Source organism: Lepus europaeus, chromosome 21 (assembly GCF_033115175.1).
Source record: "Lepus europaeus isolate LE1 chromosome 21, mLepTim1.pri, whole genome shotgun sequence".
NCBI classification, from domain to species: Eukaryota; Metazoa; Chordata; class Mammalia; order Lagomorpha; family Leporidae; genus Lepus; species Lepus europaeus.
Window position 1 is genome coordinate 15,382,273 of NC_084847.1, and position 206,731 is coordinate 15,589,003.

At 51.1% G+C, this 206,731-nt stretch overlaps 3 protein-coding genes and 1 pseudogene across 11 annotated transcripts; 3 read left to right on the top strand and 1 right to left on the bottom strand.

Moving 5' to 3' along the window:
• The first annotated feature begins 814 nt into the window (after window positions 1-814).
• Window positions 815-107,268, top strand: MYH11 (myosin heavy chain 11). 2 transcript variants are annotated; one of them, XM_062180505.1, is made up of 42 exons: window positions 815-883; window positions 18,221-18,582; window positions 28,130-28,286; window positions 43,020-43,047; window positions 50,715-50,817; window positions 54,622-54,714; window positions 55,735-55,798; window positions 58,688-58,786; window positions 61,528-61,671; window positions 65,803-65,898; window positions 68,526-68,644; window positions 69,975-70,127; window positions 71,080-71,253; window positions 71,778-71,951; window positions 73,947-74,061; window positions 75,473-75,666; window positions 76,719-76,840; window positions 76,943-77,012; window positions 77,168-77,328; window positions 78,338-78,446; window positions 80,359-80,490; window positions 80,586-80,792; window positions 81,902-82,039; window positions 82,986-83,109; window positions 83,427-83,598; window positions 85,173-85,385; window positions 87,267-87,411; window positions 91,645-91,851; window positions 93,219-93,323; window positions 93,415-93,567; window positions 93,754-94,002; window positions 95,862-96,074; window positions 96,392-96,604; window positions 96,753-96,914; window positions 97,342-97,470; window positions 97,719-97,807; window positions 98,130-98,253; window positions 99,086-99,294; window positions 100,415-100,523; window positions 100,604-100,776; window positions 103,822-103,860; window positions 106,536-106,617. In XM_062180505.1, the coding sequence occupies exons 2-41, from the start codon at window positions 18,238-18,240 to the stop codon at window positions 103,850-103,852; spliced, it is 5,817 nt and encodes a 1,938-aa protein (XP_062036489.1). In that variant the 5' UTR covers window positions 815-883; window positions 18,221-18,237; the 3' UTR covers window positions 103,853-103,860; window positions 106,536-106,617. The 2 variants fall into 2 exon arrangements, with proteins under 2 accessions (XP_062036489.1, XP_062036488.1); XM_062180504.1 differs by lacking the exon at window positions 103,822-103,860 and having other exon boundaries at window positions 106,536-107,268.
• On the bottom strand, window positions 93,851-147,218 carry NDE1 (nudE neurodevelopment protein 1). 5 transcript variants are annotated; one of them, XM_062180508.1, is made up of 10 exons: window positions 147,148-147,218; window positions 137,638-137,759; window positions 134,137-134,290; window positions 128,952-129,100; window positions 119,278-119,414; window positions 117,627-117,806; window positions 115,915-116,006; window positions 114,238-114,389; window positions 108,475-108,596; window positions 93,851-93,972 (listed from the first exon to the last, which is right to left on the bottom strand). In XM_062180508.1, the coding sequence occupies exons 2-9, from the start codon at window positions 137,718-137,720 to the stop codon at window positions 108,506-108,508; spliced, it is 1,038 nt and encodes a 345-aa protein (XP_062036492.1). In that variant the 5' UTR covers window positions 137,721-137,759; window positions 147,148-147,218; the 3' UTR covers window positions 93,851-93,972; window positions 108,475-108,505. The 5 variants fall into 5 exon arrangements, with proteins under 5 accessions (XP_062036492.1, XP_062036490.1, XP_062036491.1 ...); XM_062180506.1 differs by lacking the exons at window positions 93,851-93,972; window positions 108,475-108,596 and adding an exon at window positions 110,803-112,000 and having other exon boundaries at window positions 114,213-114,389; XM_062180507.1 differs by lacking the exons at window positions 93,851-93,972; window positions 108,475-108,596 and adding an exon at window positions 111,822-112,000.
• On the top strand, window positions 120,664-120,783 carry LOC133751146 (small nucleolar RNA SNORA51; annotated as a pseudogene).
• A 4,395-nt stretch (window positions 147,219-151,613) lies between the features above and the next one.
• MARF1 (meiosis regulator and mRNA stability factor 1) lies at window positions 151,614-197,609 on the top strand. Of its 4 annotated transcripts, none has more exons than XM_062180768.1 (27): window positions 151,614-151,676; window positions 156,228-156,429; window positions 159,681-160,367; window positions 161,079-161,253; window positions 162,144-162,370; window positions 164,463-164,580; window positions 165,140-165,312; window positions 170,325-170,753; window positions 170,943-171,100; window positions 171,198-171,356; window positions 172,375-172,537; window positions 173,193-173,371; window positions 175,043-175,123; window positions 177,281-177,517; window positions 177,623-177,742; window positions 179,446-179,621; window positions 180,746-180,966; window positions 181,747-181,889; window positions 182,063-182,196; window positions 183,602-183,804; window positions 184,481-184,708; window positions 189,165-189,395; window positions 191,598-191,810; window positions 192,916-192,976; window positions 193,064-193,180; window positions 194,744-194,914; window positions 195,069-197,609. In XM_062180768.1, the coding sequence occupies exons 2-27, from the start codon at window positions 156,286-156,288 to the stop codon at window positions 195,308-195,310; spliced, it is 5,190 nt and encodes a 1,729-aa protein (XP_062036752.1). In that variant the 5' UTR covers window positions 151,614-151,676; window positions 156,228-156,285; the 3' UTR covers window positions 195,311-197,609. The 4 variants fall into 4 exon arrangements, with proteins under 4 accessions (XP_062036752.1, XP_062036753.1, XP_062036754.1 ...); XM_062180769.1 differs by having other exon boundaries at window positions 170,328-170,753; XM_062180770.1 differs by lacking the exon at window positions 170,325-170,753.
• The last annotated feature ends 9,122 nt before the right edge of the window (window positions 197,610-206,731 follow it).

The window sequence follows — 206,731 nt, forward strand, 5'->3', positions numbered from 1 at the left end:
CGTGAACTTTCTGAACGACCCTGGGACGCAGAGACCGAGGCACGAGAGAGAGAGAGAGAGAGAGAGAGAGAGAGAGCGAGCGAGAGAGAGCGCGAGGGGCCGCGATGGTGACCGAGGCAGTGAGAACCCCCCGGGGGCGCCCACGGGGCCCAGGGAGCCGCGCGGGGTCGAGGCCCCGTCCCCCAGGCCCGCAGCGCCCCCTCGGGCAGCGGGACCCGCCCGCGCTGTCCCGGGGTCCGGACGACCCGCCCGGCACGCGACCGCGTTATCCCCGCCCCCTCCTCTGTTTAGCCGTGCGGACCCCGCGGCTCGGGAAGGAGAGTGACTCGGCCAAGGTCTCGCGTGGGGCCGAGGGCGCGGCGGCCGGACCGCAAGGCGGGAAGGGCAGGTGCTGCCCCGGTGCGCACCCTGCCCGGCCTCGCACTTGGCCAAGTTCAGAAAATCCCCTTTCCCGACTCTTCCCTGCAGGCCCGGGGAGGGAGGTCCGCCAGCGTCCCCCCCCCCCCCCCCCAAGCGCGGGGAGCCGGAGGTTGCAGCCTGGGGGGCGACTCTGGGGCGAACTTCTCCAGCACCCCGTTCTCTAGGGACTCGGGGCCCCAGGGACCGCCGCTGTCCCGGGGTCCGGGAGCGCCCCCGGGGAAAGCGCCCTGGGCCGGGGCCAAAGCCGCACGCCTCGGGCCCTGCAGGGGGCGCTGCGGAGGGAGCGGCGCGAGACCCTCCCCCACCGCACCCCGTGGGCCGCCTCCCCCGTCCCACCCGCGGGCAGCTCCGGGTGTATAAAGAGCGGCGTCCGAGGCGCGCAGGGAGCCTTGGACGCCCTGGCCTGGGAGGTGTGCCAGACCCGCGCTCTCCGTCCAGTGTTCCGCGCGCCCCCCACTTGGAGGTCTGTGAGTTGTGCAGCTCCTGCTGGGGCGGGTGGGCTGGTGGGGCTGAGGGTCCGCCAGGGCGTTCTGCAGGGGCTGGGGAGCTCTGAGGGTCTGTGCTTGGGACGTCGGTCTCAAGGATGGGGTGAGATGGGTGGGGCTCCACATTCTCCCCTCTCTTCTCTCTCTCTCTCCCCCACTAACCCAGCATTTCCTGTGCTTCTCACTGGGAAATACCACTTTGGGGATGCTTGAAAGATCCTAACCGTGGGCCCAACTCCAGTTCCACTAGAATCTGCAGAAAAACCGCACTTAAAAAAAAAAAATCAGCGCTCCCAGATGATTCTTGTTAGCGGTTGAATCCAGCAGATTCGCTGCCTTCCGAATTGCAGCCGGTCTGGCCTTGATGCTGGTATTCTAGGAACACACACACACACACACACGGGAAAGAGGGCCACTGAACTTCAGGATCACACAGGCAGGCAGGGCGGGCTCCACGTGGATCTGGAAGCACCACTTAGTTATGCTGATAATGTGTTAAACCAGTTAAAAGCTGAGGGGCGCCTGTCGTGCGGAGAGGCGTGTGTTTCATCAGTCTGGGGGTTGTGCGTGTTGATAGCCCAGGGAGATAAGGTGCCTTATGCCACCGCCTGTTGATGACAGCCCACTTTTCTTCCTGACCCTTACAAATTAAACAGAAATGAAAAAAACCTCAAGCAGGCTGAGAGCCCTGCTAGTCGGGAGGATGCCAGCGTCTCTTTGCGTTCATGAGCTGCAGGTGCACCGGCTAAGACAGTGTGGGGATTCCCTGCAGAGCCCGGCCTCGCCTGCTGGAAGCTTTCTCCTCGTCCAGGGAGCTGCTGGGGATCCTGCCGCTCGAGGAAAAGCTTGGCTTGCAGAGAAATACTGAGAACCCCAAGGCAGGAAGTGGTTCCTTCTAGCGTGAAGAAGCATGGTTTAGATTGGCGGCAAACTGGCCGGGATTCGGCACAGGGAAGGGAAGCTGTTAGTAAACTCTTTGGCACCTGTTATTTTTCCATTGGTTTGCTTTGCTTAAAGATACTGTTTCCGAATTGTTTCAGGGCTGGGCTTTGCTGAAAGCCGGTTCGGTGGCAGGGTGTGAAAGAAGTTGTGAGTTCTTGCAAGGAAGCGCAGTGTTTGGTTGATGCCTTCCCATGGAGATAGCTACTGCTGATGGATGCTTGTGTGCCAGGCGCCGTAGCAGCACTGATCTCATGGAATCGTAATTGCTCATGAGAGAGGTAATTGTGGTGCCTGCTTGCTTGGTCTAGAAGGCAGCTGAGGTTCAGAGAAGTTAAGCGACTTGCCCAGGGTCACACAGCTAGCGAGTGGTGAAATGCACTCCCTCATCTGCCTGATGCCAAGCACCCTGACCCATCCTGTTTTTTTCTTTCCCATGGACAAAAGCTCTTTGCTGGAGTCAGATTTCTGGTGGGACCCAAGGCTCTCAGAGAAGTAAATATTTATCGTTGTCTTTTTGAAGAAAACATAAACTGACCTTTTGCAAAAGTAAAATAACGTGTGCTGCTTGTCCCTTGGGGGGGACGATGATCTGGTTGGGGGCTGGCGACCTTAGGTGGGCTGTCGTCCAGAGAGTCCCCAAGGTGCGCCAGCTGGCCTGGTAAACACCGTGTTTTTTTTATTGTCACATCTGAAAGAGGCATGCTATTCCGTACAAGGTATTTGTCAGGGATTTATCGTGACTCTGCTGGTGGGAGGGCGGAGATGGAGCAAACATGCCCATGTATGGTAGTGTTTTCCATGAGGCCACCCTGGCCGCCCTCACCATTGCCCAGCCTTGCACGGCAGCCCCGTGGGCCCTGCCCCTGCTGGAACCACTGGAGGAGACTGCAGGAGAGGACATTCGGGAAGAAACAGGAATTGCATTTTCCTACCCTTCTCTTCTTTTGAAAAAAAAAAAATTATTTTTTGGTGTTCATGGAGGAGGTGGGGGTAGAGTTATCTTTCCACAGTGCACTGGATCCCAAACAGGTGGATTTTACGCTGTTGGCACCATTGCGGCTCATTCTGAGACTGGATGTGCTTCCGACTTTTCTGGAAAACCAAGAGCAATGTTAAACCCATTAGAGTCATGGAAGGGCACAAGCAAATTTCAGGATGAGCTACTCTGCCTTCCCTTAACCTCAGTTTGCCCCTCTGTGGAATGGGGTTAATGAGAAGAGCCGGTGGTGGTTGAGCATGTTGGCCAGCAACATGTTAAACCCTTCATGGGCATTATCTCGTTCAGTCTTCAAGACAACCCCGTGGAGCGATGACCTTGTTGCTGGACCTCATCTACCGTTGTGGAGTCTGAATGACTGGCGTAAGGGAGCACCCAGCAGCTGGGAAGGAAGACGGGAATCTGCAAACCACGTTCTGTTACCTCCTGAGCCTGAAGGGTTGCCCTTGGGAGAGAGTTAGAGGAGATCAATTGTATGAAGGGTTCAGCTCAGCGCCTGGTCACTGGCGACCTTCCAACATGACCAGAGCTTGCTCGGGGCAGCGCAGCGAGTACTCGGCAGAAGCAGACAGGCTCTTGGGTGACCTCTGCACAAAGGAGAGACTCGTTCCTAATCTGACTTTAGAGTCCTCTATTTTCCTAGCCCAATCCCTACCTGTAATACCAGAGTGTGGGGTGCCATTTATTTATTTATTTATTTATTTATTTTGGACAGGCAGAGTTAGACAGTGAGAGACAGAGAGAAAGGTCTGCCTTCCACATTGGTTCACTCTCCAAATGGCCACCATGGCCGGCGTGCTGCGCCGATCCCAAGCCAGGAGCCAGGTGCTTCCTCCTGGTCTCCCACGCCAGTACAGGGCCCAAGCACTTGGGCCATCCTCCACTGCACTCCCGAGCCACAGCAGAGAGCTGGACTGGAAGAGGAGCAACCAGGACTAGAATCTGGCGCCCCAACCGGGATTAGAACCCAGGGTGCCGGCGCCGCAGGCGGAGGATTAGCCTAGTGAGCCGCGGTGTCCGCCATGCCATTTATGTTAATAAATTCGCAATATTAATAAGCTGTGGGTTCTTGCCTAATATTCGGAGAAGAATTCTGGGTACTGGCACAAATAAATGAGGCAGCATGACAAATTTAAGCTTTTTATTTAGTGAGAGAAATGCCTCTTAGAGTGAGGGCCCTGTCTAAGAAGAATCTGGATTTATAGCGAGCACCAGGAGCCAGCCATGTGGAGGAGCACGCAGGCTGGAAGCATGGGGCGGGTGTCCCAAAGGCTGTACGCCCCAGAGGTGCAAGGCATCAAAAAGCCACAAGGCTGGGCCCACTGCGTCCCAGGCCTTTAATCCACTTCCAAAGGGGAGTGGCTAATTAGTCTGATTGGCAGGTGGGCACGCAGGTGTGGCCAGGTAGGGGCATGAGGGCGTGGTCTTCCAGCTCACAGACCTGATTATCCTGTATGTTTGCCTGTAACACCTGGGCTCCAAGCAGGGCTGAGAAACTTGAGCTCTGTTGCATCCAGGCATCTTTCCCTGTGGTTTCGATCACATCTGGGATCTATGTGGGTCCCCCTGGTACCTGGAGGGGCACGTCTGCCCAGGAGCCGCTTGTCTGGCTGGCCTTAGTGGGCCTTTCCACCTCCAGAGGCTCCACCCTCTGCCCTTGACCTTTAAGTGACCATGGCCACATGAAGGAGGAAGGAGAGGGCAGGCCGGGTGGGCATTACAAGGTGCTCCGGTGTGTGTGTTGGGGAGGGGGGAGCAAGAAGGCACGGAGGTGTCTCTGACCTGCCTCTCTGAGAGGCAGCCCTCGTCAAGGTCACCGGGAAAGGGACTTGGGACCTACGGCTCCCTCATGCACGCTTGGCCTGGCCCTGTTCAGGGCACAGTTGGCCCTGTACCCTGTGAGTTGCACGTCTGTGATTCAAACAGCTGTGGCTCTCTGCACATCCTGCCCCTTTTCCTGTAAGGGACGTGAACACCCGCAGGGTTTGGTATCCCCTGTGGATCCTGCAACCAACCGCACTCGGATACCAAGGGCCAGCGCTGCCCAGGCCTCCCTCCCCTGGGGAAGCAGTAGATAATGCAGAATGTCCATAGGGCCCAGGGTCTCGGGCCACTGGGGGCCGCCGGAGACATTGCCCACTGCGGATGGAGACTCACTCCCCACCTCGCTCCCCTCCTCCACATCGCCTCTCATGATTGCCATTAGTCTGAGGGTTTCAAGATGTTCATGGGAAATGGAATGAAAAGATTGTCTACAAATTTTTTTTCTTTGAGAAACAGAGAGAGAGAGGGAGGCTTCCCATCCACTGGTTCACTCCCTAAAATGTCTCAAGTCCTGGCTGGGCTGAGACCAAAACTGAGAGCTGGCAACTCAATCCGGGTCTCCCACGTGGGTGGCAGAACCCAACGCCCCAAGCCATCACCACTGCCTCCCAGGCTCTGCTTAGCAGGCAGCTGGAGTCAGGGGCAGGAGCTGGGTATTGAACCCTGGTCCTGCAGGTGCTGTGACCACTAAGCCAGACGCCTGCCCCACTAGGTTGATTTCAGTGCTAACTGAGATCCATGCGTGTCGAGGAGGCTTCAGAAGTTCATGGCAATGCATTGTATGAGCATATCCAGGGGCTTTAACATTTTTTTGGAGCAGCAGAAGGTCAGTTTTCACTTCTGTTTTCCATGAATGTGTGCAGGCCCCTCATGCTCTTACAGTCTTGGCGATTTTTTTCTAAATGAAATCTTCCTGTTTAGCCCAAATGTTGCCATCCTGGGTTCTTCCACTCCATTACATGCCCTCCCTCCGCTCCCTTCTGTGTCAACATATGTTAGCCTTTTTTTTTTTTTTTTTGGACAGGCAGAGTTAGGGAGAGAGAGAGAGACAGAGAGAAAGGTCTTCCTTCCATTGGTTCGCCCTCCAAATGGCCGCTACGGCCAGCGCTGCACCAATCAGGTGCTTCTCCTGGTCTCCCATGGGGTGCAGGGCCCAAGCACTTGGGCCATCCTCCACTGCACTCCCTGGCCATAGCAGAGAGCTGGCCTGGAAGAGGGGCAGCTGGGACAGAACCGGCGCCCCGACCGGGACTAGAACCCAGTGTGCTTGTGCCGCAGGCGGAGGATTAGCCAAGTGAGCTGCGGCGCCGGCCACCTTTTTTCTTGTCTGCTTCCCAGCCCTCTGTCACATGGACATACAACACGGTGCTTAACCCATTTCTGAAACAAAGCAGTGCATGCCATCATTTCTCACAAGTATTTTTTTTTTTAAAGATTTATTTATTTATTTGAAAGACAGTTACAGAGAGGCAGAGAGAGAGAGAGGTCTTGCATCTGCTGGTTCACTCCCCAAATGGCCACAATGGCTGGAGCTCTGCCAGTCTGAAGCCAGGAGCCAGGAGCTTCTTCCAGATCTCACATGTCCGTGCAGGGGCCCAAGCACTGAGGCCATCTTCCACTGCTTTCCCAGGCCATAGCAGAGAGCTGGATCGGAAGTGGAGCAGCTGGGACTCGAACTGGTGCTCATATGGGATGCCAGCACCGCAGGCAGCAGCTTTACCCGCTACGCCTCACCTATGGCCCCTCTCACAAGTCTTGCTTCAGAATATGTCCTTGCACAAATCAAATATCCCTTACTTGAAAATCTTGGGATGAGAGTGTTTCATGTTTCAGATTTGGAGGAGGGGAGTTCTGGAATATGTGCACAAAAGAGTAGTTGAAAAAAATTTCATGGAAAAGGGAATTACAAAATAATACAGGTTTTCCATAAACTTTCTGACTCTCCTTGTAATGAGACATCTTTGAGAAGGGACCCGAATTAAAACAAGGAATCCATCTGTGTTTCATCCCTGCTTTTCCACACTCCTGAAGGCCACTTTGTACCATGCCTTCGGTGTGCGTGCATTTAAGTGCAGTGGGTCATGGGAGGTCAGGGGTGGAAGTTTCCACTCCTGGTGTCCTGTTGGCTCTCAGAAAGTTTTGGGTTTCAGATTTTCACATGAGGGATGCTCACCCTGAATATGGATTTTTGTCCCATACTGTGAAATCGCCGATGGCGGTTGCTAAGGTGAAGTCTTGCGCATCAAAAATTGACAGCTGTCGCTGTGCAGTCCTCGGAGGAGGTGGCCGAGTCCAGCCTCCGACGGTCCCGGCCATGGTGTGAGCTGCACTTAGCTTACGCTGTGCCGTGTGGAAGGTGCGAGACTCCAAACACAACGGGGCTCTTAAGGCCGCAAAGAGCAGTCCTCCGTCTTCTAGAAGCTTCCGCCACTGGGGCGACTTTAACCCTTGCTGTCCAAGGCCTCTTGGTTAGGAGGAAAGGGTGATTGAGGTGACTGAGTGAACGAATCTGCTTCTGGAGTTACCTTGGAAATGAGCCGTCTTCCAAGGAGGCAGGCAGGTGCGTTCTTGATGTCCGGCTTCCTGGGGACCGCGCCCTTGGGATGTGGCGAGAAAGGTGTGGATGTCAGGGGCAGGTGCAGTGGGGACAGGGCCCCAGAGCAAGAAACCACTTTCTGTGAAGAATAAACTGGGTGTGGGACAGATCCGGGTTCAAATCTTGACTCCAGTTTTTACAAGCAAGGGCCTGTGGTTTACCTTTCAGGACCTTGGTAGTTAGAGCAAGAAAATGGGAATGACAGTGCCACCTCCTGGAACCCTGATGGGACACCGTGAGTTGGTGTAAGTGGCAAACTGTCCGATAAATACAGCGACTGTTACTGACAGCAGATTCAGAGTCCAGATGGCCTCCGGGGTGGGCTGGGGGCTGGAGAACCAATGCGCTTAGTGTGTCTGGCCCCTCTCCCTCCTGCACAGTTTGGTGTCTCCCCCACCTGGAGGAGGCCTTGGGCTTGGATCCCCCCAGCAGCGGACCTGCCTGCTGGTTTGCGGGTGCCCCCAGGAGCTCGCTCGCCGACGGCTCAGTGGCCTTGGGGTTTGTCTGTCCGTGCCAGCGTCTCAATCAGGGGCTCTGGCAGGGCAGCTGCAGACTGGGCCAGAGGGTGTGCAAATCCTGTGGGTGCTGAGGAGCTTAGTCCATTTGTCCTCTGTGCTGAGGTGGAGAGAGCATGAGCTCTGTGGTCCCCGAGTTCCTCTGGGGTCAATAAAACTGGTGATAAAAGGATTGAAGGCATCTGGGCTGTCTCCCTCGGCCCAGGGTCAAACATTTGGTCTTTTTTTTTTTTTTTTTTTTTTTTAAGATTTATTAATTTATTTGAAAGGTGGAGTAAGAGAGAGAGAGAGAGAGGAGGAGAGACGGAGATCTTTCATCAGCTGGTTCACTCCCCAAATGGCCACACTGGCCAGGGCTGTGCCAGGCTGAAGCCAGGAGCTTCTTCTGGGTCACCCATGTGGGTGCAGGGACCCAGGGGCTTGGGCCATGTTCGGCTGCTTTCCCAGGCACAGTAGTAGGGAGCTGGATTGAAAGTGGCACAGCCAGGACTTGAATTGGAGTCCATGTGGAATGCTGGTCCTGCAAGCTGTGGCTTAACCACTGTGCCACAGTGCCAGCCCCGAGCCTTTGGTCTTGGATCACAGGTGTCTTTAGGCGACAGAGCTAGGCCGGCCCACCATGGCTTTTTCCCAAGGGAAAATGCAAGGCCCAGAGATGGAGAGAGCGACCTTCCCGGAGTCGGCCTGCAAGTTCCAGGGCCCTGTGGTCTTCCAGAGCTAATATGTGGCGTGTGTGTGCACAAGGAGGGGAGCAGTGAGCTCCTGGTGAGGAAGCCGGGACGGGTCGGGCACCGTGGCTGTGGCACACAGAGGCGTCAGATGTTGCTAATGCTGGTGGTGACAGACGCCTCGGCTTTGATCAAAGCACTCCAGGACCGGCCTGGACGGTGACCCACGCTGGTGTCCGGCAGTGCGGGTGATAATCCTGAGATGTCCTCTCGGCCCTCGGCGCTGCTGCCGAGCCCCGGCCGCGGGAGGAGGAGGAGGAGGACCGGGGTAGCGAGGGAGCGAGCTGGACCCCTCTGGGACGATGGTCTCTGCTCTGCCGCGCTCCCAGGCCACCTGTCTGCCCGTGCGCCTTCATGTGACACTCTGGTGACCACAGCCCTCAGCTTCCATCACCTTGTCCCAGACGGCCCTTGTTTGTGCGCCAAAGCTGGGATTCTCAACCGGGGACGTTCGGCCAACCTCTTGCCCCCACCAGGGGACATCTGGCAAAGTCGGGAGTCATCCTCACAAGGAGAAGGCAGGGACCACAGCAGGGCTGGCCCTGGGGCTGGGCTCCGTGGGCACGGGTGCCACCTCATGGGCTGCTTCTGTCCGTGCTGTGCCTCTCCGGAGGCCTGACCTGACGCCGTTTGCCTTTCTGTCCCCCCCTCCCCCCCCATCGTTCAGAAAACTCCAGCCTCCCGGTGCGTGCTAAGCCCGGGTCCTCACAGCGGCAGGAAGCAGTGGGCAGGCACCATCCAGGCTGCTGGAACTGAACTGGGAGGAGGCTTCTCCTAGGGCCTTTGAGGGGGATTGAACGATACAAAGAAAGACTTGGTGACTGTCATTCCCGGGGCCAGTCCAGTTGTCTCCGGTACCTGTGAGATGGTTCCAGGACCCCTCTGCACACGCCAGTCCCTTTTGTAAATGGTGTAGCATTTCCGTGTAACTTTACATCATGTCCTGATTGCTTAGCAGGCCCAATACCATGGGATGCTGTCTCAGTAGTTGTTGGAGTAAATTATTGAGGGAGTGGTGGCAGGGGGGAAAAGTCTACGTGGTCAGCACACAGGCCATCTTTTAAAAAATATTTCCCATCTGCATTGGTTGGATCCACGGATGCAGAACCTGTGGCTCCCCAGGGAAGCCTGGGTTGTTAGTGTGCTGGCCTCACTGAGCTTTCTCAAGCGTGGGTCTGTGGCCACGTGGCGTTTGGGGGCCTCAGATTCACTTGGATGTCCTCATGGCATGGAGGGTGGGCACTGTGCCGTCCCTTCCAAATGGGTGTGACCGCAGAGCTGTGTGTGAGGAACTTCTCCACCTCCCTGCTCCCCCCCACCACCAAATGTTTGAGGGGCTCAGGAGCCCACTCTGGGAAACGATGCTCTAGCATGAACCCCAGCTTCTCAAGCCTTTGACCAAAGCAGACTTCACACGTCGTAACTGTCAGAGGCTTCCAAGCCGTGGGGAGCGAGCCAGCGAGCCTCTCTCCTTTTTTGGACAGAGACCGAATCTTTGCACTTGAATTTGTTTATTTGCGCGTCTTAGACAGGGGCCTGGCAGTGGGGATCCATGTGGCCCCTTATTTTTTGGTTGTGTTTTGTGCTGCTTTTTCCTGACATTTAAGGCAACTCCTGAGCATGGCGTGAGAAAGGCTAAACTATACTTGCCACTCCTGCACTGTGCAAAGAGTGAAAGGGGTAAATTCTATGTGAGGTGGATTTTAAGCACATTTCCAGATAAACAAGGAAAGAAAAATGAAGTGACTGTATATCCAGCAAAGGACAGAGGACTTCACAAACCTCATGGGAAAACAGAATTAAAAGATAAGTTTGGGGATGGACGTTAGGCGTAGTAGATAAGATGCCCGAGTTCCCCCTAAGATGCATCCCATCCCCAGCTCCACCTTCTGACCCTGCTCCCTACAAAGGCCCAGCCTGGGCAGCCGCAGGGGACAGCCCAGCTAACGGGGTCCCTGTCGCCCTCCTGGGAAACCCGTTTTGAGTTCCTGGCTCCAGCCCTGGGCCTTGAAAGTATGTAGGGGGTTAACCCATGGATGGAAGCTCTGTCTTTCTCGTCGCCTCTCTGCCCCTCAAATAAATTTAATTTCGAAAAACTTAATGATAAGTTTATTTTGGTAGGAAAAATTTTTGAAATCCATGCATAGTTCTTGCATAGCACATATTTTTCATGAACTTCTTGAAGATTCCTCTTTGGCATGGTTTTCCAGAACGGACCCAAACCTTTCATTTGACAGTATCTTGCTCACAGGCAGTGGGTGTGCAGCTTGGTGAGTGTACCCAGTGGGCACACAAGGGCCAGGAAACTGAATGCCACCCCACGAGTCACTGTGTCCCTAAGGGTCGTTCCTCCTCTGGTCTCTGTCCCCGTAGAATGGTCTTGCTGGTTTTGGACCTCATCTGAGCGGGCTCCGAGGGCACATGTTGGTCGTGTCCTGCCCCTGTGTCAGGAGTGTGTCTGAGACGTTGGCCCGGAGCCATAGCTGATGTAATCTGATTCGGGGCCATGCTGACTTCTAATATGCACCCCGACACTCAAGGGAGTGCTCAATTATTGACTGATCGATTTTTTTTTTTTTATTTATTTGAAAGAAAGGCAAGGGGAGAGAGGAAGAAAGGAGGGAGAGAGAGGCCGACCGACTGAACTATGGGAGTGGGGAGAGTGTGACACTGAGACCCTGTGGGAGATGACACAGTGTCTGCATGAACGCCAAGTAGAGGAGGAATGGAGACGGAGAGAACAGCCACCCCTGGGTCACTTTCCAAATGCCCAAGACAGCCAAGACTAGGCCACGTTGAAACCAGAAGCCAGGAGCTCAAAGCAGGTCTCCATGTCACGGCCAGGAGCCGACTGCCTGAGCTCTGAACAGCGATTAGCAGGGTCTGCATCAGCAGGAAGCAGGAGTCAGGAGCTGGAGGCCGGCTTCAAACCCAGGCACGCGCTGATGGACGGGGTGGTGCCCACCTGGCGTCTTCCCTGTCGTTCATGGCAAATACCCAGCTGATCTATCCATCTTGGGTGAGAGGCTCCAGAATCAGACTCAAGTTTAAAGAGGATTTTAAAAATATTTATTTCTTTGAAGGCAGAGTTAGAAATAGGGGTACAGAGAAAGAGATCTCCCATCTGCTGTTCACCCCCCAAATGGCTGCAACAGCCGTAGCTGGGCCAGGCTGAAGCCAGGAGCCAGAAGCTTTACCCGGGTCTCCCACATGGGTGCAGGGGCCCAAGCACTCAGGCCATCTTCCATGGCTTTCCCAAGCGCGTTAGCAGGGAGCTGGATCAGAAGTGGAGCAGCCGGGACTCAAACCAGCGCCCGTCTGGGATGCTGGGATCATAGGTAGTGGCTTAACTTGTTATGCCACAGACTCGAGTTTAGATGGCAGCTCTGCCGCCTCTTAGCTGTGTGACCTTGGAGGGAATTGCTTCACCTGTCTGCTCCTCAGTGTCTGTATCTGCAGGTGCAGCTGGCTCTGAGCTCCCAGCACTGCTGCGGGCAGAAAGCTGGATCCCGGATGTGACAGAGGCCCGGTGGGAGGTGACGCCGCACCTGCGTGCGTTCCTAGTAGAAGGAGGGCTCACGGGTCAACATTGTAATCCAGGCAGTCTTCAGAATAGGATGTGTGCAGGATGAAAAAGCTAGGCATGGACTTCAGAAATTTTCGCAGCAGAGTAAAGTTAGGATTTCGTGCTGTGTCTCCACAAGCTTTTGGAAGTACCTTTAGGTTATTGTTGCGGAGGGCACTGTCGGGCACCTGCAGAAGTACAGAGTGGGGCATCGCATGGGGAGCCCTCGCCCAGTGACCGCTCAGTCCAGGGCCAGGCTGGCTTCAGTTTCACCCCGTTCGCTTCCTCCCCGCCCTGATGGTGGGCAGTGAGTCCCGGCTGTCTGGTTTCCCTTGTAAATACTCCCCAGGACCTCAGAAAGGCCGGGACTCTGTAAGTATGCAAAAGCCGCCGTAGCATCCTCAGGCCGAAGAGTGTAGCGATGTTCCTGCTCGTCTCGTAATTCTGTTTTTGGGAGAGGGGTGAGTTCAGATAAAACTGTCTTCTAACTCCACTTACGTTATTGACATTTTAAATTTAATTTTATAAAATATTTATTTTATTGATTTGAAAGAGTTAGAGACAGAGAGAAATCTTGCACCCTATGATTCAAATGGTTGCAATGGCTGGGTCTGGGCTAGGCCGGAGCCAGGAGCTTCATCTGGGCCTCCCATGTGGGTGGCATGGGAATGCTTGGGCCATCTTTCACTGCCTTTTCCAGGCCACTGGCAGGGAGCTGCATTGGAAGTGGAGCAGCTGAGACTTGAACCGATGCCCACAGGGGATGCCGGCATCACAGGCAGAGGTTTAACCTGCTACGCCACAGCGCTGGCCCCTCCTTAGAGTTCTTTGTTTGGCTTTTTGAATGGCGTGATGACTCAGATTTAGGGAATGCTTCACTTATGTTTCCATCTTTGTTTATTTGAAAGGAAGAAAGGCATCGAGAAGGAGAGACAGAGGTCTTCCATTCGCTGGTTCACTCCCCCAAATACCTGCAACAGCCAGGGCTAAGGCCAGGCTACACCTGAGAATCAGGAAATAGATCCAAGCCTCCCACATCGGTGGTAGGGATCCCAGTACCTGAGCCACTGCCCGCTGCCTCCTAGGGCGGGCATTAGCAGGAACTGGAAGCGGAAGCGGAGCCGGAGAGCAAACCCAGGCATTCTGATCTGGGATGCAGGCATCCCCAGTGGCGTCTCGGTCCCCGTGCCGAACACCTGCCTGTCCATCTTCCTAGCAAATCGGCGCCTAGGCCAGGTCTCCTGGGAGAAATAGCCATCTCTTCGGAGCAGAGAGCTTCTGGTTTTTGTTGTTGTTGTTCTCACCCTTGAGAGAGAGAGAGAGATAGGCACTGGAGTATCTGCCCCCTTCCCCCAGCCCCTTCCTTTCAAACCCTGTGTCACGCACCAGGTCCCTGTCTCCGGGGCTGGCTGTTTTTGGCTGTGGGGGCCCAGGCAAGGGCTGTAAGGTTTAGCCCTTTCCTGTGGGGGATCATCTTGGTGAATTCAAAGGAGCTGGGAATTGTGTGCTGACGTAGGGATATCAGCAGCATAGCAGGTCCTGGTTAGCCGCGCGTCCTAACTCGGCAGGTGCCTTCATTCTCGGGAGCACAGCAGCAGCCGGTTGGGGAGAGATGGCGCAGGTTGGAGGAGCCGGGTGAGAGTCTCAGCGGGACAGCGTCTGCAGGCAGTGTTGAGGTCTAGAACAGGAGACTGGACAGGCCCAGGGCTCACTGCCCCGACCCTGTCCTCGTGGGCACACCTGGATGACACAGTGGAGAATCGGTCCCCCAAGGGGCCCCCAGCTGAGAGACCAGTTAGGGACCTGAGCTCCTACACAAAGACAGACTTCTTCTTTGCAATTATTGAGTGGCCCTCAGTAATAATTTCTATAGAAACAACAGAATATTTTCTCTATCAGTTTTCAAACTGTTGTGTTGGTTCCCTAGCCTCGTGCAAGGATTACTTAGTTTTTTTAACCATTATAAGCACATGAATTTAAATATATTTATATTTTTTAACTCCTGATGTTATTGTTCTTATTGGTTATCAAATTATCCCATATTGGACCAGATAAAACCGTAGTTAAATATTTGATGCAGGTTTTCTAGACTTTGAAAAAATGGACACATTTAAATATGTAAATATAAAATTATATGAAAGATTTTTTTCGTGAGAGTTTTAATCAGCACTGGAAACGGGCACTCTGATATGGGGGCAGGTGTCCCGGGCAGCACTTAACTGCCATGCCAGTACCTGCCCCAAAGCTGGGCCTGTTAAGGTTTCCTTATCGATGGAACCATACTGCACCTGGTCTTTGGGCTTGGCTTCCTGCACTTAGCATAGCATTTTTCACACTTGCCTCTTTTCCTGTATTGCTTTTTCCTTTTTATTGCTGAGTAACAGTCTACTTAGGCATGTTGTTTTTCATTTAAAAATATAAACATCTTTCCATGGCCAAAGGTCCCTATTGTAGGATTCTAATCCTATGAAATCTGAAACAGGTGAGCCTTTGGAGACAGGAGATGAGTGGTCACCGGGGCTGGGAGCTGGGCAGGGACTAAGATGGCCACAAAGAAACACTTTCTCGGGTGATGGAAATGGGCCAGAATTGATCACAGGGCTAGATATACAATTCCATAAATTTGCTAACAGTCATTCATTTAGAGTAGGGGAATTTCACTGCGTCTGTCATACTAGAATATGTGTGTTCACGTGGAGAGCTCTTTGTGAGGTAGAAGTCCTGTGCAGTTACAGCGTCCTGGTGAGTGAATGTTCTCTGATTGACAAGGCACTCCCTGGAGGGCACCCAGCTGTGTGCGGGTGCTGCTCCCACAGCTCTGCAGGGCACACCTGTGCCTCTGTTGGGCTAAATGCCAAGAAATCAAACTGCAGGACAAGGGGTGGGCATAGGTTGTGTTTTTGTTTTATTTTTCCATTTTCATTTATTTGAAAGGCAGAGAGAGAGAGATCTGTGTGCTGGTTCACTCCCCCAAAATACCCACAAGAGACAGGGCTGGGCCAGGCTGAAGCCTGGAGCCTGGAACTCAGTCTCTTACGTGGGTGACAGGGACCCAATTACTTGCACCCTCACCTGCTGCCCCCCAGAAGCTGGGACTGGGAGTGGAGCTGGGACTCGGACACAAGACTGATGTGGGATGTAGGCATCCCAACCAGCATCTTTACCACCGGGGCGAGCACCCACCCCTTCAATTTTTATTTATTTGAGAAGCAGAAGCAGGGAGGTTCACACCCCCTCCCAGCGGCTCCCAATGGACTGGGTTGGACTAAAGCCAGGAGCAGGAACTCCATCCAGGTCTCCCGTGAGGGTATCAGGAACCTCATTTCTTGAGCCATCATCACTCTGCCCATCTCTTTCCCCACCCCCACCCCCACCCTCCGGAGTCCACATTAGCAAGAAGCTGCAGTCAAGAGACTGAGATGGGTTTCAAAGCCAGGTGTTCCAGTATGGGATGCTGGCACCTTAACCAGCGTCTTAACTCCTGGGACAATGCCCACCACGTGATGCTAAATCATTGTGAATGAAAGTGAGCTATTTCATCAAGCTTTCACAGTTCTCCCTTCTGTTTTTTTTTTTTTTTTTTTTTTTTGACAGGCAGAGTGGACAGTGAGAGAGAGACAGAGAGAAAGCTCTTCCGTTTACCATTGGTTCACCCTCCAATGGCCGCCGCGGTAGGCGCGCTGCGGCCAGCGCACCGCGCCAATCCGATGGCAGGAGCCAGGTGCTTCTCCTGGTCTCCTGTGGGGTGCAGGGCCCAAGCACCTGGGCCATCCTCCACTGCACTCCCTGGCCACAGCAGAGAGCTGGCCTGGAAGAGGGGCAACCGGGACAGAATCCGGCGCCCCGACCGGGACTAGAACCCGGTGTGCCGGCGCCGCAAGGTGGAGGATTAGCCTAGTGAGCCGCGGCGCCGGCTTTTTTTTTTTTAAATGTATAATTGAGATAGAATTTATGTACCATACAGTTTACCTATTTAAATTATACAATTGAATGGCTTTTAGTATATTCAGAGATTGGTATATCCATTACTGTAATAAATTCTAGAGCACCTTTATCACCCCTCAAATGACCAGACACCCTTTAACTGTCACCCGTTTTATAAAAAGGTTTATTCATTTGAAAGGCAAAGTAACAGAAGGGGAGACACACACACACACACACAGAGATCTCCCATCCTGTGGTTCACTCCTCAAATGCTCACAACTGCTGGGACTGGGCCAGGCTGAAGCCGAGAGCTGGAACTCCATTTGGTTCTCCCACATGAGTGCAGGAACACAAGCACTTGAGCCACCATCTGCTGCTTTCCCAGGCACATTAACAGGAAGCTGGATCAGAAGTAGAGTAGCCAGGACATGAACCAGGCACTCTGATGTGGGATGGGGGCATCCAAGCAGCAGCTTAACGTCCTACGCCACAGCACCTGCCCTAACTGTTCCCCTTTAACTCCCCTCCGGCATCTGGAAGTCTGTAATCCACTTTCTTGCTTTTGTTTTTGTTTCTGTTTTTGTTTTTTGACAGGCAGAGTGGATAGTGAGAGAGAGAGAGAGAGAGAAAGGTCTTCCTTTTTGCCGTTGCTTCACCCTCCAATGGCCGCTGTGGCTGGCACATCGTGTTGATCCGAAGCCAGGAGCCAAGCGCTTCTCCCGGTCTCCCATGCGGGTGCAGGGCCCAAGCACTTGGGCCATCCTCCACTGCCTTCCCAGGCCACAGCAGAGAGCTGGCCTGGAAGAGGGGCAACCGGGATGGAATCCGGCGCCCCAACCGGGACTAGAACCTGGTGTGCTGGCGCCGCAGGTGGAGGATTAGCCTGTTAAGCCATGGCTCTGGCCCACTTTTTTTTTTTTTTTTTTCTGACAAGCAGAGTGGACAGTGAGAGAGACGGAGAGAAAGGTCTTCCTTTTTGCCGTTGGTTCACCCTCCAATGGCCAGCGTGCTGCAGCCGGCGCACCACACTGATCCGATGGCAGGAGCCAGGTGCTTCTCCTGGTCTCCCATGGAGTGCAGGGCCCAAGCACTTGGGCCATCCTCCACTGCACTCCCAGGCCATAGCAGAGAGCTGGCCTGAAAGAGGGGCAACCGGGACAGAATCCGGCGCCCCGACTGGGACTAGAACCCGGTGTGCCGGCGCCACAAGGCGGAGGATTAGCCTATTGAGCCACAGTGCCGGCAATGTAATCCACTTTCTATCTCTGGATTTGCTGGGTATTTCATAGAAATGGAATTGTACACTATGGTCCTTTGTGTGTGGCTGCTTTTACTTAGCATAATTAGGTTTCTTTTTTATTTTTATTATTTTTTAAACATTATTTTACTTAAGAGGCAGAGTTATAGGCAGAGAGAGGTCTTCCATCTACTGGTTCATTCCCCAAATGGTCGGAGCTGGGCTGATCTGAAGCCAGGAGTTGGGAGCTTCTTCCAGCTCCCATGTGAGTGCAGGGGCCCAAGCAGCAGGAGTGGATTGGAAGTGGAGCAGCTGGGATCTGAACCGGTGCGCATATGGGATGTTGGCACTGCAGACAGATGCTTAACCTACTATGCCATAGCACTAGCCCCAGCATAATTATATTTCTAAGGTTCAGCCATATTATAGCAGGCATCAGTACTTCATTCCTTTTTATGACTGAATAATATTCCACCCCGCGGATATACCACATTTTATATATCCTTTTATCCATTCATGAAAATGTTGGCTGTTTCCACTTTTGGGGCTATTCTAAATCATGCTGCTGTGAACTTCTATGTGCAAGTTTTGTTTCTGTTGAGTTTATCACTAGGACTGGAACTGCTGGATCGGATGGTAGTTCTGTGCTTGACCATTGGAGGCCTTCCCTTTGATTCTTGCAGTAACAGTAAGGCATGGGTGTCTTCCCGTGTCTACACTTCTTGCTTCTTAGCCACTGTGAGAATCGCAATTGCACATCCACTCCTGTGTCGATGGATATTGGTTATTTCTTGGTTTTTGCTATGATGGGCACCAATGCAAGTCCTTTTCTCAAGGGCTTTTGCATAGTTTCTGTTCTCTGACAACATAAATGACACAGCAGGCCATTTCTGTGGATTGTAGCCCTCCAACGTGGCCAGGGGAAAGCCTTTTCTGTCTTTAAGGCCTGTTTCCACCCGATTCTGACCCTGTCACCATATTCTGCAGGGGACCAACCAGGCACCATGGCGCAGAAGGGCCAACTCAGCGACGATGAGAAGTTCCTCTTTGTGGACAAGAACTTCATCAACAGCCCCGTGGCCCAGGCCGACTGGGTGGCCAAGAGGCTGGTGTGGGTCCCTTCGGAGAAGCAGGGCTTCGAGGCGGCCAGCATCAAGGAGGAGAAGGGGGATGAGGTGGTCGTGGAGCTGGTGGAGAATGGGAAGAAGGTCACGGTGGGCAAGGATGACATCCAGAAGATGAACCCGCCCAAGTTCTCCAAGGTGGAGGACATGGCAGAGCTGACGTGTCTCAACGAGGCTTCCGTGCTGCACAACCTGAGGGAGAGGTACTTCTCCGGGCTCATCTACGTGAGTATCTGCGGCAGCTGGCTCCCTTTTCCGGGCTGCCTGCTCCTGTGTGGAAGGGAGGGGCTCAGAAATCTGTTTGGAGTTCGGGGTTAGGGACTGAAGATGCTGTCACGTGAGATGGCGTGCTGGGGATGGGTTCTCATCTCCACAGAACAAGCCATGTTGCCCCGTGAAGCCTCAGTCTTCCTGTCTTTGCAATGGGAGCAATCACTGTCACCGGTACAGGGGATGTGTAGAGTCTTTGAACAAATATAGCAGGTCTGCAACAAATTCATGGAAAACGCAGCCAATTTCAGAAATGCTCTTGGCACCCAAACAAGCTTATCTTTTTGTTTTGTTTTCCATGAACTTTTTTTATTTTTTAATTTTTTGACAGGCAGAGTGGACAGTGAGAGAGAGAGACAGAGAGAAAGGTCTTCCTTTGCCATTGGTTCACCTTCCAATGGCCGCCGCGGCCGGCGCACCACGCTGATCTGAAGGCAGGAGCCAGGTGCTTCTCCTGGTCTCCCATGCGGGTGCAGGGCCCAAGGACTTGGGCCATCCTCCACTGCCTTCCCGGGCCATAGCAGAGAGCTGGCCTGGAAGAGGGGCAACCGGGACAGAATCCGGCGCCCCGACTGGGACTAGAACCCGGTGTGCCAGCGCCACAAGGTGGAGGATTAGCCTAGTGAGCCGCGGCACTGGCCTTCCATGAACTTTTGACAGTAACCTCATGGGCAGAGTGCCGCGGAGTGAGACACACACTCAACAAGTCTTGATGATGTCATTCCTCGCATGGCCTCCTGGGAAAAGGGCTGGTGCATCCTGGCAGCCTGAGGATCTGCTCAGATTTCTCAGAGGCCTTTTCTGTCCCCAGTGGGAGCACCCGGATGGCATCCTGGGTACCTCGGGGTTGACAGTGTTGGTTGGAGAGAACTAAAACTGTACCATCCAATGTGGTAGCCGCTGGCCACTTGGGGCCAACTACATTGGGATTTTAATAAATTGTTGTGCATTTAAAAATGCATTGTTTTCAGTTGTGCTGGCCATACGTGCCCAACAGCCACCTGTGGATAGCAGGTGTATTGGATAGCATAGGTCTAGAACATTCCATCATCAAAGTTCTGTTGGATGGCCTGGCCCGAAAGATGGGAAGAGCAGCTCTCAGTGACTTGGGTTCTCAAGGGCTTGAACCAGCTCCCCATACCATAGCCCCTAGAAGGGCATAAATGTCCCCCTGATGTCAGACAGAGGGTGGAGGTCCCACAGCCCAGCCTTTGTCTGCCTTTCATTTCTGAAAGGACCTCCTAACCCGTCGGATAAGTTAACCTCCTGTCCCTGAACTGCACTTCTGTTCCCGACAGTCGGATGTGCTGGGTTCCTTCGCAAAATCAGGGCAGCTGTTGCCCCCATCACCGTGTCCTTTGGCGCTTGCCTTCCTCTCACAAGAGAAGGAGCCCTTTCCTTCTCCGATCACCTGCTACCAATTTTTTTCCTAATCCGGAGAATGAGGCACATCCCATATGGGAGACCTGGCAAACTCAGGGAAGCATAGCACACTCTGAAGTCAGTCCTCACCCAGAGAACTTGCTGAGAACGGAGTGTGTTGGCCGATCGAGAGGCTGCCGTGCCTGGCCCTAGCGACTTTGTCTCGTTCCCAAGTCCGTGTCGGTGCTGGGCATTTCTCCATCTCAGCCCCCAGCATGCCCTTGCAGGGCTGTGCGGCCTGTCACAGGACTGTGCCATTGTCCACTCTCCTTAAGGATATTTTGGAAGAGGTTGTAGTGGCTTTTTATGGGTAAAGCCTCTGCCTGCAGTGCTGGCAAGCCATAGGGGTGCTGGTTCGAGACCCAGCTGCTCCACTTCCGATCCAGCTTTTCTGTGGCCTGGGGAAACAGTGGAAGATGGCCCCGGTCCTTGGGCCCCTGCACTCATGTGGGAGACCTGGAATAAGATTCTGGCTCCCAGCTTTGGATTGGTCCAGCTCTGGCTGTTGTGGTCATCTGGGGAGTGAACCAGCAGGTAGAAGACCTTTCTCTTTCTCTCTCTCCTTCTGCCTCTCTGTAACTCTGACTTTCAAATAAATCTTAAATTTATTTTTTAAAAGATTTAAAAAAAATATTTGAAAGGCAGAGTGATGAGGAGACAGATCTTCCACCTGCTGATTTAATCTCTAAATGGCCCTAACAGCCAGGGCTGGGCCAGGCTGAAGCCAGGAGCCAGAAACTCCATCCGAGTCTCCAACGTGGGTAGTAGGGATTAAGCACTTGGTCCATCTCCTGCTGCCTTGCTAGGCACTCCAGCAGCAAGCTGGGTTGGAAGCAAAGTAGCTAGGACTAGAACTGACACTCCAGTAGGAGAAGTTGGTGTCGCAAAGGGCAGCTTACCTTCTGGGCCACAGCACCAACCCCTGTGTGGCTTTTTAAGAGCCAAGTAGGTCGGTGAGTGACTCAGACCTATGAAATATCTCCTCCGAGCCTGGTACTCTGCCCTGATTACCACACCATTAACTCATTTAGTCAACACCATGTTAAATAAGATTGTCCCATTTTACAGGTCAGCAAGCCGAGACCCAGAGGGGTCAACTCCTTCTTTATTTCCCTGACTGAGCCAGGGGAATCCCTTTTGTCCGTGGCCTTCCTTGTTGGGGAGTATTATGGACCCCGGGGGGATGGTGATACTTGGGACATTTCTGAGGACCCCGGTTTGAGCTCCTTGGGGCTGAGGTCTCCCATCGAGACGGGAAGCTGGGGCCAGGCTCATGTATCCGGTTCACCTGTTGCCCTCCAACACAGGGTTGGAGCTCAAAATAGAAATTAGGAAAAAAAAAAATGAGGGGCTTAGGTAGGTCCCGAGATGCAAAATATCTTCTGACAGGGAATTAAATCCTGAATCAAAGCTTTAAATTCCTGCTTACACTTCTCTGCACAGATCAGATTAAACCCCAGGCAGCCTTGTGACCACGTGCCTGCTCCTGTCATGTTCCTTTCTGGTCAATTTCATTGCTTCATGCCCGCCATTGGGCTTGGTGGAGAAGATGGAGAACAGAAGGGGACAGGAAGTTACTCTGCAAGCCCCTCATGATAGAATGACGGGCTCCCTTTAGCAGGTCGGTGGCCGGTGATGCCAAGTCCCCAGCAAAGGCAACCGGCCACACCTGGCTTTGACCTTGGAGAGTGGGAGGGAATTTTCCTCTGTGTTCCGCAGGCCCCCTGCATGGCTGGGGCCTTGAGAAAGCCCTGGCCGACCGCTTGTCCTCTTGGATCTGGAAGCGCCCACAGAAGCCAGAGGGCCTGTCTGCTTGTCTTAGTTTGGCACACTTGGCGCATCCATGACTTGCCTGGGTGCCGCAGGTCCTTGGGTTTGCACGCGGGCTGGGGGTGTAGCTCTCAGGCCAGGCTGGAGGCTCCCCGCCCCTGCGGATGCTGTTATTGACTGCGCTTTTTCTGCCTAGAATTTTTTCAGGGACCGCCTCTGACCCTGGCATTTTGCTGGGGAAGGTGGACAAATGTGTGGGCCTCTTTCTGGGTGCTGTCCCGAGCCCTGCCCAGCCCACTTGCTCCTTGGTGACACCAGTAATAGGGAAGCTGGTATCCCGCGCTGCAGACCGGGGTGACCAAGGCAGAGAGGGCACACACATGGGGAGGGGGCTAGCTTCAGACTCTGGTCTCTCTGCCTGTGAAAGCGTGTGTTCCCTCCCCTGCTGTGGGCTGCCCCGAGCCTGCTGGATGAGCAAGCCTAGGAGGTCAAGCCACAGCTGACCTGATGCCAGTCTGTCAATCCAGCACACGTGGGTGGGTGCCAGGGAGCCTGACCGCCTCGGGAGGATTTCGGGGCAGTGGGAGCCCATGCAGTCTGGCTGGGTGGACACGGGACTGCTTTCTGTTGGACCCTCAAAAGCACGTGCTGCCCTCCTCCACCAGGTCAGAGCCCACGACTGGTCCAGAATTTACTCTAAGAGTTTAGGCTGACATTTTATCATGGCTGAGGGCCGGGCAGCTGGGGACAGTCTGGGCACGCTGTTGGCTTTGAGTTGGACCAGCTTTCAGCTCACAGCAGGAAGGACTCTAAGCTTTTAGGAAGGTTTCTTGAGCACCTACTAGGTGCTAGGCTGGAGACTGTGAGCTGCTGGCTCAGACAGAGTGATTTTTTTTTTTTAAATTGAGTTAATTTTCTATATATATATATATATATATATTTTTTTTTTTTTTTAAGAAGGGAGGGTGTGTAGTGGCAAGAGAGAAACAGAAAAAAGAAAATCTTAGTTTCTGGCATTGTTTGAAACAGCAGAGGACCTGCCGCTCCAGGAGCCAGAGTGTGAGTGACAGTCCCTGTCAGGGGGCTGTGTGGTCTTTGGCCACAAGCCCCCTCCATCCCTGTTGTCTCCCGGGACCTGGGAGTGTGTGCTGGACGTCACCGACTCCTGCACCTGTTCTCACCCACACCTGGCCTGCCTCGCTCACGTCTTATCTGGTTTCCCATACGCTGGGCCCTTCCACCTCTGTGCCCAGCCTCAGGGGCTGCAAACAGCATGGTCCTGAGCAGGATGGACTTGGCCTCTTCTAGGTACAGGGCCCCACCCCCCATGGAGCCTAAGGACCATTTTTTTTTTTTTTTTCCGGTGCCCATTCCAGTTCTCACAAGAACAGGGGTCAGGAGCACTCTTCCTGCCACACTTCTACAAGTGATGGCTTTTTTCCTTCTTAGTGACCTGGCCCAGCCCTCTTCTCTGTCCCTGCAAGGGGCCAGAGGTGCCGGTCACTGCACAGGGCCCTGCAGAGTGGAAAGAAAACAGGGCTACAGGCTGCTCCTTGCTGAGCTCCAAATTAGCCCCGGGGTCGTTCAAGTTGTCAGGCTTCAAGGAGTGCCAGCAAGTTCCTGGAAAATAGAATTCAAGGCTAAGGTCTTGTTGGGTTTGTTTGTTTACTTATTTATTTTTTGGGTGCAAAAAGTTTATGAAAAACACATCTTGTGAAAAAACCATGAGTGGAATTCAAATTTGTTTGCACCCAAATACATTTCTCTTTTCATTCCATTTTCCCACAAACGTTTTGAAGTGCCCTTGTTCAAGCATCTCCACCCGAAGACCCTATGAGGACATCTAAAAATAAGTCAGCACAGCACAAATCGGAGTTCCTCCCTCCGCCTTTGGGCCCTAGCCCCTCCCTGGAGGCGAACATGATTTACAGGGTCACGGGTGCAAATGCCCACATGGACGTTTGCATGACATTTGCAATGACAAGAAGGAAAAATCGCTCCTGTGGCTTTCCTCCCTGAGCTTTTCTGTTACACTTTATTTTTTAAAAGATTTATTTGAATGGCAGAGTTAGAGAGGCAGACAGATCTTCCATCTGCTGGTTCACTCCCCAAATGATCGTGATGGCTGGAGTTGGGCCGATCTAAAGCCAGGAGCCAGGAGCTTCTTCCAGGTCTCCCACATGGGTGTAAGGGGCCCAAGGACTTGGGCCATCTTCTACTGCTTTCCCAGGCATAGCCGAGAGCTGGATCAGAAGTGGAGCGGCTGAGATTCGAATCGGTGCCCTTATGGGGTGCCGGCACTGCAGGCAGCCGCTACACCTTATTTTTGACTGTTTCTGTGTCAGTTTGTAACAATGTAGCTGTCTTTTCAAGAGGCAGTATGTACAAATGCCGAGTTAAATAGTAAGCGTATGTAGGACTTTCCCTTCTCGTCCCAGCCCCTGCCAATCCTTCCCCCTCCTTAGAGAAGTTCTGGCCCTGGTGTCTTACGTGGCCCTCCAGTGAGGCCTCATACACAGGCAGGCAGTACAGAGCCCTTCCTGGGCCCAGGTGACAGTATCGGCCACACACTGGTGTGCATCTTGCTCTTTGCATCTGTATATTCGACCCACGGTTGGGGGTAGAGGTGGGCCGCTGTGCCCACCAGGCAGTGCCATCTCATGTAATGCGAGTGAACCATACTTAGTGAGCCCGTGCCCTGCTCGTGGATATTTAGGTTGTTTGTGGTCTCTTTGCCAGTCAAATCAAGGCTGTGACGACAGCGCATTCCTTGTGGGTCGTGGCTGTCTCCGGGCTGGCTGTTCGGAAAGCTCCGGCCCCATCATCTAACCTGGGCACAAAGGTGTGGTTAGCCAGCCTTTGTGGAGGAGGCTCAGGATCGGGTGCTGATGAGAGACAGAGCCGGGATTCCTCCCAGGCCCGCGGGTCTGAAAGCTCACTTTTCCTCCACCTTCCCTGCCTGTTGCCTGTGTCTTGCCCCGGCTCGAGGCCCTGCAGCTGGCCATATAAAGCATCAGAGAACAGCCCGAGTTGTTTCCTAATACGGGCCTGCTGGTGGCACCAGGCCCATAAGATGCCGGCTGGGACAGGAGGTGGGGACGTCAAAACCTCTGAACGTAACCAGCTGGAGAGGCACAGAAACACGGCTAGCTGGGGCTGGGCCGGGCTGGGGTCAGAGGGAACCAAGGTGGAGTGCCGGAGATGGAACAGGCAGACGCTGGAGCCCTGGAGCCTTGGCTTTGCAGAGAGAGGCTGCTGCCACCTGAGGCCTTCCCCTTGGTCTGGAAGCAGCAGAGATTCAGGTCTGCCTAGAAGCATGGATTAAGTGTTTGCTGTGTGCGAGGCAGCCAGAGAGGTGTTGCAGGCAACCAGGAGGACAGCTGGAGCTGGGAGGGGCAGGTGTGCCTTCCTGCTTTCTTGTGTTTGATTTAGCAAATATTTGCTGCATGCCTGCCCTGTGCCCAGCACGGTGCTGGGTGCTGAGGGATGTGGCAGCCTGCACCTCGTGGCCCGGAAGGTGGTGTTGAGACCGAGCACTGAATGAGGAGACAGGAGTGGCTCTGGGCACATCGGGGAAAAGTGTTCCAGGTGCAGGGAATAGCAGATGTGAAGGCTCCCGGGAATGAAGCTTTTGGTTGTGGTGAAACGAAGACTCTGATGTTGGCTGAGTGCCGACGGCATACCAGGCACCGTGCCGAGGGCTTTGAGTGTGGCCTCACGGCAGATCTGTGCAGGTGCAGGGGCTTTAGTCTGCCCCCTCCCCCCGCCCCCGTTCTGCACTTAAGGATAATTGAGGCTCAGAGAGGTGAACAGACTGGCCCAGGGCCACGCAGCTCTGCAGCCACCGAGCGAGGGCTCATTCCAGGCCCCCAGTGTCCCGCTCTGTTCCCTCAAGCACTCCCCTCCCAAGGGACTGGCTGCGGTGTCCTTGGGCAAAAGCAGTACCCACAGTCTAACAGGGCTGAGGCAGTGGGCATGGTCCCGCAGGAGCCGCAGGTGGAGTGGAGACCTGAAGAGGCAGGGCTTGCCATGACTCCTGATGGGGCACTCACTCTGAGAGGCCTCTGCTGGGGGTGGGACACAGATGAACAGGACCTGGTCTTGCTCTGGTTCATCAAGAATGGGCTGAGCACCTGCTGTGTGCAGAGCAAGACCTCCAGCCAAGAGATTAAGATAGGCTGCCTGCTCCCCACCAGTTCTGGGGAAGCCTTGTCCTTGGTTTGCCTCTCAGGCATTTAGCAAGCAATTGGGCATCGCCTACTGTATGCTGCTGGCGTGTGCTGCACTGAAGAGGAAGAAGGGGGGGCTCCCGGTTCCCAGGGCACTAATCAGGGCAGGTGTTGGCAGGATGTGGGGGAGGGGTAGCACCACGGAGGCCCAGCCCCTTCAGCTGGACCCTGCCTGCCTGTGCAAGCTTCCTGCCTGTTGCCACTGCTTCTGTCCTCCTCAAAGCCCCGGTGACGCCAGGCTGCTGGCAATTCACCCCCGCAGGCCCTCTCGGCGTCCTCCCCTGCCCCGGCCTCCAGTGCCTGCCCTACCTCCAGAGCTGCTACACAGCTTCCCGCCTGTAACACTCCGCGTGGGGCACAGCTTCCCTGCCCACCCCCAGCATGGGTCAGGGCCTTCTCCTCCATGCTCTCCTGGCCCTGTTTCTATCAAGTTCCCAGATGCACCTGTGACCCTTTGTGACTGACAAGTACTGTGAGGGCCAGAGCAATCGCTCACTGACTTATATCCAGCCGCTAACAGAGACTGGGTATGCAGTAGGTGCCCAATAAATGGCTGTGTGTTGACTGAAGTCATACCTTTTTTAGGGGAATAGTGCAAAGCTGGAAAGTTTACTCGATTCTTCTTTCCAGCAACGCTGTACCATGCAGAGTGCTGTCCAGGCTCCTGCCGTGACCGTTGTCACACATCATTGTCCCTCAATAAGCTGAACCCTGGAAGTCCTGCCCTCTCTCTAATCAGCTCCAGCTCTTCACTAAAAGCCATCTGAGAGCAGGCACCTGGCACAGTGTCCAGGACAGACGGACGGAGGGAGTGACCCCCAGGCACCGGCTGGATGTCTTCATAGGCAGCGCTCACACCTGACGTGGGCTGAGCCGCGCTCGGTGCTCTCAGGCTCTGGCTTGGTGACTTGGCTTCACCCTGCTGCTTGGTTTGCCCTGAGCGTAACTCAGCGATGGGGTCTTGGCTCCTCCTCCCTCGGTTGCGTCTCTGTGGGGTGGGAGGGAAGAGAGCCTGGCAGTACTGATCTTTACCTTTTGGGAAAGCGGTTCCAGCGGGACAGGTCGGAGCCTGCACCCCGAGCAGTGAGCTCAGCCGCAGGGAAAATGAGCCGTACAGAAGGGGCAGGAGCAAGGGTGATGGCGCCACATGGCGCGCAGTGCCCGGCGTGGCGGCCTGGCCCCTGTTCCCGCCACTGTCAGCTGCACCTGCTCCGATGCTAGGGCAGAGCCTCCAGGCTTTAAAAGATTCGGGGGACATACGTGTTACATACAGCTGACTGCCATGAGCATTTTAAAGGCCATGATGCCACCTCTCCACTGCCCAGCTTCAGGACATTTATAACCCAACAGGGAAACCCCTCGTCCATGAGGAGTCGCTGCCCATCCCCGCTCTCCGGCCCCTGGAAGCCATGGGTCTGTTTTTTCCGTCTCCATGGTTTGTCCTGCTCTGGAGGTGGACTACAGGGGCCATGGCCTCGGTGCCTGCATCTGTGGCTCCACTGCGTGTCTTCAAGGCTCAGCCTTGGTGTGGCAGGTGTCTGAGCTTGGTTTCCCTTTAAGTACAGCTGCATAGATACCCATTTTACAGATGAGGATGGGCTTAGAGGGGGAGCTCTGGGGTGGGCAGTTGGGAGAGTTGTCCGCTCTCACGATGCCTCTGGCCGCGTGGACAGGCGGCACCCTCGCCAGGCCTCGGTCTCCTGCCCAATGCCATGGGTAGTTGTGAGGAAGCAGTGAGGAGAGGCCTTCCAGGTGCTCGGGTCAGGTGCCGGGTACACAGTCGGTGCTTAATGGATGGTAGCTGTCATTTAAGGCGTGAAGCTCAGCTGTAGGTCTGGTGCTGATTTGAACCCAGAGCTATTTCAAACTGCATAGCTGGGAGCTATGAGGTTGGCCTAGAAATCCGGGTCTTGCCACTCATTCCTCCTTCCCTCTACCTGGAGCCCTAGGGAGGCCAAGGGCTTCCCGGTGTGATGCTGTGCCTCGGTTTCCCCATCTCTCAGAGGAGCAGATGGAGCCCGTGGCTCGCGCCGCGGTGGGTGTTACCGGGGCCTGGAAGTAAGCACGGCTCTCATTTGCAGACGTACTCCGGCCTCTTCTGCGTGGTGGTCAACCCCTACAAGCAGCTGCCCATCTACTCGGAGAAGATCGTGGACATGTACAAGGGCAAGAAGAGGCACGAGATGCCGCCGCACATCTACGCCATCGCCGACACGGCCTACAGGAGCATGCTGCAGGGTGAGTGGGCCTGGGGGCGACAGGGAGCCCGCGGGGAGCTGCGAGGGTCCTCCTCCCACACCCAGCCACCTCCGAGGAGCTGCCTGCTGTGCCCCGGCCCCTCCTGTCCGCCCGCCCGCCTGTGCCTCTTGCCAGGAATGCGGAGTTTGGCAGGCGCTGCTGGGGGACACAAGGCCTGTGACTGAAAAAGGGAAAAAGCAACGGAGCAGCTGAGCTGGCCTGGGAGAGGGAGGAGGGCAGACGGCTTGGGCAAATACGGGCATGGGCCCGCTCCGGCTCTGGGGCTCTCGGCTCTCCGGCCGGGCCCCCGTTGGGAAAGGAAGGGATGGGCTTGGATCACAGCCCAGCGGGATCTGAGTTTGTACCCATCTGTGCCTGACTCCTGTGGGACTGTGGACAGATGTCTTGTCTTCTCCAGCCTCAGTTTGCTCATCTCTAAGAGGGGGTGACAGTGTCATCTCACAGCTTGTTGTCAAGGTCGCCAATGCCTGTTCCCCAATTTAAGACCCTTGATTGTCACCCTCACAGATGTTGCATTACAGGCAGAGTATCCTTAGCCGAAATGCTTGGGACCAGAAGTGTTCGAGATTTGGGATTTGGGAATATTTGCATTTGTGTAGTGAGATACCTGGGAGGTGAGACCGAGGTCTAAATACAAAATTCATTCATGTTTCCCATATGCCTTATACCAGCAGGGGATTTTCTTCGATAATCTTAGTAATTTTGTGTACAAAACAAGGTTTCGTCATGTGGGAATTCCACTTATATCATGACCATCCTTAAATGGTTTCAGATTTCAGTTTTCAGATTAGAGATGCCCAACCTGTATCATCACTACTGTTAATAAACATTTTTTAAAAAATTTATTTATTGAAAGTCCATTAGAGAGACAGATCATCCATCTGCTGTTTCACTCCCCAGATGGCTGCTACGGCCAGGGTCGAGCCAGACTGAAGCCAGGAGCTCCATCCAGGCCTCCCACATGAGTGCAGGGGCCCAAGGACGCAGACTGTCCTCTGCTGTTTTCCCAGGCACATTAGCAGGGAGCTGGATCACAAGTGGAGCAGCCGAGGACTGGAACTGGCGCCCGTATGGGATGTCAGCGTTGCAGGCAGTGACTTTACTTGCTACACCACAACGTTGGCCCTGTTAGTAAACATTTTGATTGAGGTCCAGCAAGAGATACAAGGAGTAGAGTATAAAAAGTGTGCTCATAATTTATAAAGTGTACAGCTTGAAATTAAGTTTAAAACCATTTTAAATGTACTGTTTTATCTATCTGAGAGGCAGAGAGACAGAGACCCTCCATCTGCTGGTTCACTCCCAAAAAGCATGCAACAGCTTGGGGCTGGCCCAGCTCACTTTCTGGCTAGGAACCAGGAACTCCATCCAGTTCTCCCACACGGGAGGCAGCCCTTGAGCCATTGCCTGCTGTCTCCTGGGGTTCACACTAGCAGGAGTTAGAATTCAGGGTGCAGCTGGGACTCAAACCCATGCACCCTGTTAGAGGACATGGGCCTCCTGAGTGGCATATTAACTGCTAGGCTAGATGCCTGCCCCTTGTACGGCTCACTTTTTGTATGTCTACAGAGGTTCAATCCCAGCCCAGACCAGGATGTGAAATGTTTTCAGAAATGTCTCCCTCATGTCTTTTCCCAGTTGGTGCCTCTTTCTATACTCGCTCCAAAGTAACTGTGTTCTGACTCGTGTCACCATCGGTTTGTCTGCCTGTTCCTGAACGGCATGGCGATGACATCTTTGACATCCTTGTATTTTCTGCTTAATATTTTTTCCCAAACTGCTTCAGACAAAGCAAAGCCCAGCAGTATCCTGCTAAGGGCATGGATTCCAGAGCAGGGCTGCTCTGTCGCTCACAAGCTGTGTGACCTTGGGCAAGCAATCTGGGCTCTCTGTGCATCTGTGTCCTCCTGTGTAAGATTGTATACCCCTGACCTGCCTACCCTGACATGGCACTTACTGAGTTACCATGTCTAAAGTGTTTGGAACAGTGCCTAGCACTCAGTAAATACTAAGTATAAATTGTGACAGGTGGAGTGTCTCATATCCAAAGAATCTGAAATGCTACAAAATCTAAAACATTTTAAACACTGAGATGATGTCACAAGTGGAAAACTCCACACCCTGAAACTTTGTCTCATAATTATTTATGTTTTAAAAAAGTGTTTGAGAGGCCTGAACTGTGCTGTAGTAGGTTAAGCCTCTGCCTGTGACGCCAGAATCCCACATGGGTGCCAACTGCTGTGAGTCCCGGCTGCTCCACTTCCAATCCAGCTCTCTGCTGTGGCCTGGGAAAGCAGTGGAAGATGCCCAAGTGCTTGGGCCCCTGCACCTGTTGGGAGACCTGGAAGGGTCTCCTGGCTCCCACTTTTGGATAGCCCTGACTCCTGCCGTTTCGGTCATCAGAGGTGTGAATGAGCAGATGGAAGACTCTCTCTCTCTCTTTCTCTGTTGCTCCCTCTCTCTGTAACTGTGCCTCTCAAATAAATATTTGAGAACCTATATAGATAGATAGATAGATAGATAGATAGATAGATAGATTAGATAGAGACAAATTATTTTTTAAAGATTTATTTATTTTTATTTGAAGGTCAGAGTTACAACAGAGAGGAGATGCAAAAATAGAGGGGGGCAATCTTCTATCTGCTGGTTCACTCCCCAACTGGCCGCAACAGCTAGAGCTGAGCTAATCTGAAGCCAGGAACCAGGTGCTTCTTCCAGATCTCCCATGTGGGTGCAAGGGCCAATTGTAAGTAGAGCAGCCAGGACACAAACCTGCACCCATATGGGATGCCGGCATTACAGGCGGTGGCTTTACCCACTACGTCACAGTGCTACGGCCCCAGGTAGATAGATTAAATATAGATATAGATAGACAAAGAGATAGACAGACTCCACCTGCTGTTTTGCTCCCCAGATGCCTTCAATGGCCAGGGCTGGGCTAGAGCTTAAGCCAGGATTAGGAATTCAACTTGGGTCTCCCATGTGAGTGGCAGGAATCCAGCTACTTGAAACGTCACTGCTGCCTCCTGGGGTGTGCATTAGCAGGAAGCTGGAGTTGGAAGCAGAGTTGGGAACTGTACCCAAGCACTCTGGTACAGGACGTGGGTATCTTAACCATTAGGCTAAACACCTGTTGTATTTCATTATTATTTAAAACCCTGTATACAGTTACTCACAAACTATATGCATAAGGTATACATGAAACATAAATGAATTTCATGTTTAGTCTTGGGTCCCAGTCTCAAGATATCTCATTATGCAGACTCAAATATTCCAAATCTGAAACACCTCTGGTCCCGAGCCTTTCAGATCGGGGACATTCAACCCATGTTATCATCGTGCGTGAAACCAGTTACGCATTTTTCTTGTGTTTGCTGAGAAGAATACTTAACTGTTAAAATAAGAACTATTAATCTAGACACTCCTAAAATGACCTCGTCACACTTCCAGGGTGTGTGGGATGTGGGGTACTTACTGTGCCTTGAGCAAGGCCTGGCGTGATAAGAGCTCGAGAGTGAGACGTTGGTTAGCGTGGGGCTGCTTCTGGCTTCTATCAGGGTAGCGTTTCAGATCCCCCAGAACAGCCACCCCCGAGCCCGACACAGGACCAGGAAGTCAGAACAAGTCCACCGGGCCAGGTGGGGACGGCAGGGAACAAGGAAACACAGCCTCCTATACAGGGGTGGCTGAGCCCTGGAGTAGGGTAGGAATTGGGAGTCGCCAGGTTCTAGAAGGTTCCAAGGGTATCCAGGTGTGCCCAGGAGTAGTACTCCAACCAGGGTAGAGGGGCTCAAGTGGACGTGCCCCAGAGGCAGTCAGACTCCACGGAGAGGCTCAGCCATGGACCAGCCCAAGTGTGGGGCTACCACAACCTGCACAGAGCAGCAGATGGAGACTTGTGAGGACGGCCGCGGGGTGAGGTCTTGGCTGTACAGCGATGGTCTTCATGTGGGCACTTGACAGGGCGCTTCAGGTGCCCCTTGGGACACCTGCATCCCGTAGCAGAGTCCTGGGTTCCTGTTCCAGCCCTGCTCCGAGTCCAGATCCCTGCTCAAGTGCACCTGGGAGGCTCGAGCAGTTTGATCTACTCCCACGTAGGAGACCAGATGGATTTCCAGGCTCCTGACTTTGGCCTGGCCTGGCCCTGGCTGTTGTAGGCGCTTGGGAAGTGAACCAGCAGATGGGAGATCTCTTTTTGTGTCTTTCTCTCTGCCTTTCAAATAAAATGAAAATCTTAAAATTTTCAGACACACACACACACACACTCACGAGTTCATAGAAAAAATTAAACTAGAAATATGGGTTTATTTTGGTGTAAAACTTTTTTTTTTTTTTTGACAGGCAGAGTGGATAGTGAGAGAGAGAGACAGAGAGAAAGGTCTTCCTCTTTGCCGTTGGTTCACCCTCCAATGGCCGCTGCGGCCGGCGCATCTCGCTGATCCGAAGCCAGGAGTCAGGTGCTTCTCCTGGTCTCCCATGGGGTGCAGGGCCCAAGCACTTGGGCCATCCTCCACTGCCTTCCCAGGCCATAGCAGAGAGCTGGCCTGGAAGAGGGGCAACCGGGATAGAATCCAGCACCCCAACCAGGACTAGAACCCGGTGTGCCAGCGCCACAAGGCGGAGGATTAGCCTGTTAAGCCACGGCGCCAGCCTATAAACATTTTTTAATTATGTATTTTTTCAGAAAACACATTTTCCATATATTATGAAAAGATTACACCAAAAAATTTTTAAAGATTTATCTTTATTTATTTGAAAGAATTAGAGAGGGGGTAGAGATACAGAAAAAGAGAGAGGTCTTCCATCGCTGGTTCACTCTCCAAATGGGCTCAACATCCAGGACTGGGCCAGGCCGAAGCCAGGAGCTTCATTCAGGTCTCTCATGTGGGTACAGGGGCCCAAGCACTTGGGCCATCTTCTACTGCTTTCCCAGATCCAATAGCAAGGTCCTGGATCGGAAGTAGAACAGCCGAGACTCAAACTGGCACCCATATGGGGAGCTTGCTTTGCAGGCGGTGGCTTAACTGGTTACTGCCACTACATGGGACCCCAAAAACTTTTTTTGCATCAAAAATAAACTGAAAGTTTTAACACCATTTTCCTCACAAGCATATGTCTGTTTCTAACTATTTGTATCTCCCCTGTGTGATCTCCCACCATGGCCAAGTATTTAGAAAGGGGTTCGTTCACCTCTCTGGGAAGCTGCAAATCACAAAGTGATGGTGTTCATATCATTTGAGCCCCCATTGTCTGAGCATTCATGAGCACTCTCTGATACTCGGTTCCGAATCCCTCGAACTCTGGTGTTTCCAGCGTCACTGGCTTTGGGAAGCGCTGCCTGCCTTGTTTCTCAAAGCTACCACTGCATTCTGAGTTCATATCCCGATGGTGGATGTGGACACCCCATGACCGGCAAGGGGAAGCCACTGAGTGGGAGGGTGACCGCAGGGCAGACCACAGAAGGGTGTTTCAGGGGCTTCTGGCTCCTGCTGTGGCTGGTTCATTGAAGGGCTAGTGTGGAGGGGAGAGCAGGTGTCAGAGTATGGGAGGAGCCAGTCCAGAGAGACCAACAGAAGACTGTGATGGGGAGCTTGGAGCTCAACCCACTGTTATTTGGGCCTACGAAAGGGACTTTCTGAGATGTCATTCAAGCCAAGCCCCTTGGGGGAGGGGTCAAGAGAAATAGGAATTTAAAAACCACACCTTATAGGGCCGGCGCCATGGCTCACTTGGTTAATCCTCTGCCTGCGGCACTGGCATCCCATATGGGCACTGGGTTCTAGTCCCGGTTGCTCCTCTTCCAGTCCAGCTCTCTGCTGTGGCCTGGGAGGGCAGTGGAGGATGGCCCAAGTGCTTGGGCCCTGCACCTGCATGGGAGACCAGGAGGAAGTACCTGGCTCCTGGCTTTGGATCGGCACAGCGCCGGCCATAGAGGCCATTGGGGAGTGAACCAACAGAAGGAAGACCTTTCTCTCTGTCTCTCTCTTTCATTGTCTGTAACTCTACCTGTCAAATAAAAAACACACACACACACACACACACCTTACACACATGTAAGTATAAATTATGTCACATTACTCTGAAGATTTTCCCCTACTTCTGTGTTTTTGTTGTTGTTGTTGTTGTTTTTGGGGGAAGATGATATATTCTGAATTAAAAGATAACGTTCTTTCAGCCCTGGATGTCAGTCCCCTAGTTCGCCTCTCCAAAGACAATCACGGTTTCTGGTTTATTACGTGTGTGGGGGATGGTGTGGGGGGGTTGCCTGTGTTAGCAGATACTCCCTGCAAATGGTAACATCCCATATGTACTGCACTGTACTTTGCTCGAGTGTTACATGTCAGTGTATATAGGAAGTCCTGCCCCCTTCCCTGTTTTTAAAGTTTTAATTATCATTAAAATTGTACATGCAAATAAGTCAAAATCAAATCATTATTCCTTGTTGTAAAATAGCTCTCTGCTTCTTCACCAGGAGAAATCATTATCTACCACTTGAACTGAATTTTTTATAATATTTACATCTATTTCTAAAAAACTTGATTATATTGCAGATACTTTGATTTGATTTTTTTTCTTCAGTTTTAGACCTTGCCTATTGACTTCTCACCATGAAAGCTAAAGGTTTAGTTTACTCCCTTGAATTGCTGGTATTGCATTATCCCAATGTATAAGTCTATTCATAGACTTTGAATACAGCTTTTACATTAATTTTGATAAGATCACATTCAAAGTTTATATTATTTTGACTATGTAAATACTATTTAGAGTTTTCATTACTAAGACTATATGGGTGTTATTCGAAGCTGAGTTCTACACTGTCTTTTGATTTCTTTTCCTGTATGACTTGTTCTTTTTCCTGGAGTTAGTAATTGCCTTTGTTTTTCCAACCTGGTTCTCCATGTACTTCATCAGTACCCTTTCTCCTTCTAACTTTGTTGATCTCCTCTTAATATGTCCAGACATGTACTAGGGATCATATTGCTATTCTTTCCTTGAGGGTGATTTCTACTAGAACCTTCTAACGTGCCTTGGCCCAATCTATGACTGGTAGATCTGGAATCTTTCTCCTCATCCTTGAAAGTCCTCACAGTGCTCTCATGGTAGAGTCCTTGTTTACCATTTTCCACGTCTTCTGCTTCCTTTATGTTCCTGTTTAAATGGAGCACCTTCTCTAGCAGGCTCTAAAGAAAGGATGTATTTTGATGTGTTAAGATGCATATATGAGGGGCCAGTGCTGTGGCACAGCAGGTTAAAGCCCTGGCCTGAAGTGCCAACATCCCATATGGGCACTGGTTCTAGTCCCGGCTACTCTTCTGATCCAGCTCTCTACTGTGGCCTGGGAAAGCAGTAGAAGATGTCCCAAGTCCTTGGGCCCCTGCACCCATGTGGGAGACCCAGATAAAGCTCCTGGCTCGTGGCTTCGGATCAGCGCAGCTCTGGCTGTTGTGGCCATCTGGGGAGTGAACCAGTGGGTGGAAGACCTCTTTCTCTGTCTCTACCTCCCTCTATAACTCTTTCTTTCAAATAAGTAAAGTAAATCTTAAAGATGCATATATGAAAGACTTGATGCTTTGCTGACACTTAAAGAATAGTTTAGCTGAATTTAAAATTTTAGGCCCAAAGTAGTTTTATTTCAATATTTTTAAGGTATTACTTTATTACTTTCTAGCTTTGGTTTGATTTTTGAAAAGATAAAACCCAACCTGATTTTTTTTAAGATTTATTTATTTATTTTGATGGAGTTACAAAGAGAGAGGGAGAGAGAGAGAATCTTCCATCTGCTGGTTCACTTCCCAGAAGGCTGCAGTGGCCAGCGCTGGGCCAGGCTGAAGCCAGGAGCCTGGGACTCCATTCAGTTATTCCATGTGAGTGACAGGAGCCCAAGTACTTTAGCATCATCTTCTGCCTCCCAGTTGCATTAGCAGGAAGCTGGATTGGAAGCTGAGCAGCCAGAACTCAGAGCAGCACTCTGGTATGGGATGCCGGCATCCCAAGCCATGGCTTAACCCGCTGTTCCATAATACCCACCCTTTTTTATATTTTTCATTCTGTATCTTCAGTTTTATTTTCTAACATTTCCATTGAGTCTTTAATTACTGACATCTTTTTTTAATTGATAAGAAATACACTTTTGTTTCTTTTGTATAGAAGAATCATTCTTCCGTGGATGAGAGCACTCATTTCTGGCGGACACTTCTTCACTGATAGTCTGTCTTCATGATGCGCATTTCCTGTGTGTCTGGTTTGACTTCTGCCATCACACTGGTGGCTGTCCATCGATGCCTGGCAATTCCTACCTGTCCATCCATCCGGGGACCGCTTCAGTGCACGGGGCAGCAAAGGCTTGATGGGCGCTCAGGGCTGGGAGGCGGGGCTTGTGCCAAGGATGAGCTGGCTAGGCAGGAAGGAGCTGTGCTGTTGGGTTGGGGGCACTGCTGATGGTTCGTCTGTTTTTTCAGGCTGATCTGATTCTTCAGTAAGGCTTGGCTGAGCTTCCGCCTGGGAGTTAACCATCTCTCATCATTTTGAGCCCCTGTTGAAAAGAGACTGAGGGTTTCGGAGGTCAGGATGGGATTCGCGAATTCTCCTTACAGACCTCCCTGGACATTAAGTTGGGAACCCTACGGGGGAGTGGTCAGGGCAGTCACGGACCCCAGAGAGTATTGGAGATTCCCAGCAGGCAGATGGTCGCCACATCCTTACGTTCCTACCTCCCCTCGTGCAGGCCCTGCCGGGTTCTGGGGTCTGGGGGAAGAACAGGAGATTCTGGGGGGAGGCTAGGCTGCTTCCCGGCTCCCTCCACTGCCTCTTTCGCTTTCTTCTTCCTCGGGGCTGGGGCTGCCTCTCCCGCCTTCTGCCTCCCAAGGTCATGTTGCTATTCTGTCCTCTCCAGCTGTTTTGAGACTGGGCATGGGATTTTGCAAACCCTTCAAGGTCATTCCAGTGGGATGTGGGAAGGGAGGAGAACCAAGTCTGTGGGTTCACACCACCACTCTCTGGGGGAAGTTCCTCCCCTCCTCTGCCCTCTTTCCCAAAGAAGCGATAATGGTGGTAATGGACTTTGGTGTTTGTTTGGTGATGGACTTTTATTATGTGTGTCCTATATGTTCAGGGCTTTCTGAGAATATTGATGAATCCTGATCACATACCTACGAGGTAGGCAGGATCATACGAGAGCTTTTCACCTGAAACAGCGATGGTGCCCACATCTGAGGGGTCTTCAACAAGTTCATGGAAAACATGCATTGTGAAAAACTATATACGAGTTTCTATTTTTTTAACACAGAAATAAACTTAACTTTTCATTTTCCATGAAGTTTTTGGAAGACTCTCATATGTGACCTAAAATAAAAATGATACTAATGATACTAAATGATAAAGTATGGCAGGCTGGTGTTTTTCCCATGACCTTGACCTGGATCATGAACATCAAGTTCTTCCTTCATGTGTGTCCTGAGCACATGCTTACATGGCTTTCTGGGTGATCCAACACGAAGGGGAAACTGAGGCACAGAAACCTGAGGAATTGGTGAAGGTCCAGCAAGTGTCAGACTGGATTTGAACTTGGGTCCCTCACTCTAGAGCCTTAGCCTTGGTGCTGAGCTGCTCTGGGGACCCCTCTCTCCCATGAGGGGGGGGGCACCTGCTCCGGCAATCTGCAGTGAGTTAGTTAACAAGATGGACGTGAGGACAGGTCCACTGAAGCTGGCTAGATAAGAACCACTCTGGACCCCAGCCCTCCCCGCAGGGTCCCTAGGGTGAGAAGAGGTGTGATAGGCTGTCACTGTAGCCTGCTGGGAGGAGCCGCAGGTGGTGCCTGCACTTGGCCCTGCCTCCAGAAGTGTTCGTGAGTACCAAGTGACCCCTAGGATTGAAAGGGAGACCACAGCCAGCTCTGACCAGCGCTGGCTCCAGGCTGAGGGCGACTTTGACCAGAGGCTTTGACCAGAGACTCCACGTTGCGTCCTGGAATTGGCAAAGGCGCCACTTAGCTGGGCCCCTCTGTCTGTGGCTGGGAGGCCCTAGGGCACTGAATCCTGCTCTCCTGATCCAGCAGAGGCCACCCTGGGAGCCAGCCATGCAGGAAGGGCACCAGCAGGTCCACACTCGCTGCTCCATGAACCACTCCACATGCAGCCCTCACCTGTGCTCTGCAGGGTGGTGGCACCTCCCCATCTGATGGTGTGGGGAAACCGAGGCTCAGCGCACCAAGTGACAAGGCCCCACGACCGAGAATCCAATCTGGAGAGCCACCTTCTGTGGCCCTTGGAGCAATTTTCTCTTTCCTGGAGGCAGTGTGGCAGCTGGGGTTCACTGTTGTCCCATTGCACAGAAGAGAGAACTGAGGCTGCCTTAGGCCTTAGGTGTCAGTCTGTTCAGGCTACTATAACAGAGTCCTGTAATCCAGGGGCTGGGAAGTGCAAGGTCAGAGTGAGTGCCTGGTTAGGGCCCAGGTCCTGGTTTACAGATCGGCGCCTAACTGCGTTCTCCTGGGGTGGGAGGGGTGAGCAAGCTCCCTGGGAGCTCTCCTTGCACAAGCACCAGTGCAGGACACACCCCAAGTCAAATCACCTCCCAGTAGCATCGCCCTGGGGTTGAGGACGTCAAACTTCTGTGTTTGCCAGAGGCACGAAGCACCTGACCATTAGGGAGGGTTGGACTTGGCCTGACACGGGTGCTCCCCTTCTGGAGTGACTGCCGTCCATCACCACTGCCCTGGACCTGTGTTAGGTTTGGTGCTGACAAAAAGATGTTAATAGCAGGTACTGAGCACTCAGATGGGTTGAGTAATTTTAAAAAGTTGTTTACCTATTTGAAATGCAGAATGAGAGAGAGAGAGGGAGAGAGCGATCTGCTGGTTCATTCTCCAAATGACAACAGCCAGGGCTGGACAGGCCAAAGCCAGGAGCCTAGAACTCCATCAGGATCGCTTATGTGGGTGGCAGGGACCCAAGTACTGGAGCCATCGCCTGCTGCCTCCCTGGGTGTACGTTAGCAGGAAGCTGGCATGGAGGTGGAGTTGGGACTTGAACTCGGGAGTTTTGTGGGTGACCCCCAGGACCCCAAACAGTGGCTTAACAACCTGTGCACAAACACCACCCTTCAGCAGCCTCTTTGGTAAGAGTGCTGACTCCGTTCGTGGAGGTGGGGCCTCTGTGCCCAGCGACTCCCCTAAGCCCGCCCCCTCTCTGATCGCTGGTGAATTTGGAGGCATGTGGGACGTGGACGGACATTCTGACCACTGCTGCACTGACTTCTCTCCCAAACCTGTCTTTGGTGCCCATGATTCCTTGCAGGAATGGGAGAGAGCACAGGAAAACTCTTAAAAAATAATGAGGGAGGGGCCAGTGCTGTGGCTTGGTGGGCTAAGCCTCCACCTGCAGGGCTGGCATCCCATAGGACCACCAGTTCAAGTCCCAGCTGCTCCTCTTCCGCTAATATGCCTGGGAAAGCAGTGGAAGATGGCCCGAGTGTGTGGGCCCCTGTACCTACATGGGAGACTAGAAGAGACTCCTGGTCCAGCTCCAGCCATTGTGGCCATCTGGGGAGTGAATCAGGAGATGGAAGATCTCTCTCTCTCTCTCTCTTTCTCTTTCTCTCTTTCTCTCTCTCCCCCTCCCTCCCTTTCAAATAAATACATTTTTATAAAAATCCTGAAAAACATCAGGGAGCATTGAGCTAAAGACAGACACGCGCAGGAGAGTGGACGGGGACAGTGCTGCCTGTCCTTGGCGTGGGTTCCTGACGCCAGTTCCCTAGTTCAGTCCACAACACCTACTGAGGCCCTGCTGTGTGCCCGGCGCTGCCCTGGGCACTGTGTGTTCACGGAGGTACAAGTGATTAATCAAATCATTCCGGGAACAAAAATGCAATGGAGGCAGAATCCGGGGAGCTGCCAGGTGCAGCCGCAGGGACCTAGCCCAGGCTGGGAGGGCCGGGGCAGCCCCCTTGGGAGGTGACTCGTGAACTTGACCTGGATCTTTGAGGCTGGCGGGTTGGAGCAGAGCGTGTGGGAGGTGGGAGTTGAGGTGCCAGAGGGAGAAGCCTGGTTTTCCTGCACTACAGGCCCATCTGCTCGCGGGTTCCACTTTTAATTGCCAGGGTTTTTCGGGGTGGGGGAGAGGGCTGGAACATGACCCCTGGGGCCCAGCACAAGCCCCAGAGTAGCACTCCTTCCTCGGCTCTGCTGGGGAAGAATGGTGCAGAGAGGAGGTCTCTGGCCGGTAGAGAGAGTGATGGTTTAGCGTGTGGGTGCTGGACCTGGATTCAAAACCCGCTTCTGCCAGTGCCATTTCCCCAGGCCTCAGTTTCCTCGTTTGTCCCGTGCCGACTGCACCTGTAGTGAGGCTTGATCTGGACAGTGCATGGGAGCACCGTGCCTGGAGGGGACAGGTTCAGCCACTGTCAAGGACTACGAATCGGTCACGCTCCCATTTGGAACCTTCTGGCCACCTCCATGTGGGGTGTTAGGTTGAGAGCCACATTCTGTGTGCGTTGGAGGCTGTGTCCTCCCTCTTCTTTGGTCCTGAGGGTGTTGGTGGCCCTGCAGGGATGTGGCCACTTCCCTGTCCCCGGTCCCACCGCAGCCTGGCACCGGGAGGAGGAGGAGGAGCAGCGAGCCTGCCGGGTTCTCAGCCTAGCTCTGTTTTCTCCTTTTATGGTCAGCCTGCAGGCCTTCGGCTCCCCAGCCAGGAACCAGGAGCTTGTGTTTGGAATCAGGGCCGAAATAGCTGGTCTACAGGGAGCCAGGCACCTCCTGAGAGCCTCAGCCGGCTGCTCTGCTGGGGAGGCACCGCAGAAGCCCTTTGTGTTCTCAAAAGCGAACCCCAGAGACCCAACTCCCTTGTGCAAGGCAGGACCCTGAGCCCCTAACGTGAGCCTCAGGGCAGCTCGGCCAGGGGGCGCCCTGCTGGTCTTTAAGCTTCCTGCTGGGGCTGCTCTGCCTCGATTTCCCCTGGGGACCCCTATACGTCCTTCCCAAGGCAGCTCAGGTGCCCCCTCTGTGAGGATGGTGTCCTGGTCTCTCGGGGGAGGGGGTTGTCCATTGCACCCCCAGCCACGGGTCCTCTCCTGGCCTGTCTGACTGCCATCCTGGGCCAAGGCTTGGTGGATCTGATCGACTTGAGTGTTTGCAGTACTTGGCACAGAGCAGGGGCCCAGGACTCGGGTGCTGAATGAATCTGTGAGTGTATGAACCTGTACTTACCATGGCTTCTGCCTTACTGCCTCTCAGACAGACAGACAGACAAGGAGGGGGCGAATGGAGAGGAAGGGAGCAACAAGGGTTTGCTCAGCACCTGCTCTGCACCCAAGTTCATTGTGGCGCCAAGTCAGGCACTACAGGCCTTGACCTTCAGGGGTTCACAGGCAGGTGGGAGCAGCGTTAGAAAGGGGTTCCTAACCGTTGGGACCTTGCAGGCTTGTCTGAAGTGTAAGAAGTCAGGTTGTATAAAATTCACTACATTTTTAAATTTTTTTACAAAAAAGCTATGGTGTGCTGTAATTTGGTGTCGTGAGTTAACCTGTTTCTAAGTATGTCGTGTACCCTGTGCTGTTTGCAGTCACTGCGCGGTCCCAGTCCCAGCCCCCTCTTACTATCTGGTCTGCCCGTGCTGGACATGTCCTGGGGTGGAATCAGCCGTGTGGCCTTGGGCACATGGTGCCTTCAAGGTCCCATCCATGTTGGAGCGGTGCTACTTTACCCCTCTTTGTGACTCAGTGGTACCCTGTGGATTCGTCTGTCCATTCTTCAGTTGATGGACATTTTGGCTGTTTGTGTTTTGGGGCTATTGTTGACAATAGGAGGTTGCATAGTTTATACCAATCTGGAAGAGAATCATGAACTCCACCTGCTGTATCACTGCCCCTGTATCCACCTATCTACTTAACTGTCCACCCATACACCCACCCACCCATCCATCCATCTACCCACCCACCCACCCATCCATCCTCCCAACCATCCAACTATCCATCCATCTTTACATCTGCCTGGGTATCCATCCATCCATCCATCCATCCATCCACCCATCCAAGCAGAAATGCTGCTCAGGCTCTGGGGGCAGGAAGTGAAGCCCCTCAGAACTCTATGCACCTGCTGTGCTCCCCGTCCTTGATTGAGCTCTGAGTTGGAAGCCAGAGAATCTGATGGATGTAGCCCAGGGTACATTCTTACTTCCCCACTGGGGACCGGGAGAGCTTGGAGGGCAGTCCTGCCATGTACACAATGGCAGGGGTGCCACCGTGGGGAGGTCTCCTAAAAACTCAGCCGCAGAGGGAATGGACCCTGGATTTCCAGAACCCGAAAGTGTCCCCACACCATGTTACAGGAGAGGGAACTGAGGCATGGAGAAGCCTAAGAACATTGTCCAAGGCCACAGAGCTGGGAAGTAGCCAACCCCAGTGTGTCTGGATCCAAGCCCGTGCTCTGTCCATCACCCACTCTGGGCAGGGCGGGTCTCCTGGGAGCCCCCAGTGCTGGTGTGGCTGCTGCTGACAGCCTCCAGGGTGAGGCAGGCTCCAGCATCTACCTGGGCTGTCTGAGACGTGCGGGCTGCCCTCTCGTCTTTTGTCTTGGCCCCCTGCCCCCTGGGCAGTGAGCCCAGCCCACCCGCAGCAGAGCCTCACAGGGGAGGGTCTGGGAAGAGCCGAGTGCACACTCTCAGTTTTCTAAGCGAATTCTGACTCCGGCTTCTGCTTTGTTTCTGTCTACAGATCGGGAGGACCAGTCCATTCTGTGCACGTAAGTGGAGCTGCGTTTTATCTGTATCTGAGGTCTCACCAATGAAAGGAAACAGCCCCTTTTTTTTTTTCATGTGTTCACCATTCCAAGTGTCCAAATGCCCCTGAGAGCCCAGAAGGGGCCAAAGCCTGGAGCTGGGAACTCAGTGCTGGACTCCCACGTGGGTGGCAGGGACCCAACTACCTGCTGCCACCCAGTGTGCATTAGCAGGAAGCTGGAGTTGGGAGGGAGCTGCACCTCAAACCCAGGTGCTCTGATATGGGATATGGGCCGTCCCAAGTAGCATCTTAGCTGCTGCACCAAGGGCTTACCCTGGTGCATGGCATTTTCATCTATCCCATGACGCAAACCCGGAGGCACAGTAATCACCCTAGACCTCTGTATCCACTGGGGCCGTAGCCAATCACACTTTGGAAATACCTGGGGAAGAATTGTCTATATAGAACATGTACAGTCTTCTTTTAATCACCATTCTTTAAACCATATGAGATAATAATTACATAACATTTGCATTGATATTATACATAATCTAGAGAAGATTATATCTGGGAAGATGTGGGTAGTTTCTATGCAAATACTATGCCATTTTATATAAGGGACTTTTTTTAATTTAAGAGATTTATTTTGTCTATTGGGTTTTTTTTAAGATTTATTTTATTTGAAAGGCAGAGTTACAGAGAGAAATATTCCATTTGTTGATTCACTCAACCAAATGGCCACAACAGCTGGCTGGGCCAGGCCAAAACCAGGAACCAGGAGCCTCTTCCAGGTCTCCCACGTGGGTACAGAGGCCCAAGCACTCATGTGGCCATCTTCCACTGCTTTCCCAGGCGCATTCACAGGGAGCTGGATCAGAAGTAGAGCAGCCGGGAGTTGAACTGGTGCCCACATGGGATGCCGACGCTGCAGGCGGAGGCCTTTCTACGCCACAATGTTGGCCCCTAATTTGTATATTTGAAAGAGTGGTAGAGATCTTCCACCAACAGGTTCACTCCCCAAATGACCTCAATGGCTAGAACTGAACCAGGCTTAAGTCAGGAGCCAGGAACTCCATCCGGGTCTCCCACATAGGTGGCAGGGGCCCAGGCACTTGGGCCATCCTCTGCTGCCTTCCCAGGCCCATTAGCAGGGAGCTGGATTGGAAGCAGAGCAGCCAGGACTGGAACTGACTCTCCAGGGAGAGATGCTGATGTTGCAGGTGGCGGCTTAGCCTGCTGTGCCACAATGCTGGCTCCTATGTAATGTATTGAGCACCCACAGATTCTGGTATCCAGGGTGACCTGGGAACCAATCCCTGGTGGATACCAAGGGACAACTGCACCAGCAATTTGCTCTGTGGGGAAAGGGGGGTGGACTGAATGGGAGTAGAACCTCCACCTTCAGTGGCGGAAGATGAACATAGGTGCTATTTAACAGTGAACAGTCAAGAGCTGGTGGCCTAATGCTACCTGCTGTGCAGGTGTGAAAGGTGAAGCCACCTGCCGAGGTGACCCTGAGCCCTGCCACCTGCCACCTGCCAGAGCCGCCTACATTCCTTGGCTCGTGGTCCATCCTCCATTTTCAAAGCCTGGAGTACAGCATCTTCAAACCTCTGTCTTTCTCCGGCCCTTCTGCCTCCCCTTGGTAAAGACCCTTGTGATTTTATTGGGTCCTTCGGGACGGTCCCAGAAGTCCCCCATCTCAAGACCCTCTGCTTCATCACACCTGCAAGCCCCGCTCTGGCCCTGGACAAGAATCTATTCACAGGAGCTGGGCGTCTTTGCAGGGTGCACTTGTCAGCCAACCCCAGGATGCTTTGGAGGCCATGTGTGAGCCACGTGTCACCTGCACAGAGCCAAACTATTGTTCAGTGAGCATGCATGGGGTGAGTGAATTCCACATGGAACAGAGGGGAACAGGCAAGAGGTGCCTTGGAGCTGGCTCCACGCTCTGTGACCCTGCACCATGTACTTGACCTCTCTGACCTGAGACAGCAAGGCTGTGAGGACGATGCTGCTCCTGCCTCCGCCTTCGTCCCCACCACCCACCCCAGGAGCAGGTTCTGCTCCCTCTTGTACAGGACTTCCTGTGACCATGGCTGTTGAGTACTTGACACGTGGCTGGTGCAACCAAGAGGGGACCTGTTACTGTTGTTTTTGTCTGTCTGTCCACTGCTCAGTCCACTCACTCAGGGTCCTGTCGCCGCTTCTCTGGGTGCTGTAGCAGCCCCAGGGAGGCTCCCTGCCTCCTGCGCCTGTGACTGCTTATTTCTTGTGTATTCACTCTGAGAAGTGGCGTGGCGTGGTGAGCGTGGCCTCCTGGCCTCGATTCGCTTTGATCTCGGACGAGCTGTCTGCTCTGCACTCGTCACTCAGCCTCTCTGAATCTCAGCTTTCCCATCTGTCAGATGGGCACAGTCAGCACCCCACAGTCAGGTAGTTGACGGGACGAAGCAAGTTATTACACTGAAAGGACTCAGGACAACACCATTGTCTCAAAGTTAAGCACGTTGCTATAGCAACCACTGCTATTTTTTTAAAGTTCCTCCTGTGTTCAGGTGTCTTGAAAATTCTCTCCTCCGATGCTGAACTCCCAACCCCTACCGAAGCCGTGTCCTGTGGCCATTGCAGTAAAACCTGAAGACCTTACTGTGACGGTCATTGACACAGCTGTCCGCCGTCTGACCCAGCCTCGCTCCCTGCTGTCCCCTCCCCGCCGGCTCCCTCTACCACACTGCGCTGCATTCCGCTCCACAGGTGCAGTGCTGGCATCCCATAGGGGCGCATCCCAGCTGCTCCATTTCCAATCCAGCTCCCTGCTAATGCACCTGGGAAAGCAGGGGAAGATGGCCCACATGCTTGGGCCCCTGCACTCACGTGGGAGACCCAGATGGAGTTCTTGACTTCAGCCTGTATCAGACCTGGTCGTTGTGGCCATTTAGGGAGTGAATGAGTGGGTAGAAGATTGCTCGCTCGCTCTCTCAAATAAATCTTTAGAAAAATAAAATCAGGTGGTAACACACAAAGAACTGAAGCCAGGAATTGGCAAACTATGGCTAGTGGGCCGTGCCCAATCCCTGTCTGCTTTTTTTTTTTTTTTTTTTGACAGGCAGAGTGGACAGAGAGAGAGAGAGAAAGGTCTTCCTTTTTGCCATTGGTTCACCCTCCAATGGCCACCGCGGCCAGTGCACTGCAGCCGGCACACCGCGCCAATCCGATGGCAGGAGCCAGGTGCTTCTCCTGGTCTCCCATGGGGTGCAGGGCCCAAGCACTTGGGCCATCCTCCACTGCACTCCCTGGCCACAGCAGAGAGCTGGCCTGGAAGAGGGGCAACCGGGACAGAATCCGGTGCCCTGACCGGGACTAGAACCAGGTGTGCCGGCGCCGCAAGGCAGAGGATTAGCCTATTGAGCCACAGCGCCGGCCCCCCTGTCTGCTTTTTATAAATAAAGTTTTATTGGTGCACAGCCATTTGCTTTATTGCTATAACAGCAGAGCCGAGTGTTTGTGACAGAAAGTGCATCACCCACAAAGCCAACAATATTTACTGTCTGGCTCTTTCCAGAATTGGTTTGCTGACTCCTAGCTTACAAATTGGAAACATCTCAGGGCCGGCGCCGTGGCTCACTTGGTTAATCCTCTGCCTGTGGTGCTGGCATCCCATATGGGTGCTGGGTTCTAGTCCTGGCTGCTCCTCTTCCAGTCCAGCTCTCTGCTGTGGCCCGGGAAGGCAGTGGAGGATGGCCCAAGTGTTGGGCCCCTGCACCTGGCTCCTGGCTTCAGATCGGCGTAGCTCTGGCTGTAGTGGCCATTTGGAGAGTGAACCAATGGAAGGAAGACCTTTCTCTCTGTCTCTCTCACTGTCTAACTCTGCCTGTCAAATAATAAAAAAAATTGGAAACATCTGATATGATTATATTTTCATGATATGGTGAATGTTGACGATCATGATACAAAAAATATATAATCACTGGGGAAGTAGAGCCATAGAAATCATAATTGCTGGTATTTTAGTGTCCCTGATGTTGTTCCAAGTGTTTTTAATATAGTCACTTACTCATGACAGTGATACAAGGTAAGGTCTTTATTATGCCCATTTTATAGATCAGAAAACTGAAGCCCAGGTGGTTAAATGACTTGCCTAAGGACACTTAGGTCACTGGCAGAGCAGGGATTTGACTCAGTGTAGCCCAGGAGCCCCTGTGCTATTCTGCCTACTGATGCTGTAGGGGAGGGAGACTCTGCTTCTGCCTGGGGAACCAGAAGCAATCTTCAGAATAAAGGCAGTGCCTGATTGGGCTTTGTGGGATGTGTAGGAGTTGGCCAGCACAGAGGCCAGCGGGCTTTGCTGGCTGTAGGCCTGGGAGCCAAGTGAGGGCTGGGACGGGAGAGCTCTGAGGTTCAGTTTGGCTTTCCTGCCAAGGGGAGACTGAGGGCTGTGATGGACTTGAAGACGTGCTCAGTCCTGGGAGGCAGGACCAGCTGCATGGAGCATGCGATTATGCAAATGAAGGTACCCCTTGTTCTGGACCCGCTAAGAATCTCAACACAGCAGCATCAGAGCCTGAGCCCGAGCCTGGGGCCTCCTTCTGGGTGGTCCCTGTAAGTCTGTGCAGGTTGCACGCCCAGGGACTAAGCCACCACTGGTGGTCCCATCCAGCCACTGGGATGATTCCAAAGCCAGGAGGCCCTCGCTGCTCATGTCCAGGTCAGCCTCCAGGAAGTGGGAGCTGGGCGCCCATTTCCCTAAGAGCCAGGATGGGGGGCTGGGGCGCTCGGGCCGGGAAGGCACCCCCGAGTTGGCACATCTGGAAGGCAGAGCTACAAATGTGCTGATACAGCCGGGGGCACATCCGTCCCAGACGCCCACGGGCCCGGAGCTCGGGCTGTTTTCCTTGGCGGGACTCCTGGGACTGCTTATTTTTATCAACAAAACTTGGAAACCGTTCTGAGCAGTCCGAGGAGGCGAGGAGCGGGTTCCCAACGTCTGTGTCCCTTCCTCTCCCTGGCAAGGCTGAGCAGGGCCATGGAGGGGGGACGGGCAGGAGGCAGGGAGGCCAGGGTGGAAAACTGGGGAAGGGAGGGGGCGGCACTGCCGCTGTCGCCGGCCTGTCGTGTGTTCTGCGGGTACTGGTCTTGCTGTCCTGACTCCTCTCTGGGGTCCCTCTAGGCTCAGGACCACCCACGCCGATGGGTTCCCACGCTCAGAGTTTGCTCTCGTTTTCCTCTACGTGGGCTCAGCACCTGATGGAGGTGATTCATACTAAGGTGTAAATGACTGTTTTCAAGGAGCCCTGCTAAGACAAATGAAGAATCCTAGAACACGGAGAACTCTGAGGGACTGGGGCTGGGATGTCTCTCTGTCTTCCCTCTTTCTCACCAAATGATAGTGCGGAAGGCAGCACATAGGCCCTGCTGTTCAGCGGCTCTGAATTCGAATCCCGCTCCTCCTCGTTTCCCACCTGTGCGACAGCAGGGGCCGTGGTGACCTGGAGTGATTTACTGCCATCGCTCTGCGCCTCTGTTTCCCCGGGCGGGTGACAGGGACAGTTCCCTGAGAAGATGGATGTGCGCAGTGCCTGGCACAGAGCAGGCCTGTTCCCCTTCCCCGTCTCTTCCTGTCGCCCCAGAGAGTGAGTTCCCAGGGAGCTGGGCTCGCTTCCAGGAGCGACTCGGTCAAACGGGGAGGAAGGCGTTCCCAGCGTGGTGGAAGCAGAGGTCTGACGTTGGCTTCTGGCTGTGCCCCGGCTGTGCTGTGTGAGCTGGGGCACGTGGCTGACCCTCTCTGGGCTGGATTTCCTCTTCAGGAGAGGAGAAAGGGGGCGGTACATGTAGAACAATCCCCAAGGGGCCTTTACCCCTCCCCAAAGGACAAGTCTCCTCTTCAAAATGAAGCCCCCCTTTGTGGGGGAGGGCCTTGGGTTTGGCTCCCATTTTGCAGAGCTGCCTCTGTGGCTGGCTGAAATCACGTGGCAAAGGAAGTGTGAGACGCTTCCTGCGCACGGCCATCTGCCCCGGGGACTCACGGCTTGGGTTCCAGAAATCCAGGGCACGTGTCTCTTCCTTTCTCCCCACAGCCCACCTCCTTTTTTTTTTTTTTAAGCTATGAGCAAAGTTATTCGTGGGCCCTGGGCAGGGGACATTAATTGCTGCATTTCCTAATTAGGAAGAAGAGCGGAGCCTGTGCTAGCGAGGGAACCTTGACCGATCTCAGGCTGGGAGACTTCTTGTCCAGGCTGGAGAAAAGGCTCCTAGACTTTTTTTTTTTTTTTTTTTTGGACAGGCAGTGTTAGACTGTGAGAGAGAGAGAGAGAGACAGAGAAAGGTCTTCCTTCCATTGGTTCACCCCCTAAATGGCCGCTACGGCAAGCGTGCTGCACTGATCCGGCGTGCTGTGCTGATCCGAAGCCAGGAGCCAGGTGCTTCCTCCTGGTCTCCCATGTGGTGCAGGGCCCAAGCACTTGGGCCATCCTCCACTGCCTTCCTGGGCCACAGCAGAGAGCTGGCCTGGAAGAGGAGCAACTGGGACAGAATCTGGTGCCCCGACCGGGACTAGAACCCTGTGTGCTGGTGCCACAGGTGGAGGATTAGCCTAGTGAGCTGTGGTGCCAGCCAGCTCCTAGAATTTCAAACCTGAAGGGAGCTCTGAGAGGGAGAGTCCTGTGAAGGCAGGAGCAGCTGCAGCCTAGAGGAGGCATCGTGGAGAGAAGAGGGAGATGGGGCAGGCTGGCTTCTTGCCCTCCCCTGGGAGCCAGAGGCAGTGTCCGGGAGTCTTGGGGGGAATGGTCTGGGTCCCACCCGGTGATGGTGACATCTGAGGGTGCCGAGAGGCAGCTGGGCCAGAAACCGCCTCTCTAGGAGGCCTCTTTCATTTTTTTTTAAGATTTATTTATTTATTTGTAAATTAGAGTTACACACAGAGAGAAGGAAAGGCAGAGAGAGATCTTCCATCCGCTGGTTCACTCCCTAGATGGCCGCAATGGCTGGAGCTGCACTGATTCAAAGCCAGGAGCCAGGAGCTTCTTCTGGGTCTCCCACGCGGGTGTAGGGGCCCAAGGACTTGGGCCATCTTCCACTGCTTTCCCAAGCCACAGCAGGGAGCTGGATCGGAAGTAGAGCAGCCAGGACTCGAATCGGCATCTATATGGGATGCCGGCACTTCAGGGGACGGCTTTACCTGCTATAGCACCGTGCAGCCCCCTAGGAGGACTCTTGACAAGCAATGCTCTGTGGGTAGAAACCTATCAGCCATTTACACCTTAGCAGGAATGACTCTAACCAGGGTTCTCCTTTGGGTCTTGCCTAAGAGCATTCGCTAGGTACCAGATCCTCAGGGGGCCCCTTCCAGGGGGAACGAGCGAACTTCCAAAGCTTTTGCTGGTGGCCTTGGTCCTCCGAGAGCTGCTTAGACCCTTCTCTGGAGGCTGCCTCTTGCCTGTCTTTCCGCTTCTAACAGTGCTGCAGATGTCCTAAATGTAAGCAGATCCAGACAGCACTGTGCGTGGACCCTCCCGGGGAGAACTCGGGTCCTCTCACTCACTCTTTTCATCCGAATCCTTGCCATTGGCTCGGCGGCCACACCTGAGGCCCCGCTCAGCTCCCCCTTGCAGCCACGTGACCGTGGGCAAGCCTCAGTTTCCCCACCCAAGCCACGGAGCCCCGTGAACGCTGTTCCCCCGTGTTTTCCAGAGGCGAGTCTGGAGCAGGGAAGACGGAGAACACCAAGAAAGTTATCCAGTACCTGGCCGTGGTGGCCTCCTCGCACAAGGGCAAGAAGGACACGAGCATCACGGTGAGTGACGGGTGGGACGTGGGAGCCCCGTCGGGAACACGTGGGCCCCGGCATCTTGTGCGCCTCCCAGGGGCGCCAGGCAGGGACCTGTTGGGGTCTATCCCCAGGGGTCTGTGTCACGGAGCAGCCGCCGGTTCGGATGAGCCCGTTCCACATCTCGGGCTGTTCCGTGCTTTGTGGCGAGTTTCACCCTGTCCCTAGCTCCTGTCCACTAGAGGCTGATGGCAAACTCTGCTCCCTGGTTGTGACAACCCCCATTGTCCCCAGACGTTGTCGGGTGTCCCTGGGATGGGGCATGGTTGCCCCCGCATTGAGAGTGGGCTTGAGTCACCCTTGCCTCCATGTGTCCCAACCCTTGGGGGCCGTGGAGTTGGCTCAGCCTGTGGCCTCTTGTCCCATGCCTGCCATCCAGCACCTAGTGGCCAAGCACCTACTATGTGCCGAGCACCTACTATGTGCCGAGCACCACTGGAACAACGCTCCAGTAAAGAGTCCAAGAGATGCTTCTAGACAAGCAGAAAAGAGAGAGCGCCGTCACATCATCCCACACATGAGGAAATGTCGGCACGGCGTGATGAAGGGCGATATTCTAGAATCTTCCCTTGCTGGGTCTGTCCTCTTCTCTGGCTCTGCTGTAGCCCTGCCTCATCTGTCCCAGGGGAGGGACAAGCAGTGGGGCAACCGGTGTTGCTGGCGCCACTGCCTTGAAGGGTTGGGGCAGGTAGGAACCAGGAGCTCTGGTGATGACAGCTGTCACTGGACCCTGTCATTCCACCTCTGGCTTCAGGGCCTCGGGGGCACCTGGTGCGTCACCAAGGCCCTCTTGCCCATGGGGCGCTCGGAGACCCAGGGTGGGCGCCCATCGTAGCTGCAAGGAACTTTCCTTCCTCAAACCCCAGGCCCAGCATTTCCTTGGTTTCTTTTTTTCTAGGGGGTGGAGGGGAGGCGGCGGTTGTTTCTAATATGTATTTGTTTGAAAGGCAGAGTCACATAGAGGGAGAGAGAGAGAGAAGTCTTCCATCCGCTGGTTCACTCCCCAAATGGCCTCAACAGCCAGGGTTTGGCCACGCTGAAGCCAGGAGCCTGGAACCCCATCCAGGTCTCCCACATGGATGCAGGGGCCCAGGGACTTGGGCTGTTCCCCACTGATTCCCCAGGCGCGTTAGCAGGGAGCTGGTTCAGAAGTGGAGCAGCTGGGATTCGAACTGGCATTCATCTGGGATGCCAGTGTCCCAGGCAGCAGCTTATCCCACGGCCCCGAGCCCAGCCTTTCCGAAGAGACCTGGGCAACTGGCTTCTAGCCAGCCACGCGGCCCCAAAGTCTGTGGGGCTTCTCCACGCCCTCTCTGTCCCACGGAGGAGCCACCTGACCCACGGCGACGCATCGCCATCAAGGGCCGCTGCGTAGCCAAGCGCAGACCCGGGCTCGGTGTGCTCCGTGGCCCCAGTGGTGACAAACACCCTTCGCCATGCCTGAGTCTCCAAAAACGAGAAAAGGGAAAGAACTGAGCCCAGGGAAAGGAAAGCAAATGAAGGAAACGGAGCTGCTGCCCTGGTGACCTCGGGGCGTCCAGGCTGTTTGGGGGTGGGGGGTGACGTCATTTGTTCTCCTGCCTCTGGCGCACGTGTGACAGCAATGACACTGACGTTTGTTTCGTACTGTATCATTCAACCACAGCAAGGTCCATCTCTTGCCTACGTGAGTAACTGAGAGTGTTTTCCTGGTGTGTGCGGGCGGCACGGAGTGTCATTAGATCTGCATGTCCCTGTTGCACCCGCCCGTTCCCCTAGCTCGTGGTTGAACGGGGTAGACCCCCACCCCGAGGGCCACGAGCCGAAACCAATGATTGCACTGAGATCCCATGGTGTTTGATTCCAGGGCAGGGTGTGGGGGTGCACCTGCCACTGACTGGCCGGGCTCCCGTGAGAACCCCCAGGGTTCTGCCCCCTTGCCCGGAAGGGGTTCGTGCAGCTCTGGATGAACCCCCGCACCTTGCCCTCCGACACATGTCCCCCAGCGGCGCCCCTGACCACAGCGACCTGGAGACACCCGTCCTGTCTGGTTGAGCGTGTTAGGAGCTTGCCGGCTTGATGGCCAGTCAGTCAAGGGCACAGCGTGGCATGCCTCCCTGCCCCCATGCACCTGTGTGTCCTTGTGCATGCGTGTGCCGTGTGTGTCTGTCTTCTGCATGCCGGTGGCTTGGCCCAAGGCTCTAGAGTCTTGGGGTTCGTGGTGCACTAGCTTTGGTGGCACGGTAAGGCCCCAGCTATGCGACACACGACCTGGTCCTGCTCGGACCTCTGCATACAGAAAGCCCTCTCTAACACAGAGCTTGGGGGGCAGGCAGGAGGGGATGGGCAGGGCTAGTGTATGGGTCCCAGCCTGGTAAAGACCCCGGGTCTTCCACAGAAGAGTCCCACTCAGTCCGTCTTCCTTAGGTTCAGGGCAGCAGCGTTGTGGGTCAGAAGGAGAGTCTGGATTCCTACTTGGGATCTATTCCTGTGTGACCTTGGCTAAGTCGCTTAGCCTGCCTGGGCCACAGGCACCCACAAAGTGAGGGGTTTGGACCAGGTCCTCATGGTTAAAGCTCTCCCGAGAGGACCTGTAGACTCCATCTGCTGGAATCCCCAGGCCAGGAAAAGAGCCTTTTGGGGGAGACGTGAGGACCCCAAGGTGTGCTGAAAGCTTCATTCGCCCTCCCCGTGGCCAGGGAAATCCATGGCTCTTGCTGTACATTTCCACGAGTTCCAGCCGTGGCTGGCACTTGAGCTCCGTCTTGGCCTTGGCTTTGGCTTCATCTTGCTCTGGGAGCCGTGGAGGAGGAGGAGAGTGTTATAAAACCAGGAAGGAATCGTGGCCTCCTGCCTTCCCTCTGGGGGCAGCTGCGCCCACTGCCCACCTGGGGTCCAGGGTGAGAAGGAGCGAGCTGGGCGCACCCCCACCCCTGTCTTCCCTCCTAGACGCTTCGCCCACCCCGCCCCGCCGCCTGGAAACACGGAAAAGCACAGGCAGGCAGAAGGGAGAAGGAGGAGCTTCCCGGGGGCCGGCTTGGGGCCAGGCTGCAGCTGCCGTGCCCAGGGCTGAGCTCGGCGCGGCTCATGGCTTTCCCGGCATGCCTTACCTGTTGGGCCTTCCCTGCCACCCTTAATCACGTGACCGCCCTCGTGCGCAGGAGCCCCTGCAGACGGGGCTGGCGGGCTGTGTGCAGCCTCAGCTGCCTTTAACCTGATGAATGGAGCTCAGGCAACCGCTTTGAAGCTTTGTTCTGCAGTGGGGTGGGCGGAGAATTCCGGGTGGATTTTGTGTCTCCCTTACTTGTCTTCCATAGGAGACTTCAGAAAACCATGGAAAAGTGATGACTTAAAAATTGTGCAATCAGGAGAAGCGTTGTGATGATTCTGCTGCAAGTGAGCTGCTTGTTAGACAAGAGCTATAGCAGGACCCCCAAGGACAGCAGGGCGGGTTGTGCACTGTGCAACTCCTTGGGGCTGCATTTGCTGTGTGGTGAAGGACGACCTTGGAGAGGCGCAGTGTGGCGGCTCTGAGTGGCAGTGACGTTACATAGATGAGCAGGCCTTGCTTTTTGAAGAAGGAGTCTTCCCAGGAGACAGACAGCTAAACTGTGCGAAAGCTTGGCCACTTTCTTTTCTAAGTCCCCAGTCAGTCTGGAAGTTGCCGTCAGTCTAAGGAGAGGGTTGGAGGCAGGAGAGAACGCCCGGATTAAGGGCACAATCTCGTAACCACACCATCCAGGGCAGAACCCGGGTTGCTTTCTCCAATAACAAGATGTGGATGGGTTTTAGGGGGAGCTGGAGAAGCAGCTTCTACAAGCAAACCCAATCCTGGAGGCCTTTGGCAACGCCAAGACGGTCAAGAATGACAACTCCTCGCGATTCGTAAGTAGCAAAGCCACGGCAGGTTCTGGTGCAGTCAAGGGCCTCCTGGTGTCTCCCCCCACCCCCAGGCCACCCAGACATGCAAGGGAGCCAAGGTGTGCACCCCATCTTCAGCGCTGGAGGCCGAGGGTCTTCACACTGCCCTGGGAACCCCAGTGAAGTTAGGTCACAGATGGTGTCGCCTCCTGCACGTACCGGGTTATTGCAAATCAGCCTAATGCCCTCGTTAGAACAGGAAGGAGAAAGAAAATAATTCGGGCTATAAATGCGCTTTTCAGTGCCTCGGAGCTCAGGTGAGAAGACACGACAGCAGAGTCGGTCGCTTAGGTCTGTGCCCAGAATTCTGCGACCGTCACAGATACAAGAGGCTGGGAACTGGGGGCCCGGTGTCACTGGGAGGCTGGCTGCCAGCTTAGGGGCCAACTCAGTGAAGCTCAGAGTTGTGACGGGGGGGGGGGGGGTGACATTCTTTTTTCTTTTTTAAAAAAGATTTATTTATTTTAAAGAGTGACAGATCTATCCGCTGGCTTACCCCCCAACAATGGCCAGGTCTACACTAGGCCAAAGACAGAAGTCAGGAGCCAGGAATTCCATCTGGGTTGTCCACACGGGTGCCAGGAGCCCAAGGACTCCCAGGTGCTTTAGCAGAGAGCAGGGTCAGAAGCGAAGCAGCCAGGGGCAGGGAGCGACCCCCCCAGCCTTCTAGTTATAGCTCTACCTCTTAGGAGCCATGGATCCCTGGGAAGGTCTCTCTCAGACTCAGTATGCCCACCTTGAAAATGGGCATGGCCACATGGGACACAGAGCTGTTGCAAGACCCAAATGGAGTTGCCCCCCCAAAGTGCTTTACAAGTGCTCATGTTGCACCAAGGCCTGGGGGCATCCGAGACGAGCAGTCTGGGTTTCCTCCGTCAAGCTGGCCTGCGAGAACCTTGCTCCCCTTGGCCAGCATGCCCTGGGGTGTGGGGCCGGGGGCTGGGACGGGGTGGCACACCGCAACCTCTGTTTTCCCGTTGCCAGGGCAAGTTCATCCGCATCAACTTCGATGTCACCGGTTACATCGTGGGCGCCAACATTGAGACCTGTATCCTTTGCCTGGGCCACTTGGGCCAACCCCCTGCACCCCCTGCCAAGGCCCTTGGGTTCCTTCCGCGCAAACTGTCCTTTTGCTGACTGACCCTCTCCAGCAGGCCTTGTGGGGTCCCCGGCCAGCACCCCCCAACTGTCCGTGTTTGATTCTGGATTGACTCTCCCCAGCTGAGTGACCATGTGCCAGTGACTCAGCCTCTCCGTTTCATCAGTGAAATGGGCATAACAATACCTCATTAGATGTTGTGAGAATAAATTGAATTAATTCACATAAAGCTCTTAGTGCCACACCAGGGACAGAGCAAGGACTGGATGAGCATTGGCTGTGATAGGATCTTTGTGAGCACATTATTTTTTTTTTAAAAGAAAAGTAAATATTTTTATTTGAAAGTCAAAGTTAGGAGCCAGCGCTGTGGCATAACAGGTTAAGCTGCCACCTGCAATCTGGCATCCCATATGGGTGAATCCCAGCTGCTCCACTTCTGATCCAGCTCCCTGCTAATGCACCTGGGAAAGCAGCAGAAGATGGCTCAAGTCCCTGGGCCCCTACACCCCCATGTAGGAGACTCGGATGAACCTCCTGGCTCCTGGCTTCAACCTGACCCAGCCCTGGCCATTGTGGCCATTTGAGGAGTGAACCAGTGGATGAAAGATCTCTCTCTCTCTCTCTCTCCCCTTCTCCTTCTATAACTCTAACTTTTTTTTAAATGAGAAAGACAAAATTAGAGAGAGATACGTCTTCCATCTGCTGGTTCACTCCCCAAATGACCACAATGGACAGGCTTGGACCAGACCAAAGCCAGGAGCTTCATCTGGGTCTCCCACATGGGTGCAGGGGCCCAAGGACTTGGGCCATCTTCCACTGCTTTCCCAGGCCTTAGCAGAGAGCTGGATCGGAAGTGGAGCAGCCGGGACTTGAACCGGTGCCCATATGGGATGCGGGCACTGCAGGAGGCGGCTTTCCCTGCTGTGCCACAGCACCGGCCCCATCACTCCATTCTTATGGAGCTGCTGTCCAAGGCCAAATGGCGAGTCTGTGAGCAGCTGCACTTTGTAGCTGGGAAGTCGGCGGAAGTAGCACTCTCCCAGAGCAGCCCCAGGGAACTGGCAGAGCCCTCTTCTCAGACTCGGATGGCCAAGTGGGGCTCAAGGGCTGCCCCAGACACCCTGAGGGTGCTGCCAGGCGCTTTAGAAAGTTCATGGAAAGTGGAATTAAAGGCGATGGTTACTTTGGTGCTAAAATTTTTTGAAAACCTTCTTTCTCTCACAATACACATTTTTTAATGAACATTTTAAAGATCCCTTGTAGACGTAGATTTCAAAACTCTTTGGCACCAAAATGCACTTCCCTCTTAGCTCCGTTTCTGCTCCCTTTGGGAGGCACCCTTGTTTGCAATCCAAGCACGGTGCTGTCTCCAAAATCTGGAAAATTCTGGAACAACTCTGGCCCAAGGCTTGGGAGAGAGACTTGGAGAAGTCTTGCTGCTCTTTAGTAACCACTAGCACTTGATGAGGCATCTGTAGGGGGCGCCCTGTGCGCCCCTGGCACACAGGATCTCAGCTAATTCAGGCCCGGGCTCTGGGAGGTGCGGCTGGCTGCTCTTCAGTGGCTCCAGCTGCGTCCCGAGCCCCGCCGGAGCTGCTGCAGAGCCAGGGTTGGGGGCTGCACGGTGAGTAGGTAAAAGCTGACTTGAGACGTAGAGGCTTAGCTTGCTCAGCACGGGCAGGCTCCTGATGCCCCGCGAGGCCAGGTACCCTGTGCCGGCTGAGACCCCCATCCTGGGGCTGCCGAGCCAGCCCACCCAACCTGCCTTCCTGTCTCAGAGCTGGGCTGGCTCCAGGCCTCCTTTCCTGTGCAGACAGCACACCCTAGGCAAGGCGCCGAGCCTCAGGCCGTCACTGCATGTTCCCCCGTGTGTCTTCCCAGGTCTCGCCAGGCTCCTAAGAAAAGCCATTCTCTGGCCCCATCCCAGACCTGCGGGGTCCTGTACTAGGGGGCAGAGCTGCAGCAAGCTCTCTCCAGAGAGGCCCCGTGGGAACCCCTGAGAACCGGGGTCTGATGGCTGCGGATGGCCCAAGCTCTTAGCTGGTTTGGGGCTCAGAGAGGACAAAGTCAGCCGGTCCAACAAGGCACAGGCAGGGCTGCCTGCCATCCTGCCACATCCTGCCTGGGGCAGGGGAGAAGCACCTGCTGCAGCCGCCCAGGCTCCTGCCCTTGCCCAGGCTCTTGCCCTTGCCCGTGCTGTGGCACTCTGCTGTTTATTTCCTGGGTTGTGTGTAGGGTCTCCCTCCCCTCAGTCCCCTGGACCCCCTTCTGGAATGGGGGCTACTTCTTGGCTATGTGATCCAAGCCTCCGTTTCCCTATCTTGGACACACACACACTGTTGGCACTGGCTCCCGGCTGGTCTGTGAGAAAGTGCGTACCAGGCACTCAGCCTCAGGATGAACAAGTCAGAGCAGGCGACAGCTCGTTTTCAGGAACAGGATCTGGCGATGACACTGGGGGCATAGCAATGGCCGTGACCCCACTACCACCCTTCCTCCCACAGTGCCCTGTAGTCCTGTCTGCGCTTTTCCTCTTGGCTCTGTTCACCTCCCTTCCTTCTATGACTGGGGTCTGCCAGCAACACCCAGTGGTCCCACCTGTCCCCAGGGGTGATGACCAAAGTCTGAGGTCCCTGGTCCTTGGGACAGACTTGGGCCATGAGGCTGGGTGAAGCTCTGCAGCTCTCCAGAACTCTCCAAGGAGTCTCTCCCAGGCCCTGGAGGTTCCTCCACCAGCAGCTGGTTTGACAGGCATTGGGGCTGGGGACAGAGGGGACGTTGGATTTTGTGAGCAGACGCCTGGAGCAACCCCAAAGTCCTTAACTCCTCCCAAACCAGATCTGCTGGAAAAGTCACGAGCCATCCGCCAAGCCCGAGAGGAGAGGACCTTCCATATCTTTTACTACCTGATTGCTGGGGCCAAGGAGAAGATGAGAAGTAAGTGACCGGTGAGGTTGGCTGCCTGGGGTCCAGTGTTCGCACTTGAGAGTGATGGGTGACTGGAGCAGAGACTGGGAGATGTCTTGGGGCGGCACATGTACAAGTTCTCATCTTCAGTGAGTGAGTGTGGCTTTGGTTCCGTCATCTCATTTGTTGCGTGCCCACCGTGTTACCTTGTGCACATCAGCTCCAAGGAGACATTAGGTCACTCGTGAGTCATGTCCAGGTAGATGGTAGATCCTTGCCTTCGGTATCAGTGTATCAAACTTGCATGTGTATAAGATGCATTCTGGGATTTGGAGAGGCAATTGGGCTAAGCACTTCTCATTGCACTTTCTTTTTTTAAAAAAATATTTTATTTATTTGAAAGGCAGAGTTACAGAGAGGGACAGAGATCTTCCATCTACTGGTTTACTCCCCAGATGGCCACATGGCTGGGGCTGGGCCAGGCTGAAGCCAGGAACCTGGAACTCTACCCAGGTCTCCCACGTGGGTGGCAAGGACACAAGCCCTGGGAGGACCATCTTCTGCTGCCTCCCCAGGCACATTAGCAGGGAGCTGGATCAGAAGCAGATCCGCAGCTGGGACTTGAACCAGGCATTCTGATATGGGATGCTGGTGTCCCAAGTGACAGCTTAAGCCCCTGCACCACCATGCCAGCTCCTCATTGCACAGGTGCTGAAAGTGACTCTGGTGGCCTTTGTAGGACGCTTTGTGAGGCTGACAAGAGGCCAGAGAGTGAATCCTTTAGACTTGTGGCCCACCTGTTCTGTGTGGCAAACACTCAACTCTGCCGCTGTGTTAGCCCACTGCGCTGCCACCGTGTCCCCAGAAAACCGTGTTTACACAAACGGGCAGCAGCTGGAGTTCTCTGAGCGCTCCTGTAGGGAAGACATTTTTTCATGTGGATCCAGTATTCTGTGGAGTAGACTCAGTAGTGAGTAACAGGTTCTCCACGCAATCATCTACTGAGTCTTCATAAAAAATACAAATCTCATAAATGAAAGAAGGGACATATCAGGGAATACAGGTGCCTGGTAGAGTTTGCACTCTAATCCCAATGCAGACTGGATGCACTGTTGTGTGATTCTTCATTTGTTTGGGTTACTATGATGGCTGTGATGGGGTGTATTGCAGGACTCTGCCACTAGGGGGCACTGTTCGCTATTTAAATCTCCATGGTGCTTGGACTGTAGATGCCCAGTGGATGTTGCACCCATAAATAGGGTACCCTTGGCAGTTAGAGGGTGGGGCGCTCTGCCGTGTAGCAGCCCAGGACAAAATGTTGACATCCCTCGTCCCTATGTTCTCCCACGGTCAGCCGCTTGGTGGTCTGGCCATGGGTTCTGGTTTTGTGTTGTGTTTCTGGCCCTCCAGAAACTAAAATAAAATTCCTTGGGATCATTTATATTCTTGATGATAGAGCTGATACGAAGTCAGGCTCTTGCAGAAAATCAGACGTCTGTCCATTTATCCTACCCTGGTGAGGCCTTGGCAAAGACCTCCCTCCTTGTGACTTTCATCTGGCATTTCACTTAATTCCAAAGCTCGAGTTAAATGGTGTCTTGAGGCGATTTCACCTCGAGTTTGTCAAGTAGCTTCCAAGGGATTTGACCCATGAAAGAACTTTGTTTCTAAAGAAAAGTATCACCCTGAAGTCTTTCCAAAAAGCTAATCAGCTCCAGCCCAATTAGAGGTTGGTTTGGAAGCGCACACTTGATACATTGGAGGGTGGTTTAAAAGCAAAGAGAGCAAGACAAAGAAAAGAAATTACAAATTGAAGGGTGGAAAAAGACTGAATAATAGCAAGAGAAATATAATGACAGAATATGGTTTTCAGAAACCAATCTTTAATAGATGCAGCAATATGAACAAGCAGGTGACAAATATTTTTGCTCAAAGGCCAGATAATAAGCATTTTAGACTTTGAGGCCCATATAGTGTCTGTGGCAGTGACTCAGCTCTGCCATTCTAGCAACATAGAAAACAGAAAAGGAACTCGGGGCAGCTGTTTCAATAAAACTTTATTTACAGAGACAACCAGAGGGCCAGATTCACCAACCCCTGATATAAGTCCTATCTATTGATTAACTAGCAGTAATTGAAGGAAAGGGAAAGTGGTGTGAGAGAGCTAAGTTTTCTTCTACTATATCAGGAAGTCTATAGCTACTACCTAAACTTGACATTCAGAAATAGCTTACATATTTATCATTACATTGTAATGTTATAATATATATTTATATTAGTGTATATGCCGTTGTGTATGTAGAGATACTGGTAACTACTAGAAGAATTAGCTAAAAGCAATAGAGTTACAGAGTTAATGTAGGAGTTGGAGAAGGCATATGACAGGCAATATTTTCATTATACACCTTATGGTAGTGATTGATATTTAAAATTCATATGCATGGATAAGATGGGCCAAGCAGGTAAATGAAGAATGAGCTACCTCTTCAGGCAGCTTTGTGGCTGAGGGCAGGCCGCACTTGGGCACTTGGGATAAAGACGCCCTGTCTTCCCGGTAGGTGGCAATCCCGAGTGAGGAGTTGTGCCTTAGCAAGCAGAGTCTATGCTGTATCTCGGTGGCTGGGCACTCTGGAGCAGTGCACAGCCTGCGCCACTGTCTATGGCCAGTGGTAGCTGTTGAGGCCATTTACATGAGGACGCAGGAGAAGGTTTTAAACTGTCCGTTCTGATGGCCCAGTCTTGAGCACCAGCCCCTCTTCGTCTCCTTCCAGATGACTTGCTCTTGGAGGGCTTCAACAACTACACGTTCCTCTCCAATGGCTTTGTGCCCATCCCGGCCGCCCAGGATGACGAGATGTTCCAGGAAACGGTGGAGGCCATGTCCATCATGGGCTTCAGCGAAGAGGAGCAGCTGTGTGAGTTTTCGTACCTTGAGCATCGGGGCTGGGCTCGTGGTCCTGGTACCCCTGGGGCTCAGTGGGGTGCCTTCTCTGTCAGGCTGCGTTTCGGAACTCTCCACCTCCTAGAAAAGGAAGGACGGTGGATTTTGCTGCAGATGGTGTATTGGTTTAGTAGGTATGGAAGATAGGGCTGTATCAGGGCCAACTGGCCCAGGTTGGCCTAAACCAAAAGGACAGTGATCGACTCCCAAATGTTGAAAAGTCCAAGGATTCTAGAGTCAGGTACAGTGGGATCTAGGATCTCCCCGGCTCTGGCTGGCCGGCTGAGGTTGATGTGTGAACCCCTTGACCTTGATAGCCTAACTCTGGACGGGTGAGGTTGTGGTCTCCAAAAACAGATTCTGGGAGCTTGAGGCAGAGGGGCCACCCTCATCAGGACCACGTGGGCGGGAGTCGGGGAAGGAGCGGTAGAGACGAAGAGCTACTGGGGCTCCTCCTGGAAGGGCAGCCCTGGCGATGGACCAGCCAATGGCCAAGACACCTGTGGTCCTGGGCCACACAGAGGACAGCTCGGAAGGATGCTCTGCTCTCGGTGCTGGGCTTCCGGAAACACTTTCTGTCCTGGGTTGGACGTGCCCCAAGTTCCAGGTTAATATCTTTTGGGAACACGAAGGCCATACTGTGGAAAATTTCCCCTGGGGCCCACGCCCACACCCTGGTGGAACGGGAGAATAGCACTCGGGTCGCCAACTGGCGGTACACAGTGAGCAGCGACTCCTCTACAGAGACTGTGGAGTCCAGGAAAGTTTGTGCAGGTGGGAGGACAGGCCAGTGGGTCTGTGGGTTTTGGCAAAGGGTCCCACCTCAGGGCCCCTGCCTGAGTAACCTGGGCTCTCCAAGACCGATTCACTGTAGTTTGGACATAGGTCAGTTTTGCTTCTAATCTTGCTTTTAAAAAAAAGGACAAATAATGATTAAGTGGTTGCTGTGTGCCAGGCACTTGATAAATTATTTTCCCTTCAAATATACCAAGATGTTCAGGGTAGTTTTATTTTGAATATTTAAAAATTGCAACAGACTAAAATTTGATTGATAGAGGATTAATTATCGTCCTTGTTGGGGGAAAAAAACAAATAAGCTGTTGAAATTGTGTTTTAGGAAAATACTGACGTGGAAATTCTTAGAGTATATGTCAAGTGAAGACATCGGCAACAAAGCAAAATAAGTGCTTTAGATGCTTTATTTAACATCACAGCCACCGTATGTGTTAGCTGTCGCTATCCCCAGCTTGCAGACGGGGAAACGGGTGCAGAAAAGTGAGGACTTGACCCCAGGATACACAGCAAGGATGGGACTCACTCTCAAGTCCCAGAGATCTCCCAAGCCCCGCTATTGCCAGGGTGGGGGGGATTTTTTGCCTTTAAAATTCTTTAAAAATCTGTGTAAAGGCCCAGACTGAAACTAAGGCAAGAAAGAGCCAAGACTGAGGCCTCATGTCGCTGGGCAGTAGACGATGCCAAATCCCGCCTGTTGCTGTGGATTCGTTCTGAGAGGAGGAGCGTGGAGGCATGAGGCATGGAGTCACCACACAGATCCAGGGAGTTGGGTAAAAGCAGGCCAGAGGCGAGCAGCCTGCAGACTCGTTTATTTCAGTTGGTATAGCAGCTTATATAGGGAGGCAGCCAATCCAGTCAAGGGGCGGTCTATGCCCTAACCAATCATAGACTGTTGCCAGGCAGTATCTGTTGCCAGGTAGGTTTCAAAGCCACCCTGTGTAACTGATGCTTGCTTGCCAGCGGCCATCTTGGCATGGCCTTCTCATCCACCATACCCGCCCTTGAACCATTGTTCCCCTCTCTGCTCTCCTTCAGTTCTTCTGATGACTACAAAAACAGAAAGTGGCAGTTTGGTACTTAGTAGGTCTTCAGCTCCTCTCTGGTCCTTGCAAATCCCCATTTTAACTGCAGAGGGCAGGCCCAAGCATCTAACTAGAATTTAATAATACTTGTTTCCTTGTATTTATTTTTGTAGTTATCACCAATTTATGGCCAGTGTAGCTGATTTTTCACTTAAGATAAATTTTCCCATAAAATCAATTGGAGGCAAGAGAAGGAAGTGAATTTAAAGAAAAAGCAAGGTAAATAATTGAGCAGACGGTCCACAGAGCAAGCGTTAAGATGCTGGTGTGAAAATGGTCAGTGGGCACAGGACTCAGACATGGACCAGTGTGTGCACCCTGGCTATGAGTCCAGAGCTAACTCCCAAACCTTCTGCCAAGGGGCCGGAGGAAAAGGAGTCAGACCCCAAGCTGGGCTTCATGAGACTTCGGATGGCCAGGGTGGACAACCCCACTACATTGAGTTCCGCTTGCTTGGAGGAACTGCAGATCAACCAAGTCCAAGAGAGAAACAGCCAGAAAGGGCCTCAGAGATGGTCAGTCCAGCTTCCTGCATCTCCTGGAACTCATCTAGGAAACAGGACTCACCCTGGGTTGCACAGAGAGACTTGGGGCCATCTTCTACTGCTATCCCAGGCCACAGCAAAGAGCTGGATTGGAAGTGGAGCAGCCAGGTCTCGAACCGGCACCCCTATGGGATGTCGGCAATGCAGGCAGCAGCTTTACCCGCTATGCCACAGCACTGGCCCCATGGTGACTTCTGAGAAGCCAAACTCTCAGAAACTTGTGTCTGAGTGAAACTGAGTCAAGCCTTTGTGTTAATCAGTCATCCATGTATCCACCCATCCACCTCTACCCATCATCCTCCATCCATCATTACCCATCCATCCATCCTGCATCCATCATTATCCATCCCATCCATCTCCACTCATGCATCCTCCATCCATCCTCCACCCATCCATCCATCCATCATTATCCATCTCTACCCATCCCTATACATATACATACATACATACATACATTTGTTCATCCACCACCCATTTATCCATCTACCCTCCATCTTCCACCCATTCATTCTCCATCCATCACTGTCCATTCTTACCTGTCCATCCATCCAACCCTATCCATCCCTATACACATACATACATTTATCCATCTATCCACCCATTTATCCATCCATCCTCCAGCCACCTGTTCTCCATTCATCCATCTACCTACCCTACTCCATCCATCCACCCTCCATCTACCCATCATCTGTCTGTGCTTCTCTCCATCTCCACTGTTTCTAGACCAGGCTTTGGGGACTCAAGGATAAGTTGGGCAGTCCCGCACCCTCCTTTCAGACCCAGAAGCTATGTTAGCAATAATGCGGGCTGAGTATGGAGTCAGGAGGGTTCCAGGTTGTCTGGGAACACACACTGTTTTAATTTGGAGACTCCTGGACAGCAAGGAGAAAATACGTCTACCTTCTTTCTCCTAACCTGAGCATCTTGTACACCCAACCTGCAGCAGAATATATTGAACAGCATAAGGTTTTTTAAATTTTTTATTGACATTATTTACATTTAGAAAATTGTATCGGTCATAAGGGTTCAGTGTGATGAGTTTTTATAAACTGAACACACCTATGTGAGTAGTACCTGTTGTAAGGAACACCAATCAGCACCCCCAGACACATTCTGTATGCCTTCCCATAGATTCCCTAGGACAACATTATCCTGGCCTCTAGACACATGGGTTAGTTTCTCCTGGTCTTGAACTTTCTAAAATGGACTTACCCCTTATGTTCTCATTTACATCTGGCATCTTCTGTTCATCCATGTCTTTGAGATCCATCAGTTTCGGAGTTTGTGGATGAGATTAGACATTCCCACTGCTCTGTAGCAGAGATGACTAACATTTCCTGGAAGGGTCAGATAGTAAGTATTTTAGCCTCCAAGGGCCACATGATCTCTGTTGAAACCGTTCAACTCCTCTATTGTGGCATGCTGATATCCAGAGACTGTATGTAAATGAATGGATGTGGCTGTGTTCCAATAAAACTTTATTTGTAACAGCAGTCAGTGGCCAGATGTGGTCCATGGGCTGTAATTCTGCAGTCTTCAGCAGAGAGTTAGAGGGTGGGGCTCCCTCCTGCATTCAGGAGCCCAGAGCTGAGCCTTCCCAGAGGAGACACATAGGGTGGCTGTGGGTCCCCGAGCACCTGGGTGTCGACATCTGTCTGATCCACACTTCTCTGTTCACTGCAGCTGTGTTGAAGGTGGTGTCTTCAGTCCTGCAGCTTGGAAACATCGTCTTCAAGAAGGAGAGAAACACAGACCAGGCGTCCATGCCGGACAACACGGGTACCTGCCCCTTCCCCAGTGACTGGCAGTTTGGTGGTGGTGGGGGTCATGGTCAGGCAGGAAGCCCCCTTGTCTGTGGCTTTGCTCTCCATGGATCCAGTTACTGCAGTCACCCACAGCCCCAAATCACAACAGGTTCTCAAAATAAGGTGTTTGAGAGAGGGAGTGTAACTTTATTGCAGGTACATTTATTATTGCTTTCTTCTTGGTTACTGTTGACCTCTCACTGGGCCCAACTTACCTTACCATAGGCGTGGATGTGTTGGAAAAGACGTGGTACATAGAGCACTTGGTGCTTCCTGCTGGGGGTCTTGGGATGCATGGATAAGTGGGGGTGATCGCACTTCTGGAATTTAACAACAGCTCGTTATTATCCTGGCTGTCCTCTTTTTTTTTTTTCTTTCTTTCTTTTTTTTTTTAAGCTTCACGGCTGAAGACCCTAAGGAGGAAAGCTCTCAAATCAGAGTATTTGTGGGTGGCGGGTGGGGATAGATCTCATAGTTTTAGATCAGAAAGAGCCGTGGGGTCCTCTCTTCTAAAACCCTCTGCTTACCTGTTTTGTTAAGTAGGTATTTCTTGAGCACCTGCTATGTGCGAGGCACTGAGACGCCACAGAAAACAAGACAGGAGTAGCCCTTCCTATGACACGGACGGTCTTGCTTGGGAGACAGAGCCCAAGTTTCACTGCCAAGTGTCAGATAAAAGACAACTAAATGTGAATTTCAGATAAACAGTGAACACTTTCATGATAAGTAAGCTTGATAGAATATTTGAACATAACTGTACTAAGAAGTGTCCTTGTAGATCTGATATTCAGGTAAACTGGATAGTCTGGGTTTTTCCCCTTCAATTAGACAATCCTACCCCTAGAGAAGCAGTATTTTGTTTGTTTTAAAGTATTTATTTTTATTTATTTGAAAGGCAGAGAGATGAAAAAAGAGGCTTAATCTGCTGGTTCACCCCTCAAAAGCCTTCAACAGCCAAGGCTGTGCCAGGCTGAACCCAGGGACCCTGCACTCTGAATTCAGGTCTCCCACGTGGGTGGCAGGAACCCAAATTCTAGAGCCTCCTGGAGTGCACTTGAGCAGGGAGCTGGAATCGGAAGTGAAGCTGGGACTCGATCCAGCCACTCTGAGAAGGGATGTCCAAGCAGCATTGTGGTTGTTGGGCCCATCACCCACCTCAGGATTTGATTCTCAAGGGGGTAACCCGGCTGCCACCATGCCTGCTTGCTGTGCCTGCCCTGAGAGCACAACTTTGCTCTCCAGTTTGCCAGCTCTGGTCCACCTGCTCCTGAGCAGTCCCACCCCAGGCTGGGCACTTCAGTGTCTAAGCGACGGGGAGATGGTCTGAGAACTGGGTTGTTAGTTGATTTCAGCATCATGTGAATATCGCAGAGTGTGGCCTTGTAGAAGCTAAGACTGCTCTGATACTGAGCTGCTTTCCCAGCTCCCTGGAACCCGCCCCCGCAGGACACCACACACGGAATCCTCACTCCCAGCAGCAACCACCAGGGAAAGAAAACACAAAGCTTCCTTACAAAGAGTTGAAAGAATCCAAAAATCATTGCACCTATCCTGCATCTTGCACATGCAAACCACTGGGTGGCACCAGTCTGCCTGTTAAGGAAACAGCTAATGATAGATTTAAAACTATATAAAGAGTTAAATGCAAAAATACACACGATGATAGAACAACCCACAGCGTTCCTATCTGGAATTGATGTCTGTGGATATATTGTATTTCTTTGTCTCGAAGAGGAAGTAAAGCAGTAGAGAGTCCTTCATTCTCCCAGCTGACTCCCGTGTACCTCCCCTGCCAGTCAACTTCTATGTGATCACACGCGTGTCCCAACAACATACTCTGGGGGTGTGGCTTTGTGCGTGCATGTGTCATTATATAAATCACATCACACTCTAGGCATCACTGTGCACCTGGGTTTTTTTCCATCCAGTACTCGCCATTGTCTAGACCATTTCTCGGCCGTAGCCCTCTAGTGTGACAGCCAAGGGTGTCTCCAGATGAGGCCAAGTATCCCTGGCTGGGAACCGCTGGTCTAGAGAGAGAGAGAGAACTTCATGGAATGATATCTCATCTTATGAAAATGCCACAGTGTGTTTGCTCCCATACGAGTGGACGTTTAGGCTGTTTCCAACATTTTGCTACGGCAGACCGTGCTGCGACACGTGTCCTGGAATGGGGGAGCAAATATGTACTGTATTTACTGTTTACTGCATGTCAGGCTTTTGTCTTTTACCTCACTTAATCTTGTTGGTAACCCAACAAGGTACCTGAGGGCTGATCCTTTTGAAAGCCACAGAAAGGAAAAAGGCTGTGTGGTTACATAGTTTGTGCAAAGTCATATGACTTAGAAGTGGAAGAGAGGCAAGGACCTGAGCCCAGCACTACCTGACCCTGAGCCCCCCATCACTGCCTCTGAGTAAAACGCTAGGGGTGAGGTCACCAGTGGCGGCCCTTGTTAGGGTTCATGCGTGCTGTGGTCATGACCATCAGCCTGCCTTTCCCCCCGAGAAGCCTGTGTGCACACAGACCGCGTTCCTGGGGAACGCACCTCCCCTCCCCAGCCTCCTCTCTTGTGATGCACTCAAGATGCCTCTTTTCTCCAGCTGCTCAGAAAGTTTGCCACCTCGTGGGAATTAACGTGACAGACTTCACCAGATCCATCCTGACCCCGCGTATCAAGGTTGGACGGGATGTAGTACAGAAAGCTCAGACAAAAGAACAGGTAATTGTGTTCTTGCTATTTATTCCTGAAGAATCTTCCATATGTTACTTACTCACCTAACCAGCCATCCATACACTTACTTACCTAACCTATCAACCATCTATTCACCCACACACTCATCCATCCACCCAACCAGCTGTCCATTCATCTACTTACCTATCCATCCGTCTACCCACACATTCATCTATCCATCCCCCAACCGTCTATCCATCTATCTATCCATCCACCTGTCTACCCACACACTCATATGTCCATCCCCCAACCGTCTATCCATCTATCTATCCATCCACCTGTCTACCCACACACTCATATGTCCATCCCCCAACCGTCTATCCATCTATCTATCCATCCACCTGTCTACCCACACACTCATATGTCCATCCCCCAACCGTCTATCCATCTATCTATCCATCCACCTGTCTACCCACACACTCATATGTCCATCCCCCAACCGTCTATCCATCTATCTATCCATCCACCTGTCTACCCACACACTCATATGTCCATCCCCCAACCGTCTATCCATCTATCTATCCATCCACCTGTCTACCCACACACTCATATGTCCATCCCCCAACCGTCTATCCATCTATCTATCCATCCACCTGTCTACCCACACACTCATATGTCCATCCCCCAACCGTCTATCCATCTATCTATCCATCCACCTGTCTACCCACACACTCATATGTCCATCCCCCAACCGTCTATCCATCTATCTATCCATCCACCTTTCTACCCACCCAACCATCTATTCACCCACACTCACTTGTCCAGCCAACTGTCTAGTGACCCACTCATCCGTCCATCCATCATCCACCTCCCCACTCACCCACCCACTCGATCTATCCATCTGCCCACCCACCTGCCTATCCATCTCTTTATCCCTTCTCCATCCAGTGCTGTGTTAGGTTCTGAAGACACAACGCCTAAACAGGAGCAGCAACTTCTCGTCCCTGTGACCTTATCTTGATCCCTGAGTTGCAGGTTCAGGGGTTGATCTGAGAGACTCATCTGTGGAAATGATGGTCTCCTTTCCTAGAGGCACAGCTGAATGTGTCGAAATGAGCTCAGGAGTGGAACGGGAAGTCTTTAATTATCCACGCAGTCACTCCTTAGGTCTGACCTCTCTAGCTCTGACTACACGTTCCTGTTGGTTGTAGAGGTGGTGAATTTCCTCTCTCTCTCTCTCTCTCTCTCTCTCTCTCTCTCTCTCTCTCTTTGTTTATTGTTTAAAGACTGATGATAGGTGATGGAGGTGGGGGCGCAAAAATATGGGGCAGAATCAGTGCTTCGGGAATAACCGTGATCCCCGTGCTCCGCCCCGCAGGCCGACTTCGCTGTCGAGGCTTTGGCCAAGGCCACGTACGAGCGCCTTTTCCGCTGGATCCTCAGCCGTGTGAACAAAGCCCTGGACAAGACCCACCGGCAGGGGGCTTCCTTCCTGGGGATCCTGGACATCGCTGGATTTGAGATCTTTGAGGTGCGGGCTGCTGGGACCGTGCAGCTGTGCGCTTACTTCTCTGCAGTGAGGCTTCCCCTCATCACTGTTGTGGGGAAGGCGTGTGGATGGCCACTGCAGGGTGGGAATTTGCCTGGGTAAAGTTACGTCCTTTAGTGAATGAAAGACAGTAAATCCATCGGGGAACCTTCAGTTTGTGAAACTGAGGCCGGAGATACATCTGCATCCAATAGGTAGGACCTGATCCCCTGCCAACTCTCTTTCCACCTTCCTATGTGTCGGCTCTGTTCTCAAATGAGGCTCTCCCTCCTGGGGGCAAAGTGGCTGCCAGAGCTCTCAGAAACATTGGCAGAAAAGAGCATAGCTCTTTCTAATAATCCTAACCAAAATCTTGGCACTGAGTCTCCCTGGCTCCTACTCGCCTGAGTTGGGCCACGTGGTCCCTTTCAGCCAAGAAGTGTGTTTGGGATCTGCCAGCACTGCAGATACTATAAACATGGATCCTGGCTCCCATCCCCCAGCGCTGGAGGAAAGGTCTTAGAGGAGGGGTAGGTCTTGAGATTGGCAGATGTTCCAAAAGATGTCTGCTGCAGTATTACTGCTGCTCTCACCCTCAGTCTCCGTATCTGTTATTGGGCCTGGGAACGTGCCCTCTAAGGTTGTGCACAGATGACTGTGTAGATGCAAGAAGCAAGCAACTTTCTAACAGGATGTGTGCAGGCACGTGACATGGGAATGTGTCGCCCTCACCAGCCCTAGTGAACTCTAGACAGCGTTTGCTGGGGTCTAAACCGTGGTTGGTTGTCAAGGTGGCAGAACAGGTTCTTGCAGATAGGATGTCCAGGCCATGGGACCCACAGAGCCCGAGGGAGGCACCTTCTTCCCAAGCTCTGTGGGTGGAGCTCCCCCAGGGCTCCCAGTCCTGGGACTTCCTCCGAAGGTGCTCAGTGCGTGCCCCGTGTTGTGTGCTCAGGTGAACTCCTTCGAGCAGCTGTGCATCAACTACACCAACGAGAAGCTGCAGCAGCTCTTCAACCACACCATGTTCATCCTGGAGCAGGAGGAGTACCAGCGCGAGGGCATCGAGTGGAACTTCATCGACTTCGGGCTCGACCTGCAGCCCTGCATCGAGCTCATTGAGCGGCCGGTGAGGGCCTGCCCTGCGTAAGGGGCACACCGAGCACCTGCGCCTGTGCAGGGCCTGCCTGCGCTGCTGCGTGGGTCCCGCCCTCTCTCCATGTGCACGCTTCCCCATCAAGCGGCTGCCTCCCACCTGGGACACCTGGATTGAGTTCCCAGTTCCTGGGCTTCAGCCTGGCCCATCCCTGGGAATTGTGGGCACCTGGAGAAGGAACCAGTGGTTGGGATCATTCTTTCTCTGCCTTTCAAGTAAATTAATTTAAAAATTTTTATAAATAACCAAAGGATTCTCTGGCAAGAATGGGAAAATCTGTGAGCTGTTGTGTGTATGTCGCTGACCAGGGAGCAGCAACACACATGTGTCGTGTTGTTGGGACCTACTTTGCATGTGGGTAATTTGAGGATAGACTGGGCAGGGGGCTTGGGAGTTCAAGTTCAGCTTTATGTAGGTGGTTACAGTAGCGGGGTGTGGGGCTGAAGCCTGAGTACACTCCTGCCTCCCTGTGACTCTGCCCCGATTGTCTTCCACAGAACAACCCTCCAGGTGTGCTGGCCCTGCTGGATGAGGAGTGCTGGTTCCCCAAAGCCACAGATAAGTCTTTTGTGGAGAAGCTGTGCTCAGAGCAGGGCAACCACCCCAAGTTCCAGAAGCCGAAGCAGCTCAAGGACAAAACGGAGTTCTCCATCATCCATTACGCTGGGAAGGTACCAGCCACAGTCCCAGTGCCCTCTGCCCCCGGGGGACCTGGATGCTCAGAGCAGGAGCTGTTTGGGTGTGGCCAAACCCTTGGACTGGCTGGGCGACAGAGTACCTGGTACATCAAATCCCAACCACGTCCTGGGAATGACTCATCACAGCTCTGTAGGGATGAGCCTCATCTTTGTGATGCTTTCCAGCCCTGGTACCCAGGCTCTTCTTTCTTACACAGACTCCAAACCCTTCCTGCTGCAAGGTCAACCCAGCAGGAAAGAAAAACTGGGGTGGGGTGGCCAATAAACCCACTCTTGGGTTCAACAAAAGTCTTTCTTATCATGGCCTTGGGTTCGCCAGTCCCAGACTGCTCCAGTTGAAATCTACACCAGTTGTCATCTTTATCATTGTCCCCATCACCATGTCTTGCTGTGCTGTGCAGAACCCTCCCCTGTCTCCCAGGCGTCCTAGGTGACACAGAAAAGACATAGCTCAGACTGCCTTGCAGAACTAGAGTGTTCTGCCAACTCCCCTGTCTCGTCATTTCATCTGGGAACAGGGAATGCCCTACACTAGGGGTTGGCAAACCACAGCCGAGGGCCAAATCTGGCCCACAGCTTTTTTTTTTTTTTGTAAATAAAGCTTTATTGGAACACAGTCTTACCCATTTGTCTACCCATTGCCTGTGGCCGCTTTTGCATTACAGTGGCAGAAGTGAATGCCATGATAGAGGCTCCTGCACAGCTCGCCAAGCCGGAATTGTTACCTGGGCCCTTCACCCAAAACGTTTCCCAGCTTCTACCCTGTACTCAAGGGAGTATATGTTCCTTTAACCATGCAGGGGTAGCACTTTTATTTTCCCCACTTTATTTGTGTGTTCTTGTTTACAGTCCCCTCTCAGATCAGGCCTAGACATGATTAAAACTCACATCCCATAGTAAGCCACCAGAGCCTAACTATTGGTTCTTTTCACTTTACACTCACAATAATGATAAAATTAAGGCTTTGGGTGTGGTCAACATTCCGGTCAGCTGGATTTAAGAACCTTTACATGTCATTTTCTGTGCATTCGCATATCAAGATCTCCAAGTTATAAAAAGTATGCTCATCAGTGAGTAGGAACCTACTCTTAAGTTAGACTGGGACCGTCGTCAAGCCTTTTCTGTATGTGGGAAGAATTTTAAATTTTGTAAAAAGTTTTATGTACTTGTGGGATAGAGTGCTCCCTTCCTCTGGTCCACTCCCCAAATGCCACAGAGACCAGGCTGAATCTGGGAGCCAAGGACGCAATTCAGGTCTCCCTGGTGGATGGCAGGGAAGCCTATTAGTTAAGCCTCACTTGTTCTTCTTTTAAAGATTTACTTATTTATTTGAAAGTCAGAGTTATACAGAGAGAGAAGGAAAGGTAGAGAGAGAGAGAGAGAGAGGTCTTCCATCCTCTGGTTCACTCCCCAATTGGCCGCAATGGCTGGAGCTTCACCAATCCAAAGCCAAGAGCTTCTTCCTGGTCTCCCATGCAGGTGCAGGGGCCCAAGGACTTGAGCCATCCTCTACTGCTTTCCCAGGCCATAACAAAGAGCTGGATTAGAAGAGGAGTAGTCAGCACTAGAACTGGCACCCATACGGGATGCTGGCACTGCGAGCTGGGGCTTTAACCTGCTGTGCCACCCAAGTGCACACTAGCAGAAAGCTGGAGTCAGGAGCCAGAGCTGGACGTCAAACTCAGGCACTCCAAAGTGGGCCTTAACCACTCGGCCAAGTGCCTGCCCAGAGGGGAGATTTCTAGACGTGAGGGGAGGGTGTTTGCTACCATCAAGTCCCTTCCTTGGCCCCTGTTCTAAGACTGCCCTGCTGGCTTTTCCTTGGCAGCTGTGGGTTCCCATTACAGCAGCCACCAATGTCACTTCCTCTCTTGATGTCAGACCTGGGAGGGGAGTGGGCAAGCTTGGCCCTGGCTTTGGTTTCTAACTGAAGGGAGGGAGACTGACCAGTGGGCTCGATCTCGGCAGGTGGACTACAATGCGAGTGCCTGGCTGACCAAGAACATGGACCCCCTGAATGACAATGTGACCTCCCTCCTCAACGCCTCCTCGGACAAGTTCGTGGCCGACCTATGGAAGGATGGTGAGGCCCTCCCTGCCCTGGAGCTGCTCTGAGCTGGAGGACTGAACACCCAAGTCTGCCACCTCTTCCAGCTGCCCGTGACTGCACACCTGCCCCTGGCGGGGAAGCCCTGGGGGTGGCGGTGGTGGTGGGTTGTGTGTCTGGCCCAACACCCTGACATTCTAGGTGGGTAGGCCTGGGAGAGCCTGAGAAGCTGCATTTCCAACAAGCTCCCAGGGGCTGCTGGGCCGCTGGGCCTGGGGCCTTGCTTGGTTCCTTTGCAAGCCAGTGCATAGGTGATACATGTGACAGGCTGGTGACCTGTGTGGGCTCTGCTGCTTCCGTTCCTGCCTCTTGGCACAGAGTCTCCTTTGTTTTGAGCATGGTGCAGAGTGCTCCAGGGAGAGGCCAGGGTTTACTGAGTGCCTGGGTCTACTTCACCCCCAGGACTCGTGAGGAGTCTACAGGGCTTGTGGGAGAGATAGGCAAGCCAAGAGATGATAACATGGGACCTGAGAAAGTCCAAGGGCGGACATGGTGCAGCCCGAGGCCAGGAGGGTGGGCATAGGTACATGGTGCACCTGCTGGGCTGGTGAGATCTGCCGCTCTGTCCTGAAAGAAAAAAGTCTTAATAATAATGATGACGAACATACCACCACCACTGCCGCCTACTCTGCCCAGCATGTTCTAACGTCTGGGCTCCTCCCTTGGAGGGTTTGTTTCTTTCTGGTCCCTGCTCATCAGGCCCCTGCCCCCACTTTATCCTAGAGTGCAACCCTTCCCCCTCTTAACTCCGCTTTGCTTCTCTGAGCACACCTCCTCTCCTGGAATATTCTATACTGATGCGATCGCGGCCGTCTCCTTCCATCCGACACAAGGCTCAGTGCACTCATGGCCTGACCCCAAACATAGTAGGTTTTCATGAGTATTTGTTGGTGGAGGAAGCATTGAGGGCTGGTGGGGGAGGTAAGCACGAAGCCTCGCTTACTATTGCTGTCCTAGGAGGTAGATGCTCTGGTGGGGGAGGTAAGCATGAGGCCTCGCTCACTATTGCTGTCCTAGGACGTAGATGCTCTGGTTGCACCCATTCTGGAGAAAGAGAAACTGAGGCACACTATGGCACCAGGCTGACTCCTCAGTGAGATAGCAGCAAGAGCAGGTCTGATTCCCAGGGCACTGTGGCGGCAGCAGAAGGAATTGGTTCATTGTCACCCAGGCATTGTCTGGAGTCCCCAGATAGATGGGACGTGGAGGCCCACGTGCTTACCCACTGCTGTGGGCAAAGGCGGTGCCCATCAGAGGAACCTGAGGCTGCCAGAGACCCCTCACAAAAGCCCGTCCTCACCCACAACCCTCGGCATGGGGGCCCCTGGCCTGTCGTGGGGCCAGTGGGTGGGCCGGAGCCTGACACCACCGTGGATGTGCCCTGCAGTGGACCGCATCGTGGGGCTGGACCAGATGGCCAAGATGACAGAGAGCTCGCTGCCCAGCGCCTCCAAGACCAAGAAGGGCATGTTCCGCACGGTGGGGCAGCTGTACAAGGAGCAGCTGGGGAAGCTGATGACCACGCTGCGCAACACCACGCCCAACTTCGTGCGCTGCATCATCCCCAACCACGAGAAGCGGGTGAGGCTGGGCGGGAAGCAACCCCGCGGGCTCCGTCAGCCACGGACCCGCACCCGTTCCATTCCCCATCTCCGGAGGCCAAGAAAGCAAGGGAGGGAGGGAGAATGTCCTTAGGCTTGCCCGACACTGAGCAGTGGACGGGGCACGGAGCCACTGTGCCTGCACGATGCCTCTGAACATGTACCACACTCCCGTCCGTGCCCAGTGCTCGGGATGTAGCGCTGAATACAGCGCGGCTCTTGTCTGTAGTCTCTCGTGCCCTAGTGCAGGCGTTCTCAGCTGGGGACACCGGGCTGGGTCTTAGTTGTCACAGCTGAGAGTGGGGTGTGCTGTTGGCGTCTGTTAGGGGGAGACCAGGGCTGCTGGTCCAGCCTAGGGTGTCAGTGGGAGCTGACGTTGTAGCGCTGATGTGGGCGATCCAATGAGAGGATGTGGTTGGTAGCAGAACACCAAACTTCTTCAAGACCATGAACTTGAACGAATAGGCATCCACTGGTGGGTGGGGGTGGGGTGGGAAGGACCTCCTAGGCAGAGGGCCCAGGCTGGGCCAAAGTGTAGAGGTGAGGAACATTCTGGGCATGCACACAGTAGGCTGTTTCCTATTGCTGGCATGTGATGGTGTGGGGCAGGGGTTGGGGAAGGGTGAGGCTGCGTGTGAGGCGTGGAATCAGATCCAGTGTGTTGGCCGGAGCTTGGCCCTCTCTACGAGGTCACTGTGGGTATTTAAGGGGTAGCTTGTGATCAGATGGACACTTCCGGTGAAATGAGGGGGTGGAGGAGAGACAGGGTTGGAGGCTAATGAGCAGGTGGAAGGTTGGTACGGCTGTGCATCCAGGAGGTGGTGGCGAGTGGATGGTGGAGACGAACTGGGAGGTAGGGGCCGTGCCAGGCGAGGTCATGGGACACACAGGACCTGAGCTAGGGGCTGAAAGGTCAGAGAGAGTGCACCGTGTTGCACCTGGCCGCTTGGCTGGGCCCTCCCCTGTGCCTCTGTGAGCACTCCCTGGCCCAGGTCCCACCCCAGCAGTCCCCGCCCTCTTCCTCCCCTGCAGTCCGGCAAGCTGGACGCGTTCCTGGTGCTGGAGCAGCTGCGGTGCAACGGGGTGCTGGAAGGCATCCGAATCTGCCGCCAGGGCTTCCCCAACAGGATCGTCTTCCAGGAGTTCCGCCAACGGTGAGCCCGCCGGGGCTGGCGCCAGTGGGGCAGGGGTGGGGGAGCGAGGCTGGGTTGCAGACAAAAGATGGGGACGTGAGTTGACTTGTGCCCTGTTTCAAGCTACGAGATCCTGGCAGCCAACGCCATTCCCAAGGGCTTCATGGACGGGAAGCAGGCCTGCATTCTCATGGTGAGCCCAGCCCCCCGACCCTCGCCGCCCATCCCCACGTGGCCTTGCAGCCTCGGGTCACGCTGCAATTGCTGCCCCGGCTTGTGCCTTTCTTTAAACACACTTCCCCACCTGCCTGAAACCAGGAGCTCTTGTCCTCCTGTCTCCTCCTGCAGATCAAAGCCCTGGAACTGGACCCCAACTTGTACAGGATCGGGCAGAGCAAAATCTTCTTCCGCACGGGCGTGCTGGCCCACCTAGAGGAGGAGCGGGACTTGAAGATCACCGACGTCATCATGGCCTTCCAGGCCATGTGTCGTGGCTACCTCGCCCGCAAGTAAGCACGGTGTCCCGCCCGTGGCACAGACCAGGAACACACACGGCCAGGGGGCCTTCTGGTCCCACACTTGGATGCCTTGGTTCTGAGACAGCAGCTGTTCTAAGAGGCACCACTGGGTGAATGACAGGTTTTTCTTTAAGGGGAAGAAATGCTGGCACCTGAAATCTTAGCACCCGTGTGAGCGCAGGGAGGGAGCATGTTAAAGCCATTACCCGCTGCGGGTGTAGACCCGGCTTCTCTTCCTGGCTGCCCTACTTACCTGCTGATGAGTCTTGGGCAAGTTACTCTGCCCCTCTGAGCCTCCGAGTTCTCCCCTGGAAAACGAGCGCGATCATTTCTTCCTCGTGGAGTTCTTATGGTTGATGTAGACCACAGGGTGGTCTGCCGAGCAGTGTCTGAGTCACGGCCAAGTGCAAGGTTAAGGCTGGATCCAGAGCTCTTGTTGCAGCAACACACCTCATCTGCCAGGTCTCCTCCATCCATTCTTAGTCACCATCGCCTGTTTCCAAAATAATACTTTTATTTTTAAAAAAAGATTTATTTATTATTTGAAAGGCAGAATTAGAGGGAGAGACAGAGAGAGCTCTTCCATCTGCTGGGTCACTTCCTAAATGGCTGCAACAGCCAGATCTGGGCCAGGCTGAAGCCAGGAAGGAGCCAGGAACTCCTGGGTCTCCCACATGGGTGCAGGGGCCCAAGGACTTGGGCCATCTTCCGCTGCTTTCCCAGGCGCATTAACAGGGAGCTGGATTGGAAGCGGAGCAGCCAGAACGCAAGTTGGTGCTCCTATGGAATGTCGATGTCCCGAGGAGCAGCTTAACCCCCTGTGACAGCACCGACCCTCACCCACCTTGTTTCCCACGAGCTTTTCAACATACCTTGTGCCGACGCTCAGAGTTTCAGGCAGAACCTGGGCCAGAGATGAGGGCTCAGGGTGTGGGGACCGCTGGGATGGGAGCATCTGGGGCTGGTCCTGCCTGCTCACAGCCCCACTCCTTCTCCCCAGGGCCTTTGCCAAGAGGCAGCAGCAGCTGACCGCCATGAAGGTGATCCAGAGGAACTGCGCCGCCTACCTGAAGCTGCGGAACTGGCAGTGGTGGCGCCTCTTCACCAAGGTGAGCGCCGGCCCTGCCCCGCTCTGCCCTCGCCCCTGCAGGTGTGGAGCTGGAGGCCCCTGGAACCGAGGGCCCATGCTACAGCATTGCCCACGTGGGCCTCCGGCCTGAGAAGCCCCCTCCTTCTTTGGCACTTGGGCCGTAGCTGTTGCCCCTGGCAACTGCTGACATGTTCTCCATTCCTACAATGTTGTCATCCCACGGAGGCCGAGGGTACGGAGCCTGCAGTACCTCTTTGGGACTGGCTGATCTCATTGTCGGGAGAGACCTCCCGATCACGGCACACATCAGCGCCGGTTCTTTTTTCTGGCTGGTAGAGGAAAGCCACTGGTTCCTGCAGTGTCGCTGTTTGCACAAAGACCTGGGTTGCTGCCGTCGACTGGGCTTCCTCTTAGTGCCCTTGAACTTGGGTCAGTTGGCACCCAACAGCATTTGCTGCGTGTCTACTGCCTGCCAGTGGACACAGCCGTCAGGGCCCATGTCCTCACTAATACAAGCGTTCTTGTCCAGTAGGGCAGCAGACAAGAAACACAGGGTCAGGGCGGGGCATGTCCAGCCCACGGGCCTTATAAGGCTTGGGAAGTCATGTGGCCTGGCCATGCCAAGGCAATTGCAGGTGGGATTCAGTGCATCTATGACAGGCGAACTTTAAGTTCATAGATATGCACCTAGCCCTGGGAAGGAACACAGGTTCCCGCCCCCTGGTGGCAAACCGCGGTACTTCACACGTATGCATGGCAGGTGCTCCTGTTCCCAGGAAGGGGCTTGGGAAGAAGGAGCGAGGGAGTCAGCCAGTGAAAGAATCATGGGGAGGTGGTTTTTGGAAATGTCTGTCCCCATGTACCCAAATTCTAAAAAGCTACCCTAAGGAGGCTGAGGAGACCACGTTCAATAAAGGAAAATCAGGAATTAAGGGCGGCCCTTGTGGCCTCACTTACAGTAGCAAAATCTCAACATCCAGCCCTCGCAGGCAGATACTTCCAAGAGTGGGTTTGTCCATCCGTGAAATATTTTTGTTAATGATTAAAGACCATGGCCATCTAAAAATACGCTTGCAAAAATGATGTGACGACATGGGACAAGAAATATCTTGTCGTTTTAAAGTGGAAAAGCAGTGTATGCATGCAGGCAGTGTGATCGCGGGTGTATATTTAGGACAAAAGATGGGAAAGAAAGGGAAACCACGCTAGAGATGATTTCAGTAGGGAGGGATTTGCTTTCCTGTTCTTAGCAGGCAACATCAGGACAGCGGGAGCTGTCCCCCGGGATGGTTCTGAAGTGGTGATGGTGCTGGGACGAGTGTCTTTCTCCTTTGCTTTGCACCTGTTTGTTGTCCTTGAGTTTCTCCAACTTGCCATTATTAATATTTAGAGCTGGTTAATTCTGCACTAGGGACTGGGGGGCTCATCCCATGCATTCCAGAATGATGAGCACCATCCCTGGCCTGCACCTGCTGGTGGCACCCCTCACCCTAGCTGTGACAACCAACAGTGTCTCTGGATGTCGCCCCGTGTCCCCCGGGGTGGAGTTCAAGGGTGAAAATCACCCTGGCTTAGAGCCGCCGAACTAATCTGGGACAAGAACGTCTCTTCTTTGCCACAAAAGCAAATGGTGGTGGGTGGGGATTTGGCCCAGTGGCTAAGACTCTGATTGGGAGACCTGCGTCTCACACCTGGGTTCGATACCCGACACCACTCCCAATTCCAGCTTCCTGCTGATGTGGACCCTGGGAGGCAACAGGTGGTGGCTCAAGTAGTTGAGTTCTTGCCACCCATCTGGGAGACCTGCATTGAGCTCCCAGCTCCTGGCCTGGACCTGGTGGGCAAATTGGGAGTGAGCCAGCAGATGGAAGCTCTCTTCCCTTGTGTCTCAAATGAAATAAGCGGCTGACGGGCTAACTGTGTGTACACAGGTGAAGCCGCTGCTGCAGGTGACACGGCAGGAGGAGGAGATGCAGGCCAAGGAGGATGAGCTACAGAAGATCAAGGAGCGGCAGCAGAAGGCGGAGAGCGAACTCCAGGAGCTGCAGCAGAAGCACACACAGGTGCGGGCTGGGGACGGTGCCCTCGGGGGCAGGGTGCCCCTGGCAGCCAGGGCCCCCTGGGTGGCTCACTGGCCCGCTCCCCATGCTGCACACAGCTGTCCGAGGAGAAGAACCTGCTGCAGGAGCAGCTGCAGGCGGAGACGGAGCTGTACGCGGAGGCCGAGGAGATGCGCGTCCGGCTGGCGGCCAAGAAGCAGGAGCTGGAGGAAATCCTGCATGAGATGGAGGCCCGCCTGGAGGAGGAGGAAGACCGGGGCCAGCAGCTGCAGGCCGAAAGGAAGAAGATGGCCCAGCAGATGCTGGTAAGAGGCCGCCGTGGAGGGTAGCAGGTCACTGAGCCTCACTGCCCGCCTGTGAGGTGCATCCGATGGTGCACATCCCGGCTGCACAGGTGAAGAGTGGAGGTTTGGAGGGGCGTGGCCTTCTGCTCCAGGCCACAGAGTGAGAGCTGGGGTTTGCACATGGGTGTCCTGGGGAGCCTGCTCTGTGCTCTGCCCCGGCTTCCGTGTGCTGACACCTTTCCTGTGTGCAGGGTGATTGTGTCAGCTAACCGTGGCTGCGTAACAAGATGTCCCAGGCTCAGCAGCGTGTGACAGTAAACACCTGTCTCACATGGTTGGGATTTTCAGAGTGGCTTTGCCGGGCTCCAGCTCAGGGATCCCGTGAGGTTGAAGTCAAATGGCGGTTGGGGCTGCATCCGGGGGTGTGGCCTGGGCTGCAGCCCACTTCCTGTGGAGGCCTCAGTTCCACTCCAGGGGCTGCTTGAGTGTCCTCACCACAGCATGGTGGCTGTTGCCAAGAAGGATGATCCCAGAGAGAAAGAGAGAGAGAGAGAGTAGGAGAATGAGATCTTCCACCCACTGGGTCACTCCCCAGATGGCAACAATGGCCAGGGCTGGGCCAAACTGAAGCTGGGAGCCAGGAGCTTCCTCCAGGTCTCCCACTCAGATGCAGGGGCCCAGGGACTTAGGCCATCCTTCCATCACTTTCCCCAGGCCGTTGGCAGGGAGCTGGTTTGGAAGTGGAACAGCCAGGACATGGACTAGTGCCCGGATGGGATGCACAGTGCCGGTGCCTGGGGTGCCCTCCGTAGCCTGGCCCCTGAGCTCACACAGCCACACTTCTCCCGATCCCACTGATGAGAAGGGAGATCACAAAGCTCAGCCAGCGCTCCAGGGCAGGGAATCGGCCTCTGCCTTGTAACACGAAGCATCTCAAAGGCATTTGAAAGCCACCAGGGTGCCTGCTGTCCCCATTTTGCAGATGAGGGTATTGAGGCTCCCCAAGCCTTTGATTTCCTCCTCCTCCGGGAAGGAGGCTGCAGCGCGCAGGGCACCGGCAGGCTCAGCCCGTGTAGCCGTAAGTCCCTGAGGTCCGTGACTCTGGTTCTCCCCCCACCCCACCCACCAAGGACCTGGAGGAGCAGCTGGAGGAGGAGGAAGCTGCCAGGCAGAAACTACAGCTTGAAAAGGTCACGGCCGAGGCCAAGATCAAGAAGCTGGAGGACGACATCCTGGTCATGGACGATCAGAACAACAAGCTGTCGAAAGTGAGTGTGGGCTCGGGCCTGGGCATCAGAGTCCACGGGCTGGCGGGGGCCCAGGGTTTCCAGAGGCTTCTAGAGCCACAAGCTGGACATGCTGGGCAGCCTAGCTAGTGGTCGCTAGCCAGCCCCACTGAGCCTGGGCTCCTTGTAGTTCTTGGAGCTAAATGTCGCCAGGTCCCATGCTGGCTGCAAGGCGTGCGCAGTGGGAAAGACCCTGCCCCCTTGTGGGGCTTATTCTCTCGTGTGTCAGCCAATGGCCACCGTGATCAAGGCTCCAAGAGTGAAGCATGAAGGCAGGAAGGCAGGGTGTTCAGGGCAGGCTTCCTAGAGGAGGCAACATTTGAGCCTGAAGAGTGGGGTGCATTTAGAAACAGGGAAGCAGGAGAGCACCCCAGCTGGTTGGCCCACTGTGCAAAGGCCCTGAGGCAGGGAAGGGTTTCCCCTTAAGCGTGAAGAGTGAGGGACAGACTGAGGTGAGATGGGGCCAATGTTGGAAATCTTTTTAAGATGTATTTATTTTTATTTATTTGAAAGGCAAAGTGTCAGAAAAAGGAGACAGAGATAAAGAGATCTCCCATTGGCTGGATCATTCCCCAAATGGCTGCACCAACCGCGGCTGGGCCAGGCTGAAACCAGAATCTTCCTCTGGGTCTCCCACATGGGGGTGCAGGGGCTCAAACACCTGGGCCATCTTCCGCTGCTCTCCCAGGCTCATGAGCTGGGAGCTGGATGGGAAGCGAGCCACTCCCATACGGGGTGCTGGCAGTGCGGGCAGCGGCTTAACTGGCTGTGCCACAGCGCCACCTCCTGGACGTGGTCAGGAAGCCGCCCTCTGCCAGTTAGGACTGTAGGTTGTATTTGGTCATCACACACAGCCACTAAAAGTGAAGATGCCAATTCCTGGGGGAGGAAAAAAGCTCACCGTGCATCTTTCTCTTTGCCCAAAAAGGAGCGGAAACTCCTGGAAGAGAGGATTAGTGACTTAACAACAAATCTTGCCGAGGAGGAAGAGAAAGCCAAGAACCTGACCAAGCTGAAGAACAAGCATGAATCCATGATCTCAGAACTGGAAGGTAAGGCGGCCACAGCAGGGGCTTCCGGCGGGTGCTTGGAAAGCCGGGAACTGCAGACGGGAGATGTGAGGATAGCGGGTTTTTCTGAGAGGGGCAGCTCTGTCCCTGCACCCCACGTCACCCTCAGTCAGTCAACAAACACATCAGGAGTAAACGGAGATTTTCATCAGGACTGACTTTCCTGCTGCAAGATCAGGACCCAGGCTGTGGTTCCTGGTGCATGGGTGTGCGTGTCTGTGTCTGTGTGAGCATGAGTTTCCACCCTGTAAAACGCCCAAGCACAGGGCTCACTTCCGGCGTCTTCCTGCCTCATGCAGTGCGGCTGAAGAAGGAGGAGAAGAGCCGGCAGGAGCTGGAGAAGCTGAAGCGGAAGATGGACGGCGAGGCCAGTGACCTCCACGAGCAGATCGCCGACCTCCAGGCGCAGATCGCAGAGCTCAAGATGCAGCTGGCCAAGAAGGAAGAGGAGCTGCAGGCGGCCCTGGCCAGGTAGCAGGACCAGAGCGGGCTCTGGCGTGCAGGTTCCTGTGGGCCCCTGCCCGTCTGCAGTGGCTGCCTTGGCCCAGGCGGCCCCAGGCCCTTGGCATAGACTGTTTCCCAGGCTGGGCCTCCTGCAGGCCTCCACGATCCTGCCCACACCCCTGCAGCCTCACCTTTGGCATGTTAGCTTCCTCTTCCTGCAGTCTCCCCTCTATGCTGCTGCCACCTCTCTGGTGCCCGGGTTTTTATCACCCATGTTCCCATGCTGAACTTCCGGTTGCCCCCTGAGCCCACTTCCGTTGGCTTCTCAGATGTCACACATCCAAGGCTGGGACACCCTTCCTCCCCCAGGGCCCCTCTCTCGGAGTTCCCTCCTTTCATAAACGTCAGTCTCCTGCCTGGCTTTGTGCGCCTCCTGCAGCACATGGCAGCCCTGATCCTGGCCCTACCCCATCCCTGGTTTTCCCACTTCCTGGCTCTGGGCTGGCTTCACACTGGAGGCCTCGCTCTGGGGACCCTTGGTGGCTGAGCTGCCCACTCTGCCGGGCTCTTCTCGGGCATCCTCTTCCCCGATACCTGGCCAGGTACACGCTGTTCCCTGCCCGGCACCGTGGAGGACTGAGTCTCCCGGAGGGGAAGGAGCAGGTGCCCGTCCCACTGCTCGTGAGAGCTGCAGCCTCCTGGCCAGTCCCCCAGCCCAGCTCTTATGGCTTCAACTGAGGGCTGCAGGGTGTTGTTGGGGGAATCCATGGATCTGCTCCAGAGACGTCGCTGGCTTATGGAGCAAAGCTGAGTCCCTTGGCCTGACCTCAGAGCCCACTTGCTCTCCACAATCTCGCCCTCACTCGCCCGTTTCACTTCTCTCTTGTCGGTGCCCGTACAAAAGAGCCGATAAGTCAGAGCCCTTCCGTTCCCCCGTATGCTGTTCCTTGCTGTCCCAGACATCAGTGCTGGCAGGGAGCTCTCCTTCCATGAAGTCCATACAGAGCTCCGCCCCCAGAATGGTGCTTGTCACATCTCTTTGATCCGTGATCATTGCCTCCGCTGGCCGGTCGGGGGGAGGGGGTCCCCTAGCAGGGCCTGGCTAAATGCACTGCACCCATCAGGCTTTGCATCACTGCTTGAGTGGAGAGACAGGGGCTGGGTCAGGCTGAAGCCCGGAGCCTGGAACTCTACCTGGGTCTTCCACATGGGTGGCAGGGGTTCGTACACTCAGGCCATCCTCCACTGCCTTCCCAGGTGCATTAGCAGAGCGCTGGATCGGAAGTAGAGCAGCTTGGGTCTCTAGCTGGTACTCACATGGGACTCCAGCATCATGGACGGGGTTAACCCAGTGCACAGCAATGCTGGACCCAGCGCTTTGCATTCTTGCACACACACGCACGCACGCTTACACGTGACCTTGGCCTTCACATCCTATGTAAGTGCCAAGCTGTGCAGCCCAGTGAGGAGCAGCGCCCCAGGTCTTGGGGTGTGGGTGGGATGTGTCTCGATCCCCACGGCACACCAGTGCCTGGGTCCAGAAAGCGGAGAGCCAGGTGCCCTGGGCCCTCATGTCTGGTGGCGCTGCCTGTCCCCGGCAGGCTGGAGGATGAAACGTCTCAGAAGAACAATGCCCTGAAGAAGATCCGGGAGCTGGAGGGGCACATCTCCGACCTCCAGGAGGACCTGGACTCGGAGAGGGCCGCCAGGAACAAGGCCGAGAAGCAGAAGCGAGACCTGGGGGAGGAGCTGGAGGCGCTGAAGACGGAGCTGGAGGACACGCTGGACACCACGGCCACCCAGCAGGAGCTCCGGTGAGTGCCCCCGCCGTGCTGCTGGGAGGGGCCGCCCCAGGGGGCGGAGCCAGGCTGACCGGCAGTCCTGGGATCGCTCAGGGTTACCTTCCTGGTCACTCTGCCATGGCTGATAGCATACAGTCACCCCTCTGCATCCGAGAGTGCTTGGTACCAGGTCGCCCCGGCCCCGTGCACACCACGATCCCCGGATGCCCAGGTAACCCACCCAGGCCCTCCCAATCCTTTAAGTGATCCTAGATGACCTGCAGTAGCGAACACAGCATAAATGCCGTGTGGCTGGTCAGTATCCTCTTGGTACGGCTGGGCAACTTTAATTATGCCCAGGGCCACCTGGATAGTCACAACATCTTTCCCAGGCCATGTAAAATCATCTGCTTCAAGATCAGCCTGTTGGATTCCGAGTCCCACCTGTGGTTGCCTTGGCAGGGCCAGACCAAGTGATTCTTTAGGGCCTCGTTTGGCCCACGGGCCGGATGTGCCCCCACGCGATTTAGGGGCTAAGGACGAGGGAAGAAGTCCGTACGTGTGCGGTGTAGACCCAGTGTTTTGTGGGAATAGCTTTGATCCTCAGCAGATTGAATCTGTGGATGTGGAGCCCTTACACTAGGGGGCTGATGGTGCTTGGCATCGTTTTGTGTCACGACAGCAGTAAGACCCAGAGACCTTTGAGAACTATGGACATAGACCCTGAAAAAAAATGACCCTTAGTCCTGACCACAGTAAACATTTGTGAGTACGTCCTCCCTGGCTGCTGTGTGCACAAGGGCCTTCAAAAAGCTCACGGAACGTGCAGATGTGAAAATGCTGTTTGGATTTCTAAGGGTTTCTGCATCACCGTAAGCTTCTCTTTTAATTCTATTTCCGTTTACTTTCTGATGTGCCCTTGTGTGTGTAAGTAAATCCCCAAGCTTCAGTTTCCAAGTGCGTGTTTATAAGTTTTGTGTTAAATTTTTAAGATCATATGGATTGGATTGGTCTTCAGAGTAAGGTTCCCTGCAAGTGAACAGACGCAGTGAATGACGTATGGATCATAAGTACCGACTCCAGTGAAACTGGGTCATTTGTACATTCAACGAACATTCAGCTTTCGAAAATTATTTCTTTGAAATAAAGGGAGAGAGAGAGAGAGAGAGAGCGAGCGAGCTTCCATCCGCTGGTTCACTCCCCAAATGCCTGCAGTCTCCAGGACTGGGCTGAAACCAGGAGCTAGGAACGCCATCCAGGTCTCCCCCTGCTGCCTCCCAGGGTCTGCATTAGCAGGAATCAAATGCAGAGCTGGGAATCAAACCCAGGCACTCTCTGGGATGTGGCGTCCTCACCAGCATCTTAGCCACCAGGCCGAATGCCCACACGCTGTTGTTTGAGCGGGTCTCGTGTCAGGAGCTGTGTTGACACTGTATACCCAGAGGCTCATTCCCCAGGCTTTGGGTCTGTGCTACCTCACTGACACATACCCAGAGGCCAGTGGGGCATTCTCTTGTCCCACCTGGCCAGGTAAGCCCAGTGCATGGGTTAAAAGCGTGGGCTTGATGACAGACTGTGTGGGCTCAGGTTCTGGCTCCATCACACAGTGGTTGTGACACCATGGGTTAGCGGCTTGCCATCTCAGCCTGAGTTTGCGCATATGTAAAATGTAAATAATACCATATCCACCTCTTAAAAGGGATGCTGTTTGGATTGTGGGGGCAGGGGCAGTGTGTGACTTAGCACGGGGTCTGGCATATAGTAAGTGCTCAACAAATCTGAGCCAGTGTTAATATTTGCAGCTGGGAAAATGCCAGGACCAGAGAGGGTCGGTGAATCACCCAAGATCACACAGCGAGGATGAGGTGTGAACCTCTGTCTGCAACTGGCCATCCACTGTGTCCCTCCCCCCAGGGCCAAGCGGGAGCAGGAGGTGACGGTGCTGAAGAAGGCCCTGGACGAGGAGACCCGGTCCCACGAGGCCCAGGTCCAGGAGATGAGGCAGAAACACACACAGGCTGTGGAGGAGCTCACGGAGCAGCTGGAGCAGTTCAAGAGGGTACGCGGCTGCTTTCTTGTGATAACACAGAGGTGAACCCTGTATCGGCAGCTTCACGTAACGATGGGTTAAGCATCCCTCATCCGGGAGACTGAAATCACAATGCACCAAGTCAAAAATGCTGAGGGTGCAGTGTGATGCCGTGAGTGGAAAATCCCCCGTCAGATGTCACGTGGCAATCAAAACGCAGGTGTGCTGAAAACACGGGGCGCACTTCCCTTCAAGCTCTGCGGGTAAGGTGTACGTGAAACGGGAGTGAATTTGGGTATCTCATTGTGCGGATGCAAGTATACCCAAATCCAGAATAACCTGAACTCTAACTCACTTCTGACTTCAAGCATTTCAGATACTCAGCCCATCCATGGCAGGGTCTGTGTGAAGACAAAATGAGGCTTTTTAAAACATTTTTCATTTCAGCCGGCGCCGCGGCTCACTAGGCTAATCCTCCGCATTGAGGCACTGGCACACCAGGTTCTAGTCCCGGTCAGGGCACCGATCCTGTCCCGGTTGCCCCTCTTCCAGGCCAGCTCTCTGCTGTGGCCAGGGAGTGCAGTGGAGGATGGCCCAAGTGCTTGGGCCCTGCACCCCAGGGGAGACCAGGAGAAGCACCTGGCTCCTGCCTTCGGATCAGCGCAGTGCACCGGCCGCAGCGGCCATTGGAGGGTGAACCAACAACAAAGGAAGACCTTTCTCTCTGTCTCTCTCTCTCACTGTCCACTCTGCCTGTCAAAAAAAAAAATTTTTTTTTTCATTTCATTTATTTGAGAGGTGGAGATCAAAGAGAGAGAGAGCTCTTGCATCCTCTGATTCACTCCCAAAACCTGCAACAGTTGGGGTGGGGCTAGGCTGAAGCCAGGGGCCAAGAACTCTATTCAGGCCTGCCTGTGCGGGTGGTAGGGACCCAAGTCCTTGAGCCCTCACCTGCTGCCTCCTGGGGTGCGCATTAGCAGCTAGCTGGAATTGGAGTGGGGCTGGTCCTCAAACCCAGGCACCCTGATATGGAATGCAGGCATCCCAAATGTTATCTTTTTTTTTTTAAGATTTTTTTAAAAATTTTATTTGATAGGTAGAGTTATACACAGAGAGAAGGAGAGACAAAGAAAGGTCTTCCACTTGGTCTCTCTCCAAATGATCACAACGGCCAGAGCTGTGCCAATCCAAAGCCAGGAGCCTGGAGCTTCTTCTGGGTCTCCCACATGGGTGCAGGGGCCCAAGCACCTGGGCCATCTTCCACTGCCTTCCCAGGCCATAAGCAGAGAGCTGGATCAGAAGAGGAGCAGCTAGGACTTGAACTGGTGCCCATATGGGATGCCAGCACCACAGAGACTTAGCCTACTACACCACAGTGCCAGCCCCCAAGGGGCATCTTAACCATGACAACAAATGCCTACCCCATAGGGGTTCTTCAGAATGTCTGTGGAAAGTGGAACACAAAAAGATGCTTATTTGGGTGCACCACTGAAATTCCTACATAGTTTCCTCAGACTGCACATTTTCCATGAATCTTGGAAGCCCTCCGTGACAAGTCACACAATATGCTGACGACAGCCACAGCAGCTTACGCTCACTGTTTGCTGTGTGTTATGTCAGGTCCTCAGTACCGCCCTCCGACAGGCTCAACGGAACCCCTTTTACACACGAAAACACGTTGTCTTCAAACGTGACCATCTCTTGTGTCACGTTTAGTGCGCGTCAGACACATTTCACCCGTGGCCCTTGTAAAGATGCAAAGTCCTGGGGCCGGTGCTGTGGCACAGTGGGTAAAGCCGCCACCTGCAGTGCCGGCATCCCATATGGGCGCTGGTTTGAGTCCCGGCTGCTCCACTTCCGATCCAGCTCTCTGCCAATGCACATGGCCCCCAAGTCCTTGGACCCTGGACCTGTGTGGGAGACCCAGGAGTAGCTCCTGGCTTCGTATCGGCCCAGCTCCAGCCGTTGCGTCCATCTGGGTGATGAACCAGCGGATGGAAGACCTCTCTCTCTCTCTGCCTCTACCTCTCTGTTACTCTGCCTTTCAAATAAAAATAAATAAATCTTAAAAAAAAAAAAAAAGGCTGCAAAGTCCCAGGCCCACTCCGATCCTGGTCACGGTGGGCCTGGGAGCACACATGGCAAACTGCTTGCTCTCCACACCAACAAGCTGGCACTGGTCACGTGCCCTGATTACTGGTCAAGTGGGATTTAAAGACTCACCTGAAACACTGTCAGTTCTTCACCTTATTCAGGACAACTGCTAGTTATGACTGTAGCATATACCTTTCCCCCCATACATGGTCTTTATGTTCCAAAGTTATTTTTTTAGCTTTTTTAAGACTTTATTTTATTATTTATTTATTTATTCAAAAGTCAGAGTTACACAAAGAGAGGAGAGGAAGAGAGAGAGAGAGAGGTCTTCCATCCAATGGTTCACTCCCCAGTTGGCCACAACAGCCAGAGCTGAGCCAATCTGAAGCCAGGAGCCAGGTGCTTCTTCCTGGTCTCCCATGCGGGTGCAGGGACCCAAGGATTTGGGCCATCTTCTACTGCTTTCCCAGGCCATAGCAGAGAGCTGGATTGGAAGTGGAGCAGCTGGGTCTTGAACTGGCTCCCATAGGGGATGCCGGTGCTTCAGGCCAGGGTGTTAACCCCATACACCACAGCACTGGCCCCTTTTTAGCTTTTTTTTTTTTTTGATTGGACCCAACTGGGCTGCCCCTGCCATCTGAAATAACTGTCCCTTGAGGCAATAATGAAGTGTCCACATTTCGTTTATCTGGATTGTGGAAAAGCAGGGTCCTAGATAGGATGTGGGCAGTCCTCAAGCTGGATGGTCATCAGGGGAGAGAAGGTTCTGGAAGCCACGCCCTACACTCACATCAGGCCTCTTTGGGAAGACTCTGCTGTTGATGGCTCCAGCAGACGGTGTCCACTGGTGGCCTGCAGGGAGCAGGTGGAGGCCGGGAACCTCTGCCCGGCTCGGGAGCAGAGGAAAAGTTGACGACTCTACCTGACCTTTCACAGCTCGGAGCCCAGTTCCATCAGCTCCCTGGGGGACCTGTTCCATGTGGGTGCCCTTATACCTGTGCAGCTTTGCTGCAGCTCTGAGGTCCCCTGGGGTCCTTGCTTACCCTGTCCTCCCTGGGGTGCAGCAGCTGTCAGTCAGGCCTGGGCACAGGGCTGCCTCTGAGGCTGTCTGGGTGTCACACTGCTCCCCCCTGTCCCCATTCTTGGGCCCCACATGTCTCTCCCTGTGCCCCTTCCCCTGGCAGAAGTCCCCTCTGCATCCCTGCTTTTGCCCAAAACACTTTTTTTTTTCTTTAGAGCAACTCACAGGTCTGTAGGAGCTGGTTAGGGTACAGTTGATGATAAAAGTGAAGTACAATAGGGAGTGGTGGGGACTGGGGCCCAGCTGGGTACAACTGCCCCATCTCCAGGGCCACAGCCTACTCTGATCCAACTGATTACTGCCTTAAAGGAGGGCAAGACCCTGGTTTCCAGCTCTTCAGTTTGTTTTCTGAAAGTCAGAATGACTGAGATATGCCCAGTGAAATTCACCATTAAGTGTATGGCTTTGTGAATTTTAACAAACGCCCACCTTGGTGTAACTACCACTGGTCATGATCAAGAATGCTTGACTTTTAAAAAAGATTGATTTATTTTAAAAGTCACAGTTAGAGAGAGGTCTTCCATCCACTGGTTCACTCCCCAGATGGCTGCAATGGCCAGCACTGGGCTAAGCCGGGGCCGGGAGCTTCATCTGTCTCCTACATGGGTACAGGGGCCCAAACAGTCGTGCCATCCTCTCAGGCACATTAGCAGGGAGCGGGATCGGGGGAGGAGCGGCCAGGACTCAAACCGTGCCCATTTGGGATGCTGGTGTCGCAGGTGGTGGTTTTACCTGCTATACCACAACGCCAGCCCCAACATTTGATTTGTTTAAAAGAAAAGCTGAGACTACAGATTTTTATGTAAAATTTATTAAAATGTTGGCAACTTATTTTTTAAGAAGTATTAAAAGGGTCAGCTGGGACCTGCCAGCAGGGTGGGCGCAGCCTGTGGGTGCCACTTTCCCCAGAGTCCTCGTGGTGAGCCTGTGTCCCCCACCCTGTGTGTCCCGCCCCTGAGGTGATGGGCACAGGTCCCTGGCCCTGCCTGGGGGAGGGGGAGGGAGAGAGGCAGCTGTGGTCCCGCCTGCAGATGCCTTGGCAGCCACGGGGCTCACGCCTCCCCTCCCCGCTCTGCTTGCTTGCCCAGGCCAAGGCGAACCTCGACAAGACCAAGCAGACGCTGGAGAAGGAGAACGCGGACCTGGCCGGGGAGCTGCGGGTCCTGGGCCAGGCCAAGCAGGAGGTGGAGCACAAGAAGAAGAAGCTGGAGGTGCAGCTGCAGGAGCTGCAGTCCAAGTGCAGCGATGGGGAGCGGGCCCGGGCGGAGCTCAACGACAAGGTCCACAAGCTGCAGGTGAGCCAGCGCTCCCTGACCTGCAGTCTCCCTGTCCAGTTCAGTCCTTCAGAGGAAACTCTCATCCGCTCACCCGGCAAGCACTTACTGAGCCCCTGCTGTATGCAGGTGCAGTGCTTAGTCCCAAGATGCGACAGCAAGGAAGAGGCCAGATGCTGTGCTTGGCCCGGCAGAACTCCTCCCTAGTGGATCCCACACATGGAGGTTATGCAGGACAGGGGAGGCCCCGATGCCCTGTCAATCACAACGGGCCCGCCAGGGGGAGGAGTCAGGGAAGGCTGCCCTCGGGAGGACCTACAGTCTACCAGGCAGAGGGGACGGCATGTGCAGAGGCCCAAGGGGCAAGCAGGAAAAACTGGAAGCGATGGATTAGGCCAGCAGAGCAGGAGTGCTGAGCTGGGAGGAGCAGCACGGTACAGGGTGGGACTGCAGAGGCAGGCGATGGCCCGGGGGACCCCAGGGCCTCTGAGACGCCGCTGCGTGTGTGTTGGTCTTTGCTCGGGGTGATGGGAAGCCCTGGGAGGGTTTTAGGCTGAGGAACACCATGGGCTGCTTCTCTTTGGTCTTATTTCACTTTGCAGAGACGTGTGGTCTGACCTTCCACTCCAAGGACATGGCCAGACTTTTGATAAATACTTAGTGTGCTTACAGCCTGGGACCACAGGGAAGCACTGAGTGTGACATTCTTTTCCACAGGTGCCTGAGAGCAGTTTTGCAGCCCTAGTAACGGCGAGGTCCTGGAAGGGTGGAGTCAGGGTCACTGGCATCCTCACTGTTCATGGGGAGAGACAGGGGCAGGCTCAGGTCTCCCTCTCCTAAGGACCCTGCTGCTCAGTCCCCAGGGGCTGTGGGGAAAGGCAAATATTGCCGGAAAGGGCTTTTACAATTAGGGCCTGTGTCCCTAGGTTTAGCCATGGGGGTCAGTGAAAGGGCAAAGGGTGGAGGTGGGGACAAGACCCCTCGGAAGTTCAAGTGTCTTCCTCCATGCTCCTCTCCAACTCCAGGAAGTGGATCAGCCTAGGCCATCCCCCGGCACCTGGACTGCTAGACCTGCTGCTTCTCATTGCCAATCTCGGTGGGGAGCCAGGGTCCACCTGTTGGGATCAGGGCCCAGTCCATACAGTTGGGGCCCTAACAGACTCTGAGAGCCACAGAGTCTTGGGCCAGGGATCCCAACTTGTAGGTGACAGCTTTGCCCTTGGAGCCACAGTTACTCTCATCGGGTCCATTCCTCGTGGGGACTTTCTCCGTCCCTGGACACCCCCGTGTCGGACCCCAGGAGGGTGTATGAAGTGTGCTGAGTAAAACGGGCAGCTCCTCCTTATGGTTCCAGAGGTTTCCGCTAACCAGGCTCTGGCCTCCCTCAGAATGAAGTGGAGAGCGTCACGGGCATGCTCAGTGAGGCCGAGGGGAAGGCCATCAAGCTGGCCAAGGAGGTGGCGTCCCTCGGGTCCCAGCTCCAGGATACCCAGGTGAGGATCCTGCCTGCCACGGTGTTCGGGGGGGCATGGGTGTGGCCTTCCTGGGGGTGGGTCCCTGGACCTCCACCTGTCCTCCGTGCAGGAGCTGCTCCAAGAAGAAACCCGGCAGAAGCTCAACGTGTCCACCAAGCTGCGGCAGCTGGAGGACGAGAGGAACAGCCTGCAGGAGCAGCTGGATGAGGAGATGGAGGCCAAGCAGAACCTGGAGCGCCACATCTCCACCCTGAACATTCAGGTGCCGCCTCGCGCCCTCGCTTCTGGGGCTTTGTGAACGGTTGAGCACCAGGGCCATTTTGCTTTGCTCACTGCCTCCCCCTGCTGTTTGGATTTCTTCAATGAGCTCAAGGTGGTCCTTGCTTCTCAGGGTCTGGGGGGATGTAGACAGGGGGTCGCTCAAGGCCCTTGTCTGGTTCCATTGCAGCTCTCCGACTCAAAGAAGAAGCTGCAGGACTTTGCCAGCACCGTGGAGTCCTTGGAGGAAGGCAAGAAGAGGTTCCAGAAGGAAATCGAGAGCCTCACCCAGCAGTACGAAGAGAAAGCAGCTGCTTACGATAAACTGGAAAAGACCAAGAACAGGCTTCAGCAGGAGCTGGATGACCTGGTCGTAGACTTGGATAACCAGCGGCAACTGGTGTCCAACCTGGAAAAGAAGCAGAAGAAGTTCGATCAGGTAGGCGCTGCGGTGGTCTGTACTCAATACTGGGGCACTGGTGTGGGAGCCAGGGCTGCGTGGCACTGGGTGTGGCTGCGTCCCATCCCTGCTTCGTGGGAAGCTTGGGGAAGCTAGCCAGCTCTTTTAAAAGGCAGAGAGAAGCAGTCAGGAGCCAGGAACTCTATCTGGGTCTCCCACATGGGTGGTAGGGACCCAACTACTTAAGCCATCACTGCTGCCTCCTAAGGTGCCCATTAGTAGGAAGCTGGGACTCAAACCCTGGCACGCTGATGTGGGATGTGGGTGTCGCAAGCAACATCCTCACTGTTGCACCAAATGCCAACCTCTGGAAAGCCGTCTTCCCTGGCTTTGGGAGACCACAAACAGGAGAGCTGCTAGGTCAGAGGGAGGACACCAGCAGGTACCAGTGCTGCAAGGGCCATGAGCAAACACAGCTACGCTTGTGATTCCAGCCCTGCTAAGAGGCCAGGCTTATCTGTTTTATTCACTCACCATTTACTCCGTGCCTATGAGTTTTCCAAGTAATTCAGAGTTGCTACCTTTAAATACCACGGCTCCTTGCCGCTTGATTATGTAAAACTCCAAGCACACAGCAAAGTGGAAAGCATTCCGGACCTACAGATGGATTCCCTTTTGTCACACACGTATTTATAAGGGTGAATCATATCTATTAGTCATAGCTTGTCTTTCACATGCATTTCAGAGCAAGGTCTGGGCATCCATTCACTTCACCTGCGACACTCCAGCCTTGCATAGTAACTCGAGTTCATTCATAGACAATTTTGTTGCTTTTGAGATAAGATTTGTGCATTTCATCATATATCACTTTAAGCATAGACTCGCTGAGTTCTGCTAAGTGTGTGCACTTATATGACTGAAATTCCTAAATACAGGTTGAACACCCCTTTTCTGAAATGGTTGGGAGCAGAAGCATTTTGGTTTTCCCGGTTTTTGTTTTGTTTTTAACCCATGCATACACTTTACCAGCTGAGCATCTCTCATCTGAAATCTGCAATGTTCCAAAGCCTGAAACTTCTTGAACCTCACACTGGTCCTCAAGAACATCTGCATTTCAGATGAGGCATGTTCAGCTTGTACCAACTTTGAATGTGTCACCTGTATTTAATAAAGATGGTTCCGTTCCCATGCTATTCTGAAAGTCACTTGGGGAACTCTACCGTGGGATCATGTGCCACAGATGGAGGGGTGCCCCAGTTGGCCCCCAAGTCATATCTTGCTTTTTCCCTTACCCATCAGCCTTCCCTTCTCTGTGCTGTCAATGTCGTCATTGCTCCCTCACCTGTCCCGGGTCTGAGGTTGCTGTCATTATTTTCTTATCAAACTCTGTGTGAGTTTTTTGTGTTGACTGTGCTGTGGTCCCTGTTTCACTCTGGCTGGAGTTCTGGTCTTTGGAGGTGACAATGTATGAAGCGCTGAAGCTCAGATTCATGCCAGTATGGAATGTTCTTGGTTCTCTGAGCAAAGGGCTAAGCATGTACACAGGTCCATCTGCACTTAACATTTTCCTACTAAGGCTCCTAGGGCCCTTTTGTGAGATAAGTATATGTGGCAGAGAAACAACCAGAGAGTAATTGGCTCCTGGCAGGATGAATGTCACTGTGACCTCGGTAGCGGTTATGTTCTAGCCAACACGGGCAGCCTTAAGCGTTTCAAAGCCCAAGGATCCAGCTGACTTCGGGTTACATGTGAGACTGATCTACAAGCCGAAGCAAGAGCGTGATCTGCTCCCTTGTAGACTCCTAAATGACTTGGCTGCCGCTAGACAGACATGGAAGGCTGTCAGATCTCTGCCCCATCCTGGCAGCTCAGTGCGCCTGTCTTCTGTTGTGTTCTAGTTGTTAGCCGAGGAAAAGAACATCTCTTCCAAGTATGCGGATGAAAGGGACCGAGCCGAGGCTGAAGCCAGGGAAAAGGAAACCAAGGCCTTGTCCCTGGCTCGGGCCCTCGAGGAGGCCTTGGAGGCCAAAGAGGAACTCGAGAGAACCAACAAAATGCTCAAGGCTGAGATGGAAGACCTTGTCAGCTCCAAGGACGATGTGGGCAAGAACGTGAGTGGCCGGTGACCGTCCCTGCCCATCCACAATCCCCCTCCCCCCCGGCGCTCTCTAGGGTTTATCAGCCTGTGGGGGCGGGGCGGGCTCTGGGCCTCTCTTGTCTCGGGTGGTCATCAGGAATGGAGGGCGGGCCCTCGGGCTGGTATGGGCAGGTGGGGTCTGCGCTCTCAGGGGCTGCCCCTGTTCTTGCTCCTGCTCCTTGAGGGGGGCTGGAGCCGGCTCTGCAGCCTAACGCGCTGCCTCCCCGGGTGGGTTTCTGGGTCATCTTCATGGAGTGCAATCTCAGGTCAGCGGTGCCGCTCTGCCTCCAGGTCCATGAGCTGGAGAAGTCCAAGCGGGCCCTGGAGACACAGATGGAGGAGATGAAGACCCAGCTGGAGGAGCTGGAGGACGAACTGCAGGCCACCGAGGACGCCAAGCTGCGGCTGGAGGTCAACATGCAGGCCCTCAAAGTCCAGTTTGAGCGGGATCTCCAGGCCCGGGATGAGCAGAACGAGGAGAAGAGGCGGCAGCTGCAGAGGCAGGTGCGTCCCCTAGGGGAAGGCAGGAGGGCGGAGCTCTGGGGAGAAGGCCGCCCCGCAGGTGGCTGCACCAGGGCGGGATGGCCTGCTGTGCCGGGGAGCCTGGGAGGGGAGGCAGCCGGGCAGCATGCTGTCTCTGCTTCTCGCTCAGCTGCACGAGTACGAGACAGAACTGGAAGACGAGCGCAAGCAGCGGGCCCTGGCGGCGGCAGCCAAGAAGAAGCTGGAGGGGGACCTGAAAGACCTGGAGCTTCAGGCCGACTCCGCCATCAAAGGGCGGGAGGAAGCCATCAAGCAGCTTCGAAAGCTGCAGGTGGGTGACGCCTCGAGTTCGGGGCGCAGGTGGAGGGAGAGGGCAGCTGCCACCTCCCTGCCCCAGTCCTCTGCCTCGGAGGTTGGCAGCAGAGGCTGCCGGAAGCAGGCCCACCTGTGCCGTCGGCGCCAGTTCAGCCGAGTTTTCCATTTAGTCTCCGGTGGCTGCTTTCCCTGCTCTGCGTGGAGGGAGCAGTCATCAGGAACTCGGCCCCTCCCCTCAGACCACATCAGGGTCTCGGTGGTTTAGGTCTGCTGAGCCCAGCCAGCACTGGGGGGAGGGAGGGTCCCCAAACAGCCACACGTCCACCTGGGGCCCAGGACAGAGCCCATGTGGTTAAGCGGGGCTGGCAGGCAGAGCTGAGCTGGGTGGCGGAACCTGGGTGATTAAGGGCTTCTTAGCTTGCTCTCCCTGTCACTTCACGCAGGCTCAGATGAAGGACTTCCAGAGAGAACTGGAAGATGCCCGTGCCTCCAGAGACGAGATCTTTGCCACAGCCAAGGAGAACGAGAAGAAAGCCAAGAGTCTGGAGGCAGACCTCATGCAGCTACAAGAGGTGAAGCCTTCTTTTGGCCACGAGAGCCTTGGTAGCAGCCCTGGGTCCCCACAACTTCTGTCCCTTGTTCCACAGCCCAGATTCATTTAAACATGGGAAGACAGGAGCTCTTACATATGTGTGTGTCCCCCAAGCTCAGAGGAGTGGTGTTCATGTGCAAGCGTCACCCTAGACGCCGCAGGGGCCTGGAGCAGGGTGGGCTCTGGGCTGGGACTCGGGGCAGACAGCAGCTCCCCTCCCGCCTCCAGGATCTGGCCGCGGCAGAGAGGGCTCGCAAACAGGCAGACCTGGAGAAGGAGGAGCTGGCCGAGGAGCTGGCCAGCAGCTTGTCCGGAAGGTACGGAGCTGCCTAAGGGGAGGCCATGGGCGCATGGCCTGGGCCTGTGAGGGGGCCAGATCCATGGGCGAGAGGTTTTACCCTTGGGCTTTCAGGACCTTATTTGGGTGCATGGAGAGTTGCATTCATCCTGAGGGAGTAGTGAGGCGTGGATAAGGGGTTGCTGGGAAGGGTCAGGGAGGAGAGCTGGTCCCTACCCCATCCCGGCTGTGCTGACACAGGCCCAGGGTCTGGGTCCTCTAACTCTCCCCGAGCCTCAGTTACACAATGAGGGGATCCGGGGAAGGGTGGAGGCCCCCCAACACGGGTGCGTCGCCCTTAGGAACGCACTGCAGGATGAGAAGCGCCGCCTGGAGGCCCGGATCGCACAGCTGGAGGAGGAGCTGGAGGAGGAACAGGGCAACATGGAGGCAATGAGTGACCGTGTCCGCAAGGCCACGCAGCAGGTGGGTGCCGCGCCCAGCCCCGGCTCTGTCCCCGGCCAGGCAAGCCAGTGGCGGAAGGCTCCAGGAAGCAGGCCTATTTGGGCCCTCGGGTGCTTCCCACCCCCACTGAGCCATCCGTGGCTGTCCTCTGCCCTGGGCAGGGCTCTGTTGTCAGACATTGGGCCACTGCCCACTGACCACTCAGCACAAGACGGCCATAGCAGGCAGGGCGAGGCCACTGGTGTCAGAGTGTCACGGTGCTCTGCATGTCTCTTGTAAATAGTTCTGAGGTCCGGCACTGGTTCCGTGACAAGCATCACAGGCCTGCTGTGTGCACGCCCTGAGTGGCAAGGGAGGACACTGGAAGACCTGGGTGTAGGGACTTTGGTCTCCTCTTCTGCTGGGTGTCACCAGGCTGGGACCTGCCTGCTGCCTTTGGAACATGGAGAGCCACGCTGCGGGGTGTGTTGTGGCCAGTGCGTGTGTGGCTCCCTCCACTGGGTGGCGCATCCTGAGCAGTGTTACAGAGTGAAAATGCATCTACTTTCTGATGGGCACTGGGGCCCAGGATGTGACCCAAAGCCCCTCACAGTCTGCGTGGAAAACAGACATGGGACTGCGCCCCAGTATACGGATAGCAGCCGAGGACAGGCCCTCACTTGGCTTGGGGTGCTTCTGGGAAGGATGGCTCAGGAGCTGAGTCTTGGGCTGATCTGGAGTTGACTAGATGGGTGCCTGGGCCCCAGGGCCTCGTGCAGAAGTCGATCATGGCTAGAGACAGCAAGGTTTGTGTCTCGGGCACCACCCTGGCTTCCTTGCCTTCTACCCCATGACCTGTCACCCTCCCCCCCAGGCCGAGCAGCTCAGCAACGAGCTGGCCACAGAGCGCAGCACAGCCCAGAAGAATGAGAGCGCACGGCAGCAGCTCGAGCGGCAGAACAAGGAGCTCAAGAGCAAGCTGCAGGAGATGGAGGGGGCAGTCAAGTCCAAGTTCAAGTCCACTATCGCGGCGCTGGAGGCCAAGATTGCACAGCTGGAGGAGCAGGTTGAGCAGGAGGCCAGGTATGGGGGACCTGGAGTTCCAACCCCAGCTTGCTTGCAGGTGACTGGAGGAGCATGGGAAGGGAGTTGGGGAGCATCTGAGCATCCGCTCTGACACTGAAGAGCTTGCTCGGTGGTGCCCACACTGCAGGGGTTGTGGGAAATGAGTGAAAATGGCCAAAAGCTGTGTCTGTGCCTGGCCCATAACAGGTACTTGAAATGTTAGCTGCTCTTGGTGTTGTGATGGCCCCAAGGACGCTGGGCAGCATTCCCAGGACCACAGGGGCCTCCTAACCTCTGCCTGCAGGGACGTTCTGCTACCAGATAGACAAGAAGTTCCATCCCCCTGCTATTCAGCACCCATGTGTGGAAAGACCTTTCCTATAAAGTAGGGGTCCAGGTCAGAGCTGTGGCACAAGGGGATAAGCCCCTGCCTACAATGCCAGCATCCCACATGAATGGCAGTTCTAGTCCCCGCTGTTCGACCTCCGATCCAGCTCCCTGCTACTGTGCCTGGGAAGGCAGCAGGTGATGGCCCATGTGCCTGGGCCCCTGCATCCATGTGGGAGACCTGGATGGAGAATCAGTCTGCTGGCTTCGGCCTGGATAGACCAGGCCATTGCAGCCATCTGGGGAGAGAACCAGCAGAAGGAAGATGTCTCTGTAACTCTGCCTTTCAAATATATAAATAAATATTTAAAAAGATAAGTTAGGGGTCCGCTGAGGCATCAGGTACCTTAGATTCTTCCTGAGTAGCAGCTCAACTGATAATTCACACACCCTGCAGTTCACCCCTCAAAAGCGGCCACTTCAGTGGCTTTCACATGTGAAATGGTCACCAGCGTCCAGCTGAGAACATTCAGAAACCCAGCACTTGAACCATCAACTGCTCCCGACGGCCCACCCTGGCCCTGCCCTCACTTACATAAGCACAAATCGATTTGCTGTTTCTCCAGAATAGCCTGTCTGGACACAGGAATGTGTCCGGCTTTGACTTAGTGCTGCTGTCAAGGTTCCCCCTCTCCCACCTGACCCTTCTTTGCCGACTGGGGGCTTCGGGGGTGGGATGCATGTCCAGCTGACACACTGCCAGGGCAGCCAGCTGTGTCTGAACCCACCTCCGGCTTCCCTCCCTGCACAGAGAGAAGCAGGCAGCCGCCAAGGCACTGAAGCAGAGGGACAAGAAGCTGAAGGAGATGTTGCTGCAGGTGGAAGACGAGCGCAAGATGGCCGAGCAGTACAAGGAGCAGGTAGCCCCAGCCCCTGGCCTGCCCCAGGACCCCAGCTCCCGGGCCCCGCACCCCCACACCCACCGCCCTCTCCTTGACAGGCAGAGAAAGGAAACGCCAAGGTCAAGCAGCTCAAGAGGCAGCTGGAGGAGGCCGAGGAGGAGTCGCAGCGCATCAACGCCAACCGCAGGAAGCTGCAGCGGGAGCTGGACGAGGCCACGGAGAGCAATGAGGCCATGGGCCGCGAGGTGAACGCACTCAAGAGCAAGCTCAGGTGAGAGCCCGCGCCGGGCCAGGTGGCCGCCTGTGACTGCTCCCTGCTCCAGGGTGTGCGGTAAGCACTAGGGTGGCCCTGCAGGGCGGCTGGCCGGGATGTGTCCTGTTTCTCTAACAACTGCTTCCCGGCCCACCGCCCTGAGGAGGAGAGCGAGCGATGTCCCCCCTCCCTCTGTTGCATCGCTGACAACTGCAGAGGCCCCCTCTCCCCTTATTTTCCTTCCCAAACCTCCTCTGTCCCTTCGTGCCCTGCTCTGGGTTTCTCAGCCTCAGTGCCGCTGACACTGTGGGCTCGCTGTCTGTGTGGCCGTCTTTCCTCTTCTCCCCTCCCACCAGGGGGCCTGAAGTAGGGGGGGAAGCGACTCCCTTCCACTGCCTGGAGGTTTGAGTTGTCCCCACACCACGCCTTGTTCTTTTCTGTGGTTTTCACATCCAGGCTCTTGCAGAACCTCTGAGCCTCCACAACCCTCCGGCCGGGCATTCTGCCTTTACCTCTGTCTCCCCAGTGTCTCGCTCTGTGACTGACCCAGCTTCAGGTCCTCCCCTGGCCCCGGGTCTGCCTCTTGCGTGGCTGCACTCATGCAGTTAAAGCACAGCCCAAACGTGCCACCGTCAGTGACGGCTCCACGTCACTCAGAAGCTAGACAGCCCGCACCCAGGCCTCCCTGCCCACTCTGAGCGCTAGGTCTGCAGCCCCGCAAGCCTCCATCAGGCCCCTCCCTCGTCCACGCCCCACTTCCTGTTTACCTGAAAGGCGCTGTCAAGGCGTGGGGACACGCTGCTCCCACCCCACTGCCCATCTCCCTCCACCTGTACCCATTTTTTCTCCCGTCCCGGCCCCGGCCAATGCCTCCACCACACCCACCCTCCTCTGGCTCAAGCCCATCCTCCCAAAATCCTCAGCGTCCTTTGCACAATGTCTTTTGTGTCTCTCTCCCCGTGCTCCATGAGCTTTCTTCCCTGGGCTTCCCGGGCCTTGCCCTCATCTGCATGTCCTCCCATCACCACCTCTGCTGGTTCCCCAGCCCATCAGCGTCCTCTTTTCATCTCCCTCTCACTCCCTGGGGGATCTCAACCAGTCTTGGGCCTTTAAAATCCCTCTCTGCCCAACCACTCCCTGGCTTGTACCTGTGGCCCAGACTTCTGGAATTCCACATCTGCTTGACCATCCTGCTCAGACATGGGCAGGTGGCTCACATCTCACGTGCCCCACCCTGAGCCCCGATCAAACCCCTTCACCCCCAAACCTCTCTTACACTCCTCCCCCAGCTCAGCCCCTGGAAGGACGGAGTTGCCATCGACTCAGACCACAAACCTTGTGGTCATTCTTTCTTTTTGCTCCCTTACACTCCACATCTCAGCTGTTAGAAAACCTGGTCACCTTTACCTTAAGAATATTTGCCACCCTCGTCCAAGCCACCCACGCTCCTCCTCAAGACAGCTTTCTTGGCTTCCTGCTTCTAGGATGGGCCCCCTGCTAGCCAGTGCTCAACACGGCAACCAGAGGGAACCTGTTGTTCCTCTTGCCCAGAAGCTGGGATGGCTTCTGCCTTTATCACGGTTGGTGCGGCCAGGCCCTATACGACTGCCGTCTGCTGCCCCCTAACTTGCCCTTTGACCTCGTCACACACTGGGCCTTTGCACCCGCTGCTCCCTCTGCCAGGAAGGCTTCCCCCCAAGCTCTGCAGAGCGGTGCCTACACTCCTTTCCTTCAGACCTTACTCCAAAGTCACCCTCTGTGAAACCTCCAACCCCACCCCTTTACTTCCTTTCACCGACACGTTGCCTGGTACGTACTTCACTTACTCATCTCAGAAATGTATCTCCTCCTGCGAGTCCCACGTCTGTTTACTCATCCCCAGTGTCTGGGCCAGTGCTGGGCTCGTGGAAACTCTGCAACATTGAGTCCTAGGGGGCATCTCTCCACCCTCGGTCATTCTCACGCCACCCCTGTCGTCTGCACCAGCCTCTTAGCTCATGGGGTCTTGTCTTTGAAATTAATTTTAATCACACCTGTATTTATTTGCAAATAAAACTTATTACAACCCCTGAACCTCTAAACCAGATCACCTGCATTAACAGTTCAGAATGAAATTCAGTACGGAGCGTTGGGTTCTGGTCACTGTGATCACAAACTGGTGCCGACGGCAGGAGGGCTACTTCTTAGTTAAAAAGGGAAGAAGTGACAGCAGACACGAGCACCACACAGACCCTCCAACAAGAGTTGCTGAGGGCACGCCTTCCTGACTGTGCAGTTCAGTTAGCAGCGTGCCCAGCAGCTGTGTCCATCACTGGTGTCTCCAATCCAGTCTCTGGGAGCCACTGTATGCACCAAGCCCAAAGCCCTCTGAGAAGGGGGAAGATGGCGGCTGGTTCAGGGTACCCAGGCTTGGAGGAGACCCAGATCCCTGCAAGGTAAGGGACCTGTGGGTCCCCACTTGGTGGAATGGAAACCAAACCTACCCAACCAGTCCTGAGGTTGAGAGGTCACTAGAGACCCCCAAATGTGACTGGACAGCATGCCCCAGCTGTGAGGCTGGGCGGAGGGCTGGAGTCACAGCTACTGCAGCTCTCTACCCCTTTCTGCCTCTGCTCCCTTTTCTCAGGCCCAGCAATTCCTTTATCCCATGCTGGGCATGCCCCGGGGGTGCTGCCCCAGGCACCTGGCCCTCTCTAGGCAGCACAGGCTGGTACCAGCCTTGGTGTGTGCACGTGCAGGCAGGTCCCTGCCTGGGGCCTCTCTGCTTCTGTCCCAGCACTGACCTTGTAGACGCGGCTTACTCCAAAGCCTGTACCTTCCAGAACAGGTGTGCGATGCTGGGATTTGTAAAAAATCCTTCAAAGGAGGACAGAAGTTTTTCTCTGCCATTTACTAACCTGCTGGTCCTTGAGGGTGTCAGCTTTTGAGAGCCCTCGGCAGGGTTGACTGAAAAGTGCCTTTAACGACTTAACTGAAGCAATTATTGCCTTTAAATGATTAAAAAGGTACTTGGACCGGGCTCCTTCCCGCTTAACCACCGGGGCCTCTCTCTCTCTGTTTCAGAGGGCCCCCCCCACAGGAAACTTCGCAGTGACTCACCAGGTATCATGCCTCCGGCTTCGCCACTCCTGTGTGTCACGCTCGGTCCCCGTTTCTGTTCTGCCCAGCGCCCTCCACCCCCCACGCCCCCCGCAAATTCCCGTGAGATTCCTATGAAATCGGAAGGCTTGGATGTCTTAGTTCTAAACGCTCTTCTATGAAAGACCAGGACTACCTCAAGTAGACCCCAGCTCCTGACCCGGTTCCCTTCCCTCCTTCTGGCGGTGCTATGGGAGATGCCACGCGTGCACCTGCCACGCAGCCTCATCACCGCGTTTTTGATGACAGCTGAGAGGCTGTTAGGGGCTTAGAGTTCTCTTACCTGTGTGCTGAGGGCCACTCTGCACTGTGAGGAGGTGCGGCAGGCAGGACTGCCCTCCCCTCTGCGTGACCACCACCATCCCACAGGCTGGTTCACTCCTTGAGAGTGCACTTGGCTACCATCTAGCTGGTCTGGGTCACAAATCGTAAATAACCAAGCACAGGTTCACGGTGGCCGCAGCGCAGCCACTCGTCTTCGCACGACGGAGCTTCCACAGACTTAGCTGCGAAGGGCGTGTGCTGTCACCGCCACGTCTTACCCATGCCAGGGCTGCACGTGGCTTGAGCACGGTCTGGCTGCTAACTGCGTTTTTGGTGCATGGGGGTGGAAAGTGGCCACTGCAGAGCCACGCGTGGTCCTGCCAGGGGCCTTTTCCGGAGGCCTCAAGGGCACGTGCGTGTTCAAGGACCGGGGAGTGGACAGCCAAGACTTGAGGAAATACACAGGGCCCTTCCCAAGAGAGCGAAGAGGCCTCCTGGGACCTCAGCAACCTTTCCGCACGAGGGGGCTGACCGTTCTCTCTAGCCCCCGCTAAGAGGCCAGACAAGCCCTGGCTCGAGTCTGCCTGCTCTTTTGGCGAACCTCAGCTTTGCTGTCGCTACCCCAATACCTAAAGCTGGGGAGGTTTCGGCAGGGGCTTTCGTGGGGGAGCAGGGGAGCAAGCAGGACGCCTGCAGCCGTCTCCCTGCTGATCTCTAGAAGCTGCTCCCCTGGGCAACTGCACAGCAGCAGGGGCTTCCGCCCGCGCGCGGACTCCTGCTCTGCCCACAGTGGCTTGGATTAGTCCTTGGAGCTCCTGAGAAGAATCCAAATTCTCCAGGGTCAGATTCTTTAAGATCTTTAGCAAGGTTCCTTTTCTTCCTGTACAGATATGGTTGGTATCAACCTCTGTCTAGGTCAGGATTTTGAAACCAGTTCCTTCAAGAACGGTGCCTGGGTCGGAACAGACTGTCTGGCAGAGTTCTTACAAATGGCCCGGGGCGCGATCTACTTACAGGAGCACGTTTATCTCCCGGGAGGCAAGGAGAGTGTCTGGAGCCTCCAGGTGGAGCTTAGAGGCCACCCCTTGGCCCCAGGTCATCCTGTTCCACGGAAGGCTGGACAGGGACCCATGGCGACAGCCACAGTGGCTGCGGATACTTTGGGGCCTCCTCTGTGACCCTGGTACCTGGACAACTCAGCGATACGAGGGAGAAGACAGCGCGGGGAGGCCTCTTCTACACAGAGAGGGATGAAGAGTCAGTTCTAAGGGAGTGGAAGCTGGCCTGGGAGGCGTTGGTGACTCCGAGTACTCCTGATCACTGCTCGCTGGGAAGTCCCATCCTCTGAGCCTCAAAAGGCTCAGGTTGGATTTTCCTTCCCAGCGATCCTGAACCTCTGGGCCTCAATGCTGCCTCCCGTCTCACCTGAGTTGTTCCTTTTGATTAAAGACCGGGAAACTGGGGCAGGCTCGCACTCATGGATTCATCCAGTCTCTGTAGGGTGAGCCGGCCGATTTTGCTACCAAAAGTCTGCGAATTCTTCTCAGGTGTCCCCTGAAGACCTGTGTTCTGACTCAGGTCTTCCAGGGCCAACCTGATGATTTGTCACAGTACAGAGAAGCGCTTCCTCCAGACACTGGAGGCCAACTGCAGGTGGCTCCTTGTCCCTCTGCCCTTCCTGTGCCATCAGGGCCACCCCAGTGATAACCGGGAAGAGTACACGGCAGCACCAGAGAAGTGAGGGGCCAAAATCCACCTTGGATCAACACTCGTTATTGACTTTCCTCACAAACAAGCCTTGTACATTTATTTCATGCCACACACGGGGATCAAAAAACATGTATGGGGGCAGGGAGGGGGAAGACCCGGCCCAGGAAGTCCCATACCAGCAGAGGGTGCTGTCTCACCCTTTTACCAGGGAGCCCAGTTTCTGTGTCAAAGCTGTCCTGGGCATCCATTTTCACCTCCTTCCCACTGGAAACCCTAAACCCCTCCCCTTTTTTCCTTCTGGACGGGGAGGTGAGAACGTTTGGAGGACACACTATGTTCTCTCTCCTTCCTGCCCCACTGGAGTCTTTCTCCTAAACCAAAGACTGCAACAGACCCCGTGGGTCATCCAAGGACCAAGCTAGGCTTTTTTTCAAAGCAATCCTGTTCCGAAAAATCCCTGCTCTGCCCCCATTGCAGCTGAGATGTAACCAACCAGACCCAACCCTAAGACCGCCAGGATTTGTGGATGCCAGCCCATGTCTGCGTCTCATTTGTGCCTAGGGTGTCCATGTTGTCTGCCCCCACTGCCCCAATACAGAGCCATTGCAACTCCACAGATTTTTTTTTTACTAAAGAAACACGTGCTTTCTTATTAAACCCCACAGGCGAGGAAACGAGACCTCGTTCGTTCCTACCAGAAGGTCTGGAGGGCGTAGAGTTATTGAAAACGCAGATGGCTCTGAGGAGGAAGTGGACGCTCGTGACGCAGACTTCAACGGAACCAAATCCAGTGAATGAACGACTTCCTCGAATTTTGCACCACAGCAGAAGATCCCACCAAAGAACAGATCAACCAAACCCAGCCCAGCAAACCCTACGTAGCATCATCCAACCCTGTCTTCAAATGTCAAATGTCACGGACAACCCCATGAACATAAAAACCACTGCCCTGAGTCAGGGTACAAAATTCTAAGTTTTTATGATGTGGCAGAGGAAAAAGCCCAACAGGAACAAAAACACCCTCCTGCTCTACCGCTCAGGCAGAGATGTTAAGTTTTTTGGGAAGATACAGCCACAGTAACTGGTCACTGGTAACTTCGTTTACATGACACGGGGTGAAGTTCACCACGGTGGGTGCCGCTGCCCCACTCCCACTCCATTCCCTAACCTGTGTGCCCTTCCGAGTCCCTGAGTAAGGCCCTGGTTTGAGAATCCCTTCTCCCTCTCCTGGCTACCACACCTCAGACATGCACAGTTCACCCCGCCCAAGTGCCTTCTGTAGTCACAAGAAGTAAAAAAGGAGACACTGTTCCATGGATGAGAACAGGGACGGTCCACTGTCTTATGTGCACCCAATTGTACTTCCGGACACCTTCACTAATAAAAGGTCATACGTCACTAGAACGTGCTCACCTCTTCTCTTGTCTTCCACAGAGCAGAGGGAAGCAGGGAGAGCTGGGTTCTAGTTTAATCCTCACAGCAGCCAGGGCTATCACCTTCTACATGGGGACACGGAGGACTGGGGGCGTGAGATCAGTCACCTACGATTTCACAGCTGGCAAAGGAGGAGCAGAGATAAAGAGTGAGGCCGTCTGAGGGGGCTTCTGCGTGCAGGACGTGGGCAGCTCAGGGACTGGGGAGTAAGATCTGTGGCTGACACAGCACTGTTCCCCTGCCCTAAAACATGACCAGGGAAATATTTGCTTTATCCATGAAAACCAAAGTGTATACAATACAAGAGGGCTTCAAAACATTCATGGGATATGTATATTAAAAAGCTCTGGATTTCATTTTCTGTGCCAAAATTCCATGTCCCCATATTTTGAAGTACCCTTAGAGAATGTGTAATCCCTAATACAAAAATCTTAAATCCAAAATTTCAAAGCTTTTTGAGTATAGACATGACATGATGCTACATGTCATGTGAGAGGTTGCACATACATGTGCACTGAGAATACCATATGAAGTTACCATTAGGGGGTGGGTTTTGTGGCACAGTGGGTTAGGCTGCTGCTTGAGACACCCACACCCACATCAGAGTGCCCGGTTCAAGTCCCAGCTGCTCTGCTTCCAATCCAGCTTCTTGCCAATGCACCATGGAAACAGATGATGGCTAGTAGTTGGACCTATACCATTCATGTAGGAGACCTGCATGGAGTTCCAGGCTCCTGGCTTTGGCCTAGCCCAGACATAGCTGTTGCAGGCATTTTGGAAGTAAATTAGGAGACAGAAGCGCTCTGTGTCACATTGCCTTTCAAGTAAATAAATAAATAAACAATTACTTTCAGGGAGTGGGCTTTGGCACAGCAGTTAAGATGCCACTTGGGAAGCCCGCATCCTATGTCAGAGTGCCTTGTTTAAGTCTGGGCTCATCTGCTTCAGACCCAGCTACCTGCTAATGCACACCCTGGGAGACAGCAGGTGATGACTCAAGGACTTGGGTCCCTGACACCTACATGGACAATCTGGATTGTGGTTCCAGCTCCTGGCTTTGGTCTGGCCCAGCCCCAGCTATTGCTGACACTTGGGGAATAAACCAGCAAACAGAAGATCTTTTTCTCTGCCTTTAAAATAAAATGAAAATAAATAAAACTTTAAAATTACCTTCACGGGGTCAGCATTGTGGCACAGCAGGTTAAGCCACCACCTGTGACACTGCCATCCCATATGGGCGCTGGTTCAAGTCCCGGTTGCTCCACTTCCAACCAAGCTCCCTGTTAATGCACCTGAGAAAGCAGCAGAAGATGGTCCAAGCAGTTGGCCCCTGCCACCCACATGGGAGACCTGGAAGAAGCTTCTGGCTTTGGCCTGGCCCAGCCCTAGCCATTGTGGCCACCTGGAGCATGAATGAGCAAACAGCAGATCTGCAGATCTAACTCTGCCGTTCAAATAAAAATAAGTAAAAAAAAAAAAAAAAAAAAAAAAAGTCTGAAAAGCCTGGTCCCAAGCATTTTGCCTAAAGCATTACTTATTTAACCTGTAAAATGCAAAAAAATACAAGACTGCCATGATTTTTTTAAGTTAAATCCCAAATCTATATCCAGCAGGGGTCTACAAACTCTATAAAAGCCAGATGGTGGCCGGCGCCACGGCTCAATAGGCTAATCCTCTGCCTGCGGCGCTGGCACACCGGGTTCTAGTCCCGGTTGCTCCTCTTCCAGTCCAACTCTCTGCTGTGGCCCGGGAAGGCAGTGGAGGATGGCCCAAGTGCTTGGGTCCTGCACCCACATGGGAGACCAGGAGGACGCACCTGGCTCCTAGCTTTGGATCGGCATGGTGCGCCGGCCGCAGCGGCCATTGGGGGGTGAACCAATGGAAAAAAGGAAGACCTTTCTCTCTCTCTCTCACTGTCCTGTCAAAAAAAAAAAAAAGCCAGATGGTAAACATTTTAGCCTTTGAAGGATACATGTGTCACGTTCTCACCTTGATTTCTTTATTTTTATTTTTTGAAATCCTTGAATATATAAAAAACCCCGTAGAGTATGGGGCTATACAGGCTGTGGGCCCATTCCCTCCTCAGTGTGGAATGTCCAGACACATATGCCGGGCAAAGCTTCTACTCAAAACAATGTGTTCTAGAGAGCAACTCTGTAGGATAAAAGTTTTGAGAGGAAATACAGAAATGGAGAGGACTCAACTGAGGAGTGGGCATTTTGTCTGGTGGTTAAGACATCTGCATCCCACAGTGGAGTGGCTCTAGCTCCTGACTCCAGCTCCCCGCCAATGCAGACCTGGGAGGCCTGGATTGAGCTACCAGCTCCTTGCTGTAGTCCTGACCCAGTCCTGTTGTTGTAAGCATACGCGGAATGTCTGAGCCGAGCTCTCTCTGCCTCTCAAATAAATAAAAATCAGAGAACAAAACAGATAACGTACTAACATGCTAATATATGCCGGATGATGGCAAAGTGTCCCAAATACAATACAGGTCCCTGCTGGTGCTCCTGGGAGAGCAGCAGATGATGGCCCAAGTGCTTGGACCTCTGCTATCCATGCAGCAGACCCGAATGGAGTTCCAGGTTCCAGGGTCCTGGCTTCAGCTTAGCTCACCCCTGGCTGCTGTGGACATTTGGGGAGTGAACCAGTGGATATAAGATCTCTCTCTTTATGTCTCCCTCTCTCTGTCATTCTGGCTTTCAAATAAATAAATATATTTTTTAAAGATTTGAACAAGAAATTGTTTTGCGGTTGTTACTTTTTAAAAATGATTTATTATGTTTTTGAAAGTCAGAGTTAACAGAGAAAGAGAAGGAGAGGCAGAGGCAGAGGCAGAGGCAGGGAGGGGGAGGGAGGGAGGAAGAGAAAGATCTTCCATCTGCTGGTTTACTTCCCAAATGGCTGCAACAGCCAGAGCTGGGCCAGGCCAAAGCCAGGAGCTTCATCTGGGTTTCCCACATGCAGGGGCTGAAGCCCATGTGCAGGGGCTGAAGGACTTGGGCCATCCTTCACTGCTTTCCCAGATGCATTATCAGGGAGCTGGATCGGAAGTGGAGCAGCCGGAGCTCAAACCGGTGCCCATGTGTGATGCCAGCACTGCAGGCAGCAACTTCACCTGCTACACCTCTGAAAATAAAATTCTTTAAAAAAATAAAAGCTGGGGGCCAGCACTGTGGTGTAGAAGGTTAAGCCTCTGCATGCAGTGCCAGTATCCAATATGGGTGCCAGTTTGAATCTCGGCTGCTCCACTTCCAATCCAGCTCCCTGCTAATGTGCCGGGTAAGCAGTGGAGGATGGTCCAAATACTTGGAACCCTGCACCAACATGGGAGACCTGGAAGAAACTCCTGGCTCCTGGCTTCAGCCTGGCCCAATCTTGGTTATTGTGGTCATATGGTGAGTAAACCAACAGATGAAAGATCTCTCTCTCCTTCTATTTCTAATAAGCTAATTAATTAAATAAAAAATTTCCACCACCAAACAAGCAAATCCAGAAGTCCAAACAACAAAGCCATATCCACCACACCACAGACCAGTTGATCGTGACTTCCTTTGGATTTTATTGTTCTTTTAGAAAAATAAAAGTACATCTTTTACCGATACAGGTTAGGATGTCTCAGGTTAAAATCCCTAGTACTGCGGCTTAATTCTCTGCTGAATTTCAGTAGCACTTGAAAAGTTCTATTTTCAACTTAAGGACATTTTTGCAGTTCTCATAGAAAATAACTGAGTAACAAAACGAAGGCTGTTAAGTTGCATGCACGCTCCTGAAATTAGTGTGTCTTCCGACCTGTGCGGGGAAGTGAGAGACAGCAGCTCACAGCAAGCGCTGGAATTCCTGCAACGTCTGTCGTTTGCCAAGGAAGCGCCTGCCACAATCCCAGGTTTCAGTGGGATCTGGGGCCTCCGGGCACCTCATGACAGCTCTGAAGGAAGGAAGTCCTGTTCCTAGAGGCTGCATTTCCAAGGCCTCCCAGGGCCCAGACACAGAAGCCATCCCCATGCCAGCGTGGCGGACTCAGGATTTACCTGAAAATTTCTGAAACTCACTTGAAAACCTCAGGAAAGGCACATGGACACGTCCCAGAGGCACAAGACCACGGTTTCAACCATGGCACGTGCCTCTTCCGTTCTCTGCTCCTGAACAGGACTGAGTGCGTGTCGAGCACCGGGACAACTGGCTCTGGACGCAGACACCAGGTGAGCGTGGGCTGTGGGGGGCAGCCCCCGAGATGGGCTACGATCCCTGCTGGAAGGAGACTCGGACGTTAACCGTTACCTCTGAAGACTGACCGGGACTCGGGTGAGCGGGGAACGAGGGGCTAGCCTTGTCAACCACGCTCACAGCCCTCCCCATCTCTTCACGACACACACTCTGCCACAGACGCTGGGACCACGGTGACTTTTCAAGGGACAAACGCCGGGGGCCACGACGACGGCCTCAGTCGCGGGCTCGGGCCACAAAGCACAAAAGCGAGTGACGGTGACCGCTGGCTCTCATTTCTCCAACTAACTTAAGGAAACCAAACACCTACTGCAACGAGGGGGAGAAAGGCAGCGACACTGCACACACACCAGGGCTCCAGAAGCTTCCGTGGCTTTCCTAAAGCAACATCTTGACTACACCCTGGGCTGACGGCAGCGGTGGTGAGGAAATATGCGAAGGCGGCTTCCCAAATTCCAGGCGTTTTCCCAACCTTCAGACAGAGCAAACCAAGTTAAGCTGACGGCACAGCCGTGACCCACTGGCTAGCACGGGGCCCACAGAGTTCTAGAGTATCAATAGTCGGGAGCAGGGCCTCAGGGTCTCAGTTTTCTCTCCTGTGAAATGAAGAAAAGGACACTGGCTATCTGGCTCTCGGACCCCCTGGGTCGCACAAAAAGCGCAGTCTCAGGAAGCCCGCTAAAAGCACCCACTTCTTACTTGTCACTTAGAAATATTAAAAACTGGGGCTGGAGCTATGGAGCAAGCCAAGCCACTGCCTGCAACACTGGAAGCCCATATGAGCACCGGTTTGAGACGTGGCTGCTCCACTTTTGATCCAGCTCCCTGCTAGTGCACCTGGGAAAGCAGTGGAAGATGGCCCAAGTGCTTGGGGCCCTGCTACACATGTGGGAAACTGGAATGGAGTTCCTGGTTCCTGGCTTTGGCCTGGCCCAGTCCTGGTTGTTGCAGCCATTTGGAGAATGTACCAGTGGATGGAAGTTATCTCTTTTTCTCTCTCTCTCTCCCCCTCTGTCATTCTTTCAAATAAATAAATCTCTAAAAACCATTAAAAATTTTAAAATAATAATATAAAAATCTATATCTATATCTATACCTAAAGGTCCAGAAGTTAACTGCATGACATGGAAACTAACTTAATTTCCTGTATGTCTGCCACAGACCCATCAGTCCCAGGTGGCTTAGGAGCCACAGAGAGGGTGGCAGGTCTTAGAGAACCTCTGAATCTGAAAGCTGCCTGGTTTTAAGTAAGACAAGAAATGGGTCGGTGCCACGGGTTACTAGGCTAATCCTCCGTCTGCGGCGCCAGCACCCCGGGTTCTAGTCCTGGTTGGGGTGCGGGATTCTGACCCGGTTGCTCCTCTTCCACTCCAGCTCTCTGCTGTGGCCCAGGAGTGCAGTGGAGGATGGCCCAGCTCCTTGGGCCCTGCACCGGCATGGGAGACCAGGAGGAAGCACCTGGCTCCTGGCTTCGGATCCGCGCAGCGCGCCGGCTTTAGCAGCTATTTGGGGGTGGGGTGGGGGTGTGTGAACCAACGAAAAAGGAAGACCTTTCTGTCTCTAACTCTGCCTGTCAAAAAAAAAAAAAAAAGACAAGAAATGAACCTGTTAGAGACCATGGCTTTTTTTTTTTTTTTTTTTTTTTGACAGGCAGAGTGGACAGTGAGAGAGACAGAGAGAAAGGTCTTCCTTTTTGCCGTTGGTTCACCCTCCAATGGCCGCTGTGGCTGGTGCACCGCGCTGATCCGAAGCCAGGAGCCAGGTGCCCCTCCTGGTCTCCCACGCGGGTGCAGGACCCAAGCACTTGGGCCATCCTCCACTGCACTCCCGGGCCACAGAAGAGAGCTGGACTGAAAGAGGAGCAACCGGGACATAATCCGGCTCCCCAACCGGGACTGGAACCCAGGGTGCCGGCGCTTCAGGCAGAGGATTAGCCTATTGAGCAGCGGCACTGGCCCATGGCTGTGTTTTCTAATTGGGAGATGGGTTTCAGGAATCTAGTCTGGCTAGAACTCAATGTCAGTTTCCTGAAAGGGTCTACAGATTTACCATGAAAAAAAAAAAAAAAAAAAAAGGAGGGGTTGGGGGCATTATGACACACTGACACACTGGGTTAGGCTGCTCAGGACGCTCGCATCCCCTGTCAGATGCCTGAGCTCAAACTCCACCTCCCTCTGGTACTGATCCAGCTCCCTGCTAATGTGACTGCAAGGCAGCAGTGATGGCGCAGGTGCTTGGGCCCTGCCACCCACGTAGGAGATCTGGGTGGAGTCCCAGGCTCCTGGCTTCAGCCTGGCTCAGCCCTAGCCGTTGCAATTACTTGGGAAGTTAAGCAGTGAATACAGATCTCTTTCTCTTTCTGCTGCTCTGCCTTTCAAATAAATACAAATGAAGAAACAAACATTTATAATTAAATAATAAAAGAGAAATTCTCCCTCTGAAGGAAGCAGAGTAGCACACCCAGAACATTTCCACAGAGTGACCACGAGTCACAGATGCAGAACTGAATTAGGAAAACTGCCTTCTCCTTGGCCGTCTGCCCAGACCAGAAGACACCACCTAATTCTGTCTCAAGGGAAGGAAGCAAAAGATAAGGTTTGCTGAAATAATCCTGCAACTTAGAAAACAAGGGCTATGGGCTGGGATGAGCATCTCCCCCCTGGAGTAGCCAGGTGCTCCCCTACCGTGAGGTTCATCAATGGCACTGACCCTTTGTCACCCAACGGCACGCTGGTGCTGCCTGACCGTCTGTCGCCTCCATCTCTGCTCCTGCTCCCCCGCCCTGGGGCTGGGCCACTCGTCCGGTTTGGGGACTGATCGTACACGAAGTTTCGGCAGGAAGCAAGTTTGGACTCCAGCGCCTGGGGAAAAAATATGCTTTCATCTCCCGCTCTTCTCTCTCAGGGGAGTCCCTACATGGAAAAGAACCTAAAACAGTGATTCTCAAACTGTTCCACAGTGGAACCTCAGAGGAATCCAGCATACAGCCAAGTCTTAGCTGTGTGAAATATCCGGGAGGCAGACATCAGGCAGTGGTTACGATGCCTGCGTCCCGCGTGGGAATACCTGGGTTCGCCGACTCTGGCTCCTCAGCTTCCTGCTAATGCACACTCTAGGGAGCAGTGGTGACAGCTCAAGTAATCAGGGCCCTGCTACCCACGTGGGAGATCTGGATTGCATTCCCAGCTTTGGCTTGGTGCAACCCCAACCGTTGCCAGCATGTGGGAAGTGAACTAAAGGATGCAAACAGACTGTCTATCTCTGTCTTTTGCTCTGCCCTCAAATAAATTTTTTAAAAATTATTAATAAAATATTTGGGCAGGGACCTGAGGCACCAGCATCCCATACGGGCACCTTGGGCCCCGGCATCAGTGTGGGAGACCCCGAAGAAGCTTCTGGCTCCTAGCTTCAGATCAGCCCAGGTCCTGCTGCTGCAGCCATTTGGGGAGTGAACCAGCAGATGGCAGACCTCTCTGTGTCTCTCCATCTCTCTGTCTGTAACTCTACCTCTCAAAGAAATAAATAAAATCTTTAAAACAAAGTATTTGGGCATTCCTGGAAAAATCACTAACCCTACCTATCTTCCAACTTTGCCTCTAGAAAACATGTATGAAATCAACTTTTCAAATTTGTTTGCTTTTTTTCTTTACCTCGTTAAGCATGCACAGCAAGGCAGGAGGTTTAAAAAAAGAATTTGGCCTTGTAGTAAGCAGCCCACGAGGAAACTTACAGGGCAGTGAGACCAGCCCAGACTCCTCTGTACTCTGTGCTAGATAGTCAAACAAAGACCTGTTTATGTAACGGAAAACTAGGCAACCAAAAGCTGAAACACTAGGAATGAGTTGCAAACTTCCAGGAAGTTGCAGCCATGAATACACATGCATACTGCCTGAAAACAAGCTGTCAGGACTTGTGCTACACAACCTTCCAGCTGTCGTAAACGAATAAAACAAGTACAGAGAAAATCTTTGCTACTGCTTAAGCCCAAAAGAATCTCTCTCTGAAATTAATACAACACCTGGAAGACTTTCTCTTTCCAAGGAAGGCAATATTTAAATGTTCCCCAGGTTTTGTTTTTTTTTTTTTTTTCAAATTAAGGGGAAAAAACACACATGGATATCAACCTCATTTTCCAGATTGTTTGGAGGAAAAAATGGTACAAGGAAAAAAAAAGACACAGCCAGGAATCTAAGGCAACACTCCAGTTCAGAGCTCTGGGTGACTGGCTATGGCCTTGCCTACAGGAAGCAGGAAGGGTGATGACTCTTAAGAGATGCTAAAGAACCAGCCACACCTACAACTCATGATGCAGCCACTAGAGGGGAAAGAACAGGGTGAACCCTCTCACACAGCCTGAAACATGGGCCCAGCAGGGCATGGCCTTACCCCCACTTTCCGTAGCAGGTCCCCCACGATATTGAGTGCCGATATCCGGGCAGCAGGTGTGAGTGGGGTTCCACCAGCGGGACTGTCCAGACCTGGGGGTACAAAGGGAAGTGTATGGAACAAATCGACCAGTAGCAGTGCGTCTGAGCACTCACATCTCTGCGTGTGACAATCGTGGCAGGGAGCAGGGAGTGAGGGGAAGCTGTTCTCTGTGGCTCAAGAATCAACTGCAGGACACACGGAGTCTCTCTGATATCCACCTCATCCAGTCCTTAAAATGCCTATGTTCAATATTCATTTCTATGTGTTCGTCTTCTTCAGCAAAATCAAAACAAGTCCTTGTGAAGTCTTGAGGATTCCATTATCTTCCCTCACTCAAAAATCTGAAAAGCACTCTAAAGTCTGAAACTCTGTGAGCATTGACATGACACCGCAAGTGGGAAACTCCACACCACACTTGACTTCATGCACAAAATTACTCATGTTTAACTGAGCTTCAGACTGTGCGTAAGGAGTGTATGCAACAGAAAATGAACTTCCTCTGTCGAGGTGGGTCCTACCCCCAAATATCTCATTCTGTATGTGCAAATGCCACAAAATGTGAAGAGAAAAAAAGGATCTGAAATGGGAATCACTCCTGGCCCCAAGCATTTTGAATAAGGGATAGTCAACATGTGGTTAACCAGCCTGAGGAGCCTCTGCGATAAACGCCACACAGATGGAGCCAGCCATAGTTCCCAGGGTTCTACCTACAGAGCCCCTCTCCTCCAAGTGGGTCTGGGACCAGCATCACCTGGGCACTGGTTAGAAATGCAGAATCGCAGGCCCATCCCAGGCCTACTGAATCTGGGGTACATTTAACAAGACCCCAGGTGAGTCGTGTGCCTTAAGTGTGGGCCACGGCGCCAGGCTGGGATTCTAGAAGCTCACCAGCTCTTTACCCCCAGGGCACAAGCTAAGGGATGAGGCAAAATACAGCAGTGGGAGCCCTGGAGCCAGCCAGCCTGGGTTTGAACCCACCCTGGCCATTTACTTGCTGTGTGACGTTAATCAAGCTCCTTAACCCGGGGTCTTGGTCACCACATCCACTGATCAGGCACAGCACTCACATCCTGAGTGCTGAGAACCCAGGGAGACCACAGATGCAGAAGGCTTAGCCAGCACCTACTGAGCACTCACTGCTTGTCTTCCCTAATCCTGTTTTGGATTAGGGAAGATAACAATGTTAGCATTTGCTCTCAGTGGCCTGATTAGAGTCTCACAGGTGAGCAGCCACTGGCAAAGGGACTGGGAGGAAAAGAAAACTCAGGTGTCGTGGTCCTTCCCACACAGCAAGGACCACACTGGGGCTGGTACCCAACAGCTGTATTCTGGACACACTTTAATTTGATTACTGACGATTTACATTTGGGCGATTTCATATTCAAAAAGGATTTTCAGCTTTTGGCAAAGATCAGAAAGATCCACAAATGCTGGGCCCACATTCCTTGCGACAGGAGTAGAACAGTGGCTCCCTTCTAAGTAGGGTGGCCCCTCCTATACCTCACCACAGATCCCACACCAGATCCAAGACATTCCTCTCATGTATCTCAGTGCCCTGCAGCTGACAGCTTCCCAGACTGCGCCCTGTTGTGCAGCCTGTTCCAAATCATCTCACCCGGGACCCACCCGGGTTCTCAGTGGGGCAAAACACAAGATCCTCATCCCCTTACCGTGTCTGAAGGCCCCTGGGGTGTTTACACCGGCGCTGGGCCCCCGATGAGCTATGGGGGTGGACGGCACCGAGCCTGTGGCCTGCACAGCTGTGTCTGTTCTTTCAGCTTCCACGGAGCTGGGCATGGGGGTCCTGGGTTTGTCTTGCTTCTGCTGCACAGCCAACTCCTGCCGCAAATCTGTGCCAGGAAATGCATTGAAAGTTGAGGTCCTTGCTTTGGGTTGGTGGGGCGGGGAGCTCCCACAAGGAGGTGAGGAGAGTTTTCCACCTCGTGGAAAACTCCAGGTAGATGAACCCAGTGTGAAGACACCCTCATGACTCTGCCTTGCAGACTGGTAAAACCACAAGATTCTTCTTTTGTTTGAAAAAACAAGAGGCTTCTGAACGGCTTTTAGAAATGATGGCCAGGACACACTACTGTCTTAATGTCACAAAACACCCCAGCTCAGCAGTGTATGTAGGACACTAAATGGAGGTATGCTTTCCTAACCTGTCCCCAGACACCTTCCTCACCCAGGAGTTTTGCACTCTGCATTATCAGACGTATAGTTTCTACATATGAGGGTACTTTACAAAGCTCACAGAGAATGGAATTAAAGGGCCAGTGCTGTTGTATAGTGGGTAAAGTTGCTGTCTGCCAGCCAGCATCCCATATGGGTGCCAGTTTGGGTCCTTTCTAATGCACACAGAGGATGGTCCAAGTGGTTGGGCCCCTGCACTCATGTGGGAAACCTGGAGGAGGCTCCTGTCTCCTGGGTTTGGATTGGTTCAACTCTGGCAGCTGCAGCCATTTGGGGAGTAAATCAACAGATGAAAGACCTCTCTAACTCTGCCTTTCAAGTAAATAAATAAATCTTAAAAAAAAAAGGCCGGCGCCGCGGCTCACTTGGTTAATCCTCTGCCTACGGCACCAGCACCCCAGGTTCTAGTCCCGGTTGGGGTGCCGGATTCTGTCCCGGTTGCTCCTCTTCCAGTCCAGCTCTCTGCTGTGGCCCAGGAAGGCAGTGGAGGATGGCCCAGGTCTTTGGGCCTGGCACCCGCATGGGAGACCAGGAGAAGCACCTGGCTCCTGGCTTCGGATCGGCACAGCGCGCCAGCCGTGGCGGCCATTTGGGGGGTGACCGACGGAAAAGGAAGACCTTTCTCTCTGTCTCTCTGTCTCTAACTCTGCCTGTCAAAAACAAAAAACAAAAAACTCAAATGCCCCCAGTGTGGATGACAGACTAATGACCATCTCATTCCAGCTGGAAAGCTCTGCCTCGGAACGTGACAAGGTTTCAGAGTTCTCAGCCAAGCTATATCAAATGCCATCTAGTCACAAAATCACGGGCTGGCCAGCAATCCCACAAAACTTGTGTTCCTACCAAACTGGTGTGGTGTGAGGGACACACCAGGAAGCATCTTTCTTAAGGTGAATTCAGCTGCCCAGGGGCAAAACCCCAAGCCAAGGGCTTAATCTGTGAACTCCAAAGCTAGTTCTGCAAAAACCCAGGAGGGGTGTTTATGGGGTTGCACGTCTGACAGATCTGAGCACTGGCCCATGTGGTCTGCTGTGCAGAGTTCTGGGGAGGCAGTAGGACCAGGAACACAGGCAGGGAGAAGTGACAACAAAGGGGCAGACACAGAGAACAAGGCCACGGCCTCCTGACCTCTGGCTTCATCCTTCAGCCGCTGCACGGATTCTAGGAGATTTTCCTTCTCGTCAAGTTCGCTTTCCAGGAAGGCATTTCTTTCGATGGCTTGATTCAGGCGCTGCTCAAAGTCTTCCAGAGACATGATCGTGGCCCTGGGAACGAGAAAAACCAAGTCATTCAAGAGAGCAAGTGGGAGCCTCCATCCAGCACCAAGAGAACCAGGAGATGGAAGGGTCAGCGATACCTGGGCACAAGTCCCAGCTCTGGGCTTCCTGGTACTGGAGAGCTGGGCAAGTCCCCTTGGCTTCTGGGACTGGGGCTCTCCACTTGCAGACTGGGAGTCTGCAGAGCTCACAAGATGCCCCAGGCTGCCACAAGGATTCAGTAAGATAACGTCCGCTCAGCACCCAGCAGGGAGCCCAGGCCTCATCAGAACTGCACACGGCATCCCGCTGTCTGGGAAGAGCAGCAGGCTCTGCCTTCTCTTGGAAGCTCACAGTGCAAAACACCACTCGCAACAGCCTAATCACATACACGTGCAATTTAACAACCTGCATTTAATCACACAGAAGAAACCACCTTTCACCGCCTAGCTATGTTAAAGGTTTAAAAAGTTCTGGGGCCAGTGCTGTGGCATAGTAGGCTGAGCCTCTGCCTGCGGCGCCAGTTCATATCCCAGCTACCCCTCTTCCAATCCGGTTCTCTGTTGATGGCCTGGGAAAGCAGTCCAAGATGGCTCAAGTGCTTGGGCCCCTGCACCTATGTGGGAGACCTAGAAGAAGCTCCTGGCTCCTGACTTTAGATAGGCTCAGCTCTGGCCATTGTGGCCATTTGGAGAGTGAGCCAGAGGATGGAAGACCTCTCTCTCGGTCTCAAAGTCCCATTCTAGCCAGCAGCCCTGCTAACACTCACTTCTTGTAAGCAGGTCAGACATTTCACTAGAGCACTGTGCCAAAAAGCAGAGAAGTGCTGTAACAAAGACATCTATTTAACTCTGTCTGGGCAAGCTACCTTCTCTGTGCCCCAGTTTCTTCATATATAAAGCAGGGACGGTACAGGACTTCACAGAAGAGTGAGGAGCAAGGAGAGTCATATAAAACACACAACCGGGGCTGGCATTTGGTGCAGGGGCTAAATGACTGCCTGGATGCCTGCGTCTCATATCAGAGTGTGAGCCTGGCTCCCTGCCCGATTCCAGCTTCCTGCTAATGCACGCTGGGAGGCAGCAGGTCATGGTTCAAGTATCTGGGTCTCTGCCGCCAAAACGGGAGACGTGGATGGAGATCCCAGCTCCTGGCTTCAACTTGGCCCAGCACGAGCTAACATGGGCAATTGGCAAGTGAACCAGCAGATGGAAGGTACCTCTTTCTGTCTTTCAAATAAATCTTACAACAACAAAAATGCCTCCTGGTCTTACCACCATGTTATACTGACTGTACAAAACGAGGAGGCAGACCTTCCCCATACACTCCTCAGCTCAGGACTTGTGCCTGGTCCGTACTGTGAATGAGGGGTACATGAAGTTGGTGGGGTGGTGGGGGGAGCACAAAATGCTTCCTATGTATGTGCTCAGAAAAATGCCAGCAATGGGTAAAGGTTCAACTTCCAGCTGCTTTGCTTCTGATCCAGCTCCCTGCAAACGCCTGGGAAAGGAGAAGATGGCCCAAGTGTCTGGGTCCCTGCACCCATGTGTCCCTGCAGCCTGGCCCGGCCCTGGCTGTTGCAGCCATTTGAAGAGTGAATCAATGGATGGAAGATATCCCTCTGTCTCTCCATCCCTCTAGATAACTCTGCCTTTCAAATAAATAAATCTTAAAAAAAAAAAAAACAAAAACAAACAAAAAAAACACCTTAATCTTGAGTCTCAGTTCATTCAACCACTAAGCGAGGACAGATTCAATCAACTTGTCCTCACGTCTAGATTGAGTTTCTTAGTACCTACCCTCAAACGGTCTTGAGAAATAAATAGGAAAGTTACTAAAGGTGCCTGATTGAAAGAAACAAAGGCCGGCGCCTGGCTCAACAGGCTAATCCTATGCCTTGTGGTGCCGGCACACCGGGTTCTAGTTCTGGTTGGGGCTCCAGATTCTATCCCGGTTGCTCCTCTTCCAGGCCAGCTCTCTGCTATGGCCCGGGAAGGCAGTGGAGGATGGCCCAAGTCCTTGGGCCCTGCACCCGTATGGGAGACCAGGAGAAGCACCTGGCTCCTGGCTTCGGATTAGCGCGATGCGCCAGCCGCAGTGCACCGGCCGCAGCAGCCATTGGAGGGTGAACCAACGGCAAAAAGGAAGACCTTTCTCTCTGTCTCTCTCTCACTGTCCACTGTCCACTCTGCCTGTCAAAAAAAAAAAAAAAAAGAAAGAAAGAAACAAAGGGTAATATTTAGGACGACAACACTGGAATCAGCTAAAATAGTCCTCAGGTCAGCATGTCAAGCAGCGATGATAAAATTACCTAGGAATTCCTCTGACCACACATAAGCACCGCTTTACTGTAGGGCACAGACGCCTGTGGAAACAGACACTGTGTTTATGAAGAGGAAGACAGGAAGTTATACACCAATTTGTTTATTTCACAGGTAGAGTTAGACAGTCAGAGAGACAGAGAAATGTCTTCCTTCCGTTGGTTCACTCCACAAATGGCTGCTATGGCCAGCACGCTGTGCCGGTCTGAAGCCAGGTGCTTCTTCCTGGTCTCCCATGCAGGTGCAGGGCCCAAGCACCTGGGCCATCCTCCACTGCACTCCCGGGCCATAGCAGAGAGCTGGACTGGAAGAGGAGCCACTGGGACTAGAACCCAGCACCCATATGGGATGCCAGCGCCATAGGCGGAGGATTAACCAGGTGAGCCACGGCACTGGCCCTGAGGATGTTATATACCAATTAATTCTTGGGGCTGGTGTTGTGGTGCAATAAGGTCAAACTGGCATCCCATACTGGAATATGGGTTTGAGTCCTGACTGCTCTACTTCTGATTCAACTCTCTGTTAATGTGCCTGGGAAGCAGCAGCAGATGGCCCAAGTGTTTGGGGCCCCGCCACCCACGTTGGGGAGACCAGGATGGAGTTCCAGATTCCTGACTTTGGCCTGGTCCAGCCCTGTTGTGAGAGTGAACCAGACAACAGAAGATCTGTTTCTCCCTCTGTGGCTCTGCCTTTTAAATAAGGAAATAATTTTTTTTCTTTAAATCCATTGCTAATTCACCTAGGTGGCTCCCCAGCCGGCCTCAGACCTGGAAGTGAGGCTCACTCTGGGCTGCAATGGTTTCTGATGCTACCTTCACCACGAGTTACACTCACAAGTATCTGCATCTGCTTCCGGACCTTCGGTTGCGCTTGTTAGTCTGTTCACGTAACCAGTGCCAGGCTGTGGTTCATCGCTGAGGCTCTACGGTAGCCTCCTCCTTGTGTCAGTTCCCTCACAGCCTCCTGTTCAGAGCTCCCCTGGCCATCCTTATTTCATTATCACACTATCACAAATCAGCCTGCCTGTGCCATCTGTATTTTTATTTGGATGGTGTTACTTTTATCATTAGCTTTCAGAGAACTTTCTTTATTTAATGACCGATTGAAAGTGTGATGAAAGTACAACAGAGGAGTAAAGATTTATGGAAATTTACAACAAGATACATTCCAACTGGATCAGAAATTTAAACAGTTATTTGTTCAAAATCTACTCGTTTGTTTCGAGAATGCCAGAGAACTTAAGATCAACTTCGGAAACATTTCTGCCACCGCTGAACCCATGTGGATCAATAATCTTGAGACTGTACCTGGTCAGAGTAATAGCAGCAGTGTTACCAAGAAGGCATGCCATTCCGATTTATTTACTTCAGAATTAAAGTCAGCATGTTAGTTGTTGTCTGAGTGAAAATCACTTTTTGTAGTTCATCTACTGAAGTGATATATAAAAATACAGTTATGGGGCAGACATTCTGGTGCTTCCTGCTATGTACCCTGAGTGGCAGAAAATGATGGCTCAAAAGCTTGGGCTCCTTCTACTCACATGAGAGACCTGAATGGAGTTCCAGGCTCTTGGTTTTAGCCTGGCCCAGCCCTGGCTGGTGCAGGCAGTTAGGGAGTGAAACAATCAATGCTCTTTCAAGTAGAGAAAAATAAGCATTTTTTAAAAATTTACTGTAAATTACAAAATACTGTAGAAATTAATGACTGAAAACTATTCATTTCACATAATATTGAGAACCTGAAAACTGTTCGATGGAGAAACAGATTTTCAATAAACTTAAATATTAAGAGACAGAGTTGTTGAATATCTTTTTTAAGCCAAAACACCACATGGAAGATAAATTTAAATTATCTCAACTTTAATCTCTGTAGAACTTCTGGTATCTCAGTACTCATGTATTTCACAAAGTAACCTTTAGGGCATGTATTTAACCTTTTAATTTTTAGCTACTTCCAACTACCCCCTTAGTCTTTCAAAGTTATTATTGAACAAGGTTCCCCTCCTCAATAAAAAGCAAGTCATTCAGTTTTACAGATATGCAGTATAAAAACAGTAAGAACAATTAAACAGCTGATGGCACCGAGAAATTGTTCTTACAGCAGACTTTCAAATTTCCAAAATTTGAAATTATAAAATTAAAATTGTATAATAGAAATATTCTGGAAGTCAGAGTTGTAGTACAGTGTGTTAAGCCACCTCGGATGCCCACATCCCATATTGGAGTGCCTCTGATCCACCTCCAATCCATCTTTCTGCTTAACACACCCAGGGAGGCAGCACCTGGGAAGGCAGTGGATGACAGACCAAGCACTTGGGTCTCTCCCACCCAATGGGAGATCAGGATGGGAATTCCTGGCTCTTGGCTTCAGCCTGATTGCTGTAGGCATTTGGGGAGTCAATCAGTGGCTGGAAGATTCTCTCTCTCTTCCTCTCAAATAATTTTTAAAAATGTTGAAGTTTTTAAAAATAAAACTTTGGTAATCTGGAATTTTATTCATTCTCTAACAAATAATGGTGATTTGTGCTTCTACCCCATCTGATCTGAACACTCCATTATTCAGGGCATGGACAATATGTGACCCCAGTGTATCTTTAGTAAAAATGTGAGAGAAGAAAGAAAAACAAAACACAAAAATACTAGAGGACAACACAGGCCAGATGATCTCATCAACACTGAAGTGAGAAGGGCCTTCAAGCTTGACATTCATGACCTGGTAATTACGTAATTAGGTAATTAGGGTGGAAGGAAGACAAACTCCAAACACTTGTGACTCACAGCCTACACCAAGGTAGAAAACTTTCCTAGAAAAGATGAAAAACACTCACAAAATCCAACCAACAACAGACCAAAGATTACTAGAGAGCTCACAGAAAATAAAACAGCTCCTAAGCATATAAAAGGAAACTCAAGGTCACTCTCAATCCAGAAACGCACCTATTTCTTACCTACTCAATTTGCAGAAATCCAAAGATTGAAAACCACTGTGTGAATGAATAAAATTAATCGGAAAACAAGGATTCACACACACAGCTGCTGGAATGAAAAGTGGCACAACCATAGATAACAGCTGATAAACACAGACGCATGGATCTTTTACATCTGGAAATTTATTCCACAGATACACATCTGTACTGAGCTACTGTACCGAGTTGCTTATCACTGCTGGAGAATGGAAATGAACAGACATCTATCCACAGGGGACGGGACAAATAAATTATTATGTTATCATACAAGACAATACCAATCACACAATCAAGTATTATGTATTTGGGAAGAAAAAAGGAATGCTCTGTGTCCTAATACAAAGCAATCTCCAAGATCCACTGTTATGTGAGAAAACAAGATGTATAACACTGTGTACAGAATGCTCCTTTGTAGGGGAAAGAAGATACTACAAGTTTCTACTTTAATATGTTTGAATTTGCATTTAAAAAACCAAACCCCTTTGGGTGGGCATTTGAACTAGCAGTTAAGACACTAGTTAGAATGCCTGTGTCCCACATCTGAGTATCTGGGTTCAATTCTTGGCTCCTGCTTCTGATTCCAAACCCTGTTAATGCAGAACTTGAGAGGCAGCAGCAAAACCTCAAGTAGCTGGGTTTCTGCTGCCCACGTTGGAGACCTGGACTGAATTCCTCGCTCCCAGCTGTAGCATAGCTGAATAGCATCCTTAAAGAGACAAAAGCTCCCTAGCTGTCACAAGCATTTGGGAAGTGAACCAACAGTCTCTGTATCTGCCTCTCAAATAAATAAAGGAACAAAAGTCTACCCCTTTGTACATATATATTTTTAACTCTGAATATACAACCGCACTATGGTAGACTACATTATTAGTCTCAATGGTTCACCCCTCCTTGATCCGCACCCTGGTTGCAGCCGTACAGTCGATGAAATAGTCTTTCCCACCCTCTGACTCAGCTTGCCTATGGGACTTGCTCTGATCAATGATAAACAGGGAAGTGACGATGTGCAAGTGGGAGGTCAGAATTCAGAACGCAGCTTCACAGACCACAAATCCACAGTAATCAAGTCATTATGGTACTGGTGAGACAGTTCACAACCTACACACTGCACCAAAACAGATGGTCCAGAATTAGATCCCAGAATATGTGAGAGGTGAACAGATGACAAAATGGACTTTAAATCAATGGAAAAAAAGATGACGTGTTTAATACTACTGGCACACCTAAATAAAGGTGGATTCATATCTTACCCTAGATACAAATATAAATTCCTAGTGGACTAAGGCAAAGTGTACCAAAAAAATCAAACAATAAAAAACCTTTCCGAAAATAATAAAACAACACACGCCCAATCAAAGTATCAAGAAGACTGCCCTCATGAAGTCTCAAAACCTAGAAGCTATAAAAGATGTACATGAGGACCTAAAGATAGAAACCAGGGAAGACACTTTGCACAGCAGTTGGTCTGCTGCTTCTGATGCCCATATTCCACACTGCAGTCCCTGGTCTGAGTCTGTGCCACCCCACTCCCAATGCAGCGTTCTGCCAAAGCACACCCTGGGACTCAGCAGGTGATAACTCAAGTATCTGGGTCCCTGCGACCCACATGGGAGGCCTGGATTGAGTTCTGGTTTTGGCTTGGCCCCAACACTGGCCATTGTAGGTATTTGAGGAGTGAACCATAGGATGGAACATCTCTCTCCATCTGTCTCTCTTTCTCTGCTTTTCAAATGAAATGAAAATAAACTTCAAAACACAGAAAATATTTGTATGGAAAATGACACCATAGACAACGCCAACAGAATAAAGATTAGTCTGGAAAAAGATATTTTCAATGCATGTCAAAAGATGAGTTGCAAAAATAAGTGCTCTTACAAACTGACAAGAAACAAAGTTCCACTTCTGGTAACAATAAGACAAAACCTCCGGTAGCTTACAGTTATAAACTATGAATAAAAGGTGAAAAAATTACTTGAAGCCCTGGCAGAAACTGGATGGGAGTCAACACCTTGAAGAAGAGGTGAAGTTTGCCTCTTCACAAGCTTTTTGTCTAAGGCATCAGTGCAAGAAATCTAACCAGGGTGGGGAGCCCAGGTTCTGCATTAAAAACTCTAAATTTCTGGTGGACCCTGAACTGCATGTACGTGGTGGACTTGAAGCAGCCCATGAACAGATGAAAGAACCAAACAGGTTCCATCTACTGCCCGTCACAGGGCACGTGCAGTTTGGAGTGCAACTTTAGCCAAGTTAACTGCCTGAAAAATGAAAACCAAGAACTTTAGAGAACTCGTAGTCTCTACAACACCAAACAGAAAACCAAGAACCTGAGAGAAATCGCCGTCTCTGTAACACATCTCAATGTCCAGAATCTAACCCCAAATTACTGGACTTCTGAAAGGCAAAGAAAACAGGACTCAGGAGAAAAGGCAGGGTCTGGCATTTTGGTGTGCTGGGTTAAGTCACCACCTGTGACACCAGCAACCCGCAGGTCCTGACTGCTCTGCTTCCCATCCAGCTCCCTGCTAATGCACCTGGGAAAGCAGCAGAAGATGGTCCAAGTCTTTGGGCTCCTACACCTATGCCAAAGACCTAGATGGAATTCTGGGCTCCTGGCTTTGGCCTGGCCCAGCCCCAGCTGTTGTGGCCATTTGGGGAGTGAGCCAGCAGATGTAGGACCTTTCTCTCTTCCCTGTCTCTCTCTGTAACTCTGCTTTTCAAATAAAAAATAAATCTTAGAGAGAAGGAGAAGGCGATTACTGGAAACTGGCCCTCACATAAACTGAAAATACATAAAAATGTAAAGGGTGGGGGCAGGCATTTGACACAGAGTTAAGGCACAGCTTGGAATGCCCACACCCTTATCAGCATGCCTGGAGTGGAATCTCTGCTCCAGCTTCCTGCTGGCACACCTGGGAGGCAGCAGGTGAAGGCTCAGATAGTCGGGTCCCTGCCACCCATGTGGGAGAAGTGGACCGAGTTCCTCTTCCAGGTCCAGCCCGGGCGACTCCTGTCCAGTTGAGGGCATTTAGGGAGCAGACCAGCGGATGGGAGCTCTCTTGTATCTGTCTGTCTGCCTCTGTCTCTTCCTCTCTTTCAAATAAAAATGAAAATAAATTGAAGCGAGAAAAGGAAAAAATAAACATGTCAAGCCAGAATTCTACATGCAACAAAAATACCCTTCAAGAATGAAGGCAAAGGGCTGGCATAGTGGCATAACTGGTGAAGCCACTGCCTGTGATGCCAGCATCCCATATGGGCACCAGTTCAAGTCCCGGTTGCACCACTACCAATCCCGCTCCCAGCTAATGCGCCTGGGAAAGCAGAAGAGGATAGCCCAGAGACAGAGCTGGAGTCAGGAGCTTCTTCTGGGTCTCCCTATGGATGCAGGGGTCCAAGGACTTGGGCCATCTTCTGCTGCTTTCCCAGGCCCATCAGCAGGGAGCTGGATAGGAAGTTGAACAGCTAGGACTCGAACCAGAGCTCATATAGGATGCCAGTGCTGCAGACAGCAGCTTAACACACCACGCCACAACACTGATCTCGTAAGTAAACCTTCAAAATAATTCAATAGGGGCTGGCACTGTGGCGTAGTGGGTAAAGCCACTGCCCGAGTGCCGACATCCCATATGAGCACCGGTTCGAGTCCCAGATGCTCCACTTACAGTCCAGCTCTCTGCTGTGGGCTAGGAAAGCAGTGGAAGATGGCCCAAGTCTTTGTGCCTCTGCACCTGCATGGGAGACTGGGAGAAGCTCCTGGTGCACAGCTCCAGCTGCTGTGGCCAGTTGGGGGAGTGAACCAGCAGCTGGAAGACCTCTCTCTGCCTTTGCCTCTCCTTTCTCTAACTCTTTCAAATAAATAAATCTTTAAAAAATAAATAAATAAGCATTGTTCTTTGAACACTCTCCTTTCCTTCCATACTTGTCCTTCCGAAGGGAACACTCTGACCTCACACACTTCCCCCAGGACAATGGCTACTCCCCTCTGTGGTCTTAGCCTAACTGGTATTTCCTCTGGGAAGCCTTGTCTGACATTCCGCTACCGGCAGCCAAATGAATCTCTCCCATTGCATGCCCCAACAACACCCTGGACGCCAGCACTTACTACTGTAATTAAGCTGCCCTGATTCTCTGGTTGTCTTTCCCCGCGAGACTGAGATCTGCAAAGGCGCTGCGTTGTTTTGCTCTCCAGGCTCAGCACAGTGCCTGGTACCAACAGCAGAGACAAAAGGCTCCCAGCCCATTTTCTGCCTCCCCACCCACCGTTTGGCTCTTTCCAGGTCGTCGTTGGCTTGCTCCAGCTCGCGGATGTATTTCTGCAGTTGATCTTTAATTGCCTTCGTCTGTGCAAGGTCGTCCTCTAAGGCGGAGATCTGCCTGTAGCCCTCAGAATGCTGCATTTCAAACTTTTCCTGAAAGGCAAAATTCACACTGGGTCAATGACTTAGGACTCCCGATAGCGGAGCTCATTCTCCTCTTTGCAGCTCTGTACAGATGCTGAGGGTTAATCATGGAACACAGGCCCTCCTGAGGGTGGCATGTGTGCTTTGTAGCCACTGGTCATCCACTCTGCCCCCGCCCCACATCCTGATTTCTTTACGGGATTTCTCTCCCCTTCATTGGAGTCTTAAAGGATCCGCCTTCCCTCCCATTCACTGAGGCAGCCGCAGACTCCCTCTCCCAGTCTCCGACCAGGAGGCAAACCTGAGCCTTATCAAAGCACTCTGCACCAACACGGAATCAGCAAGTAACGAGAGACAGCGGGAGCAAGTGGAGGTCACTCATAGCAGACACGTCCTAACCACCTGAAGTGCTTCCTGCCTCCCAGTCCTCTGCCCACTTCCAAACCTGGTCCATGCAGCCTCCAACAATCTGCAATCAATCCCTTTTTGCTCAAAGCACCCAGAACCATCGAAAGCCACATGCAGCCCTCCAAGCCTCACCCCCAAAGGCAACAGGGACCCGCCCCGCATACTACGCTGTGTGGCAAATGGAGTACCAGCGATTCGTGGTCGTGGCTTGTGGTGGCACTGCCTGCCTGCGCCTCCCAGGAAAAGGGGGGTATCGCTCGCGTACGGAGCTTGACAACTGCTTTAATTTTGCGACTCAGGACACTCCCGCACAGCATGGGGGGAGTCATAAGGAACGTTTCGACCCGAGGAAGGAAGGATGGAAGGAAGGAAGAAAGATAGGAAGGGAGGGAGAACAAATGGGAGAAAGTAAGAGATGGATAGGAAAACAGCTGCTCTCCACTACCAGTGGGTGCTCAGTGTGACTCGGTCAGTGCTGTCTAGAGGCGAACACTGGTCCAGATGACCTCTTCACGGTGCACTGTTGCCCAAGTGCAGCAGCCAATGTTTATCCCAGGTTTAGTCTGCGCCAGCCTTTGCGTTAAGGACACTGCCTATGTTGTCTGATTTAATCCCACTTCAGAGTTGTGGGAAGGAGGCTCTGTGACTTAACGAGCCTAAAGTCAACAGGGAGCCAGTGCCTGAGCCAACATCAAACACAGGTCCCCTGAGCCGCTGCTTGTAGGACAACGAGGCTAAATGTCCTTAACCACTTCAATCCAGGTCACCAAGCTACTGAACACACACACACGCTCTTTCCCAATTCTGCTCCTCTTTGACATTCCTTTCCTTCATCAAATACCCTCCCTAGCGCCTACAACCTGAGAGAAAGCAATCAAGGTCTAGCCTGAGAAGTTAGAGAGGCAGCGTTCTCCGTGTTACTCAATAAGGAAACAAAGCCGACGCTAGACACAGGGTGGACGAGCCAGGGAGAGTGAGGTAATGGTGCTGAGGCTGCAGGGGCGTGGCGAGAGCCACTGTGAGAGAGAACTTCCAAAGGACAAGCAGATTATTTACAGGGGCCAGGGCCCCTCTGATGCTCCTGTTTCCTGGCTTTGAGCAGAGGAGGCGTCTGCACTCGCCAGCTGAGGCAGCCCAGGCCCCACGTCTGGGCTGGTTCCCAGGCAGGGCTCTGCCTGCCTCCTGCCCTTTATCTGGGGACATTTCCACATGCAACCGGGTCCTGGATCTTTGACCTCGATTCAAACACAGGTTCCAGGAGGCGGCTGTGAACGCGCCCCGCAAGCACCTGCAGACTTTTAGACCAGCTCCTTTGAACGTGGAGCCATGAAAAGCTGTGGCTGAAGCGTGTGCTTCCATTCGGGGCTAATTATAACACAGTGTCAGCTGACAGAGGCCTCAATGGGTGCTCTGTGTGAGCCCCTCCAGGCTTTTCCACCCAAGGCGTGATGAATAAGCCAGTTATCAAGAAGTCCTTCTGGGCGGGGCACAGCCCTCCTAGGCGCGGGAGGGACAGACGCTTGCTTGCTGGTTGTCCTGAGATCTTTGTTTCCGGCCCCTGCCCTGTCTGTCTGGTAGCTGTAATGAAGAGATCTTCCGCAGGTTCAAGGGTTCAGCCCAGGAGCAGCTAATTACTTAGTAACCGCTTGATATTCACTCAGCCTTCATGAAGGGCCTCTTACTCTCTCCCAGTTGCAGCTCATAACATGAATCCTCCTTCTGCACTGCGCCTTAGCCCCCAGTTTAACAACTATGACGACTCCTCCTTGCTCCTGGCAGGGGTCAGGCCCCTAATAAATGAGTGAAGTGGGCCAGGTGGAGGGCTAAGAGGCAGCTAACACTTGCCTTCAGCATCAGCACTCAGGAGAGCGCTTGTCCTAAGCAACCACTGCTCAGCTCTGTGCTGGTGTGGGAGACACAGGCTGGGTGTGTCCAGACTTAGCTATTCTGAGGATTTTTACAGAAGCTTTACAATTTAGATGCCGTTAAATACCAAAATACTAAAGATGTCAATTGTACTACTGAGAGGAACAATCGTAAACCCTGCACTCTGGTTAGTGTTGAGCAGTACTTAGGGGTGCATGTGGATGCCCGCAATTTGCTTTACAACGTATCCGTGGGCTGGCTGGACGCCAGACACAGAAGAGGATATACAAGGCCAGCATGGTACACGCTATCAGTTGAGTCTAGGTGGTGGGTATACAAGTATTCACTGGAAAATTCTCTCAGCCTTGCCATGTGCTTGAGTGCTGGGACCAGTCTGGGCTCTCAGGGCCACAACATAAAGCTTGACCTTCAGTGCTCAGCTACCAAGGTCTTTGGGGCCTTTCCTCTCCCCTCTACAGAATCCCCAATCCAAATGTCAGCCCCACTTTATCCTCTGTGTGCACAAGGCTAAGGCTCTCCAGGTCCACTTGACCGCATTTTTGAGACAGGTTCATGTGACCCCTTTATCACCCCCATCCCCTGGGCACCAGTTGCCAGCAACACACACACAGACACCCACACTCCTTCAAACATCAGTTCCTCCCCTGCCTTCTCTAACCCATGCAGACCCTACCCTCCTGGGAGGCTGTCACACCAGAACTCTGTGAGGAGGCATCACCTCTCTCCTGCTCCCCAACGAAGCTCCAGGAGGGCACAGAGCACCTCTCCTCTCACTGTCCATCCCTCCCAGCACCGCACACACAGCAGACTGTCACTCGGTCCCTGAGCAAGCTGTCAAAATTTCCAGGCACACCAGGACCCCCCTTTGGACAAGTTACTGAGGAGACCATTCTCAGAGTGGGCTGGGGAATGGGGCAAGGGGAGGGATCAGAGGGGTCAGACCTGCCTGATGTGTATGAAGCTGGCCTGGTGGTCCTGACTCCTGACTGGCGGTCAGGGCTGACAGCCAGTGCCCGGGGCACAGCAGGTACTAGTGATCGTCTGCTAGCCAGGCCTAGAGAAGGTACCATGGGCATGGTCCTCACCCTTTAGAGTAGTGGTTCTCCAGACACTTGGCCATGTCTAGAGGTATTTTTGGTTGTCAACACCTTATTGGTGGTGGGGGTGTTACTGGCATCTAGTAGGTGTGGGCCAGGAATGCCACAAGACAGCCTACATTGCAGGATTCAATGCCCCACAATGCACAGCTACTCAGCCTCAAATGTGAATACGGCAGATGCCCCCTTATCCACAGGGTGTATGTTCCAAGGTTTTCTACTATGCCTAAAAATCACATAGTACCGAATCCTACATGTACTGTTTTTCCTGTACACACCTAAAACTTAATGTATAAATTAGGCACAGTGAGACACCAACATCTGTAACTGGTAATAAAAGAGAACATTTTCAGCAATATACTGTAGTAAAGGCTATTTAAAATATAGGAATTCTTTAGGCCGGCGCCATGGCTCACTAGGTTAACGCTCTGCCTGCAGCGTCAGCATCCCATATGGGCGCCGGTTCTAGTCCCGGTTGCTCCTCTTCCAGTCCAGCTCTCTGCTATGGGCCGGGATAGCAGTAGAGGATGGCCCAAGTGCTGGGGCCCCTGCACCCACATGGGAGACCAGGAGAAGCACCTGGCTCCTGGCTTCGGATCAGCACAGCTCCGGCCGTTAAGGCCATTTGGAGAGTGAACCAACAGATGGAAGACCTTTCTCTCTGTCTCTCTCTCACACTGTCTGTAACTCTGCCTGTCAAATAAATAAATACAAATCTTTTTAAAAATGTAAGAATTATTTCTGCAATTTTCCATTTGATATTTTCCTTTTTTATTATTTATTTATTTATTTATTGACAGGCAGAGTGGACAGTGAGAGAGAAACAGAGAAAGGTCTTCCTTTTTGCCGTTGGTTCACCCTCCATTGGCCGCCGCAGTAGGTGCGCTGCAGCCGGTGCACCGCGCTGATCCGAAGGCAGGAGCCAGGTGCTTCTCCTGGTCTCCCATGGGATGCAGGGCCCAAGGACTTGGGCCATCCTCCACTGCACTCCCTGGCCACAGCAGAGAGCTGGCCTGGAAGAGGGGCAACCGGGACAGAATCCGGTGCCCGACCGGGACTAGAACCCGGTGTGCTGGCGCCAGAAGGCGGAGGATTAGCCTATTGAGCCGCGGCGCCAGCCCATTTGATATTTTCTGACTGCAGCTGACCACAGCAAACCAAAGGCAGGGAGAGTGAGACCGTGGATGAGAGGGGATGACTGCCATGCCCAGGCTGAGAGATGCTCTGGGCTGATGCTGCCCCACAGAACACTCAGTGTTGACGGAAACATACCACAGCCCCTCTGTCCACCTGTGACACCTACTAGCCACCCTGGCTGCTGAGCACTGGAAGCACAGCTAGTGTGGCTGAAGAAGTGAGTTTTATTTCCCTGAAGTCACACGTCAGTAGGCACAAACAGGGGCTGCCATGTAGGACTCTCTCTGCACCTTGTAATGCAACGATCGGCAGTTCTGGTGACACCTCAAACTCTCAATGTATTTCCTGACGGATGTGACCCGTGACGCTGGCACCGCCCACCATGAAAGGACACAGGGACACCCCTGTGACGTGCTTCTCGAAGCCCCGCAGCAGGCTCACAGGCGGGGCCCCAGCCGGCACACAGGCCACCCAGGAGCCTGTCTGCACCCAGGCGCGGCGCCCGCGGCCCCTCACCTTGATGCTTTCCAGCTCCATGCGCAGGCGGTTGTTCTCCGACAGGAGGTCTCGGTTCCTGCTTTCGATCTGCTGCAGCTGAGCTTCCAGCTCTGCCTCATACTCTCGGCTGCCCTCCTGGAATTCCCGGAGCTCCTCCTGAGTGTTCTCGGCCCTGCAGTGGGATCCACAAGAGTCAGCTGGTGGTTTCCTGAGGCCTTACTGTGCGTGGGGCACTGTGCCATGGTGCCGCGTACACGGATCATCTTTTTACTCAGCTGCTTTTTGAGGCAGAAACTATCATTCTCACTTTACAGACAAGAAGATGTAGTTTAGACACGATGAGTGACTTCAGCTAGGGGTTACACGAGGAGTCAGAAGCAGAACTTGGGCCAGGACCCAAGTCGCCTGACTCCAAAAGTCATTCTCTATTTTTCTGTTTTTTAAATTATTTATTTAAGATTTATTTTCTTTGTTTGAAAGAGTTACAGAGAGAGGCAGAGAGAAAGAGAGAGGGAGGGAGAGAGAGAGAGAGAGAGAGGTCTACCATCCGCTGATTCACTCCCCAAATGGCCACAATGGCCAGAGCTGAGCCAATCCGAAGCTAGGAGCCAGGAGCTTCCTCCAGGTCTCCCATGCAGGTGCAGGGCCCAAGGACTTGGGCCATCTTCTACTGCTTTTCCAGGCCATAGCAGAGAACTGGATTGGAAGTGGGGCAACCGGGACTTGAACCAGCGCCCATATGGGATGCTGGCACTGCAGGCCAGGGCTTTAACCCGCCACACCACAGCGCCAGCCCCTTCTTTTTTTTTTTTTTTTTTTTTTTTAATAGATTTATTTATTTGAAAGGCAGAGTGAGAGACAGAGAAACATCTACTGGTTTACTGCTGGTTCACTCCCCAAATGGCAGCAACAGCCAGGAGCCACCCTGGTCTCCCACATGAACAGCAGGGACACAGGTTCTTAGGCCATTTTCTGTTACCTCCCCAGGTGCATTAATAGAGAGCTGGATAGAAAGCAAAGTAGCCAGGACTCAAAATGGCTCTCTGATATGGGACACTGGTGTTTAAATTGGTCAGTCCCCAAAGCCTCTTTTTTTTTTTTTTTTTTTTTTTGACAGGCAGAGTTAGACAGTGAGAGAGACAGAGAGAAAGGTCTTCCTTTTTCCGTTGGTTCACCCCCCAAGTGGTTGCTACGGCCGGTGTGCTGTGCCGATCCGAAGCCAGGAGCCAGGTGCCTCCTCCTGGTCTCCCATGTGGATGCAGGGCCCAAGCACTTGGGCCATCCTCCACTGCCTTCCTGGGCCACAGCAGAGAGCTGGACTGAAAGAGGAGCAACGGGGACTAGAACCCAGGATGCCGGCGCCGCAGGCAGAGGATTAGCCTAGTGAGCCATGGTGCCAGCAAAAGCCATTTCTTAACCAATGGAGCATTCATTCTTTCATGCAACAGTATTGTTTGCACCTGGCCCCATCTGCACATTTATTCTTAAGTGGATCTTTAGTAGAGACTGGATATACTGTAAATGTTCACTTACCACACCACTGTAATCTGTCCCTGTCCCATCAAAATGCTTATTTCTGGCTTCTCAATCCTTAAAACTCAAGGGGCTTTCTTTTTTTTTTTTTTAAATAAATTATCTGTAAGTCTAACCATTAAAAATAAAGACATAGGAGCAGGCGCTGTGGCATAGCAGGTAAGGCAACTGCCTGCAGTGCTGGCATCCCATATGGGTGCCGGTTCAAGTCCCGCCTGCTCCTCTTCTTTTTTTTTTTTTTTTTTTTATTTTTTTATTTTTGACAGGCAGAGTGGACAGTGAGAGAGAGACAGAGAGAAAGGTCTTCCTTTTGCCGTTGGTTCACCCTCCAATGGCCGCCGCGGTAGCGCGCTGCGGCCGGCGCACCGCGCTGTTCCGATGGCAGGAGCCAGGTGCTTCTCCTGGTCTCCCCTGGGGTGCAGGGCCCAAACACTTGGGCCATCCTCCACTGCACTCCCTGGCCACAGCAGAGAGCTGGCCTGGAAGAGGGGCAACCGGGACAGGATCGGTGCCCTGACCGGGACTAGAACCCGGTGTGCCGGCGCCGCAAGGCGGAGGATTAGCCTGTTGAGCCACGGCGCCGGCTTTTTTTTTTATTTTATTTTTTTTTTTTGCTCCTCTTCTGATCCAGCTCTCTGCTATGGCCTGGGAAAGCCACAGAGGATGACCCAAGTCCTTGGGCCCCTGTGCCTGCGTCAAAAACCCAGAAGAAGCTCCTGGCTCCAGATCAGCACAGCTCCGGCCACTGCAGCCATTTAGGGAGTGAACCAGTGGATTGAAGACCTCTCTCTCTCTCTGCCTCTGTCTCTCTGTAACTCTGCCTTTCAAATACATAAATAAATCTTTAAAAAAAAAAAAAAAAGACAACAACAACGACATAGAAGGACAAGAATTACACTTACATGTGGAGATCCCAAGAGTAGATGAGAAATGAAAAGAAACAATAATGAACCAAACACACCCACACACAGCTCCACCCCAAGACACTCCCAGACAACAAAACTGATATCTGCAGCAGCATATTTTGTTAGGCATAGGGGCAGATTCTTCACTCCACACACAAGCAACCAGAGGGGCTTGCACTGTGGCGTGCATGGTGGATAAAGCTGCTACCTATAGCGCCGGCATCCCACATGGGTGCTGGTTTGGGTCCTAGCTGTTCTACTTCCAATCTAGTTCTGCACTAATGTGCCTGGGAAAGCAGTGGAAGATGGCCCAAGTGCTTGGGCCCCTGCACTCATGTGGGAGACCTAAATGAAGCACCTGGCCCAACTCTGACCCTCTGACCTTTGAGGCCATTTGGGGAGTGAACCAGAATGTCTCTCTCCCTCCCTCCCTCCAACTTTCAAGTAAATAAATAAATCTTAAAAAAAAAAAAAAAAAAAAAAAAGATGGAAAGCAGTATGGCAAGAGAGGACCATAGCTTCAATTCCAGCTCTGCTCCAATCTGGTGGTTTATGTGTCTTCCCTGAGGCTGAGGTTTCTCATCTGTGAAATGAGTGATAATAGTTTCTTTTCTTTTTTTTTTTCTTTTTTTGGACAGGCAGAGTGGATAGTGAGAGAGAGAGACAGAGAGAAAGGTCTTCCTTTTTGCCGCTGGTTCACCCTCCAATGGCTGCTGCGGCCGGCGCATCTCGCTGATCGGAAGCCAGGAGCCAGGTGCTTCTCCTGGTCTCCCATGGGGTGCAGGGCCCAAGGACTTGAGCCATCCTCCACTGCCTTCCCGGGCAGAGAGCTGGCCTGGAAGAGGGGCAACCGGGATAGAATCCGGCACCCCAACCAGGACTAGAACCCGGTGTGCCAGCGCCGCAAGGCGGAGGATTAGCCTGTTAAGCCACGGCGCCGGCCGATAATAGTTTCTTCACGGGGCAGTCCTGAGATAGTGTAAGTGAAGCCCTTCACAGGCCTGGCCCACAACAGGCCAGTACTAATTGGCCGGTGCTGCTCTCATAGGCAGGAAAAGCAGTGTGAACCTGGAGACCTGACCTCTGCTTGTAGGTCATCGCTAGATCCTTCCAGTAGCTAGCTTCTTCCTCCTCGGAGCCAAATGTCTTTCCAGGGTCTTCCATTGTGAAAACGAGGAAGCAATCACTCTTGCAACATGGTGTCTAGGAGAGAAGGTTTTAGATTATCACTCACATTTACCTAAACAATGGGTAGCAGGGGAAAAAAAAAAAAAAAAAACTTCTGAACTTTATAAACTGGATGGTGAATGTAAAGAGATTTATATATTTTCAGTATATACTTCAGTGTGTTCTGACTTTGGTATGTATCTGAAAACCACTCCCACAATCTAGATAATCAACATTTCTACCAGTGCCACAATACTCAGGAGCCCCAAACTCAACCCGAGAGTCAGGGAAGGCTTCCTGAAGGTGGGGGTTTTGCACAAGCAAAGGATAGGAAAGGACAGTGTTGGTAACTGAACAAAGAAGGCAGATGCTAACCAGAGAGGAGGAGGGAGAAACAGGCTTGTGGGGAGGGAGTCTGGTAGGTCTGGCTTGAAAGCTGAGGGACAGCAGAGCAGATTAAAACAGAGGGGGATGAATCCCGGAGACGGGAGGTGGTGCTGGCACAGTGGTGAAGATGCCCCCTGGGGTCCCATATTGCAGTGTCTGGGGCCAAGTCATGGCTCTACTTCTGACTCTCGCTTCCTGCTGAGAAGCACCCTGGGAGGTTGCAGGTACCTGAGTCCCTGCCAAGTACGTGGGCTCCAGGCTCCCAGTTTCATTTAAAATATTTATTTGAAAAGCAGTGACAGAGAGAGGGGCTCACGCACGCATGCATGCACACACACACACGGGAGTGGGGAGAGAGGAAAGGGAGAGCACTCCCATCTGCTGGTTCATTCCCCAGATGTCTGCAATGGCTGGAGCTGGGTAGCTCTGAAGCCAGGAGCTTCTCCTGGGTCTCCCACATGGGTTCAGGGGCCCAAGCACTTGGGCCATCTTCTACTGCTTTCCTAGGAGCACTAGCAGGGAGCTGGGATCAAAGGTGGAACAGCTGGGTCTTGAACCGGCGCCCATATGGGATGCAGGCACTGCAGGCCACGGCTTTACCCACTTTACCACAACGCAGGTCTGGCTCCCCGTTTTGACCTGGCTGAGCCCCGATTATGACAGGCACTTGGGGAGTACACTGGCAGTTGGAGGACCTCTCACTCTTGTTTCTCCTTGTCAATCTGCCTTTTGAATAATAAATACATCTTTAAATGAATTAGTAAAATTCGGCTCTGTAAAAATAAGCACTAGGGCTCTGACAACAGGCTAAGAAAGCCGGCAGCAAAGGGAGCAGGGGGAGGGTTTTGAGGAGAGTGACAGCTCATCCCAGCGGCCATGGGCAGGCTGAGGAGGGACAAGTCCTAATGGGAACTTTTGCAGGAATCCAGGAAAGAAAGGAAAATGCCCTCACAAAGGAAGAGGGAGTCAAGACAGATGGGCGGCAGGGATCCAAGTAATTCAACTATTATCTGCTGCTTCCCAAGGGTATGCATTAGCAGGAAGTTGGGTCAGAAACAGAGGCACTTTGATATGGGATGTGGGCATCCCAAACGGTCACTTAACCACTGTGCCAAACGCCCATCCCTCAACGGAGAGGCATTCAGATGCAACACTGGATCTGAAGGTCAAGGTGGAGTCCGGGCCAACAATACAAATTTGTGAGTCACGCATCTGCGGTTGGTTCTACCCTTTTCCTATGACAGAACCAGCAGAGAACCTCAAGGACCATTCACGGACCTCTGGGGAGTGCCAAGACTGGAAAGTCGGGCAGAGGAACAAACGGTAAAGGAAGGAGGCAGAAGACACCAAGTGACAGATGAGAACTGGGAAGTGGGCGCTGCCTTGGGCGGAGCTGGTTTCAAGGGATGAAAGGGAACATTCCACGCCACAAGGCTGCAACTGAGAGGCTGGCGAGATAAGGGCTGGAAAATATGGGTCACTGGCGGGGTGAGCAAGGAGAGTTTCAACACCACAGAGGACAGGGGAGGAATAAAATGAGTGGAGGAGTAACTGGGAGGTGAGGAAGAAGAGAGAGACGGAGCTTAGGAGAAGTACTTTTGAGAGGAAGAGTCAAGGCAGCCAGTCACTGGAGGACCCGGGAGATGTTCAGAGCAAAGGTTAGGGAAGGAAACGTCTACAATCACTGGGCTAATAGTCTGTAGACGCCCTCTGCAGCCTCTCTACTGTAAGAGCTTATCTTGTGAGATTATTTCAGGCTCAGAGCTTGTCAAAAGGTACTAGAAATTCAAATAAGATGTCTCCCAGGTCCCCTCCTTCAAAAGGAACCCACAGGCTAGTATGTGTCCTTGGGGACCAAAAAAAAAAAAAAAAAACAAAACTCAACACTTTGCAGGATACTGCATTATACTTATGGTCAAAAATACAAGTGGGGTGGGCAGCACTGTGGTACAGCAGGTTAAGCAGTCACTTGCACAAGCAGTGTCCCATATCAGAGTGCTAGTTGGAGTCCTGGCTGCTCTGTTTCTGATCCAGCTCCCTGTTAATGCACTTGAGAAAGCAGCAGCAGATGGCCCAACTGCTCAGGCCCCTGCCACCCATGTGGGAGACCTGGATGTAGTTTCTGGCCCCTGCCTTTGGCCTGGCACAGACCTGGTTATTGAGACCTCTTGAAGGTGAAATAGCAGACAGATCTTTGTCTCTACCTCTCTGTGTCACACTGCCTTTCAAATAAGTAAATAAATCTAAAAAAAAAAAAAAAAAATTGCGGACAAGTAGTTTGGCATATCAATTAAGATACTACTGTGGATGCTTCCATCCCATACCAGAGTGCCACGGTTCAAGGCTCAGCTCCAGCTTCCTGCTAGTGCACACCCTGTGAGGCTCAAATGTCTGGGTTCCTGACAACCACATGGGAAACCCAGACTGAATTCTCAGTTCCTAACTTCTGGCCAGCCCCAGCTGTTTTGGGCATTTGGGGAGTAAATTAACAGATGGAAGACTTTTGTCTTTCAAATAAGTAAAATTAAAAAAAAAAAAATACAAATTGGTAGGCTAAATATGTTAGTGTCACTATAGATGGATCCCTGGTAGAAAATGCACAATTATACCTCATTTGAGCACAGAACTCACTGACAACTACATTTAGCTGCACCCATATTCAATCTCCTTTCCCTTACTTTTTTCCATTCCCTAATTCTGAAAAAACCTGTCATTTTCCCACCTCCCCAGGGAAACAGCTTCTCAGAAAGCTTCACCAAGGCAGAGATGCTAGATTTAGTAGAAAGCTGTTGTGTATTTTTTCCTAGTCCTGCATTCATTCTTCCATCTTTCTGTGATGACACCCCAGGACTCCCTTAGGGGAACCAACTGTACTCTCAGTCCACGTGATTCAGAAGGATCTGACATCATGCATCAAGGAGCAGGCATATGTGACTGGCTCAGAGTTGAGCCTAACTTGGGCCAGCCAATGACAAGATGGCCTAATCCACAATGAGCCAATGAAAGGAATGGGCCTAACCTACACTGGGACGTTGAATGGCTTAGAGATGGGCCTAAGCCATGCTAAACCAATGAATTACTTAGGGATGGGCCTAAACCAAGCGGAGCCAACAAGGGTCCAAGCGTAGGCCTTCTGCACATCTATCAAGGAAAAACACTCTCTACTGGGGTTGGGAACAAGGTGCTAGGAGGTAAACTCGGAACTGGCAGTGCTCACCTCGTTCTCATAAGGGAGGCTGACTGAGAATAAAAGAAAACAGAGCCAAGAAATCAGGAGAACAGGTCCTGACAACATCACTGCACCACCTGGATGCAGTCATACCAGGTTTAAGATTCTGCGAGATCATCAACTCCCTGCCTTGGTTTTATACCGGGTAGGCCAAGATTTCTGCCATAAATAAGTCCTAATTAATGCATGAAATTAATGATCTTATTTGCTGCAAGTAAAACAGGTAAGGGGTCAATAACCCCCTATTCAAGCCATAAGCTCTGATGAGCCTAGATCTCCTCTAATATGCAGTCACCAAACCATTTCTACAGTATCAAGGGCCGAAGGCCCATGCATCTACAAATGGCCCCTGTGTAGCCATTAAGACACTGGTGATCCTAAGGAGGCCAGTCCCAAGTGTGCGGCATGGAAGTCAGTATATGATGGGGTGAGGTTATTAGCAACGACAAATGTAGACCGACTTTTCCCGCAGTTTAGAGAAAGATCATGCCCAGATCTGATGGAATCAGCCCTCTGCCTATTTCTCTCAACACTTCCTACCTCCTACCCCTCACTCACTCACTCACGCCCCAGCCATCTGCCTTCTTTCTCCTCCTTGAACACGCCACGTTGGCTCTCACCCCAGAACCTTCACCCTGCTGTTCTCTTGGTCTGGAATGCACTCAGTAAGTTTCCTTCTTGCCACACAGATCTCAGCTGTCCTCCCCAAAGCGACCTCATCTGAATATCCCACCCAACACTCCCTCCAGCTCTCCCTGTCGTATTGACCCCTGTTCTGTCCTATTTCACCACTCCCTCTCCGAGTTTTCTTTCTGTTTGTCTTCCTCAGTGGAATGGCAGTTTCTGAGTACAGGGAACTTCTGCCTCACTTTCGTTTTTATTCCCAGTGCCTGCAACAGTGCTTGGTACATAAAAGGCACCCAATGAACAAAGACAGGGCAAGGTGGAGATTGGCCACCTGACGGCAAGGAGAGACAGGAAGCAAGAGACCCCCTGAAGGTTAGTTTATACCTGCAAATCCCTAAGCCTGAGTTCTCTCCTAGCACCTGAGCAACTGGAATGGGAACGGGATGGGGGAGAGGAACCACATGGGAAACCACCCCAAACCCCAGGTTACAGGAAAAGGTGTGCATGGTGGCCCTCCTCCTGCACCCTATGGCACATACGTTTCAGAAAAGGCCTTAACAAAACATTGTTATTTTGGCCAGGGAGGCTCCAAACTTAACCCTCAAGAAAGACCGAACCTGAGATGCTGAAGGTCCTTCGACTACGGAGAAGGCTCTAATTACAAGTAGCCATGGGAAGGATATGGGTTTTGTTTTGTTTTCTTTTTGACAGGCAGAGTGGACAGTGAGAGAGAGAGAGAGAAAGGTCTTCCTTTTGCCGTTGGTTCACCCTCCAATGGCCGCCGCGGCTGGTGCGCTGCGGCCAGTGCACCGCGCTGATCCAAAGGCAGAAGCCAGGTGCTTCTCCTGGTCTCCCATGCGGGTGCAGGGCCCAAGCACTTGGGCCATCCTCCACTGCACTCCCTGGCCACAGCAGAGAGCTGGCCTGGAAGAGGGGCAACCAAGACAGAATCCGGCGCCCCGACCAGGACTAGAACCCGGTGTGCCAGCGCCGCTAGGCAGAGGATTAGCCTAGTGAGCCGCGGCGCCGGCAGGATATGGTTTTAGATTCAGGGACCCAGGAGAAACTAAGACCCAGACATGTCACAGACTTCATGATCAAAGAAACAAGGAACGACGTTTTAACCCAAAACACTGACACTTTAAAAGCAATACTAAAGGAAGAGAAAAATATATGCTAACACAGAGGAAAGAAGTTAACAGCTGCTCTTTGCTTTGTTATGAAACCTTAAAAACACACGATTTTTCCTTTGCCATCTTAAAATGTCTCAGCAAGTTCTGGCACACTGCTCTCTACCAGAGACAGGTTCTCTTCTTCACCTTCTGAATTTTACCATCACTTTCTGTTTCCTGCTGACTGGAGGGAAATTCAATACATTATTTGGAAACAGTATTATGCTAAGAGGTTCAGTCTACTCTATGAGGCAGGCAGGCACACCAATCGCTCCTTTTCTTAGAAGTAGAAGCCAGGGGCCAGCATTGTACAACAGCAGGTGAAGCTGCTGCCTGTGATCCCGGCATCCCATATGTGTGCTGCTGCAAGTGTCAGCTGCTCCATGTTGGACTCAGCTTATTGCTAATGCACTCTGGAAAGCAGCAGAAGACGGCCCAAGTGCTTGGGCCCCTGTACCCACTGGGAGACCTGGATGGAGTGCCAGGGTCTTGGCTTCAGTCTGGGTCACTGCAGCCATCTGAAGAGTGAAGTAGTGGCTGAAGATCTCTCTCTCTGCCCCTCTTTGTAAAGATTCACAAATTTTTTCTGGCCCACATAGACTTTTTTAAATGCATTGTACTGGGTAGGTGTTAACACCTGGTCACAGCATACACTTCTGTACGAGCTTTCTTAAAATAGGACACTACAGGGGCTAGCACTGCAGTGTAGCAGGTAAAGCTACAACCGGTGATGCTGGCATCCCATATGCGCCCTAGTTTGTGTTCCAGCTGCTCCATTTCTGATCCAGATCCCTGCTCATGACCCAGGAAAAGCAACAGAAGATGACTCAAGTAATTGAGCTCCTGCCACCCAGGAGAGACCTGCATGAAGCTCCTAGTTCCTGGCTTTGACCTGGCCCAGCCCCGATGGTTGAAGCCATCTGGGGAGTGAACCAACAGATGGAAATCTTTTTCTCTCTGTAACTTTTTCAAATAATTAAATAAATAAATCTTGAGAAAAAAAAAAATGGATACTGCAGAGTCAGCATTTGGTACAGCAGTTAAGATGGCCCTTGCAACGCCCACATCCCATCCTGGAGTGCTTAATTCCAGTCCTGGCTTCACTCCTGATTCTAGCTTCCCACTGCTGTGCACCCTGGAAGGAAGCTGTGATACACTACCTGGGTCTCTGCCACCCACACAGGAGGTCTGGATTGAGTTCTGAGCTCCTGCTTTCGGCCTGGCCTGGTCCAGGCCATTGTGGACATTTTGGGGGTCAACCAGCAGACGAGGGATATCTTTCTCTCTGACTTTCAAATACATAAAAATTTAAAAAAATCAAAGTGGGTACTGCATGCATTTATCTGTGTGTTGTTAACTTTGCATTCTCAAAACACCATCATGTGGACAAATCTGATGGGAAGCTTAAATATATATGCCACAGCATGCCAGGAAAAACAGACTGGGATCCAGTAGTTCCAAAAGCATCCATTTTGTATAACTCAGTTCTACACTTGCTACAAAAATGTGTTGTGGCATGAGGTTTTTCCCCTTCTACATGTCTGCATGATTAGATCTAACAGAAGCGTAAAAGAGACACACACCTCTGGTTTCCTAACTCCAGAAACAACAAAGCAATCTCTCAGGGCTTTCCTCTGAGTGAAGCCAGCCAACACAGCTGGTAGGAGTGATCCACACCCATCAACCATCAGGAATTCACTCAACACCCTTCTCCATCCCAACCCCATATCCTCCACAATCAAAACAAATGGCAGAGCTGAAGGCACAGGGAGGGAAGAGAGAGAGGTTGCCAAGTGCCGGCACATGCTCCAACAGCTTCCACGTTCCGGCGCAGGCCTTGCATTTTGCAGAACTGACATCACTGGGGAAAATCAGTCAAGAGTCAGCAGGCCTCACTTTGTGCTTTCAAAGACTATCATGAACTACCTACAAAAATAGTTGGGCACGCAAGGACATAAGCTCACGGATGTACACCATCATTCACAGGTGTGGAACACTGGAGGAAACGGAATGTCAACAGAAGACTGCCTGGAAAACTAGGCAGTTGTTAAAAAGAATTATAAGGGCCAGCGCCAAGGCTCACTTGGCTAATCCTCCGCCTGCTGTGCCGGCACCCCGGGGTTCTAGTCCCGGTCGGTCGGGGCACCAGATTCTGTCCCGGTTGCTTCTCTTCCAGTCCAGCTCTCTGCTGTGGCCTGGGAAGGCAGTGGAGGATGGCCCAAGTCCTTGGGCCCCTGCACCCCATGGGAGACCAGGAGAAGCACCTGGCTCTTGGCTTCAGATCAGCGCAGCATGCCGGCCATAGCGGCCATTTGGGGGGTGAACCAACGGAAGGAAGACCCTTCTCTCTGTCTCTCACTGTCTAACTCTGCCTGTACAAAAAAAAAAAAAAAAAAAAAAAGAAAGAAAGAAAGAAAAGAAAAGAATTATAAGGATGAGTACAGATGAAAGTTCGTGTCAGGTTAGGAAGTTAAGAACGGGTGCCACTTGGTTTATGTCATCTCTCTGCTGCAGGGGTAAAAATGGTCATAGAAGGCTGTGGCAGACTAGGGTACAGCAGGCTCTGAGAGGAGTACTTCTATTCAACACACTTCTTTACAGTATACCTTTTTTCTACAGTACACATATGTTGCTTTTGAAATTTTAGAAAGCTTATACTTATACAATAAAAATAGAATAGCTATTGTTCCAGGATAAATTTATTCTACTGAACAACTTGCCAGGGAAAAGAATGCTCCCCGTCCTCCACCCCTTTTCAAACATTTCTGGAACACCTACTAAGTGCTTAGCCCTGCTGGGAGAGGCCGACTGAGGCCGCTCCAGCCACAGCAGTAGGTGCAAACGCAGTGCCAGCGGCAGGCACAACCTTGGTCCAAGCAGCCACGCTCTTGTTAGGAAATTACCTTGCAAAGAAAGGAAGTGTCATGTCTTGGCTGGCACTTTCCAAGGCAAAAGAACACATTTTGGAAACAAAAATAACATCTTAACAGAATTAGCCAACTTGGGAAACGATCGTCCAAAAATGAGATAAAACATACACATCAGACGCCCCTGAAACACAGCAAGGAGAACCGGGTTTCCAAACTGGTTAAAATGCAGGTGTGGTGGTGGTGGGGGCGGGAGTGGTCAGGCTCTGGGAGCAGCTGGTATCCAATTACTCTAACCGAGTCCTAAAACGCCATCCTAGCTCAGGATACGCCGAAACCAAACTGGCAGCGAAAAATGACAGGCCTGGGCCCAGCACACGCTACAAAGGCCCCGTCTCTTGGAAAGAAAGTTAAAAGCAGCCCCGGGCTCAAAGTAGACAGAGAGGGGGCACAACCTGGCAGCGAACCCTGCACAAAGCAATGGGCGAGGCTCAGGCCCCCGGGAAGGCGGAGAACCTGGGACGGGCTTGGGGACCAGCTAGCAGCGTCCCGCAGAGCCGTGTCCAGAAGATGCTGCGCTTTCCCGCGACCTCAGGAGGCCAGGTAAGCCCGGCCGGCGTCCAAGCTGCGGGGTCAGCGTTTCCAGCCCCCGGCCGGGGCTCCCGCCAAGCGCTGTCAGGGGAAATCCGCACCGTCCCGCAGCAGCCCCGCTGCGGGCACGGCGGAGAGCCCGCTCCACACGCGGAGCCCAGGGGAGGTTTTAGCAAAGCGGCCTGCACTCGGGGCGGCGGTGGAGGGCAGCGCTGGGAGCGAAGGGGCCCGGGGACCTGCGGGCGGCCGGACCCGAGGGTCACGGGGAGGCGCTGGGGCGTCCGGGACCGGAGTGCGCGGAAGGGAAGCGGGACCGGGCGGGACGGAGACGCAAAGTTGGCAGGGACGAGGCGCCGCGCGCGGGCACGCACGGTGCAAAGGCACGGAGGGAGGCTCCGGGACCCGCCAAGTGTGCGCAGCCGAGAAGCGAGGGGGCGCGCGGGGCAGAGGTCCCGAGAGCGTGGGCGGGCGCCGGCGCGGAGGAGTTGCGGGCCGCAGCGGCGTCCGCCAGTGGCCAACGCCCGCGCTCCGCCGGCCCGCTCGGCGCTTACCTCAGCTCCGGCTGTGAGGACGAGGCCGCCGTGGTGGCGGGGGTGGCGGCGGTGGCGGCGGCGGTGGCGGCGGCGAGGCGCGGCCCGGCTCCTCGGGCCCCCGCCCCGCAGCTCGCGACCGGCGTCTTCCATTGGCTGCCGCGCCACGGGACGCGTCCGTCTCGACCAATCAGCGCCGAGCAGCGCCGTTTGGAAACTTTTTTCCCAGGCCCGGGCGCGGCGCGGCCACGCGGCGGCGGTCCTGGGCGGGAGGGGGCCTGGGAGGTTCCCGCGGCTGCGCCGGGACTGGCCGGCCTCGGGGACGCGGCCAGCCGCTCCGTGGACTCCCAGGAACGAATTTAGGCTTGCCGGCCACGCCGTCCAGGAACACACCCCGGCTGCCTCCTCCACGCCGGTTGCATTTTCCCGTTCTCGCTCTTTCCGCCATCAGAGGGAAGCACAAAGATCCAGGCTGGCTGAAAGTAGCCTTGCCCGGTATTGTTCCTGTTCCTCTTCCCAGCAGCATTGTCTTACTGCTCAGGGGCAGCAGAACTTCGTAGAATTTGCTCTGAAGCCTGGTTTTGAATCCTAATTCTCATTAGCTGTGTGATGTTGGGCAAGTTACCTAACAGCTGTGGCTGTTTGGGCATTATACAGGGCTGAAAGAGTTAATTTAGCATTTGTAAAAGTTTAGGCTTAACAAGGAAGGCCGCCACCTGCAGTGCCGGCACCCCACATGGTGGCCCGTTCCAGTCCCGGCTGCTCTTCTTCCGATCCAGCTCTCTGCTGTGGTCTGGGAAAGCAGTGGAAGATGGCCCAAGTCCTTGGGCCCCTGCACCCACGTGGGAGACCCAGAAGAAGCTCCTGGCTCCTGGATTTGATCAGCGCAGCTCTGGCCATTTGGGGAGTGAACCAGTGGATGAAAGACCTCTCTCTGCCACTCAAATAAATAAATAAATAAATAAAGTTTAGGACAGTGCTTTGACCTAAGTACAATATACTTGTTTAATGATCATGAATTTTTTTTAGTGGTTATGTGTGTCATACACAATCCTAAATTCTTGGTATGGGTTTTTAATTTAATTCTCAGCAGTAACACTAATAGTTCACTTACAAATATTTATTGAGCACTCCTAAATGCAAGACACTCCGATTACACAGTGAATAACTCAGACAAGGTACCTGTCCTCACAGGGTTTGCAATTTCAAGAGACACTAAACCAGCAAGCAGATAATAAAAGATTTTCAGGTTAGTGATAGGAATAAAGCACATTCATGTGATAGGAGAGGGCAGAGATTGGACAGGGTAGGCCACTCGAAGGAGGTGACACTGGAGCTGAATGTCCAGCGATGAGAACCACATGGAAGCATTTGTGTGGACTCATTTTTCTTTTTGCTTATTTATGGCTTGAAAGGCAGAGACGGAGTGAACTCACATCTGCTCGTGTACTTCCACATGCTCACAACAGCTGGGACTGGGACCGGCCTAGCCTGAGATCGGGAGCCCAGAACTCAATCCAGCTCTCCCATGCAGGTGGCAAGCAGTGGAGCCACCACCCCAGCTATCAGAACATCAGCAGATAGCTGGAATAGGAGCGGAGATAGGACTGGAACCCAGGGACTCTGTTGTGACATGCAGGTGTCCCAAGTGCTGTCTAACTGCTGATCTTTCTCTTCCTCAATTTTCAAAGGTGCAGGAAGTTAAGCTGCCCAAGGTCTTGCAATTAACTTCAGTAACAAATCAGGCTCCAAAGCTGCCTCTATGGATCTCCTACACCACTGCTCCTGGGCACTGTGCCAGAGGCCTCCCACCATCCTTAGAGTTCTTCCTGCCTCTCTACTCTGCTTGGAAGGAACCTTCTCGAATTCTACTTTGAGTCCTTGCTAGTTCCTCAAAAAAGCTCAGAGCCAAAAAAGAAAGCCGTACCACCCACATCAACAGGGTTAAGGAAAGTACCAAAATGCCTTTCAGGAAATTTCCCTTCTGGTCCCAAACACTGATAAATATTTTGTGTTGTACTTCTCTGTTTATTTGGTCTGATGCTTTCAGCAGTTTATCTGACCCTCACCAAGTTGTGAGGTTTCTGGGCAGTGAGTTATCACCCCAGTTCACAGATAAACCGAATCAATGAATGGCATGAATCAAGTCATTCAAACTAATCATTTCTCAGTATCCCAACTTTTCCATCCAGAAAAGCAACAGGCAATGAAATGATTGAGTTCTATTCAGGAATAAGAGTTTAGAGAAATGGGGTTGTTATAAGTCTTAAAAATGGAGGAAAAATTTTGGTATACTGCTTTAAGACGTTTTCCTTTCTCTTCCTAAATTCAGTTTGTTTCCCGTAGCCTTGCGATATGCCTGAACAGATAGTTTGGTTTCTCCTCCTTAGGCCCTTCCTTTAAAATTTACCAATTCAAACCACTGAACTAATGCAGGTAGAGGAGAAGGTGCTTGGAAGAAACCCCTTTAGTAGCAGCCTGGTTTAACCGAGGGGCCGAATCAAAGGTAAAGCAACCACTGGAACAGCATCAACATCAGTCTTGAGCCTGGCATCATGAAAAGGTGAAGAACATAATTTGAACAAGGAAAGAATAGAAAGTTACTTCTACTCTCAGATAAGAGCTTTCCCAGGAAGGAAATGGAACTAACAGACTATACATAGGAAAATAGACCTTAAAGTACTTTTACAAATACCAACTGGTTGTTTTGATCCTTAATTGCCTCCTTTAAGGGCTGATAGACTCTTAGTCTAGTTTTCTATAGGAAGCAATACAATTACATTTCCTTTAAAATATTTGTAATTCTGTCATTAGCCTTCCATTTAGTGCTTTTTTTTAATTCACTGCATTTACCTGTTGAGATAAGGCACAGCTCTGGACTTGAAAGAATGCCAAAAAAAGTGAAGTAAAATGTGTCTCTTTTGTGATTCAAAACTCTTTAAAAAGGCAATTATATTCCCTAACTGCTTTGTTTCCTGTTTTATATTTTGAGTTAGCATGGGCTGTGTTCAGAGATTCTCAACTGGAATAAAGACGGTATGGAATAAAACACCTATTAAGAGTAGTCAAGTATTTGGTTCTTGAGAAAAAAAAAAGCCCCCATGTTATTAACAGGGTTGATCTGTTCTAATTCCCAGGGGGACACACAGAGAAGGTTTCACTCAGCAATGATGAATACCTGAGCAGGCAGACGATGCATACCTGTCCCGGCCTTGGAAAACTAAATACAGGCACAAAGGAGCCTGTGGCTACAAGTCTGAGCGTGTCCTCCCAAACACGTGCCCTCAAGAGCGTCTAGAGGGGTGCAGCGGTCCCCAGTTAACCCGGATTGATGGCCTCAGGGAATCACCCGAGACTTGAGGGGGAAAACGTCCCCCTTGGGCCATCTCTACTGGCTGAGCCGTCTGCAGAATAAATTTGCTTCGTGAAGGCAGTCCGTAAAAGTAACCTTCCCACAGCCTGGCCGGTTAGCTCATCCTGAACTGCGCGTAGGTTGAAAACTTCTGTTTTCTCCTCATTTGCAACAGGAAATGGGCGTCAGCTGGCAGTTTCAGAAACCGCCCCGTGGCTTACAAAATCGTTTGAAATTTCAGGTAAACGCACGGATTGTGGGGCTTTTTGTTGTTGTTTTTAAAGCAAAACACATGGCCTATTTATCCAAACACAGAGTGTTCCGGGCTTCAAAATGCTGCTTTCGGCTCGCCCAACCTGTCGGTGAAAAACTTGTGTTCGCCGGTCACGGGATCGAGACCCGCACCACCTAGTTTCCTTACTGAAGTCAGCGAGGACCGGGTATTCGTGGGAGACCCTGCCCAGCGCACTTTTTATTTTTGCCAGCCGGGTGGAAGCCCCTTGGGCGTTTTTTGTTTTTTTTTTTTCCCTCACACTCGCCACTAGATTGCGCTAGAAATGAAGGACTTTGTGGACTATGCGCCATTTAATTTTTAAAAAATAAAATAGGGCTATCACGTGATGAGAGGAAAAAAAAAAAAAAGGCGAAACAATCGCGTTTTTATTGCAATCCGTTCAAGTCGCCTTCCTTCCAGCGAGCCGAAGAGGTAAATCTTAGGAAGTCCTCTTCGGCCGGTTCTTCCCGGTTCCATCCCACAGGCCCCCCAATTCCCTCCTCGGAGGTTCCTTCTGACTCCACAGCGCTAAGCCTCGGGCAAGGCCTCCTTCAACTTCGGGGTTCCGGCCACAAAAGTCCCAGGCGCCCCCCGGGAAGTTCCCCATTTAGAGGTTTATCGGGAGGGGACTGAGCCTGACGAGGCTGCAGGGCCGCGAGGCCCCGCCCCCCCCGCTGGTCCAGCATGCCCCGCGCGTGGAGGACGCGGCCGCGGGGGCGGGGCGGAGGAAGGGGCGGGGCGAAGTCGGGGAGAGAAGGGCGTCGGTTTTGCGACAGGGGAGGTGCGGTGCGGAAGCGGAAGTGGAGGGTGCGCTTGGCGGCGGCGGCGGGAGCTGCGGAGTCGGGAATCAAAACAAAGGGCCTGGGGGGGTGGGGGGAAGGCGGCGGGGCCGGAATGTGAGCGGAGGTGGAGCTGGTGGCAGAGGTGAGTTTGCTGTCCGCTCTGGGACTAGACCTTGACGGGCCCACTGCTCTGGGGCTCCCGAAGCTGGACGGGGAACATTGACCCCCCGCCTTCCTCCGCTTATTGCTGGCGTGTTGTGCGGGGTGGCTGCTCCGAAGGGGAGGACTGGGACCCGCCGGTGGGGCCGGCGGCTTGTTTTCGTGTCAAGTCCGCTCACTATGTCACGGCTGCGCCGCTGTTCCTCTTAGTAGGTATTTGGCTCTCCGCCCGCACCTGTTCTGTGCTCCCTATACTGCCCTCCAGGTGTGGGAGCCACCTTTTCAGAGGGGTGTGGCCAGGTGAAAGGTTGAGAGGGAAAGAATCGGGCGAGTATTATCGCACCCTTCCCTCCCCAGCGTGTTGTATTTTGCCAGCCCTGGGGTGTAGCCTCAGGCGTGACAGGTACCGTTGAGTTGCCTAAGGATTGTAATTCCTCTTGGGTTAAACCTTTTCGTTTCCCAGTTACGAGCTTGTCAGGTTTGTATCTCTTGGACTTTCCAGCCTCTCTGAGCGGTAAATAGTCTTCAGTTTTGCACACGGAGAAATTTGAAACCTAAGCGGTCTTCTTAGGCGTTTTTTTTTTTTTTTTTTTTTGAGTCCTTCGCTCGTTTAACAATTGGTTGAGCACTGTGCGAGGTGGAGGAAATACGGTAGTGGATAAGAAAACATGCAGTAAACTCCGTGCTGTCATGGAGGTTACGTTCTAATGGGGGAGAGAGGGAATAAAGTAGCATGCGAACAAACAGGATCGTTTTAGGTATAGAAAAGTTATGGAGGGAAATGCCGATGATGGGATGAGGGGAGGTGGCGTTGGAGTGCAGGACTGGGCTGAGTGCTAAGGAAAGGCCATGTACTGAACGGACTTGTAGTGAACGACCCCTGTGAGGCAGGGGTGATCACTATGATTATCAGACCCATTTTTGAGAGAGGCTTTGAGGTTCAGAGCGACTGTGGGTTGCCGAAAGCTGTACAGATGGAAGCAGTAGAAGTGGGGTCTTCGTAAGCACGGTCTGAGATCTGTGGCTGTACTTCCATCCACATCGCCTAGAGAGTGGCAGAAGGCAGACTCCCAGTCACACATTAACGGAACCTGCTTTGGCTACCTAGGTTGCCTGTGCTGTAAATGTTAGCTCACATTCAGGATTGAGGTTTGAAGAGGTTTGAGAGAGCATGTTAAACTTCTGTATACCGTGGACATCACAGGTGATTTAGAGAGGAGCTTGTTGGAGGACATAAGACCTAAATTTAACAGGGGAAACGCATATCATAATTTACTCTTGGTGGTGGCTGTCAACTCTGTATTTGTCTCTGAATTAACCACTCCAAACAGTGTAGTAGGCAAATAGTGTGTTTCTTTCTCTCATTTAACAGATATTTACTTTGTATCTAATATGTAGCAGGCCCAGCACTTGTCAAAGTACCAGGGTACTTCAAAAAGCTCATAGAAGAATGGAATTCAAAAATAAGTTTATTTTGAAATTCATGTGTTCATTCACGATGCACATTTGCCATGTTCTGTATGAAGTCCCTGTAGACTGTGGGGTGCATTTATCTAGTTTTTTTCTTCACTGTGCTGCAAGGTAGACCGAGGAAAAATTACCATGTTTTTACAGAAGAGGAACAGAAACTTAATGAAGTTTTGCAGTTGGACAAAAGGGCCAACCCATACTAAATATTTAGACTTTGTAGCCTATCCCCTGCAGCTGTAGTACAAAAGCAGCCATCCACAGTAATGAAATGAATTAGTGTCTCAATAAACTTTATTTATGGACATGGAGATTTGAATCTCATATAATTTTGTATGGTCTCTGTATTTTTTCCCCTGGAGAATTAAAAATATATGAGACTAAATTCTTAGTTTCCAGGCCATTTAAATACAGGTAGTGGAGTGTTTTTAGCCCTCAGGCCATAGGTGACCCCTTCTTTATGTGATCAGTTCTCCTATAACTTAAGAGTATTTGCCTAATTCTCTCTCCTCTTCCCCACTGTGTAGATGTTGAAATCTTTTGAGAAGTTGGTGTTTGATGGTGGGGTTAAGGTAGCCACATCCCACATCAGTGCCTGATTCAAGTCCAAGCTCTGGCTCCTGATTCCAGATTCCTGCCATTGCAGACACTGGGAGGTGACAGTAACAGCTCAGTTGGCTTCCTGCCACCCACATGGGAGACGTGGATTGGGTTCCTGGCTTTAGCTGCAGCCTAGGTCTTTGTAGGCATTTGGGGAATGAATTAGAGGATGAGATCTCTCTTTCTCAAAGAAATTTAAAAAGTCATTTGGAAAATTCTCATAAAAAAGACCATCACTATCAGAGATACAGCTAAAATCGATTATTTTCTAAATGCCTGGAGATGAAATTTCTGACAAATAATGAAATAACCACCTTAAAATTGCCTCTATAGGAAAGAGTTAAGTAGTTGTTGGTGTATTGTAACCTTAAAAAATGAAGTTCAGTTGTCCTCACTATTGCCAGCTGCCTCCATACCCAATGGGTATGGATTGATTTGATCTGCTTTTATTGTACTCTTTAAGACTTGTCAGAGTGTTCTTGCATTGGAATAAATATAGCACATCTGAGACTTGAGATTTCTCTAATTGTGAGTTTTATGGTGGTATATCAGATTGTACTTTCATCATAAGTAAACTAGGAAATTGGCTCAATTTGTTGTATGGCATAATAGAATTCAAAGTCTACAGAGGCCATTTAATTTGGACCTTCTGTGTGCATATTAAAGACCCATTGGGATGGGGCCAGCGCTGTGGCATAGCAAGTAAAGCTACCACTTGCAGTGCCAGCATCCCATATGGGCACCAGTTGAAGTTCTGGCAGCCCTACTTCTGATCCAGCTCTCTGCTATGGCCTGGGAAAGCAGCAGAAGATGGTCCAAGTCCTTGAGCCCTGGCACCCATGTGGGAGACCTAGAAGAAAGCTCCTGGCTTTACATTGTTCAGCTCTAGCTGTTGCAGCCTTTTGGGGAGTGAACCAGTAGGTGTAAGACCTCTGTCTCTGTATGCCTCTGCCTATGTAACTCTGCCTTTCAAATAAATAAATAAATCTTTTTTAAAAAGATAAAGACCCATTGGGAAAGGTTGATATGGTAGTTGTTGTGTTATTAAAATTAGATGCTCTTGGCCGGTGCCACGGCTCAATAGGCTAATCCTCCGCCTTGTGGCGCCGGCACACCGGGTTCTAGTCCCGGTCAGGGCACCGGATTCTGTCCCGGTTGCCCCTCTTCCAGGCCAGCTCTCTGCTATGGCCAGAGAGTGCAGTGGAGGATGGCTCAAGTGCTTGGGCCCTGCACCCCATGGGAGACCAGGAGAAGCACCTGGCTCCTGCCTTCAGATCAGCGCGGTGCGCCAGCCGCGGTGGCCATTGGAGGGTGAACCAACGGCAAAAGGAAGACCTTTCTCTTTGTCTCTCTCTCTCACTGTCCACTCTGCCTGTCCAAAAAAAAAAAAAATCAGATGCTCTCTTAACTTTAAAAAATTTTACTTACTTGAAAGGCAGGGAGAGAGAGAGACCTATCCATTTATGATTCACTCCATAAATGACCACGATAGCTGGGACTGGGCCAGGTGGAAGCCAGGAGCCTGGAACTCCATCCAAGCCTCCCATGTGTGTAGGAGGAGCCCAGGTACATGGGCCATCTTTTGCTGCCTTCCCATGCTCATTAGCATGAGGTGGAGCCGTCAGGACTTGAACCAGTGCTCATATGGGATGCTGCCCCACAATGCCAGCCCCTCTTCTATTAACTTTTTGACTGCTGAGAAGAGTATTTAGGGAGAGAGAGCTGAGAAGAATTAAGAACAACTGTAGATGTCTGCTTGGTGCCCAAAAGGTCAGCTCCAGTCAGATGAAGAAGAGTCTCCATCAGATACACAGCTGTCCAAGATTTAACTCCTCTCAAGCACGTCTGCGTATAATAAATCCAAAGTTCATTTTTATTTGCATAACTATGGACCATGAAGAATGGTAGGTTCTAGACATTTGAAAGATTTATTTATTTGAGAGGTAAAGTAACAGAGAGACAGATCTTCTATCTGCTAGTTCATTTTCCAAACAGCCACAGTGGCTAAGTCTGGGCCAGGCCAAAGCCAGGAGCCAGGAACTTCATCCAGGTCTGCGTGTGGGTGGCAGGGGACCAAATACTTGGGCCATCTTTTACTACTTTCTCAAGTGCAGTAGCAAGGATCTGGAACAAAAGTGGAGCAGCTGAGAGTTGAAATGGCACTCCCATGTTGAATGCTGGCATTTAAGTTGCAGCTTAACTAATGCACCACAATGCTGCACCCACATTATAGGTGTTCTAAAAACCAGATTGATACATTAGATTTTCAGCATAAACAGTTTATCTAGTTTACAACTTTTTAGTAACTCATAATATGCTCTGGTAGCCATTCTTTTGTGTTATATTGAGATTTCACTTGTTGGTTGCCACTGCACTATAAACAAAGTTGCAGCATCCCATGTTAGTATATTATGCAGTTTGTGTGTTCTGCAAAGAAATAACATGGAACTATGACTTGTCTTGTCAGGGTGGAAGAATGAAAGACAAGAAAGATGAAAGAATGTTGAACCACTTTGTAGGGCTGTATGATGGAAGGAAACGGAACTGAGAACTCCTGCAGCAGAACTCTTGGATGGCTTCAACAAGATAATGACGCTAAGCCATGGCTTTGGAAATTCTCTAATTGCTTTTCTCGTCCTGAGCAAGCATTGCCACTTAGTCCCCAAACGGTAACTATTTGCGAAACTAAGAACATAGCAAATCCCTTATGTAAGTAGACGAGAGGTACTTTTGGTCTGGGACAATCTCTGTTGCTGAAGTTTGTGTCAATTGTTCCTGCATACCCTCCTTGTATTGCCCATTTTTATGATTCCTGACTCAATGAAAGTCTAACTTTAATTCTTTATTCCAAGCTAACAGTAGGTGCTTTAAATATTTAATGTTAAAATTTTGGGAAGGTTTGTTTCTCATTAAAGTCACAGATTCCAAAGATAAAAAATCTACATTGTATAGTAAAATCAGAGGAAAGCACAAAATACCTTTTGTGTCCCTATAACCCCTGAGCTTAGAGGCTTGAAATCTAGGAAGGATGAATAAGACCTTATTGAAAGCTTTTTTTGATTCATAGTTTTCATGAATAAGTTATGTCTAGCTTACTGTTTTCTATAGTTTTTCATAGTGATTTTACATTTCCAGATTTCATTTTGGGCTATCGTATCACTGGCCTTTTTTTTTTTTTAAAGATTTATTTATTTGAAAGAGCTACACAGAGAGAGGAGAGGCAGAGAGGGAGGTCTTCCATCAGATGGTTCACTCCCCAATTGGCTACAACAGCTGGAGCTGTGCCAATCCAAAAAGCCAGGAGCCAGAAGCTTCCTCCTGGTCTCCCACATGGGTGCAGGGGCCCAAGAATGTGGGCCATCCTCCTCACTGCTTTCCCAGGCCATGACAGAGAGCTGGATCGGAAGTGGAGCTGCCAGGTCTTGAACCAGCACCCATATGAGATGTCAGCGCTTCAGGCCAGGGCGTTAATCCACTGTGCCACAGAGCCAGCTCCATCACTGGCCTTTTTTTAAAGTCTTATTTCCTAATTTAAAAGGCAAAGTGAGAGAGAGAAAGGGAGACAGAGAGGTGTTTTAGCTGCTGGTTCATTCCCCAGATGTCCCACAACAGCCAGAGATGGGCAAGGCCAGGCGAAAGCAGGAGCTGGGAAATTCATCTGGGTCTCCCACATGGTTGGAGGAACCCAAGTACTTGCACCATCATCTGATGCCTCCCAGGCACATTAGTAGGAAGCTGGGTGGGGAGTGGAAGCCGGATTTGACCACAAGTACTCTGATAGATGAAGGCATCCCAGATAACCTGCTGTACCATATGCCTATGAGCTGTATTTTTGTTTGTCATACTTAGGAGTCAAATGAGATTTTAACTTTTTTTTTTTTTTTTGAGATTTTAACTTTTTAAAAATCAGTTTAATTTTCAGCCTTCCCTAGGTTTTCACTATATAGTTGTCTTTGTTGCAAGACATGACGTAATTTGAGTCATTTCAGAAATGTTTTACTTTAGGGACAGTTGACAAGAGTGGGCGTCTCAAGTAGAGCTTCCTGGGATGAGGGGATAGACCTGGTCCTCATGGAGTCACCCAGTTCAGAATTGCACTCTCATGTTTGATACTGAAACTCAATTTTGTCAGTGGCATACAGACAGAACTCTTAATGACTATGCCCACAAGAGGTTCATCTAAGTAAATCAGGATGTCCCTGTGTTAAATTCCAGCCTGAACTGCCATTACTAAGAGAGGCAGGACACACTGCTCCTTGGTTGGTCAACCCATTTTTTTTTTTTTTTAGATTTATTTTTATTAAATTGAGAGTCACAGAGGAGAGGAGAGACAGAGAGAGAGAGAGAGAGTATGGTCTTCCATCCTCTAGTTCACTCCCCAAATGGCTGCAATGGCCAGAGCTGTGTCAATCTGAAGCTAGGAACCAGGAGCTTCTTTTGGGTTTTCCACGTGGGTACAGGGGCCCAAGGACTTGGGCCATCTTCTGTTGCTTTCCCAGGCCATAGCAGAGAGCTGGATTGAAAGTGGAGCAGCCAGGACTCGAACTGGCACCCATGTGTTGGTGCTGCAAGCCAAGGCTTTAACCTGCTGCGTCTCAGCGCCAGCCCCAACCCATTGTTAATACTTTCCCTTTAGGAAAAATGTGACTGAAAATCCAGATTTCTCCCAGATGAGTGTATGCTCCTAGATGAGTGTAGAAGCTCAGCAAAAGGAGTGAAACTTAGCATTGAGATGGACCCTCGTGTGCCCAGCGGGAGGAGCATGTGTCAGTCCCCATAGCAGGGCATCCTAGTCTTACTGGTTCTCATGGTGAGCTGATAAGGCTGTTGTGTGGAGTGATTAGATCCCCCTGTAGTGGCCAGTTACTATTCCTGCTTGCTTCAAAGGTGCTTTGTCTCATTTTATCCTACAACTGTAGGAGGTACATTCTATTCCCAATTTGTGGGTGAGGAAACTGAACCCTAGAGGTTAAGTTACTTAGTCACAGTCATGTAACTATTAGTATCAGGTTAAAACCCAGGTGTCTGAGCTAATGCCATCCTTATAATTTTGGTAACATACTAGCTTCCTGTGTCTGTTGGAATCATGTGACAAACAATTTGTCTTTACCTTTTTCCAAGATAGTTTGCTCAGTATCCTTAATTCTTTTCACTGGCTATAGTATGATTGCTGTCATGGTGACTGTTGGTCATGAGATCCTGATGAATGTCGTCAGCAGCATGTGAGGGCCTTTGGGTAGATGGCCAAACTCATCCTTAATATTGGAAATCAAGCTTTTCTCTTTTGGGGAACTTTTTTATTTTTAAAGATTTATTTTATTTATTTGAAAGAGTTACAGAGGTAGAGACAGAGAGAGAGGTCTTCCATCTGCTGGCTCACTCCCCAGATAGCCGCAATGGCTGGAGCTGTGCTGATCTGGAGCCAGAAGCCTCCTCTGGGTCTCCCACGCAGGCACAGGGGCCCAAAGGCCCGGACCATCCTCTACTGCTATCCCAGGCCATAGCAGAGAGCTGGATGGGAAGAGGAGCAGCCAGGACTAGAACCAGTGCCCACAAGTGCCTCAGGCCAGGGCATTAACCCACTGCGCCACAGCGCCAGCCCTCTCTTTTGGGGAACTTTGGCACAATCCCTGTGCGAACTGTTCAGTGTTTTCCTCAAACCACTTTGTTTGCAAGCTCTCATTATTGAGTGTTGTTTCTGACTGTGTTGCTTTCATACCTTGTATTTCAGCTGCAGAAGCTTTTGTGAGGCAGGAGAAAGTTAGGAAAGGGAAGCCACGAAGTATAATTGGTTAACCTGAGTTGCTGAAGATGTAAGCAGAATTGAGCACTATTTCTGCTTTTTAACACAGTAGCAGATGAATAATCAAAAATCACTGCCCTCATAAAATTAACTTGTATTCTGATTTTGTTTCCTCAGAAAGAGTACATGGAGAACAAGAAAGTTGCTGTGGAATTAAAGGATGTACCATCTCCCCTTCATGCTGGCTCTAAACTTTTTCCAGCAGTCCCACTTCCTGATATTCATTCTCTTCAGCAACCTAAAATACAGCTTTCAACCGTCCCCAAAGTAAGCTGCTGTGCTCATTGCCCCAATGAACCCTCCACTTCGCCAATGCATTTTGGTGGTGGTGGTGGCGGCGGTAGTGCAGGTACTGGTAGCTTGATTCACACGGGCGCACTGTTAGACTCTCAAAGCACCAGGACAGTCACATGTCAGGTAGGCTCAGGGTTTGCGTTCCAGTCGGCATCTTCCCTGCAGAATGCCTCAGCTAGGAACACGTTGGCAGGCATGGCAAGTGACTTTCCCAGCATGTGTCCAGAGAGTAATCTGTCCTCCTGCAGACACCTGCCCTGTTGTGGAAAACTCCATTTCCAGTCGTGTCACGGGAACATGCACAAGCTGCACGTTCCGACTCTCCAGGGCTGCACCTCCGCTGGCTATTTTCCCTGTTCTGATTTCACAAGTGGGGCTCCAGGGCATTTGGAAGAGCACATTTCACAGTCGGAGCTAACGCCTCACTTGTGCACCAACTCTTTGCACCTAAATGTGGTACCTCCGGTTTGTTTAAAGGGCTCCCTTTACTGCGAAGACTGTCTAAACAAGGTTTGTATCTTTTTGTTTTTTATGTTGGGTTCACCTGAGGTCTGAGGAATGACTTTTTTGAAGTGGGTTTGTCTTAAAAAGTACTGTGCATGGGGTTGAAGGTTCCCCCATGGTGTTACTCCCCGTCAGCATAACTTCTGGTCCTGAAAGAAGCAAAGGCTGAAATGGTGGATCATTCAAAAAAGTACAGAGTCATTATTTATGCAGTTGATGCTTTTAGCCTCTTGTTGTGAAAAGTCTATTTCCTATATGTGAACCTAGTTTGGCCAAGCTCTCCTGTTCTGGCTTGTCTTTAAAGGCTAGGGCACAATTGGTTTCTTACAACTGCAACTTAATGTACGTGCAGGTCCATTCATGCTGTATAGGTAACTGCATGTTGTCTTTTTGTAACAATAACGGGGGACTTGAAACTTGGTTGCAATCACACTAGTGGTCAGTTGAAGATTTTACCACCCTGTGTGAAGTGTGTGTGAGGTCCCTGTTGCTGTAGACACATGCCCCCCAAAGTGATGGACTGATCTTGTGAGTGTCTTCCCTGATAATTTTAAGTCACTTGAAAAATGGCTCTGGAAATATCCTTTGAAAACAGATTTTATTAGAGGTTAGCAGGTGGAAAAGCAAAACACTTAGAATGTGTTTTCAGTTGTATATAACTCTAGGTTCTGAAATGATGTATCTGAAACCTCCTTTTTTAAAAAAATTTCAAAACAGCCGGCAAGAAATAGTATAATTGATGCTGCTAAAGTCTGGCCAAATATACCACCTCCAAATACTCAACCTGCACCTCTTGCTATCCCTCTGTGTAATGGCTGTGGAACCAAAGGAACAGGGAAGGAGACCACGTTGTTATTGGCGACCAGTCTAGGCAAAGCTGCTTCGAAATTTGGTAAATGACAGTATGGCATAGTTTTCAATATCTGATACTAACATTGCATTTAATCGCCTTTAGAAGATTCCTTGTGGTTCTGAAGCTACTGTGTATGTGAATCTCCCTTTCCATCTCTTGGGTTATAGACCAGTAAGTCATTTGCCCTTTATGTTGGGCCGAGGCTGAGATGAGAAGGTGTGTATGGAAAAATGGGGAGTGTATCAGGAGAAATAAAGTGCTGGGGTAGACTTGGTGTCACCTTGGGTTCATAATCACACTTGTTGATTGCTATTCCCTAGAAATCTTTAGTACTTAGAATGATTAGAAAGTACTGCTTAAAAGCAGTGTTTGGAATTCTAAGAGTTCACAGTTAAAATCGTATCCCCCCCAGAAGTACCTATGTGCTATTTTATCTTTTGGAAGCATGTTTACAATGTTGTTAGATGTTAATGCAGTCTTAAAATTAATTTAAAATCAACAACAGTGACAGCTCCCACTCTGGTGGTTTCTTCAGTGTTCTTCCAAATTCAGTAGACAAGCATGGCCCGAGCATGAAAACCTGGTCCTGGGCTGCAGCACCCAGTTAGTTCCATGTCAGTGTTCAGAAAAGCATCACTGGTCAGCACGGGAAGGGCTCCTGCCTGGAGATGCATTTATTGTGGGTTTATAAGTCACTTGACCTTTAGGTTTGTTCTCTCCTGCAAAACAGGGATGGTACCTTACAGTGATAGAATGGTAGCCTGGTTACTTATTAGGGCAACCAGTGAGGTTAGCACCCTTAAACTTAATGTCAACCAGTAATTTAGATTTTTCTGCCACTGAGAATGATCGGTAGCTATCCATTATTTTATCTTAATTTGTCATTTCTTCTTCACTGCATGTAATTGAAAGTGTTAACATTTCTTAAGGGTCACCGGAAGTTGCAGTAGCCGGACAGGTGCTAGAAAACTTACCCCCCATCGGAGTTTTTTGGGATATTGAAAATTGCTCAGTTCCCTCTGGCCGGTCAGCTACTGCCGTTGTGCAAAGAATCCGTGAAAAATTTTTTAAAGGACACAGAGAAGCAGAATTCATCTGTGTGTGTGACATCAGTAAAGAAAATAAAGAAGTTATTCAAGAGCTGAATAACTGCCAGGTAAAAAAAAAAAATTAAGAATTTATTTTAAAAGAATGCCAATTCAAAATGCGTTTGTGCCAAGCTTTCAAATAAGTTAGCCGAAGAATATTTCTGAAGTTCTAGAAACATAATCATGCTTGATTTTTCAGTATTGCCACTTTTATTTAGTGTTAGTATTGGTATGGTGGCTATGTATGTATTATCTCTTTTGGTTTTCATGACTTCTCTGGGGACCAGGCATATGGGGTTTATAATTTGTAATTTAGGTAGTGAACCAGCAGATAGAAGACTTCTCTTCTTTCTCTGTTTCTACCTCTCTCTGTAACTCTTTCAAATAAATAAAATAAATCTTTTAAAAATGCACATAAAATGAAAACGAGGAGCCACTGATGAGGTGTAGTGGGTTAAGCCATTCAATATTGGAGTCCTGATTTGAGCTCTGCTTCCGATACAGCTTCCTGCTAATTCATCTGGGAAGGCAGCAAAAGGAGGCCCAAGTACTTGGGCTCCATCCTCCCATATGAGAGATCAGGGTGAAGTTCCTGGCTCCTGTCTTCAGACCAGACCAGACCTGACTGTTGTGGCTATTTGGAAAGTGAACCAGCAGATTAAAGAGCTCTTTCTCTCTCTTTCTCTCTCTCTCTCTCTCTCTCTCTCTCTCTCTCTCTGTGTGTGTGTGTGTGTATGACTCTTTCAAATAAATAAATAAATCTTTATAAAAAAAGAAAATGAAATGTAAGAAAATATTTGCATCAAAAGGGATGGAAAAGAATGATTCCTTAATGATCTCAGAATGCAAACATGTATTTTTAGAAACTACCCCTAGGACTCCACTAGCTAAGTGATCAAGTCTCAATCACATAAAATTTACACAGGAGAAAATACAAATAGGAAACAAATGTCTGGGAAAACGTTCAAACTAACTTGTAATCAAGAAATGCAAATTTCAGCAACTTTTTAACATCTGCTAAGTTAAAAAAAAAAAAGTAAAAAAAAAAAAAAAATTTGTAATTTGTAAGTGAAGTTAAGGCCATGAGAGGGGATAAAGCTTTTCTAAGTTCACATGGCTGATAAGTGGAAGAGCTAGGATTCATGCTGTTAAACTGGAATTTGAAATTCAGTTTACTTGACTTTTAGAAAAATAATTCTATTTGTAGTCCATATTTCTGTATAGAATTACTTTTGTTCTTTACAAAAACTAATGAATCCTATTGTATATTTCGTGTGATTGAGGACCTTTCAGAATACATCTTTGCCATGGATACTGTCATTTGTAAGCCTGATTTTTTTTTTTTTTTTTTTTTTGGACAGGCAGAGTGGACAGTGAGAGACAGATAGAAAGGTCTTCCTTTTTGCCGTTGGTTCACCCTCCAATGGCCGCCGTGGTAGGCGCGCTGCGGCCGGCGCACCGCACTGATCCGATGGCAGGAGCCAGGTGCTTCTCCTGGTCTCCCATGGGGTGTAGGGCCCAAGGACTTGGGCCATCCTCCACTGCACTCCCTGGCCACAGCAGAGAGCTGGCCTGGAAGAGGGGCAACTGGGACAGGATCGGTGCCCTGACCGGTACTAGAACCCGGTGTGCCGGTGCTGCAAGGCGGAGGATTAGCCTAGTGAGCCGCAGCGCCGGCCTGCCTGATGGTTTTTTAACAGGAATCAATGCATTTTTGCTCCCTTAGGGATATACTCCTTCCTCTCCCACCATCTGATTCCAGATCCTGAAAGCTGTAGACATTGAACAGCATAGACAGATGACATAAAATGCAGCCCCAAATCTTTACCTTAACCATTCATCTAATCTCTGTCATCTCCAAATTGTTGGCAAAAGGTGTTAGAGGGAATTTTATGACTTCAAATTTCACTTCATTATTTTCTGAAAGGGGGATTAAAATACAAGGGCAGGTTAGAGATGGGAGCAGGAGTAGAAATGGACCCAGTTAACTCATATTTATAGAGAACTACTTTTAAAACCCCCTAAGATCTGGTTGTAATTTTTTTCCCATTCCTAATAGTAAAATTTTTTTCTCAAGAAGTACCTACTAAAGTGCGGAGAGAATGGATACCAATTTTGTAACCTCAACTCACTTTAATTTGCTGTTATAAATTCACACAGGTAACTGTTGCCCATATCAATGCTACTGCAAAGAATGCTGCCGATGATAAACTCCGGCAGAGTCTCCGAAGGTTTGCGAACACTCACACTGCTCCAGCCACTGTGGTTCTTGTGTCAAGTAAGTATAGAAACATCTCATTGCAGCTAAACTCACTGTGGGAATTAATGTAGAACTAGAAATACATACATACAAGTAAAGTGTGCCCTCAGAGAAGCTGAGATCCACAGGACATGGCGATGCTTACTGCTGAGAACCATGCAGACGAAAGATAAGGTCTTCTGTGTTTTCTTCTTGGCACTTCAGTTCTTGTGGGGTTCGTTTATTAAAGAAAGCATGATTTTTTGTTTTTAAAACCCTGGGCTCAGATTTACTAATTTTAAAAATCCAAGATGGGTAATTTCTAAGTTTGAGTTTCCACAACCTAGTACTATTTGCCCCTTTTTAATACCAGAAGTAGCATATGTCTTAAAACTTGAAATATGTGTATGGTAAAATTGTTTTACCATGTTCATTCTGTGATTAGAAATGTGCTCCTGTCCTAAAAAGGAGAGGAAAGCAACCTGGAATACAACCCAGCCGTGCCTTTGTTTTTGTAGTGGGTGTTGGTAGGGTTGTCTGTCTTTAGCAGGTGTTTCTAATGTTTACCAATGGGGTTTGTCTGCGTCTTTTCTTTCAGCTGATGTCAACTTTGCATTGGAACTTAGTGATCTAAGACACAGGCATGGTTTCCACATAATTTTGGTCCATAAAAACCAAGCCTCAGAAGCACTGCTGCACCATGCTAACGAACTAATCAGATTTGAAGAGTTCATTTCTGACTTGCCCCCCAGGTTACCACTAAAAATGCCAGTAAGTGATTTTGCATTATTTTTGACATTTTCCAATATTGGATTCTGGGGGCTGAAAGACAGCCCTTGATAGACAAGGGGGCTGACACATTGAGTGGGGAGGAAGGTGGCTGTTCTTTGTAGGACGCAGGTCAGATTTTGAAATAAGGCTTGGAAACCTTCAGCTCTTCTCTTTCAACCATACAGAGAATTGATACATACGAATTTTGCTTTTAGCTTTTCAGAATACCATAGGGAAATGACTTGTAGATTATCCCACCAACAACTTACCCTGTCTCCAAAGCTAGCACAAATGGATGGAAATAATGGAGTAAGAGTCACTACTCCTTTTGCTTCCGAGTATTATGGGTAGAGAATATGATGAGGGTTCATGCGTCCTTGTGTGGCTGGTATCACGTAAACAGAGTAATTGTGCATTTCTCAGGCATTTAATCCTTAAGCCCCCACAGGCTTTTGAGCTTATGCTTAGCTGTGCATTTCCTGTGGAGCGCAGGCATGATGAGGTGTAGAGGTTACTGCTATCCCTGTAGCCTGTTTGCGCCACATGCTAGGAGAGAGTGAGTGTGTTTCCAGGAAGAAGAGCATTTCAGTTAGACTTGGTTCGGGGTAAGAATGTTTGCTGTGAAGCTGAACTGTGTTTATGCCGCTTGGAGAATATAGGTGTGACTGTTAATGAGATATAATAATGGATTAAGAGTTACACTGTGAATGATCCTGGAGAGTGAGCAATTGCATACATTAAATGCAGTGTTAACATGATTTAATAACTTTAGAAGATGTACTTTAGGAGTGAACTTATCTGACATCCTTAATTAAAAGAGGAAGAAATCAGCCGAGAATATGTAAGCAAGTTGCTGATGATTGCAGGAGAGCAGAGACTGGGCCCTTTGTCTGCATGAACAAGGACTTGCCCAGTAGTCTTGCTGCAGTCCCTGGTACTCAGCAAGCCTAGGGCTGGCCCAAGATGAAACATCTGCTACAGAAATCCACAGTTAGGGATTCCAGAGTCTTCCCCAAGGGGTGACACAGGCATCAGCCATCCCTGGTTCTTTAAGGCTCCTTCCTAACTCAGCCTTTCTTATTAGTCATTGCTTTTAGTCTTTAGGCTGCAGCTACATTTCCCCTCCCTCTGCTCATGTTAGGAACTCACTTCTAACTTTGAAGGCCTTTAAGTCAGACGTTGTATTTTAGGTGGGGTCTTGCCTACTCTGGAAATCCGTCTTGCCAGGTGTTTCTTCTCCTTCACTAGAGTGATAATTGAAGATGCAGTTCTTTTTATGTTCCTTAGTCTTCTCTTTTAATGTAAAAAAGTTTATTAGGGAGAGACAGAGACAGCTCTCTTCCCCTGGTTCACTTCCCAGATGCCCAAAATGGCCAGAGCCACAGCTGGGATCCTAGAACTCAGTTCCAGATTTCCCATGTGGGTGGCAGGAACCCCATCACTTGAGCCATCACTGCTGCCTCCCAGGGTCCACAATATCAGGAAGCTGGCATCAGGAGAGAGAGTTGGAAATTGAACTAAGGTCCTCAATGTGGCATCTTAACTGCTAGGCAAACATCCCAACCCATCCTTTTATTTTTAGTAAACTAAGTATTTCTTAGTACTGCCTGGGTTTTGGGTCTCAGGTGTTGATAGGAAGAGTATAAATTTTGTTGGTGATTGATTAATATTCTTAAAATAAAAAGAAAAGCCTCCATTAAGAAGGCAGTGTATTCATTGTAAAAACAAGAGGCAGACATTTGGTACAGTGGTAGAGATGCCGCTTGAGATGCCTGCATCCCATATTGGAATGCCTGGGTTCGAGTCCCAGCTGTGCTTCCAATTTCAGCTTCATGCTAATACACACCCTGGAAGGCAGCAGGGGATGGCACCAGTAGTTGGGTCTCTGCCACCTGCATGGGAGATCTAGACTGAGTTCCAGGCTCCTTGTTTCAGCCTGGCCCAGTCTCATCCCAGCTATTAGGGGCATTTGGTGAGTGAACCAACAGATGGGAGATCTCTCTATCAAATAAATAAAACCAATTAAAATTTAAACATCAGTATTCAGAAATGTGGAAAGTAGAAATAAACCTCTTGATCTTACCCTCCAGAAATAATCATTGCTAGCAGTTTAGTATTATCCTATGAATTTTAAAATGTAATAAAACAATTTTTGTAAACAGTGTTGTATGTATAATACTCTCTGGCTTTTATTTTTTTAAAAAAGATTTGTTTATTTGAAAGAGTTACAGAGATAGGGGGTAGAGATAGAGAGAGAAAGAGAGATCTTCCATCCACGGTTCACTCCCCAGATGGCCACAATGGCCAGAGCCGAGCCAGGCAAAGGCCAGGAGCTTTTGCTGGGTCTCTGGCTCTTATTTTTAAACTTAATGTGATAGCTTGGATGTACTTCCATGTCAGTATACTATTATATTAATATAAATCTACCACATTTTAAAAAAAAAAAAACAGAATGTTGTTTTGCAACCTGGTTGTATGGCTGGTCTTTAACCATTCTACCTATTACTGGACATTTTGGGTATACCTAGTTTTTCACCGTCTTCAGCAAGGTCACCCATGTCTTATAGTCTGTAATAGTCTGTAAGGTAGGTTCCAGCTTGTGAAAGTCTGGGTCAGGGTTTTCCTAGAGAGATCCGAGTTGTCCTCCAGGAAGGTGGTAGTGAGTTACAGTCTTCTTAACAATAAATGGGTGCCTGTTTTAACTATTTGCCAGCCTAATAGGTAAAAAATAGTATCTGTTTTTTTTTTTTTTTTTTTAAGATTTTATTTATTTATTTAAGAGGTAGAGTTACAGACAGAGAGAGGGTGAGACTGACAGAAAGGTCTTCTATCTGCTGGTTCACTCCCCAGATGGCCACAACATCTGAAACCAGGAACTAGGAGCTTCTTCAGGGTCTCCCACACGGTTGGAGAGGCCCAAGCATATGGGCCATCTTCTGCTACTTTCTCAGGCCATAACACAGAGCGGGATCAGAAGAGGAGCAGGTGGGCCTTGAACAAGCACTTATATGGGATGCCAGCACCACAGGCGGATGCTTAGCCTACTGTGCCACAGCACCAAACCCAGTATCTACTGTTTTTTATTAATCATTAGCAAGGTGCAAAGTATCTTAGTAGTGGTAGTAATAAGTTAAACATATTAGTTTGTTATTTTATTGGCTCTTGATACTTCTTCTGTAAATTTTTCACATTTTAGCCCTTTTTTGTTTTTTGTTTTTTCTTTTTCTTTTTTTTTTTTTTTAATTTTTTGACAGGCAGAGTGGACAGTGAGAGAGAGAGACAGAGAGAAAGGTCTTCCTTTTGCCGTTGGTTTACCCTCCAATGGCCGCCGCGGCTGGCGCGCTGTGGCTGGCGCACCGCACTGATCCGATGGCAGGAGCCAGGTGCTTCTCCTGGTCTCCCATGGGATGCAGGGCCCAAGGACTTGGGCCATCCTCCACTGCACTCCCTGGCCACAGCAGAGAGCTGGCCTGGAAGAGGGGCAACCGGGACAGAATCCGGCGCCCCAACCGGGACTAGAACCTGGTGTGCCGGCGCCGCAAGGCGGAGGATTAGCCTAGTGAGCCATGGCGCCGGCTTGTTTTTTCTTTTATGGCTTCTGGATTAACCTTTTCCATAGTTATCTTAAGTTTTCTTGTGGTACTTTAATAATTTTGTTTCTTAGTACATAAGTGTCAGTTCATCTGGCAGGATTTTGACCACCCACTGTCAAATAGTATTTCTAGGCTGACAATTGGTGGCTACCATTGTAGTTAGAAAAACTCTTTAAGTTCATAGGCTGTTTCTTCAGTAGTTCTGCTGAATAAGTAAAATAGATTTTTTTTAAAAAAAAAACCTATGGGGCCAGCTCCGTGGCATAGTAGGTTAATTTTCTCCATGCAGCACTGACAGCCCATATGGGCACGGGTTCTAGTCTCAGCTGCCCCCCTTCCAGTCCAGCTCTCTGCTGTGGCCCAGGAGGGCAGTGGAGGATGGCCCAAGTGCTTGGGCCCCTGCACCTGCACGGGAGACTAGGAAGAAGCACCTGGCTCCTGGCTTTGGATCGGCGCAGCTCCAGCCGTTGCGGCCATCTGGGGAGTGAACCAACAGAAGGAAGACCTTTCTCTCTGTCTCTCCCTCTCACTGTCTGTAATTCTACCTCTCAAATAAATAAATAAAATCTTAAAAAAGATACCTTTATTGAGATACTTATTTAGCACAAACTTCACCTCATTTAAGTATACAGTTCATGATTTTTAGTAACCAGTTAGGATATTTCCATCCTTGTGTGAGATCCCTTATTCCAGCATGGGAAACCTTTTTACTGCCAAGGGCTATTTGGATATTTATAACATAAGTTGCAGGCTACACAAAAGAAATAACTTAAAAACTAGCCTGCTACCTGCAAAAAGCAGTGGAGGATGGCCGAAGTGCTTGAGCCCCTGCTACCCATGTGGGAGACCTAGAAGAAGCTCCTGGCTTCTGGCTCCTAGCTTCAGCCTAGCCCAACCCCAGCTGTTGTGGCCATCTGGAGAATGAACCAGTGGATGGAAGGTTTCCCCCTATCTCTCCCTCTAAATATTTCAAATAAATAAATCTTTTTGTTAAAAAAAAATTAGCCTGCTATAGATTTTATGGAATTTGGGTTCCATCTGTGATTGCCTCAGAGGCCAGACTGAATGATTTTGTGGACCTTAAGGTGAGGCCTGTGGGCTGGATGGTCCCCATCTCTGCCTTATGCCAATTTAAATTTAATCCCCATTCCCATTGCTAGGCAGCCAATAACCTTTCTATCACTGTAGATTTGCCTTTTCTGGACATTTATAGGAATGGAATCATACCAGATATAGCTTCCTATGTTTAACGTTCTGTTACCTTGTAAGCAGTAAATAAGTTTCCCCTCCCATCTCAATCACCATCACTCCCCACTCCAGGCTTGTTGGATACAGTTTGGAGGTCACTTGTTCTTATTTTGAAATTGAATGTGTGCCTTTCAGTTAACCTGATGTAACACTTTTTTTCCCTTGTATTAGCAGTGCCACACTCTGCTCTATGTTTATAACCTACCAGCAAATAAAGATGGCAAGAGCATCAGTAACAGGCTCCGACGCCTGTCCGATAATTGTGGTGGCAAAGTGCTGAGTATCACAGGCTGCAGTGCCATCCTCCGCTTCATAAACCAAGATAGTGCAGAACGGGCTCAGAAGCGAATGGAAAATGAAGATGTCTTTGGTAATAGGATCATTGTGTCATTTACTCCAAAAAGTAGAGAACTCTGTGAAACAAAGAGTTCAAATGCAATTACTGATAAAGTGAAGTCTCCCAAAAAGCTTAAGAATCCAAAATTGTGCCTCATCAAAGATGCGAGTGAACAATCTTCCAGTGCCAAAGCCATGCCTGGAAAAGGGTCACAGGCAAATTCTGGATCTGCTACAAAAAATACAAATGTTAAAAGTTTACAGGTAATTTTGATACCTCTTGCTTTCTGAAGTTTATGGTAGGTTTGGTTTCTGTGTTTTTTTGTGCCTGCTTGCTTTTGGTGTGTAATGTTTCCTAATTTCAGTTTTTGAGTATTCCTAAAGTCAGTTGTGGATCTGACACATCTTTGTTACTTCAGATTTTAAACCCCCACTGCACTTGTGTCTTTTAAGGAGCTGTGCCGCCTGGAGTCAAAGTCTGGTAGTAGAAACGGTGAGCACCAGCACGGTAACATGAGGCTGGTGGCAGCCCCTCATGGGAACGCCAGCGCTGCAGGGCCGGCGTCCAAACACCTGGGGATGGCAGAGTCACTTTACAAAAGCAATCAGAAGTATGTTAAAGTACTCTTTCTCATAGTTGCTTCTTTAAAGTGGAGGAAGACATGTGACCTTTTCCCTTTGATTTTTTTTTTTTTCCCCTTCTATTAGAAAGGAGAACCTCAGTGCTCGAAGTGTTAGCAGTTCCCCTGTAGAGAAAAAAGATAAAGAGGAGACAGTATTTCAAGTGAGTTACCCATCTGCTTTTAGCAAGTTGATTGCTTCAAGGCAAGTTGGTCCTCTGCTCGCACCTCAGTCTTGGTCTTCCAGGTAAGTCCAGCCGCTTGATCCAAGGGAGTGGTTACCTGTAGAAGGAAGGGTTATGAAGTAGTACATTGGTGTGAGAAGAACTCAGATAATGTGGAAGGGCACAGAGTGGAAGTCTTCATCCCTCCCCTGCCAGTCCCCTTGGCCTGAGGTAGTCACAGCTGGTGCCTATGGGGGGTGCTTCTTGCCTCCGTGTGGAAATTTCTCCACTTCTCCATTCTCCCTCATCTGTATGAAAATCTTGGTGGGCAGAGATCGGAGAGAGAAGCCTGTCTGGGAGTCCCTGGCCAGTTAGGGGAGGCATGTTAAATTGGCCTTATGCTCATTGTGTTGAGGAAAAAACCAAAGAGAGGCATGTGTTGTGATTCTTACTAATGAGGCCCCTTGTAGGCAGCTGTTTGGAAAGTAGGTGTCCTGGTAGACCACTGTCTTATCATCTGAGCTTTCTGAAGTCACAGCAAGCAGTGGCGACTGTCAGGAACCTTAAGGCCATATCACATTCTTGTGAGCTCCTTCCAGCATTGCATTTATTCTGCTTAATTGGTGAAGAATCACTATAGAAAGTGATTATGGACTTGTAGAATTACATCTAAAAATTCACATAACAGTTTTCCAGATATACAGAAGGACTGCAACATAAGAGCAAAGGTATCCAGCCTTCTCAAAGCCACAGGGAAGGTTAAATGACTGAAATTGGTATCCCAGGCTGATTTTCTAAGACTAAATGCCTAAAATAGAAAGCTCATCAGGGTTCCTTATCATTTCTGCCTTAATCGAGTGAAATGATATTTGATATGAAATAATTTACTGGTTGTTAATATGGGGTCAGCAGGTGGTGGTTTTGACAAGTTTTAATCAGTATATGTTTCAGATAAAAAGGCATTTGAAAACCAAATATTTGGTTGTGTTTTGAGGAAGCTGTTTATAGTTTCAAACAAGATCTAAACACACAGAAGTTTTTGGAAAAGGCATCTCAATATATGTGTTTTAAGCAGGATCTGTCTCCAAACCTTTTAAACAGAGCATCCCCACTAGCTTTCAATGTTGCAAATTCGAGCAACGGAAACGACTACCCAGACCCTTTTGCGAATGGTGCTGACATCCAGGTCAGCAACATAGACTACAGATTATCCCGGAAGGAGCTGCTGCAGCTCCTGCAGGACGCGTTTTCCAGGCATGGCAAGGTACCCTTTTACTTCTGCTCTTGTTGTTTTACCATTTGGTGGAATTTCAAGTCCAGAGAACTTAATTTGACAAACCTAACTGCAGGCAGGATATGAATGTTACAGCGTGGGTTCAACTCTTTCCTTTATCTCTCTGGTCTGCTAGGAGTGGGGCTGTACATCCAGTTCTTAGGAAACTGCCCCAGAGAGCAAGAAATCTAGCAGTGAGAAGCAATTGTCATAGCCAGGATGTAAGAGACGCTTGGGGAAATAAAAAATTGATGGGTTTTAGTTAGCTCTGCCTGCTAAAATAAGAAAGTAAGACTTGCAAATAATGCTGGCTGTTTATATCTTTTTGCATCTGACTCGGTTTTTAGGTTCGGTTTGCTCTATGTGCACCTTTGACAGATTCTTAAAATGGCAGTGCTCTGAATTTTGCAAGGTCTGGAAAGGACCCCAAAGACTCCCAGGTGATGGAGTTTGAGTCTGCCTTGGAGAGCTGTGTGTGCCACAGCACCTGGCCAACTGGGCTAGTTGAACATCTCTGAAGCTCACCCCCTCCTAGCTCACTTCCGTTCTGGTCAGCAGAAGTGCTGAGTGCAGGCAGGTTCCTTTGTGGAAGCACTGAAGGCCACACACGTGTCCCTGAGTGTGCCGTGTTCCTCTCTCGTTATAGGTGAAGAGTGTTGAGCTCAGCCCCCACACAGACTATCAGCTCAAGGCTGTTGTTCAGATGGAAAACTTACAAGAAGCAATCAGTGCAGTGAACAGCCTCCACAGATACAAAATTGGCAGCAAGAAGATCCTGGTCTCACTGGCCACAGGAGCTGCTAATAAATCACTTTCTTTACTGAGGTAAAAAAAAAAAAAAAAAAATCACTTATTTTGGGAAATAATGTTTGCCCCAGAAACAAATTTAGAAATAGTAAAAACAGATTTTATCACATTCCTGATCCTCTGGTGATCGCATATGCAGTAATGCTTATTCTTCATTCATAGAGCTAGAAATCAGCCGTTTGACTCTTGTTCAAGTCATTAATCAAAGGTGGAGCTGGTTTAAGTGGAGCTTAAACTTGATAGGTTCTGAGCAATAAAATTATCTGCTGCATATATAAAATAGGTGCTGAAGATAGACTTCTACAATAAGATCTTCAAGTCTTAGAAGGTACATTTGTCTATAGAACTACAAGGCTCCAAACTCTTGACTTGAAGATACATCCTTAAAGTCAGACACCCAGGGTAGGCATTTGGTGCAGTGATTAAGGGGCCACTTCCTGTACCCACATCCCACATCAGAGTCCCTGGGTACAAGTCGCAGCTCCACTCTCAATTTCAGCTTCCTGCTAATGCACACCCTGGAAGGTAATAGCCCATGTACTTGTGTCCCAGAATTACGTTTATGGCTCCTGGCTTTGGTCTGGTCCAGCCCTGGCCATTGCAGCAATTTGGGGAGTGAATCAGTGAATGGAAGACATATTCTCTCTCTCTCTCCCCCCCTCCCTCTCTCTCTCTCTGTAACTCTGCCTTTCAAATAAATAAATAAATCTTAAAAGAAGAACCTGCACTTCGGCAGGCGTGGTCAATCTGTTCTGCCATTAGCTGTGAATTAATGGCTAGGCGTTTGTCCTGTAAGTAATCAATGTCATCTGTTTCCTAGGTGTGGAAGCCCCATAACTGAGTCTGATAAAAATCCTAGAGTGTGGTTGTGACTTAACCTTTCACTGGCTTGTCTCTAAAATCCTTTCTTTAAAATTTTTTGCAAAAACAAATTCTAAATATTAGAAACTGGCAAATTTTTGTACCTATTGTGTTAATTTTGTGAACTTTTTCTATGTTTTTAAAATGATTCATTTATTTATTTGAAAGAGAGATCTTCTATCCTCTGATTTACTCCCTAGATGGCCACACTGGCTGAGTCTGGGCCAGGTGGAAGTGAAGCCAGGAGCCAGAAACTTCATCGAGGTCTCCCACATGGATGGCAGGAGTCCAAGTACTTGGGCCATCTTCCACTGGTTTTCCCTGGCCATTAGCAGGGAGCTGAATCGGAAGTGGAGCAGCAGGGATATGAATCAGCACCCATATGGGATGCTGGCGGTGCAGGAGGAGGCTTTACCTGCTACACCACACACCAGCCCAAACTCTGCTTTTAAAATGTAATGTAGAGGGGCTGGCACTGCGGTTCAATAGGCTAATCCTCCGCCTGTGGCGCCGGCACCCTGGGTTCTAGTCCCGGTCAGGGTTCTAGTCCCAGTTGCTCCTCTTCCAGTCCAACTCTCTGCTGTGGCCCGGGAGTGCAGTGGAGGATGGCCCAAGTGCTTGGGCCCTGCACCCGCATGGGAGACCAGGAGAAGCACCTGGCTCCTGGTTTCAGATCAGCACACCGGCCGCAGTGGCCATTGGGGGGTGAACCAACGGCAAAGGAAGACCTTTCTCTCTGTCTCTCTCTGTCCACTCTGTTAAAAAAAAAATAAAAGTAATGTAGAGGAAAAGGTCTGTTCTCTAATTAATTGAAACTTTATCTTACAGTGCTGAAACAATGTCTATTCTTCAAGACGCTCCTGCCTGTTGCTTGCCTCTTTTTAAATTTACAGATATCTATGAGAAAAAGTAAGTTAAGTTTATTTTTTCATTGACCAGTCAGTACTAATTGCTTTCATGCACAAAATCATAGTAGTGGCTAATAAGGAACTTGCAGCCTCGTAGAGGAAGTGAGAAAAACAAAAGGACTGGTTCAGTTTTAAATTTTGAGTTTAACATATTTTAGAAACTTTGCATTTTTTAGCAGATTTACATTTCAGTCCCCAGAGCTGTACTTTTTTTTCCCCCCTTAGGCTATAGTTTTATTACTTGTTGAGTGGGCATTTTTGAGTACCTTCTAGACCATAAGCTCCAGGACCACAAGGATTGAATCTGACCTAACACCATCTTTTTTAACATCTACCACATGAAAGATGTGAAACAAGTGTTGGTGAATGACCGAGGCCCTGTGCAACACACAGTAGTAGCCCTTAACCCCGAGGAGTCTGTGTCTAGAGGGAAGAGAAGTTGCTCACCATTTCTTACATACAATGAAGACGATGTCGTGAGAAAGGAGTGGGAGGAGGAAGTGCTTTGAGGATAGAGGGGAGAGAAGAGCAAGGAGCTGGACCATTGTCCTGTGGGCTGTAGCAGTCCCAAAGTAGTGGAGGAATTGGGGGGTGGGGCGGCAGGTGTGGTGACTAACCATGCTTCAGGTAGACTTCAGATGGCAGCAGTGTCTGAAGTGGCATGGACAGGGGAGGGCAGGACATGAAGGAGGGGGAGTGCTTGCACCAGGCCCAGTTCTGAGCAAATATTGGAGTGGAGGCAGCTAGATGCTACAGCAATTTCCAATGTCAGAAATACAGGAATAACCAGTTTCATGTAGCATGCAAGGTAAAAAGTGAAGGTTGGTTTTTTTCTGAGGTTTTTTTTTTTTTTTTTTTTTGCCTTGTATGATTGAGAGGCTGGTGGTACAGTGAAATTGGAAATAGGAAAATAAAGCATGATTAGGAGGTATTCACATTTTTGATTCTGACTTTGGACATGAGAGTTTTCAGGGACCACTGGATGAGCTGGATAGAGAGTTCAGGTAAACTACTGCCTGTTTGGAGGCTCCCTTGGAAGAGCAGTGAGCTGCGAAGATACTTGTCTACCTGTGATGGAGGAAGGCTTGGGAACAGATAAAATCGAAGGTGGGAGGAGCAAGAGAAAGGCAGACCTGGATGGGAGGTGCCAGCAGGTTGAGGGAAACGTGGGAACCAAGAGGTGAGGGTGAGAGAATGAAGGTTTGTGGGAGAAAGTGTGCCAGAAGTGTGGGGAATGGAGGGGACTGAGGAAGAAGTTTGGGAGTGAGGTGGGGCCCGCTGTGGTCTCAGAACCGTCCCTAGAGTCCTGTGGACAAAATTAGAGGGAAGGGGCTGAGAGACTGGTCGGGGTTGGGGATGCGGGCTTAAAAGCAGCAGAAACAGCTCCTGGCGTACCAGCGGTTCTCATTTTAGAGGAGGCAGGAGCATCAGAGCACCAGGGAGAGTGGGTGGGGAGAGAATGAGAGAGTGGTTTTGACAGAGGGGAGATCTGAGCATGGATGGAGAGTCCTGGAAGGAAACAGTAAGATCAGGTAATATTGAGCACTGACCATGAGCCAAACCATGTGCACAGTTAATCAAATTTACTCCCTACTTCAACCCTGTGAGCTTGTATTATCCTAATTCCATTTACACATGGAGAAACTGGGACCCAGCTTGATTGTGTAACTTGGCTGAGGTCACACAAGTTGAAGTCAAGAAAGGACATGACCTCATGTGTCAAGTGCAGGAGTCCAGTCTCAGAGGACGTGTGGTCCGTGCTGTTGAGGCACAGGGTAACTGGACAGGCATGCCCTTGAGGAGAGCAGAGATGCTAAGAAGTAATAGAGGGATTTGGAAAGCACAGGGAGCTAGGTTGAGAGAAGTCATACCATCTCAGAAAATTAGGTGAGATCATTTACAGAAGGTGGGCAGGGTTAGGTGGTGGCTACCAAATAATCACTGTCACGGGTAGTGAGCTAGAGATGACTCAAAGCAGTAGCAAATCCCACTGGTTTGGTGGTGAGTGAATGTATAGTCAAGTTATTCTACTTTTGTTTTTAAGGAGTTGGGAGGGCTGTTCTTGGGTATAGTCCTGTAGTTAAACAGGACAGACAATTCTGTATAATCAAGAAAAATGTTGTGTCCATGTCAGCATGTCTTTTTCTCTTGCTTTTAGGTTTGGACACAAGCTGAATGTGTCAGATCTATATAAGTTAACAGACACAGTCGCAATCCGCGAACAAGGAAACGGACGGCTGGTGTGTCTCTTACCCAGCAGTCAAGCCCGCCAGAGCCCCTTGGGATCTTCCCAGTCACATGATGGCTCCTCCACAAATTGCAGCCCAATTATATTTGAAGAGTTGGAGTACCACGAGCCTGTCTGCAGGCAGCATTGTTCCAATAAGGATTTCAGGTACATCACCATTTTCCTTTTGTGGAAGATCACGGACCATGTTAGAATTGCTATTAACTTTTTAGCCCCTTGAGCAATGTCAGCTGTTTTTTCTCATTTTTGCAGTGAACATGAATTTGATCCAGACTCCTACAAGATTCCCTTTGTGATTCTCTCTCTGAAGACATTTGCGCCCCAGGTCCATAGTCTTCTCCAGACCCACGAGGGCACTGTGCCTTTGTTAAGGTGAACCATATCCAAGCCATTGTGAATCTATAATGCCCTAGTTCTCCTTATAGAAAGTCTGCCCTTTCTGTGTACCTCTGCCCAGGCAAGGCTTCATCCTAATGTTTTTTGTTTTTGTTTTTTAAGATTTATTTATTTATTTATTTGAAAGAGTTACACAGAAGGAGAGGCGGGGCAGGGGGGGGTCTACCATCTGCTGGTTCACTCCCCAATTAGGCGCAATGGCCGGAGTTGTGCTGATCTGAAGCCAGGAGCCAGGAGTTTCCTCCAGGTCTCCCATGCAGGTGCAGAGGCCCAAGGAGTTGGGCCATCTTTCACTGCTTTCCCAGGCCATAGCAGAGAGCTGGATCGGAAGTGGGGCAGCCGGGTCTTGAACTGGTGCCCAAATGGGATGCCAGCACCACAGGTGGCAGCTTTACCCACTACTCCATAGCACCAGCCCCATCCTGACATTTTAGTCTTGCAGCTACAGAACATCTGAAATGGGATCCATTCATTCAGGTCTTTAACCAGAAAATATGTGTTGTGTGTGCTAAGTGTAAGAAACATAAGAGGCCAGTGCTGTGGTATAGATGGTTAAGCCTCTGCCTCTGATGCCAGCATCCCATATGGGTGCTGGTTCAAGTCCTGGCTGCTCCATTTCTGATCCAGCTCCCTGCTTATGCACCTGGGAAAGCAGCAGAAGATGGCCCAAGTGCTTGGGCCCCTGCATCCACATGGGATACCTGGATGAAGCTACTGGCTTCTTACTTTGGCCTGGCCCAGTTCTGGCCATTGCAGCCATTTGGGGAATGAACCAGCAGATAGAAGATCTCTCTCTCTCTCTTTCTCCTTATCTCTGCCTTTCAAATAAACAAATAAATCTTAAAAAGGGGGGGGGGCATAAACATGAATGGGATAGTTTCTTTCTGGAGATGTATCATAAGTGCTCTAGTGGAAATGTGCTCAAGTGCCATGAGAATGCAGATAACCTCAAATACCTGTAAATTTCAAGACTTGAGAGAAAAAAGTTCATCAAAATTCCATTCAAGGGACTGGCGCTGTGGCATAGTGGTTAAAGCTGCCACCTACAGTGTCGGAATCCCATGTGGGCGCCACTTCGAGTCCCGGTGGCTCCACTTCCCATCCAGCTCTCTACTATGGCCTGGAGAGCAGTAGAGGATGTCCCAAGTGCTTGGGCCCTGCACCTGTTTGGGAGACCTGGAAAAAGTTCCTGGCTCCTGGCTTTGGATCAGCCCAGCTCCGGCCGTTGTATCCATTTGGGGAGTGAACCAGCAGATGGAAGACTTTGTCTTTCTCTGCCACTGCTGAACTCTGCCTTTCAAATAAATAAATACACCTTTTAAAAAAAATAATAAAGTCCATCCAACCACTTACAAGGGCCATGACGCTAGATCAACACAGGACTAAGCAGCTTTAAAGCCTGCATATGTGAAATTAGATGGAGAACTTACTTAGAAGCCAGTGCTGTATTTTAACTGCTCCTCCTAGAAAACTGCCCAGGGATTTCCAGGAGCAGGATGTGTCAGAGGGGCCAGTACCACAGTGACTGCCTCCCTGGGACCTTATGCTAACACTCATATCAAGTTTGTGGACACTCAAATGAAAATTATTAATTAATGAATATATTAAACTGAAGCTTTCTGTTTAATAGTGGCTTGCTTTTCCGTTGCTTTAACTTCCCTTTCTTCCCCCTACTCTAGCTTTCCTGATTGTTATGCTGCCGAGTTTGGTGGTCTAGAAGTAGTGCAAGAAGGCCATGGAGGTGTTCCCTTGGAACACTTCATCACTTGCATTCCTGGTGTGAACATCACCACTGCTCAGAATGGTGTCAAGGTTGTGAAGTGGATTCACAACAAGCCTCCACCTCCCAACACAGGTAGGTGTCAGGTGTCGGTCCTTCTGCTGCTGCCTGTGTGCGGCGAGGCTGGGAGGGGCCTGGCAGCCTTCATTCTCAACAGCAGCACTGTTGGCCAGATGCGAAAGCCCTGTAGCTGTCTCCTTTGATCTTTTACAAACTCCTAAGATCCTGAGGGCTTGGCAGGGCTAGACTTTTTTAACTTGGTAGCATAAATTAAGTTATAAATTGAAAACTCAAGTTTCACAGTTAGAAATTGCTTTAACTATCTAACGTGGTAAAGCTGTTTTGGCTTGTCAACTGACTGGCCTTGTAATAGTTTCAAGTGTTTGAAGGAAATATCTCTTAATGCAGATTTACCTTTGAAATTCATTTTGGTTGCCATTTCTGAGTTTGATAAACACAAAAATAAAGTTAAACATAGAGGACTGGGGAATTTGGGCCTAGATTTGGGTGAGTTTCGGAGTTACAGGCAAGTTTCACGTGTCTAATGCTGCTGCCTGTGAACAGCTCTTTAAACGGTTGCCTGCAGGAATATGTGCTTGCTTCTCTTTGGCCCCCAGCAGTTCCTCCCCTTCTTCTCCTGCCTTCTCCTACCCTCGGATGGAAAGGTAAGGACAGCTGGGGAAGTCTGCCTGAGTCAGGTGCCTTGGAGAGGAGCAGTATTTTCACTAAGGTTTCTTCCCAAACCACTTCGTCCTTAATCTCAGTCTTAGGCTGCCCAGGTACCCATAGCTGATGCTGCTCCCTCCTTTCTGTCTCTTGGGCCATGAGTCCACAAGGCTCTTCCACCTTTGTATGCAAGTTTCCATCGGATTATGCCTTTGTTACTTAAAATGGTTTTTAGGTGTGAGCATTTGAGATGGTGCAAAAACCTGTGTTTTTTTTTTTTTTTTGAGTCATGCTAGTTCCATGAGATTGCTTCTGTGGTTTTCTGGGTAACATTTTTCAGCTCCACTATGGATTAATTACATTTTCCTGGGCTACCTTCCTGATAACTATTTATAACTTTGGTTCTGTGGGAAATTATGTTCCCCATAACCAAGTTACAGATGGATCTTTGATCAACAGCCAGTTTGTAAAGTGAAAACTTCTGTTTTCTGTGAAAACACTTTATATCTGTCTGATGTCCTTTTTTTCTCTAGATCCTTGGCTTCTTCGTTCTAAAAGTCCTGTAGGTAACCCTCAGCTGATCCAGTTCAGTCGAGAAGTGATTGATTTACTGAAGAACCAGCCATCTTGTGTCATACCAATCAGTAATTTCATCCCATCCTATCACCATCATTTTGCAAAACAGTGCCGAGTGTCAGACTATGGGTATTCCAAGCTGATTGAGTTATTAGAAGCAGTGCCCCATGTGTTGCAGGTAAGGGATTATTATTTGATTAAAGACAGGACTGTTCCTCCATGGTTTTGGGTGCCTGCAGCCAAAGAAACTGGATAGGTAGTAAGCTAGTTGCTGAGAAATCTGTTCTGAGCACCTTCTACAGGGTTTCTTCAAAGCACAGAATAGACCCACAAGGTAGCCTCTCAAGTTTTGAAAAAGCTGCAAATTTCCACCCTAATGGAACTCCTTAGAGAACTGACAAGCGTTTTCCGTCTAATTTCTCGAGACCTCCTTCTTAGCATAGTTCTCCCCATAATTGTTTACCATCACTGGAGAGCTGCTTTGAACATCCATGTACTTGTTATGTTGGTGTGTCTGTCCGAGTCCAGGCCTTAATCTTGTATGTGGGTTGCAGTTTAGTCACTGGGCTGGAACATAGCATTGGCTCCTGTGAAGACTTTGCCCGTTAGTGGTATAATAGTTTCCCACTTGTAAAGTTGGCTTAAAAACAAATTTTTTGTTCTTTGGAGACAAAATTACTTGTCTGGACTAAGAAAGTGCTTTTCATTTCTCTGCTTAGGACTCTGGAGAAGACTGTACAGGGCCCAAAAAAGGAGCGAGGAGGCCCCAGGTGGTTGGGCCCTTGTTCCCTTTGATCATAGATGTTTTGTTGGTTGACACGTTTCAAACTGCAGATAACGTTCACAGTGAAAGTTATCCTCTGAGGGTGGGAGCAAAAGGCAGGGTGAGCCAGCACCAGGAGAGTCAGCATCGGCTAAGGTTTTATGAGGATGAATAATCGCAGTGTTTGCTTTGCAGATTCTCGGCATGGGCTCTAAGCGTTTGCTGACCCTGACCCACAGAGCCCAGGTGAAGCGCTTTACTCAGGATTTACTGAAACTCCTCAAATCCCAGGCCAGCAAACAGGTCGTTGTGAGAGAATTCTCCCAGGCTTATCATTGGTGAGTTGATGAGAAGGGGGGAAAAAAAATGAAAGCAAATATTTTAAATACTTTTCCTTCCCCTAAACTTTTAAGTTATCCAATTTTTCAGTTCAACATTGTTTTGGAAAACTTGTAATTATTTCGGCGATGGTCTTGTTCATTCTTTACTCATTTCCATTATTGAAACCTAGGTGTTTCTCAAAGGACTGGGATGTCACTGAATATGGTGTTTGTGAGTTGATCGATATCATATCAGAGATTCCAGACACAACCATCTGCCTGTCCCAACAAGATAACGAAATGGTGATTTGTATTCCCAAAAGAGGTTTGTGAATCACATTTGCTGGATGGATGTTGGCTCTCTGAGGCGGCATTAAGATGAAACAGTATGAGGGATGCACTTTTACCTGCCCCTACCCCCAGTCCTGTGGTTCCTGGATAATCAGTGGAAGGTGAAGTTTGAAAACTGTTGCTGAGGCTGGCACTGTGACGTAGTAAGCTAGTAAGCCTCCTCCTGCAGCACCAGCATCCCATATGCATGTCAGTTTATGTTCTGGCTGCCCCCTTCTGATCCAGCTCTCTGCTTACGTCCTGGGAAAGCAGTAGAATACAGCCCAAGTGCTTGAGCCCCAGCACTTGCATGGGAGATCCAGAAGAAGCTCCTGGCTTTGGACCAACCTAGCTCTGGCCATTGCGGCCATTTAGGGAGTGAACCAATGATGGAAGACCTTTCTGTCTCTCCCTCTCTGTCTGTAACTACCTCTCAAATAAAATCTTTTAAAAAACAAAAAAACACTATTACCCTGATACACAATAGATCCTGTATTCTCGGGAGTAGCTATAGCAACTTGTCAAGGCATGCTAGTTTAAAAAAAATTCATTCTGAAGGGGAAAAGGGTATAACCAGCACTTCCTCAGTCTGTCCAGGGCTCTTGAAGCCATAATTACCCAACAGAGAATCCAGTACCATGGCGGTTGCTTAACTTAGAGATACTTTTTAACTATGCTCACCTTAAATGGAAGTAAATTCAAATGAGTGTTTTATTTTGTCTTCCAGGTTTTAGTAGTTCTAGTTGAGGTCTGGAAGATAGGTTAGTTAGAAATAAAAGTACATATTACCATGACCTACTAGTATTGACCAATGGTTCTTACACTGTGACTGTACAGAATGTCGATATCCATAAAATCCGTGTTTTCCAGAGCTGCACTTTAATTATGTCAGTGTTTTTCCACTTCTAATTTAGAAGTAATTGAAACAAAGATCTAAACTGGGAGGGGTTCTCTTTACTTTTATTACACTTTTGATGCCTGATGCTCTTTTCTGCTGGCAAGTTTTAGCTCAAGAGCAAATACAAGCACAAAAGCCACGTGAACACTCAGAGATGTGATTACATAGTCATTTCTTGATGACTTTCAGCGCAGAGACCTGTGTGTGATGTTCATAATACGGGGGCAGGCAAGGTAGTGAGGAGAAAATTGTTGTTAGATTGTAAGATAAACATATGTGCACTTCACAGTCTCCCATAATAGCAATCTGACTTTCTGGCACCCTGTCCCTGAACGTGTTTGAGAACCAGCTGCAATGAAGGAAGACTATGTGTTTTAGATTGTGTGTGTGTGGAAGGCAAAGAGCCACTCCTTTCTAAACTCCAAGTAGGATGTACTGTGGGGTGGATGTCAAATACAAGGAACAAGTAGAAACAGATTGTGGTTTTTGTTTGTTATTAAAGAACGCACTCAGGATGAAATAGAAAGGACAAAACAGTTCTCCAAGGATGTTGTTGACTTGCTGCGGCACCAGCCCCACTTCCGGATGCCCTTCAATAAGTTTATCCCCTCTTACCACCACCACTTTGGCCGCCAGTGCAAACTTGCCTACTACGGCTTTACCAAGCTACTTGAACTTTTTGAAGCCATACCTGATATTTTACAAGTGAGTAAAGAAATTCTAATTCTATAAGTGTTTTTCTAAACAATGTGTGGGGGAAATTTTTTCATTTTTAGGGCCTATTTTCCTGGGGAGTAGGGAGTTACGAAAGCAGATGAAAAGCTGAAATATTCTGATTGGAGAAGCTATATTGTTGACTTGTAAGACTGTCTAGGTAGATGTGTTTTATTTCCCTTCAGTAATTATTCTTCAAACTTGTTTTAGATAATTCCTGAGAAAAGGATTAAATAGTCTGATTTCTTGAACTGAGTATTCTTTCATTAGCTTCATCCTTTTCAGATCCCTTCTGTTGACGGCAGGGATGAACACATGAGGTAGTATCAAGGTTAAAGTGTTGCCACGTCAAACCAGATTTCTGTTGTTTTTATTGTTCTTTATTCCTCAAGTGTTTTGAAAAGTTTTTTTACTGTGGCAAAATACACATAAGAGAATTAACCATCTGAACCATTTTTAAGTAAACAATTCAGTGGTGGTGAGAGCGTTGATGTAATTGTGCAGCCAGTTCCAGAACTTTTTCATCTTGCAAAACTGCAACTGTACCCACTAAACAACACAGATGTGCTTTACAGCTACTAGTTACACACGTGGTCCTACGGTTTAATTCCATGAATAGTTGTATTCGACTCAGTCTGCTTTTCTTCCTCCCTCTGTATTTCCCAAGGTATTAGAATGTGGAGAAGAGAAAATCCTCACTTTGACAGAAGTAGAACGGTTCAAAGCTCTAGCTGCCCAGTTTGTTAAACTCCTTCGGTCCCAAAAAGATAACTGCCTTATGATGACAGATCTGCTTACAGAATACGCTAAAACTTTCGGTTACACGTTTCGTCTCCAAGACTATGATGTTAGTTCAGTTTCGGCTTTAACACAGAAACTCTGCCATGTTGTAAAGGTAAGGCTTTTTCTTTTCCTTTTCCTTTTTCTTTTTCTTTTTTTTTTTTGTCAAACTTTTGGTGGCCTCACCCTCATTGGAATGTTGACATGTAGTTCAGCTTTTCACAAGTGCACTTTGTACTCCTCGCTGTTGCTTCACAATACGTTTCTTGTACCATTCATACTTTTGCTAGGTACTAGGAGATGTCTTGGTTTGGCACTTTAGATGTTGGGGCTTGATGTTGTGTGTATGTTAGTGGCCCTGCCACAGTAATAACTCTTGGGATGATGGGGTCACTGTTAGTCTCAAGTGTGTGCCCTCAGGTGCATCAGTCTCGGCACTGCTGAGCTGAAGTTGCGTCCCTGCAGCCTCTGACGTTTGGGAGGCTGCACTTGCACACCTCTTCTCCCCTCCAGACCCTGCCTCGCTCTAGTGTAGGTCCAGCAGCAAGCGAGGGCTCTGAATTGCCTGTGTTGCTGAGAAAGCTGTGTTTCAGAAGGCAGCCTTCTCTTCCCTGCCCGCGACTGAACTGTTCCTCCTAGACCCCGCCAGGGGAGCTGGGCAGCTTTCAGGCCCCCCCCCCTCCTCAGGACCAGAAGAGCCACTACTGGCAGAAGGACAGGGACAGGGAAACATGAAGTGGTGGCACCCCAGGCACAGGTCCAGAAGGAATCTGGTTATGCACTGGTCAGTCAGAGGATTCAGGACATGGGAAGCCCACAGGAAAGTGGAACACGCCAGAGCCAGGAAAGAGAGAGCCAGCATCACAGGCTGCAGGGAGGGCAGGTCAGCCAGGGACTAACTTGATGTTTGGATGTAGCCAAGTGGAGATCATGGGTGTTAGCCAGAACAGTGGTGACGTCAGTGTGATATGGACAGAAGCCACACGGGAGGGTCTGAGGAATGAGGAAAGGCAAGAATATGGTGACAGGTTGTCTCGATAGCTTTTTGGGTTGGTTGCTCGTGAAGGAGGAAGAGCAGGAGGGCAGCAGCTGGAGGCTGTGGGGCAGAGAGAACACATCAACTTGTAGGTTGTTGTCTTTTTTTCCATTTGGAAAAACTTGAGCATGTTTTTTTTTCGTTTGTTTTTTAAAAGATTTATTTTTTTTAATTCATTTGAAAGAGTGACAGAGAGGTAGAGACAGAGAGGTCTTCCATCTGCTGGTTCACTCCCCAGATGGTCACAACGGCTGGAGCTGTGCCGATCAGGAGCCAGGAGCTTCCTCCTGGTCTCCCACGTGGGTGGAGGGGTCCAAGGACTTGGACCGTCTTCCACTGCTTTCCAGGCCATAGCAGAGAGCTAGTCGGAAGAGGAGCAGCCGGGACTAGAATGGTGCCCAAATGGGATGCCGGCGCTTCAGGCCAGGGCTTTAACCCACTGCTCCACAGTGCCAGCCAAAACTTGAGCATCTTTGAGAGTCCCCAAGGAAACACTTGTGGTAGAAAAGATCAGTGTACCACGGTGAGAAAGGCCAGTGAAGTGTGGTTCTGAGGAGGCAAGAGACTGGGAGTGACCACCCAGAGAAAGCAGGGATGGCCCTTCCATTAATATTTTGACAGGAGGAAGGAGTGAGAGGGTGTGTGTAGGTACAGGTGGATTGGAGGGAATTACCTTTCAAGAGCTCCTCCATTAAGTAAGGCTAAGATCAACTGCCCAGAGAGAGGGAAAGGGACACAAGACTCGAGTGAAGAGTATGGAGAGGTCTGAGGTTGTCCTGGTGAGTGGGAGGGTGGCTTGCCCTACAGAGTACTGGGAACTCACTGGGAGTTGGCACTCAAGGGTTATATTCATCGTCTTTTCATTGCTATAATGAAATATCTGAGATGGAAACGAACTTGCGAAAGAGAAAAGGTTTATTTTGGTGCATGGTTTTTCAAGTTCACTGTCAAAGGTCAGGCTGGCTCTATTGACTCATCATCCAGTAGCGGTGTTCTTCCTGCCAGAGTTTCAGGCAGCGTGGAACCTCCCATGGCAAGAGGGAGCACGGGCAGAGCTCGAGTCCCATGGATGAGGTAGCTGGGCTCAACTCAGGCTTTTATAACCAATCCTCTGGCCAGAAGTACCTTCTAAGGCCATGCCAGTGACCTGAAGACCTCCCACTAGACCCACCTTCCAGACACCATCATTGGACTACGTTTCCACCCTCTTAGTACCATCAATTTCAGACTTGTATTTAGGAGCCTCTGAGAGTTTAGAGCTGTATCCTGTTCAAACCATAGCACAGATTTGACTGGGGAGACAGTAGGAATGTGGCAGCTTAGATGAAGGCCCGGGGAGACAGATAGTTGGTTCCAGGGTGGGAGCTGGCCAGGTGAGTACAACAAAAGGCATAAGAACAGTGAAGCTGAACGTACTGACAGGAATGTCAGTGAATTAATGACCCATTGGTGCAAGATGACTAAAAGAGAAAAGTGAAGAGTGCAGGAGGGCTTGTGACTTTGGGAGTGCCCAGGAGGGGATCATTGCTGGTGAGGCTGGGGAAAGGTGAGAGAGCTGAGCAGATGAATCTCCTGGTCTCCCATCCCAGCCCCAGCCTCAGGTGTGCTTTTCCATGTGGGATGTTCAGAAGGTCTTTGAATAACAAGACCTAAAGTATGTCCAGGGGTGGGTGTCAGCAGTGGAATTAAATAGACGAGGGTGTTGTTAGGATGAGAAAACTGAGAAACTGAAAGGCAGTGATGGGACGGGTAGCCTGGGTGGGACAGAGGGCTCCAGTGGACAGGGAGACCCTAAGACATGGCTTAAGACTGGAGAGTGAAGGTGAATGACTGGGAAGTTGGGTGTGAGCAGCAAAGATGGGAAGAGATGGTGAAGCGCCAGTGTGCAGCCCTGCTGCCTGCTGGCATCTCCTGGGGAGCGTATGGGAGATGTGGAAGCCCAGACCTCACAAGCCCTGCCTTTGAGGTTCTTAGTCATCACTCTGCATGTGCTGGGAGCGTGGGTGACTGATGTGCAGCCAGAGCTGAGAATCAAAAGATGGATCTAAGTAGTATCCAAACTGCAGGTTCCAGGGTTTTTTCCTCAAGAGGCTGTAGTATCAGTAATAGCCTAGGTACCTGAGAAGACTCGGGCTCCCCTGGACCTGTTGGTTGATTGACTGAACACCCGAACACTGCTCTATCTGAGCAGGAAATCCATACACTTCTGTATACATGATGGGCAGACGCCCTGGCTCTCCTGTGCCTCCAACCCAGATAAAGTAGCTCTGATCCTGTGCTGCTCTTCAAGGGCTGCCCATTTCTCTCTGCCTCTAAGAATCCAGTGCCCCTGAGAGTACAATCTTGTGACTCCTTAGCCCTAGCTATAGGCATTGAGACCTTTGATCCTGTCAGGAAAACAAGCAGCCATGGGAAGCATTGGCTTCCCTCCCCAGTGCCTGAGCAGCTTCTGTAGCTGTGCCCACTGTGGTTCCAGTGCAGACTCAGGCCAGTCCTGTCTCCCTACCAAACACTGCTGGGTGCAGTCCCCAAATGCTTGTGTCTTTACATGGTATGGTCTCCAGATGAGAATGTATCTTTCTCAGAAGCTTTTCTCTCAATGTCCTTTGTCACCTTTATCTGGAAAACCCGAAATAATTGAGAAACAGAGATGAAAATATTGGCTTTGTGGTTTGTGATCATGGACTAGGAAAGTGTAGTCTGCCTGAGGTGGGCCCTCTACCACTTCCCAGTGTGGCTCGTGGGACACATGGGATGGATGTGGTCTGCAGAGCAACCACTGAGTGTCCCTCCCAGTCTAACCTTCCCATTCCTACCCCTCCTGGGAGCACAGTAACCTTTTGTGCATAACCTTGTGCTAATGGATGTTAGCTCGTCAGTCTGTCTCCTTTCTATGGGGGAGTGGAAAGAATGAATGAAGAGATAAAAAGAACTCTAGCAGTTTCTTCCCCCATGATTACATGGGGTAGTATGGATACTCTAGTCTCATCTAATGTGTTGGTCTAGGGGATGGCATTGTAGCATAGCGGATAAAGCCATCCCCGGCAACACTGGCATGGGCACCAATTTGTGCTCCAGTTGCTCCATTTCTGATCCAGCTCCCTGCTAATAGTTTGGAGAAAGCAGCAGAAGATGGCCCAAGTGTTTGGGCACCTTCCATGTCCATGGGACATGCAGATGAAGCGCCTGACCCTGGCCTGGCCCACCTCTGGCTGTTGCAGTGGTCATCTGGGGAGTCAACCAGAGGGAAGATTGCTATTCATTCTCTCTTTCGCTCTCACTCTCTATCCTCTCTCTCTCTCTCTTTCCCTCTTTAACTCTGACTTTCAAATGAATAAGTAAATCTATAAAGAGTTAGTCTAGTGTCCCTGAGAAGCCAAAAACAAAACCCTATAGTTTAAATCAGTTCTCTTAAGAGAAAAAATTAGGACGTTTTCTTCTTTTGGTTTCATTAACCAAAATACAGTTAGCTGACTTAGTGATGACCTTGGTTGCCTTTGTATGGTTCTAAAAGTTTGAATTCCTGTTTTCCTAGGTTGCTGACATGGAATCTGGCAAACAGATTCAGCTGATCAACCGCAAGTCTCTGCGTTCTCTCACTGCCCAGTTGCTGGTCTTGCTGATGTCTTGGGAAGGAACCTCATATCTCTCTGTTGATGAGCTCAGGAGACACTATGAAACTACCCACAGTACTCCGCTCAACCCCTGTGAGTATGGATTCATGACCTTGACCGAACTTCTGAAGAGTCTGCCTTACTTAGTTGAGGTACGTGTGTCAATGGTTCTTTAGAACCATCATGTTGAAAACTGTTGAATTGGGTATTTCTGGGTGACCTGTTGATCTAGATTTGAGTGTGTGGAGCTGAAAGGGACCTTACAGCTCTTCAAGACTAATCAATTTTGATGGAGAAACTGAGGCATAGGGAGTTGAGGAACCCTGCTTAAATGAGTGGCTGAGCTGAAACAAAAGCCCTGGTTTCCTGCACTTGAACTGGGACGCTTTCCTCCTGTAGCAGGCTGGATGTCCGAGCTGGGCTCATGGAGTAGTTTCAGATGCCTTACCAGTGAGGTCACACTCGGAAAGAAAGGTTGGCTGGCCCATCACCAGGCAGCCTGCCAAGAGTAGCACCTTGGGATCCAGAGACTCTTGAGAGAAGACTGTACGCAGCTTTGGGCAGCAAATACATGAACCTAGAGTGAATGGATAAGGTCCTAGAAAGGAGGAATTATCAAAGTTGATTCAAGAAAAAGTTAAAAATCAGACCAGTACCAGGAGTCTACAGAGATCATTGAAAATTTACCACAGAAAAAGGCACTAGGACCAAATGAGCTGAATTTTAATTTACCCTGAAGGGAAAGATTAACTTTTCCAGTTTTTAAAAAACCATTCTAGGCCCTCAAAAAAAAAAAAAAAAAAACTGAGCCTGGTATTTTGTCCGAGTTAGGCTGCTGCTTATAATGCCTGTATGCAATGTCAGAGTGCCTGTTCTAGTCCCATCTGTTCTGCCTCTGATCCAGCTGCCCTGCTCATGCACCTGACCTGAGAAGGCAGTGATACCCGAAGTGGTTGTGCCCCTGCCACCCTTGTGGGAGATCTGGATAGAGTCCCTGGCTTTGGTCTGGCCCAGACCTTGGCTGTTGCAGCCTTCTGGGGAGTGAACCAGAAAACAGATGATCAGTCAATTGATCTCTCTGTCTCTCCCTTGTCTTCTGCACCGCCCCAGCCACCCCTCACTTTCTGTGTCACTCTGCCTTTCAAATAAATATAAAAAAGAAAGCTTACCACTTAAATAACTTCAGTGCCACAAAGATGTAATGTACTCCCCAAAGGAAAATTGTTCTAAATAAGATATAAATAAAATCCAGTAATGTAAGAATGATAGGCCATTGTTAAAACTATATGATAGATCATTAAATAACTGAAAGGTTGAACCCAACATGTTCTAAACTCTGTAATTTATGTACTCATAGTCTGTGAACTTGAGGTCTAGATAATGTTAATGGATGTTCAAGGACAAAAGACCATGGTCAACTCAGATGGTGAAATCCCCTTGTCTTGGAGATTCCAGTGCATACTAAAGAGACTGAAAAGGTTTATGGGCAGGAAATCTGCCTCACTTGAAAACATAAGGGTTTTGTGATGGTTCGTTTATTAATACTTTCTAAAATTTTGTTTATTTTAAAGACAGAGACCTCCCACTCACTGGTTTACTCCCCAAATGCCTGCAACAACCAGGTCTGGGCCAGGCTAAACCAGCAGCAAGGAACTTCATCCAAGTCTTCCGTGTGGGTAGCAGGGGCTCTGGTGTTCGGGCCATGATCTGCCACCTTCCCAGGTGCATTATCAGGGAGCTGGATTGAAAGCAGGGCAGCCAGGACTGTGGAGCGCAGGCTGGGGATTGGGAACGTAATTGGGTCTCCCAGAGGGTGGCAAGGACTCAGCCACTTGAGCCACCAGCTGCTGGCTCCCGAGGGTACACATTAGCAGGAAGCAGGAATGAGGATAGAGCTGGGATGCAGACGGCCTACATTTAACTGCTGTGCCCAATGCCTGCCCCAGCTTGTGCTATGTTTTTAAAGAACACTACTAGTAGTCTTGCATGACAGTGTTTCTTGAAAAACCGGTTGGGGAGATTTGTCTGTCCGTCTTGCAGTCTGCCTCGTGCCCACCAAGGCGTGCTTCCCCTCTTCACTACCTACTTGCTTTGAAGTTTCCCAGTTGCCTTCCCTGCTCTCACGCTGTTCTTCAGAACCCTGCACTCATCTTAGCCTGGCAGATGGCTGAGGCTTGCTCAAGGCTGTGGCTCTTTCTAGGGGGAGATCCTTGAATGAGCCCCTTCCCATCCTCCTCGTGTTGCCCATTTTCAGACTGACTTTGGACCCTGTACTGTCAGCTCGAGGCCCACCCTCCTGCGCAGGGCCAGGGCCAGTCACTCAGTTTCTCAGGTTGCTTTTCCTTTTGGACCAGGTTTTTACTAATGACAAGACAGAAGAATGTGTGAAGCTCACCAGTCTGTATTTGTTTGCAAAGAACGTGCGGTCTTTACTTCATACTTACCACTACCAGCAGATTTTCCTTCATGAATTTTCCATGGCCTATACCAAGTATGTTGGTGAAACTCTGCAACCCAAGACCTATGGCTATAACAGTGTGGAAGAGCTCCTGGGAGCAATCCCACAGGTGGGTGTTTTTCATCTTGGAGAGGGTCTTCCTGAAGAGCCACAGGCTAACTGTACTGAAGCAGAAACACAAAATGCTGACAGATGAATAGAAGGGCAGGCATTTTGGACTGATCCTTCCAAAACATGCTGTTGGCATAAAATAAATGAGCACTTCCCATTGCTTCTGGAAACCTTTATTAAATTCCTGTATGCCAGGTGAGTCCCAGGGCCTACCCTCAGAGAGGTTAGCGATAGCAGTGGCCCCTCCCTGGGCCCACTGAGGAGCACTGTGGGCAGAGCCTACTTTTCAGGCATTGTGGAATCCTGGAACGGAGACGTCAGTATGACGTGCACGTTACCGGGTGATGAGGAGGGGGAGGGTGGGTACGGAGCAAGAGCAGCAGCCTGGCGTGCTGGGCGTTAAAACCCATAGTGGAGCCTCACTGTGAGGCCAGAGGGTCCTTCTCCAGTAAGGAGTGCACTGAGCAGGAGCGCCGAGTTGGCATGGGAAAACTTCCTGGTCCTTGGAAGAGTTGAGAAAGCCAGGAGTCGGGGGAGCTTGGCTAGGACCCTGGCCGTTGCTGAGGGCCCAGTTGGTGTTGGATGAAGGGACTGAGCCTCGGGGGAAATACCAGCAGGGTGGGGGTCGTGAGGACACAGGTGGAGAGTGCTGGGAGCAGAGGGCAGGTTGTGCTGACAGCACGCCTGGGCCAGCTGCTGGCAGTCAGGGCTTCACCGAGGGGCAGGAAAGCAGCACTTGATGTGGCGGAGTAAGGATAGTGAGCTTGGTTTAAGGGGTCTGGGAGGTTGTGTTTAGTTTCTGGGGAAGATGGTAGGAATTCTCACATGAGAACGATGGATGTATATACCAAAACTGAACCGTTTCCTTAAGAGTCAAAAAATATTTTTAAAGCAGTGCTTCTTGATTTTTTGACTGCTTGGTTTTTCGTAAGGAGCATGTTACTGTCTTCCTCTCCCTTCAGAGCTAAAGTATAGAAGACTGTTGCTATTAATTCTGTTTCTGACTGGATGCTAAGGCAGGCACAGGAGGTGGCAGTGTTCCTGAGTTAGGGCTAATTCTCCTCCTTTTCCTCTGCCTAACCTACAGTATGTCTTGTGTGCAGGTGGTCTGGATTAAAGGACATGGTCATAAGAGAATTGTAGTGCTAAAAAATGACATGAAAAGTAAGTAAGCACCCATCCCCTCCCCTCTTAAAAACATCCCAGTTCTCTCACTGCCTGTGTCTCTGATGGGAACTCTCTGTGTTCTAGGCCGTCTGAGCTCACTTGGTCTTTCCCCTGCCAGCCATGAAAACCGGCCTTCGGACAGTGAGCGGATCCTGGAGGTGCCCGAGTCCTGCACAGCCTCGGAACTCCAGCTTGGAGCAGGTAACAGTGGAACAAGAGGAAAAGCAAACAAAACAGAGCTTGTGAGGACAATAGCAGGTCATTTTATTAATTAAAGTTAAATGTGCGTACTTTTTTCAGAGCACTTTTATTCTGTTAATAGAGGGGAAAATTAGCCTGCATTGGGTAGCATTGCATGGTTGACTGGTTGAGGTCCTTAAAGGATATTGGCACCCCCACAAGGGTAATGCTATCCCAATTCAGGCGTTGCAGCAAAAAGTACTCTGCACACAGTACAGGGATAATTGAGATTCATACAGTCCGCGGTCAGCTCTGCTGCAGTGGGGGAGAGAAGGCTGAACTCCCAGTACAACGATGAGGGACTGATAGCCAGGGAGCAGCGGGTGGAGTGGAACATTATCAAGAGTAGGCCTAGGGAGAATCTTGCTAGAGGCAGGCCAAGGACTTAGACATTCTAGGTTGAGGATAAGGAACTTGATCCAGTATTAAGGGGGATCATGGATGAAGGGATGGGGGAAATTATCAGCCAGCTGACTCAGCAGGATTCATGCCAAGACTGGCCTTGATAAGGATGGGGTGGCCACAGAAGGCCAAATTTGAGGCCTCGTTAGGAAGAGGGTCCTGAGGAGCCTCATGTTTGTTCAAGGAGTTTGTGTCACAGGACAGCCCTGGGAAAAATTGATAGTAACGTAGTATTATTCAAAAATAACATTGTGTCACATGGATTTTATGTGATATCTTTATAGTAGACAGAAATCAACTTTCTTGAATTGCATAGCAGTTTAACTTTATTGAAGAACTTTTGAATCCAGTGTTGTATGTAGAATCTTATCTTCATCCGACTTAAGGGATGACAGTGTTACTGCATGCAGTGTGTGGCAGCACAGGCGAGTCAGGCTACACTGGATAAAGCACCTGGCTGTAAAGCAGCTCCTTACCCTGTCCCCATGGCCCTCAGCAGTAGCTACCTCCATTCTGTAACTGGTTCTGGGGGTGAGTAGCTTATCCAGGCACCCTCTGCTAGGAGGTGACAGAACCAGGACCTGAGGTTTCTAATTCTGAACATTTGCTCATTTACTTTATGCCTCTTCTCTGGGGTTTTTAGTTCCCCCCTTGGGAAGCTGACGTAGAACCCCTCTTTTCCCCGGGGCCCCCTGAGAGACTTACGTTCTGTAAAACACAAGGTGGAGATGCTGGCTCGTGGTGTTTTAGTTACCAAGCATCTTTCTGATAACAGCTTGCTTTTAAGCCTTGAGTCCTTGAGTATTACCTGGCCTCTTTATTTTCATTGTATTTGAAAGGCGGAGAGAGACAGATCTTCCATCTGCTGGTTTATTCCCCAAATGCCAGGAACGGCCTCGGTTGGGCCAAGCGAAGGCGAGGAACACAGAACTCAATCTGAGTCTCCCATCTGGGACTCAGCTGTTTGAGTCATCACTTGCTGCCCCTCAGGGTGAACACTAGCAGGAAGCTGGATCAGAACTGGAGGTGGGAGTCAAACTGAGGCACTTCCCAAGCGGCGTTGCCTCAGGGAACTCTGCTGTGGGAGGCTGGGTGGAGTCACGGCCTGCCTTCTCTGTCCAGGGTCCAGCCAAACGGAGCAGGAGCTTCTCCGCTTGACCAGCACTTCCCCTGTCGACCTCCTGTGTGCTCCCGTGCCCTCCTGTTTGCCGTCCCCTCAGCTGAGACCAGATCCTGTCATCCTCCAGTCTGCGGATCTCATTCAGTTTGAGGAGCAGCCTCAGGACCCTCCTGGTGGGTCGCACTGTGTTGCTGTTTAAAAAGTGTTTTTAAAAGTATTTTTAAAAAGTGTGTTTAAAAGTATTTTCTAGAAATATAAACAAAAGGCTGAAAACCAACACTCGGACAAGTCCTAGAACTGAATCTGTTTGCTTTTCCATATTTACAGAAATTATGATTTTAAAGCAAGAAGAAAAAGTTGAAATGCCAGAGCCAGTAGAGAAGGAAAAGCTGTCCTCTGACTCCAGCTCTCTGTGCGTCTCGGCAGCTGCCCCGGCGCCGCCCTGCCTCTCGGAAGCCCCAGAGTCACTGCTTAGCAAGGACCCTGTGGAAAGCCCGGCCAAAAAGCAACCTAAAAACAGAGTAAAATTGGCAGCCAACTTCTCCTTTGCACCTATAACCAAGCTTTAACTCTCATGTTGAGCATAGAATTAGGATGGGAAATATCTGTCTGATTCTGCACACAAAAGTGGGTTCCAAAAACATCCTCTTCTGGTTTAAAAAGAAACCTCCAGGAAGCCACTTAGTTCATCTTTAGATATTTTCTTTCTTTCACATTGACCACCTTTTGGGACTGAAATTTCTTTTTTTTTTTTTTTTTTTCTGTTCAGTTATTTGAAGAAACATCTGACATTTGCTAAAGAACCCTTACTATATTTTTCCAAATTTTTCTTAACTAACGGTGTTCCCAAAGAAGAAAGCAGTGAGAACTCAGCAGGAAGTGGCTTTACTTCCATTGAGCCACATCAGTGATCTCTCCATATGTAGCATAAGAGTCTCTTATCCTTTGCTTACTGATATTTCCAACAGTATTAATCAGATGCATGAAGTGTCTTTGAAACACAGCCTGTCCCGTGAGCCTGCGTGTTTGCGCACCAAAGCAGAAGGATAGGCAAGGAGCTGAGGGTGTATTTTCAGGTTGGAATGTGAAAGTTCCTGGCCTCCATGTGACTTGTAAGTGTGCCTTGTTTTTTATTTAACTATGTCTGTAGTTGACAAATGTGGCTTCATCACAGATTTTTAAAAATATTTCCACTTCGGGGTTCCATTTAGGAGCTTTCTAGAGAATTCGAGCATGTTCTAAGCTTCCCTTTATGTTGAGTTCCAGTTTGATATGGATTAGGTTAAGAAGAGGAAATGGTCTTGGTGTCATGAATTTAAGGTCAGCGTGTGAATTACAACACACATCATTGTGTGTCGAGAGGCAATATTGGGCAGTCAGTCTGATTTTCTAAAATATGCATCAAATGCATAAATTACAAATCAGAGCTGAGTGGTGAGATGCTTCAGCAAGAGTGGTGGTAATACTATTTCCACTGGGCGGGGACAGGAATTCTTTCGAAACATAATGAAGGCCAAGGTTGATCAACTTAACCTTGTTTTGGTGATTTTAAAGCTGGTTTTGGCAGCTGGGAAGCTTTACATGTGAGTATGTGTGTGTGTGTGTGTCAGCTCAGCATCTTTTAACAGTGTCTGCCTGTACTCATTACTTCTCGCTGTAGGAAGCATGTTTGGTTTCTGTGGTGTCTGATGTTGGCATTTGGGAAAAGCCAGCCTTGGAGGGCACTGCCCTGTGGAATGGCCTTCCTCTCTGGGTGCTTGGGGTGTCCGCTGATGGGTGGCCTCTTGTCCGTCCTGGAGAAACCTGACATTTACAATGGATTGTATTTGTTGGGCAAAAAAGGCGGATTCATTCATAGAGCAGAACGAACCTATTGGCGCAAGGTCTTCCACTAGTTAGATGGTTTCTTTTTGGGAAATGTTTATATTTTGTAATTTCTAGAAAGCCAGAAAATGGGCTCTGATTTTGTAGTCAGCATTTTGATAAAATGCCACAAAATAAGGGCTATAGAGAGATTTTTACGAGTTAGATTTTTGTTCCCCGAATCTTTTTAAATGAAGCCAGTGATTCTCCAACACATGGCCCCAATCAAGACGGAAGGACAACGGGAAAAACCTTCTGATTATTATGGCACTCTGTGAATCTTCCCGAAGGCATTTCCTCTACAGACATAGTGTTACAGGGAGTAAAATGCAAATGTGCAATTTTTTAAGAAGCTTTTAATGTAATAAAGTTGGTGTTGAGCACATCAGTGGCCTTATTAGCTTTCATAAGGCTGAGTTTGCACGCTTGGACTTCAGTTTCGCTAGCATGAAAAGAATTGTGGACTTGAAAAACACAGAGGTATCATTACAAGTCACTTGGAACAGTGTCAAAGAACAGGTTCTTTGGGCAACAGATGAAAGAAACAAGTTGTGTGCTACCTAGTGAGTGTCTCTGTACCACTCACTGGAGTTGCCAGTTGCCTGGGACGTGGTTGTGACAGATGCTGCTGTTGGAAGAATGTGAGAGTGTGGCGGAAGCACGTTGTGATCCTCATGTATTCCACAGCGGCCAGTCCAGTTACTATCTATTTTTTTATCCAGAGGCTTAATTAAATGATGTGACGGAATGATGTATGAGCATTGAGACAATGAAGTTCTTTCTGGGTGGAAAGCTGTACCAGATTCGATTTATCTGTTTAAAAAGACACAAGTTACCACCAAAACCCCCTTTCCCATCTTGCACTGTTTGTTTTGGATTGGGCTTGGGGGAGGACATGTTTTTCTTAACTGTCTACTTTGTTTGAACACTTTTTTTGTGGTTCAAGTGCTGTTTTGTGTGTTGGGACCAAACAGTTGTCAATAAACTTTACAAGCAAGCATCGAATTTGAAGTTTTCCAAGTGAATGGTTTTGTCTGTTTATGGGGAATGATTATAGCCCCAGGCAGTTCTCTTAGCTTTGATGTGTGTTTCCCCAGCTTCTTAAGAGCAAATTGGTCTGACACTTTTGTTTTGTTCGAATTTCAGATATTTGTTAATCAGTATGAACCCTAACACATCAACATGACTTCGTGCCTTTACAGAACTGTTTCGAGCTTAGTGGACATTCTGGTGGATGGTTGTGGTCTGGTGTCGTAGGCTCTGTGTGGTCAAGACTGAACTTTGCAGCTTGTAATCAAGGGTTGGACAATGTTAATATCCCCAAAGACCTTCCCGTTACAAACTGAGGTAATTCCTAGGCCCTCTCTGCCTGGGAAAGAAGTCCACTTTGCACCTGCTCGTTCTTGACGCTGCTGGGCGTGCCCTGTGAGTGAGTCAGTGTAGGAGAGACGTCCTTCACAGGTCTGGCTGTGAAGCCATTTCTGAGACCCTCACCACCATCCCTCCCCTCTCCACCCCTCCCCCCGGCAAGAACCAGAAAGGACCTAGAAGAGACTTGAGTAGAAGCGCAGCTTTTTAAGTCAGCATTAAACATTCTTCAAGACCTTTGGCGGTCTTTTCAAAACAGTGTTCACAGCAGCAGCTGTTGGCAGTTACCCTGCTCCTCTGGAGTGGGGTAAGGTGGTTCTGGAGGCCAAAAGGGGGGTTGGCAACACAACACTGCACTGATCTTTGTACATTGCCTGTCTTGGGAGATGGTTGATGGCGGTGTTGAAGGTGCCTGGCAGAGTGAGGCTGGCCTGTCCCTAGTGGAGGAGGCCAGAGCTTCCATGTGCCAGAGAGGCAGTCCGGGCAGGGCGTATTTTGCTGCCACCACACCTTTATTAGGTGTGTGGATTGGGACAGGCTGCATATACCTGTCAGTGCTGGGCACGGAGAAGGAGCCCTAGCCCTGACTCGCTCCCTCGAAACACAGCGGTTGGCGCAGACAGTCACGCTCACTGCTCTTCTGGCCCTGCAGCCTCTCGTGTGGCTTTACCTCGGGTTGTCAGGGTAACTGGCCATTGCCTGGCTGCTAAGGTGGTGTCTTTTCTAATCCCACTCTACTTTCGGAGCAGGGTGCCTAGTCTTCCTCCCAGGAGAGCTCTAGTCCCTTCCTGGGAGGCGGGCAGCCTTCAGGAGCAGCTCGGGTTGGGATATAAAGAAACCTGGGTGTCTTTGGGACCAAGTCCGAAACAGGCAGGGAAGAAAGAACCCTCTTCTTTCAGGTGTGGGGGACATGGAGCTTGCGTGGTTCTAAGCCAGAGGACTGGAGGCTAGCACTGTTCTTACAGGGTGAAGGGAGTTCACCTGTTCTGGGAAAAGGAAGTTGCAGTGGGAAACACTGGGCACAGGGCAGGCAAGGGGGAGGAAGCCCCTGTGGCTGGAAGAACAACCAAGGCAGGGGAGGGGGCGAACGCTGCTCGGGTGCTGGCTGCTCCACTCCCGGCTCCTCGTGAGGCAGTGCCCCAGCCAGGGACATCTGAAGAGGTGGCCTGCTCAGTGCCTTCTCTTGTATCCCCGTCAGCGCCTCGCATGAAGACCTCTTCCACCTCCACCTGAAAGCCTTCCCGGGATGCTGAGCTTGGGCATGAGGGAGCCCCCTTCACACTGGCCATCCTTCTCCCTTCAGCTCTGCTGTCCGCAGATGCAGACATGCCCACCAGAGGGCTGCAGCATCACCGCCCCAGGGGGCTGGCAGGGGCCACTGTGTCTGACGTGCCTGGCCTGTTCTTTTTCTCTGCATGAGCGGCCCGTGAGGTATCGCACATGGGCTGAGGCCTCACCCTGCGGAGTGCGTCCCCATCTCCCCCTACTCTTCCTGCCGCGGTAGCTGCCGCCTTGCAGCCTCTGGGCAGTGCTCTGCTCTCCTCTGCAGCAGAGCCTCCTGCTCGTGCTGTCCCATGCCTGGAAGGCCAGGGAGTGGCTGAGGACACAGCCCTCAAGTCGCGGCCCTAGGCTGTGAGTCTCTCCCTGCCACTTACTGGCGAGGTAACCAACTGATGGTTTCCTCCCCATTTTTTTTTTCCCCCAGTGTGAGAAACAGACACAGACATCTGCTGGTTTATTCCCCAGATACCCACAGTGCCCGGGGCTTGGCCAGGCTGAACCCAGGAGCTCAGTCTAAGTCTCCCACACAGGTGGCAAGGACCCAGCTACTTGAGCCATCCCCTGCTGCCTCCATCTGTGCACATTAGCAGGAAGCTGCAATGGAGAGCTGAGCTGGGACTCAAACAGGATACCAGATGCGGGTGTCCCAGCTGGCAAGCTTGACCTCTGCACCAACACCTCCCCCTTTTTTCCCCAGAGAATAAGCAGGGAGAATAAAAGCCTCTCCCTACAAGAGTTCTTAGATGTCCTGAATGAGCCACTGAAGCCCTGGAGAGGGACCTGCAGGCCTGGGTGTTTGGCTAGATATCGGCTGTGACCGTTGTGCTCACATCTGCACCTGGCTCTTCCCTCATCACTGAAGTCTTTGCTCAAATGTATTTTCTCCAGGAAGCTTCCTTTGACTTGCCACCTCTGTTCTTAGACTAGGCAAGTACCCTCCCTTTGCAGCATTATTACCCTTGTCTAGCTTCACTCTGCTGTACGTAAGAGTACACTTTTAGGGGCAGGTGTTTGGAACAGCAGTTAAGACACTGCTTCAGATGCCTGCATCCCACCTGGGTTCAAGTTCCAGCTCCGCTTCCAATTCCAGCGTCCTGCTGATGGGCACCCTAGGAGGCAGCAGGTACTTGGTTCTTGCTACCCCACATGGGAGACCTGGACTGAACTGCAAGCTCCTCCTGGCTTTGGTCTGGCCCAGCCCCAGCTGTTGTGGGCATTTGGGAAGCGAAGCAGTGGATGGAAGATCTGTGTGTCTCTTTGCCTTTCAAATAAATAAAAATTATATGTGTTTTTTTTTTTTTTTTGACAGGCAGAGTGGACAGTGAGAGAGAGAGACAAAGGTCTTCCTTTCCCGTTGGTTCACCCTTCAATGGCTGCCGCGGCTGGCGCGCTGCGGCCGGCGTACCGCGCTCATCCGATGGCAGGAGCCAGGTGCTTCTCCTGGTCTCCCATGGGGTGCAGGGCCCAAGTACTTGGGCCATCCTCCACTGCACTCCCGGGCCACAGCAGAGAGCTGGCCTGGAAGAAGGGCAACCGGGACAGGATCGGCGCCCCGACCGGGACTAGAACCCGGTGTGCCAGCGCCGCTAGGCGAAGGATTAGCCTATTGAGCTGCGGCGCCGGCTATATGTTTTATTTTTTAAAAATAAGTTTACTATTGAATACATGTGTGTGCGTGATTATTCAGTCATTTCCCTCAGTGAGGCAACAGGTTCATGAGAACAGGGATGGTCTTTTTATTCACTAGAGCATCTCCAGGATCCAGGGCCTGGCTTAAAGTAGTAGCAGCAGCTTTTTTTTTTTTTTTTTTTTTTTGGGACAGGCAGAGTGGACAGAGAGAGACAGAAAGGTCTTCCTTTACTGTTGGTTCACCCTTCAATGGCTGCTGTGGCTGGCGTACCGCGCTGATCCAAAGCCAGGAGCCAGGTGCTTCTCCTGGTCTCCCATGCAGGTGCAGGGCTCAAGGACCTGGGCCATCCTCCACTGCCCTCCCGGGCCACAGCAGAGATCTAGACTGGGACAGGGGCAACAGGGACAGAATCCGGCACCCCGACTGGGACTAGAACCCAGTGTGCTGGCACCACAGGCGGAGGATTAGCCTATTGAGCCACGGTGCCAGCCAAGCGGCTTCTATTAGTTTGCTGCATGACAGATTACCACAAAGAACATGCTGTGATTATCCCGTGGTTTCAGTGGTCTGCAGGCCACACAGCTCAGCTGGCAGTCAGGATATGGCGGTTGGGCTGCATTCTCATCTGGAGGCTTGACTGGGCAGATCCCACTTCCAAACTCACTTGGTGCTGGCAGAATTCATTTCCCTGGGTATATGTGACTGGGAGCCCCAGCTTTTTGCTGGTTGGAGGCTAGAAGCTATGCACACTCTGCCCAAGTCTCGCTACCACATGGGCTTCCCCAAAGTGACACTGGCAGAACCTGCGTTGTAACACAGCAGGTTAAGCCACAGCCTGCCATGCTGTCATCCCATATGGCGCTGGTTCAAATCCTGGCTGCTCTACTTCCACTCCAACTTCCTGTTAATGTGCCTGGGAAAGCAGTGGAAGATGGGCCAAGTGCTTGGGCCCTTACTACCCTTGTGGGAGACCCGGATGGCATTCCAGGCTCCTAGCTTCAGCCTGGCCCAGTTCCAGCCATTGTGGCCATTTGGGGAGTGAACCAGTAGATGGAAGATCTCTATGTGTGTCTATCTTTCAAATGAGTTTTTTTTTTTTTTTAACTAAAACAGAAACCAAAGAACCATTGAGTCCACCAAGCTAGGCAGGAGAACCTCTAATCCAAGAGGAGCCTTACATAAAGTGACCCAATCAGAGTGATTGCCAGTGCTCTGCCATGTTGTATGTGTCAGAAGCAAATCATAGGTTCTGCCTCACGGGTGATTGGTAAGCATCGATGAACGGATGGCTGACATGTGAAACCGAAGACATCAAACCAGATCCTAGAAGGGCAGGGAAGAGTTCCAGGCCAAACTTTGGAGGGTCAGCAATGGAACTTCCAAGCTGTAAGGACCCGTGAGGACCCCCTTGTCTGACCTGCCCTGCACTCCCACACCAAGAGTTGCAGAAGGGGAAAGTGAGGCTGGAGGTTCGGCCTTTGCCCTTGTGACTCACTGGCACTGGAAATCCTGACCTACACAGCTGCTAAGTCTAGTGTTTCGGTTTGGTTTGAGCCCCTCCTGGGTGCTAGGCAAGAGCCAAGTGTGGGGACCTGGATGAGCGAGATGCGGGCCCACTCGGCCCTCCCACAGCAGAATTTAAGAAACAGGCTCTGTCAGCAAAAACATCCTCAGAACTGTCAGTGTCCTGCGAAACAGGAAGGCCAAGGGGCCAGTCCTGATTGAGGGCGCCTGAAGAGACTGTGCATGAACCAGCCCCTGGATGGGGAGGGCAGAACTGCCCGGATGGACACCAGCAGGACAGCTGACACCATCTCAGGGCTAAGTGATTCCATCAGTGGCATTTGACAGTCGTTCCCTAATTAAGAGAAAATGCACTTGCTCTTTCATACACACTGAAGGGACATGAGGTCTACAGCTGGGTCAGATCATTCCAGAAAAAACTGGACCTCCATGGGGCTTCAGAATGTGGAAAAGTGTAATTAAAATGTTTATTTTGCTGAAAACAATCAAAATCCATGTGCAATAGGAGTCTTCAGAAGTTTATGGAAATCACATATTATAAAAACTATTTGTAGATTTCAAAATTCTTTTGTACCAAAATTCATTTATGTTTTTATTAATTTGAAAAGCCATCTGCTGGGTCACTCCACATATGCCCACAACAGCTGGGCTGGGCCTCCATCCAGGTGTGTGGCAGGCCCCCAGTTACTCCAGCCATCACATGGAAAGATTCCGACTTCAGGGTGCGCATTGGTGGGAAGCTGCAGCAGCAACAGAGGCCGGAACACTTTGATACGGGCTGCAGGTATCCCTAGTGGCGTCTTAATCGATACATCAGACACCTGCCTCTAAACATATCTTAATTCCATTTCTCCACAAACATTTCAAGGTATCCTTGTGTATGGAAAAAGTGATCAAGTAAGTGTAGCGAAAGGCTGTCACTGAATTTGAAGGAGAGGAAGGATATACGGGGATTTTTGCAGGATTTTAAATATGCTCATGTGTCTCTTAACAGCAGGGACACAGTCTGAGCGAGGCATCTGGGCAGTTTCATCAGAGTGGGCTGACGCACGCGGGGGTGCTGCCGGGTCACTAGACGCTATATGAAGGGACGACCACGTGTATCTGGTTCCTTACTGACCAAAATCGCAGTATGCAGCACGGGACTCTAGGAATACTCTTTTGTAAGTTCAAAAACTGTTTCAACATTGTTTAAATGATTTTATTTATTTATTTGAGAGGCAGAGTTAGAAAGAGAAACAGAAAGGTCTTCCATCCCCTGGGCTGATCTGAAGCCAGGAGCCAAGAGCTTCCTTTGGGTCTCCCTTGCGGGTGCAGGGCCCCAAGCACTTGGGCCATCTGCTGCTGCTTTCCCAGGCCATAGCAGAGAGCTGGATTGAAGAGGTGCAGCCAGGACACAAACTAGCACCCATATGGGATGCCGGTGCTGCAGGCGGAGGCTTAGCCTACTATTCCACAGCACCAGCTCCCTATTTCAACATTTAAAAAGGATGTTAAAATTGTTGAGCAGGCTCCCATGTGTTCCCTGGAGATTGAGACCAGCACTGGGGCATTGAGGGGTCAGAGCTAGCTGACAAAAAATCACCCAGGGGCCTGAAGCCACAGACCCAAGTGGGTTCACGTGGGTCAACAGTTGCTGTCAGAACCTGAACAAACGGCCCTTGGCTGAACCCAGTCCAGAGCATGCAAGGGACCCCCTTGGACTGGCAGTTTCATCACAGTGTGCTGATGAAACTTCCTAGGGCAAGTGGGGGCTGCCTTTGGGGCTGGGCTGGGTACCAGAGAAGGGGGTGCAGAGCATTGAACCAGGCTGGGGGTCTGAACTCTGCCCTGGCTTCGGTAAACCTGCTGTGTGGCCCTAAGCAAGTTCCTGTCCCTGAAATCCTACTTTTTATTCTCTAAAAGGCAGGAGACTGTGGTTTCAGCTACCTAGATCCGTTCTCTTCTCTTGCAGACAAGAGCCAGGGTCAGCCTGAGGACCCCAGTGGGGCCAGGGCAGAGAACTGCACCCCTCTGGCCCAGCACTGCCCTGGGCTGGGCACGTGCTGCAAGCCAGGATATTTGCTGGATTCGCTGGACTGTGCCTCTGGGAGGCGTGAAGTAAGCCAGGTGCTGTTGCCGTGGCCATACAAGATTTTGCCAGGGAACAGAGCCAGAGGTGGCAGCATGGAGAGGCACTGAGTCCAGAGGGCATTGTTTGGACTTCCGGTGTCACCCAATTTCAAGACAGCCCAGCCCAGGAGTGAGAAATGCCCCCTCTTCATTCCCTGCTTGCTTGGCTTGTTTTGGTGACTGAGGCACCCAGCGCCGAGAGCTACCGTGCCCCAGGCCGAGGTGGTCAGGTCACAGAGCCTGCAGCAGGACGAGCCCCACCGCGCTACCCCAGCCACATCTCCCCCAGCACCTGCCGCTGCCAGCGCAGACTCCCAGTAGGTGTCCCCTCCCCACTCCCCCAGCTCTGGGCCCACGCCCTCTCTGCAGGACGGAGGAAAACAATTGTTCCTGACGCCCAAACCTGATGGAGCAGCTGTGCCTGTGGGAGGAAGGGCCACCAGCCACGTTCTCTATCAGGAGGGAGAGAAATCTTTCCTCCTACCCTGCAGGGCTGTGGCCACAGCAGAGGCGGAGCCGTGAGCTGATGGGCAGCACACAGAGGGGCTGGAGTTGGGGTTCACACAGAGAGCTGCCTTGTCGTAATGAAGCAGGAAGTTAGTTCATGATGGAGGCATGAGGTGGGTGAGTGCTGGGATGGCGGGCAGCAGAGCTGGGGGAAGCCTTCGTCTGTGTGTGGCTCCCGGCTCCCTGGGCCTTCTGGAAGGTGATTTCACAACCCGGGGCCTTGTGCAGCTTGGTTTCTGCGGTGAGTGGAGAACAGGGGCCTGTGTCCCCTGTCAGCCTGGCAGGGGGAGAGGGAGGGCGTGGCCGTGGGGCCAGGTGAAGGTCTCTGACTCTCTCCGGAATGAAGGCTGCCGAAGGGCTGGAATCTCCATGTTCCCTTACCCCTGCCACGTGTGGCATTAACTAGGAGAAGGAACACGCACATTCCAGGGTAGAAACGTGCCGTTCTCACGCCAGCTTTCCTGGGGCTCTGCCTGGGCCCAGGCACTGCACCACAGATGGCAGGCCTCTGAGCCCTGGCTGGTGCCCTCACGCACGCTGCTGGGCTGCACTATTGCAGCCCTGTGCGCAGGGCCACCCCGGAACTCAGAGCTTTTAGAAGAGGCTCTGCTACTGCTGCGGCCACAAGTCACCTCCGGTCCGTCACACTCAACAGGGATTAAGGGCACTGATGGGGCTGAGTCAAACCTGTGACATCAAAGCCCAGTTCCGCAGACAGCGCAAGGCCTCTGTTCCCGGGCCTGGCTCCAGGCCTGCCTGCTGTGTGACTTGGAGCTAATCACATCCCCTCTCACAGGGGACCCATGGGGAGCACTGCCCCGCCCGACGCATCCAGTGTTGGTGCCAGCTCTTTGCTCGATCCGTCTGCACCAACCATATCCCACTGCAGAGTCCTTGGGCACCACTCATGAAGTCCTTAAGGTCACATGGTCTCCGGGCAAAGCTGGATGCCGTGCAACACATCCTCCTTGGCGTGACAACACTGCCTCGCTGGCTTCCTCCCAGACTGCTCCGACTCGAGTTTGCCTTCTGTTCTCCTAAGTGTTGGTGTGAGTGCAGGTGCAATGCGGGAAGCGCCCCAGGCTGGACTGCATGGGGCTTTGGAAACCAGGCAGAACCCAAGGCTTGACTCTGAAGATGGGTGGGTTGGGGGGCGACAAGGGCACTAGAGCTGTAACCTGAGAAGCAGCCATGCTTGGGGAACAAAGGCTGGCAGGAAAGTGAGGTGTTCTTGGCAGGGGGAGTCACACACGCCAAGCCCAGCAGAGAGGGCAAGAGGGGCGCAGGGTGTCAGAGGAGCCAGATCAGAGGGGCTTTAAAACCATGTGAGAGAGCATGGCTCTCAGCCTAAAGCTCTACTTGAAGACGAGAGGAGGCACTGCCCCTTGCCTCTGCCTGCCTCTCACATAAATAAGTAATTAAATAAAAAAATCAGCATGGGCAGTATGTAAATGAGTGGGGCTGTAGTCCAATAAAACTTTATTTGGAAAAGCAGATGGCAGGTACAATTTGGCCCTCGGGCAATAGCCTGCCAACCCTGGCTTAGGACCTGGTAGGTTTAATGTGCCTTCTCTGGATCCAAAGGACTCCTTCCTCAGGAAACTGAATCTGAGCTTAGGAGAGAGGTCAGCCTATGAGAGAATGTGGGGCCGGTCAGTATTGATGGTCCTCCAAGATGTGCACAGAGCGGATGAGATCAGTAGAG

Excerpts from the sequence above, each read along its gene's own strand:
- MYH11 (XM_062180504.1), top strand. The coding sequence starts at position 18,238 with ATGGCGCAGAAGGGCCAACTCAGCGACGATGAGAAGTTCCTCTTTGTG. Across the intron at positions 77,013-77,167 it reads AGCAGGCCTGCATTCTCATG|ATCAAAGCCCTGGAACTGGA; the intron begins GTGAGCCCAGCC and ends CTCCTCCTGCAG. Across the intron at positions 100,777-106,535 it reads GCACTCAAGAGCAAGCTCAG|GCGAGGAAACGAGACCTCGT; the intron begins GTGAGAGCCCGC and ends TAAACCCCACAG.
- NDE1 (XM_062180506.1), bottom strand. The coding sequence starts at position 137,720 with ATGGAAGACCCTGGAAAGACATTTGGCTCCGAGGAGGAAGAAGCTAGC. Across the intron at positions 119,415-128,951 it reads GACCTGGAAAGAGCCAAACG|GGCCACGATCATGTCTCTGG; the intron begins GTGGGTGGGGAG and ends TCTCGTTCCCAG. Across the intron at positions 116,007-117,626 it reads CCCAGGGGCCTTCAGACACG|GTCTGGACAGTCCCGCTGGT; the intron begins GTAAGGGGATGA and ends TTGTACCCCCAG.
- MARF1 (XM_062180768.1), top strand. The coding sequence starts at position 156,286 with ATGATGGAAGGAAACGGAACTGAGAACTCCTGCAGCAGAACTCTTGGA. Across the intron at positions 156,430-159,680 it reads TGCCACTTAGTCCCCAAACG|AAAGAGTACATGGAGAACAA; the intron begins GTAACTATTTGC and ends TTGTTTCCTCAG. Across the intron at positions 171,101-171,197 it reads CTTTACAAAAGCAATCAGAA|AAAGGAGAACCTCAGTGCTC; the intron begins GTATGTTAAAGT and ends CCCTTCTATTAG.